Source organism: Sardina pilchardus, chromosome 7 (assembly GCF_963854185.1).
Source record: "Sardina pilchardus chromosome 7, fSarPil1.1, whole genome shotgun sequence".
Lineage (NCBI taxonomy): Eukaryota > Metazoa > Chordata > Actinopteri > Clupeiformes > Clupeidae > Sardina > Sardina pilchardus.
In genome coordinates, this window is record NC_085000.1 from 26,258,934 (window position 1) to 26,546,139 (window position 287,206).

General features: G+C 42.3%; 16 protein-coding genes and 1 long non-coding RNA gene across 21 annotated transcripts in view; 12 read left to right on the forward strand and 5 right to left on the reverse strand.

Moving 5' to 3' along the window:
- Positions 1 to 14,013: 14,013 nt before the first annotated feature.
- On the forward strand, positions 14,014 to 15,951 carry LOC134086907 (potassium voltage-gated channel subfamily A member 3). Its single transcript, XM_062540097.1, has one exon. It carries the CDS (start codon positions 14,080 to 14,082, stop codon positions 15,634 to 15,636), a length of 1,557 nt encoding a protein of 518 aa, XP_062396081.1. The 5' UTR covers positions 14,014 to 14,079; the 3' UTR covers positions 15,637 to 15,951.
- A 14,333-nt stretch (positions 15,952 to 30,284) lies between these two features.
- LOC134086908 (potassium voltage-gated channel subfamily A member 2) lies at positions 30,285 to 31,769 on the forward strand. The gene has a single exon (XM_062540098.1). It carries the CDS (start codon positions 30,285 to 30,287, stop codon positions 31,767 to 31,769), a length of 1,485 nt encoding a protein of 494 aa, XP_062396082.1.
- Positions 31,770 to 54,887: 23,118 nt separating this feature from the next.
- On the forward strand, positions 54,888 to 56,594 carry kcna10a (potassium voltage-gated channel, shaker-related subfamily, member 10a). The gene is made up of 2 exons (XM_062542030.1): positions 54,888 to 54,957; positions 55,078 to 56,594. Exons 1-2 carry the CDS (start codon positions 54,888 to 54,890, stop codon positions 56,592 to 56,594), a joined length of 1,587 nt encoding a protein of 528 aa, XP_062398014.1.
- A 12,579-nt stretch (positions 56,595 to 69,173) lies between these two features.
- On the forward strand, positions 69,174 to 74,969 carry LOC134087804 (uncharacterized). Its single transcript, XM_062541560.1, has 6 exons — positions 69,174 to 69,249; positions 70,475 to 71,121; positions 71,531 to 71,674; positions 71,855 to 71,934; positions 72,270 to 72,536; positions 73,459 to 74,969. The coding sequence occupies exons 2-6, from the start codon at positions 70,491 to 70,493 to the stop codon at positions 73,507 to 73,509; spliced, it is 1,173 nt and encodes a 390-aa protein (XP_062397544.1). The 5' UTR covers positions 69,174 to 69,249; positions 70,475 to 70,490; the 3' UTR covers positions 73,510 to 74,969.
- Positions 74,970 to 75,886: 917 nt separating this feature from the next.
- On the reverse strand, positions 75,887 to 79,623 carry pnpla1 (patatin-like phospholipase domain containing 1). Its single transcript, XM_062540099.1, has 9 exons — positions 79,384 to 79,623; positions 78,521 to 78,753; positions 78,337 to 78,402; positions 78,042 to 78,251; positions 77,832 to 77,892; positions 77,469 to 77,711; positions 76,991 to 77,120; positions 76,729 to 76,851; positions 75,887 to 76,293 (listed from the first exon to the last, which is right to left on the reverse strand). Exons 1-9 carry the CDS (start codon positions 79,589 to 79,591, stop codon positions 76,098 to 76,100), a joined length of 1,470 nt encoding a protein of 489 aa, XP_062396083.1. The 5' UTR covers positions 79,592 to 79,623; the 3' UTR covers positions 75,887 to 76,097.
- A 22,447-nt stretch (positions 79,624 to 102,070) lies between these two features.
- Positions 102,071 to 107,586, reverse strand: etv7 (ETS variant transcription factor 7). Of its 2 annotated transcripts, none has more exons than XM_062541562.1 (9): positions 107,257 to 107,586; positions 106,711 to 106,813; positions 106,181 to 106,345; positions 105,696 to 105,839; positions 104,799 to 104,906; positions 104,417 to 104,587; positions 104,078 to 104,220; positions 103,870 to 103,970; positions 102,071 to 103,273 (listed from the first exon to the last, which is right to left on the reverse strand). In XM_062541562.1, the coding sequence occupies exons 1-9, from the start codon at positions 107,290 to 107,292 to the stop codon at positions 103,132 to 103,134; spliced, it is 1,113 nt and encodes a 370-aa protein (XP_062397546.1). In that variant the 5' UTR covers positions 107,293 to 107,586; the 3' UTR covers positions 102,071 to 103,131. The 2 variants fall into 2 exon arrangements, with proteins under 2 accessions (XP_062397546.1, XP_062397545.1); XM_062541561.1 differs by having other exon boundaries at positions 104,799 to 104,945; positions 107,257 to 107,581.
- A 341-nt stretch (positions 107,587 to 107,927) lies between these two features.
- zgc:194242 (uncharacterized protein LOC100005854 homolog) lies at positions 107,928 to 109,888 on the forward strand. The gene is made up of 3 exons (XM_062541566.1): positions 107,928 to 107,993; positions 108,354 to 108,789; positions 109,670 to 109,888. Exons 1-3 carry the CDS (start codon positions 107,973 to 107,975, stop codon positions 109,858 to 109,860), a joined length of 648 nt encoding a protein of 215 aa, XP_062397550.1. The 5' UTR covers positions 107,928 to 107,972; the 3' UTR covers positions 109,861 to 109,888.
- A 144-nt stretch (positions 109,889 to 110,032) lies between these two features.
- On the forward strand, positions 110,033 to 121,408 carry LOC134088102 (uncharacterized). The gene is made up of 7 exons (XM_062542031.1): positions 110,033 to 110,037; positions 111,007 to 111,059; positions 111,612 to 111,908; positions 117,761 to 118,033; positions 118,127 to 118,231; positions 120,459 to 120,515; positions 121,162 to 121,408. The coding sequence occupies exons 1-7, from the start codon at positions 110,033 to 110,035 to the stop codon at positions 121,344 to 121,346; spliced, it is 975 nt and encodes a 324-aa protein (XP_062398015.1). The 3' UTR covers positions 121,347 to 121,408.
- Positions 121,409 to 123,060: 1,652 nt separating this feature from the next.
- LOC134087807 (uncharacterized) lies at positions 123,061 to 132,406 on the forward strand. 3 transcript variants are annotated; one of them, XM_062541563.1, is made up of 5 exons: positions 123,061 to 123,178; positions 123,552 to 123,848; positions 128,048 to 128,320; positions 128,415 to 128,516; positions 130,624 to 132,406. In XM_062541563.1, the coding sequence occupies exons 1-5, from the start codon at positions 123,118 to 123,120 to the stop codon at positions 131,610 to 131,612; spliced, it is 1,722 nt and encodes a 573-aa protein (XP_062397547.1). In that variant the 5' UTR covers positions 123,061 to 123,117; the 3' UTR covers positions 131,613 to 132,406. The 3 variants fall into 3 exon arrangements, with proteins under 3 accessions (XP_062397547.1, XP_062397549.1, XP_062397548.1); XM_062541565.1 differs by having other exon boundaries at positions 130,834 to 132,406; XM_062541564.1 differs by having other exon boundaries at positions 128,048 to 128,293.
- Positions 126,363 to 129,540, reverse strand: LOC134087810 (uncharacterized). Its single transcript, XR_009939856.1, has 3 exons — positions 129,500 to 129,540; positions 127,700 to 127,771; positions 126,363 to 126,508 (listed from the first exon to the last, which is right to left on the reverse strand). It is a non-coding gene; the product is annotated as an uncharacterized LOC134087810 (long non-coding RNA).
- Positions 132,407 to 135,495: 3,089 nt separating the features above from the next.
- Positions 135,496 to 138,948, forward strand: ube2t (ubiquitin-conjugating enzyme E2T (putative)). Of its 2 annotated transcripts, none has more exons than XM_062541568.1 (6): positions 135,496 to 135,891; positions 136,066 to 136,135; positions 136,228 to 136,333; positions 136,498 to 136,596; positions 138,222 to 138,305; positions 138,615 to 138,948. In XM_062541568.1, exons 1-6 carry the CDS (start codon positions 135,783 to 135,785, stop codon positions 138,723 to 138,725), a joined length of 579 nt encoding a protein of 192 aa, XP_062397552.1. In that variant the 5' UTR covers positions 135,496 to 135,782; the 3' UTR covers positions 138,726 to 138,948. The 2 variants fall into 2 exon arrangements, with proteins under 2 accessions (XP_062397552.1, XP_062397553.1); XM_062541569.1 differs by lacking the exon at positions 135,496 to 135,891 and adding an exon at positions 135,944 to 135,980 and having other exon boundaries at positions 136,028 to 136,135.
- Positions 138,949 to 139,077: 129 nt separating this feature from the next.
- LOC134087811 (leucine-rich repeat-containing G-protein coupled receptor 6) lies at positions 139,078 to 205,339 on the reverse strand. Its single transcript, XM_062541570.1, has 18 exons — positions 204,823 to 205,339; positions 174,722 to 174,793; positions 162,015 to 162,086; positions 159,267 to 159,338; positions 154,684 to 154,899; positions 154,055 to 154,126; positions 149,859 to 149,927; positions 149,080 to 149,151; positions 148,689 to 148,760; positions 147,758 to 147,826; positions 147,280 to 147,351; positions 146,190 to 146,255; positions 145,740 to 145,811; positions 144,968 to 145,039; positions 144,353 to 144,478; positions 143,268 to 143,410; positions 141,879 to 141,959; positions 139,078 to 141,760 (listed from the first exon to the last, which is right to left on the reverse strand). The coding sequence occupies exons 1-18, from the start codon at positions 205,017 to 205,019 to the stop codon at positions 140,523 to 140,525; spliced, it is 2,853 nt and encodes a 950-aa protein (XP_062397554.1). The 5' UTR covers positions 205,020 to 205,339; the 3' UTR covers positions 139,078 to 140,522.
- Positions 205,340 to 222,389: 17,050 nt separating this feature from the next.
- On the forward strand, positions 222,390 to 225,513 carry LOC134086910 (transcription factor PU.1). Its single transcript, XM_062540100.1, has 6 exons — positions 222,390 to 222,574; positions 222,859 to 222,890; positions 223,141 to 223,306; positions 223,674 to 223,801; positions 224,107 to 224,251; positions 224,817 to 225,513. Exons 2-6 carry the CDS (start codon positions 222,870 to 222,872, stop codon positions 225,125 to 225,127), a joined length of 771 nt encoding a protein of 256 aa, XP_062396084.1. The 5' UTR covers positions 222,390 to 222,574; positions 222,859 to 222,869; the 3' UTR covers positions 225,128 to 225,513.
- A 2,050-nt stretch (positions 225,514 to 227,563) lies between these two features.
- LOC134086911 (adenosine receptor A1-like) lies at positions 227,564 to 230,626 on the forward strand. Its single transcript, XM_062540101.1, has 2 exons — positions 227,564 to 227,938; positions 228,625 to 230,626. The coding sequence occupies exons 1-2, from the start codon at positions 227,616 to 227,618 to the stop codon at positions 229,349 to 229,351; spliced, it is 1,050 nt and encodes a 349-aa protein (XP_062396085.1). The 5' UTR covers positions 227,564 to 227,615; the 3' UTR covers positions 229,352 to 230,626.
- A 27,520-nt stretch (positions 230,627 to 258,146) lies between these two features.
- LOC134086912 (uncharacterized) lies at positions 258,147 to 262,818 on the reverse strand. The gene is made up of 10 exons (XM_062540102.1): positions 262,749 to 262,818; positions 261,353 to 261,460; positions 261,074 to 261,211; positions 260,731 to 260,915; positions 260,511 to 260,647; positions 259,976 to 260,069; positions 259,542 to 259,871; positions 259,292 to 259,457; positions 259,066 to 259,190; positions 258,147 to 258,945 (listed from the first exon to the last, which is right to left on the reverse strand). The coding sequence occupies exons 2-10, from the start codon at positions 261,444 to 261,446 to the stop codon at positions 258,622 to 258,624; spliced, it is 1,593 nt and encodes a 530-aa protein (XP_062396086.1). The 5' UTR covers positions 261,447 to 261,460; positions 262,749 to 262,818; the 3' UTR covers positions 258,147 to 258,621.
- An 8,885-nt stretch (positions 262,819 to 271,703) lies between these two features.
- tulp1a (TUB like protein 1a) lies at positions 271,704 to 275,800 on the forward strand. Its single transcript, XM_062540105.1, has 11 exons — positions 271,704 to 271,707; positions 271,828 to 271,941; positions 272,547 to 272,657; positions 272,823 to 273,038; positions 273,310 to 273,386; positions 273,632 to 273,799; positions 273,884 to 273,996; positions 274,174 to 274,282; positions 274,393 to 274,491; positions 274,917 to 275,088; positions 275,409 to 275,800. Exons 3-11 carry the CDS (start codon positions 272,609 to 272,611, stop codon positions 275,540 to 275,542), a joined length of 1,137 nt encoding a protein of 378 aa, XP_062396089.1. The 5' UTR covers positions 271,704 to 271,707; positions 271,828 to 271,941; positions 272,547 to 272,608; the 3' UTR covers positions 275,543 to 275,800.
- An 8,515-nt stretch (positions 275,801 to 284,315) lies between these two features.
- tead3a (TEA domain family member 3 a) overlaps positions 284,316 to 287,206 on the forward strand; it is a 20,146-nt gene continuing 17,255 nt past the window's right edge. The window contains exons 1-3 of the mRNA XM_062542032.1: positions 284,316 to 284,348; positions 284,523 to 284,607; positions 285,252 to 285,494. Of these exons, the coding sequence (XP_062398016.1) occupies positions 284,316 to 284,348; positions 284,523 to 284,607; positions 285,252 to 285,494 (361 nt within the window). The remainder of the gene's footprint in view (positions 284,349 to 284,522; positions 284,608 to 285,251; positions 285,495 to 287,206) is intronic.

Genomic DNA, 287,206 nt, shown 5'->3' on the forward strand with positions numbered 1-287,206 from the left:
TTATAGCTTGATTATGCAGCTGAATTCATGATGCAATCTAGTTGTATTGTCCTTCATATATATGGTATATATATGTATATATATATATATATATATATGTATATATATTAATTGGTCAGATATTATATACTCTTTTGGAGTTGCTACAGTTCAGGTTCAGTGCATGTTTATAGGGAGCTCCTGTATGGAGCAGTAGCTGTTCGTCTTCAGGGCTGATTGCCGGGGTTGTGAAGAGCAGCGATAAGATAAGATAAGATTTCTTTATTGTGTCCCAAGGGAAATTTGTCTTGGACAAACAGGCTGCTACATCACATATAACATAACACCGAGGGGCTCCTTCATGTCTCAGTATGATGGCGACTGAAGGCATGGTTGCGCAGGCCAACCAGAGGCACAAGCGGCACACACAGAGACCACACAACACAGCAGCACTATCAGTTTGACTGAATGGACTTATGCAAAACGCTCTGTCACACTCAAGTCAATGACAGTACCAAAGTGTGATGAGTTTGGTTGAACAGGTCTTTGGGACTAAAAGCTTCTTTTATAGGCATATTCTAGGGCTAGGGCTAGAGTGTCATTTGCTATTTTTGTAGTATTGCCATTTCATGCACTCCTAGTCCATCTCCAGATGGTAAACAGAACAGGATTACAATCATCCATCACCTCTACTGAACCGGTTGTGAACTTACATTACAACATGCCAACATCATTAGCTAATGTCCTCTGAGGGTTTTCAGAAGTATTTGTTGTCATAGAACACACTAATGCATTTTCTGTGTCTAACATTTTACAGAAATAGATTTTGAACTTATAGGTGTGGAAAAACTTTTCAAGCTGTTTTCCATGCAAATTGCTTGGTTTAGTGACGGGATGGTTTGCATTTCAAACAGGATTATGGTGTTTGACTATACTAAATAACTTTTAAGTAGTATTCATCATGGTTATTCTTAAATGGTACATAATTCCAGCACGACAGTAACTGTTACTTTTCCTCATCTAGTCATAGATACAGTATTGTGTTTTTTCTACAAAAGGAAAAGCTTGATGTATATGACGATATGAGCTGGAATGGAGTTTATGTGTGAGGTGAGCTCGCTCACTAATATATGATCAGGTCTCCCAAGAGTGCAGAGCAATATCCACATACACATTCAAATACAGCAGGGGATTGGACGCGTCAACATTTTTTCAGTAAGTATACTTCCAGTGAAGCTATTTGCATGACATTTTCACCAGACATTAATATTAACTCAGGGAGTTCACCCATTTAAAATCCAAACATTAGAGTCCATAAGTATAGTTACAGTATGTGTAATAAAGTGAAATGACACAGGAAACGTGTATTGAGCGCGCCTACTGACATTTCTTAAATACTTTGTGGAAAATCTTTTATTTGTAATGAACTTCAAGACATTTCCATTAAATCTTGAAGATTCCAGGGGTTCCCTCTTGTGAATGCTGATCTTTAGTTAACTTCTAGAATTGTTCAATTAGACTTAAGTCAGGGCCTTGATATCCTTTCTCTGAAACCCATTGAGAGTTTCCTTTGCTGAATGCTTTGAATCATTTTCCCGCTGTAAGGTCTAGCCATGTCTCATCCTCATCATCCTGGTGGATGAAAAGATTCTCCCAGGAAAGAAATACTCCATTAATCATTTATTCAACTGTCAAATCTGCCAGTACCATGAGATGGAAATAAACAACCCCATACCACCTCCAATCCTCACTGTTAGTGTAGCATTTTTGGGGGAGATGTACGTGCCATTTCTTCTCCAAACACGGTGTGCAGTATGACATCCAAAAAAGTTTGATTTTGCTCTCGCCTGACCAGGCTATATTCTGTCAGTATTTCATAGGCTAGTCCAAATGTTGTGCGGCTAACTTTAAACGAGCTTTGACATGTTTTTCTTGAAAGTGCATACAGTAGAGGCCATGGCGATGCAGTGCATTGTCCCTGCTGCCTCCAAGTCTTTCTGGAGCTTTCTTTCTTCTGGAGTGGTCCTTGGCTTTTTGAAATGCATCTGTAACCAGTTCTAAATGTTTTGCAACAGTAAGGTTGAAAAGGTCTTGGCAGAGCTCTTTGCTTTTACCCATCATGAAATGTTGCTAGTATGACACCTTGGTGATGAAAAAACGTTTTATAACCCATCTAAACGTTTTATAACCCACTAACTCATATTAATTTACACAGATACTGTAGGAGGGATAATTATTCTCTAACTAATTATTCCAGCTCGTTCTTTGCCTTGGTGTACTGCTTTTTCATAACATGTTCAATACTTTTTTTCCTGTTTCATTCCACTTTACCACAAATAACTATACTTATGGACTTTAAAGTTTTATATTTCTGCATTACCTGAGTTTAATGCTAATGTCTGGTGAAAAATTCATGTGAATAGCCTTACTGGAAATACACTTGCTGAAAAAGATGTTGACACGTTCAACACTTATTCTCCCCACTGTAATTAGGGCACTAGCTGCCGAATGCCTTGTGTGATTTGCTACTGTAATTCTCTCTGTTCGTGTGTATATAGATACTTACTGTGTTTCCTTTCTCAGACAGGTAACACTGTCTGGAATCTCTGGCCAGATGGATTGTTAGTATAATTATCCTTCCTAGGCTTCAGGATGCATAGCTTTATGTAGACTATGGATTGATGGATGGTTTGATGAGTATATGGATGGATGAATGGATGGACAGACGCACATATGCACATATGGCATACATGCATATATACATACTACATGCAGTACATACACACATGCATACAGTACATACCTACATGTGGAGACCCCCATGTATCTGAACTGATAAGCACTGTGTGTGTGGAGGAGGCAGACTGGTGCCACATAGACCTGTCTGCACTGTTCCTCTTGCCGGGGCTCTGTGTGCCATGCAGGGCAGGCCCTGCACACTCCTCCCACCCCCTGGTGTCATTATTCAAATCAGGACACAAAGAAATGATTGTCATAATTACTGACGACCAGCCTCCGTTCTGTCTAAAATTAAATCCAGGGAACAATTATGGGAGCTGAACATTGCCTGCCTTCCTGTGGCAGTGATTTGGATTCGTTGGATTAGTTTTTTCTTCTTCTTCTTTTGAATATCGCAAAAGATGAGGGGCCTCTTGGAGGATTTGGAGCCTGACTTGGAGCAGCAGCCAAGTGGAGGGAATCATTCTGGTTAGCAGTGCTATCTGTTGCCTCTCTTGATTAGTTCTTCTCTCCTTAATCTACACTCCTGTGTGTGTGTGTGTGTGTGTGTGTGTGTGTGTGTGTGTGTGTGTGTGTGTGTGTGTGTGTGTGTGTGTGTGTGTGTGAGCGAGAGAGAGAGAGAGAGAGAGAGAGAGAGAGAGAAAGGAAGAGAGAGAGAGGAAGAGAGAGAGAAGGAGAAGTCTAAAATGTGTGTTGTCCTGCCTTAGAAGCTGCAAGTAGAGAAAGATGTTATGTTAGGGCCTAGTAAATGTTGCCATTTGCCGTCATCATCACTTTTTTCTGAAATTGATGGGGGATCACCGGCAATGTGGTTACATTTTTCCTTTTCCTGTGCGTGATATAGGAAGCCTGCAACTTTATCCATGAGCACACTGAAGAGAGCATACAGGAAAGGTCTGCTAAGCATCACTGGCATGACATGGCACGTGTTTGACTTGTGTGTAGATGTGTGGCAGTGGCCTTGCAGCACAAGGCTTTGGTTGCCAGAGAGAACAACTCACTCATGGTATATCATTGTACTGCAGGGAAGAGTTAGTCACCATTTTAGATAACGAGTTGTATCTCTGTAGAGTGTACTGATGGTTGTTTTCAGACTGAAAGAGAAAAGAGAAAATGATGCATTCTACTGAGCTTATTATCATGCTTCTTTGAACAATAGCCATTGCTGGTGTATGTTGCTTGACATATAAAATGTGAAGTTGAATAGTGTTGTATGCAACAAGTATGCGGTGCAGGCATTACATTTCTTTCTATATAACCTACGTACATGCAATAGGCCTAGTCAATGTGCTTATATTTGCTATGCTATGACACTGATGTAATAAATTAAGAGGTCTCATTTTGAGCTTTGAAAGGTTAACTCAACAGGAGAGGCATTTCGGTTGCTCGATTCTTGTCCGGGCCAACCACAGACACAGGTATGGCTTTTTCTCTTGTCCGGGCCAACCACAGACACAGGTATGGCTTTTTCTCTTGTCCGGGCCAACCACAGACACAGGTATGGCTTTTTCGTGAGGCGGCGCTCTTTGGGGTGTCCATTGGGATAGCCACTCAAACCTTTTTCATTTCCAACTTGGAGGGGGGTTTTGGGGGGTGATGAGGCGGGTGACGCCACAGGGGATGCTGGACGTGAGCTCTAGGCTCTGACTCACCACTCTCCACTGCACTCCAAAAAAAAAAAGACATGGCTGGATTGGACGGCATTGTCGGAGGGCGCACAATGTGGCTTAAAGTTAAGCTCTTATATACAGTACAGTATAAAAGCGATGTGTTGCTGTTATGTCTTCACATCCTTCAAGGCACAAAACAAGTACACAGCTGAATGGGAGGTGGGGAGAGAAAGAGATGTGCTGTTGCCAGCTGTATCTTTCATAATAGAAAGTTAAGAGAGCAAATTAATTTACGGGGGGGAAATTGCTGTAATCATCAAATGACTTCAATAATCCATTTTTCTAATTAACACAGGCATAGTCTGGTTTTATCTGCTACTCTGCTGCAATCCTCAGATAAGGATGTTACTTTTCAGAAATGTTGAAAACCATTGAAATATTGTGTGTACAGAGTGTAGAGATTACTGAGACAGAAGTTAATTAATGAACAGTAATCTTTCAAATACGAACACTAGAAAAGTAAGCTTTTACATGGTATTTGAAAATGGAAAATGGCCTCTATTTTCATATGTCTCCAAGTTCAACTTCGAACAGCCAGTGATAGTAATGGCCTGTTGAAAGATTATCTGTCACCTGATATGTCACTTGTAACTAAATTAGATTCCTGGTGTGTACAGCGCATCAATCCTGAATTACCGAGGCCATTATTTTTTGACCGTTTTCAATCAACAGCAGATCATGCGTTTGACCTCCAGGAAGAGGCCTGACAAACAGGGGAGGGGGAGGGGGAGGAGGAGGAGATGGGTGGTGTGACCGGGAACACATGAGGTGAGTGACAAAGCTGAGAAGTCTGAGGGCAATTGGTAATGTCATTTCTGAATTATTCATCACCTAACACCTGCATGACAGATAGACACATGCACACATGCGTGTGCGCGCACACACACACACACACACACACACACACACGCACATGCACACACACACACACACACACACACACACACACACACACACACACACACACACACACACACACACACACACACTCACACAGACTGAGAAAGGGAGAGAGAGAGTGAGAGAAAGATAGATGGAGTGAGAAACCAAGAAAGGGAGAGAGAGAGAGAGAGAGCAAGAGAACAGTCAATCCTCAGGCCGCCTGTGCTGGCATCTCAACAGATCCGTGGTATTTATTATGCTGAAATCCCACATGCATTAATCAGTGCAATCAGACTATGGACACACAGGGACAGTGTGAACGTGAATAATATGCATTGCAAAATGGATACAAAGTCAGCCTGTCAATCAAATAGCATGTGCGGTTCATGATCTTATAATTCATGAACCGTGCAGTAAAATAGGCACATTACATTCTGTCTGACATTTGTCTAGAACCATCAGTGGAAAGCTGACACAAAACGTAACACTCAGAACACCAGTTAAAGAAAAACATCATAATGTTGTACCTTACACACATCACCGTGACACATGACTTCATCACTCAGGGGCATGTCAACCTGACGTTGTGTGTGTGTGTGTGTGTGTGTGTGTGTGTGTGTGTGTGTGTGTGTGTGTGTGTGTGTGTGTGTGTGTGTGTGTGTGTGTGAGTGTGTGTGAGAGAGAGAGAGAGAGAGAGAGAGAGAGAGAGAGAAAGAGAGAGAGAGAGAGAGAGAGAGAGAGAGAGAGGGAGAAAAGGTCAAAGTCAAATAAGATGGATTGAATCTATTTATAATCCCACATTAACACTGTATATATTAAGTAAATGCTAAGTAAATATGATGCTCTGACTCTGACGTTGCCAGGATTATAGTCACAGTCAGGAAAATTGGCTTTGTCATGACATCTTACGTCTTATATGCCGATGACCTGTGATCACAGGGGCTTTACTTCACTTGCACTCAATGTGATTAGAACATTGATGCAGCATTTGACTTTAATGTGACTCATTGACTTGCCAATAAACACAGGACATGCAATTAACAAGCTGTATTTATGGTGCCGTGATTCTTCTACCCTCTGAGAATGCATTGCCATAAAAAAACAACAACTAAGCTACTTGAAAGGAAACTACAGTACGTGCCCCTTTTTCACACATTCATCTACATGTGTGAAAGCAGTTTGTGTGGTTTCCTTCTGCAGCAGTGTGGTGTCCGGGGTAATAACTGAAACGGAAAAAAACAAAACCGTTATGATGTAGTTGTGACGCAGGAGATCATTTTTCACATAATTGTCAGTTGTGGTAAATAGTAGATGTGGGCACTATGGGGTAGAATGGATCTGTGAGCTGTACAGTAGTGAAACACTGTGTTTTATCTGTTAGGCTACCTTAGACTGGCCAATCTAATTTGTCAATGACTTGGCCAATACGTTATTTCTCTCTTTCTCCCTTAAATCACAGTTGGAAACATACCAAAGACTTTAAGTCTTATAAGTATTTGAATGAATATATCAGTGAGAAATCATCACATTACAATCTGTCTCTGTCTGGAACGGTTATGTCCTGTTTTGTGTCCACTTCTCACCTGACCTGATGTCACTGGATGTTTGAAGTCCTTTCATTTCACACTGGAGGATGTCGGACGAGAGATGCAAAGTGGGTCTGTTCTGAGGGTTGCTGCTGGCAAAGACAGCCTGACCTAGTTACTAAACACGGACGCCCTAAGACAGCCGGGCTGAAGGGCAGAGGGGCCACCCAGGCGATGGTGCCGCGCTTGGCCGACATAAATGAGTTATTAGCGCGGTACGCCGGAATGAGCTAACGGAGGTCTAGGCCGCACCTCACAGGAGGGGGGGTTCAGAGATAATCATCACCTGCTGACCACAGGTTGGATCAACTCCAGAGTCTCCTCCTTTCTAACCTTTAAGCCCCCCTTCCAAAACGTTTTTTTTTTTTTTAATGTCCTGCAGAGAGTTTACGTAGGGAAGATAATGACGACGCACTTCCTGAAACTGTGTCTGGTTAACGAGCCCCGCTTGAGGCTCTTACAGTTGGTGTTTACTTTGTCACATGGATTGTCTGTGTTTAAAATACTTAACTGTCAATGCCCACATGTTTATCTTTCCACAGTGTTAATTGTTTACAGAAAAGCCTACACAGTTATTTGGAATAGAGGCATGGCTAGTGGATGTAGGCCAAGTTTACTTCGAAAGTTAGCAGATGAGCTTGTAGCATCACATGAATAAGCATTAGCATCAGTGTTAAGGATAATGGCCCTCTTGTTTGGTTGTTATAATTCCTGCCGACATTTTTGCTCTCACTGGTGAGGACAGATAGATCTGTGCATAAAGTGAGAGGATCTGTGTGAGTACGAGAGAGGACGAGAGAGAGAGACGCTTGTCCACATCTGCTCTACGGCTCCATCTGGCAAAGCTGTTTTCCAAGCGAAGGTGCAGCGCTGTGCTTTGGGGCTCTAATGTTGTCTGCACGCCACCAGTTGCCTCTCTATAACTCAGTTGTTGTGTTTCTTTATTTTTATTTTATTGCAGTCTGCCAAGATTGACTGAGTCGTTAGAGAACGAGCACGCAGACATATTCTTGACCCATGTCTGTGTTACTCTTGCGGAGGGAAAATGGACCTCATTATCTCTGCATGGGGTGATGGAAGGGATCCTTCAGCTCAGGGAGTTGCCAACTATGTAATTCAGTGGACTGAGGCTCAAGAAGTGGGCTTGATTTGTTAAAAAGAAGTCAATCAGCTTTTCCAAAAAGTAGTCCACATAAAGGTTTTGGCATATTTTTTTCCTGGGTATTATACTCTGTTGATTGGGTTGTGCACTGCAATGTGCCAATGTTACATCAGATATCCAGAAATGTCTAGGTTTTTGTTTTTCTGATGTAATTTTTAGTTATTTCCAGGATTGCCCTATTCAAGCAATGTGTTGCCAGATGGCAACATCACAAATCTCCCTCTCTCTCTCTCTCTCTCTCTTAGAATATGCATATATGCATGGTTTTCTGCCTGTTTGTTTCACACGTGTGTGTGTGTGTGTGTGTGTGTGTGCCGGTGGTCCAGCAAAAGCAGGAAGCATTTCCATCATCTTATTCAGCAGAGCACAGGAAGGGCTTGTAAAAGAATTGATTAAAATCATCTGTGTTGCCATGGTGGTGTGGCAGGAAATAGAAGGCTCTGAATTAATGAAGGTGACTGGATCGAATGGGGCCAGGCGAAGAGAAAGAAAGGAAAAAAGAAAGAGAGAGAGAGAGAGAGAAAGCAAGAATGAAAGACTTGACTTTTGATATACCCTTTTAATGGAGCAAGCATAATCACACAATAGCACACATAAAGAACAGGGGAGATTATTAAAGCCAGCATAGACAGCATAAATAGAGATGCAAATCTGATGAAAGTAGTCCAGCTAGCCATCTTGTTCCCTTCTGTGTGTGCAAAAGAAGAGGAGGATTGCCTTTTGCCTTCCATGTGAATGTGGTGCTCGAGCCTGTGGGAGAGTGGGAAATCCGCTCCACTGCAAGCTGCCTAGTTGTTTATAACACTGACAGCTGTATATGGGCTTCCCCCTCTCTCTGCCCATGGAAAATTCATGTCATCCGTGCCCAAGGGCTCACAAATCATATGGCATCCACTTACATGCTGGTGGGAGTGGGACCAGCAGCTAAAGCTCTGGTTTGGTCCTTGTGCAACAGGGCTAAATTGAATGTTCTTGTGTTTGTTTGTTCTTGAATGTTCTTTGTTGTTTTTTTTACTCATCAATCATATGTTCGAATTGTTATGTAATATAATGCAATTAGGATAATTGCATCTTTACTTCTCTGCAAACAGTACAATGATCCTATCTGGGATTTGTCCATGTGATCTGCACCGTGATGCTGTCTTAGAGAAAAGGCAACGATGACAGTTTTAATGTGATATGTAAAGAATAAGCAGACAAAATAAACGTGTATGTTTATTTTAACCAAAAGATGGAAGAGACAAGCAGAGAAAGGCAGAGAATCACAAAGGTTGTCTCAGCATCGATTAATATTTACGGTATGATATCAGTCAAACAGAATTATTAGGTAAACAATTATTATGTAACAAGTAGATATGCAGATAGTCCATAGGTGCAGAGTAACATGTGCCCAAAACAACAACTCCTTTCATAGCGTTCACGAATCCACCAATCAGAACGTCCTTGGAGAGACATCCATCAAACCACAGGCAATACACGTCACATTCTTGGAGTCCAACATTCCACGGGGATGTCCTGCGAGCAAACATGATCTCTCCCAGTTATTAGTACAGGGGTACAGGGTGAATGTGCGTGTGTTTTGTGTGTGTGTTTTGGGAGGGCGTTTGCGTAAGGGGAGGTCACCTTGACAACCCCTATCCCCTTGTCACCCCCGAGTTGAAACCTTGACCTCAAGCTCCAGCAGTTTGGAACGACAGACACGGGGGTGTAGCCAGCCTCCCTTCTGTGCCTAGGGAGTGTTTTGTATCTAAGACACACACATAAACACACAGATGCAGACAGACAGACAGACACACACACACACACACACACACACACACACACACACACACACACACACACACACACACACACACACACACACACACACACATAGACACACACTTTAGTCTCAATATGAAACTGTTAGCAGTTAGAATATTGTTGGTGCCATGTGGAATTTGCTTTCATTGCTGAACCGCCTAACAGCTAAAAGCTGCTTCACCATGTTTGGTTTTGACAATGGCTTTTACCAGCAGATGTTTCTCCTTTCATCTTAGAGGTCTGGAATGTATATTGTTTAAACATATCTGATAGGTAGTTTTGTCCCATCCCATTTTGTGATTTTTGAATAAGCACTATGGCAGGAGCCATTGCTCATCATGTGACACAGACCTTTTGTTCCAGACAAAAACAAAATGTCCTGATATATCTTTTCTTACCTCTGAATCTGAATAAGAAAATAAAAAAAAAACAAAAAAAACATACAAATCTGTATGTAAGCTATAATATTTACAACACTGTGAGTAGTTGGATATCCTGAGAGTGAACTGCCTCTACGAAGTTGTACACCGGCTGTGTACCGTCTGAGCTATGTGTCTTTTAAAATGGGATTATCATTAGGCAAACAGCACAGCACAAATGTGAGGTCTTTGCATGCCTACTGACATACCCGTTGGCTTTTAAAAGACTCACATTCCCTAATGAATCTATATTTAGCTAAATACATACAACATAAAAGCATCTTTGCATGTGTTACACCGTACATGTCAAGTGTTGTGACGGTTGCAACTAATAATACTTTTTTGTGGTACAGAAGTTTGAACTGACTGAAGTGGATAAAAAGAACTATCAGATTACAACGCGCAAGGTAGCCTAATTTTGTAGGTTAATAAGGGACTTTGGACCATACTATATATAGTCTCACAAGTGGAAACCACATTAAAAAACCCTTCGGCTGTCCCTGAGCTGTGGTCCCAGTAGGACGAGTGGCTCTTTTTTCATACGTGCCCTGGATAGGAAGACAGATTTAGAAAATGCTTAAAGAGTGGCACCCGCTCCCCACTCTTTACATATGTTAGCCAGGCATGGGTATGTGCTGCTTACATCTCCTTGACTTATGATAAAGCCTCATCATGTAATAGAGGCTACTGCACTGTACCTTCACACTATGTATGTCTCCTCGTATAGGGATGTATAAACAACGCAACCACAGACGTATTTCACGAGTAACAATCACGCACGCGGAAGATGGCTTGACACCACTACTTAGTTGTGAAGAAACTACTTTCTCTCATTTCCTAATGAGCAAGTGCAAATGAACAAAGTTGTTTTTTTCTCTCTTTTTGAAAAAGATCTCTTCAGATCTGGCGGAGAACATTAAACAGCAACCCCCAAACCCCTTTTCTGATTAATCCCAGTTTACAATGTGAGCCAAACCAAATCAAAAGGGAAGTAGATGCCCTGCAAACAGCATCAAAGTCCTTCCTGCACTGCAATTAAAGGCTGGGCTAAACGAATCTCGCTTCAGCCCCAGTGACCCCCCCCCCCCCCCCTCCCTCCCTCTCTCTCTCTCTCTCTCTCGCGCGCGCTCTCGCTCGCTCGCTCTCTCGCTCAGATCCTCATGATGGTTGTGTGAGTAAAGCAGAGGAGGTGGGCCAGCAAAGGTGCCCGAGGACATCCAGTCCCAGAACACTTACAAGGACGCACAGCAGTCACACACACACACACACACACACACACACACACACACACACAAACTCAAAGACAAAGACATCTGAAGAGAAGGGAGCACAATAAACACTTCCTTGACGCCAGGGTTGATAAAGACGTAGAAGAAACCTGAGAATGTCTCTGGATTCTGTTGCCATGGACGGATTCAACCTGAAAGCAGCGGCTCAGTGCCACGTGGCCGCGGCCGCTACAGACTGCCATGTAGCCCATCTGTTTCCCGCTAATTAGGGGGGAGGTGGAGGCAGCAACAGGCCACCAGGAGCAGGTCAGACATTATGCAAATAATGACAAAAAGACATCAGTAAACAGCAGAGTTTTATTTAATCTCTGTCAGATTAAACAGAAAACAGAACTGATCCCTCGCAGGCCCAGTGCGAGCTGTGTGTAGATGAAACAAACTGCTGTGGATGTCTATTGCCAATGATATTCATCATTAAAGCTTAAAAACATTCATTCCAATCTCTTTTTGTCACCCTGCAACCAATGCACAACAGTCAAATGACTGCTACTGTCAGTACCGCTGGTTGTGTTAATTCAGGAGGGGAAAACACGTCACCACCATTACATTTAAGGTGAAACACTGTACTGTTGAATGACACTCTGCATGATAACCAGTGTGGACATTCAGATAACATTGTAGCAAAACGGTCTTGCAATTACTAAACCTGCTGAGTGCAGATATACAGACATAATGGCTGTTGATGGCATGGAGTTGATGGTAAATAATTATTCCTCTTCACTTTAATCACATCACCAATGGCAAACTTAGAAGCAACTGGCTGAAGACAGCACTGGGCGGCTAACCGCATTAGCCCCATGCAGCTGGTCTTGCCAGCCTCAACGTGTCTCCGAATATCAAGATAACGTTGGCTCAGCCAGCTTTAATTATTCACGCAGAGAACCAGGCCTCCATCTGTGCCTCTGTGTGGCAAGGAGGTTGTCCTCTGGGGTGACAAGCTAGAGAGAAGAAAATCCTGTCTGGATGTGAGGGACGCCTTCATAAAGCTCAGGCTTTTTTTTTTCTGGTGTGATACAGGGGGAGGCTTCTGGCAACAATGCAGAGGAAAGACACAGTCAAAGTCAGACGAACCCATTGCAATTACAGATCTACCAGAACATTACACATGCTGGAGAGCCATTGTGACAAAACGGAAGACACTAGAAACCAATCAGATGCCAGCTGCTGCTGTATTGTCAGCTGATGAACGACTGCCGCAGTGGAAGAAAGACATGATTGTCCCATGCTAACTGACTATTTAATTGACTGCTTCTTGATCTGTATTTGTCAGCTGCTGCTATGTGCTCAGGGAATAAACCTCACAATCTGGTTCCTCTTGGTGTTGTGGAGCTCTTTGCTCATTCTGTACATCAAGACACCTCGGTTACACTTTCCCTTACATAGCTATTTGCATAACATGTACAAATTAAAATATGCGCTATCCATCATTTACAGTATGCTGTATATTATGGATAGTGTTAATTGACCCTGCACTCCCTTATCCATAAATTATAAATAGATTGGTTTCCTGTAAGGACATTTTTCTAAGATAGGTGCACTGGAGGAGAAAATGGGTTTAAAAACAGAAGGTCATCTGATGCACAGACACATATAGAAGTGTTTTAGTCAAATTCTAACTTGCTTCAGCACAATGGACAGTTCCAATATGTAAGGCATTGGCAGTCATTGACATTTCTTTCTTTCTTTCTTTCCTCCCCATCTCTGCAATTCACACACACATGCATGTACTGTATACCTGTATGCACTGACAGAGAGAAAGGGTGAGACAGAGAAAACGAGATGTTTGTATTCCTTGCCATTCACCCTACCTGTCTGACAATGTGACGTCAGTACCACGCACATCAGTTTTTCCTTTTGTCAAGACAAGCAGCAGATGGCCACGTGCGCGACTTCATTTACGTTTTGCATATGCTCTCGAGTAATTATTTTCACTTAGGATGCATGTGTGAAACCGTTCTGTAAACAAATACAACCTCGGTAGTATTTCCATGCATCAGCTATATGCATATAGTGTATAACAAATTGATTGTATTGTTTCATGAAGCAGTTTTTGTTAGTTAAATTACTAATTGTCCTATTAGTGTGATAATATGTAAACATTGTGGTGGCATGAAAAAAAACAGTGTGATGATACTCTTTGCATAATGTCTATGGAATATTAAGGCATGGGTGAGGATATGCAATGGGTGTGGAGGACCCTCTGATGCCCTTTTCATTCAAGGTGAGCGCGCGTAAAGGGTGGCATATCTTTTGAGGTCCGGTGACGCGCGTCTGGGGGTCTTGTGTTTTTGTCTTTTTGGTTTCCGATTGGGCGAGGTGTAGCTGTGCACTGTGCATGTGCGCTCCGTGGGCGGGAATAGCCATGCTTATAAACCCCAGTGCGCGCGCCGTGGGCGGGAGGACTAGATTGAGAAAGTACAGCACGCGGGACAAGAAGAGAGAGGAGAGGAGAGAGGACGCGCGCGCGGCAGCAGCGGCTGTGGCTGTGGCTGGCAGACCGGAGCTCGTGGAGGAGGCGCGGCTCCCCTGCCCCTCCATCCAAACACCTGTATGGACGACCACCTCAGTCTCCTTCAATCGCCTCCGCCTTCCTCGACCAAACACCGGAGCGACAACCTCGTGAACCACGGATACACCGAGACCGAAACGGACATCATGACAATTGTTGCTTGTGACAACATGTTGGAGGAGACGGCGGCGCTGCCCGGGCACCACTCTTTAGAACGTTACGCACCTGACCACGAGTGTTGTGAGAGAGTGGTCATCAACATTTCGGGCTTACGTTTTGAGACGCAACTTAAAACTCTATCTCAATTTCCAGAAACCTTACTCGGGGACCCTAAGAAGCGAATGCGTTACTTTGACCCCTTAAGAAATGAATACTTCTTTGACAGGAATCGCCCTAGCTTCGATGCCATACTATACTATTATCAATCAGGGGGGCGTATCCGGCGACCTGTCAACGTTCCCATAGACATTTTCTCAGAGGAGATCCGATTCTATGAATTAGGAGAGGAGGCCATGGAGAAATTCAGGGAGGATGAGGGCTTTATCAAAGAAGAAGAGCGTCCTTTGCCCACCAATGAATTTCAGAGGCAGGTGTGGCTGCTATTTGAATATCCCGAAAGCTCAGGTCCAGCGAGAGGGATTGCTATTGTCTCAGTGTTGGTCATTTTAATTTCCATTGTTATATTCTGTCTAGAAACATTACCCGAATTTCGAGATGACAGGGACCCCATTACCGTGACACCCATTATAAATGGAACTGTTCCTTACCTCGGAAGTCCTTTTTCCGACCCTTTCTTTGTAGTGGAGACTCTCTGCATAATTTGGTTCTCATTTGAACTATTGGTCAGATTTTTTGCTTGTCCCAGCAAAGCTACATTTTCAAAGAACATTATGAATATTATTGACATTGTGGCAATCATCCCATACTTCATAACCCTCGGGACCGAACTTGCGGAGAGACAAGGCAACGGGCAACAGGCGATGTCCTTGGCCATTCTTCGAGTGATAAGACTCGTGAGAGTATTTCGCATTTTTAAGCTCTCCAGACACTCCAAGGGACTCCAGATTTTGGGTCAAACTCTCAAGGCCAGTATGAGAGAACTTGGTCTGTTAATATTTTTCCTCTTTATTGGAGTGATCTTATTTTCAAGTGCCGTGTACTTCGCCGAGGCAGACGACCCCACCTCTGGCTTCAACAGCATCCCTGATGCTTTCTGGTGGGCCGTAGTCACCATGACAACGGTGGGATACGGAGACATGCACCCAGTAACCATTGGGGGCAAAATTGTAGGATCCCTGTGCGCAATTGCTGGTGTACTAACAATCGCCCTGCCAGTTCCCGTGATCGTTTCCAACTTCAACTATTTCTATCACAGAGAGACTGAGGGGGAAGAGCAGGCTCAGTATTTGCACGTCGCCAGCTGTCAGCCCCTGTCTTCATCGGAGGAGCTCAAAAAGACACGTAGCTCATCGTCCCTGAGTAAATCGGAGTATATGGTGATAGAGGAGGGTATCAACAGTGCGTTTAAGCAGCCCAACTTCCCCGCTCAGAACAACCAAAATTGTGTCAACATCAAAAAGATCTTCACGGACGTTTAAGCTTTGGAAAAGGAACGCCAGTGAACAGTTTGGCCATTGCATTAGCTATTCTGTTTCAGTCATTATCGTAACGCGTCTGTACAAGTCATATGGAGGGCGAACAGTGGGTAGGCTATATGTAGCCTATGTGTCATGACTCTGTCAGTTTATAAGCCATTTGTTCTTAGAGACCGTAGCCTACACACGCGTTTTCATACAGCTATTAGGCTACGAATCAGTGTTCAAATGATCCGCGTTCATTTATTTTATACAGACAATGCAGGGGTCATCAGTGTTAATAGCCTAGCCTTTTTTTTTTTTGTTAAGAAAAGTAAAAGTAGGGTAGTTTAAAGCACTGTCATCAACGACTTGATGAGTAGGCCTATCAGTTTAGATTAGGTTTATGGTTACTATAATCCATATTAATATGGTTCAAACAGTATAGGCCTATTATAACAGCTAGCCTAAAATCGACCCATTCATTAAAAAAGTTAGCCTACCACATTCATTTCAGTAGCGCTGTAAGATTTTATGAAGTTCAAAGTACAGTTTATTACTCTATAAGTATAATTAAACTGATGGCAGCATAAATCAAAGGCAGCTTTTTTATTATATGACAGGAACTGCTATAGTAGGAGATATATTTGTGCTTGTGGATTTTTAAAAAATCAGACCCCGTCGGTCTTTATTTGCGGATATTGCTGTTAAACAGGTTAGTAGCATTGTCATTTTTAGACAGGTGCTTGAAGCCTCCGAGGGATGTCTGTATATAATCAGGGGTGCAAGACACGCAAAAAAAGAAAGAAAAAAGCGATCTGAGAACACGGTTTCACTGGATGCCTTTAATCATGCCTCGAGTGATGCAGTCTCCATAGTGACCGTGGTTTCCTGGGTAACGCCCGCTATTGTTGCCATGGCATCCTTTCTCTGTTTCCACAGAGCTCTCCAGATGGTTTTGAAACCATGGCTTGAAAATCATAAAGATTAATTGAATTAAAGAACAGCTGACGCAATCTCGATATCGACGGGAACAAGATTAGTAATGGATTACCTTGTCAACATATGGGTTTGGTCCTCAAAGAGTAGATTGAATGACACAGTGGAAAAACAGCGCACCCTGTCTTAGTGATGCGAAAGCACACCACGACCCCTTTTTGGATAAAGTGAAATACAGGCAAAATTCGTCCTTGACAAGGTGAAAATGTGAAAGTTGAAGGGGCTAAAAGAAAACACGGAGGCCATCAACAGAGACTGTGTGAATAAGTAAACTGTGACTGGGTGTGGACCAGACTGTGTGCATTACATCTTAACCTCACAAGGGGATGCTCTTCTCACATCAAACAGGAGAGGTGAGTACGTAGCTATTATACTCATGACTCGCCCGTGCGTCATGCGCAAGCTGTATTTGTTTTGAGATGAAAGAGTTATGGGCACGTGTGGTGCCTGCTGCCTCATCGATGCCTCAAACATGAATTAATTAGACTCCCCTCACTTGACCCAGTCGTGATTCCAGCTAAAAGCATCGTGAACTGATCAACAGTTTCCAGTGTGAGCAAACGTTCTCAATGAGGAGTAAAATTACTACTGGATTGAGATTACAGGACTAATGATTTTAAATGAGTTTAATTTCCATGTCAGAATTAGCTGGACTAAACATATGTTGCTGATACATTAAATAAACAAACACAGATACAAGGCACACTGTATTTACGCCCAAAGCTACATGTTTTGACATAATCTAACTTTGCTGTTAAATGTATTGATGAACTCTCATCCTGGTCTTAGAGGCTGAATCTTGCTTTAAATCTTTTATTTGAAAGATATACATGTTTCTAAGAAAACCAGTGCATCACAATGTTCTCATCTTCATAGTGAATCTTGTTTTATTTTATGTCCTAAGATTTGCACATAAAACTGGCAGCTATCTAAAACTAAAACTAAATCTATGACTGACTACTGAAAAACTGTGTTTCTTTATATCAACCATTTTATACCATGCCATTGTTATATGTGCAATGGCAGATATAAGGATACCAAAAATGACCAGCACAGTGAATTTTGACTGATGAAGTCAATACATGTTTTGCACCTGTTTCAGGCAGGATGAATTCAAAAGATATATTTATTTTTGATTATGCATTTCCCACACTTCAGTGCCATTGTCATCATTTGTGAAGTTTAGGAAGTTATAGAGTTCCTGCAGTTAGTCCTGATTTAGTTCACCTTGGGCTGACATTGGATTTATGGCCTGTTTAAAGGGATCAGTAAGTGCTGCCATCTTGTGTTATTAAATATATCAGACATTGTGCAGGTGACAGCAGACAATAAACCACATTCCAAAGAGTCAGTTGATTATCCTGAACTCACTCTGTGCGACTATTTTGCATGGCATTGCATTTTGCTTCCAAGTGAACCAAGTGTGTTTACCAAGAAGTGTTTACCAAGAATTAACGTGTTTAATAGCTGATGCAAAGTCAGTATCTACTGTGTAATCTCTGAATAATCTATTTGGTGAACATTAAGGATGAATAATTAGACGGTTTGTTAAATCAGGGTGTAATCCCTGTTTTTCCAAACATCACTCAGACAGACTAGAGTATTGTGTTCGGAGCGATGAGGTTACTAGTGTGTCTTCATCATATTAGAAACAGACACGGCTAGCAGGTCTGCCACATTAGTGACACCCAACCTTAAGTCTGACACAAGCTTAGAGTCTATCCATCTCTCACTCATCCTTTTGTTGTGGTTGCGCTGCACTTTTTTTTGCCAGTGCATCGCAGGCAAATCCTCACGTCAGATATTTATGAAGGGGTGGTAGGGGACGGAGTTCTGTGTACCATGCAGAGCTTGTTAACTTGCTTGCTCTGTGCACTTGTATCTTCATACCCCCCCCCCCCCTAACACACACACACACACACACACACACACACACACACACTGAAAAAGAACAGAAGCAGAGCCTGTTGATGTTGTTCATGAGAAACTGGGCCATTGCGTATTTCTTGGGGAGCATTAGTAGGTGGGTTGCTCCGTGTGCTTGACTGCACCCTCACCAGGCTGCTATTAGCCCAGTAGCTCAGGCAGTGAGGCCCCATGCAGGCTCTCTAATGCATCTCCTGCCTTCGTTGGATCCTGCCACCTGCATACACTTCCATGCATCTCCTTTTCATGACCCTCCCCCACCTCTGTCACACACACACACACACACACACACACACACACACACACACACACACACACACACACACACACACACACACATACGCCACATATATCCCTAGTAGCCTAGTCCCATACCATAACCACTCAAAGGCCCTTAAAGATATACAGTATTTGTTTTGTGTTTATATACTCTTCTTGTTTATGGGATTCAGTCACAATCACAATCAGACACAGCCACAGTCACCATTTTTGTACAAGGTTGTTTGCAGAGAGCAATTAGTTCACTGGTCACTCTTTATGCTTGTTGATCACTCTGATGAGAAAATGTAAGCCACTTTAGATACAGTAAAAGCCTCAGTGAAATGAATACATGTACATGGGGCACACAGACGTCTGTAATGAGTCATTGTTTTTATCCCACAGCATCACAGATGAGTAGATGGGTGGTCATGACCACGGTCCTGATGCTTGACCCATGCCCACCTGCCAATGGAATTGCTCAGCAATGAGGGGGAGGGGGGGACGGGGGGGACGGGGGGGAGGGGGGGGGGTGGGTAAGGGAGGTGCCTTCTTCAACAGATCCGCCAACAGCCTTTCACTCCTGTTAGCCATACAGGCTTAATTGGTGCAAAAAGCCAGAAGCTACAGCTCTTTTTACTTGTCTTCTTCTCAGCTCAGTGTGCCGCCGCCAGCATCACTGTCGCCTCTGACAAATAAGGGGGGGGGGGGGGAGAAAAGAAAACTCGGACAAGTGTTGTTGTTTTTCCCCCCCCTGCAAATCTACTGTATGTTTTTTGTGCTGGACACGAATCGAAATGGCGAAGGGCTCGTGTGATGTATGTGCCCACCGACCTCTCTTTTTTTGCCACGCCGCTGTGTCTTCTAGTGACAGTGGAGGTAGATTGTCGCCATGCTATCTCATGTCATGTTCCATGTGTTATGATCACAATGTGATGTCTTAGAGCTGACTGTATAAACGCATACAGCTAAACTGTGTGTTGCCTCTTGGTCTGAATATTTCATTGTCTCCGTCCCACTCATTAGAAAGGCTTTTAGTGCACAACAAACAGTACATTAAAAGGGTGCCCATTAGACGTGTGGTGTATAACAAGAGCTCAATATCCATACTGCCCAGCATTAAAATCATTTGCAGAGATAATTCATCAATGGATGTGTATTAGATGTATTCAGTTTAGATTTGATTTTGTACGACAAGCATTTATGACAATAGGCATGGTTCCAAATATGCTCTCCAGAAGCCCAACAGAAAGCCTGTATGAGGAGCTAGGGCAGCAGATATATTGTGCCAATTACAATGACCTTCCCGAGGACGGCGGTCCATCAGAGAAAGTCCAGCAGGAAGCTGAGTGCCCTTTAGGGATGGATCGCTCCTCAGAGGTCCTTGAGGCTACAGCAGGACTTGGCACACTGACAGCTCTCCTCTCACTTTTTCCTCTAGAAGCTCCATCATGTCTTTTGATAACAACATATTACTGGAGTTGTGTGTGTATGTCAAGAGAGAGAGAAAGAGGATAAATAATGACTGAATACACTCATGCAAGCGCACACACACACATGCACATACATGTACACATTTACTCGATAGAGGTAAACATTTACACACCACGCATCTCATTGTTGTGTTATGGAAAAAGAGAGATGTTCTTTGAGGATATCTTTCATCAGCTAAGTATTTTAAATAGCTGTATAAAAAGCTTTATGAGTGGCTCACTCAAAAGTGCAAGGTGACGGAAGGTTAGCCATAAACCTAGTCATCACCATCTCCGTTATAAAGAGAAGGTACTGTATACACATATATATAATATAAAATATGGAATATTGCTGTGAGTTTCATACATACAGTATGTGTGCTGTGGTGATTCTTAGAGAACAAGCTAAATACAGTATGTTGGAGTGGACACTAATTTGGCTGTGGAATCAAATATACTGAAGCGCACAGCCACACACATGCACCTGTGTGCAGCATATACGCACACACACACACACACACACACACTTCCACAGACACATCCCTACTCAAAGAAGGTTTAGAAAAGCTCTCCTTCACCCCTCACAGCTGAGATCACGATTCAGGGACAAATAAAGTGGCTAGTCGTTATGTTTTTCTGCCGATGGCTGCTGCTTTGTCGGTCAGCGGTGACTCCGGCGGGTGACCTGGTCACAGATGTACTTGAGTCCAGCACCATCAGCGTGGACTGGACGCGGGGATGCAAGCGGCAGGAAACGCCCTCATGCCGAGAGGCCAGATGGAGTCTGGAAACGAAGGGTTGTGTCTCTGTGCTACCAGCAGCACACAGTCCTCGCTGAGAGATGCACTCGCTGCTCAAATTACACTGATTTATCATCAGCGTCCGCTGCTGAGCTGTGACCACAGAAGCGTATTTTATCCAAAGTGCCTCACCGGAGGAAAAAAACACACCACACAAACGTGCAGAGTAAGTTCAACTACTAAAGGATGCACTTTCTCCTCGTTCGCAAGGTGAGTGCGATTTTGCAAGGAGTCTGGGACTTTTTATTCATTTTTTGTCAGAAAAAAAAAATATTATATATTTTGCTCAGGAGAAAAAATATATTATACATATTTTGCTCAGGAGCACTTGGCAAGGTTCACTGCCTTTTATTACTTTTATTTTATTTTATTTTATTACCTGTCATCCACAGTGGTACATCTCAAATGGTTAACTGGCTGTAAAGCCTCGCCATGGCCCTTTTCTTTTCACTGTGTCCAAAACCCACACACAGAACAGATGGGCTTCCTCCTTTCTCTGCTGCATGGCCTCACAACAGGTTTGAACTCTCCTCCTGGTTCCAACCCGGGGCAGGGTGGTGAGGGGGAGTTGGAGGACTGAGAGACAGGAAACCCAAGGGTATCCCCTGCCCAACTGCTATGGGCTGGCCATGCCAAGTTAATCATGTCTCTTAGCCAGCACCACTGATCTCCAAATCTGGGAAACACAGAATAAATTGCCTCGGTTATCCATCACAGATATGGATGTTGGTATTTATTTTATAACACAATGTTGAAGAATTTCATGCAGTATTTTTTTTATTTGTGTGACGTGTTATGGCTCAAATTCCAGATAAACCTTGTGCATTGCTGGGTACGGATAGCAAACAATATTTAACTTTGTTTTGAAAATATAGCCCTTATAGACACTGGAACCATTCATTCAGATGGTGGCTCTTCTCAAGGTAGCGTTGGTATATTTTTAAACATATCCAAAGCCCTAATATTTCTTTGGGCATAAAGGGTCTTGCACACACACACACACACACACACACACACACACACACACACACACACACACACACACACACACACACACACACACACACACACACACACACACACACACACACACACACACACACACACTCACACACACACACACACACACACACACACACACACACACACACACACACACACACAATAAACCATCTAGCATAAACAGCAAATAAATCCTTGTTGTGGTCCACATCCAAAACTACTACTGACAATGTTTTGCCTGATCACCACCAGCTCACCTGAGTTATGTTCTGTTTCGCAACCAGATTCTGGGAACTGCTGGGAACACAGGCAGCAGTGCGTCTTCGACATAACAACACCGTCTCGCAATAAGCCAAAGAAGAGAGCTACGGTATAATCTAGTGAATAGGATCATTGTAAGAGGGAAGAGTTCACACTTGTGTGTAGATGAATCATCATTGCACTTGGGTTGTACTTCATAGACAGAGAGAGAGAGAGAGAGAGAGAGAGAGAGAGAGAGAGAGTCTGTCCTGTGCAAAGGTCAACTGCTTTTTAATTTTATGGGTAGATTTGGAGTGAGAGGCACAGAGTGTGGGACGGGAGCACTCATGACAATGACCACTTCATCCACGTGCTGAGTGGCCATCGAAACTCTCCCAGCCACCACTAAAACATGAATAGGCTAGTACAGAAGAAACACATCTGTGCAAGAATTAGAAGATATGATTAAAAAAATATTATTATTATTATTATTATTATTATTATTATTATTATTATTATTATTTATATTATTATACAATTATTTCAAGGAGATTATTTCTTATGTGGGTTTTAATGTATGAAGTATGAATGTATGAATAATAAAATTCAAAATAAAGTTAAAAAACAACTACAGTCTACAGATCCCTAAGCAAAACCACAACCACGCCCCAATTCAAGCCATCTCTGCTGAGACAAGAACAAAAGTGGGTTTGTACTTGCACTTTTTATTTCTCTCCCAGCATATTCAGGAACTGCTTGTTAAGATGCTCCCCTGAGACACTGATCTATGAGTCAGATCCAGTCCAGACTGATGGCTGTGTTCCCGAGGACTGCTCAAGTTCAGGAGGCTTGTGGTCCGTGGTGTCTCCCCCCCCCAACACCCCCCCCCCCCCCAACCTCACACCCCCCCCCCCCCCCCCCCCACCCCGCGCGCACTCCAGCCTTACCTGTTTGGAGACGCCTGGTTGCCCTGGTCATGGAGAGGGAGCGGCCGTGGGGGAAACAAAGCCGGCTGCTCGCCTGCTCCTTTGGTGTCTGAGCTGTCCTCGTCTCTGGCGTCTGCTCCTCTGGGCATAATTACTGCAGTGCAGTCAGTGAAGAGCGAGAGAGACAGACAGAGAGAGAGAGACAGGGAGAGAGAGAGAGACAGACACACAGAGAGAAAACGACAAGGCTCACTTAACAAGCTCTATATCCATTAGCGTTTTGTCATTTAGGAGATGCTCTCATCCAGTGAGAGTATAGTGAGACGATGAAGATAGAGAATTTCTGAGGAGAGCACTTAGACATTTATGATTTTAACATTGCTACGACCACTGTTGATGGACACAAACATGTACCACTTACAATAATTCACTCTCGCATGGACAAGAATGGTCTTGGATGTATTACATGGAAAGATACAGGAACACACACAATTCCTCAAACAAATGTCATTTGTTTTATCATTCAGGATAAAGATATTCCTGTTAATCTATAGATGTGGCCTCAGGCTCTTACAAATACTGGTTTGGAAAAAAGACATTTAATACATTGCACATGCACATTTAATAGACATGCATAATAAACAAATGTATTCATGCAGACTGTGATACATATGTGTTCATGCAGACTGTGATACATCTGTGTTTCTGATGCACATATAGGGCTTACACATGCATGTTCACATGTGCTTAGTCATCTAAAATGTTCTTCGCAATAGATCTCAGTTCAGGTACCTCTCCAATATGTTTGGTGATGAACAGAACTGAACAATCTTCTATCTTCTACCTTCCTCTATGATGGTAGTCATTTTTACTTTAAACTGTAATATACCTGGTAGTTTAGTCGTTGAATGTGATTACATAACAAGGGCCTTGTGTTCTTCCAAACCAAAATAGCAGTGCTAAAGCAGCACATTTTGGACATTAAGAGATCCATGACTCGATCAGAAGAGGTCTCAAATCGCCGGTTCCTGGAACGTCTCCAGACTCCTGTCGTGTACTCGACAGCTCCGTGCCAAAGATTATTGGCACGGTGGAGCTCTGGGGCCACGTCCACGTGGGAAGGCGAAGAGAGGGCGTATGGATTTTTCCAGACGGCGGCATGAGAAACGGAGTTGAAACTCCACCCTGAATCAATAGCGAGCGTCCATCAGGATGGAGTAAACAAAACAGGAAACCCTTCTGGGCTGGAGCCCAGCCCACTACTAAGTGTCTGGCCCGCAAGGAGCCCCTTTCACTCCTCCAGTGCACTACATCACCCTAAAGACACACGCAGCCTATAGCCTATAAATACCAAGACTCTCGAGGAGGGCAAGGTGAAGACCGCCTGCCTTGTCTCCAGTCACATTCACTCCAGATAAAGTCACAGGCTGTATGACTCATGGTCGTAGACGGTTGTTGAAAGTACAAGTTTATGGCCTGTCAGGACGTGGAAGGTTGGTCCACTGTTGTCCAGGTGATGTTTTTGGAATCCCTAACCTCCCCAGGAAGACCAAGATGGAAGGCGGAGGAAGGGGAGGACTATTCTTTATGCTGAAGTGCTGAAGCAAGCCCCAGTGTTCATGTTCTAATCTAATATCTCTTTCTGTAAAGTACATGTGAATGGCTTTTTTTTCCCTTCAGCCCACTCAGAGTGAAGCCAGGCAACAAGGTGGAACGCGGGTCAAGGTAATTTCAGCGGAATAAGTGCAGGCAATTTGATACAGAGCCTGTACAAAAGTCATGCTATGAAAAGCCATGTAGAGCTTCCATTTGTTGCATAGCTGGACACATGTACATGTACAGTATAAGGAAATAGTCCATTTTTGATTTCACCATTCATTTTGAGCATGAAATAGAATATTACCATTGATGATTTCATATTGTCTTTCTCTCTAAAGGTAATACAGTGCATTTCGTTCTATAAGCCAAAATGAAATTCCACAAAATAGATTTATTTGTATCATTTTGGACATGTAAATTAGTCAGGCGATTTCTACCAGGTATATTCATTGCACTATATGTACTGCACTGTATGCTGTATAACGCAAGGAGTGTGAAACTGAAAGAAATTAACACTGCTTCACATGCTACCACACACTTTGCAATACACTCTGCTCAGTGTAATGATATGCATGTATATGGCCTACGGTATTTGCACCCCCCCCCCCCCCCTCACACACACCCACACACACTCTCCAAAAACCACACTCAAGCAGAAAGTATGTTACCTACAGTAGCTTAGCGTGGCCCATAACATAAAGGCTTTGGCTATGACTCATAATGACATAGAAATATGAGCGGCATGCACAACAGGGCTTCACTGCAGCAACTGCTGCCCCTGCTCATTTCTTAATTGCATAAAGCCATTCGTCTTCCAGACATGCAGGGTAAGAGCTCCATCAAGATCATGTGAGCTCCCCACAGAGTTGTTTGGCTGCTCCACATCTACCCACACCCACACCCATGCCATACTCTGTTGTGCTTTCTCAATTCCACCCACCAAGCAGCTTCTGGAATGGGTTCAGACCTCACAGAGCATACTGTACACAGCGCAGGCTATGATCTGGCCTACACACAAAGACTCAGCGTCCTCCCCTTCCCCTATTCCACCCCCACCTCCATCCCCATCCATACTCCCACACGCCCTCCTCCATTGTATGTTCCATTAAGATCCTTGTCAAGGAAGCGATCACTCCTCGCTCATTTTAATGGGACAAAGTATGCAAAAAGAGATAACCCCTCTCAGACAAGCCCCTCCTTGGCACCTGGCACTGCAGGCTGCCCAGTGCCCCTCCTAAGCCCTCCTTGGGAGACATTATTTAGGCCTGCTGCAGAGGGAGAGGGAGCGCTGGTTCTCTGAGCGCAGGGTAAACAACAGAAGGGCATGGCTTACTGGCAGCCGCCTCTCACTGGAGCGTCCACGGCCAGCTGAGAGCGCACTGCTGATGATGGCTCCATTATGGGCCAGTGATGGAGCTTCATTGGATTAGAGGACGACTCTGGGCAGCGGAGATCTCCAAGGCTTTTACAGGCACTTAAGGTCCTCTCCATGGTTGTCTCCCCCCTCCTCCACCTCCTCCACCTCCGTCTATGTGATGGTATGGGAGGGTCTGTAGGCTGATGGAGCACAGCTATACATGAGACTGGACAGCATAAGTGAAACTGCTGTTAATTACAAGCAGGCCATGAATCACTACCATGTTAAGGGGCTAAAATGAGAAGTGTTTAAGTACTTGCTCACTGTAACCTTCACAGACATGTTTTAAGGGTATAGACTATTCCCCCATACCTTGCTTCACTCAAGGGATGTGTTACTGTACTTGTGAACCGGCACAAGCAGCATCCATGTGAATAATTGAATCACATCTTAATAACAAAATCACCTTTTATGGATACCTTCTCATCCGCGCGTGCATATGTTTTCTACCGAACACTTCACAACTATTTTAATTAATTAGTGTAACATTTTTAGGTTTCTTCCAGACTGTGCCAAGCGCTCTAGGGCGGCTGATGAAGTCATACGCGGCCCCTTTAATTTGCCCACGCTGTATATCGGTGAGGAGTGGTACAGCGCAGTGGGATCGGCACTCTCCGAGGCTCTCTGAAGTCCCTTTGTATGCGCGGCATTGCCTAACTGCAGCCTACACCGTTGATTCTAAAAGGTATATCTGTGAAATTATCAGCAAGTAAAAAGAGAAAAACAGAGGCTGCGAAAATAACGATATTACATGGTGCCGCTTTGTTAAAAAAGAAAACAATAACGGGGAAACAAGTAAGGGCATGGAGCATCCTTATCTATTTGATATTACACTGAGAGGGTAGACAGATGTTCAGTTTGCATCTTTCATATAAAAAAAAATGAATCTGCATGTAATGGTTTACACTTTGTGTGAAAACACAGTGCGTGTATTTTATTTTGCATGGGCATGGTAATGCTTGGGTCCACCCAGAAAATAAGAAAGTATTGCTTGGGCATGTCACTGCAGAGACCTTTCTCATCTCACGGTACTTTCGGTGCTTGACTATGTGAAACAATTTAATTGGACACAAACAGTAGCCTAATTAAATGGGAGATGTTCATTTAGCGGACTTTCTAAAGCAAATCATCACAACGTGTATGTTTGCGGTAACTGTTATCACGTTAGTCTACTTTTAAGAGTGCAGTGTAGCCTTGTGTCATGAAAACAACATTTAACGCACCAGGGATAGGTGTTGCCAACAGGCTGAATTGTGTTCTGAGAATGCTCTAGTGGCAAAAACTGAAAAGAAGATTGTAGTGAAACAAACAACCACGACTGCCATTTATGAGATATTTGTCAATTGTATCCTAGATTGCCAGTTAAAGAGAGTGGATATAGCCTACCATTATGGAACGCTTTGCTTTCAGGTATTATTAAATGTGTTTTGCATTAATTGATCGGCAATTCCATGCACTGTCTACACCCTTGTTATGTCTTTGCAGAGACCTGGAATTTTGCCAGGACTACCTGAGATGCTGTTGCAGACAGCGTTATTTCTAATAGTGACACCGGGGGAGTCAGATTTAGCTGATCCCAGCATATCCCGATGACGATTTTAGGGGGGCTCTTGGAGAAATAGATATACAGCTTGGCAAGCTCAACACCTCGCGCTCCCGGTTATTCATCACGCATCTTCCCCTCAAGCAACCACCTTGTGGGTCCGGAGCCGCAAGGAGAGCTGGAGCCTTCCGCATCTTCCCGTGTGCGGTTCCGTTCTTTGCGCACCGCTGTTGTCGGAGCCCCCGGTTGCTGCAGAGCAGCTATACGATGAATAACTACAAGAAGTACAGTTGACCGTGGGCGAGATGCTTGGGGAAAGGAAAAGAAAACCGTTATGACATAAAGTGACATCTATAAAAACCTGTAAATGTATCTAGACCTGCAATTACAACCGTGAACGTTGGAAAATGTCTTATCCATAGGTAAGTGAGCATGCTTTGAAAAAGGGAGAGGATTGGACAGCGCTGCTCAGAGCCAGCATATGCCTGTTTATAACAGACCATGTGTCAGTAATTGTTTGTTTATCATGATGATATTGACTTCAATAGTAATCTATCCACCCTAGTCATCATGTTTAAATACTGTTATTTCTAAGGTGGTTTGTGCCTTAATAGATCTCTTTAAGGTGTAGGAACAACTGGTGCTATTTGCAACTCTTCATGATTCTTTACATTATTGTGGCTCAAATGGTTGAAGTATACATGCTAAAGCCATGGGGTTCATTCACACTGTCTACACATATTGATAATACGCTAATTTTTATTAAGTCACACTGAATAACACATTGTGAATGATGTGTGGGTGGCTAAGTGTCGGTTCTCAGGTATGGTTTTAGAATGGCCATGATTGTTTTTAGAGCGTATGATTCCACCCATAGCCAACAGAAGTCAGTGAGAATGGGGTCCCATGAGAAGTGATCTCCATACATCTGTGCCTAATGGAGTAAGATAGTAAATACCATCTCATATTTAGTTGCAAAAGGACACAGACAAATTTGACTGTTTCATGGAAAATTTGAATTTGATGCAAGCAACATTTTTCAAAAATTGTTGGGAAGGGGAGTGACAAAAGGCTGGAAAAGTTGTGTAATGATAAAGAAAACGAAAGGAGGAATGCTTCACACAACTAATTAGGGAAACTGACAACACGATTGGGTATGAAAAAGAGCATCCCTGAGAGGCAGGGTCTCTTAGAAGTAAAGATGCAGGGGTAGTCATCACCCTGTGTAAACCTGTGTGCACAAATGATTAAACAATAATTTGTAATTTGTAATGCTTCTTAACATGAAATTGTGAAGTTCATCATCTACAGGACATGATGTTATTAAAACATTCAGAGAATCCAGACAAATCTTTGCAAAAAAAGGGAAAGAGCTGAACAACAAATTTGATGGCCGTGTTCTTTTGGACCTCAAATGGAATTGCATCAAAACCAGATCTGTCTCCAGACCTGTTATTCTATGGGCTCAGGGAAAACCTCTGATGACCATTGTCTATGTGCATCGTTTGATACTCAATTTTAAAATTCAGCCAAAAGTGTAACGGCCAAAGCAGTAAAAAATGTATTGAGACATGATACAGAAAATACCACCGTCTCATCTGGGCCTGAGCATGTTTAAACTGGACTAAAGGTAGTATGGAAAAAGGTGCTGTAGTTAAACTAATTACAATTTGCCATTCTATTTGGAAATCATGGACTCATCTGGGCTAAAGAGGATAGGACCTATCCAAGCATCCAACCTTTCCAACTTGTTTTGGTCCAATTCGAAACACATCTATGACAGTGTGGAGGTGCATTAGTGCCTACAGTATGGGCATCTTGCTCATCTGGCAAGGCCCAATGAATTCGGAATGATGTATATAGGTTTTGAGCAACATATACCGTCATCCAGGCAATGATTTTTAGAGGGAAGAATATTTTAGGAAAACAATGCCAAAATGAATTCTGCATATTTAAACAGTATTTCTCCATAGAGGACGAGTCCAGGTGATAAAATGCCCAGTCTACAGTCCGAACCTGTCAAATTAGGTGCAACATGGAATGAAATTAAGAGTACTTCAAACTTTAGAGCAACTGAAATCTATACCTGGGACAACATTTAATTCTCAAAAACACTATAGCAACTGGAGCATCCCAACTTTTTCTAATTTGGGGTTGTATTATATTGTTAGTACTGATCATCCGGATCATATTATACATGTTGAAACTGCTACTCAGAGGCATATTAGTATAATTCAATGGGCCTTATGCTGAAATGGTATATCTCTAGTCTAGACATTTCTTTACAATATCACTGTTATGGATTACGTCTTAATTTTGATTGTTTTTGTTTTGCTTTGAAGATAACCTCTGGTGACCGGGAGTTGAACGTGTGAACCGTGTCCCAAACACACACACACACACCGTGATAGCATTCAACAGAGGTGCCATCCTCCACCATCACCTCCACACTGTGCCTACTAGGAAAAGGCTCGGAGAGGCATCCCAAGCATGACCGTGGCTACAGGCGACCCCGGGGACGAGGCAGCCGCACTCCCCTGCCAGGCCCAGGACATGTATAACCCGGAGTCGGACCACGAGTGCTGCGAGCGTGTGGTCATCAATATCTCTGGCCTGCGCTTCGAGACGCAGCTCAAGACCCTCTCGCAGTTCCCCGAGACGCTTTTGGGTGACCCCAAGAAGCGGATGCGCTACTTCGACCCACTGAGGAACGAGTACTTCTTTGACCGGAACCGACCCAGTTTCGACGCCATTCTGTATTACTACCAATCGGGAGGAAGGTTACGGCGGCCAGTCAACGTCACCTTGGACGTCTTCTCCGAGGAAATCCGCTTTTACGAACTTGGGGATGAGGCAATAGAGATATTCCGGGAGGACGAAGGCTTTATCAAGGAGGAGGAACGACCGCTGCCAGAGAATGAGTTCCAGCGACAGGTGTGGCTGCTCTTCGAGTACCCAGAGAGCTCAGGCCCTGCCCGCATCATCGCCATCATCTCGGTGATGGTCATTCTCATCTCAATCGTCAGCTTCTGCCTGGAGACTCTGCCTATATTCCGCAATGACGAAGACGACATGCACAAAGTCTATCCGACCAACTTCAACGGGACATCGACCTACTCTTCGACTAGCTTCACTGACCCCTTTTTCATCCTCGAGACTCTTTGTATTATCTGGTTCTCGTTTGAGTTTCTTGTCAGATTCTTTGCCTGTCCCAGCAAAGCTGGGTTCTTTGTGAACATCATGAACATCATTGACATTGTGGCCATCATACCTTACTTCATCACCTTAGGAACGGAACTGGCGGAAAAGCCAGAGGAGCAGCAGGGCCAGCAGGCCATGTCGTTGGCCATCCTGAGAGTGATCCGGCTGGTGCGAGTGTTCCGAATCTTCAAGCTGTCTCGACATTCCAAAGGCCTTCAGATTCTGGGCCAGACTCTCAAAGCCAGCATGAGGGAACTGGGTCTTCTCATCTTCTTCCTCTTCATCGGAGTCATCCTCTTCTCCAGCGCCGTTTACTTCGCCGAGGCCGACGAACCCGACTCCCAGTTCGTCAGCATTCCGGATGCCTTCTGGTGGGCCGTGGTCTCCATGACGACCGTGGGATACGGAGACATGGTGCCCACCACCATCGGCGGGAAGATCGTGGGATCGTTGTGCGCCATTGCTGGTGTGCTCACCATTGCCCTGCCAGTGCCTGTAATTGTGTCCAATTTCAACTATTTCTACCACCGTGAGACGGAGGGCGAGGAGCAGGCCCAGTACCTGAACACCCCCAGCGTCCCCAAGGTCGACTCCAGCGAGGAGCTGAAGAAGAGTCGCAGTGGCTCCACAATCAGCAAGTCTGACTACATGGAGATACACGAAGCTGTGCGCAACAGCCACGAGGACTTCCGCGAAGAGAACCTCAAGACGGGCAACTGCACCTTGGCCAACACCAACTACGTCAACACCACTAAAATGCTCACGGATGTATAACCGTCTGCGGATGTTTCTCATCAGGATTTTGGCACACAGATAGAAAGGCACTAATCATCCTTTTTGAGGGTGAATGCTTTAGAGGACTAGAGTGAGTGTATCCTGAGAGAAGGCCAGGGTTGAAAAGACAAGGAAGCAGTTGATATGCAGAGAGAATAAGAGAGAGTCGTCCTAATCTCTCTCCTCATGGACCCTTCCATTTGCCCTGCTCCTAGGCCAGCCTTCAACAAAAGTTAACCTGCTAAAGAGGTCTGGCACTTGCATGGAATTAATCTCATATATGTGATTATTCTGTTGTCATGCTGCTCACCATCATAGCCAGATAGCTAAATAAGGATAGCATACTGCGTAGAGACTTGTGGGTGTCCCACGCGTAACATAACACCCCAAACACACTGCCAGTGTATTAAGATTTCCCCTTGCTTCCCTTACATCAGAGACAAGTGGTGTCGCCCCATTGCCTCAGAGCGAATCCAAGCGGCTTCATTCAGCCCTGCAAAGCGACATACCCTGAAAGACACCTACAGGGTTTATGTACTATAGGTGAAAAGAAAAACAGATAATTCACTGCCATCCCTGCCTACATGATGTCCCATGTAAGCACCTGAAGAATGTCACATTCCACTTTATGTTTGGCACTTATATAGGAACCTTTGCATGATTTACTGAAGGTAGACATGACAATATTTCTAGAGTGACATTATTAGTAGCACAAAGTTTGATCAAGTATCGGCTTCCATAGTTCATGGGCCAATGGAAAAAGAAAAGCCTATTCTTTGTCAATATCAGGCTGACCAGCGAGCGACATCCTCTCAACACAAATGAGCAAACGTGTCTTAGGCGATACATGATACTGTCCATTCTACCCATATATCACAGGTTCTCGTTTTAATGTACACACTTGGCTCACATGGTATTGTTTTTATTCACTGAGCGCATGGAATATTCTTGGTACAGATTCGTGTCAAACAAGAAAGTGAATCCAAGAAGTGAAAATTAACTATTTAAAGAGGTACTGTACTGTAGCTGCAAGATGCTTTCATTCATTCCATTCTTCTCATACAGCATCACCATTAGTCATTGTCTAACCCATCACCTGTGTTATCCAGCCATGCCTCCCTAAAAACTTCATATCATTCCATGTTTTATAGAAACTGTATTACTAGAGTCATTTTATGACGGTATACTGTAGGCATTCCAATAAGCAAATGTGCAATTGGTGAAGAAGTAGGGTAGGGTCGGAGGGGTAGGCACCGACATTTAACTGTGATATCGGCAGCCTAATAAGCAAATATTGTAGTTAGCTCGCTAGACAAGTCACCAAAGACAAAAATCACTGCCACTGTAGTTTTCCTGCATTTTTGAAGATTTTTCATTAATCGGTTTTATTACCATCATCTGTAGCTCCATTGATGTCATATGAAAAGAAGCTATTGGTGCATTTATTTTATTATAACTAACGTAATGCTGGAGACAATTTGGTGACACCTGTGTTCAAAATAATGCTTCCTAAAAACAGCTCTGTGTAAAATAAGATCTATACTATTACTCTAGTGCTGCATGCCATTTGATACATTCCATATATAGCATGTATTTGGAATGAGTGGAACCTAAAACACTAGTAATATGTGTTTATATCTCAGAATAAACTTCTCTGTGAGACATTAATGCTATACGCAATATGAGAGTGTAGAGTTGTGTATAATATATTGAGGTTTTGATAAACTCCAAAATGTCATAGTTTAGCTCAACTCAGTTGCAGACAACCACGTTGCTTGGCTCGAGTCACTATAGGCCCCCCTCACAACAGGTTTCACTCACAGGAAGGTTGCTCATTTTTTCCTCATGTCTGAATCGATATAAGTGTTCAAAGGATCACTTTGATATGTCTGATTGACATGCCATAGTTTCTCAGTCATAACAGAAGACGATCCCTTTCGGGTGTTCCACTGACAAACAAATGGTAGATGACATCTCCACACACCAGTTTGCAGCAGAAAAGTGTACAAAATATGACACTGATATTAGTTCCAAATCCTGTTTATGCTTCCTACGTAGCTTTAGTCAGCATTCAACAACATCACCTTAGGGTAGACTAATGAACTAGATGAAGGTCTATAGGACTGTTGCATTGTATGCAGAATAAGGCCGTAGGAAGTTTAAACAGTATGCAGAATCACTTGTTGTTATATTGAACAGATGCAAACGCTGGGAGCATAAATCATAATCTAGGGAACAAAGTTACAACAGATTATGCATGCAAAAGGGGAGGCTAAGAAGGTAATGAGTTTTTTTTTAGTGCTGACTAAAACAGGGATATTTGTATTTTTTTACATGATAATTTTGCATTTATATGATATGACACTTTTATGCTGGGGAAACATTTTAGTACTGTATCTTTATTAAGATTATTTTTCAAATACAAATACATTGTTTTAATCTTTGTATTTTATTATGTCCGATACATTTGATGTCAAGATGTGTTAAAATATCCCAAGAATTTAAAGCATTTCTCAGTTGATATTCAGGCACACTACGGACAACATATAGAGCTTGGTACCACTGCCACATATAGAAAGGACCCAACTATTTTTGTTCCAATTGCATGCACCTTGCATTATGTAATTTTATGAACGGGACTCTCTTCCACTTAGTCTCAATGAAACACCTGCCTCAGGCAATTTACACAAGCGGCTGGCACGGGCAGTTTAGATCGCCTGCCATCTCTCAAATGAAGGTGGTGCTGTGTACACTCTACCCAAATATGCTGCCCTACTTAAACTATGGAACAATATCTGAGCAGCTGAACATCCAAAGCTGTGCTCTAAGAGAGAAAGCTCCAGCTACAGATATGACACAAATAATGGAGCATTTTTGAGGGGAAAAAATTGCAACCTTCCTATAGAACAATAAATTCCCACATCACGACAAACACAGGATTTGTTTGTTAGTTTATTTTAGCCTATTTTAATGTAGACATGGCCAAGGCATGTTTCCGGTTTTTAATCTTTATTTATACGGATACTGATAATCTCAAGTCTTCTTTTTCATATACTTACAGTAACGAACCCATGCTTATTTCTATAAGTTCATCTAGTCAAGTCAAGTCAAGTCAAGTTTATTTATATAGCGCATTTCATGCACAGAGGTCATTCAATGATGTACATTTCTGTAGTTTTGTTTCATTGCTTTTCTTAACTTAAATCCTTAGGTGTTCATTTAAGTGTGAGCGTACCGTATGCATGCAAGTGCCACTATGTGAATGTGGGTGATGCCATGATAGCTTGGTTACCAAGTGTTTAAATGCCGCAAATCCCTCTTGCACTGTCACCTGCTATGGATATGGAGGGATGGATAATGTCTAAAGGAACAGTGCACTTGATGACCTCAGCATTGGGGGGAAATGTAGCAGAGGCTCTCATGGACAATGGCACCCTTTTGTTGACTGTATACTTTTCACAGTTGCCTCATTCCAAAAACAAAGCATTAACATCATATTTTCAAATGTATTCCTCTATATATAATAGGGGGGAAAATGTCAGTTTTGGATGTACAATACCGTTAGGCCTAGTGTATGTACAACCACTATTATTATAGACAAGCCAGGTGACTACTGTCTAAAATACAGCTGCTTTCCTTATTGTCTTACTGTAAATGCAATATAGCTTTAAAAGAGCTTCTGCCATATACGTAGAGAAGCAACTGGATATGCACAGCTGCCATTATATATACTTTTAATCTCCAACTGGAACTCAGAGTATTGTAGTATTACTATAACATTTTGTATATTAAAAGTGTATGAGATGTTTGAAAAAAGAAAATCATAAAGAAGACATGAAATGTTTATAGTAGCTTCGCCTTTGATTGTAAATTTGTCAGCATTTTCTCCAGATGTAAATGCTTTATTTTTCTCTGTAATATAGGAAATTAATTTATAACTGTGACTTAACTGTAGTGAAGAGAACTTGCATGTTTATAGGTTCTGTATATACTGTAATTACAGATAGATAGATAGATAGATAGATAGATAGATAGATAGATAGATAGTATGGCTTATGGGAGTAGATCAGCCAGCCTGTTTCAAGATTGTATTGATCGAGGGAGAGCTCTGATGCACCATCATTCACACCATCTTGCTCTTTCCATATCAATCAATGTCTCTGTCTCTCCTTCACTTTCAGTGCCTCACTCATTCATTACCCCTTCCACATTTCTCTTTTCCCTCTTTCCTTTTATTTCTCTCTCCTCTCTCTCTCTCTCTCTCTCTCTCTCTCTCTCTCTCTTTCTCCCTCTCAAACTCATTTTATTCCAACCACACCAGCCATAAGCCAGGCTAGACATAGAACCTTCATACCTTCATCATCGGCTAAATAATTAGCCAAGGGTTTTGCTTTTCTTTTCTTGTTTTCAGTTTTAGTAATGTCGCTTGTCGCTTGTTTGTTCATGGATGTGAGTTTATATGAAACCCACCGTCAAACTGGCTGGATCTCTGACTTTCTGCTGAAAGCAGATATTCTTTACAAGGAGGAAATCATGGAAACACTAAACTTGTAACACAAGAAAGGAAATGACTGAGGAAATTATCAAATGTATACACACACACACACACACACACACACACACACACACACACACACACACACACACACACACTGGTGCTCTGGATATTACTAAATGTCATGCACTTTAAATGGACCTCCGAATACCTGAATACTCTGGATGCTATTCCGGAAAATCTATAAAAACAAGGGAAAAGACATTCTCTACCAGAGACCAACATTTATCCAAATCTGTATCTAATAATATCACCTATGATGATGTTGAAAACAACAATACAGTAATATCAGAATCAAAATCAGTCCGGGTTATCTGACTCATTTGTTTGCTTTTTCTTCTTTCCCTGCATTTTATATCCGATGAGGAGACATGCAGATTAAGCCGATGCATTTCAAAGCAAACAACTGCTCGAATGATTCCTCCTACTCGATGCTCGACAATTTTGGCATAACACTGTACTTTAGGTGAGCACAAGGTAAAGAAAAGTGGTTTTGTCATTATCCAACATCAGGTGCTGCTTATCCTCTAGATACAGTATTTATGTCTTAAAGAAAAGACATCTACTGTACTGTAAGCTTTGCGTAATGACAATAAAACAACACGAACAGAGGAGGGTTGGTGACACAGCGTTCAGTAGCGTTGGCCTTGAAAAGAGGCCATTATGCCCATTGTCTTCATGCTGCAGAAGGGAGTGTAGAGGAGGAAGGGTGAGGGTGAAAAAAGCGCCTCTCAAATCTATTGTGTTGCATTGCTCTTAAGTGAATAAAATGCACTTAGCGGTTAACTGAGAAAGCAAAGCGATCTATTTATAGCCACCACGCTATGGAGAAGGGGATGCGCACTGGCCCCTATGGGAGGACACACAGCTTTAACTTTCCATCAAGGCAAGGGAGCCTGATATCCACTGATGTTTCTTAATTTCTGCAAGTTTATAGCTTGTTTCAGGCCTCAGTTCCCCCCCCCCCCTCTCTGTTCTGATGGAAAACTGATGTTTCATCTTCTCGTCACTTTCAATACTGCAAAGCGTTATTGGTGACAAGTGATTCTGTCCTTGTTTTATCAGCTCATTGGCAATATGACTGGGAGGAGACAGTCTGGATGCTGTCAGAATCTGAAGCAGCTGAATGATATTGATCCACAGATTGCTTTTCCATGACTCAAGCGAAGAGTGAGTTGGCTGTATTTCAAGCAAGAATGCTGGGTACAAAAGCTGATGTCTTCAAATGCTTATACATACTGTACTGTGTTATAACTTTAGACTTGAATACATGAAACATTATAGCAAATTATACACCGTTTATAAAGTTGGCTGGCAAGTCATGGATAAAACAAAATCTCTCTATAGAATACCATATTGGAGGTACCAACCAAAGTATTTTGTTAAAATGTTTTACTTCCCCACTGAAGACATGCAGTTAGATAAAGAACAGTCTGGCCATCTTTAACAGCCACTACACTATATTCATCATACAGCCAAGACCCTATTTTTACATCTTACAGTGCGACCGTTTGGGCATTTGTTCAAAAAGCCCTGGAGAGCTTCCTGAGGGAACCCGGCCATTTTAGAGTGATTAATATACCATGTGAACCACCAGACGTCGGCTCAGTATTGAGACCTGTTGGCCATGCAGTTTGTAAAGGAATTATAACATGCCATAATACACACCTACATAAGTTCTTTCTCTATGCAAGCGGTTCAGCAGGTTCTTAACGTCCTTGCAAGATATTATACAAGGGTGATAATGACACAAATCTAATGGCTGACGCAATGTCTTAAAGTAGAAAGGACAATGAATCACTCTAATAGGTGGTGACATAACCAGCACCTAATGTTCAACCATACTTTCAATCCTCCCTTGCTTGGTTACAGTAAGTGAGCGGGTCTGTGTGACTTGTCGATTGTCAGTAAAATTGTCTCAGCCCTATCAGATATCAGGTAAGACGATACAGTTCAGAATCACAAGGTGCATTTTATCCCCATGGGCCTTTAAAGGCCAATGTCAGATCAATTGTTCCATGATCAATTGATCATGACTGATAAGACTCACTGTAGATCACTACATATTCTGACATGAAACATAAAGATTTTTCCAAATGTTTACCTCTGGTGAATCCTCTCTCAGTTGCAGACCGGAGAGGAGTACCTCTGCTGACCAGAGGTGGATGGAGTACACAATTCCTTTACTTTTTTTAAATTTTTTTATTCTTATTTTTTTTAAAGATTATTTTTTTGGGCTTTTTATGCCTTTATTTGGACAGGACAGTAGAGAGAACGACAGGAAGTGAGTGGGAGAGAGAGTCGGGGTGGGATCTGGAAAGGACCACGGGGCGGGAATCGAACCCGGGTTGCCAGCGTACGGTGCAGGTGCCCCAGCCAGTTGCGCCACTGCCGGGGCCACAATTCCTTTACTTAAGTGACAGTATGGATACACCTTGTCAAATATTGCTCCAATACCAGTTAAAGTTGCTAAGACCGTTAGTTCCTTACATCTTGCAAAAAACATTTGACCTATTTCCATAACTTTGCAACTCTTCAAATGGTGCAACATAATTCAAATAATTATTCATTTTCTGTTCACAAATCTAAAACATTTTCACTGCCTGATGAAGAATCTGTTGTCACCATCATTATCACAGTCAAGTTCAAATTGAACTATTGAGAAGATTAACTTCATGCTCTTATTTCAAATGTAGTGGAGTCAAAAGTACAGTATCTGCCTTTCAAATCTAAAAGTCACATATTTCTAAAAATATTAATATTTAAGTAAAGTACAGATAATCTCACAGACTAGAGGTTTCACTTAGACCTCAGTTTCTCAAGGTCACTGAGTACTGTCAAAAAAAAAAAAACAGTCTGTTTAACCTAGCTCGAACTATTACAGCCAGCAGCTAACGCAGACAGGCAGCTACCACTGATCTATAAAGAATACTATAATTCTTTATAGATCAATGGCAGCTACTAACAGCGCTACACTCTGAGGGCATGTCTGTGAGCTCCCATGAGAGTGCAGTTCTGAAGCTGCTTGGCTGTGTTACAGTAACTGCTAGATGTAGCAACTCGGGCTAGGGATAACTGATTGTTTTCAGGGTTTTTTGTACCAACAGTATTTGGTGAACTCGAGATGCTGAGATCTATGTGAAAACTTGGAGTACAATAACCAATCAAATGTATAGTTACTGTCCACCCTTGTTGCTTACCAAGCTTATCCCTGAAGGAAAGACAAAGGACAGTCTAGAAGACTAAGAGGGAATGGTGTCCCAGACTACGAAGAAAAAAAAAACACAGCTCTGCCAGGCATCTCTGACAGCAAACAGCAGAAGGCAAACAACAAACAAGTGTTGTGTCCCTTTTTCAATGTTTACCACCACAGTTCCTGCTGATTAAGCTGCAAATGCGATGTCAAAGAGAGGTCAGAGAGTGCTCTGTGATGCCATTCTACACATTGCTCAGTTGACCTTCATGCGTAATTGAACATGGCAAGATCAAAGCCACTTCAATCATAACAAGGAGATCGCATGGAAGCACATGTGATTGCTTCTGATGGTGGTGGCCTGGGCTACTGGTCCACTCTACTCTGATTTTGAGTGTGGAAGAAGACTTGAATTTTCCAAGTGCAATCATCATTGACAGCCAATGGATCTCCCGTAAAGCCATACTGCTTGGTCAAGTGCGTTTGTATGAATGAAAGTTTGAGGGGAATGGGGAAATTAAATACTGTATGCAATATGTATGCTGCTGTATAAGGATATCATTATATCCTAACATAAACATTTTAGGATATCAACGTATTAGTATGCTAGCTGGTTAATTATCTACTTGGTTAGATGATAACTTATAGGCTATTCTAATTTACAGAATAATGAAACTAGGAATTGTGTTAGGCAGACAGGTACAGTAGGTGGCAAGATAATCACAGTAATTTTTAACAGAAACAAAAGTCGACGCCTCAACAAAAAAGTCCATATATCAGACATGCAGTTTATGTGAGACACTTCAGAATCAGAATCAGCTTTATTGGCCAGCTTTGTGTGAACAAACAAGGAATTTGACTCCGGTTTACACTCAAGTGCAACATTTACGTAACAATAACATAAAAAACAGTAAAAAAAAAAAAAACAATAAGGCCAGTAAGCAATGTAATGCCAATTCCAATAATGCCAATGATAAACAGATATCATCGCTCTGTTGGTGAAGGCTGGAGAGGTTTGTTGCACAAAATACTCAAAGTGCTGCCTTGTAGATTACAGTAAGCCAGGTAAAATGATGAATGTCATTGTATTCCAGCTTCACCCCCTTTGGCTTCATTCTGATAAATATTTAATGATGAGCTTCATCAAATCTCCCGTCATACACTTCTTTGCCTGCATATAATCACAATGATGTGACTCCTAGTCCTATGGTACTATGTGTCCTCTGAGCAACATTCACAGAGCAATTCCATGTGCGTGGAAGTGTTCATTTTTCAAATGGTATCCTGTTTGTTCTCTGTTGGGTGCTCTTGAATTCACGATTTGTGGGCATGTTCGCTTTGGCCCATGCACAACCCGTGCTGTGACTGAGGCCCTAGCGAGAGAGGTTTTACTGCATGACAGCTTCCCCCCACCACCCCCAATTCTGGTTATTTATGTGAGATGGATTAATTGAACAGACGTGCGCGCGCGTGTGTGTGTGTGTGTGTGTGTGTGTGTGTGTGTGTGTGTGTGTGTGTGTGTGTGTGTGTGTGTGTGTGTCTGTGAGTGTGTGAGTGTGTGCGTGTGCGTGTGCGTGTGCGTGCGCGGGCGCGTACGTGTGCGTGTGAGTGTGTGTGTGTGTGTGTGTGTAAGTGTAAGTGTGTACATATATGCTAGAACCCCTTCCTCCCTTCTTGTCTCACACTGCACATTCAACGCACTTTAGAAAATGCAGCAACAGATACACTCTCCACAGCAAACGGCTGGGACATAAGGAACTCACAGCAGGGAAATGTGCACTGTGAAAGTCAGTAGAGAAGGCGCCATCTCAGAAGATGGAGCAGGCTCTGGTGAAATATTAATGGAGCGGGGATATTTTAAGCCTTCTGTATCCTGTCTGCTGGAATGACATTAGAATGTAGTATGTTCAATAGCTGTCCCCTGTTCTCGCCTTTGTGTTGAGACTTGGAGAAGCTTCTTTATTCATTACAGGACACTGCACTGAAGGAGAGAAAAGGTCCCAAACTCTGAGTAATGTCATTCTGTGAGATTTGTAAACTTTTTCCACACAAATAATTACTGATTACTGCAATTGTATGTGTTGCTTTATATAGCCATTATACGTATGCCTATATTGTATTTGCCTATATAAAATTTGGAAGATAGAAAAGTAAAGCATTTTTTACGGTGAGAGCACTGTATGATATCACATTACAACAACATGCAAGCAATCATCTGCTTCCTATACAAAATAAAATGGCGTGGAAATATTTCCAAAAGTCCATCTGCAAGATTAAACCCCCATTAGTAACCTTACAACAGTTACAAAGTTAAAGTTAGAAAGTTTTTGTTTGAAGATGTTTTTACTTGCCTCGAATGATTGAAATGACTTTGAACAGCATTTGCCAGTGGGGGGCGATATGTTACACGGACAAAATGAGTACTGGACCTTGGTTGCCCTGTTTCAGTTTAATTTATTTAACATCATTTAAACATATTTGTATTATCATGTGTTGTTGTTTGAATGCCCTCTATTTTAACGTATTGGAAAGTTCTCTCAGCCGACTCCAGTTTTCATTTACCAGTGTATAGGCTATCTCCAGCATGTAGCACTAGCTGATATATCGTGCATCTCTTCTGTAAACCAAAATATTCTGGCTGCACTTCAATCTACCTACTCATATTTATTTATTTTTTTTCTCCTGTTTGTTTACTCCTCCAGTCCGAGAATTGGCCAAATAAACGAAACGAGCTGTCAGTGTTATATCACAGCCACATCTGGCCTCTCCGGTGTTAATGACCCAAACAGTTCGCTCAGCCTTCTGTGCCGCTGTTGCTTGGTTTACTGATAACCCCCGTCCTTTCGTGGGTTCTCCAAGACAGCCATGGAGGGGAGCTGAAAAAAAAAAAACTTTGAAGGACAGTGCAAGGCACTTCTCAAGGATATTCCACCTGAGCAAAGAGGTATTACGTTACTTTTACAATCGTGTACTTTACTATGTTTCCACTTTTAGTTAAAATGTCTTGCGCTCCTCAGCTCGAACACTGCCTCCTTAGTTAGCAGCTGTTGCACAGTTGTCAGCGGAGAGTCAACTCTTGAGCGCTCTATCAATTATTCAGGATGCAATTTTTCATTTCACATGTATGAAGCAGCTTATATGAATTTCAGCACAGATTTGCGTAGGTTTGTGTTGACAGAGATTGGTAGATGCGTATTCTGAACATATGTCTGTCATTTAGGCATAGGATCACTGCTTACTGTATTCGAGGAGAGTTCAATTTCATGGCCGCTCTTGAGTTCCTCAACTGGCGCGTATTTTAACACAATCAAACAAACAAACAAACAAACAAACAAACATACATTATGACAATTATATAGTTTGATGGTGTAAATGTATACGCTATGTGACTATGTAAATTTGACGTCAAGGAGACAGATTAGACATGAAATGTGAGGCTAAACAGTGACAATTTTTTTTGACTACCAGATCATGTATTTATGGCAGAATCACTATTGTTTTCCCCATCATAGTATTAGGCTACGGGTAGTTTGGGTGTTGCATATCATTTCATGAAGTGACCAATTGAATTCAGGGTGCTTTTATTGTACTGTAAACATTCTCAGTCTGATGCAGTAAGATGTCTCCGTCTGATGCAGTGATTTTATTATTGATGAATACTTAATGCAATATAAAGGCTATTAGATCTGTGTAGCCTACGTTTATTGAATCAAGATATGGGTTAAAGTTGTCATCACATGCAGTCAATACAAACTCCAGGTACCACCAACTGAGGTTCTGTAAATTCTGTAATTTTCACAAAATAGAGTCATCAGAACTTCAGAATAATTATGTTTTAATCGGGGTTTGTTTGTATGTTTGTCTGTTTGTTTGTCTGTTTGTTAGCAAGATAAGTCAAAAAGTAATCGATGGGTTTCCATGAAATGTTCAGGAAAGGTCTGAAATTACCTTTACATTTTGGGAGTGACGCCTACCACCATCTGGATTCAGGAGGTGGTTATGTTTTTCGCTTCTTGGTGTAATGGCATGGTATGGCCACATGGTTGCAATCTGAATAGTTTAGGTTCAAATGAATGACATCCAAGGAAGAAGTAGGCTTTAAAAAAGTTATCTAGGCTACTTGAATCCTGATTGTTGTGTCCTTAAATATATAGTTAGAGGATCAATACATGGTGTCAGAACCTCATAACTCAGGACAGAAGGAGTCTAGAGGCACATATAACGTGTTGGAGAATTTTTTCGGTGTGGAGAGTGAAAACGGGTGAGTGGCTTCAGGTTTGATAGAAGGCGGAGGTCAGTGCTCTCTGAGTGCTTTTCTAGTTTCAAATGGGGAAGTGGTAACCATTCTACTTTAGAACAATTTCACAGTGCCTGAGAATTGGACACTAGGATAAGGAAGAGACAGAATATCGAAGACAAGTTTCAGACAAGTTTTTAGTCACAGTCTTCATTATACTTTTTTGGTATAGCTGTGAGAGTGTCCTGTTCCCATAATCTTTCACGAGCTTGATTTTGACCGTGAAGTTGAATGGTTGTATGTGAGAGTAATTTTGATCATTGGGAATTGCAGTAGGTGCGTTAGCGATAGGGGAACAAATTGTAATGGCTTTGCTGTTAAAATGGATTAAAAAAAAAAGTTGTGGAATTTTGAGTAGAGAAAACTGTGGGCACTATAGCACAAAGTAACAGGTCCTGATACAGTCATTCAGTCATACAGTACATATCATAATACAGTAATATGCAAAGCGGAGACAGTATGGCTCTCCACGAACAGATGGTCGCATTTTCTGCTCTCTTGGTTTAAAAAACATTGTTTAAAAAAATGAATAAAAAAAAACATGAAGCGCTCAGAAAATGTCATAGTTTCAGTAAATGAGAAGGGCTTAATCTCTTATGCCTGGAGAGTGGAGCAGGGGCTGAGTTGAGGCAATACACGGGATGACACTGGGGTGGGTTGGAGAGCAGGAAGAAGTATGTGTGTGTGTGTGTGTGTGTGTGTGTGTGTGTGTGTAGGGGGGGGGGGGGGGGGGGGTGTTATGGGATCAATGCCCACTCTCTGTTCCCGGAGTGCGCTGGGTGGCGAGGGATTACGACGCATTACGCGTGGGCATCAGAGGCCACTGCTCCCAGCGTCTGCGGTGAGTTTGCCCGTGCCCGCCGACTCCACTGCCCCTGTCCTTGCCCAGGCTGCACAGATGGACACAAGGTGGGGGCTGGGCTATTTTTAGACAGGGGATAGGGGTGTGATGGCGGGGGGTTGGGGTGGAGGAGGTAGTTGGAAGGACTCCCTCTCTCTATCTACCCCAATACAGCTCCACGCGACTCCACCCTCCCACTTTCACCACCACAACTGCCCCAGGAAATGAGTTTCTGAACCCAGCGGGGCATCACAGGGCTGGTCAGTGTAAAGCTCAGGGGCCAGGGCAGTGATCCGAGAGGGGCTTATGCCTGTGTAGGAGTTCCCTGAGTGGGCACATTTCCCTTGTTGGAGGGCAATTTTGTGTGTTATGCGTGTGCACATGTGTGCCTGTGTAGGTGTACAGGTGGGTGTGTACGCTTGTACTTATTTTCTTCTGTTTGTGCTTTTCCAATGTCCGTTGCACTCTAGTGGTCTGCAGTGAAGGTAGATAGAGAAGAGAGGTTAGGCCCTCACAAGTTCAAAAGTGAAAAGGTCTAAAGTTTGAAATGTTGCATGCTGTAACTTGCAACAATGTTCCAATGTTCCAATGTCTGACCTCTTTCTTCTGAGCTACTATTAACTGAATGCAATTTTACAGTCATTAATACTGAGCCTTTAATACTGTGGACTGTTCTGTCCTTGTCATATCTCTGATGTGAAAACCACCCAACTACTGCTATGGATAAGCTGATCAAATTACAATTTTTTTTAGTTATTATTTTCCATCCCCAAATTGCACAGATTTGTCACTGTGGTCTGGGCTCTGTCCAGTCTGCTCTCGGCATGCATCATCTCCCTCGGTAATTGCTGGCTTCGTTCGCAATTCAACAGATGAGTTACCAGGCTCTATTAAAATATACATATCTTTTTATATATATTATATATACAGTATACAGTATATATTAAAAAATATTTGTTGTGCCCTCTCTATTATTGGTTGGAAAATAAGAGCGACCAGGAGATGGGAGATTCAAGCAGCAACACACACACACACACACACACACACACACACACACACACACACACACACACACACACACACACACACACACACCCTCCCTTTTGCTAATTGCTGGCCGTCTTGACGCCTGGTGATTAAGCTGCAGGAGGGTCTTCCCATCGGCTGGCCCAAGGAGGGTTTTTAATCACAGCTGTGAGAGCCAGGGAGCCATCGCGCAAGCACCATGGGAGCAGCTGGCAGCCTGAGGAGCGGCCTCATCTGGGCTTTGGACAGGGATGGAGAAGCAGGAAGGAGGGAGGAGGAAGGAGGGAAGAGGGTGAAGGAGGATGAAGGAGAGATGGAGGAGGATGAACGCATCCTCTCTGCTCCATCTCTCCAAATCTTCCCAGTGCCACTTTAACCCTGTCCAGACTGCTGGACCAAGTCTCATGCCTAATCCCCATCTGGGTTCCTGCAGTCAAGGTTTTTTTTTTTCTTTTGGCTTTTTCCCTTATGTAGATAGGACAGTTGAGACAGTTGACAGTTGACAGGAAACAAGTGGGAGAGAGAGAGAGATGGGATGTTTAACTGGAAATGACCGCAGGTCAGACACGGAACTCTGGTCCCCATGGGCACTTGGACCTTAATGTGATCCGGATGCTGCTACTTCCACTGCAGCTCTCCCACAGTAAACAACATGTTTAATGGCAATGAGAGATGTGAGGCCCAATTGACTAATTTAGTCTGTCTGAGCTGCTGGTAAATGAAGGCTGTGGTTGATGGTGCTAAGGTAATATCTCATGTATAATGTATTACAGTAAGATGATATCCCAGACACCTAGACTGTACAGTCAGACAGGCTTAGAGAATCATTTGAGTATGCACAGAATTCTTAGTTTGCTGCGTGTACTGTATGTGTGAAGTCCTAAGCTATTTATAGTGTTTGTATGATGCATGGCTATGCCAAGTAATGTGCAACATAATTGCTTGTGATCGGTGAAGGATTGTTCTGATAAATACTGCATGGATTATTATTCAAATGAAGTTATTTTAGTATTACAGCTCCCATGGATAATGACCATAACATGGCAGTGCCTTGAGGCTCCAATGCTTCAGTTCCTTTGTGCATTCCCAAACACTGATTACCCATCTACAAAACAGTCTTAAAAGGAGCACTTAGTGTGATATCTTATAATATAATAAGGACCCTATAATAAGGACAAGTTGTATTGTCTTGGGACATTATGCCACCTCCTTCTTACATTGCCAAGGAAGACTGTGTGTGTGTGTGTGTGTGTGTGTTGTGGTAACAGTGTGTGTGTGTGTGTGTGTGTGTGTGTTTGTGTGTGTGTGTGTGTGTGTGTGTCTCTCTGCTTGTATATATATATATTCTTCATGACCTTGGATTCTTGTAGCACCCAGATGTCTGTGGGGGCCCCAGGAGGATTTGTGTGTGTGTGTGTGTGTGTGTGTGTGTGTGTGTGTGTGTGTGTGTGTGTGTGTGTGTGTGTGTGTGTGTGTTTGTGTGTTTGTGTGTGTGTATGTGTGTTTGTGTAATAGTTTAAACATCTGAGCACTTGCATTCCTCACCCATACAGTAGCAGCATGCCTGCCAGTGTTTGTGTGTGGGTGTTGGTGTTTGTGTGTGTGTGTGTGTGTGTGTGTGTGTGTGTGTGTGTGTGTGTGTGTGTGTGTGTGTGTGTGTGTGTGTGTGTGTGTGTGTGGGTGTGTGTGTGTGTGTGTGTGTGTGTGTGTGTGTGCGCGCGCACACATTGGTACGTACAAGCGCGTGTGTTTATGACCGTGCATTCGTAAAACAACACTCCTTGGGGTCAGCCTGTTAATTTGTCATCCCGGCGCCTTCTGCCCTTAAGCCCTTCCTCTTCATTGTAAACCTCTGAGCCACGGCCAAGGAAGAGCTATCTCAAGCCAGCACGAATTCTCAGGAAGCCTCAGGCAGCCGCGGGCATCTCTGCCTGGTAGCAGAAACAAACACCACACTCCCACGTCATTCTATCCTCATACAGTCTGCTGCTCACTTCACCACAGGAACTCCAGTGGGTCCTCCCTTTCTCTCTCTCTCTCTCTCGCTCTCTCTCTCTCTCTCTGTTTCTATCTCTGTGTCTCTCTGTCTCTCTGTCTCTCTCTCTCACTCTCTGTCTGGGAAGCCTAAGTCCAATGGAAATGCTCTTTCCTAAATTGTTCATTGATTTCATGGATTGCATTGACAGCTTATCTGGAGAGCCGAAGTGCCACGTCAACCCCCAGGCACCGATTAACACACCACCCTCCCAGTCTGGCCTCCAATGCTTGCAGAATGATTTGAAAGTCCTTGATCAATATCTACCCATTTCTGTTATGAGATGCAACCGGTGACTGGCCATGTTCCCTGCAAGTCAATTGGCTTTCTGCCATCAGGGAGTATGGATTATGTCATGCTCATGTCCTGTTTCATTTTGAGGAGTCTTGCATTTGTCCTCTCCAATGCAGCAAGGACTACAGTACATGCCATGGACTGGAGGGCTCTAGTGGAATATGGCCTCGAGACGAAGAGGGAGAGAGAGGGAGAGGCTGGGTCACATGTCCCCAACTGACTCTCTCTCTCTCCCTCTCCCTCTCTCTCTCTCTCTCTCTCTGTCTCTCTGTCTCCCTCTCTCTGTCTCTCTCTCTCTCTCTCTCTCCATCCACTCACTCCCCACCCCTGGTCATGGACACCTGGTGTTAGGAGCATTAGGGAAATGGGGCAAATCGTTCACGGTGTCACTTTTTTGTGACAACTTCCTTCCCAGCTGTGCATAGCTGGGATAGCTGGAGAGATGACAGCAAGTGTCCCACTGGACTGTGTTTCACTGAAAGCGTCAAAACAAGGTATAGAGATCATTCTTTCCATCTTTGAGCAAAGAACAATGCATGCCATGTCCTGATATTCCTCTTTACAACAAGTTTAATTTGATCTCCAATGCAGACTCTCTACTATAACTGGAAGTGTTACCATGCACCCTCTGCAATGATAGCTGGTCTTATGCATGTGTGTGTGTGTGTGTGTGTGTGTGTGTGTGTGTGTGTGTGTGTGTGTGTGTGTGTGTGTGTGTCTGTGTGTGTGTGTGTGTCTGGGGAGTGGGGTATCACTTTTGTATATACTGTTTGAGAAGTCTGTGTGGCGAACTGATGTTTCTAAATAGAGTCTGGCTCCGCTCGCGGAGTGCAGGGCTCCATAGCAGCTAGTGCTCATCCGTAGGAGGCGGTCCTCTCGGCTTATGCCATCGAGCCACCACAGGCAGATTAATCTTCTTAATAGGGTTATTCCGCCAGCCATTGGCCCACAAACACCTGCTCTAGAACACACGGTTCCGAGGAGATATGATTGTGCCTGAGTGTCTCTCTGGTCCCCAGAGAATTAAGTTCAGACCTTATAGAGAGTTCTGGAATCCCAAGCGACAAAAAAAAAACATTAGGGAAGGGAAGGCATGGGGAAAGCCCTACTGTGGGCTAAAGTGGGACAGCTGGTCTGGGTCACTTAATCTTGTAGTTCATTTGGGGGAAAAATGATGTGGGTTTACAAACACTGGTCAGGCTCAATGACAAGCATTTGGGGTGAACCAATGCAGAATTGCTAAGCTAAAGTCTGAACGGATCTAAATAAAGCATGTCGTCACCATCCACATGGCTTCATTCTGAGAGGAAATTCCTATCAGTTCACCACAGATTCATGCGTCTCCCGTATGGTAAATCATTTGTCATATCGGAAACAATTTGTCCAATCACTCTTCATTATTTTGTATTTACTGTATATATCTAAACTGTAATGGAAAATCCGAAAAACTTTATATGAGATAAGCATAACTGTTCTTCTGCAGTGTTAACCAAAATTAAGCACTTAGTGACTGCCATATGTGTTGTACGTGATGAAACATGTATACCAGTGACCTTTGACACTGCTGCACAAAGTCCATTATAGCAGCTGCTCTTTTCCATTAACGATACTTATATTGTTACAGGTTGCCCCACTCACAGCCCCAGGATATAAATAGGAAAAGCTTAGCAGAGGACAGGGGTTGCTGTGTTTTATGGCAGGTCGACCAAAATCCTGCTGTTGGTCATTACAGTACCATTATGCAAGCTTTTCCTACTTATCAGTGTTTAGTTTTATTCATTTGGGTTGAACATGGTCACATGAAGAAGAGATAAACATACTCGTCACCTCCATCAGCTGCTCAGGCAATTTGTAATCTTAAATGGAAAATCTCATAAAAATGTAAATCCGATGGCAAAATACACAGCTAGATAGTGTAGAATGTAAAAAAGTAAGACAAACCATCAAATGCAAAATATTATGAAAGTTTGGGGTCTGAAAGAGTTGTGCCACATGTGTTAAGAATGTAGGGCAGTGTTTTAGACAGAGGGCCTGGATTGAGTGACTGTGCTCCTCATAGTATCCCCGAGCCGAGGCTTGAGTTTCTTAGTTCTTTTATTTACAGGGCACTAACTTCTATTCCCCTCCGTGCATGAAAAGAAAAGCTGTTCACCTATAGTTCCCTGTGGTGTTTGCTGTCATCTTCACTCCTAGTCTCCTCTCAAACCACTTATCACCACCGATTTAATCATCTTGTTAAAACATTAAGAATTTAGAATGAATTCGTTAGCAAGTCAGGCGAGGCAACCTGTAAGTAAGTGGTTCCAGTCTGCAAGGTTTTGTGTACAATGTAACCGATCAGGTAGGTTTTGGTGTTGCGTGAGCTAGGATACTTGCTCACTGTAGCCTCATTAAAACACAAACAATTATTTAGGCTCCAGTGCCCTTCCTTGGCCCTGTGCCCAAGCAAAATATAGACTCTCCAAGCTGGGGAGATGTGTTTTTCTTGTTGTTGTGACCTGATTATTGAAGCGCCTTATTTTCCAAAGTGAGAACAAAGCATGTTGATGTGCATGCATATTGATATGTTTCTTCAGGTGTGGAGATATCGGGCTGCTGTGTAAATCCTAGACCTCGGAAAGTCATCAAATGATCCAGAGCACTGAAATGGGTACCCTGCATCTCAGCCCAGCCAATGTGCCAGGTGAGACCCAAACTTTCTCCACACCAGGAAAATATGTGTGACGTCCTTGATATGTGCGTATGATTGTGTGTGTCTGTGTGTGTGTTTGTGTGTGTGTGTGGGCAAGCGCGTGGTGAGACGGGGGTTTATTTGTTTGCGTGTATGTGCTTGTTTGTGTGTGCATGTGCTAATGAGTGTGTGCCAGTGAGTGCAAGTGTGTGTGTGTGTGTGTGTGTGTGTGTGTGTGTGTGTGTGTGTGTGTGTGTGTGTGTGTGTGTGTGTATATGTGTTGCCAGCTCCTCAGCTCTGGTTTCCCCTCAGCGTAGAGTTACCCAATGGTGGCTTTAATAGATTAAGCCAAACTGAGCCCAAATAAAGAGATAGGACACGCGTGTGGGATCAACCCTTGCACTTCAGGGCTCATCCCTGTGCCACTTGGGTCAGTCCCTTAGCCCAGGAGCCCACTCAGGTGCCTTTCCGATGAGGAGGTGTTCGGGCTGAGCCCAGGGCTTTGGCAAGCACCGGGGTTAGGCTACACCATGTGAGTGTAAGTAATGCACCCTCATTCTTTTATTTACTGTACCGGTGTGCGGCGGTGTTTAGGTAGCTGCCTGTTGTGATAGTGAGCAGGTGCGAGAGAGAGGGTGATGATATGATTTTTCCCATGGGTAGTGTGTGTGTGTGTGTGTGTCTGTGTGTGTGTGTGTGTGTGTGTGTGGGCAATTGGTGCTGAGAGCTAATGAGTTTGCTGTAGTAGGGTGACCATGCGTGGTGTGTTGATTGGCAGGGCCATTGATGCAGATAAACATTGTAGGATTATTCATAAGTTTGAACTGAGAAACATTTACTGCTGACCCGCTGGCGCTCATCCAGCCGGAATAGTTTCATGGATTACGTTGCGCAGGTATCACTTCTGTATTACGTCAAAGGCTTTATTCAACCCGATAATGGAAACCGTTACATTAGGACACTCTGGTCTCAGAGTGTGAAATGGCTGTAGATATGGTATCAGGTGTTGTAAACATTAAGTAGTTTTCTTTAAACAATCACACTTTTTTAACCTTCCATGTCATTTTCATTTTTTTAGTTGAAAGCTAGCAATTCTATGTTTAGTATAGACACTGTCAGCTGTATGAATGCTGTAATATTTGGTCTCTTCCCACTATCTTCCCATGTCGTCTCATTAAAACTTTCCTGTTGCTAAGTTCCTCAGAAAAAAAACACACTAGCCTGAGCTCTATGTGACTTCTCTCCAAACAAGCGTGCGTCAGATCCTCTAAATACCTGTATCGTTTCCCTCAGTTCGTTCTCCCTCTCTCTCCCTCTCTCTCTCTCTCTTTCTCTCTCTCTCTCTCTCTCTCCCTCTCTCTTTCCCTCGAGTGTTTCCTTCTCTGTCTCCCACGCAGAGACTGTAACCCTCTAATCTCGTCCCCTCTGTCTGACCTACATGCTCCCGTCCTCCCTTCCGGCATGGGAGCAATGGATGATGACTCATTTTTGGTGGCTTTAATTAAACATCTGTTGGCGTCTCCTCTTCTCACTGGATCTGCTCTACTCTACTGTGATATTGGGTGCTGAGTTGAGCTGTGTTGATGATGATGATGATCTCATAGCCTCTTTTCTCTGCTCTAATTGATGTGAGAGACAAATGTAATAGCCTAATCATGTCACACAGTTCATTCTTCTGCGATAAACACTTTTGCGGATTCAGCCGGACTGCTATTAGAAGAGACTGTACCTCAGAAGCATTCTATCTAGATGACTTCTTAGCCATCTATCAGACGACATCTTAAGTTGTTTCCTCATGATAGAAAGCTGAAATGACAAATGAAAGAGAATAAGGGGTTGTTGCAGGATTGGCCCAGACCTGGGCAAAATAAATTTCAAATCTACTCGGTGCTTGAGAAAGTGTGTGTATGTACACTTGAACTTCATATGGACTTATGCAAACATGTGCTGCTGTAGCCAACAACATAACAACCTGATTGCACAACCCAAAAAATTGAATAGAAAGCCTAGTAGCCTCTGGTTAGAAAACATCTCTTTCAAGAAGCACAGGACATGAATATAGTTTAATGACATGTTTCTAGTATATTAATGCTCTTATGGTTAAGTTTGTATGTGTTAGCGTTGTTTTGTTACCATTAGGCCATTGATTAAATTGACATTGTCTTATTTTTGTGTTTTATTCCATAGTTATTGTTATTGTAATTGATTGAATGACTTTATTGTTTAACTACTATTCTCCTATTTAGTCATTGTTTTATTTTGATTGTTGACACTATTTCTTGTTAAGTAGCTATTCTCTACACTATAGTATGATCAACTGCTAAATTTAATTACTGTGTTGTTTTGTTTGTATGTCGCTTTGGACAAAAGCGTCTGCTAAGCACCACCACCATAACCATAACCATGTAAAGTAATAAGAAGTATGCCACTGTCTCAGTGAAGCCTAAATACATAAAAGCATAGAGGTGAGTGGAGATTATTCTCTGAAAAGTAAGAACATCTTACTCTTTGCCCAATTCAAAATGCCTTATTAAAAAAAACATAAACAGTAATTAGTGGACACTTTAGAAAAGCAAAAAGTATACACATAAGGAGATTCTAAACTGTCAGCAGCTCAGATCTCATGCCACATGTGTGCTCTTAAGTGGGTATCTGTGTGCAGACCACTTAAATAATGTACAGTAATAATGTATTCAAGAGTCCTTAGAGACAGTTCTACTAACTCCTCAGTGCTGCTCATGCATCAGTTTAGAGGAGAGTCACTAGGACAGTGAAAGATGAGTAAATGGAGGCCCTTGAACCTGTCACAGAGCCTGATGGAGAAACCAGGACTGTGGTGTCAAGTGTATGGCAGTGGTGGCGGCTGTCAAAAAAAGGAGGTTGGGAGTTACAGCCGTGTCAGAAAAGTCATCACCGGCCCTGCCAGCTCTCTGAAGTGCAAGATCTAAAGACTCTTGCAGCACACCTGCTGCAGTGTCTGAAGTCCATGCTGGGGTAGGCCAAGGATGCGGTTTATGGCATTCTCAGATGTCTGAGGTGATGGCAGCGTAGACTTTCACTGCCTCCAGCTCCAGAGCCAGAGTGATATTGACAGAGGCAGAAAAGAGGATCTATTTTTATCTATCAGTTTGGGATCTATTTGTCTCGCACTGTTTTTTTTGTGTGTGTGTTTTTCCCAGAGGCATTCGAAAGTATTATTACTGTAAGCGGTGGTATTTTGCAGAGCTATTAACAAATGTACTGTATAAGAAGAGCGCTTTAGAGAATCAGAGATAAATGTTTAATATCTGTACATTATAATATAGGCCTACGTACATTACCTGTACATTACAATAGTCATTATCTTACATTATTTATTTTTGTTATACTGGAACACAGAAATGTGTAGATGTTTTTTTCATTTCCTACGTGTTATTAGATTTCCATCTTAAAATGTGCTGATGAAAAGGCATAACTCTTTTCACATGGTTTGCCTCGTAAGTCATTTTTGGAAATAGTGTCAGGCTCACACCTCCAGAAATATGTTTCCTCACCCTCTCCCAGCTGCCCTCCTCTGGTTTCCAGAGAGACAAGTATCCAAGGAACGAGTTATTGGCCTCATAAGTGCCTTCAGACGTCATGTTCCAGAGCCAGATAATGACTCTCTGTGCCACAAAGCCATGACTCGCTCATTCATCCACTCTCTTTCCCTTCTCTCTCTCTCTCTCTCTCTCTCTCTCTCTCTCTCTCTCTCTCTCTCTTTTTCTTTCGGTATCCTACTACTTTTATTCCTCTGTGTCTTGTTTTCACTCTGTCTATTTATCTTTATGGTTACTCACTATTTTCCTGAACTCTCACACTACATTTTCTTTCCTTCTCTTTCCCTGTCTTATTTTGGTCTTGGGTCTTTAGACCCTCTTTCTCACGCTCTCACACACTGTCATCTTCTTTCTCTCACTCACTAACAAAAACACACTCACACACACACACACAAACACACACACACACACACACACACACACACACACTCAAAGCTACAGACACACACTGATGTTTCCCTACCTCTCTCTTTACAGATCTTTAGAGAGGCAGTGCCAGCTGAACTGGTGAGCATCTGAATGCTGTTGAACTACCTCTTCGCCCTGGTGGAGTGGTTTCTGATCCAGTTTGGGACTACCGAAATCCTACGGCTCTGCGACCCTGGGCCTGAAGAAGGCAACAGGTGCCATGGAGGTCGCGCTGGTAGACTTTGAGAATGCGGACGATGTGGACGGCAACATGGAGGACCTGGAGGACCCCGACTACCCGAACGAGAAGACGGCTCTGGCGGTGGACATGCCTGAGGCCAGTGTCGGCAGCAACCACCTGTGCTCCCAGCAGTCCTCGCCCCAGAGGAAGCAGAGTCAGCACGGCCAGATCCTACCCTCCTCGCCCACGCTGCCACTCTGTGCCTCGAGGGGACGCGCCAGCTGTGCCAGTCTCATATCCAACTGGAAACTGCTCCTGAACAGCGAGGGCACCCAAAGCGAGACCATCTTCAGCAAACTGGCCAAGGAGTGCTGCGAGGACCTGTTCTTGGACAAGCGGGGCATGGACCAAAGAGAACAGAAGGTGATCATCAACATTGCTGGCTTGCGGTTCGAGACACAGCTAAAGACTTTAGACCAGTTTCCTGACACGCTACTCGGGGACCCCATGAAAAGAATGGACTACTTTGATCCGATGAGAAACGAATACTTTTTTGATCGTAACAGACCGAGCTTTGACGGCATTTTGTACTACTACCAGTCGGGAGGCAAGGTACGCAGGCCTGCAAATGTACCCTTGGATGTGTTTGCAGATGAAATGATCTTCTACGAACTGGGGAACGAGGCAATGGAACAGTTCAGGGAGGACGAGGGCTTCATCAAAGAGGCAGAGGTGCCTTTGCCAACCAACGAGTTCCACAGACAATTCTGGCTGCTCTTCGAGTACCCGGAGAGTTCCAACGCGGCTCGCGGAGTTGCACTGGTCTCTATCTTTGTCATAACCATCTCCATAGTTATTTTCTGCATGGAAACCTTGCCGGAGTTCCGAGATGACTTGGATGCCCCGCCCACTGCTGGTTTGCCCCTGAACCAATCCCAAGGCAACTTCGCCTCCCTGTCCCCACCAAGTGCCACACCCAAAACCATCACCGCCACCTTCTCGGACCCTTTCTTTATAGTTGAGACTGCCTGCATCATCTGGTTCTTCTTTGAGTTGTTTGTGCGCTTCATCGTGTGCCCCAGCAAAAAGGAGTTCTTCAACAACATCATGAACATCATCGACGTCGTCTCCATCATCCCATACTTTGTGACGCTGATCACCGAGATAGTGAACGATCCGGACATCATTGCCAGTGCCCAGAACCAAAACATGTCCCTCGCCATCCTGCGAATAGTCCGACTGGTGCGAGTCTTCCGCATCTTCAAGCTCTCGCGCCACTCCAAGGGCCTGCAGATTCTGGGCCAGACTCTCAAAGCCAGCATGAGGGAGCTGGGGCTGCTCATCTTCTTCCTCTTCATCGGAGTCATCCTCTTCTCCAGCGCCATCTACTTTGCGGAGGTGGATGAGCCAGACACACAGTTCACCAGCATACCGGACGGATTCTGGTGGGCTGTGGTGACCATGACGACTGTGGGCTACGGCGACATGTGCCCCATAACACTCGGTGGCAAGATGGTCGGGACTCTATGTGCCATTGCTGGCGTGCTGACCATTGCTTTGCCCGTTCCCGTCATTGTCTCGAACTTCAACTACTTCTACCACCGGGAGACTGAGCAAGAGGATAAGCAGCCCATTGCCGAGGCGACAGACAAGAGCATGAAAGCAGGAGCTTCAGCCAAACTTGGCAGCAACACCTCTCTGAACAAAGCCAATGGTAACTGGCAGAATGATAAGGACAAGTACTGATGACTGAACTAGACATAAGGGGGTATTCACCACTGTTTCTCAAGGTATTTTAAAAAGGATCAGGCAATTTATTTATTGTTCATAATTTATACAATTGTAAACATGACACCAGCTCATAAATTGTAGGTTAGACCTGGATGTTTTTTTTAGAGTTTAGAATTTCAAAAAAGTCTGCATGTGCTGTGACTATTCTGTTATCTCTACTGCATTAGTTCAATAATTTCTTTAATTATTCAGTATGGAAGTAATGAACATTGTAACCAGTTAAACTTATCACATGCTCCACCTAATATCAATAACATATGGATTTCATCCAGTGTCATTGCAGAGTTAGAAGTCAGGAAATATTTAAAAGGAAACATTTCTAAAATTTCAGTTTACATCTGTCGGTCAAAATACAATATCGGACAAAGTGGCAAGTATAATGATCTAACTACCTATCATTTGCGTTATATCTGTAATTTATGTGCATTTAATAGTGATTTGATTTACAATAATGTATTGCTGATTTAACAATGAGTGAAATTACATATCTCATTCATATAATTATTAATTGATTAAGTTAATCAGTTACAGTTATGAATAAAGTGCTGTATTTCTTATGATGGTATTTTCTGATGTCATCTTGTCATAGAATCTTGATCCATATCTTATTTGGCATTCTGCTGTAAGTGGTAAGAGAACAACATTATACTGTTATTTTGGAAATTAACTTTCTCTTAAATGTTAAGCTTTTTGACTGTTTGTTTTCATCTCATTTTCTGTTCTTCCTTTATCTGAAGTGCCTTTCATTGTACAGAAATATTAAGAACCGTCATGATCTTATTCCTCCAAACAGACAAAGTAAATGCAAATTAAGGGTAGAAAGACAGAACTGGATTAAAGGCGATTTTTTCTTCGATCATTTCTGGTATCTTAATTAGTTGGAAGGACTCTTACTGGATAGAAACTGACCACTGATCCTGTGGACTAATTGAGATGCCACATAATCGTAAACTGTAGGTTTGTTGTGGGACCTGAGAGAGGATTATATAAACAAAGAGAGTCTGTCATAATTACATGATTCTTTGATGAAAGTGCACTGTAACCCATGGAGGTGATCCAGATCTGTTTTCTGTCCACTGTTGCGTTAATTTATTCATCCTTTAAGCAAACTATAACAAAAGGAAAGCATACATTTTATCATTGCCTGTGCTCCTATTTAATTTGAAGATTTTCTTTTTGTTGTGACAGCAGATTTCAGTGGTGAGAATGATCAGGAAATGTTTTGAACTTTTGCCATGGGACTTTTTTTTTTTTTTTACTGGATTATCTCTCACAACTTCACCACCGGAGATTGGATTACTGAGAACTATTTTGCTTGCATAACAGACATATGTGAAGTTTGGATGTAGTACTGTATATATCATATATATGCATTGTGTACTTGTTAAGATGCTGCTGTGTCTGCGATAAAATGCAATACATGCTATTTTAAAACCACATTCCTGTTTCCCCCCTCCCCCTTTTTTTGACATTTGTCTGTGACTGGCTCAACATCTCAATAATATGGTGTCTGCAGTGCAGCCAATGGCAATACACTGGGGGGGACGGGGACATGGGAAAAATGTGGGTATTTCACTGTAGAAGGGGAGTGGAGCCCACAGACCCTGCGCTCCACTTTGCCGATATGTTACGAGCCCTGAGAACATAACAAAGTTATGTCACGAGGAGATGGGGACTGAGATCACAGGAAAAGGCCAAGTGCCAGTTACTCAGCCAACATAACAAAATGGGCCACAATTAGTCAGCAGGGGCTTTCATGTTGTGACACAGACCTTGACAGAAACACATGCTGTGGGGTTGGATTGTGGGACAGAGAGACAGAGTGCAGAGCAGAGTGTTTTTTTTTACTGTTGTTGTCAGGTAGACAAGTGGACATGCATTGTCATCCATATCTGAGGTCTGAGGGCCCACCTTCAGAATTGAATGTAATCCAATCACGGGAGGAGAAGGCATTGACTGTTTCTAAACAGAGAGAGAGAGAGAAAGAGGGGGGTCTCTCTACCAGCTTACAACATTAGTCAAGAGATCAATGAGACAATTTGAGGATTATGCAGCAGGAGGGATCTTTAACCTGCTGTTTAGAATTCCATTGTTGCTGTCTGTCATCGTGTTGTCTGTGATTTGTGACGCCACTACTGTAAGTGGCATATCCTGGTAGGGAAGTGAACTGGCCACAGGCTGGTGACTACTGTCTGGAAGACGGAAGTCCCCTTGGAACTCCCTGGCTGCTTGGAAACCCCATTTGCTCTCCGTGTTATATAAGATGCCGTCATTACTATCGGTAACCATTCTCTGCTTTCACTGTAATCCGAGTGCACCTTCATTTTCCCCTCCCGAGTAGGGAGTGCGCATGGAGTGGCCCCAATCCCCTGCTACATCTACTCTCACCCGCCATGCTCCCCCGGTGCATTGTGGGAGATGTGCCGCATACCCAGGCAGTGAAAGAGGATTGAAGTCGTCTGGTTTGAAAAGGGGGCACTGTGTGACTGTTAGGTTACCTGACTTAACCTACCTGACCTAACCCACCTGACCGTCCCTTCGCCTTAGCACCACTACACAATAGCCTTGCATTGTATTAGCACACTCTGCCCGACGACCGACCGCATGGAAAAGCTTGAGCTATCATGCTCTGTTGCTCCCATTATGGGTTGTCATAATGCCCCTATGTGTGTGATGTAATCTGACAAGGTGCCTGGAATCATGGGCGTGATCAGTTAAGCCAGTAACTTAAGCCCATAGCAGCACACTAGGCTGCTAAGAGGCTAACAGGGGTAGGGAACAATGGCCATCGGTCAATGTCAAGACCAGTGTCCAGGTGATGTATGAAATACAGCATGGCACATGTGGGAGTGAAACAAAGCTTGTGGGTGTCAGGGGAGAGCTGTTGAGTGATGTTGTCTGCGTATTGTTGAACTGCGCTCACCCCAGCTTCAGGTCAAGGACAATATGTGTTATTATGGTGCATGAGAAACATTACCACCATGACTGTCTGGACTGACACAATGAAGCTTCCATTCCATTCTGTTCCAGGTCTGTTGTGTAACACCATCAACTTTTTTGAATATCACAATAAGCTGCATGCAAGTTCCCGGGATGTTAAAGGAAACAAAATACACAATGCAACAGCCTGTTAAAAGACAAATGTGAATAGACATTCGATGCCCAACATATTTGGACATTATTATTACAGTTCTACTTAATTACCTGCCATGAAATTCAGTGTATGATTGTGATACTTATATAACACTTGTATGAACAGGGGTCTAGCTAGTGCGTAGTGTTTGAGTAGGGGTGGTGATGGGGGTGTTGGCACAGGGAAGAGCCCTTAGAGCAGACCACGCAGCATATATATATATATTTTTATATATTTGACATACAGTAGGCCTATAGGTTTAGATCAGGGGTTTCAGAATTTCTAAAAAAAATTGTGTCATATTTACGTATTATGCATCTTAAAATACACACCAACTGAAAGGGATTCCACTGCCTTTTTCCCAAATAGTGCAGACAGATTTGTGACGTTGATTGCATTGGTAAGATGCTTTTAATATCAGATATCAGATCAGATGGCTAATCACACCAAGACACCTACAAAACAATTACAACACCCCTTTGTCTCTCCTTTGAAAGCACAAGCTGAGCTAATTAAATTTGCAACAGCCACTTAATGTTTTAAACCCATATCAATCTGGACTTCACTTGTGCAAGTCCTTGTGGATGCACAGTGTGTCTCAGGTTCTTTTTTCAGTGAGATTCAAACATTTTAAAATATACATATATTTTATTTACTTAGATTTTTTTTATTTATCCTTTATTTTACCAATTATTTTGCCATCTATGATATCATTGCAACTGAAAACATGTATGCCCGGAGCGGAATGTGTGAGGGTACCAGATTTCTAACACAGGAAGATAGTCAGTGTGTTTACAGGTATCTGTCTGCATCTCCAAAACACGTATTTATGAACAGGCCATTTCTGTGGGTGCAACTGGGTGGCCAAGTTGTGCTGAATCCATGTAAACAGCTCTGTACTTTCAGCTGTTGGAAATTATGTAACTCTCACTTCATAGAATTGCATGGTTGGAGCAGGCTTCACTCAGTCAGTCTCTCATTCATCTTTTTAGAGTGCTGGGCCAAGTGCCTTCTTCAGTGTGCTCGTTCACTACACAATGTAATATAATAGAAAGTGCAAGATTCACAAAGATAAGGTTAGCTACAAAATAAACAAAGAAATTAAGATATTCTGGATGAAAATGATTATATAAAAAATATCCAAAACTTTTGTTTTGTTTTATAATTACAGGGTAATTTAAGGTTATTTCTTCTGTAGACCCTCTATGTTATAGTTGTGTTTTACTGTCCTGGAGTATTTAAGCCTCACATAAAGAGTCATTTATCAGTGGTGTTCATGTTCTGCCTGTGGATGGTTTGTCTTCACAGGCCAATAAAATACTCCCTCTGCTGGTTAGTGTGTTTTATGTGGAGGGGATGGAGGACAGGATGTGTAGTGTCACACCTCCTCCTCTCCATTCTCCTGTGCTACAGTACATGGGGAAGCCATATTTAATCATCAAGAGGTTAGTCCTCTAACACCCCGGGGGAAAAGAACAAAGGAGTTCACCTCCTCTTCTCACTTTCATCTCTCTCTCTCACTCTCACTCTCTCTCTCTCTCTCTCTCTCTCTCTCTCCCTCTCACCCCCCCCCCCCCCCACACACACACACACACAGAGTGTATTCAGTTTGTCACTTCCAATGGTGTTTCACTGACTTGTTAGGCTTCTTCAAAGAGATTGTTTTCTAAAATTCAAACAAGCATTCTAAGATAGACGATCCAGTGTTGATGCATGCCTGATGCAGATCCATTAGGGATCATTCAGAATCAGCACTCTCCCCAGTCATTTCCCCATCAACAGTCAACCAACTGACTGAATAGACCATTTAACCAAATCACTACAACAGGATTACATGTGGTTTCAAAACTGGGTACATGAACAGCAATCAGCTCATACAACAACAGAGCTTTTATGATAAAAGCATTTTTTGCCTTTTTTTCATGTGTGTTTCTTGTTAGACACTTTTTTCCATTCCCCTGACATCTTGGCAGACACTACAAATGAGGATTACTCCTGCTGGCAAATCACATGGCAGATATTGCCAAGTGATGAGTTGAACAAGACATCATGTAGATTTCTAGACCTGTGAAACGTCTATGTTCATCTTAGAGAAAGAGCCAAGACTCAAATGAGGTTGTGGTTTCTGCTTTCTAATTCTAGTCTTTATACAGGCTGAGTTTATGCTTGTCTTACATGTAGATAACATTTGGAACTAGCGAAATCCATGTAGCCCATGGACAACTTTAAGATATCATAGTACTCTACTCAAATGTGTTGTTCCTATCTGGGCAAGAGGACACGTTGTGTTGTTTTCAGTGCAAGTTATGTTATTTTCAACACATATTGTGTAACACATAAAAAAAGAATACAACACAAACTGCGTGGTCCCTATCTGGACACAGAGATTTATTAAAAAACAACATAAGTTGTGTTGTTTTCAACACATTTGTTTTAAGAGTGTCAAACTGTGAAGTACAGAAAGGCTAACCCTGGACTGGTAGCTAGAGATCCTTTGTTTTGTTCCTGATAGCAGTGGAGTTTCCAGCTGACTTCCCTGCTGACTTTCAGTTTTCTACTTAGCCAATTCAGAAGTTTCTTTACCATTGTATTTGAATGAATATGGTAAGGTTCTCTCCACTGAATGAGATACAAAGTAGATAAATCAAAGTCCATCACAGTATACCCTGCCTGCATCTGAATTGTGGATGGCGAATGTGAAAAGGGGGCAGGTTTGGGACAGAGCCCCTTAGAGAGCCCTTGATGCCAGTTTACAACAGCAGGGACAGTGGAGGAGTTATTGGCAAATCTCTGTGAGAGCTGGATCAATATACAATACCAAGAAGGGAGTCACGGGTAAAAACATAACTCATTTATCTCATATAGAACAGACACCGTATAGTCCTCCTACCTCATGGAAAGTTTACGGATAATAAGCTCTCAAAATCATTATACTGAAATCCTACACTTTCAGAAATCATAATGATCAGAGGCCTGTTGATCCTAGTTTACTTTCTGAGTAAACGTCTGAGTGTTCACATGACCTTTCTAAATGTTCGGATCGTCATGTCCTGACGACGTGACACGCCTGTGCATCGCGCAGTGACCTTTTTCTAGACAGAAGGCCGCCATTGTGCTGTCGAACACTGGCATCAAAGCTGAATCTGGATGGTGTCTTGTCATTACACAGTCGGCAGATCACACACACTGTGCGTCAGTCTGAATTATTGATCGGGACTCATGTGCGGGTAATCAAGTCAAGCCTCCCGGCATCTCCGCGGCTCCACAATGAGATCCGCGAGATGCCAAAAATAACCCCTCTTGTCACCAGCCTCCCCTCTTCAAAACAAACACATTCTCAACTGCCCTCTACAGCCGCACTGGAACTTTCCATCAAAGTCGCCTCGTTAAAGATGGATTGATGTCATGCATCTTTAATCATTCAACAAGAGCCTTCCATGGCCCTTTGTCAGCCATGCAGCCCAACTAACCCAGAATCCATCATAAAAGTACTCATTTTTGAAAATCTTGTGTATGGCAAATGGGACCGTCGAGATCATCTTTGAAGATCATTTTAACAGCAAATTAAGTTTTCAGAGAATGAACATGGAAATACTCTTCCTCCTCTCCCTCCCCCTCTCCCCCTCCCTCTCTCTCTCTCTCCCTCTCTCTCTCTATCTCTCTCTCTCACACTCACACCAACACACACACATTTTCGAAGGCAAGTGAAGGCTGGTGGTTGCCCTGAAATCTAGGCCATCGTCATATGTTGGATATGAGTGATGGCCACAGTTAAGCCCACTCCGAGGCTGAATTAAAGAGTGGTGCGCCCTGAGATTAGCTCCTGGCTACGCACCCTGTGCTCTTCTATATATCAATAGGCTTGGATGTCCCTCAAGAATGCTTCATGGGCATTTGCTGTAGGCCTACTGCGTCCCCCGGCTGGTTCCCTAGGTACTGTAAAAAAAAAAAAACGATTGAAAAGAGCAGTCTTGATGGGTGACATTTAAACAAAAACAAATAGTACTACTAGCAAACAATAAAACATCATATAGCATACTCTGTGCCTGAGTGCAGACATAAGGTTAATCTTATCCAGCTACTAGCCACATGAGATTAGTCTTCGCTGGCACGCAACCAGACGTTGAAACCGGTGAGGGTTATAGGATCAGAGTATCTGACTTATAATCAGAAAAAAATGCATGAGCGTTCTTTATAGAGCATTAACAGAACAGCACATTCGAGGGATTGTCTAAAAAAAGTAACACTACTTATACCATGCCCTGCAGACAGATTGCCAGAGACAGGCTGTATGCATCTGATGCTAAAATAAACAAGTGGCAAAGCAATGCACAGCCTGGCACAGGACATCATATACAAGACAAGGTCACAAGGGAATTTGTTCCATTTGTTACAAATCTGACACCAAAACAGACTGATTCTTTAGTATTGTGCAAACAGATTCATTTCAATTCAAGATAATGTATTTGTCAAATGTACATAGCTTAAACACTTGGATCAGTTGGTAATGGTGGTGATGTACTGTACTATTCTATAGAATTTCTTCACATCAGAATCATTTTGGCTTAATCTCTCCTTGTGTTGAATTAGACATGGTGCAGAAACACAACTGTACTGGTGAAACATCTGTTCACATGTGGTTGTGGAGACCATAGGCGGACATCCTGGTTCCAGAAAGTAAAAGTCCTGCCATATATCCTTTCTATTCTACCTGTGCACTTAACACAGGTGATATCATTATCTGATCTTCCTGGCAGCTCATTAGGATGAGCTGGTTTACTAAATGGTTGGATCAAATACTTGGGAGGACTTTTACTCTCTGAACCCGCAATGTCCGCCTCTGGTGGAGACTATAGATCTCTGTGAACTTCAGCATCAATTTGGTCAATTGTCACAGAGTCATCCCTCTGATTCAGTCCAGTCATAGTCATTTTTCATAGAGCCTGGCGGGAACAATGGGTTAAGGTGTGCGTTGCAACCACAGGTGGCACTCACATGTGGGAAACAAAGGCAGCGACAGTCTCGTTTCTCTATCTGGGGGCTTGATTGACGGCGTTTCTTCAGGAGACTGACTGCATCCCAGTAATGCGCTGCTGAGCTACTGTCTGGAATGGATGCCATTGCCGCCTAACCCCCCCATCCCCACAGGCTGTGTTTCACACTGAATCAGCTGCCGTCAGTCAAAATCTAGGTCATGTTTAAAAGGCTCCCACTCCCACTGAGGCGAAAGATGGCACACTTACACGGCTTTGATCTTTGCCGTGCATATTCCATCTCATATCAGAACACACACCACAAGTAGGCCTTCTGGCTGGAGCATTTTATGTGTCAGCAATTCCGGGCAAAAGTGTTCAAATGCAATCAAAATAGACAGTATGGATCAACTATGTCTTTTTTTCCTCTAGGATGATCCCGTGACCTTTGTTTAGTTTGGGCCTTGCCTTGTCAGTTCATCTCAAGATCTCAAGATACATCCCAAAAAAAGTATCAGTACTATCCAACCAGCATGACTACTGACACAACAACTAACAAAATATCAGCTCTAACAGGCTAAGACAGACTATAAGAACAGCATATCTATTACTAAGACGTCATATCATTTTCCCATCTCGCCATGATCGACTGACATTGTGGACGTATGGCTCTGTGTTCCAGTGTTACCGCAGACGAACAGACCCCGAACAAATAGCATTTGATCCGTTATCTCTAAAAGAGCCTCTTAGGGACACTGACACCAGCAGCGCCTCCAGCTTATGGTGATAAGGGGAATGGAGAGAAACCAGGAAAACTTAATACCTTTAATACCCTACCTCTGTTTGCGTCCTCTCATATATACTTAACCAAGCGGAGAAGCCTTGCGGTCATTCACAGCCATGAGTCACAGCTGCTTAACATTTCATAGGTTCCCCAGTTTGCATGGTTCCACTCTTTCCTTCGCCAAAGAGATATAATGGCATACTCTGCATAGATATTGATGAGCATCATGCAAAAGGCAAATCATGCACTAGCTTGCTCAATGGAAGTTAATTCAAAGGGACTCAATGGCAGGGGGATTGTGGGAAATGTATGCTACTTTTATCGAAAAGGAGTCAGGAGTAATGGGAGTAATGAAGGAAGGCAGTCAAGGTGAATGTTCTAGCTACCCAGCACCAGTAGAAGGAGTCGGAGAGGTGAAAGGCCTTATCGAATTCATCACACACCACTCACTTTCCACTCGCCAATGAGGGCAGGGAAAAACTCTCAGTAAGTCTGTGGATGTGCCAGCAAGCGTGTGTGTATGTGTGTGTGTGCACATGCTTCTGTGTTCTGTCTCTGAGTGTATTTGTGTGTCTATGTGCACACTTCTGTGTTCTGTGTGTGTGTGTGTGTGTGTGTGTGTGAGAGAGTGTGCCCGAGCATGATTATGTGGTTGGTTTTGTTTGGAGTGTGTGTGTGTGTGTGAGAGAGAGAGATTATTGTTTGTGTTCGAGTTTATTTATTGAGATTATATGTGGGTGGTTGGTGATATTTGTCACAACATGTGCCTGTATAGGTATATTGTATAAGCATTGCGTACATGCTTATACAGTGTTTTGAATTTGATTTTGCGCGCTCCGTGCGTGTGTGTGTGTGTGTGTGTGTGTGTGTGTGTGCACACGCATGGTTATGACCATACACGTGTCCACGAGCGTGACCGAGAGAGTGAATGCTTCTGCATCAGCTCCCATCTGTTTGCTAGTTGTTTGTGTGTGTGACAGAGATATGTGTCTGTGTGTGTGTGTGTGTGTGTGTGTGTGTCTGTGAGTGTGTGTTCTGAAGGACAGAGGGAAGGATGCCAACACCACGGCTCTTCATGACACAGCGCTGGGCGGGCACAGGGTAAACACACACATGCACACACACACACGCACACACACAGAGCACACCCACACACAGAGCACACCCACAGAGGCTGTGAGTAGTATCATGCATCACCCTGCCAATACAGCAAAGGTCACCTTCCTTCCCACACAAGCCCCCACAACACTAACGGGTTCTGAGATCAATGGCCTATCTTCATCCATATGCCCCTTGGATCTTGACTTCCTGTTCATTAGTAATCTCAGGATTCCTCACTGGCCCATGGCCTGTCAGTGCTGCATGATGACCACTGCACGTGCGGTCTTAACCCAGCCGTGATCTGAATGCCCCGAGCACCTTGTCGATGGAGAGATTACAGGAAAGGTCATATTCTGATTGTGAACGCCTGGCATCAGCATCATCAGCTAAAAAAAGAGTGCTTGTGTGTGTGTGTGTGTGTGGTGTGTGTATGCGTGTGTGTGTGTGCATGTGTGTGTGTGCATGTGTGTGTGTGTGTGTGTTCAGAAAGATGCTGAACTCTGGCTGTGTGAAATGGCATCTTAAGGGCACGGCATCTGCCCTGCATGGTAACGAGCCGTCTGTATGCCATCCTGTGGAGCATGCGAGATTGTTGGCAAAAATGAACATATGCTCCGAGAGTAAGTAAGTGAGATTATCCCTTTCGTTTGGCTTTACTCTGGAGGAGGCATTTGCTAATCAAAAAATATCGCAATATGCCAGATTGCAAAGCCAGAAAGCATTTATCAGATATCGAACAACTAAATTTAACCCTAACCCACTAAGAGCTAAATTTAACCCTAACCAGCTCCTTAATAATTGAGCCAGCAGGGTTGAATTAAACTCTCATGAATTATTAATGAGCGGAGCATCATGGAGGTGAAGGGTCACAGATGACCTAGATGACCCGGCAGGAGTCTGTTCGCTTCGGCCTTCTTTGTTCTTATAGTTCAATGCAAGAACACTGTTGCAGTTGAGTCCAGGTTGCCTTACAGGATGATAGAGGTATGGAACAATGCTTTTGGATCCAAAATACCATTCTTTGTGTGTGTGTGTGTGTGTGTGTGTGTGTTTATGTGTATGTATGTGTGCTTGTGTGTGATGAGTGTACGTGTGTGTGTGTGTGTGTGTGTGTGTGTGTGTGTGTGTGTGTGTGAGAGAGAGAGAGTTTTCAGAAAAACCCAGTTGTAAAGACAACCTGTAATAATGGGGAGTGAGTTTGTCAGACACGTAGTACTAGAGGCTCTAATGTGAGATGACACTCGAGTCTCTAATTGTGCCATTTGTACTCCTTCCAGCTTCAGGCTGGACAGGTCTTCACGGGGCGTATCTTTGGGTGAAAGCTGACCCACTGCACGGACACTTGCACCCAGTGCAAAAGCAACCCCTTCCATAGACTCTCTGACCTCATGTAACCTCAGGTAAACACATGAGTGTGTGTGTGAGTGAGTTTGTGCTGGAAGAGTCTGTGAAATCCATGTGGGATTTCAATCTTCTATCCTTCTTCTATCTCTGTGTTTTTATACTTATGGTAATAGACAGTTTTGCTGTAGGAAAACCAGTAGATGTGACATGATGTAACATCTTACCTCCTCATCCTGTCTTGTTTCCTTTTTTCATTTGACAGTCTATTCTGTTGAAAGAGACTGATTGTTAAAACACCATCCCATCCGTATCTCGTTTGTTTGATTTTGTGGAAAAAAAACTGATGCAGTCTAGCACCCAATCAGTATGAAAAGAAAACTGACGGTCTGCCACTACTATACAGTATGTACATTAGTTTCAGAGCCATCACAACTCTCAAGCTCAAATAGTAGTTTTGGTTGAGTGCGCCACCTTGTGTAAAAAAGATGATATAACATCAGCTCACCCTTTTCTTTGAGATTGTAAGCAGGTATAACATGTGTGTCTGCACCCTAACATGGCTATAAAAAGCACAAGCACCAAGAGAACATCATATATTTATATTTAATGTATCTGTTGATGAATGTGTATAAGATGAAAACACATGTAGACATGTGTCTTCAGCTTTGGAAGAGATAAAGAAGCACTCATACTATTGTTTTCATACTATTTCAACTCATTGAATCCAGAGGTACAATAGAAAAACAAATCAACACAAATACTTTTTTCACTTAAGCAAGGTATAGGCAGGGAAAAGGCTTCAGAAAGATGTGGAAGGACTTTTTCCCCAAATGTAGCCTATGCATTGCTTTGTGTGGTCTTCCAGGCACAGAATTTCACCTCCGACAGGTCAGTCTCTCCCACACAGGCACGAACAAACAGTGGATAAAACAAACAACACTTAGGTGCTTAGAAGTTAGAACTCAAAGGAATGCTCTATTTCAAACAGACAGTCAAATCTTTCGCCTCTGTGAAAACATGGTAGGCCTTGCATTTATTTAGAAAGATTTCGATGGCAAGCAGCCTAAAAAAAATACTTGTACACGATACTGTTATTTGTGATTTCTGTCTCGCAGGGGTGTGGTCGAGTGATACGTTGTTTGCTGGCCTAAGGAAAAAAGAGACTGTTTGGCGAGATAGAGTTTCACCTACAGCGATGACGTCACTACAATGACCAGTTACATTGTCGCTTGTGCCGCCTGTGCAGTGGGACGCTTCATGAGAAACTCCAGTAAGGTGAGTTTATGTAAACAATCTGTTTATGAAAATGAAGTCCGCTGTACTTTTGTGCTTTTCAGAAAGCTAGAGCAGATGAAGGACGTAATCTAACAAGTGATCTAAAAGTTGATTCTCCATGATGACCATGACCGACGAAGACAGGCTGCTGGAATGTTTTCTAAACCTGGGCTATATATAGGCCTAGGCTTCTACTCCTACTCCTACTATTATAGGGCCTATGCATGCTAGTTGTTGATAACCTTGATTTTCCCCCTTTTGTTCCCTTCTTGACTTGACGGTAAAACCGTGTAGGCTAAATAGCAAAACTTCCGCATCCGAACTCCGAAGAAAGTAGCCTAAATAAAGCGGAATTGCAAGTGATAGTTAGGCTACTGCCACTGGTATGATTGTAGGCTGTATCCATTTCATCCATAGAGTAGGCTACATAGCCTATATTATTGTATAGCCTAATTGCAATGTAATAATACCGCTACAACACTTTATGGCTACGTCCACGTCGAACGAAGTAGGCCTTGAAAAGTAGGCTACTTGAACATTATAACTACTTTGAGTGGAGATTGAAATGTGTAACAGTGAAGAAAGGCTACATCATAGGTTACTTTCATAAAACCATGCAACATGCTCTACCTTGTCTGTGGACATCATTTGTTGGCGGATAAACAAATAGCGTGCGTGCAACAGAGGAAAAGTGCTTGCTTTAAACAGTTCAACATTGCATTCCCGTTAGCTCAGTGTTTCTCAGTAGTGGAGTCCACAAGGGGGCCTCAGCGAGCTGCAAGAGGGGCCCTGAGATGACGAGGATAAGACAATGAGCCTAATCTATGATAGGAAATATACAACCATTTGTAAAGAGCGCCTCAAAATTATTTCTATCTAAAATGAATGCAAATAGAGCCATGAGACATGTGAATGGGGAAATAGATGTATATTTTAAGATAATTTGGAAGCAAAAGTATTTTGATCATTGTTTGAGGTTACTGTGTAGGCCGACGTAGCCTATGCTATGTGTATAAATGGAATCACAATGACAGGTAGACAGTTTGCATGTCCCCTATTGAGTTGGTGGTGTGTCCTTATTATTGAAGATATGTAAATTATAAGGGGGCTTCATAGTCAACTGCAGACTGGCTTGGATTTCTTGTTGCATGTACTCAGTTCAACTTACTTACATTGCTTTTAATGTACCTATCTCACACTACTTGTATTTTGTTATTTTCTTTAGATTCAAAGGTGTTGTTATGGAGACAGACAATGTTGCATCTCCTCCTAGCCCTCAGCTTCTGTTTCTGGGACAAAAGTCTACCAAACGCCTGCTGGAAGTATATGTGAAACGCACTCTCAGTCTAAATGATAACACCGCCAGGCCACAACGAGCCAAAAATCGGAAATGGGTAATAGTGGACAGCAAAGGAAACCGCATCAGAAAGGCGTCCAGTGACAGCTCAACATATCGTCTATCACGTGAAATATCACAATCTGAGCCAAAGGAACTGAACACAGACACAACCAACGACTCTAGCCAAACAATAATCAAGCCTCGGACTCGAAAAATTGCCAAAAAGCCATCTATACTGAGGGGCTTTATAAGCCTGTTTTCCAGGAAGAACCATGAAGTCCAAAACAGTGCCACAGTGCCAGATAGCCCTGTGTTCAGTGGGCCTGCGGATGGCTGCTCTGCCACAGATCCGTGCCCCCCTGATATACCCGGGACCGAGAGGGACGGAAACACACTGCGCCATTCTAAATCCATCAAGAAGAGGCTTTCGCTGAAGAAGCTCTCCTTCCGTAGCCACCACGATGCAGACAAATCGGATTCAGTCCGAAAGCAGAGCAGCCTGGCCCCTGCTGATGTGGTTCGAGTGCCAGATGGTAAGCCCAGAATATGATATGGTTACTAGAGGATGACTGTCTGCAGTTACACTGTGATAGTGGTAATTGGTGAAAATGCTAAAACAGAATGATTGTCCATGCCTTGAATGCTTATGAATTTTAATTGTTACTATTATTGCACTCTAGCTTGAATGTTATACATCACTTGTTCTGTAGGGCGCTTTGGATAAAAAATGATGTGTATCGACATGGCCTTTGCTTGGCCTACATTTATAGTAGCTTTCCCATACTACTGCCAGATGATCTGATACCATTTTAACTTTAACATTTTGAAAAGTGTAAAATTCTAACATTTAAATTCAGGCTTGAATGTTGGTGTATGGGAGGTATCCTGAGAATATGAGTGATTTAGACATTTTTGTACTCATACCTCCCTTGTTCCCAAAAGCGATTGTCTGTGTGGAGCCTGCCAGTGCATACTTTGAGAAGGTGTCAGAGGAGTTGGAGCGCATTGTGAAAGAGGTGAAAGAAAGCCCAAATGAGGAGGAGCCGTATTGTGCTGCTATGCTAAATGATCCAAGGCCTGCTGAAGGTATTTTCTGTACTATTGCCCTCTAGGTTATTTTTATGTGTGTGTGTGTGTGTGTGTGTGTGTGTGTGTGTGTGTGTGTGTGTGTGTGTGTGTGTGTGTGTGTGTGTGTGTGTTTAAGGGTGCACTTAACCTGATGCATGTTTCAGTTACCCTCTGATTAGATGTGATTCTCTATTGCAGAAGCCTTGGACTCCACTGAGGACATTATTGAGAGAATGGTCAATCTACTAAAAGAGCACGGAGATGAGATCAACGAAAAGGTACACAACTTAACTTCAAACAATCATACATTTGACAGGTAAGCTGACCTGTGCACAGATTCACAGGCATTGAACATGGCCTACTGTTGTGACAAGCAGACAAACGATTCTTTGGTATATGTCAGACATTGACTTGCTTGCTTCCATGCTTATATTAATTAAAGTAGGGAAACCTGAGTACATTTCAAAACTCCACAGTAAACACAAATTAGAGGACTGCTCATTCATTCATACTGTACCAGTATTCAGAGTAGGATAATGGGACAGAACAGAATCTGCACCCTCAGATGGATGTTTCAAGTAATGTACGTATATGATCGTCTCCCATTTCACAGATTAAGAGGAGCAGTAGTGTAAGCACCTTCTTCCAGAAGCTCAACTACAACAACTTCCAGCAACTAGCCGATCGCTATGTGGCTGCCATCCCTGATCCACTACCTCAGACGACCGAGGCTCCTCCACAGTTGGTGAAGCTGGCCTTCACCCTGGATTTCACAGCCAAGGTGGCTGGACTGTCCAGCCAAGCCATCGGCCGTGTCATGGGTTTTGGGAACCAGTACATACAGGACCGTTTTACCCAGATGACAAGTGCCAACTGCCTGGTAAGTAATACAGCTTTGAGTTAAAGCTGGAGTACTTAATGGTACGTTTGTACTCTTTTCACTCATGTTCCTCATCTCAAATTGAGCCATAAACACTTCAAGCCAATCAACAGTTTCAAGAGCAAGGTTTAGTTTGATTTTCTTTCTTCCAGATTGTTTTTTTTTTTTTTTTTTTTCTGTGTATTTTTCCTCAGTACATTTTTGTAAAAGTTTCCCGGGACACTGAAAGACCGGGCTACATGAAACTTGGTGGGTATGTAGCCCCACAAGGATGACACAGACCATTTTATGTTTAGATCTGTCAGATCGGCCCTCAGAAACACCCCCCACCCACACTCCCCCAGCCCACACACACACGCACACACTCACAAGCAAACACGCACAGAGAAGTTGTTGAGGTCCAACAATCATTTATGGAAGTGAAACCAAATAACAAACTTCATCTTTAAATGTATTCCATGCTTTCCTTTTCAAGGAAATTATTTAGTCATCAATCCCTCAAAGGTCAACATATAACAAGAAAGGACATGATTTTCAGTATCACACGTACGGAGTAAGATTGTTATTGCATGGCATGAAGTTTCGTCTTTCTACTTCTGTGTTTTTTATTCTTGGAAGTGGCCCTATTCAGTTAATTAGTACTGTAAAAGCCGTATAATAATCAAAGGTAATATCCAGGCCTCCATGAAAAATATGATTTCTAAAAAACGAGCGGCTCTGGGGCGAGTTCGACCCAGAGAAAGAATTATTGGCACATTATTGCATCATGACTTAAGAACCGAGTGTGTGAAAATAATGTTCTCTCACATTCCATCTATTTTATATTCCAATCACCTATCAGTCAGCCTGTCTGTCTGTCTGTCTGTATGTATGTTTCTTTAGTTGTATAGATGAATGAAACATTTAAACTTTTTTCCTCCAGGGTCAGCAATCTCAGAACATGGGAGACCAAAGCCTGATGGATCAAGACTAGAGTCTGTGAGTGAAGATGCCCTATACCATTCCAGTGCAATGCTTAAGCCTTTGAATATTACCTGATATTCAGGTATACAATAAGTCTGAAGTTGCCAAATAATATTGGTACGTCCTGAAATGCTGTCAAACAGCATTTGGATATTGCCTGATATTTAGGCATGCATTACGAATGTGAATTTGCCCAATAGTGCAATTGGTGTGTCCTCAAATACTATCTTTCACACTGTTGTGTTGATGCTACCAACAACTTTATTACTTGATGTGCAACTGTTTGCGCCCTGGGGAAACCATCCTAAGGATTTCTTTGAATAACCATATTGTGGTTATCAAATTAGCTTGATGATTTTATTATTTGATGTGTAACTGTATTTGCACCTTGGGAAAGCCATTCTAAAGATTGCTTTGAATAACCGTATAATGTGGTTATCAACTAGACAGATAGAGAGGTTTTGACTAATTAAGGGATTATTCCCTTGCCTTGTGTCCTCGTCAAATTCCATGGAACATTTTCCTGTGTCTATACAGTATATTTAAAAATATTGTTTTATATTTTTTTTGAACAGTGTGGAAAATCTGGTCATCATGGGTTGACTACATAAACACACATTCTATAACATAGGATGTTTTCATACAACTCATATGAAACTTTCATACTGGACTGTTCTTGTTTTTTAAAAAATGTGAAAGTTATATACAGTATGTATATATGTTCTTGAACGCATTAAGATTACTGTTGAGTGCCCTCTCACAGGCCATACAGTATACGTAAGCAATACCTCCATTTGCCTTTTCTATATCACAGAGGCATGGAAGCTGGAACGGACATTCCCGTTGCCTTTCCACAAAATGTGAACTTTTTCACTTCTCACTTTCAGCTCTGACTCATACTTGAAAAGAATCATTTCAAGTACTGAATCATTTTAGATACCTGAACCAGCTAAATGTTCAGCAATCAGCATCTGATGTGATCAGATGTCTGATCTGAGTAAACTAATTCACTCATAGCTTTAAGATCTATATCCTTCTCAGTGGAAACTTGAAAGCCATAGGCTGTGGCCTGGTATAATCAATCACTAGAAATCCAAAGTGTGACATGCCCAACCATGATCAGATGATTTTGACTTGAAAAAGTGATGCATATAATGAAGCAGTTCTGTCCTCAAGGGACAATGAGGGGTTTGTTGACATGATGCAAATCTAGTGTCATAGGACTCAACCACCCTGCATGTTCTCAATGCAATTTCACGCATGGATTTCACAAATGGACTGGGTTACTGAAACTGTGACATTCAATGATTCATTTACTGTAAGAGCAAAACATCTTTGTCTGACTTCCAAACTGTGCACAAGATCATGTTTATGATTTTTTGTCATCCAGTTCCTTTTTATACGTCTGTTTCATTGTTGGCTTAACTGTGTTGTGTCAATATAATAAACAGTAATTTTCTATAAAATGTTTATGGGTCTGCATATCATGATTAATGTGGACAACAGTCACCATTGACCAGTGGTCAGTGGCCGTAGTGCCACCTATAACCTCAAACAGCAGTTGGCGTACTTCACATGTCACAAATGTTTTATCACACACCTCAGACAGTTAGCCTACATATAAATAAAACAAAATGAGATACCACTTTTAGCACATAAAGATGTGCTGCAGACAATGTCAATAGAAGAATTGTAGCACTGCAAAAAAAGGGAAAGTCAGTGCTGTCCCTTTTACGAATTACATTACAATTACATGAAACGGTCAAAATACGTATGAAGCTAAATTACAGGTATAATGTTTGATTAGTGTTTCCAATTGAGCATTTCATGTAGTTACTTGAATCACAATAAATGCGAAAAACACTGTTAAAAAAAAAGGTAAAGAGAGACTGTCACAGTAATTAAACCACAAAACATGGAATTAGACAAGCTAGTCATAATTCTTGTCAAACAATGTTATTACTTAAACATAAAACACAACTAATACAAATTTGTAAGATGGTTTTATCTTACATGTTCCAAGTGACGATAAATGCCATTGAACACTGTAGTATACTACCTCAGAATGTTTTAACACAAGAAGCAGTGACTTAGTGATCTATCTAGTATTATCATTAACACTGCAATGTTCCCTGCAACACTGGAGTATCTACTCTCTGTGCATGCCTCAACCTGTATGACACAATGAGGGTGCAGATTGAAATGAATTGCCCAAAGTGGGTCACCGTGGCCTGAATTATTTTTGTAAAGTGAGAGAGAAAGGCTGCATTATTTCTAGACATTTATGTGCAACTGACGTCCACATTTCAATTAAGTAAATCCAGTGGGTTATATTTTTCAGTGAGTAGTGTGTGCCCAAGAGAAAGTCAGTTATGATGATGGTTATCAGATCATTTTATTCATATGGTACATACTGATTTTTCAGTCTGGTTAGTCACTCAGGCTATAGTCCAACATGTACATGCCAGGTCCATCCGTCTTAAAAGCTTTAAAGTGCCATCCTACAACTTAACCTACTGCTGACTTTCCGCTACCCGCACACATTCTTATATCGTGCTGCACCCCTGCTATCGCCCCCTGGGGTAATATTTTACTCTCTTACTCGAGTGTGAACTGAAGGGAGCAGACATGGCGGTCACCGCTGTCGACAGAGCTTGTCCCACGCTGAGAGGGAGAGGTTGAGAGTTCCACCTTCAGGACAGAAATGCCGTGGCGTACACGGGAGACCTCAGCAAGTCTCTCATACTCTGTGCGCATCTCAAGAGCTGGGAGCAGAGAGAGCACTGGCAGGAGCCTGTTGGCATTTGAAATAGAGATGAACCTCATCCTGGATATTTAGTACCCAACACCAAGGGTTAAAGCAACACTAAAGCACTTTTCCTCTGTCGCACACACGCTATTTGTTTATCGAGCACATAACAGACAAGGTATAATATGTTGCATGATTTTCTGAAAGTATAATGTATTGCGACATCGCAGCAAGTCATATTTGTAGTTTCTGATGTCTCATTTCATCGAACTACAGATACACTACCCCACCACGTGAAGTTACATAGCCGATAGAGGGCTGCGAAGTGAAAACAGAAGTGCTCTATAACCCCTGTTACGAGTTGATGAACCGCTGAAATGATTTTGGAAACATTATTTTAAGGTACGAAAAACTCTTTAGTGTTGCTTTAAAAGTAACAACAACCTTTAAAACAGTCAGGTATATCGGCTTGTCTCTGACCTGTTTCGAAAGTTTTGTTTCATGGTTGACACAAGGAAGTTGCTAACGAAGAACACAATTTGCTTCAGATCTTGCCAGAGCCAAAACACCGCCATGGGAGCAAAGGTGAGCCAACGCTGAAATCTGCAAGACATGATGTGAGCAGCTAAATAGCCAGCAAATCTGAAGACCATCTCTTATAGTGTATCAGAATATCTGAGAGAAAACTCAGTGAAAGATGACAAGAGATCCAGCACCTGTAGAAGTTACTATGGCAGTATACCTGTATGTGACCATGAAGATGACCCAGAAAGGGAGGATGCATGAGATCAGTAGGATCGTGAAGAGTCGAATTGGGAAATAGAGGCTGAAGAAACCCATGAGTCCGAATAGACTCATGTCATAGAGAAACACTGGGGAGAGAAATGAGGCAGCAAGATCTATAGGAGGTGTTGCACATTTAGCAAAACAGCACCAGGGCTGCTATAATGAACAGATAGGAGATGCAATTCAACATGACTTACTCCTTACTCCATTATTACAATGTACCCATACTGTATACATGCTGTATTTACTGTGAAATATCACTATGATTTTCACCTTTATGTCTCGAACAATATTGGCTTAGCTCTTTTGTGTTGAAATCACCACTGAGGGTAATGAATACAGTAGGCAGTCACTGATGACTCATCCATTTGATAAGGTACAGTACTGTAGAGAGGAATGCTGAAAAAGCTGAGAGTGAGTGGAAGGACAGTTACCATTTTGGATCCACCCAGGAGTGCTTGAGTTCAGGGCTTGTTCTAGAAAGTTCAGGCCCCAGGGATGGGTCCCGAACCTCTGACTGCTTTCCCTGTCCCGGGGATTGGCTTTTGGACATGGTCTCTCATCTCCATACTCCTCTATCTCATTCTCCTCAGGCAGAGGAAACTTGCCTTCCCTAATACGAGCCATTGTATTTGAGGGAAAGCGAGTCACACAGTTATGGTTTTGCTGGATAACACCTTTTGGGTGACAAAGTCGACAAAATAATGTTATTAAATGTTACTAAAATGAAAAGTTACCCACTGAATTAAAAGTCTGAATGGTCATACATATCACAATAAGCGTCACACACTACTCACCATGCTGCTGTAGGTACTCCACTGTATCTTGGTACCCATTAACATATGCCTCACTGAGGACCTGAAATACAAAAGGGAATTTTCATACACACAAGAGAGAAATATAGCCACTGATTCAACGTTGCTTGAAAGATATTCCCGGGTCTAAAAACATTGTTGCTCTTCTACACGGCAGTACCAGTACCAAAAGAGGTTAAAGACAGAAATTACCTTCCAGTCACGTGGATACAGTGCAGTGACCACTCTGAACAGGTTTGACAGAGTGGGCTTGAAACAGTGTCCATTTACAACAAAGTCACACAACGGACTAGTGTCGTCCTGAGGACAAATATCCATATCTCCAGAAAACGGTGATACAGTTAGTGTCTGGCCAGGTGTCTGAGTTGGTTGTATATTTGTTAAACCACCATCGACATAGTGCTGCAAAAAAGGTGACAGTTTCCAAATGACATAATTGTACAAATATTATTAATTATATCTGTTTACACTTAAAAGATTCACTCACCACCCCCTTGTAACTTGGTGGTATCACACCACAGTACATTGGAATAAAACAGCTACACAGGAGAGCCTGAAAGTGAAGGCAAAAAGTATCTTAATTTTTCGAGAGTTGAGTTTTTGAGAAGAAAAAAAAACAAAGCAAAAAAATAAAAATAAATAAAAAATAAAATCTATTACACCGAACACACCTTGACAACGTCCTCATGTGTCTGGAACTCCGACACAACTACATTTTCCCCGTCCGGAACTCTTGTCATTGAGATACACAAGCGCCCAGAAGCAAGCTTGTGCGATTCAAGTGGCAGCCGCCGCCGAATTGTGTTCTCCATCCACTTGAAAACATTAACAGCGGGGTGAAGAGGCCCAAAAGAATGCTCTCGGACAAGTTTGGCAAACTCGATCACATCGTCCCTTACACCACCTGTAAAGAAGTATTAAACTAAGTGTTCAATTATAGGTTTATTGTGCTAAAAAGCATACAACTACATCTTCATTTTTATTTTGATTGGTCATTTGATTATTCTGGTTATCATTTGAACTTCTGCACTTCCTTGGTTATCGTGTATTGTGTGAAGAAGTCATATTTATTGTACCTTTAAGGTCTCCTTTTGTACTACAGCTTGAATGTCAGTCCTCATTTGTGAGTAGCTCAGGATAAGTGTCTGCTAGATTAATGAATGTACAGGGGCATCTAAAAACATTTGAATATTGTGGAAAAGTCCACTACCCTGCCCAAAATGAAGGATTAAAGTCTCAGGAAACCACTTCCGGCGTTTTTTGCCTTAGTAGCTGGTTAGAGCTCTTCTCAGGTTGACGTTTCTGAATTATACATTCTTTATTCTAATATTTACAGATACTGAATTTTTGATTTCCATGAACTGTAAACCATAATCATCAAGATTAGAATAATCCCAAAAAAACAAACAAACAAACAAAAAAACTAGATTATGCTTTCACTTTTTGAAATAAATGATATATATATGTAACTGACATTATTTTTATTATTTTTTACATGTATTTGTAAATAAGTGAGTAGATAAGGAACACTTACCCATGCTTGCTCCACACACAACAGCAGCAGCAACTAGGGCACCGGCAGAAGAACCGTAGACCTTTGATGTTCTTTGCAGGATCCAAGGTGCATTTTCCAAGAGACACTGTGAGACACCGAGTTGATAGGTTGAAAGAAATCCAGAACCAGAGAAAGATATAGAGAGTGCCGTACCTTCATATAGAGTGACATCAGATAAGGGATACATTGTCAAAGAAGATTTTCTGCTGATCTCTGAGACTCTGAGAGATTTTTTGATCTCTGTATGTGAATTGACTTGACAGGAAGTCAAATATATTTGCTGAAGCTCCAAGGCGTGTCCATTGGAACTGCAGGCGGAGGCAGGGAAAAAAACTTCAGTCCAATGATGTCTGGAACTGGAACTGTAAAAGTGATACTGATGTTAGATTTAAAGCTAACCAAGTTTTCAATCTGTGAAGGGCCTATAAAGAAGTGTATGATGTATGTCTTAAAAAAATGCATTTGGACCACAATGGCATAATTGTACCATAAGCTTTAAAAGTAACAAACAATTGGACAATTATGAGATTGTGTTGGCAATAAAAAAAAATACTAAATCATACAGGAATGCATAAAAAGGCAAGCTGAGTTTGCAGATTTGATGCAGGCTAGAAAATGGTATTTGCACAGGCAAATCCTAGAAAATGAAGAAGCCTTTTTACAGAAGTACAGATTTTGCTGCATGAAAAGAGTCCTTATTTAAAAGCAAGCTTTTCCAATCAAATTATTTAGCCTATTTATTTATGGTCTTTTCAGTATCACATGATGTTGTCACTGAAAAGTCATATGACACAATGTTTTAGACTTGGATGAAAGAACAGAAATAAATTCTCCAAAGGGAGGGCAATGTTTCAGGATCAAATGGGATTACCGGTATGGGAAGAAATTATTTAAAAAAACTAATACATTTAAACAAGAGAAAACAGAGAGAGCATGATAATTATGTGTATTATGTGATACATCTGGTGTTAATACATTTCCTAAAAATGCTCAAGTCACAAGCATTTCCAGGTATATGATAATAAATGTGCTAAAAGTCATTCTGCACTCATTGTCTTTAGTTCCGATAATGGCAGAGTGAGAAAACCAGGCCCTTTGGAATTAAATAGGTGTACACAGTCTTCTCAAGCCAACTTTATTTTTTGAGTGAGCTGAAAAGGTCAACATTATGACTAATACATGATCGGGGCATACAGTGTCGATACAAAGTTGAAAAGTGCAGTACGGAGTGCACACATATTAAAACTGGAAGGTTGCACTATTATGTTTCTTTACTAATGATACAGTTTCCTTGTGTTGACTGTTTCCAAATCCGGCCAGTTGAGTTGTGGAAACCCTGAGTTGTGGAGACTGATTTCTGAATAGATTTATCTATTATTGTCTATATTCATTGGATGTAGTGATATTACACTGCTCAAAAAAATAAAGGGAACACTGGTTCATAGGAGTATAGCATCAAGTCAGTCACACTTGTGGGATATTGATCTCAGTTATGTAATAGAGGTGGTTGTGAATCTGGTTGACTTTGGCTTTGGTGTCAATGACATTTACTACAGGTGTACTAGAGGGCCAACTGTGAGACGACCCCATGGCTTTACAGGTGGTGGCAACTGGTAATTTTTCCATCTTCATCCTTCTTCACTGATTTTTCACTAGTTTTGCATTTAGATAGGGTACTGTAGCATAAGCCAGTATCTGGGGCCTACAGTACAGAGGTGGCACAGGGTAGTCAACTCCTCCAGAATGGCACACCAATACTTTCCATTGCCAAAAAGATTGCTGTGTCTCCCACTGCAGTCTCAAGAACATGAAAGAGATTCCAGGAGACAGGCAGTTGCTCTAGGAGAGCAGGGCAGAGATGTTAGAAGGTCATTAACCCAACAGCAGGACCAGTATCTACTCCTTTGTGCAAGGAGGAGGTTTGCAAGAGCCCTACAGAATGACCTCCAGCAAGCCGCTGGTGTGAATGTCTCAGACCACATTGTCAGAAACAGACTTCATGAGGGTGACCTGAGGGCCCGATGGCCTCTGGAGGGACCTGTGTTGACTGCCCTGTTCTGTGCATCCCTCCAAGGGTATGCCACTATGCCTCCTGTGACAGAGCGCACCGCGTCTGTCACGCAAGCGGGCGCATTCCCGCCATAGGAACAATGAATGAGTTTGGGGTTGAACACAGACATTACACAGTACACGCATGAAATGAAATTAAATGTTGATATTGTAACGGATACGGGTGGGTTTTAGACCCCGCCCTGTTGTGTGGCTTGCCTATGCTCTCTCCCTCTCTGTCCCCTCCTACTATCCTGAGCAGGTGATGGTGATTAGGTGCACCTAATGGGCAGGAGCATAAAAGGCCTGCATCTCCAACAGTCACTCTCTGCTTCCTCCTCCCGGCTTTTGGATTTCGTTGTTAGAACCCCTAGACTGATTATTGCATGACACCTTTGGTTACTTCCATTATACTGACTTACACTACACATCACTGTATATATTTATCATTTAGTCTTTGTTAATTATATTTACTTAATAAATTCACTTATTCTTTTGGAATCTCTGCGTGGTCTCCCCGTTCATGTTTCATGCCTAGAGCCAGCATGTCACAATATGCACATGTAGAAATGTAAGGAATAAATATGTATTTAGTCTGTATGACGCGAAGGAATATTGAATCGGCCGTGCGCTAAACATGGCCTTATTACTTTAGCGGGGGATGCAAGGCATAATGTCGGGGCATTTGTGGCGGCTTTCGTGTGCGCAGCGCACAAATTACATCTTAAATGAAATCGCGTCGACTGTGTCAATGTTTGTCTTTGTATTGTGTATTGTTCACCTTACCTGATGTCGACCTGTCTTGGGATACAAGAAGAAAAACAACAAGAAATGGATAACACCTGGTACATGGCAAAAAATTGAGGAAAGGAAACAACTGAAAGCAAAGTTGCTAAGCACCAAGTCCCCAAGACTCCAGGAACAGGTTCAAAAGGCCTATACGGCAAAGGACATAGAGGTCAAAAGGAGTGCCAGGAAGGACAAGCGGTCTTTTGTAGAGGAAATGGCGTGTGAAGCTGAGCAGGCCGCAGCCAGGGGAGAGTTGGGGACCGTCTATAAGATAACCAAACAGCTCTGTGGCAGAAACACCAGCCAGACAGCCCCCATCAGATGTAAAAACGGGAACGTTATAACAACTGAAAAGGAGCAAGCAGCAAGATGGCTCCAACACTTTCAGGAAGAGCTAAACTGCCCTAAACCAGACACACCAGCCAATCCTCAACCAGCATTAGATCTCCTCGACATCGACACTAGCCCAATTACAGCCTCTGAGATCAAGGATGCTCTTAAAGCCATGAAGAGTGGCAAAGCAGCAGGCATCGACTCCATCGAAGCAGAGATGCTCAAGGCTGACCCTGTCACCACAACATCAGTGTTGGCTAAACTCTTCAGGACCATCTGGGAGAGTGAAACCATTCCAAGTGACTGGGAAAAGGGACTAATTGTGAAACTTCCCAAGAAAGGCAACCTACAGATCTGTGACAACTGGCGTGGCATTACACTACTTTCCATCCCCAGCAAGATCTTCTGCAGAGTGCTCCTCAAACGGATTGAACCAGTAATTGACAACAAGCTGAGGGAAGAACAAGCCGGCTTCAGAAGAGGCAGAGGATGCATTGATCAGATCTTTGCACTAAGAAACATCATTGAACAGTGCATTGAGTGGAATGTCCCCCTATACATCAATTTCATAGACTTCAGAAAGGCCTTTGACAGTGTGCACAGAGAGACCCTTTGGAACATCCTGAGGTCATATGGAATCCCGGACAAAATTATCACCCTGATTAGCCTGTTCTACAACCACTTTGAATGTAGTGTGATCATTAACAACAAGACACTCTCTGAATGGTTCCCAGTAGAATCAGGTGTACGGCAGGGCTGCATCCTCTCCCCCTTTCTGTTCCTAGTTTCCCTCGACTGGATCATGCGTAACACTACATCGGACATGCGCAGAGGAATTCAGTGGACGCCTTTCTCCCACTTAGAGGATCTTGACTTTGCGGACGACCTAGCAGTCTTGTCCTCAAAGAGAGATCACCTGCAAGAGAAAACGGATAGGCTGAGTAAATATGCAAAACAGACAGGTCTGAACATTAACACCACAAAGACACAAGTCATGTGCATAAACACCACCAACCCTACACCTATCACCATCAATGGCGTGCCACTCGAGTTTGCAGAGGACTTCACATACCTGGGGAGCCTCATCAGCAAGGACAATGGAGCGAAAAAAGACATTCAAGCAAGGCTCTCAAAAGCTCGTGGGGCATTCGCAAGACTACAGCCAATCTGGAAGTCCCGACAGTACCATCTCAGGACCAAGATTCAGCTCTACAACAGCTGCGTGAAATCTGTCCTTATGTACGGTTCTGAATGCTGGCGAGTGGTTAAAGGGGACATGAATAAAATCAGTGCCTTCCACAATGGGTGCCTTAGAAAAATCTGCCGAATCTTCTGGCCCAACAAAATAACAAACAAGGAGCTGTACACCAAAACAGGATGCAGAGATGTGGTCCTTGAAATAAAACTCCGGCGACTCAGATGGCTAGGCCATGTTCTAAGAATGGAAAACGAGAGGATACCAAAGGCAGCGTTAAGATGGACACCACCGGGAAAACGTAAGCCTGGGCGGCCAAAGAACACCTGGCGGAGAACAGTTGAAGGGGAGCTGAAGGAGATGAAGCTTACATGGGGCGAGGCACAGAGACTAGCACAACAGCGAGATGAATGGCGTCGAGTCGTCGAAGCCTTATTTCCCATCTGGGAAGAAGAGGATTAAGTAAAGTAAGTAATGGGCAGGAGCATAAAAGGCCTGCATCTCCAACAGTCACTCTCTGCTTCCTCCTCCCGGCTTTTGGATTTCGTTGTTAGAACCCCTAGACTGATTATTGCATGACACCTTTGGTTACTTCCATTATACTGACTTACACTACACATCACTGTATATATTTATCATTTAGTCTTTGTTAATTATATTTACTTAATAAATTCACTTATTCTTTTGGAATCTCTGCGTGGTCTCCCCGTTCATGTTTCATGCCTAGAGCCAGCATGTCACATATGGGGACTCTCCGGGATTTTTTCCCGAATTTGGTAAAGTAAATTTTTTCCACGCTAAAGTTCAATTCGCTGACGGGTGTAGTCACCTGTGCAGTTGGTTGGAAATTTGGGGAGACCTACGCTGAAATTGTTTGAATCCTTGATTGGTAAGTTAGTATTTTGGTTAATTTATCATTTACTGTAGTTGAGGTTTTGTTACTGTTAAATTAATTTAAGTATTGTTTGTTTGATTTGCCGTGGAGGAGGAGCATTTGGGGCTACTTGCAGCTTTAAGTTACATTCCGCTCAGGCATGGACTGGCCATAGGGCATACCGGGCAATGCCCGGTGGGCCGACGCATATTTGGGCCGAGGCTGTCAATGTAATAATAATAATAAAAAAAGATTAGGCTATTTATAGCGTACGGCCACAACGGTAGCGAATCGCGGCCCATTGGTTGACTGCCTTAATGGACATTGGGCTAGTCCAATGAAATCTCAGGGCCCTCCCTATCTCCCTCCCGGCCTCATCTCCGTCTTGACTGGAGTTCGACCGGAGTTTGAGATCGTCCGTACATGAAAATGTACGAAGACAAACCACAAAAGCGCAAGGGGGGCGCAGAGAAGTTGCGAGATAAAAGGCTAAAGCCTACAAGTGGATGCAGCAAAAATGTGCTAAAATTACAGAAATGTTTGCCACCACAAGTTCAAACAGGGCCGTCGACATATAGCAGCAGTGCAGAGCAGCACCGAGTGCAGGCTTCAGAGAGGCACATGCGAGTGTGCAACAGAGTTACACAGAGGAAGGAGTAGCTATTCAAATTGATTCGGAGGAGAAGGAAGAGGTGAGAGACGTGACCCAGCAGGGACAGATTGAGGAGGAGGTCAGAAAGCTACTGTGAGGCAGGTAAGAAGTAGGCTAGCCGAAATGTTGGCTGAACTTTTTGGGCGCACAACGAACAATTAAAAGTTTGAAATCCGCGACTGCTTCTTCCCCTGGCTTCTTTTAGATGTATTAACCTGCCTACTATGTAGGATTCAGCACCCAGTTAAGCAAAACAAAGTTCTATAGTGTGAGCGCGTCTTTTTGTGTGGTTTCTGTGTAGGCCCCTCTCGCATGCATTTGAATTGCGATAGGCTACCCATTAAATTAACGAGTTGTCGGCTCGCCATCAACCTTCTGAAATCTTAAGACAGTCACGTTTGTTCGAAATTGTTGTCAATCTTGACGCAGTACAACAAGCAAACTATCACATTTCTTTGCGACAAGCAGACACCCATACACACAGACATATACAGTCAGACGCATGGAATGAAACAGGAATGGTGATAGCCCATGGAATTAACAATGAAAATGTTTTGGGATGTGTAGCCTATACATCTTCACTAAATAGTAGCCTAGGCTATCAGGTGAATTGTTGGCTAAAACTGTGCAAATGCTCAACATAAATTATAGCAGGTTTTATTTAGTGAAGCATTTAATAGCATGAGTTTTGTGCACAACCTCATCCTTGCTGGTTTAAAGGTCACTCTAGTGTGTGTGTGTGTGTGTGTGTGTGTGTGTGTGTGTGTGTGTGTGTGTGTGTGTGTGTGTGTGTGTGTGAGAGAGAGAGAGAGAGAGAGAGAGAGTATAATAATAATTAATATATTTTTAGCAAGGGTAGGCTAGCCTGCTCGCTTCCATGCAGGCTACTGCGGTTTACTTAAATATTTTTTACAAACAAAACAGTGTGCACATATATTTTATTGTGTAAATTAGGCCCCTATCATGGTGGGCCACTATGGCCAAAAATGCCCGGGCCGTTTTTTGGTCCCAGTCCAGCCCTGATTCCGCTGCAGGGGAGACTGACAGTGCTGTACTAAGGTGGTGCAGGTGTAATGGTTAATTGGGTGGGTTGGTAGGTTAGAACCTACCTGAGCGAACGTGAAACCCCGTGCAAGGCAAGAGCGCTTACCGCTGGGTGTTATTTTTTTCTGGTTTATTGTTTTTGGTGTGTCGAACGCGCTGGGGTTAATTAACTCAATTGCATGAGGACACACTGAAGACTAGGCTTTAGAAATAGTTAGGGCAGTGGTTTTCAGGTAGATACGGGGCGGCTCTAGTCTTGTGGGTTAATTGGGGGGTTGTATACACCTGTGTTTAATTAGTTACGGCTTGCACGCTGTTAAGTCTGAGCCATTGGTTTGCCGAGCATTGTCAAAGAAGCGCAGTCACAAAATAATATTGGCAAAATGGAAGAATTTTTTGCGTGTCCATCCGAGAATTATTTAGATGGGTTCACGAAGGCTGAGTTGCGCAGAGTGGCTGAGCATTACGGATTCGAAGAAAGTTTGGCAAGTGGGCTTAAAAAACAAGAATTAAGAGACCAAGTCAGATCAAAATTGGTAAATCTGTCCATTTTAGAAGTAGACTTAAACCCAGCTCCGACAGTTCCTACAGCGGCCTCTACACCCAGTGGACCAGAGGAAGGGTCACCTCCTTCTTCCTTTAGCTTTGAGCAACAAATGGAAATGTTAAAATTAAAAGCAGCTGAGCGGGAGAAAGAGTTAGAATTTAAGGAGGCGGAGCGAAAAGTAAGGAACTTGAATTGGAGAAACAGCGTTTGGACAGGCAGAAAGAACGTCAGTTTGAATATGATAAGTTGAAACTTCGTGACAAGCAGGAGGAAAGAGAAATTGAAATTCAAAGAGAGCGGTTGCAGTTGATCAGGGAGGGGAAAATGCGGGGTGACGGTAATTCTGGTGGGACTGGCACAGATAGAAAACTCTCTGAGATGATCAGGTTTTTACCAAAATTTAGTGACCGGGATCCCGACATTTTCTTCTCGCTTTTTGAGGGCATCGCGGATGAACGGGGGTGGAGCGACGGGGAGCGCACTTTGTTACTCCAAACTGTTTTACCGGGCCGAGCCCAAGATGCGTATGTTGCTTTGTCCATGACTGATCGCAAGAATTATGGAGCTGTGAAAGACGCGGTGCTGAGGGCTTATGAACAAGTCCCCGAGTTCTATAGGCAGCGATTTAGAAACTGGCGAAAAAATGAGCGACAAACTTACTCCGAGGTGGCCAGAGACCTCGTTGGTTTTTTCAATCGCTGGTGTTCCTCTGTAAAGGTCGACACTTATGAAGAATTATGCGACTTAATGGTGTTGGAGCAGTTTAAACGTATTGTCCCGGAACGGCTTGCAACTTTTATCAATGAACGTGATGTTAAAACTGCCGAGAAGGCGGCCGTGCTCGCAGACGAGTATAATTTAACCCATAGAAGTAGTTTTAGAGGTAATGAGTATATTCCACACAGGCCTGTAACTCACACTTGGGGTGAGCAGCGGTCGACTCGTTCAGATGGGTATTATGGCGAGTCTGGGTTCAGACAAGAACATTCAAATCGCGGCAAGGCCGACACTGAAAATAAGTGTAACTATTGTTTTGAACATGGTCATTGGAAGAGGGAATGCCCAGTGCTTCGGGGTAAAAATAAAAACAGGGAAGACATCAACCAACCGCATTCGCCTATAGGGGTGGGATGCGTTGCCCATGTTGGATTTGTTAACCGTACATCTAAGGTTGCGCAGGTGAAAGACCCACGAGACGGCACTGCCTCTGCAGGAGGTTCAAGCTTGGGGGCGCCTGACTCTCCTGTGGAGGGTCGGTGTGCGTCCGAGTCCAGGGATCATGGCAGTGGGGGCTATGGCCCGTTTATAACGGACGGTTTCATTTCACTTGTGGGTAGCCTAGACAAAACACCTGTTCGAATTCTTCGGGACACGGGGGCTACAGAAACGTTTGTGGTGGAATCTGTTTTGCCGTTTTCAGTTCAGTCCAACACAGGAAATAGTGTACTAATTCAGGGCATAGGTATGCAAACCATGTCAGTTCCTCTACACAAAATCGTCCTAAATTCCGATCTTGTTCAAGGTGAAATTATTGTTGGGGTGCGCCCAGCATTACCTGTCCCAGGTGTTCATGTTATTTTGGGTAACATATTGGCCGGGGACCGTGTGTGGCCTTGTGGGCCAGCACCACCAATGGTGTCCATTGAGCAAAGGGATTTTGAGCAGAATGCAAGTGCCGCAGAATTCCCTGAGGTGTTGCGTGCTGCGTGCGGGGTGACTCAGTCAAAGAGTTGCGCACAGGCAGCGAATGATTCAGGTGAGCTCGCCGATGTTAAATGTTTATTCCCACCTTTACCTAATTTGCCAGCAGCGTTTGAACGCAGTGATTTTATTCTGGCCCAGAAAGAGGATGATTGCTTGGCAGAGCTATTGGATGTGGCCTTGTCAGAAGACAAACTGCCGAGCGCAGACAAGGGCTATTTTATTCTTAATGGTTTGCTTGTTCGTAAAGTTGTGTCCAATAATGATTTGACTGAGACGTTGTTGCAGATTGTCGTGCCGAAGAGATACCGGGATCCGGTGTTACAGACGGAACACGGGAAGGGAGCGGGGCACTTCGGGGTGCGCAAAACTTATGTTCGCCTACTGCAGCAGTTCTACTGGCCGCGATTGAGGCGAGATGTAGCAGATTTTATAAAAACGTGTCGAACCTGTCAAATGGAGGGTAAGCCGAAGTCCATTAAGCCCGCTCCTCTGCATTTCGCAGATCAGTTTCGGAGTTCGCTGGCTGTTCTAGCGGTTGGGTCTGCAGCTCCTTCTCTGAGGGTGGCAGCTGGGGGGGGGGGGTGTGAGTGGCCCAGATGACTGCTTGCTGTCGCCGCAGCTGAAAAGTTGTGACGTTCTGGACGATCTACATGGCTCGTATTTGAGTCTTATTCAATTTTATCCGATTTTATTGTCAATCTTTTCCAACTCAACGAATGGGAAATCGCGAAGAAAGCACTGGCCTCGGTGTGGGTTTTTTAGCCTTTCGGTGTGTATGTGGGTGGAGAAGTTCACCCAGTGGTCATACTTTCCGATAATCATCCGTTAGCCGTTTTTCACTTGGAATTCAAAGCAACGTCTGGTGCGTTGGGCGTTGTTGTAGCAATTACACTATGTACATATTCACCATATTCGGGCGTGGATAGTGCAGTTGCAGATGCGTTGTCTCGCGTCCGGATATGGTGTAATGGGTTGAATGTTGTATGCAAGTAACTTCTCTCCTCAAGTCTCTCTGTTCCTGTGCCTCTTACATTGCTTTTCTAGGTACCAGAATTGCTGTGGTTCAGGAGATTGGGTGACTGGTGAGCATGAGTTAAGTGCATGGTGAGCATGAGTTGAGTGCATGGTGAGAGTGTGCATTCTGTGCGTGTGAAAGTGGGAAACGGATGTGTCCAGAGTTGGGTGAGTGGGTTATTTGGGACTGGGTTGATTTATGGTTGTTTTGTCTAAGTATTATTTTGTTTACAATATTTGCAGAATCCCACTTAGGTGGGCTTCTGTTTTAAGGGGGGGGATATGTAACGGATACGGGTGGGTTTTAGACCCCGCCCTGTTGTGTGGCTTGCCTATGCTCTCTCCCTCTCTGTCCCCTCCTACTATCCTGAGCAGGTGATGGTGATTAGGTGCACCTAATGGGCAGGAGCATAAAAGGCCTGCATCTCCAACAGTCACTCTCTGCTTCCTCCTCCCGGCTTTTGGATTTCGTTGTTAGAACCCCTAGACTGATTATTGCATGACACCTTTGGTTACTTCCATTATACTGACTTACACTACACATCACTGTATATATTTATCATTTAGTCTTTGTTAATTATATTTACTTAATAAATTCACTTATTCTTTTGGAATCTCTGCGTGGTCTCCCCGTTCATGTTTCATGCCTAGAGCCAGCATGTCACAATATGCACATGTAGAAATGTAAGGAATAAATATGTATTTAGTCTGTATGACGCGAAGGAATATTGAATCGGCCGTGCGCTAAACATGGCCTTATTACTTTAGCGGGGGATGCAAGGCATAATGTCGGGGCATTTGTGGCGGCTTTCGTGTGCGCAGCGCACAAATTACATCTTAAATGAAATCGCGTCGACTGTGTCAATGTTTGTCTTTGTATTGTGTATTGTTCACCTTACCTGATGTCGACCTGTCTTCCGGGGTGCAGGGGAGCACCAAGAGTGTCGGAGGTGAGACCAATTTAAAGGGACGGGGCGCGCTCATAGACAGGGGTGTTTCAGTTGTTTTGTTTTATTTGTTATTTTGGGGGACTGTAGCGAAGTATTTATGATTGCACATGAATGTTGTAAAGTAATGTGTTGCGCTCATAAAGTGTGTAGCCTAGAGGGCATGGGGTTGCGCAACTTGCGCTGATTGGTATTGGTATTGAAGAAAATTTGTCACTGAGGTCAAATTCATTGGATATCTTGGTCAACTGACGAAAGGTAAATTTCAAACCAAAATGTTACTTGACTTGGACCTTGGATATTTTTTACAGAAAGCATCTGTGATTTCAAATTGGCCAGTTGAATTTCATCCGAATAGTATTGAATTCTAAAATAAAGGATCAATTATAAGAATTGACTGGATTAGATTTGGTCAGCCAATTGTTAAAAAAAAAATTGGGGAGAGAGTAGTCTGAATTGGGTTCTGGAAGTTTCTTCAAGCTCATCCATTGCACTCATACGCCAGCCGTGAGTGTTTCCAAGCCAGTGAGGTCATATCCATCAGCTGTGCTTGTATCTAGCACATGCTATTTCCTAATTTGTCTTTTTACAAATGCGTTTTGCATTTATCACTGCAGTGTGAAACTGAGTGTCTGATCATTGAGGACTGTGTTTGCTAAATGACAACTAATAGCATTTTTACAAATATGTGTATATGTTTTGACTGAAGTGTGTATGTTTTGACTGAAGTGTGTATGTTTTGACTGAAGTATGTTTGTTTTGACTGAAGTGTTTCATTTTGCAAAGAATCTAGGAATTATGCAAACTGAGTGTGGCGTTTGGATACCTGTGCTTAAATTTTGTTAAAAAGAACTCGGTTTGAAAAATTGTGTGTAAGCAATTGAAAAAAACTGTAATGTGCTCCATTGTGCTACAGGGTTCACAGTCATGGTGAAACTACTGAAGGCTGTTACTAGAGTTGTAATTGTATGTGGAAATAACTTTGACTGACATGAGGTGTGTTGTTAAAGAGATATTATGCAAAAATGTCAAAGGTAATATTTTGATGAGGAAACAAAATTAAAGTCACAATAATTTCGAAGTGGGCGTGCAATATGTAAATTATGATGGGTAGGACATCTTCAAACATTATTCAAGTATTGAAGAAAATCTGTCACTGAGGTCAAATATGGATATCTTGGTCACCTGACGAAAGGTAAATCTTAAACCAAAATGTTGCTTTGTGGTATCCATCATAGCGTCTAGAGTATTTCTGCAGGTTAATCGTTTTGAAGACTCTCAGTGTGACTTGGACCTTGGATATGTTTACAGAAAGCATCTGTGAATTCAAATTGGCCAGTTGAATTTCATCCAAATTGTATTTAATTCTAAAATAAATGATCAATTATTAGATTTGACTAGATTAGATTTGGTCAGCCATTTAAAAAAAAAAAAGAATTGGGGAGAGAGTAGTCTGAATTGGGTTCTGGAAGTTTCTTCAAGCTCATCCATTGCACTCATACGCCAGCCGTGAGTGTTTCCAAGCCAGTGAGGTCATATCCATCAGCTGTGCTTGTATCTTGCACAAGCTGACTTCTCCTACGACTGCAGCTCACTGTGGCCCATGTGTCTGTGCACTCACTCTCCTGAGTCAGGAGATGCTCTGCTTGCACATTCATTGGCTCTTGTCTCAGACCTTCTCCAAGGTGCAGGATGGAGTGACAGAGCACTCTGCTAGTGACCTCTTCAATGAGCTTCTCCCCACAGTGGCACAGCACAGAGGCCAGAGGCTTTAATGTGCTCCATTGTGCTACAGGGTTCACAGTCATGGTGAAGCTGCAGGTGGCTATTACTAGAGCTGTAATTGTATGTGGAAATAACTTTGACTGTCAACAAGTGTGTTTTTAAATAGATATTAGGCAAACATTTCAAACAAAGCAAATATTTTGATGAAACATTTTTCAAGTCACAATAATTTCAAAGTGGGCGTGTAATATGTAAATTATGATGGGTAGGACATCGTCAAATAAATATTATGCAAACATTTCAAAGGTAATATTTTGATGAAACGTTTTTCAATTCACAATAATTTCAAATTGGGCGTGTAATATTATGTATATTATGATGGGTAGGACATCTTCAAACACATTGGTATTGAAGAAAATTTGTCACTGAGGTCAAATTCATTGGATATCTTTGTCACCTGACGAAAGGTAAATCTCAAACCAAAATGTTACTTTGTGGTATCCTAGTATCATAGCGTCTAGAGTATTTCTGCAGGTTAATAGTTTTGAAGACTCTCAGTTTGACTTGGACCTTGGATATGTTTTACAGAATGCATCTGTGATTTCAAATTGACCAGTTGAATTTCATCCGAAGTGTATTCAATTCTAAAATAAATTATCGATTATTAGATTTGACTAAATTAGATTTGGTCAGCCAGTTTTAAAAAAGGTATTGGGGAGAGAGTAGTCTGAATTGGGTTCTGGAAGTTTCTTCAAGCTCATCCATTGCACTCATACGCCAGCCGTGAGTGTTTCCAAGCCAGTGAGGTCATATCCATCAGCTGTGCTTTTATCTTGCACAAGCTGACTTCTCCTACAACTGCAGCTCACTGTGGCCCATATGTGTCTGTGCACTCACTCTCCTGAGTCAGAAGATGCTCTGCTTGCACATTCATTGGCTCTTGTCTCAGACCTTCCCCAAGGTGCAGGATGGAGTGACAGAGCACTCTGCTAGTGACCTCTTCAATGAGCTTCTCCCCACAGTGGCACAGCACAGAGGCCAGAGGCTTTAATGTGCTCCATTGTGCTACAGGGTTCACAGTCATGGTGAAGCTGCTGACGGCTTTTACTAGAGCTGTAATTGTATGTGGAAATAACTTTGACTGACATGAGGTGTGTCGTTAAAGAGATATTATGCAAAAATGTCAAAGGTAATATTTTGATGAAGACACCAAATTAAAGTCACAATAATTTCAAAGTGGGCGTGCAATATGTAAATTATGATGGGTATAGGACATCTTCAAACACATTGGAATTGAAGAAAATCTGTTACTGAAGTCAAATTCATTGGATATCTTGGTCACCTGACGAAAGGTAAATCTCAAACCAAAATGTTACTTTGTGGTATCCATCATAGCGTCTAGATTATTTCTGCAGGTAAATAGTTTTGAAGACTCTCAGTTTGACTTGGACCTTGGATATTTTTTACAGAAAGCATCTGTGATTTCAAATTGACCAGTTGAATTTCATCCGAATTGTATTAAATTCTAAAATAGCCTAAATGATCGATTATTAGATTTGGCTAGATTAGATTTGGTCAGCCAGTTTTAAAAAAGGTATTGGGGAGAGAGTAGTCTGAATTGGGTTCTGGAAGTTTCTTCAAGCTCATCCATTGCACTCATACGCCAGCCGTGAGTGTTTCCAAGCCAGTGAGGTCATATCCATCAGCTGTGCTTTCATCTTGCACAAGCTGACTTCTCCTACGACTGCAGCTCACTGTGGCCCATATGTGTCTGTGCACTCACTCTCCTGAGTAGGGAGATGCTCTGCTTGCGCATTCATTGGCTCTTGTCTCAGACCTTCCCCAAGGTGCAGGATGGAGTGACAGAGCACTCTGCTAGTGACCTCTTCAATGAGCTTCTCCCCACAGTGGCACAGCACAGAGGCCAGAGGCTTTAATGTGCTCCATTGTGCTACAGGGTTCACAGTCATGGTGAAGCCGCAGGTGGCTATTACTAGAGCTGTAATTGTATGTGGAAATAACTTTGGCTGTCATCAAGTGTGTCGTTAAAGAGATATTATGCAAAAATGTCAAAGGTAATATTTTGATGAAGACACCAAATTAAAGTCACAATAATTTCAAAGTGGGCGTGCAATATGTAAATTATGATGGGTATAGGACATCTTCAAACATTATTCAAGTATTGAAGAAAATCTGTCACTGAGGTCAAATATGGATATCTTGGTCACCTGACAAAAGGTAAATCTTAAACCAAAATGTTGCTTTGTGGTATCCATCATAGCTTCTAGAGTATTTCTGCAGGTTAATCGTTTTGAAGACTCTCAGTGTGACTTGGACCTTGGATATGTTTACAGAAAGTATCTGTGAATTCAAATTGGCCAGTTGAATTTCATCCAAATTGTATTTAATTCTAAAATAAATGATCAATTATTAGATTTGACTAGATTAGATTTGGTCAGCCATTTAAAAAAAAAAGAATTGGGGAGAGAGTAGTCTGAATTGGGTTCTGGAAGTTTCTTCAAACTCATCCATTGCACTTATACGCCAGCCGTGAGTGTTTCCAAGCCAGTGAGGTCATATCCATCAGCTGTGCTTGTATCTTGCACAAGCTGACTTCTCCTACGACTGCAGCTCACTGTGGCCCATATGTGTCTGTGCACTCACTCTCCTGAGTCAGGAGATGCTCTGCTTACGCATTCATTGGCTCTTGTCTCAGACCTTCCCCAAGGTGCAGGATGGAGTGACAGAGCACTCTGCTAGTGACCTCTTCAATGAGCTTCTCCCCACAGTGGCACAGCACAGAGGCCAGAGGCTTTAATGTGCTCCATTGTGCTACAGGGTTCACAGTCATGGTGAAGCTGCAGGTGGCTTTTACTAGAGCTGTAATTGTATGTGGAAATAACTTTGGCTGTCATCAAGTGTGTCGTTAAAGAGATATTATGCAAAAATGTCAAAGGTAATATTTTGATGAAGACACCAAATTAAAGTCACAATAATTTCAAAGTGGGCGTGCAATATGTAAATTATGATGGGTATAGGACATCTTCAAACACATTGGAATTGAAGAAAATCTGTCATTGAAGTCAAATTCATTGGATATCTTGGTCACCTGACGAAAGGTAAATCTCAAACCAAAATGTTACTTTGTGGTATCCATCATAGCGTCTAGATTATTTCTGCAGGTAAATAGTTTTGAAGACTCTCAGTTTGACTTGGACCTTGGATATTTTTTACAGAAAGCATCTGTGATTTCAAATTGACCAGTTGAATTTCATCCGAATTGTATTACAGTTTTTTACGATTGTTTACACACTAAAATATTTTTTTTCACATGTAAAGCTGGGTTATTTTCCATATATGAGTTTATAGGATAATCTTATTTTCCCATACATAAGATTCTAGGGTAACATTACTTTCTCAGGCATGAGTCCTCTTGAAAGACGGGGGAGACGACCTCACAGCTAGACTCCTTTGTGTCCAGGTGATCTATTTGCATTTGAACTGTTCCCATTGTGTGTGTGGCCGGCCATTTGGTAAAAAGCCCTCGGACATACCTCTTCTCCCCCTCTCCATGCCTCTGATGAACTAACGTTGGAAACTGAAATGTATCTGTTTCATGACAAATGATAATACATCCATGTTTGGTCTTGAATTAATACTTGTAATGTGGGCAACAGCCTAATCACAGTTTCATTGCAATCTAATATATTTGTACATGGTTATGGACTAAGAACTATATTATAGAGTTTTAGACGCCACACCCACTTCCAGGTAAAGAGGTCCTGCTGAGTGGGGGGTGGCTGGATGAATGAAAAAGAGAAGTTCTTGCAGTGACTCTCTGGCTTGGTTTTCTTCTCTTCCTTCTCTGCTCTGGTCTAGGCAAGAGGTCACACTGACCTCTCTGCCCCTCTCTCTCTCTCTCTCTCTCTCTCTCTCTCTCTCTCTCCCTGCCTTTTCTCTCTCTCTCTCTCTCTCTCTCTCTATCTATCTATCTTTTGATTTCTTTATGGGGTTTGTTATTTTCATTATTTGATATATTGTTTTATCTGGTATATGTAGCATTGTAACTTGGTAACTTGTGAAGGTTTAAGTCCAAGTTTATTGTTTTGTTTTGAGGTTAAGTTCATTTCCTCCTTTGTTCCTTTGTTCAAGGATAATTACTGATACTTTACTTTTACCTAAGGCTTAGAGCCTAATAAATGGTTAATTCTCCTCGCTCAGTTTGCATATCTCTAAAGTCTAGTTGTGCCATGCCATTCTCTGCCATAGTTAAACAAACGAGTTATTTGGTAATTTATTAGAGGTACAATATATCTATGGAGTCAGATTCTTGGTGAAATTCCTAATACAATTGCCATCTAACTTCTCAGATATTTTTACAGTCCAATTCAACCTCATCGAAGCGCCGGACGTAGACAGAACACGTATAAAAGTGGGAAATATATTGTCGTATATTTGGCCTACTTTACACACACAATTAGCAAAATTTTACTCCAAGGAGCAAAACACCTCCACAGATTTGCACAACATTACACACAGTGTCTGCTTCACCCTTTTTGCAAAACATTACACACAGTGATTTGTAAAACTCTACACACATTTCCACACCTTAGACACAGATAAGGATTGTGAGGTTACTTCCTTGTCATTACAAAGCCCCGGATTGCCAATGACTACACTAATGAACGAATTGGATCATCACATCCACCAGGTGTGTAAGCACACATGAGCAAAATTGAAAACGCATCACTCAGGTGCGCTATACAGTCTTGTTGCTTTTGCAGTAGTTGCTCTTCAGAGTCAAAGTGTATGTAGCCTACTTTATGCAGTAGTTTTTGTTTGTCTACAGATTTTATTTGTTCAATTGATTTCATTGTTGGTTAATTACTGTAACTGATTATAGTTAGAAATACTGTAAGTATTGAAAGAAATACTTGAAATATTCAGTCTACAGCAGTCTTCAGTGTTGTACAGTGCAAGTGCAAGTTTATAGACCTATTTATATACACTTTCCCTATGTCGAACTAATCATGAAGAATGTTGTGGGTTTGTCACTATTTTTTGGACATCTAAATGATCCCTTAGATAACAATGTCTGGGCAAAAATATAGCACATGCTATTTCCTCATTTTTCATTTTACAAATGCGTTTTGCATTTATCACTGCAGTGTGAAACTGGCCGCAATAGTGTCTGATCATTGAGGACTGTGTTTGCTAAATGACAACTAATAGCATTTTTACAAATATGTGTATATGTTTTGACTGAGGTGTGTATGTTTTGACTGAAGTGTTTCATTTTGCAAATAATCTAGGAATTATGCAAAATGAGTGTGGCGTTTGGATGCCTGTGCTTAAATTTTGTTAAAAAGAACTCGGTTTGAAAAATTGTGTGTAAGCAATTGGAAAAAACTGTAAATTCTAAAATAGCCTAAATGATCGATTATTAGATTTGGCTAGATTAGATTTGGTCAGCCAGTTTTAATAAAGGTATTGGGGAGAGAGTAGTCTGAATTGGGTTCTGGAAGTTTCCTCAAGCTCATCCATTGCACTTATACGCCAGCCGTGAGTGTTTCCAAGCCAGTGAGGTCATATCCATCAGCTGTGCTTGTATCTTGCACAAGCTGACTTCTCCTACGACTGCAGCTCACTGTGGCCCATATGTGTCTGTGCACTCACTCTCCTGAGTCAGAAGATGCTCTGCTTGCACATTCATTGGCTCTTGTCTCAGACCTTCCCCAAGGTGCAGGATGGAGTGACAGAGCACTCTGCTAGTGACCTCTTCAATGAGCTTCTCCCCACAGTGGCACAGCACAGAGGCCAGAGGCTTTAATGTGCTCCATTGTGCTACAGGATTCACAGTCATGGTGAAGCTGCTGACGGCTTTTACTAGAGTTGTAATTGTATGTGGAAATAACTTTGACTGTCAACAAGTGTGTTTTTAAATCGATATTAGGCAAACATTTCAAACAAAGCAAATATTTTGATGAAACATTTTTCAAGTCACAATAATTTCAAAGTGGGCGTGTAATATGTAAATTATGATGGGTAGGACATCGTCAAATAAATATTATGCAAACATTTCAAAGGTAATATTTTGATGAAACGTTTTTCAATTCACAATAATTTCAAATTGGGCGTGTAATATTATGTATATTATGATGGGTAGGACATCTTCAAACACATTGGTATTGAAGAAAATTTGTCACTGAGGTCAAATTCATTGGATATCTTTGTCACCTGACGAAAGGCAAATCTCAAACCAAAATGTTACTTTGTGGTATCCATCATAGCGTCTAGAGTATTTCTGCAGGTTAATAGTTTTGAAGACTCTCAGTTTGACTTGGACCTTGGATATGTTTTACAGAATGCATCTGTGATTTCAAATTGACCAGTTGAATTTCATCCGAAGTGTATTCAATTCTAAAATAAATTATCGATTATTAGATTTGACTAAATTAGATTTGGTCAGCCAGTTTTAAAAAAGGTATTGGGAAGAGAGTAGTCTGAATTGGGTTCTGGAAGTTTCTTCAAGCTCATCCATTGCACTCATACGCCAGCCGTGAGTGTTTCCAAGCCAGTGAGGTCATATCCATCAGCTGTGCTTTTATCTTGCACAAGCTGACTTCTCCTACGACTGCAGCTCACTGTGGCCCATGTGTCTGTGCACTCACTCTCCTGAGTCAGGAGATGCTCTGCTTGCACATTCATTGGCTCTTGTCTCAGACCTTCCCCAAGGTGCAGGATGGAGTGACAGAGCACTCTGCTAGTGACCTCTTCAATGAGCTTCTCCCCACAGTGGCACAGCACAGAGGCCAGAGGCTTTAATGTGCTCCATTGTGCTACAGGGTTCACAGTCATGGTGAAGCTGCAGGTGGCTATTACTAGAGCTGTAATTGTATGTGGAAATAACTTTGGCTGTCATCAAGTGTGTCGTTAAAGAGATATTATGCAAAAATGTCAAAGGTAATATTTTGATGAAGAAACCAAATTAAAGTCACAATAATTTCAAAGTGGGCGTGCAATATGTAAATTATGATGGGTATAGGACATCTTCAAACACATTGGAATTGAAGAAAATCTGTCACTGAAGTCAAATTCATTGGATATCTTGGTCACCTGACGAAAGGTAAATCTCAAACCAAAATGTTACTTTGTGGTATCCATCATAGCGTCTAGATTATTTCTGCAGGTAAATGGTTTTGAAGACTCTCAGTTTGACTTGGACCTTGGATATTTTTTACAGAAAGCATCTGTGATTTCAAATTGACCAGTTGAATTTCATCCGAATTGTATTAAATTCTAAAATAGCCTAAATGATCGATTATTAGATTTGGCTAGATTAGATTTGGTCAGCCAGTTTTAAAAAAGGTATTAGGGAGAGAGTAGTCTGAATTGGGTTCTGGAAGTTTCTTCAAGCTCATCCATTGCACTCATACGCCAGCCGTGAGTGTTTCCAAGCCAGTGAGGTCATATCCATCAGCTGTGCTTGTATCTTGCACAAGCTGACTTCTCCTACAACTGCAGCTCACTGTGGCCCATATGTGTCTGTGCACTCACTCTCCTGAGTCAGGAGATGCTCTGCTTGCGCAGTCATTGGCTCTTGTCTCAGACCTTCCCCAAGGTGCAGGATGGAGTGACAGAGCACTCTGCTAGTGACCTCTTCAATGAGCTTCTCCCCACAGCGGCACAGCACAGAGGCCAGAGGCTTTAATGTGCTCCATTGTGCTACAGGGTTCACAGTCATGGTGAAGCTGCAGGTGGCTATTACTAGAGCTGTAATTGTATGTGGAAATAACTTTGACTGTCAACAAGTGTGTTGTTAAATCGATATTATGCAAACATTTCAAACAAAGCAAATATTTTGATGAAACATTTTTCAAGTCACAATAATTTCAAAGTGGGCGTGTAATATGTAAATTATGATGGGTAGGACATCGTCAAATAAATATTATGCAAACATTTCAAAGGTAATATTTTGATGAAACGTTTTTCAATTCACAATAATTTCAAATTGGGCGTGTAATATTATGTATATTATGATGGGTAGGACATCTTCAAACACATTGGTATTGAAGAAAATTTGTCACTGAGGTCAAATTCATTGGATATCTTTGGATATATGTGGATATATGTGGATATATGTGGATATATGTGGAAATAACTTTGACTGTCAACAAGTGTGTTGTGAAATAGATATTATGTAAAAATGTCATAGGCAGCGTCATGATGAAGAAACGTTCTTGAAGTCACAAAACAATTGAAGTGGGCGAGTAATATGTAAATAGGGTTGGACATCTTCAAACACATTTATATTGGTATTGAAGAAAATCTGTCAATGACTTCAAAATCATCGGATATCATGGTCATCTGTGGAAGGGTAAATCTCAAACCAAAATGTTACTTTGTGGTATCCATCATAGCATCTAGGGCATTCTGCGTTTAAACAGTTTTGAAGACTATCTGTTTGACTTGGACTTTGGTTTTGTCACATTTACCAATCCACAAAACATTAAATTAGACAAAATCATGTCTTTCTTTCAAATAGCCTACTATTACCTTGAACTGGCATATTTTACCACAGCAATGAATTCATCCGACAGAATCATGTTAGATCAATATGAAGCACCTATGCTGAACCATTAAGGCAAATTAATTAATGGGATGCCTTGGTGTCAACATTTCATTGTATTGAGCCTTTGCAAGAACGCTGCACACTGAGATGAATATGCAGCTAAAAGTTTTCACGAGTTACTCAGAGAGGACTAGACCAGTAGAACTTGGAGTCGAGTTTTATCTTATGTTATGCTTTGAGATGAATCAAGCTCTGGTCCCACCATGAATGTGTTAGGTATTGAGCATGCAAAATGTAGTGGTTCCTGTGAACATGTTTAGTTTCAATAGATGTGAGATGTGATGCAACACATATAAAACTGTTCTCTAACACTGATGTTGCAATTCTAACTGCTTCTGAATGCCCACAGTACTTCATGTGACACCAGTATAATACAATGACTATTTCTTATAAACTTAACTCAATCAATTTGACTGAATTTACTTGGATCAAATTTTAGTTAATTCAGCATCAATCAGTTTCAAAAACCCAGACATTTTATTCATATGCAATTGATAATAAAATCAAGAAAATCCAGCAATTATTTTTCTTCAGTCTAGATTGTTATGGTAGACATACATTTGAGAACTTGGGATAAGATGAGTTAACTATACACCCAGTTTAAATTATGATTAGCTATTACAGTAGTTATCCATTCTCATATAATGGCAGTCTTTCTTCAGTTTATATTTTTCGTGCTGTGTGCGTGTGTGTGTGTGTGTGTGTGTGTGTGTGTGTGTGTGTGTGTGTGTGTGTGTGTGTTTGTATGCCTTTGATTTAATGTGCTGGTTTAATGATCAAAATATGAATTACAAAATTTGGTGTGTGTGAAATTCCAAAAGAAAATACATAGAAAGGTTGCATTTTCCACTCCAACTCCAACTTTCATCATAAATTACAAAAATACATGCATTTAAAAAACAAATTATTTGCTGCCAGATGCTTACGCAAAATATGACTGCAGATCACGGGATATTCTGTAACCCTAAATGGGCTAAATGGGTTAAGCACAGACTCAAGAGTATGTGTGAAGTAGCTCCGTTTTTGAGAGAAGTTGAAGGAAGCCACAATGTGGAACTTCAGGCTTGCAACACTGCCCTGAATCGAAACCAAAGTGGCAGTACTGTACGTGTTATTTCAGCTTACTGTCCTTTATCAAACCGAAAGCACATGGCGACGCTCTGGAGTTTAGAGAATTTATTCTTATTGCATTGCACTATATACATGCACTTCTATCTGTACAGTTAATGTTACATCTTTTACATTCTGTTCACAAAGTATGAAAAATAAAGCTTTAGTCTTACCATATAAGAAAAATATCTTAAGTGCATTTAGAATACCTCAAAATCATATTAGACATCTCCCAGAATATTTCCAGGACCTCTAGTGAAGGTTAAGATTTTGTCATCAAGATGATTTTTAAAATGTCCTTTTTCAGATAGGCTATACTGTACATACTCAAGAATTCCATGTGCTATAGGTAGGAAATTCCCACAGTGTCCGATTGAACACCAAACCAATTTAACATTACACAACATGACAGGATACAACAGCAATTCACAATTGGCTGGCAGCCGTCACAAATGCGCCACACATTGTAAACGCTGCAAAGGCCTTACTTCACAGTACACCATGCCAGTAGCCTGAATGACCAACAAAAGAACCGAAGCAGCAAAAAACAAGAAGACAATTTGTGAGCATGCTGTTAATTTGGGCTCCAGGCAAAGCCAGTGTGAGTGAGATCTGAAGACATACATTAGTGGCTTTATAGCTAGTGCTTTTTAGCTAAACAGCAGAGAGCAAAGTAAGGCATGCCCGCTCACAACACAACCCTGAGATTAATGCTATGACATCCAACAAAATGAAATAAAATAAATTAAGATAAAAATAAAAACAGTTCTCTCATATTCAATCTCAGCAAATGAAAAATATTTTAATATAAAAGGGGTACGTGTAGAATTCTGTAGGTCTCAAGTTGTCTTGAATGCAGTGATGGCAGACAATCTTCCATTAACTTGCATTGAATTCAGTACTCAATACGAAGTGAGATGAAGTCTGACTTTTCCAGAGGGATGGCCTGTTTCTGGCAGTAATGAAAGTGGATACAGGCTAATCAAATTATTTGTGTTAATAACAGTTCAAATGATCAAAGCGTAATTTCTTCTCACACAGAGCCCCTTTAAGATTCTTGCAGCAATCATCAGCTGGGATATGAGGGTGTGCTAATATGAAGGGCATCAGTCTCAGCTGGGAGTAGGTGGGTCGGAGACTGAATCCAGGGAGATCTCCAGATTATCCCCCAAATAGTCAGGAGAGGAAGGGGTCTCTGGAGACTCCGCCTTGTCCACTCGGCTCTGCAGGATCTCCTGTGGGGTCTTGAGGAATCTGCATTTCAGAATTAGATTTTGGAATTGACAATGTGTCAAATTGAAATCCTCCCAAATGTGAGAAATGAATAGATCGATTTGGAAATGAACTCACTGACTCACAATTTTTAAAAAAAAATAAAACTTTAAAGGTACACTATTCAAAATGTTCACCTTTATAAAGCCAATTTGATGGTAAACAAACATGTAATAGGTGAATTATTGACCTAGCATAGCTACAGCATAGATGTAGCGAGTCCCTACTGAGAAAACCAGCCATGCGACTTCCAAGAACGGTGGCCCGACAAATCTCGCAAGAATCGTGAAACTTACCTTGTCAGTAGATATAGCTCTTTTGAGATAGTTTTTGCCTCTTGTTAATCCTTCACCTCCACAACAAAAGCATTTCCATTGTGTAGTGGGGAGATAAGCCACGAAAAATGTAAATATATAGCGAATCTAGAGGGAGCCGATGAATAAACCAGCATAGTGTACCTTTAAAATAATATATCTAGCGTCCTCACTCAGTTTAAAAGAAAAATGCATTCCTCTTCTACAATTGTAGTTATGCTATAACATTGAGAATATTTAACAACAGGTCATCTGTCCACTTACCTGAAAAGAAGTTTTTGTCCAGCTTCTTTTTTGATGATATTAAGTTTGTAGTAATGTCGAAGGGCCCTTGACATTTTCTCATAGGTCATATTGACCCTATTCTGAAGAGAGTAGAAACAAAGAGAGTAAATTTAAAGTCATGAAGATATCAGTAGATTACAATTACTGCAACTAAAAGTCTGGTTGCTTTGATGGCTGTTGCACAAACCTTTTGATTCCCCCATAGTCGGGCGAGCCCATTGGGATCTACTATCCTAAAAACCATGGTGTGTGGATCATCCCACTTTATGAAGCTCTCATACCGACTGTCTGAGAGCAACTGGTAAACATAATCCCATAGGAATCTGCAATCTGAGGGGGAAGGCACACAGGATGTGACAAGACAAGTCAAACATTAAACGGCATCATAGGAACACCACATAAGGAACATACGGAAGTAAGTAGTAACAAGTCATGAGCTGTGCAAAAAAGCACTTTTACTTTCTCTTTGAGACAGACAGACCCACCTCTTTGAGCAAGAGACAGAAATGAAAATGCAGCGGTGTACCTGCTATCTTTCCATTGGCTTCTGCGGGTTGTGAAGCAATGACTGGTTGATCTGTCCTATTGGACAGATTCAGAGGTTCCTCTCTGCCAGCAGGGTCTATTTCCTCTGTCTGGTGCTCAGTGGTCAGGAACTTAATCTCTCCCGGGGCAAACTGGAGACCTCCTTGGAAGTCTGTGAACAGGAAAAAGGCCAGAGGCAAAAGCTGAGGTTTTGGCATACGGTGTCAAAGGTGAATGTACAATAGTACATAGTATAATACGATAGTCAGTTTGGATAATGAGAGTTACACAAGTTCTAAAAAATATATATACATTGTAGCAATTATTGGGACTGGGAGGAGTATAATGGATGATGCTTTTGTTTAGGCCAAAGCGACTCTGACCTGGCTGAACCTGCTGCGCAGGGTTGGTGTATGGAAAAGAGGAGGCGTCGCCAGCATCCAGGTAGTGGTTAGACGGGGACACACCTACTGCTCTAGAGTGGGGGTTTACTGGGCAAATAGGAACAGACCTGCTTGAGATTAGAGGGGCTAAGGTTGGAAAGATGACAACATAGACAAAAGAAAGAAAGAAAGAAAAAAAAAACTTCAAACATCACAAAGCCAAGTGTTTCCTTCTGTCACCCAGAAACAGGGCAAAACAAATATTTTTACTTCCTGGAGCTTTTACGGTAGCATAGCTGGTCTAGATTCTTTCAAACAATACTGGGACCTGATAAAGCAATACAAGACTTCCACTTCCTGAAGCTGACATTTCCCCTGGTGGTTTACTGGCAAATCCAATACTGGCTAGCCATTTAGGGTCCAAGGTAGGTAGGTCTCAAATCAACAAAATCCTGTCAGTCACACCCCCTGGCACAGGTCCTAGCTTGTACTGAGTCAACATCCACACTACAAAAGTCAGTTGTACTTAAAAGACTGACGTTAAAATGGCTGAAGTTTGTCATAATACCATGTAGTGAACATAATGTCTAATCAACTCATTAGTACCACCTACTTCCTGATGACACACAAGCATTGAATTTGAGCATTGTAGCTCAGCAGCTTGTACATGAGAACAACAAGGGATGTAGATACCACACAATTATGACAAAGAAAATATCCTGATGCCATGCAAGTCCCCTGAACAATATTGTAGGCCTCAAACATACAGTATACAGCATGCTGACTGTGTAAGTTACTTCTTGGAAAACATCCTACACAACAAAATCACTGCCATTTAAGTTAAGTATATTAAACTGATTGCAGTCATATTCTGGTAATCGGAGGTGAGCTACTGACCTATGTAACTGCTTGTCTGTGTATGAGCCCTCAGTGGCTGACTGGACGGACCTGTGGGACAGTTGAGGATTTCAGAGCCAGTGGCAGACAGCGCTCCCCTGCGCTGCTGTTTCACGTACTGAAGGAGCTCATACAAGACATCACCTGCGAGAGGAACACCAAAGTCAGTCTGTTTCTACCTGACATCTGCATCAGAAATACTAAAGTCAGACACTTTTAGAGTTGGTTGTTATTGGCAGTCGAACATGTTATGTACAGCAGCATTCTTTTACTTTGATCTGTATTTAGAAATGAAAAAGAGCTGCACCGTATACGCCGGCGACCCGGGTTCGATTCCCGCCCCCGGTTCCTTTCTGGATCCCACCCCTACTCTCTCTGCCATTCACTTCCTGTCACTCTCCACTGTCTTTGTCATTAAAGGCATAAAAAGACAAAAAAATATACTAAAAAAAAAAAAAAAAAAAGGGATGAATAAGGCGACTAACCTGAACTGGGGCTACGCAAACGAAAGTCTTCTTTGGTGAGGAGGCACAAAGCTTTGCCATTCATCTCAAACTTCTCCTGATCCGTCTTACGAAGGGAATACTCCTTCTGAGCCCAGCGTAACCAATGGCTCACATCATTCTTATCCCATAGTGATGGATTTATCCCTATGATTAAGTAAAAATGTCTATGAGGGCATGTTGAATATTAGGACAAACATGTTAAATGCAATTCAGTGGATAGAAAGATACTGTAACAGCAAACTTTATTAACATTTGATTAGTGATGTCAATAGGAAAGGATATGTCAAGATGGGTGATAGATGATAGGTGATCATCATAAATAGCTGAATTTGGCCAACTCATAGTCATAGTCGGTCCAGTCATGAACTGACACAGAGCGTCTTGAGTTGGAGAAGTTGATGTGCACGAGAGGAGAGTCAGTTAGATTAATCTTTGCTGAGCTTGTTATGTAGGACAAGAATGTTTAAGGTGGAGGTGGTGTGCATTTATTTTTGTTCGAGGCTACTCACTGAGTCTTCCAGGGAGTGTACAAAGTTCCTCATCTGAGCCACGCATGGGGCTCGCAATGTTTGAACTGCCGTGCATTTGTGCTCCGTTTCCTCTACACTCTTGCTGAATCCAGAAATTAAAGAGTAAATTAGGAAGATGACTTTACAGTTACGATTGGCAAAAATCGGACATTCTAATGTTCACCAGACCTGTATCTTCTTTTTATTCAAATATTTACGCTCTAATGAGATAGGTTTCTGAAAATCGTAAATTACTGAAAACAAGTCTTAAACAAATTTGCAATGTCAAGTAAATAAATAATATGACTGGGCCAATAAATTAAGTTGGTTAGAATATTAAAACTGGAGGAGGAAGCATCTTGCTCTTTCTGTTTCACAATGATTCAAATAAAAACGAAACAAAATATGGCTTAAGTGTCTTGCTGACTTATGAAGATTACAGATAATTTCCTTATTTCAAAATGTCTGCATAATTACTTTTTCTATTAAATTATAAGTGTTATAGCCATATGCCAAACCTTTTCCGTGTAGGATATGAAGACTTACCTGGAGTGAAGGTGGCGGTGAGGAACCGTCACTCATATTCCAGAGGTTGGGTAGATTAGGTTAGGCTACACTAGATTAAAGTAAATCTAATACAACAATATTAGTTATTTTGACTTTTAGTGATACATTTCACCATTTCCTACATCCAACTCGAATTTGTAAAACTACAAGACACACGCTACATGCACATTCTGCAACAGCGCATTCTAGCTGGATCGCATGTTTTTTTGTAGGCTATCCTTCCGGGAAATGAAATCGAAAGAGACCGGATCTGCTTATGGCGGTGTGTATGGCAGTAACGCAGTGTCAAGGCTGGATCAAGGTCAAATGAGTCCTCTGATTTCAACATTAGCAGACTGTGCCACAACACAATAAATGACTATAGAATAACCTATAGCCACATGTATATTATAGGTCATAAATATGTTTTTGCTCATTAAAAATAAGGTGAGATGTTGCTATTATTTATGTTACCAAATAATTTGAATATATAAATAATGCTCTATAACAATATCATGTCAACGAGAGTCCGTCTGATTTTTGCCCTGAGACTGAGAACTATTGAAAGTTCAGTCCAAATTGTCTCAAGCTTCAACTGTGCCACCTGCTGGCTGAAATGTAGGCCAATTTGCTTAATACGCATTACGCGCAAAGGCTCCTCCTCTTCCTCTATCTGGATCAGGAATAGAGGGAGACGGAGTGAAACCTAAGCTACCATGAGAGAACGTCTTCAAAGAGTAAACGAAACTAAATTATTGTCATCAATTTATCAATTTAATTGATCAGACAGTGCAAAATAAGTGCATTTCGTTTATAATATTAATCGTCAACACAAAATACTTCAGTTACGAACTCAGTGCAGGCTGCGCATGTGATCTGACAACATACGTGTCTCAATATGCAACACAGTCGTTACAGTAACAACATGCCCACAGATATCAACATAAAACACTCGAGTGGAATGCTGAATGTGGGCGTTGAAAGCCTACTGTGTTGTCTATTATCCTTTTCAGCAAAGAAGTCCTCGCTCACAATGACTGTTTGGTGTTTATCAGAGCTACATTTCCTGTTTTATTTTGTTATGTACAACTTTGCAGATGCTTTTCCAAAAGCTGGGGCCACAACTTGGACGCCCTACACAAAGTGTCGCTGGATGGATAACTGCAAAGGTCCTATCCAGGCGCAACAGAGTCCTGGAGGAGAATGCAGTGAAGCTGTGTGACATCTCACCACAGGACACTGTGCTGGAGTTGGGTCATGGTCCTGGGATAGGCTTGGAAGCAGCTGCAAGGCTCCTCTCTGAACCCGGAGGAAGGCTTCTGGGGATAGATTACTCTGAGTACATGCACAAAGTAGCCAGTGACAAAATGCAGGCACTCATAGCAAGCGGAAAGGTGACCCTGCACCATTGTGACGTGGCATCCATGCCCATTGCAGAGAGCAGCGTGGATAAGGTGTTCCACTGTAACTGCTACTATTTCTGGCCTGATCTGAAGAAAGGCACCTCGGAGATCCACCGTGTGATGAAGCCAGGTGAGTGAATAGAGGGGCAGAAAAGTGGGACGGTATCGCTCCAGAAATGGGCAGGCTGAACATGGATGGTAATACCTTTTAAAGAAAACACATTTATTTAGTCCAGTTACATTAAATTGCACTGAATGTTACAGAGCAACGTATAGGAAGCTGAACCATCAGAATCAGAATCAGCTTTATTGGCTTAGGTTTGTGTAAACAAACAAGGAGTTTGACTCCGGTAAACTTTGCTCTCAAAGTACAACACTCAAACAAATAAAACATTAAATAATGAAAACATAGAGCTGTACGAATAGAATGAAGGGCAGCAATAAGGCTTTGTGTAATGATAATAATACAGTATGTACATTTGCAAATAAATAGACACTATGGTTGGGATAGAGTAATGCAATTGTCCGGAGGGGGAATGTGGCTGGGAATGTCCGGCTTCTTGTCGTCCCTGTCAAGGTTGCTATGGTCATGGACACCTCAACAGGCACAAGCAATATACAGTTGAAGATGGAAATAGTGCAAGAGGTGTAGGATTGAATATAAATAGTGCAAGGCAGTTCAGTGCAATGATAATGCACTAATAACAATATTGACTGTACGCTTGAAGTGCACATGAGGTAGCCTAAATAAGCAGAACAGGTTGACTATGTTTGGTGTAAGGGTGGGTGCTGAAAAAGGTTGAAATGGAACAAAAGGATAACATCTCTTTGAAAAATATCAAAAAGAAGAGGTCAAGTGCAAGTCATTTTAATAGATGTAGATCAAAACAGCTAATATTTTGAGGTTAAACATGCAATTTGTAGCATGTATAACTTAGAAAAATGTTTATGGAATTTTCCATGAGTGAAATATAACATTATATATTTGTTATATGATATATATGTTTCAGGGGGTCTCATGGTAACAACCCTCAGTCTAAACAGCTTGGAAAATATAGCGCCTACAAACATTTTTACTGGGGAGAGCTGGCGTCCTGACGTCTACATGGAGGCCTTACGGGCCACTGGATTCTCTGATGTCAGAATGGAAAACAGAACAGACAAGTTCTTCACCTTTCAAGTTGTATTTGCCACTGCTTAGAAATAAAAATGGAAATTTTGAAATTGTATTTGCATTTTCATGCCTGCCTTTTTGTCTGTCTGTTATGAACCCACTGAGCACCTTAACACATGCTTCAAAATGAAAATGACATTATCGTAAAATGTGAAAAGGGTCACATTCTTAATGCATACATTTTCATGTGTGTATAACGATGAGGTGATGTCACTGGCCAGTTTCTTTAATTTGTTTCAGTATAACTTCCTTCTTTTAACAAGTCGATTTTCTGTAATAGCCTAATTCTGTGTAAAGAATGTCTTTGTTATGAACCCATAACAATGTGTATTTGAACATTTATTCGCCTGAAATGAATTCTTAGATAGTTATGTAGTTGGGTAAAAGAGAAATGGGGGGATTTCTGGGTTATTTTGACTGACAGCCCTGTTACAAAAAAGCAGCTTCAGTACAAAGGCTGATTAGGCCACTGAGTTGTATAGGCTTATGTTATTCTACTCACAAGCTACCTACTCAAAGTCTGGTGGATGTGATGTGTGATGATCTTATACAAACAATATAATACAACTAAAGGGTGATTGCAAACTAGTGTTGTGTGAAGTGAAGCCATTATCAAACCTTCAGTCTGTTCTAAAGAAAATTATGCCATTGGGTGATGGTGATGGCAGAAGTTGCATTCTGGACCACATCACAGTAGGCCTATCAGTGCTTTTGGATTTGGGCCCAATAAGAATTCGCGCAGAGTGAAACGCGTCTTTTTGGACTTACGCGGATGGGAGAATAGAACACCGATGTCGAATTTGCAACACTATAGCAGTTGTGGCTGCTGGCCGTGGAACCTTTATGGAACCTCAAAACCTCTGGGGCGATTTTCATATGCCTAGCCTATAATAACATGAGCGAAGTTTGAATTGTGCTGGTAGCGCCGCCGATTTTAAAAGCTACTGGTCTGCAATCTTGACAGGCAGTGCTGGCGGTTTGATAACCACATTCAAACATAAATACAGTTATTCCAAATCTTTATTAGACTACTTTCATAATAACTATTATTGGACAACATTATAGGCCTATTGCATTCTTAATAATAATTAAAAAAAAACCTCGAGCCAACTTGATGCTTGTTGCTTTGGTGTTGCTTTGCTTATCAAAATCTTGGCGTTGCTTTATCTACAGCAACACCCTGGCGCCGCCCATGTTTGAGAGGCGGATAAACTGTCATTTCAGAGGTGGATAAACTGTCCCTACGTGAATACTCGCTGGTGCATAATATCAGCACACGCACAGCTAACAGAAGTAGCCTATCGCAGAGTACTTTTAATATGAAGCCTTCCAAAGGAATAGGGAATCTTGGGATGTTAGGAATTAAATTTCACTTTCATTCCTGGTCTAGCCTACAATGTGTCACTCAACGTCAAGGAAAATCATAAGTCGTTGTATTGATTGCGTAGGACTACAGTATTAGCCACGGTCACACGTACAGAAGTAGGGCTGAACGCTCATCGTCTTGTCGTCTCTGTGTTAACTATTTGTTGTACAGTCTCTGCTATAGTATAGCCTAGACTAATTTATGTAAGGGAAATTGTTTAGAACGCCAGTCATTATCGGGAAATAGGTCCCGACAGAGCGCACCGGACCCCGACGCTTCCAGTTCGCTCTGTCGGTACTCCCCTCCGATAATGACCAGCGCCCTATACATTATAGGCTACCTTACATGATGTGACCATTGATCTGGATTTGACTGATGATAACTTCGCTCTGCTTGTTCCTCTATTGCCCAGGTGTGACGTGGTCGAACGTGCTGTTCGCTCAGAAAAATGGGAACATAACTCTGAGGACGAGCATCACACAAGGGATTCAGGAAATCCTATGGAAGTTTCAGGGTAACAAAGTAGCCGACTGGGATGAACTTTCAGGTGTCACTGACTACTTGCAATTCAAAAGAAGAACATATCTTGTTAGAGAAACAGGCGATCTTACCATCTTCAGCCTGAAATCAGAAGACAGTGGGTTGTATGAAGGAGAACTTATTATAAATGGAAATATACACACTGTCAAACACGACTTAAGTATAATAGGTAAGCCATTAACTAAACATTTAATGGAATGAGTGTCTGCAAATGCGCATGTTAGGGTATAGACTGAGTACAAGTGGGATATGTGTAGGCCTACAGTTGAGACGCCTTAAATCTTGAGTGCGTTTGCGCAACACAAGTATGCTCTTTGAATAGAAGAATAGATATAGAATAGAATATATACTTTTTCGATCCCATGAGGGGAGTTCAGTTCTCTCCATTTAACCCCATGTAACCAAATTAGTGAACACACAGTGAGGTGAATCACATAATCAAGAGCAGTGAGCTGTCTGCACAACCAGCGGCGCTCGGAGAGCAGTGAGGGTTTAAGTGCCTTGCTCAAGGGCACTTCAGCCGTGGTGGACTGGTCGGGGATCGAACCGGCAACCCTCCTGGTTCAAATCCGAAGCCCTTACCAGTACACCACGGCTGTAATGTATTATTGTAAAAACGACACAGGTGTCTTCAATCCAAAAGTATCGGCAACTTTAACTACACCATGTGCCTACAATGAATGTGCTTGATGAGGTGTGTCGATTCATAGGCTAGCCTACTTTAAAAACTCTAGAAACTACTATATAGACTATAGACTATAAACTACTAGCCTATAGAAAAGCACTCTGTGAGCACAGGCCTCCGTGAAACCCTAACCGCCTCCTAGATCCAGACGGTGATACGGATATGTAATAATTTCTTCCTTGGGTAATTTCAGACTTTTCCTGAAAATGTAATCAAAATCCATCCTTAACTTTTGGAGTTATCTTGCAAAGAAACAGACAAAAAAACAAACAAACAAACAGACAGACAAACAAACAAAACAATCTTTTGGAAATTGGTCTTAATGCCTTAAATAAAAAAAGAGGAAATGTTCAGCCTTTAAGGACACCGATTTTGTTTGTGAATGAATAATGTATCGTAAATTAATAAAAGTTCTTCCTTAAAATACAGGGGTCGTAAGTATTGGCACCCTTATGTTAAATGCCCATAGAGACAGGCAGATTTTTAATTCTTATTATTTGCACTTTGTACACTTTATCAAGTCGTTGAGGCTAAACCCCGTGCTATCCTGTGATAGCACTTAGCTAGCCCAATGCATACATTAGGATCCAAACAGAGATGAAGTTAGAAGAGACCAAACATCTCCATGTTTTCCCTATTAAAATACAGTTACACGAGTAGTCACACGACCAAGTATGGTGAGACAAAATAAAACGTGGTGCATCTCTAAGCAGGTAAGAGGGATAACTATATTGTGTGGCGCAGTATCATCACTCTTGCACTTTCACTTGTCTTGTGCTGACATTGATTCTGCTATTTCAACCGTTTTGTCGAATCTATCGAGTATTCATTCTTTAAAAGATTAACAGAGAATAGTTTTGAAGACATTTATTGGTGGCAAGGATGTTTTTACTCTTCTTCTGACCCGGTTTGGCAAGAGCTTGAAGAAGCCTAGCACGTCATTCAAGATAACAGGCATCACATGCGAGGATGTTTTACAAGGACCCGCCTTCATAAATCTCCTATCGAGAAGTCCCAGATCCTTGTGTGAAGCAGACAGCGAACTACAGGATCTGGCGAAAGTCAGGTTAGAGTCTAAGGCTGCGTTTAGACTGCCAGTTTGAAGTGATCCAAATCCGATTTTTTGCTCGCATGTGGCACGTATCCGATCTGTGCCACGACAGTGTAAACAGAAGAAAAACACATGAATTCCGATCTCCTCAGATCGGATACAGGCCCCTTTCGTATGTGGTTTTAAATCAGATATGGATCGGATTTGTGTGAATGTGTCTACAGTCTAAACAGACAAATCGGATATTCCAGTGCAATGCGTCCCACACGTCATTAATCTGTGACAATTTTGCGCCTGGTGACGTTAGGTTACAATTCCAAGTGGGCGCGCTGGCGGAGCGTGTTAAAAGTTGCCCTATTGAGGTTACATGCTGCCACTCAGAAATGCCACCACTACAACATGCTTCCATTTAGACATGCCTCTATTTCGACATGCTGCTATTTCGACATGCTGCCAATCCGACACATTTTAGTACCCCCATTCCGACAGTTTACAAATCCTATTTTTTTTCCAAGTCAATTTAACGGACCCTATGAGCCCGACGGACGCAAAGTGCATCAAAAACCACACCCATTCTTCTCTGTTACATTGCTCCGCGATTATTAGTCACATCGAGATGAGACCTATATTGCATGAAAGGGCAGAACCGGGGCTTTCCAACGAGACTAGACACGTCTGTACGATCAAGTATGAAAATAAAATATAATCATGAATTTAAATCAAAGTAGCCTATATCATATTTACAGTCTATATTGCTCTGCGTTCACCCACGCAGCCACTGCTCTCGCTTGAATTACTCCGGGACCAGGCATCGTACAGACATGACACGCATATCAAATGAAAGAGGAGAAACAGAGCTTTCCATCGATACCAAACACATCGATCCTTTTGTGTTATACAAACAGACCAAGTGACAAACAAATAAGAATGTCATATAGTTTCGGCTACCATACTTTCGTTTGATTTACTCGTGAAACCGTGGTCAAAAATGTATGGCTTGCATGTCAGATAAAAGAGGAGAGCTAGAGCTATCCAGATACCACATACAACCTTCTAGGCCATAAAACAGACGAAGTGACAGCAAAATAATAACTTAATTTAACTCCACTCAGTCCGCGAATAATGACAACTTGCCATATACAGAACTGCTCTCCCCTCCCCGAATCGCGCACGCAAAAGACACATAACCATAAGAAGTCTTCACAATGACATTTTAAATGTGAATCTTTGTTATTTTACACAATTGGATATAGTTATGACATTAATAGCTATTAAGAGTGGTGGGACTTTTTCCCATAAGGAGACATGCCTCCACTACGACAATTGGACGTCAATGTCGGAGTGCTGGTATGTCGGAATGAACGGCGGATACCAGTCAAGAGCAAATGCAATTAAATGAAAATAAAAACATGACCTAGACCTGTGCGGGTCAGTGATGCGCAGGCTGATCCAAATCGAGCGGGCGACCGCGGTCACCCGCGGTCACCCGCGGTTATGGGTCAAGAAAATATATTTTTAATGATATTCGGGTCATGTTTGGTCATGTTTTCTCTGTCTATGATCTGCAGCTTTTTTCTCTAATTGCTGGCCTCCTCGACAGAAAATTCGGCTACTGAGCAGCGAAGTTGCCGATGCAATGCGTGCTTCTCAAGTCATTTGCAGCAAGATCGAATGGTATTATGGAAAGAAAAATAAACTAAACGTTTCCCAAATCAGGAAATACTTCTTAATTTAATGTCATCAATGCATAGCCTACAATATGAGCATGCAATGTGTGTCCTTGCACAACTTATAAAGTGGCTCGTTGGAAAGCCCCACGTCTGCTCTTTCGTGCAATAAAGGTTTCATCTCGCTGCAATTTAATCGCGGAGCAACGCACTCAATCGGGCTCTATGGGTTTTGGGTTTTGTTTTGGTCCATTGATGAAGACGTTAATAAAGAGTTTCTTAATAATATTATATGCCTGCATATCATGCTTGGGAGAGCTTCAAGGCATTCATGAGGAACGGCTGAAACAGAATTTGTATAGGAAAATCCTTAGGCTAATTGTTCAATGTTGAGTCAAATAGCCTAATTTTTGGATGAATGCTGACACGGAACAAAAAAAAGGTAGACTAAATTAGCCTGATAAACCAGCCTAAATGGATTGAATGTCTAATTTAGTCTGGCTCCGATGAATGGATACAACGGAACATTGTTGATGAGCACAACCCGTTGTCTTTCAAACCGTGTCTGTGCCTATAGGCCAACGCTCCCTCAAAACCCCGCCCCAGAGCCCTCTGCCCCGCCCGCATTGATTCAAAACACATCTCTGCGTTGTGATTGGTTTAGTTGCCATCTGCCAGATTCAGGGCAGTGTTTTCAAAATGTACAGTGGTCCGAGGCCAGACCCAAATGCAGGCAAAACATTTTGCCGTCCAGCAGTTGGCGCTGGTTTTCCAGGCTAAGACTAAATGCATGTTTCCCAAGTTCTGAGCAATGATAGGCTATATAGCCTAATTAGGCAATATATATTATTGTTTTACATGCATATGAGATACCAGTTTTGTGTAGCTCAATGACGCTACGACTAAGTTAGACTACTTTTACAATAAGCGGGTCGGGAAGCGGGTCGGGTCCAGTATTTCAATAATTATTTTTTGCAGTCCGAGTTGCGGTCGGGTTAGTTGTAAACGGCGGGGCGGGGTGGGTCGTTCAGACACGTACCCGCGCATCACTGGTGCGGGTTAGTTGCATAGACAGTAAAAGAGTTAGTTGTAACACCCGTCTCTGGCAAAATGAACTGATTTTATCGCGCATGTGCGAGCAATTATGATTTATGGATTATTTTTATGTGCCGCGATCACACCCAATGAAAGTTAACACAGCAACTTCAAATATCAGTGTTGGACCAATTGCTTCAGACATGTAAGAAATAAGCAGTTCATCAACTATATTAACAGGTTTTATCAAGTCGATATGACCAAAATAAGCCTATTTAAAGGATATTGTGAGCTAGCATAATACCGTATGGTTTGCAATGGCTAATCATACAACTATAGCTTAACATACATTTGGACCTTTTTTTGTTGATTATATATGAAAACAGATGTTTTTTGTTTAAGCCAGCAGTGTTTTGTGTTAAAATATTGGATTCACGATTTTTTAGCACTGTTACAACCATGATGCTATACTGTTACAACTGTAGCCTACCGCACTTTTTTATGGCTGCGTAGGTTGGAACAAAGGTAGGCTACATGTCAATGTTAAGTTAAGTTATTAACAAACTGCAACATATTTGTTACATTCTGTTTCAACTTTCATGGAGTAGAGATGTATGACTCTGTTCTGGTCAAGTTTCAGTGCTCTCAAGTCTATCGTCTTTGTGTAAAGCTAGTTTGAACTGAGAAAATAAAAAAGTGTTACGATTGTGCTGGTTCTCCCCTACAAGAAACTTTTAGCCCATGCGCATGCGGGCCATTTCAAGTGTCTGGCAAATGTAAACACACATGATCGGATTTGGGTCACTGGCGAAAGTAGATGTAAACATGCAATCAAAAAAATCGGATATGAGCACAAAATCGGAATTGAGCATATCCGATCTGCAGTCTAAACGCAGCCTAAGTGCTCCCAATATTATTTATTGTTTTGCGTTTTATTCTTTCATAAACCATTCAACATAGTCGGTAGCGTTTAATTTTCAAAGGCATACTTCTCCAAAGTCATACTTCTCCTGTTTTACTCACCAAAGGCAAAATCACACTAGTCACTATGGTCCGCCTCATGGCAGCCCCATCACTTAAGCAACATGGAAAAAAAAAACAAAGGATCAACCAGTCAAATGAGGCTAGTAGAGCTGTCATTAATGAGCCAACACTGTTAAGGGCAGTGTTAGATTCACAGTAAGCAGTGCTTTCCTTAGTAACCATTTCCAATTCAAAATTTCAGCAGCAACTTGAAATTAAATCTGATTGCATACCAACCTTAAAATAAGATAAGGGGAAGAGGCTTTGCCGTATGCAGGCTACATTGAGTGACCGGTTCTACAGAGAGACAAGGAGAGAGAGAGAAAGCTTGGGTCACTGTCACATTATTTTGTTATAGCCTACATTGCGTGCGTTGCGCTATAACACACACACACACACACACACACACACACGCACGCGCAAGTCTTGTCTCATTTGTCAAACATTTTCCAAATGCCCACCATTGATGATATGAAATTTGTTTGTCTAATGCCATCAAAAATGGTTGTGGTTGTGTTGTTTGTGCTCTTTAACAACAATTATGTTTGTTCTGTGTTCAGATCCTGGGTCGAAATCCAACATCATCTGCAAGACAATTGATGATGACAACGCAATTTTACTATGTCAGGCTGAAGGTCCTCATCTTAGTTACAGTTGGTCTGGTCCTGGCCTGAACACAGGTTTTAATGGCCAGATTGGACCAAATGTCTCCAGGGTGGAGAACGCAAACTCAGATTACTCCTGTGTGGTAAAGAACCCAGTCAGTGAGATGACTGTGTATTTCAAAGCTGCTGACTGTTTCACAAGTAAGGAAGAAAAGGAAAACAAATCTGGTAATTGACAAGCTATAACTTGTTATTGTATTACTAGTGTGACTTGCGTTACGAATACAAGTACATGTCTTAATGATGGATATTTTATTGTAGGGAAAACATTGGTCATCATTCTTCTTACCACTACCATACTTGCCCTCATCGTCCTTGGTCTTGCTATTGCGGTTTTCATTTATATGAAGAAAAGATCCTCAGAAGGTAAATTCTTTTGATATTATTCTGCATTATAGGAATTACATCAGTTGTAACCAACCATCATTCAGAAATGCAGATTCATAGCAATAAGAAATGCTTAGCAAGCCAAAGACGCATAAACATGTCTTGTGTATGCTTTCGTGACAGATGCAACATGCAAAGTTACAAAGGTGCTTTGCAATCTCTACAGTTCACCTAACAAAGATGGTAGTCTTTAAGGCAGTCATGTAGCCTCTCTTATCCCCGTGCTAGCCAATGAGTGGACTAGAATGGGGTTCGTAACATTTCTGGAATAATGTCTCTTCATAACTTTAAAGGCAAACAGTGTGGAGAATAGCCAACTGAATGTTTCTCACAAACAAGTATTTATTAAACACAGTATGGAATATATTGGTAAGCATATAAAGTTGCAAATAGCTAAGGAATATCTAGCATATTACTCTCCTACAGATAATATTATTCTTTTAAAATAAAGGCAACATTAAAAATGAAACTAAACTGACCGTTTTCAGTATGGTTTTACATGGCACTATATTCCATACAATATAGCCGAAATACACTCATAATTATTGCATTGAAAACCAATTAAACAAATAGTCCACAGTGTAATTAGGCTAAATCAGTGGCCATCTTTTCTACTATACATAAAATACCTCAGTGAGATGAGTTACTAAACTAATGGTTGGGTAAAAACTACTGCTGTCTCAAGCGATGGCAACTAGGTACACCTTACACAACAATTAGCAGGAGTTTAGATCACTTTTCCTCGATGTGAGAGCTAAGTAAACAATCTAAAAGAATAAAGAAGAACGTACTCGTAATGCCTGCTAAGCATTGACGCACAATAACTTGGACTGTGTGCCGTTGGCTTTAAAAAAAAAAAAAAAAAAATGTAATCAAACCACACAAAGCTTCTCTTCCCTTTCCTGTCCCTCCTCTCCCGACTTCCCCAACCAATAGGCTGGTGTGACACAAGAAATGCCCCACTAGTCAATAATCTAACTATTTTAGAATGATTTTTTAACATTGCACTTCTTGAATGCTTTTATCCTACTAGTCTAAAATCATTAGCCTGATGATGTCATACTCAATTCTTATCAGAATATGAGTCTGAAACTGCTCCATTCAGCTGCGATTATGGGGCGTGATTCAACCGATACAGGGCGGGGGGATAGCTCTACACTCATTGGATAGACCAAACCAAACAGAACAAGTTATTGGCTGTCAGTATCTGCGAAATCTAAGACAGAAATATGTAGCAAGGTAGGCTATGGAAAACATCCTCCTTAGTTTTTATAAAAAATTCCTTCAAACTGTGTGCAATGAACAGCTGGGGAAGTGTGTCGTTAACCCAACGAGCAAACAGACATTTTTAAACAAACGGGAACAACATCAACATGCTGTTTTAACTGGGTGAAAGTGAAACTGAAGTTTTCCCACATATCCTCGTTGGTCTAAGTGTTCAGAAATAGTTGTGCGAATCCGTGATAAAACCTCCGTTTCAATAGCTAAGATAAACGAAAGGCCAAACTGCATGAACAAATTATGCATTCATAGCCATAGCGTTTTAGTTGCAATCAAAATCAACCTAAGCCAACATGGTCTCACACCCAACTCGTTGAACGAGGACGCATGCAGCCGTGAACGTCACTGCTGTTCATCTGTCAATCATCAAGTAAAGCCCGCCCTGTGAAATGTGATTGGTCCGAGCAGATCTGTATCTCGAATAGTAGCAGCTGAACGGAGCAGTGCCAGACCGAAGTTCCCTGCAGAAAAAGAATGGAGGCGGGGCTAAACTTCGGTCTGGCATCCAGGCTATAAAATCATAGGAAAAGATAAACTTCAGTAACACCCGGGTTACACATATTGTAACAAACTAGTAATAATCTGGTACATACATAACACCTGCACAAGAGACTCATCATCTTGTTGTGTGTTTAACTTGAATCAAGAATGAAACGAAACAATTAAGCTAGACAAAAAAGACTGCTCAGTTTGTTTCCATGCACAATAATCTAAGATTATCTAAGCATTGTATTGTGTGTGTGCATGTGTTTGAATGTAAATTTGTGTGTGTGTGTGTGTGTGTGTGTGTGAGTGTGTGTGTGCGTGTGTGCGCGTGTGCGTGTGTGTGTGCGCGTGTGCGTGTGCGTGCACGCGCACCTGCATATTTGTGGTACATGTACAGTATCTAATAGCATAATTTGTTGTCCTTTGGAATCCAATCCAGGGAATGAACATGTTGCACATATGCAGGGAAAAGATGATCGAGAGGAGAATCCCGAAGGTGGGCTCTCAAAGTACAACACATTAAATAATGAAAACATAGATCAGTACGAATAGAATGAAGGGCAGCAATAAGGCTTTGTGTAATGATAATAATACAGTATGTACATTTGCAAATAAATAGACACTATGGTTGGGATAGAGTAATGCAATTGTCCGGAGGGGGAATGTGGCTGGGAATGTCCGGCTTCTTGTCGTCCCTGTCAAGGTTGCTATGGTCATGGACACCTCAACAGGCACAAGCAATATACAGTTGAAGGTGGAAATAGTGCAAGAGGTCTAGGATTGAATATAAATAGCGCAAGGCAGTTCAGTGCAATGATAATGCACTAATAACAATATTGACTGTACGCTTGAAGTGCACATGAGGTAGCCTAAATAAGCAGAACAGGTTGACTTTGTTGGGTGTAAGGGTGAGTGCTGAAAAAGGTTGAAATGGAACGAAAGGTTAACATCTCTTTGAAAAACTGATATATCAAAAAGAAGAGTTCAAGTGCAAGTCATTGTAATAGATGTAGATCAAAACAGCTAATATATTGAGGTTAAACATGCAATTTGTAGCATGTATAACTTAGAAAAATGTTTATGGAATTTTCCATGAGTGAAATATAACATTATATATTTGTTATATGATATATATGTTTCAGGGGGTCTCATGGTAACAACCCTCAGTCTAAACAGCTTGGAAAATATAGCGCCTACAAACAACGGGAGAGCTGGCGTCCTGACGTCTACATGGAGGCCTTACGGGCCACTGGATTCTCTGATGTCAGAATGGAAAACAGAACAGACAAGTTCTTCACCTTTCAAGTTGTGCTTGCCACTGCTTTGAAATAAAAATGGAAATATGGAAAAATGGAAATATTGAAATTGTATTTGCATTTTCATGCCTGCCTTTTTGTCTGTCTGTTATGAACCCACCTTAACACTGCTTCAAAATGAAAATGACATTATCGCAACATGTGAAAAGGGTCACATTCTTAATGCATACATTTTCATGTGTGTATTAAGATGAGATGATGTCACTGGCCAGTTTCTTTAATTTGTTTCAGTATGACTTCCTTCTTTTAACAAGTCGATTTTCTGTAATAGCCTAATTCTGTGTAAAGAATGTCTTTGTTATGAACCCATAAAAATGTTTATTTGAACATTTATTCGCCTGAAATGAATTCTTAGATAGTTATGTATAGTTGGGTAAAAGAGAAATGGGGGAATTTCTGAGCTGTCAGTTTTATTTTGACTGACAGCCCTGTTATTTTGTCAACAAAAAAGAACTGACAGCAGCTTCAGTAGAAAGGCTGAGTAGGCCACTGAGTTTTATAGGCTAATGTCATCCTACTCACAAGCTACCTACTCAAAGTCTGGTGGATGTGATGTGTGATGATCTTATAGGCCTACTATCACATCTGCAAACAGCTCAAATACTTGTGCAAATACAAACAATACAACTAAAGGGTGAATGCAAACTAGTGTTGTGTGAAGTGAAGCCATTATCAAATCTTCAGTCTGTTCAAAAGAAAATGGTGCCATTGGGTGATGGTGATTGCAGAAGTTGCATTCTGGACCACATCACAGTAGGCCTTAGCCTGACGAGCCAGACCCACATCAAGATGTAGGGTCTGGACACTCACCGTAGACAGGGCTCAATCGGAGAGGTGGGATAAACAGTTGTCTTTCAAATTCCCTCCCCGCAATAGGATAACGCTAAACGAATCATCTTCTTGTTTTCAAGTAGCAGGATGCGTAACCTTCCCTCTCCATGCAATAGGATAACGCTAAACGAATCATCTTCTTGTTTTCAAATAACAGGATGCGTTACCGTCGCAACTTCTGGTCGCATGTCAGTCACCATTATGTTAAGCTCTGTGATTGGGCCGCTGGTGCTGGGGGTTCTCAGCTTCCTGGCTCAATGGATCGTGCCTAGACTGCCCCGCCAGCCAAATTACATTTGCTGCCGCTAGGGGCGTCTAGATTTCCAGGCTAAGTAGGCCTAACAGTGCTTTTGGATTTGGACCCAATAAGGGAAGAATTCGCTCAGAGTGAAATGCGCGTACTTACGCGTCTTTTTGGACTTACGCGGATGGGATAATTCCCCTCTAAGCTGGGGTGTAGAGGTAAAACAAGAGGTGATACTGGGTAAACTGCATTCTTTGATCAAGGTAAGGTAGATTGCGCTATGCAGTAGGCTATCTGATTTTTAAAAAGGCATTGAGAACACGTTTGATGATGGTAGAGGTTATTGCCCAATGTTTATAACAATATCAATGGCATTAAATGATTCCTAGAGTATTGATGAGTGTACCTATTGTGAATGTGGATAATGCAATTTGATTTGTTAACGTTAAAAGTTGCAATTGGTGAATAAACTCTTTTGAGAGGCGGATAAACTCTATCTCTGTCATTTCAGAGGTGGATAAACTGCCCCTAAGTGATTACTCGCTGGTGCATAACATCAGCACCATAGACCTAAAAGAAAGATCAGCACACACACAGCTTACAAAAGTAGCATATCGCAGAGTACTTTTAATGTGAAGCCTTCCTGGAAGAGGAAATCTTGGGATGTTTGGAATTAAGTTTCACTTTCATTCCTGGTCTAGCCTACAATGTGTCACTTGACGTCAAGGAAAATCTGGGCTATATCTTTTTTGTTCTACACATGTTTAAGTGAGATGAGTACTCTTCTTTTCATTTATCATAGCCTACCCTAAAAAGTCGTATTGATTGCGTAGGACTATGTAGCCACGGTCAGAGAATCTGGGCTTGTAACGCCCATTGTCTCGTCGTCTGTGTGTTGACTATTTGTTATCCAGTCTCTGTTATAGTATCCTAGCCTAATTTATGTAGGCTAAGGGAAATTGTATAGAACGCCGGTCATTATCGGGAAATAGGTGCCGACAGAGCGCACCGGACCCTGACGCTTCCAGTTCGCTCTGTCGGTACCCCCGATAATGACCAACGCCCTATACATTATACCTTACATTACTTGACCACGGATCTGGATTTGACTGATGATAACTTCGCTCTGCTTGTTCCCCAGGTGTGACGTGGTCGAACGTGCTGTTCGCTCAGACAAATGGGAACATTACTCTGAAGACGAGCATCACACAAGGGATTCAGGAGATTCTGTGGAAGTTTCAGGGTAACAAAGTAGCCGACTGGGATGAACTGTCAGGTGTCACTGACTACTTGCAATTCAAAAGAAGAACATATCTTGTTAGAGAAACAGGCGATCTTACCATCTTCAGCCTGAAATCAGAAGACAGTGGGTCGTATGAAGGAGAACTTATTATAAATGGAAATATACACACTGTCAAACACGACTTAAGTATAATAGGTAAGCCACTAACTAAACATTTAATGGAATGAGTGTCTGCAAATGTGCATGTTAGGGTACAGACTGAGTACAAGTGGGGTATGTGTGTACAGTTGAGACGCCTTATATCTTGAGTGCGCAGCAAGCTCAAGTCAGCACATGTAGCCTACATTTCTGAGCAACACAAGCATGATCTTTGATCATGATTTGAACGACACAGGTGTCTCCAATCCAAAGATATCTGCAACTTTACACCATGTGCCTTCTACAATGAATGTGCTTGATGAGGTGTGTCGATTCATACTTTAAAAACTCAAAGTTGATTGATTACATTTTGAAACTAGAAAAGCACTCCGAGAGCACAGGCCTCCGCAAAACCCTAACCTTAACCGCCTCCTAGATCCAGACGATGATTGGGATCACTCCCAAAATGTAATCATTTCTTCCTTTGGTCATTTCAGACTTTTCCTGAAAATGTAATCAAAATCCATCCTTAACCTTTGGAGATATCTTGCGAAGAAACAGACAAACAAACAAACAAACAAACAAACAAACAGACAGACAAACAAACAACCCCGATGAAAACATAACCTCCTTGGCGGAGGTAACAGTTAGTTTAAATATGCATCATTACAAATGGTTGTCTCAGCTGTAGCAGGTCCACATCAGTACGGCTGAGACACAGTCAAGACAAAAATTCACCTCATGTTTATGAGGTAAATGTGGAAAATATAAACTATTTATGGTAATTATTGATAATATTTCAGTCTATAAGCTGAGGAAATGGCATGTGGAATGTCACATGAGCAAAACGTGTCTCAACTGTACTCAGTCTACCCAATAGCCTACAGTGATGGTCAAAAGTGATTGCACCCATGGTAAAGTTGACCAGAAATAGGAATATAAAATCATCTTTTAGAAATTGGTCTTAATGCCTTAAATTAAAAAAAGAGGAAATGTCCAGCCTTTAAGGACACCAATTTTGTTTGTGAATGAATAATGTATCGTAAATTAATAAAAGTTCTTCCTTAAAATACAGGGGTCGTAAGTATTGCCACCCCTATGTTAAATGCCCATAGAGACAGGCAGAGTTTTTATTCTTATTTTTTGCACTTTGTACACTTTGTACCCAAAAAGTAAGTCATTGAGGCTAAACCCCGTGCTATCCTGTACTACTGGATGCGCGGCCAGTAGTAGCCACAGTAAGCATTCTTCCCAATCCCTCTTTAGTTCAAGACAATAAGCACACAACAACGATTTCAATGTGGCATGGAAACGTTCTAGAACCCCCTGGCTCTGAGCATGATATGTGCTGCTTAGATTATGTTTTATTCACAGTTCTTTTAAAGGAACACTTCACCGTTTTTTCATATCAAACTACGTTATTCCCCTAATTAAGACTAGTTGATACATACCTCTCACGTTTCAATTCATGCACTCACTGGCTCTGGCGCACGGCGCAACTTTGATAACACTTAGCTAGCCCAATGCATTCATTAGGATTCAAACAGAGATGAAGTTAGAAGCGACCAAACACCTCCATGTTTTCCCTATTAAAATACAGTTACACGAGTAGTCACACGACCAAGTATGGTGAGACAAAATAACACATGGTGCATTTCTAAGCAGGTAAGAGGGATAACTATATTGTGTGGTGCAGTAATATCCTCACTCTTGCACTTTCAGTTTCACTTTGGAGTGTGGATATTACTGCGCAGAGTCTAATTGCTCCCAATATTATTCCGCCACACCATATAGTTACGCTTTTACCTGCTTATAAAATGTATTTTATAAACGGAGGGGGGGAAATATTCGGTTTTAAAAATACCCGGCTACGTGTGTACATAGCCTAACTGGTTACTTTTGCTATCTCAAAAAGGCAGCGCCACAAATGCCTCTTCTGAGCGACCAACTAGCACCGTTTGTAAAAGCAACATCTTATCTTCATCGCTCCAATTTTGATCAACAGCAACATTTCCAAACGGAGGGAAAAATATGTCTTGATCGCGCTCGTTGAACCTCTGAGCAGAATTTCCACTGGCTTTACCTTCAGCCACCAAACAAAGCCTGATCTGCTAAAGTATTATTTTGTTGTTGTTGCTCATAGGTCAACTCATTTCTTTTGGTAGAGGGACTTGGAACAGTTGGAAAGGTTGCTTACAGACAACACTTGATTTTCTTTTAAACGATCACAAATAAAATCTTCTTAGCTGATTATGGCAATGTCAGCTCAATTCCATAGTGATCTGCTACACTTACCAAATTATCTCTTGTTAGTGCTACTAACAAACTCTCCGATGGAGCAGCCTGAAAATCCTCAAGCACACTCATTGTAGTCTTACAAGTATTCAAACAACGATCAACAACACGTGCACAATCAAAACCAAATTCAATACATATAGGTCTTCAATTTGCTCTTAATCAGTCACATACAAACAAAGTTACGTGAAACAAAGTCTGCTATGTGAAAAATCAGTTCACATAGCAGAGCGAACCAATCCCCCCCCCCCCCAACTATACTAATCTATCTTCACACCTGAGTCCCAGAACCAGGATAATTTACTCACCTATATCGGCAGAGACGTACTGCCCTGACCAAAGTCAATTTAGCCAGTTCTCTACGGCGGTGTCCTGGCCCAGACTCCAGGACAACACATCCTAAATCCCAGCGTGGAAGGGCTCTAACACAGGGATAACAATAGCTCCTCAAGATTAGTCGTCCTGCTACAGCAATCACATCTTACAAAACAAACTGGCTGCACTAAATGCTCCTTTCTGTAAAGCAATGCTACCAAATTTACCTCAATTGAATTTCAGACTAAAAGATCAGCGCAGATCTCCCCGAAACGAAACACTCTGCAAAAATCCGGTTGGCCTCCGACTATGCCTACTGGTTTCATTCACAAAAATCCCCAATGACGTAGCTACTCTCCGTACTACGTTGCCATAGCCGACAGTGGGAATCAAAGTAGACTATTCATGATCAAATTTGGTCGGATCGAGCCCCCATATGTCACGACCACTTGACTCAAAGCAGAGCTGACATATAGGGAGACCACACTGAACGTATTGTTTAAAGTAAATTATGTTTATTAAGGATAGGAGGAATAGGAGGGACAACCGCGTCCAGCCTCTCGTTGTCAGGCCGGAGCAGCAATGAGAGAGAGAGTGAGCGGATAGGAAGGTCGTGATTTTAAGCAACCTCCCATCAGCGCACCAATTAGCCCGGCACGGCCTACCGTGACAGCTCCACCTATCTACAGCACAGAAGCAGCAGACAATGTAGGCCAGGGAGAGACGCACCTAGCATGGCATAGCCGGGTGTGACAGGTGCAAGATTTGTGTATATAAGAAAGGCCAAGATTTTGGGGTTCCTCCTCCCAAAACGCGTAACTCTCTCTATCACCTGTAAATGACAGATTTGAGGGAAGGGAAGAATTTGCGCAGAGTGAAATGCATTTAGTGACACGATTTTTTTTTACTTATGCATCCTTACGCATATGAGAGAATTCCTCCCAATGGGCATAACACTTAACTTTTGTTTTGCGTTTTATTCTTTCATAAACCATTCAACATTAGTCGGTAGCGTTTAATTTTCAAAGGCCTAGGGAAGTCATACTTCTCCCGTTTTACCCACCAAAGGCAAAATCACACTAGTCACTATGGTCCGCCTCATGGCAGCCCCATCACTTAAGCAACATGGGAAAAAAACAAATGATCAACCAGTCATATGAGGCTAGTCGAGCTGTCATTAATGAGCCAACATTGTTAAGGGCAGTATTAGGTTCACAGTTAGCAGTGCTTTCCTTAGTAACCATTTCCGCTTCAACATTTCAGCAGCAACTTGAAATTAAATCTGATTGCATACCAACCTCAAAATCAGATGAGGGGAAGAGGCTTTGCCATATGCCCTCGCCTATGCAGGCTCCATTGAGTGACCGGTTCTAAGGAGAGAGAGATAAAGCTTGGGTCACTGTCACATTATTTTGTTATAGCCTACATTGCGTGCGTTTGCGTTATAACACACACGCACGCACGCACGCACGCACACACACACACACACTTCATTTAGAAGTCTTGTCTCATTTGTCTAATTCAAACATTTTCCAAATGCCCACCATTGATGATGATATGAAATTTGTTTGTCTAATGCCTTCAAAAATGGTTGTGGTTGTGTTGTTTGTGCTCTTTAACAACAATTATGTTTGTTCTGTGTTCAGATCCTGGGTCGAAATCCAACATCATCTGCAAGATAATTGATGATGACAACGCAATTTTACTATGTCAGGCTGAAGGTCCTCATCTTAGTTACAGTTGGTCTGGTCCTGGCCTCAACACAGGTTTTAATGGCCAGATTGGACCAAATGTCTCCAGGGTGGAGAACGCAAACTCAGATTACTCCTGTGTGGTAAAGAACCCAGTCAGTGAGATGACTGTGCATTTCAAAGCTGCTGACTGTTTCACAAGTAAGGAAGAAAAGGAAAACCAATCTGGTAATTGACAATCTATAACTTGTTATTGTATTACTAGTGAGACTTGCGTTACGAATACAAGTACCATGTCTTAATGATGGATATTTTATTGTAGGAAAAACATTGGTCATTCTTCTTCCCATACTGGCCCTCATCGTCCTTGGTCTTGGTCTTGCTATAGCGGTTTTCATTTATATGAAGAAGAGATCCTCAAAAGGTAGATTATTTTGATGTTATTCTGCATTATAGGAATTACATCAGTTGTAACCAACCTTCATTCAGAAACGCAGATTCATAGCAATAAGAAATGCTTAGCAAGCCAAAGACGCATAAACATGTGCATGCTTTCGTGACCGTTGCAACTGCATAGTTACAAAGGTGCTTTGCCATCTCTACAGTTCACCTAACAAAGATGGTAGTCTTTAAGGCAGTCATGTAGCCTCTCTTATCCCCGAGCGCCGCTGGTTGGGCAGGCAGCTCACTGCTCTGGGTTGTGTTATTCACCTCACTGTGTGTTCACTGTGTGCTGTGTGTTCACTAATTCGGTTAAATTGGGTTAAATGCAGAGAACTGAATTTCCCTCACGGGATCAAAAAAGTATATATTCTATTCTATTTCTATTCTAAGTGGATTAGAATTGGGTTCGTAACATTTCTTGAATAATGTCTGGAATAATGTCTCTTCATAACTTTAAAGGCAAACAGTGTTGAGAATAGCAACTGAATGTTTCTCACAAACAAGTATTTATTAAACACAGTATGGAATATATTGGTAAGCATATAAAGTTGCAAATAGCTAAGGAGTGTCTAGCACATTACTGTCCTACAGATAATATTATTCTTTTAAAATAAAGGCAAATAAAACTGACTGTTTTCAGTATGGTTTTACATGGCACTATATTCCATACGATATAGCCGAAATACACTCATAATCATTGCATTGAAAACCAATTAAACAAATACATGTATAGTCCACAGTGTAATTAGGCTAAATGAGTGGCCATCTTTTCTACTATACATACAATAGCCTACCTCAGCGAGATGAGTTACTAAACTAATGTGGCAAAAACTACTGCTGTCTCGAGCGATGGCAACTAGGCTACACCTTACATGACAATTAGGAGGTTAGATCACTTTTCCTCAATGTGAGGGCTAAGCTTTGTCAAAAGTAAACAATGTAAAAGAATAAACAAGAACGTACCCGTAATGCCTCCTGCTAAGCATTGACGCACAATAACTTGGACTGTGTGCCGTTGGCTTAAAAAAAAGAGAAAAAAAAGTAATCAAACCACACAACGCTTCTCTTCCCTTTTGCCTTTCCTGTCCCTCCTCTCCCGACTTCCCCAACCAGTAGGCTGGTGTGACACATGAAATAACCCACTATCGAACTATTTTAGAATGATTTTTTAACATTGCACTTCTTGAATGCTTTTATCCTACTAGTCTAAAATCATAGGAAAAGATAAACTTCAGTAACACCCGGGTTACACATATTGTAACAAACTAGTAATAATCTGGTATAGGCTACATACATAACACCTGCACAAGAGACTCATCATCTTGTTGTGTGTTTAACTTGAAACAAGAATGAAACTAAACAATTAAGCTAGACAAAAAAGACTGCTCAGTTTGTTTCCATGCACAAACAATGTAGATTATCTAAGCATGGTATAGAGATCGCTAAGACATGTGACCAAAGTCATCAAAACACAAAGAATTATGGGTACGTTTGGCTCGCCTGATGCCAGCCCATGTAAACTAGTGGGTCTGGGTCTATGATCTGGCATGATAATAATGAAAACTAAGCGTGAAAAAATTGTGTGAAAAACAGTTATAATCTCGCGCTTCCTTAGTGCTGCTATCCAAGCCATTCCTCGCCTTTTTGTCACCTCTGAAACATGACGTATACTATTATTTTTCCACGCTGGAAAACTATAAAAGATAAGCTTCATGTTACTCTATTGAATTTTATAACACAGCAGGTAAACGGCATTTCGACAACTGCACTTCGTTGTTCCCGCACGTCAGTAAAACAACTTAATTTTGGGGCACCTATTCCCAAAATGCGTTGCGTTTTACGTCACGTTCTCAATCTCTATTGTGTGTGCATGTGTTTGAATGTAAATGTGTGTGTGTGTGTGTGTGTGTGTGTGTGTGTGTGTGTGTGTGTGTGTGTGTGTGTGTGTGTGTGTGTGTGTGTGTGTGTGTGTGTGTGTGCGCGCGTGCGCGTGTGTGTGTTTGTGTGCGTGCGCGCGCACCTGCATGTTTGTGGTACATGTACAGTATCTAATAGCATAATTTTTTGTCCTTTGGAATCCAATCCAGGGAATGAACATTTTGCACATATGCAGGGAAAAGATGATCGAGAGGAGAATGAGCAGAGAGAGACAGATAACTCTACACCACCTCACAAGTCTCCTCTGTTTCTTCCTCTGAAGCTTGTAGTTGATGAAGAAGCAAAGACAGAGTCTAACATTACATCTACTCCTCCTCAAATTAACCCACATTGTTTGCCTGTTCCTCCCAAACCACTAGTTCCTCCTCTACCCAGGCAGAATAACGCTGCACATTCAGAGGAATCGTGCAATGACATGGCTGGTGGTATTGATGGTGGAGAGACGACAGTGCAGACAGATACAGAGACAGATACAGAGACCACTCAACTTCTCAAGATTCCTCCATCTGTTCCTCCCAAGCCAGTCTCAGCAGGCACCCCTCTGAATAACGCCGCCATTTCAGAACAAAATGGTGAAGAGGGAGGGACAGAAGCAAAGATGGAGACTAGCTTTGCATCTCCTCCTCCTCAAGTTAATCCATCACATTGTCCAACTGTTGCTCCCAAACCACGAGTTCCTCCTCTACCCAAGCAGAATAACGCTGGACGTTCAGAGGAATCTTGCACTGACATGGCTGGTGGTGTTGATGGTGGAGAGACAACAGTGCAGACAGATACAGAGACCACTCAACTTCTCAAGATTCCTCCATCTGTTCCTCCCAAGCCAGTCTCAGCAGGCACCCCTCTGAATAATGCCGCCATTTCAGAACAAAATGGTGAAGAGGGAGGGACAGAAGCAAAGATGGAGACTAACTTTGCATCTCCTCCTCCTCAAGTTAATCCATCACATGGTCCAACTGTTGATCCCATGCCCTTTTCATCAAGCAGTAGTCCAAATGAAGAGGAAGGAATACAAGTAGAGAAGACACATATGACCACTCATGAGAAAACTCCACCTGTGCCTCCTCCCAAACCATCTCGGTTAGACAGCAGTCAGAATGCAGACAACAATCCAGCTGAGGACACCGATGAAACATAGCTAGATGTAGAAGAGGGAGGGACTGATCTGGTCCAGTGGATACTTTTGAACATTGGAAACCCATGTAATGGCATGGATTGAAAACAATTCTGGATGTGGGGAAGAGGGTTCTGTTACTTAGTGTGTTTTGTGTTTTTCTTTTAATCATTTAAGTAAAAGTGCCGTCCTTAATCCTGGAAAAAACAGCCAATGAAACACAGTCCTCACTTATGCATTATTGTAGGTGGGAATTATGTGCAGCACGACCCAAGGTACTCTGTGGAAGAGTAGTTATTGTTTCATTGTTTATATTGTTTATATTGGAATATGGAATATACTGTGTGATTCATGTTATGCACATGTCAGTCAGGAGGAAAAGCTTGGAGCTTTGTTGAGACTGCTTGTTCCTAAACACGGTTGCTCATTGCAAAACACTAAACACAGGAACACTCAGCTAGAGAACCTTGAGGAGCAATGTGCCAAGTTTGTCATGTCACCCTATAAGCTATTCATAACACTAAATATTGCATGTTGGTATTTAACTTCATGTAAAATGATGTATGGTGTGCAGTTTGTACAATAATAGATTATTCTGTGGGTTATTGTCACACCATTATAATATCTACTGTTACCATTAAGTTACTATATGAGTACCACTACTACCACGACCACTACTGTCATACCTTGACACTATACCAAGTGCATTGTAGGCTACAAGTTATTTTGAGTTATGATTTTACCTGTATTATGATCATTAAAAATAATGTAAAAGTAAATATGAGTGTTGAGTGTTTGTTTGTTTGTTTGTTACCTGCTTGTGTGTGTACTGTATGTATGGGTGTGTTTACATCTGTGCATGTAGCATGTAAAGGGTGCATCAAAAAATAAACATTTTGAATGTTGATATGGCTGGGTGCTAATAGTGTTCCAATATACTGTAGGTAGAAACAACACATGCAAAATATTTGTCCAGTACATGATGATTTAGGGGTGCCACCACACATCTTTTTTTGGTGGATAAAGTGGCTGTGGTGCTCAATGATTGCCATGGCGATCTGAGGTAAAAAAAAAATGCTATAGCTCATTATTATAGCTTATTATTACATTACTATACTATCATATCTTTAGTTGTGTCTTTGTACTTATTTATCAAAAGTCATTTAAGTCATATTTATAGGTATTTGGTGCTCATTACATCTAGCTAACGTGAACTAGCAACAGTTTGCTAACCACACCACCTCCATTGTGCACCCTACACTGGGACAGCAAGTTAACACCGATGCTCAGCAATGTGTGCCAGTTGGAGGAGCGTCCTACTGTACAATGGAAGTTGGAGATACAGAGAGGAAACTGCTTGATATCCTGTCGTATTAGAAGCAGACCAATGAGTCATGCCCAATGATCATGGCCCGGTTGACATGCAAGTTGCTGCAGGACTGGTGCTGCATTGATTGTCAACATGGCATTTGACACCACTGCATCAAACACCGGTCATCTCACTGCAGCCTGCATTGCCATACAGCTCTCACAGGGCCGGCACGACATGTGTCAGTATCACAAAGTAAATTAAACTTTATATCCCTGCTGGAAAAAAAAACAAAACGCCTGACCAGCATAAGATGGTTTGCTGGTTAACCAGCTTGTCAACCAGCTTGTTTGACCACCCTATGATGGTTGACCAGCTAGACAAGCAAAACTCTTGTGAAAACATACCTTCAGCTGGTTTACCCAGCTTATGATGGTACAGTAATTCAGGCAGCCTTGCTGAAAAAACACAGCAGTAGAAGTCAGCTTGCTGGTAGCTGGTTTTATCTGGTCTTTGCTGGTTTATTAACGGATTTTAGTCTTGGACCAAATACTTCTCTTGCCTACTTTCTATAATGCAGTCTGTTACGTTCACACATACATTTGATGGCTTAGGTGCCCACGTGCAGAATTGCTCCAGTGTCCAGTGTAATGGACATAATTTGTGTTTTACTTTTCAGGGGGAAAATACATCTGCCATATGGTTTTGAATTGGTAGTAGCACATTCTGTGTTCTGTCTGAGAAAGAAAGTGTATTACACTTAAATTACACTTATTGCTATACTTTACCTTCTCCCATGTGGCAAGGTGTCGAGACACAGAGAGAGAGAGAGAGAGAGAGAGAGAGAGAGAGAGAGAGAGAGAGAGAGAGAGAGAGAGAGAGAGAGAGAGAGAGAGAGCCACTCTAAATCAGGGGTTCCCAACCTTTTATGTCAGGTGACCCTATTTTGATGTCACAAAACATTGGCGACCCCAATCACTCATATCATTTCTGTTGCAACATCCAGTCAAGTGATACTTTGATTTCACCCAAATGTCCTAGCAAGCTAATTCCTTTGCCTATCTTTGCGTGTGATTGTTTTGCTACTTTGTTTGGAACGTTGATCAAGCATAATTGCATAAATCAAGCATCTAATGCAGGCTGTCTACGTACTGTTTATGTAGCCAGATTGTAATGAACGATCCGATTACATGGGTTTAAATTTTTTTGTTTGTTTGTTTAATGTATGTTTATTTTAACGTAATGTACTGGTCAATGGTAAGATATCTAGTATCTCAGATGACACCAATTAAATTTCAGGCATCCCCAAGGTTGGGAATTAATGCTCTCTAATTGAGTGAAAATGCTGGCCAGTAGGTGGTGCCTTGCCCAAAGCTGGTACACAATGTGCTGTTAACACAAGTCATCACAATAGGGCTAGTTTTCCATAGTGTTCATTTTATAGTCTAAGTTACATTTAAAGATGTGATCAGTTTTAATTCAGAAATGAAAAGGCTAAACCTTAGCAATGATTAGGCCTTCCAAGTTGTGTTAAAGATAGGCCTAATCATTTTAATGAGAAAGGGGCTTTTCACCAAATCTGACAAATTGAGGGATAATTAAGAATATGTAAGGAGGCATATGTCAGGCATTTCTGTTTTACTCTGATTCTAATGTCGCATAAAGCTATGCAAAGATTTAGCACCTAAGCAAAACAAGGACTCTCAAAAAAGGTACAGGCCTATCAAGTTGTCTTTTTACTTTAGGGTTGCAGAATGCATGCCAAGTTTCATGGAATTTCGTTCATGGGGGACCATACAATAAATGAATTTATGTGTACATTTAGTGACTGTAGGCTACACTATGCAGTATGCACATGCATACACACACATATAAAGATACATGCACACACATGCAAGCACATTCTCTGTGCACACACACACACACACACACAAACAAACAAGCAAAGACACATGCGCACACACACACACACACACACACACACATGCATACATACACAGGTATGCACTCACTCACTCACACACACACACACACACACACACACACACACACACACACACACACACACACACACACACACACACACACACACACACACACACACACACACACACACACACACACACACACAGAGAGAGAGAGAGAGATATGCAGGCATACGCACGCACGCACGCACCTGCACGCACACAGACATGTAGCCTACTAAGCATACGTAGCCTAGTTCATAAGTAGTTCATCATCACTAACAGGCTACTAATTTTATTTTATTTTTTATATAGGCTATAGGCGCATAACTTATTCATGCATTTCCTGTGTTTGTTTTCCAAGCTGATCTTATGAACACACTTTTTATCGGAGTTTTTTGTTTTTAAAGGTGGGTCCTCCGAGTTTATGAACGGAAAGCAGTAAATAGCTATCCAACCCCCACTTCAAACTGACGCTACCCGTAAACACAGTTGCTCATGAACGCAACATATAACATTCACTTCCTGTGTTTCTTTGGCGCTGTATAATGTATGATGGAACTTGTAGTTTTCATGGGGACAAATGCCGTTTGATCAAATCACTCTAAAACTTTGTTTCCCATGATGCTCTTCTGTTTCCGTTAGACCAAAAGGGGGGAGACTTGAAATATTTTGCGTTCAGTGAGAAGTTTGTAGACATTAGCTTGTTCCGTCTTTTACTGTCTATGGTTCCGTCTCGTAATTTTATTGTATGACATATTGTGTAGTTGTAGTTGAGTAGCCTACCTTGGAAGTAAATGGACTAAGGCGTAGTCATTTGTTAGCGTTGTTTACGTTGTAAACAGTTAACCTGTGGTTACCTAACGTTACCTAGCATAAGCAAACGATAGCATACTCATCTTAGATATTTGTTTGGTAAATATGCAGAGGGCCACTCGTCTTAAACGTGAACTACAAATGCTTACGACTGAACCACCCCCTGGAATATCATGTTGGCAGTCGGATGATCAAGTTGATGACCTTCGAGCTCGTAAGTTGTGTCCAACGAAGTGAATTCTGCTGATTCTGAATGAACGCCAAGCGCGTGTACCAATGCTTATAATGTCGGCACCATAGACATACCAGAGACAGTTATATATGAGATTATATATGAGAAAAATACTTTGTATATACAAACAAATGACTGACCTTCCTTTAAACACAGAAATTGTTGGGGGTGCAAACACGCCATTCGAAGGAGGTTTGTTCGCTCTGGAGATCAAAATACCTGAACGGTGAGTCAGTGTCAGTGACATATTTGGCTAATGTGTAAACGTTAACCTTACACGCGAAACAACAATTGTCTAAACGTATTTATGCCATACAGGTACCCCTTTGAGCCACCCAAGATTCGCTTCCTGACTCCAATATATCACCCAAATATTGACAACGCGGGGCGCATTTGTCTGGATGCACTAAAACTTCCACCGAAGGTGGGACAAAGGCTTTGCTCAAAGTGGACACGTTCTGTGCAAAGATTCGCCACTGGTTTATTAATAACACGTGTATTGAGCCTCTGACATGATGATGATTGTGATGAAATGAACATCAACATCTTCATTTAAAGGAATGTGATCATGTCGATTATGCCTTTCAGGGTGCTTGGAGACCATCTCTCAACATCTCCACAGTACTCACCTCGATCCAGCTGCTTATGGCCGAGCCTAATCCAGATGATCCTCTCATGGCAGACATTGTGAGTTCTCTTATGCACACACATGTAGGAACGGTTTGAACCAGTTTAGGACCACCTTGCAGACCTGACATGGAAGCACATTAACATGCGCTGCATGGCATTTTGATCCTCCTAAGTGGCTTATTATGAAGAGGGTTCATTCCCTGTCAAATCAGATAAGCTTGTTGCTGCTGCGCCCTCTCAGTGGGGTGTCCTACGAAGCAAGTTAGACAAATCTAGGTTATCTAGACATATCGAGGCTGCACAAAGCCTCAACTCGGGTATTAAGTTAAGTGATCCTACGACAGCAGGTATGTGATACATTTGTCAAACTAGGCTTTCAGCTCAGATCTGTGCGCGTTCTCGTGGTTGGGGTGATTTTGACCCATCGGGAAACGTGGAGACGCACAAGACAGCCTAGGTTTAAAAACGATTACTTCCGCATTTATGAGCGGTAGCGAAATCTAGGGTGGTCTTTTTTAGTGTCTAACCTATAACATCAAAAAGTCGATGGTCATCAGATATTGTATGGCATGTATGTCCATAGTAGTGACATATTTGCACGCACAACATAGTTAAAAGCGCCTTCGAGATTCAAAATGTTTGCAGAGGCGGGGCTGGACTTGTTCAAAGTATGACAGATTAGCACACGTGAGATAACTTCGTTTTTCAATATAATGGATTGGTTAGAATTGGTCAGAGGGCGGTGATATTTCACGATTTGAGCTATAACTAAGCACATAACCCGCTCCCGACCAGGTTTGGTTGCGAGCATAAGATACCATGGTGATACAGCGACGCTAAAACAAATCCACTTTCGTATGACAGCATACCCTGGTTTTGAGCGCAACATACCTCGCTAAGCCACTAATCGAGCTTCGTAGGACACCCCACGGATTTTGTTCAAACCTGGTCTATATCATGAATGGGTCCCACATCTAAGGCCTGTAAAATATTTCTGTTTGAATTCAAAAACCCTTATCATGTGTGTTGGTGTTTTCCCCCCCAAAAAACATGGAATGGAGCTGGTTCATTGGTTGGTGTTGTATAATCACATAAAACATAAAAAAAAATGCATATGTCTCAGTCGAAGTGTATATTAAACTTTTAAGTAGGTAGGCCTATAACCAGGGATGTAGTAGCAAAATAAGAGCTGGCTAAAAAATTATTCATTCTGTGATCTCCGTGAGGTGGACTGCGCCATGTGCTATCACAGTTTTACAAAAGGCATTCACAACATGTTGGATGATGATCGAGGTTATTTTCCCATGTTTATAACAATGCTAGTGGTATTAAGTGGTTCCTAAAGTGTTGATGGGTGTACAAAACATATTGTGAATGTAGATATTACAGTGTGATTTTTAAATGTTAAAAGTTGCAATCGGTGGATAAACACATTTGATAGGTGGGTTAATTATAATAAATGGTGGATAAACTGTGTTTACTCATGTTTAGCCACCACTACATCCCTGCCTATAACTGTTTGATATATGATAATGTGCTAAATTTGAAGATATACAGAATGCCAGTATGTCTTTGTGTATTCAACATCAGAATGCTCTTACACATTCTCAGGCACTCTAGATGTGTTTCTAATCCTCGTTTGTTGAAGTTATTATAGAAATATAATTTCTTTGTGTTCACAGTCGTCCGAATTTAAATACAACAAGCAAGTCTATCTGGACAAAGCCAAGAGTTGGACAGAAAAACATGCCATCCAGAGAAACAATGTAAGTTTTCGACGACTTGTGTATATGATTTGCCACATTACATGTATTAACCACTAGAGGGGGCTGTATGTCCATGAGTAAATCTGTCAACCATACCTCAGGCAGTTGGGCCTCAGACCTCCTGGGGCAAGTTTGCGTCCATGCAATGACAAAAACATACAAAGAAATAGCAAATAAATTTGAGTAACTGTTGACAAGCTTACCGTATGAAAAGTTCATGCCATCTAGTTTACTAGTTAAGTTGATGCCGAATACTTTGCTAAAATACATAGTGTCTCCCTCTCTCTCTCTCTCTCTCTCTCTGTAAAGGGCCAGGTCAAATCTGGAGAAAAGTCTACCGAACTTTTAAGTAAAGATTACTCTCGCAAGAGAGAGCCTCTCAAGGAACAACCACAAGAGTCCAAGAGAGTCTGTCTGTAGTTTAGCTCTTAACGGTTGTTTAACGTTGTAATATTTTTGTTTTGTTTGTTATGAGACACACTAATCATATTCATCTGATGAATATGGGACTGTCTGCTTTTACGTTTCCTCTTAACAAAATGTTCTTTTGTGTGTGGTTCTGGATTTTCATTTTTAATATGTTGCTAAATCATTTATGGATCTTTTCGTTCTTGCCCATGTAAATAAAACATATTTTATAAGGTATTCTTGTTCTTCCAAATTTCTTTAAACTAAACCTTTATCCAAGGAAGGAACACATTTCTCACAAGTAATTGGGACTTAAATATATGAAAGTAATAATTTTATTAAATCATATTTTTTTTGTTGTACGTGTACAGAAATATGAAAATATGTACATCCAAAATAGTACGTGTTTTACAAACTATGGTATTTACTTTAATATAAAATTATATATAAATTTAACATACTTTGTGTAAAAAGAGACGATCAACACACTTGGGGTACAATGAAATAATAGCATGCTAGGTCAGAGGTAGTTACAACTGTACATACAACAGCTAGCCTACTATACACAGACAATAATGGCCATCCAAACTTGACTGCGGATCTAAATGGCAGTAAATTGCCTTTCTTTGTCAGCCTAAACTGGAAAAATGGAAGTACATTCCGTTTCTACAGAATGTGTCAAATTGTATGTACTATACAAAATCAAAACATTTAAAGTTGCTGCAATGCCATGAATGTGATCTGGTAGGGGTCTGTAGTATCATAGATAATCATTTGTGACTAAAGCAGTAAATTCCCTTTTAAACCAGACATGAAATGTATATTTTTCTTAAATACAGTGAAATACATAGTGAGCCCATACATTGCAGTTTGTCCCTTTACTTACATTTTCATTGTCTGTTGTTACAAGTCTTGAGAAACGTATAATCTGTCAAGTTAATTATTTCAATTTGTTTGGTGGAAACTAAAATATAATTGTATACAAGGTATATTTGGTTCCATGCAAGACATGGAAGAGTTTGAAATGCATTTGGGGAAAAAAATAGGGCTTCTGAAAAATTCCAATGGTAAACTTCTCATTGTACTGCTCTCACCACACTAGAAAAAAAAATGTTTTATTATACCAAAGCCATTAGCACATTGAGTGGAAATGATTCATGTTCATGGGAAAGCAAAGCACTGCATGTCTGAACTCTTGAGGTAATCAAGGGCTCTATAATCATCTGGGGTGGAGAATCGGTTGTGTTTGAGATCTGCACATGAAGGAGAGCTGGACCAGGAATCCATTCTAAATTATACCGAAACTATAATTAAAATGTAGCTCATTATGTCAGACAAGGAGGTGTGAAGGAAACATAATGAGAGTTTTTCAATTTTACACATTGTTAAATCTCATGTCTGCATCAACAGCTCATTCTCTTGTTTTCTCTGCGCCTCTTTGATGTGTTTTGTTTATGGTACTAAAACCCTTTGTTACCTCCTTTTGCCATGTTGAAAAATGAAGTTACATGTCAGTCGCCACATGAGACAGCTTCCTGAATATATAAATTAATCTGCTTTCCTGTGATGGCACAATAGCATAATGGTTGATGTTTCCCTGGGAAACCACAAACCACAATCCCCACAATTAATTAGTTCATTCATCAAAGACAGTCAACATAATGTTCCAAAATGTAAGGATAGATTCACGGCAGTGTCCAAGGAGAATATTCCGCTTTTGTACTCTTTCTTTTCTTCCCTTCTCTCTCCCTCTCTCTCTTTCTCTTTCTGAAATGGTCCTTAGAAGTCTCAAATGGCCACATAATTGATTTACAAATGAGATGCGAGGGGAGATGAGTGACATACTCCAGTGGGGAAGGAGCTGCCATTGATGCTGTCCAGCCCGTTGCCTCTCAAACACTCCTCCTCGTTAAGGCACATTCCCGGCACAGACCCGGCCATACGCTCTCTGCCGATGGTCAGCATCTTCTGTTGGCAGGGGATGAGAGGCACGGAGGGTGACCAGGGGTAACGGTCCTCCACCACCTCCATCTTGGGCAAGGCGGAGGCGTCGAAGAGGGTGTCCACTTCGGCGAACGACACCAGGGCCTGCGTGGAGTCGTAGGAGCTCTTCTCGGTCTCCATGGACACGAAGGAGTCCAGCGTCTCCTCGGGCGCCAGCTTGGCGCGGCTCCAGAAGAGGCGGGCGTCCTCGCGGAAGTGCGGGTTGAAGAGGAGGTAGAGCAGCGGGTTGAGGCACGCCGGCAGCGGCAGCACCACCAGCAGGACGGACTTGATGACCTCCTCGGCCACGGGGAAGAGGCCCAGCAGCGAGGAGAAGGTGAGGAAGGCCACGGGGCAGTAGAGCAGGCAGTTGGTGAAGATGAGCCAGGCCACGTGCTTGATCATGGCGCAGTCCCAGATGCTGTCGAACTCGCCCTTCATCAGGTCCCAGTACAGCTTGATGTAGGTGCCGGTGATGACCAGGAAGCAGAGGGAGTTCATCATGATGAGCGCCACCATGAAGCCCAGCGTGGACGGCCGGCCCTCGGGCAAGGGGGAGGGCAGGCAGAGGGGCGACGTGCCGTACTCGCCCACCTTGCCCAGCGGCAGCGCCGCCACGGCCACGGAGAGCAGCACGCAGGCGGCGGCGGCCGCCCGCACGCTGCCGAAGGACGGCGACTTGCCGTAGGCGCGCACGCACGACACCGACACGCTGCACTGCACGGCCGCCAGCGTCAGGAAGAGGATGGAGGCCTCCGAGGCGAAGATGGAGACGAAGCCGGTCGTCTGGCACGCCGTGCCCGACTCCCAGCGGGCGCCGTGCCGCGCAAACTCGCCGAACGTCAGCACGTCCACCATGGCCAGCGTGCCGGCGCACAGGCCCGTCAGGAGGTTGGCGCCGCCGATGGAGCCGATGACGAACTTGACCGGGGACAGGTAGGTGGGCGAGCCGAAGACGCTGATGATCAGCAGACCGTTGCCCACCAGCGAGATGAGAGTGATAGCCCACATTCCCAGCCGCACGCCCCAGCTATCAAACATGTAGTCGCAGGGCTTGAAGGGACCTGGCAGAGGAGCAAAGTGAAGGCTTCATTAAACTCACAATTACAATTTGTATCTGTTTCAACACATACTGACAATAAATCAAACCTACTGGCAGGGGGAGAAAAAGATCAAGTATACCTGGGAGTGGTGTGCACTGGATGCTGGTTTGCAGTTTGGATTCTTCGATTTCTAATTGGAATTCTTCCATGTCGGGGTCATCTGCAAGACAAAAGAATCGAACATGCAAAATGGCAGCTTTGTTTTTCCAACACTAACATGCAACAATGGCTGCTTGATGAAAGATAAAGTTAATCTGCGTGATCCAACGTCAGAAAATGTCAATTGCATCATTTTTGAGGTTTAATAATTTGCCCCTTGCATAGTAAATCTCGCATGTAATTGTAGGCGGAACAATACAAGGAAAATATTTTATGTACTTGGGGGCCAATTTATACCTATTAACATTGTTTGTTCATACTTAATTTTTGTTATCTTAAGATAACATTCATGTGTGCCTCTAGACAATCGTACTCATTCAATCTTGTTTCAAATAGACCCTTTCAAAAAGTAATTACAGACTGCTTTCAAGTGTGCACGTCAATTGGATTTCATATGAAGGAATGTATGTATGGCGTAAAAAAAGAAAAATGTCAAGTGCATGTGGTTTCAGATTTGCACTAACATGTTTGCTCTTTCCTAATTAAATATAGATATGAAGAGCCAGGAATAGCTCACAGACTGAACTTCATTACAGAGCGCAGAGGGCTATAAAAGGCAACATTGTTTTCTTTCCACCAGGTAGATCGTCTGTGACCTAGCTTTGCTCTGAGAAAAGGCATTTCTCAGAAGATCGTGCAATAGGTATTGACTGAACGTGTTGCAGGCTCCACAAATTGTTGTGAAACTATGTTGTTTTCGGAAACGGACACCATGTCTAGCCTGGTGCTGCAATCCCACAAATCTTCACTTCATCCACTGTGGTCAGGAGACATGCTGTTGAATTTCAATTGGGCAAGGGGCATTTCTGATGAGCACTGACCCAAATTACATGGAAGACAATTGGATTAGCTTGTAGCTGTCTTAGCAGAGCTCAACTTGTGAGATCTTAACTGGCAGCACCATTGTGAGCAGAAACTAGGACCAAGCCCAGAGTAAAAATAAACAACACCGTGCACAACTCACAGGGTGGTGATGTCACTCTCATCTTTCACACAATCATAATAATGGCATGGATGGATATACATGTGGCACCCCCTGCTACACTGTGTGCCAGTAGCCAGATTGCTTTAGCCTGCTTTGAAACGAAATAACTTCCTTTTCTGTCATCTCTTAACCTATACCTCACAGGGCACTGATTGATCAACCAGAAATCTGGCAGGCCAAGCCTTTCTTATTTGAGTTTCCAGACATGTGTACCAGCAAAACCTCAATGAATAGTGTGGCACGCTACAATATACAGTAGAAGGTGTATTATTTATTTGGAATGTAAGTCATTATTATTGTATGGAAGCCATATACCGTACTTACAGTTGTTAGGAAATAAAGCTATGGTCCTCTTATGCAGGTCATCGTCTTCACTGATTTGCTCCGCATCCCATTGGTTGATGGATTTGTGACTGTTGCAGGCACCATACACGCAGCACTGGTAGGCAAAGGGCATTTCAATCACCCTGTTGAGGTAACATTTAACACATGTTGGTTATCTGTAACAGGTAATGTAGCCTATGTACTAGTTAGTATAGGATTTATACTAGCTAGCTGTAGCTAACGAATAAGTGACTTCAACTCATAATTTGAAGTTAAGGTCTTAATGTTTCCCAAAGACAAATTTGAGGTGAACAAAAAAACTGTAGAGCACTGTGGTGTAATGTCTTTGAAAACAATTCATCATGAAGATTTGAGGTGAGTACACCATTTGGAATATTACTCATTTCTGTCTTGTGTGTCCATTACTGTCTCATCTGTGAGTTTTGGAAAACACCCTTTAGCTCCTTGTCACATCCCCAACATCTCAACTGCAGAGGCCAATCATGAAATCTAGAGACAGTCCATCAGTGGACCGCTTCTACTGCCCCTAGCCATTATGTGAATGACAGTAAAGCAAGCACAGCAATAGAGGACCCACAGATGTTTGGGAATGATAGCTTTCCGCCTCCAGGGAGAGTGAAGTCAAGGTAAATAGACGGTAAACAGACATACTGCGCTAGGTATGTCAAGGTGCATGCTACAGTGACTGAGGTATGGGGGCTGGGAATGACAAGAGTTCAGGTGTTTCGTTCGTGTCGTAGAGAAAGGATCCGGTGCTGGATGGGTTTATGTCATTTATTATTATATTTTTTATTGCTGTCCAAAGCTATAAAGGTGTGTCTTTATTACAGGCCAATTAGGTTATACTGTTTGTCAGTGGGAGGTTTGCAGATTATTCTGTCGCCACTGTTTGAGTGGTTTGATTTATGTGTTCCCAAAACTGCTGAGAACACTGACAAATACCTGTGACCTTGATAAGTCATTCACTGATTTATTTTCAAATCAACACAACTTTACTTAGCTAAAAAGTAACAACAACTGACAATATTGTTTTTGCCCAAGTCAGGATGAAATAGCTCTTGTACCTTATCTTGGGGAAATCCTCCTGCCTGAAAGAACTGGACAGGGCCATATTTCCTTTCAGCTTTAGGTGTGTGAGACTGGACAGTCCCTCCATGGGCAGCATGCTTAACTGATTTTCTGTAAGATCACTGGGAACAGAGAGAGGGCCGAAATTAGACTCTATCATCACAGAAAAGCGTTAAGTGTAGATCTACGCTCTTTGCATCTGCAGGTTTATAGCAGGTGTTAGGAGTCACTTTGCATGCCTTGTTCAAAACGACATCATTGCATTCTTGTCATACAGCACTTTTAATCTGTTGTGACTGACGACATAAGTCTGCACCACAGCAAAAGGATTTTTCATTATTACAACCACAACTTCATAGAGCCTTGCCAAGAAAAACATGGGGTCGATGACATAAATACTAAAGTATGGATCAAGGAATCTGAATGTTTGTACTTAAGAAAAACACTTGGCAATCCAGGCTTTAATTAAAACTTCAGCAACCTGGCAGCTATCCCCTCGTTCACTGGAAAACAACAGTGAAACAGTGCTTTTTCTTTTTTTTTTTTTTCGCTTTCTTTTTTTTGTTAAGGCAAGACATCAGGCTGGCAATCACGGCAAGACTGGCACTCACAGTTTGACCAGAGAGTGCAGGGATAAGAATGCTTCTGGGTGAATCGTCTCGATGTTGTTCCAACTGAGGTCCCTGCAGAGGATGGTGGACACACAGAACACAGAGGTTACACGACTAGTAAGCTCAGCAAACGGTTATCAGAGACACATTATTTATCTGTCTTGTCATGGTTTTCACTTAGGCCACAGGGTGGGAGTGTTAAGCAATATGAAGGACTCCGGCATCGTGTAGGTCTCTGGCAACGCGGGCGCTTCTGTTACTTGTTCAAGTGAATGTGTCACATGCTGAGAGACAGCTTCATTTCAGAAGAAATGTGTTCACATTGCCTGCGCATTATAAGTGCACTTGGGCTTGGCCAGGGCACTCAAATAACATGAATAGCCAATGGTGAAGTAAGTGAGAATTGCTGAGTAGTTTGGGACAGGTTGTATGTTTGTGAGTGAACACATGAATGTATACAGTATAAAAGTGTATGTGTGTGCGTATGTGTGTGTGTGCGCGTGCATGTGTGTGTGTGTGTGTGTGTGTGTGTGTGTGTGTATGTACGTGTGTGTGTGTGTGTGTGTGTGTGTGTGTGTGTGTGTGTGTGTGTGTGTGTGTGTGTGTGTGTGTGTGTCTGTGTGTGTGTGTCTGTGTGTGTGTGTGTGTGTGTGTTTGCGTGCATGTGTGTGTGTGTGTGTGTATGTACGTCTGTGTGTGTGTGTGTGTGTGTGTGTGTGTGTGTATAGTGCATGTGTGTGTTGGAGAAAAGCGAGATGGAGCGTGCACGTACAGTGAGCGCAGGGAGGACAGCTGCTGGAATGTGTTCGCCTCGATCTGCCGGATCAGATTGTGCTGCAGGGCTCTGCGGAGAGTCAAAACAAAAACGTTACCTCAGCTATACCGCCACTGCCACCGACAGGCACGACAAACAACACCCATTCTACTGCATATGTGGGTTTACTCAGCAAGGAAATGACACCAGCGCAGTGAGAGAGAGAGAGAGAGAGAGAGAGAGAGAGAGAGAGAGAGAGAGAGAATACAACTACAACTGATTAGAGCACAGTATCACATTTGTTACACAAGGAGCAGAGATAGATGATGTCAACCTTTTCTGGCTATTGAGGTTTCATAGCAATAATCCCTGACAATGAGCTCAGCGGTGGCTTTGCAACACTGTGTGATGATGAATAAGGGTACAGTTCAAGCGGAGATAGAGAACAGAAGTTGCTCACAAACTCACATTTCCTGGAGCGACTTGCAGTGACAAAAGCTTGGGAGCTTTTCAATCTGATTGTGGGACAGTTCGCTGCAAAACAAATGAGGAGCTTCTTTTAACTTACACAGCAGTGGGGCTTTTTTTTGCTGTGTGGTTGTGCATGGTGATGTAAGCATGATGATTCATTTAGCTGTGGATTGCTCTTATCATCTCTCATCTGCTGTTGACATTTTTGTGTAATAGGCATAGCACAACAATTAGACCACTGCCAAGACTTTAGCTTGATGTAGCTGCATCTCCCCTTATACGCATGTCCATTCCAATTGTCATGACGATAGTCAGAGCAGTGTGTGTGTGTGTGTGTGTGTTTGTGTTTTGGTGTGTGTGTGTGTGTGTGTGGTTGGGGGGGGGGGGGGGGGGGGTTGCATCATCTTATTCAATGAAGTTAATTAAAATAAGCTGGATTTAGCGTATCCTAAAAAAAGGCAGGTGTTGAAACATTGCACGTACACATTGCACAAAAAACTTGGTGGTATGCTCAACAGGACCATATGGATATCTGCAGTCACATGAACTTTATCCTAAGCAGTTACATGTTGCAGAGATTTCCCTTGTGAGACGAGGCGATTGAAGTCTTATACCAGAGTGCGCTCTTGAATCGGGCTATTGAAAGCATTTGTTTGAGTGCAGTTTTTGGTGAATTATGAAAGCCTGACCAAAGACTTGATCAGCGGTGTACCCACAAGCCTTCGGCATTCTTGAGCATCACAAGATGAGTGAAAGCAGGAAAACAACATCATCATTTAAATGTTGAGCAAAAACATTTGTCGGAGGGGCAGAAAGCCAGTGGCCATGAGAGAACCAGCGCTTGGTGAAGTCAGAGCTGACGCTGCACACTTCATGTTAACCAAATGCTGTATCTAAACATGGCGATCTCCCGTGGAAGTCCATTGGAACACTGTGTAAGAACTAAACTTCTAGGTCCTACATCAACAAACAAATCATATATTTGCTCCATGGTCACGGGACAATGGAGGACTATAGTAAGTCACTCTAGCGATGGTTATAGTCAGTTTCCATGTTTATTAGTGTGCTAAGCAGACTGAATACTCACAGTGATCTCAAGTTGGGCAGTTGTTGGCAGAGGCTCTGTGGTAGGGTAGTGAGACCAGCCCTGGTGAGGGCACTGGGTGGGGGAGCAGAAAAGAGAGGATGGGGGAGAGAGGGTTGGTGAAGCTCCAGGGCTATTGTGCAAATCAACGCAAGCAAGCACAACTCTATTTAGTAAACAATTACTACATGGATGCTGAAACGCTGCCATTGGTCGCCTTGGCTGTCTGAATGCCTGGCGCGTTGTCAATGGCTCTATTTTAGTCTGTGACATGCCAGTTACCGTAGTTATTTAATCAGAGAAAAACAAATTTAGCCAAAATTCTCTAAATAGCATTGAGCCTGTTCATAATGACCACTAAAGAAAAGTAATAACTACCAGAGCCCTCGATATTCTTAATTTAAGTCTCCCCGCAATTTTGCGAGTTACAGTATGTGGAGGGAAAGAGAGAATTGAAAGGGAAGACACCAGCATTACTCACAGTATTTCCAGACTTGTTGTTCCTTTCAGGTCAGGGAATTCTTGAATTTCCGTGGCTCCATTTAGGGAGCTGTGGAGTGTGGTTAGGACTCATTAGTTTGGTTCATTACGCCAGTACAGACAGGAAACCTAGCGAGCAGCTGCGGCAGCAGGGGGAGCGAGCACACGTGCACACGCAAGAGAGAAAGAGAAAGAGAAAGAAAGAGAGAAAGCGAGGGAGAGAGAGAGAAAGAGAATGAGAGAGAGAAAGAGAGAGAGAGCAGAGAGCGAGAGATGGAGCGAGAGCAGGCCTGTTTCATTGGGGAAGGCAGCACTGCTGCAGTGCTCGGAGCTCTGTAATCTGAGGTAGACCAAACATTTGAGCTCCGGCACTTCATTGCAATGAGCTGTGATAACAGAGCTCGTCTAAAACACACACGCTTGGCTTCTGTGGAGAGAGCGCTGGCGGTGGAACCGGTCTGTAGCTGAACATTATTCATGTTCCATCACAGTCATTAATAAAATTCATAGACTGGAACAGGTACTGATTACAGGACAGACCTGTTGCATGCTATGTGTTAGTACTACTGCACTGATATGCATAATTTGCTCACTCTTCAGACTGTCAGAACTCTGAAGATGGATGCACATTACACATGGAAATTATGGCATGAAAAAACAAACAAAACAAATTATATTTTAGGGATTTAACGTGACACCATAAGTGACATTCGGAACTGCAATGAATCATTTGAATGAATTGCTAGTTTCACCCGAGGTAATTTCAGCCTCTGATGGCAAATTATACATTTAGAAAAATCTTTGCCTGTATCTCAGCAAATACATGTTTGAGTGTTTGCCTTAACAGGGTAAGTATAGTTTTTCCAAAAACATTTCACACATTCATCAATGCACAAATTACATTTGACACAGAGAATACACAGAGAACTCACAGAGTATGCAGCTTTGGTAAGAACTGGAAAGCAGATCTGCCCACAAACTGGATTGGGTTCTCATAGAAATTTCTGAGGGAAATAAAGAGTGAATGAGAGAGTGACAGAAAGACCAAAAAGTTCAAGCTGTCCGGGAATATGGTTAGAACATGATATATTAACGATTACAACAAAATTCACTTCTCTCACTTCTTTGTTCTTGAATTTTTCTGCAATATGAGTTATATTACTGGATATTGAAACATGTGAATGTCACCCTAACAGACACATTTGGCCTAAGTATAAAGGAATTCCACACAGTTCAGCAGGATTATAGGACAGGCCCTTGGACGTGTTGGTAGGGGAGAGTTGGGTTGGTAGAGTACTCCCATATAAAAGGAGAGAAACTCACATGGTTTGGAGAAGTGGGTTTCCCACAAAAGCCCCCTCTGGGATGGCCTTAATATTGTTGTTGTGGAATCCCCTGTAACAAGCAAAATGTTCAGCTGTTCAGGAGTTTTCATGTATTGCAACACATATCATGAGTTACTGTGGTCAGAATGTTACAAATCCTAGTGTCTCTGAGAAATGGACATTTGTTTTTTTTTAATAAGAATAAAAAAAAAAACCTTCACCGACGGTTAAAAGATCATAATCCTATCCATATTTCATTTTTGCCTCAGTGTTTCTGAGGGTATCGGTCATCATATCATGCATGCACTCAGTTTCTATACTCTGTAAAGACAGAGTTTAAAACTGCAGCTGTAAAGAAATAATCTACATCTGGATCCCTCTAAATACGGTCTAATGGTTTTGTAAAGTAAAATAAAAATAATACAGCATATTGCAGCATCTAATGGGTAGTGCCCGGATGCCTTGCAGAAGCACCTGTTGCGCCGCACAAACACAGCTGGAAAACACTTTGGGACACATGAGCCGGAAAGACTCCAATCTTCATTTAAGAGCATCTGCTGGGGTCGAGGCCGATAGCATCAGAGGGCCACGCTGTACGCAGTAAACGGGATTAGCAGGGAAAACGGGAACATTGCAGCCATACCAGGCGGCGGACATGAAGAGGCTCTAGCAGACCCTGGCCCGATGGCTGAGTTAGGTGACAAGGGTGGGAAGGGGAGTGGGGGTGATGGGGGGGAAGGGGGGGAGGGGGGGGGGGGGGGTCTGGGGAACACTCACAGTTCCTGAAGCTTCGCCAGGGTCCGGATAGCCACAGGGAACTCTTGCAGCTCATTGTAGTTCAGCTCACTTTGACATAAAAAAAAAGAAGGGGGGAAAAAACATAGCCATAAATTTTACAAAATTCAGGAACCATGAACCCTGCGAGAACAATAAACAACACTCCAGAAACAACATATCAGAGAAAATGGTTTCTACATTACGGCTCTAATGGAGATGACGATCTCCTCTATCTTTCAAAATATGCCTGTGCTGCATCTACGAACATCCGCGGAGACTAGCGCTGTCAGAAACGGTGGTTATCAAAACCGAGGCAAGACTTTCACAAGTGGCTCTGGTTTACATATAGAATGCTCTCTGGGACTGCTACAGCTGTGGCAAGGTAACTGAACATTACATGACCCCCATCCCCTACCTCAACCCCCCCCTGCCCCCCTCCCACGCATTAAAGTTACGACGTGTATGTATTTCATTAGCACGCTGGGAAGCTCACGTAAAAAGGCTTGACGCCGAGCACAAACAAGAGTGGTTGCCATGGACAATCGGCTTTATACGCAGGTGCTTGAACAATACGTTTATCAAAGTCTGCCCTTCTCTCCAGAGAGACTTCACTGCTTTTCTTGGATGTCTAATGTTTCTTTTCATCTTGCTTTCCACTCCAGGTTTCAAGGAGCAATTATTGGGGGGAAAATCCTATAATTGAACAAGAGCTGTAGTTTTTTTTTCTCTCTCTCTCTCATTTGTTTTTTTTTTCTTCCCATTTCTCATTTGCCCAGTAAATGAACAGTGCTTGAAAGGGAGAATGGGATGATGGTAAATAAAAGGAAGTAAATCGTCTGGTTTTTGGCTCCAGCGTCCTTGTGCATGGCCCAGCCCCTGTCGTCACCGCGTCCCGTCCCGCGGACTAAGAAAACAGAGGGCTGAATATACCTCATTATCCACGTAATTATGAGTCTTATCCCACAGTGTTAAGAGTAAGCTTTCAAAACAGTCTAAATGTTTATATATTTTTCCTTTCAGGGGAGAAAGAGAGAGAGAGTGAGAGAGAGAGAGAGAGAGAGAGAGAGAAATAAGGGAGGGAGCAAGAAAAAAAAAGCCTTCTGGCTGGAGGCCACCTCTTTTGAAGTGAGCTTGCGAATGAGAAAGGACCTGGCTTGGCGGCTGGCCAGAGTGGGTAAAACACTCAGGCCTATGATAGAGAAATACACCCTTTAGCAAAAGCCAGGATCCCTCCGCTTCCCCCTTTTGCACATATGATCCAGCAGCTGTGAAGTGCCGTCACTTCCCCCAAAAGAGCACTGCACCCTGCAAGCCCCCATTACCTAAGTTACGTCCCCACGGTCTGACTTAGATGTGTAAGACTAACTGGTGGTACGTCAGACCAAATATTTCACTGGTTATTTTATTAGAAACATGTTTAAAAAAAAGAGACCTGCAACGTGTAACTCGTTCCACGAATAAATGTTTTAGTGTGACAACGCAAAACACAACAAAACTATAACTCCACCAGTACAGTGGGTGGGGGAAGAAATGGGTGTTACCAGCAAGCACAGGCTGCAATGTGAGGGTTTAGTCTTTAGCACTTTCAAACATCAATCAGTTTGGGGCTTTGAAAAAAAAAATCCTAAATAAGCTTGAATAATGCTTTTAATTTCCTGGGCCAAGTGCACAGATTGAATCAGAGGGTGTGCTGCCTTTGCTGTTCCAATGAGTACTATGCCCAACAACAACACTTTCAGCGCCCTGACTTCTTTTTGCCCACAGGGCCTGGCCACTTACGCACACACATCCACCCACACACACACACACACACACACACACACACAGACGCACCACACACACACACACACACACACTCACACACACACAGACGCACACACACACACACACACACACACACACACACACACACACACACACACACACACACACACAGACGCACCACACGCACACACACACATACGGCTCACATACCCGGGGCGAGCCAGGCCGCGGCCACTGATCCTGCCTGAGCAGATGGCATTGGCTCGGCCTCCAGCTCAGGTTACACGTAAGTGATTTCCTTCGCGAGGATTAGCGGGACATTCTGCCTACGTTATGACGGCAGTAAAAAAAAAAAAAAAAAAAGATCTGATATGTGACCTGCCCTCACATTCGTGTTGTGCAGACCTCCTAGTCACAGTTGTAAACACTCTCAGTCCATAGATTCTTTTTTTACATGATCAACTTCCCACTAATGCATATATACATATTCTTTTTTTTATCAAAAAGGAATACATAAAATTTTGATCAAATCCTGAAACATACATAAGCTTAATTTATCTTCCATTGCATGTAGCATGTGTACAGTTTTTCTCTGTGGTCGCTCTCTCTGTCTCTGTCTGTCTCTGTCTGTCTCTCTCTCTCTCTCTCTCTCTCTCTCTCTCTCTCTCTCTCTCTCTCTCTCTCTCTCTCTGTGTCCCTGTCTTTCCCTCAAGTACTCATTTTCCATGAGTGTGTGTGCATGGGTAAGTTGGGTGTATACTTGTATGTTACTTTCAGATCTTAAATACTTCATATAAAGAATAAAACGTCATTCTTAACACTTCAGCGGGCCATTAAAAAAGCAGGTGTCAAACACTCGGTATCCTGGAGACCACCATGACTCCAGCATATGTTAAATCCTTTAAAGTAGAGGGTTCCCATACTTGCCATGGCTTTTTTCAATATAACACCAGCAAATGCAGTGCAAATTGGCTTTATTATCCCGACCACATAAAGTGTGTGTGTGTGTGTGTGTGTGTGTGTGTGTGTGTGTGTGTGTGTGTGTGTGTGTGTGTGTGTGTGTGTGTGTGTGTGTGTGTGTGTGTGTGTGTGTGTGTGTGTGTGTGTGTGTGTGTGTGTGTGTGTGTGTGTGTGTGTGTGTGTGTGTGTGTGTGTGTGTGTGTGTGTGTGTGGGAAAGAGAGAGAGAGTCAGTCTGAGAATAAAATGTTTTTTGAGAATGTGTAGAATAGTTTCACTTCAAGTAAAGGGTGTGCAATTACATTTGTTTCTCTAAAACAAATCACTCAGCAAGTCTTTCAACATTTAATGGCGTTTGGTCCTCATACGTTAGAGCCACTTGCTAAACTAATGTCAATGTTCTACATATTAGTACACTGGTATCTTATGCACTACAATATGTCAAACCCCTTGGAGCTGGGATGTGAGACAAGTGTTCGCTGGCCAATTGGCACGCATTCTATGACTGTGTGCCACCATACAGCTGCCATCAAACATTCCATGTTCCTCACATGCCTCAGATGTTGCCAGGAGAGTTCCGGAATGCTTCGGCATAGTTGAATCAACAAGAGACCACTTTGTGGCGGCTCCTCACTCAAGTTGCCCTTTTGCTCCGTGTCCCAGGCCGAAACATGTGTACTCATATGCTCGCAAATGTTTTCCCGATTTTCAAATTAAAATGACAGAGATGGTTTTGATTTTCAAGCGCTGACAGATCCAAGTTATTTGGTTTGCATCACTCTCAGTTTTATTTTCTTTCTTTTTAAAAAAAAAAAAAAAACTTCATAAGCCATGTGCAGTTTTGATGAAAGATTATAATGAACCTATCATACTGCAGTACATAATTTAGCAGAATTGCACAGTTGCCTTTGAGTAAACGTTATTAAAATCTTCCCTTTCATCAAAGGAATATTTTCAGTAAACAAAATACACTGTAATTGGTCAACCATGCCCAATGGTTTGTTTGTGTATACACACACTGAAAGATTCAGCACTAAAAAACGTGTGTAGCAATCCCTCACAGCTACCTTCCAATCTACTGATTACTGGATTGACAGAATAATAACAGCACAATATTACGACTATTATTTTGATTATTAGCAATTGACTCCATCAAAGCCATTTTTTTCCTCTGTGTTCTTGAACCTTATTGTATCAGTTTTGTAATACATAAATAGGCTCACATTTCTTCCAGTAATTATGTTGGAAGATGCATTTAATAAAACAACCAAAGAGGTCAGTCAGTTTGAGGTTGTGAAAGAAAGGCTTTTCTCTTTAAAGAAAGAGTGATTTCAACAGTGTATTGTTAGGAAGTATCCGTCAAAGCTCTCACGTAACAAACTACTTAAGGAGTTCCCAAGAACCATCATAGACGTTTTTTGTACAGAATTGGAAACCCTGTATTTCACGATTGACATCATCAGTAGGTACTTACAGAGTCTCTAGGCTATACAGTCCTTCGAAGCAATTCTGTCCCAGGGTTTTGATCATGTTGTTATGAAGATGCCTGGAAATCAAAGTGGTAATTATAATCAGAGTACACATTAAAACAATCGTTTGAAAAACAAACAGTATGATTTTGCTGGATACAAGCATGACCTTAATCATAGCCCCAATGTTATGCTTTGCATAGTATAATACTGCTTCTTTCTTTGCTATTTCTTCAAAATCCCCATTATAAACAATAGACCAGAGCATAGTTATCGTGTGATAATGAACAGCAACAAGGATTAAAAGACTTCCACCACTCTAAATGTCTTCATATGTCAGATTAAATTTCAAGCCTCTTTTGACAAGTTTTCCTGTTACACAATGACTGTATACATACTGGTGTTACATGCCCCACTGCCAACTCCATTCAGACATAAGTACTGTGCAAGTAAAAAAAAAAACGTGAACCCAATTTTGTTTTGTTATCATTGCTCACACTGTTAATCATCTTAGTGTTTCTGTTGAGAACACACAAACACTCTACGTAAATCTTTATAATTCTGGATTACATGCATGTGCAACATCTACGCACACACACACATACACAATTGCAATGCCTGCATCCTTACTTACAGCACGACCAGGTTGGAGAGGTTGCGGAAGGCGTTGTCGGGGATGTGGCTGATGCGATTGAGGGCCAGGGTCATGGCCTGTAGGGAGGCCAGGTTATTGAGGGCTCCCGCCGGGATCTCCGTCAGCGCATTGTCATCCAGCCAGAGGTGCCGGAGGGAGCGGAGACCAGAGAAGGTCTGTGGGGGGACCTCCATTATCAGGTTGGCATCCAGACGCCTGGGTGGACAGGACAGGATTGATGTAAGACGGCGGGTTAACAGACAGATTCAAATGCTTTATGGGGCAAGGGGGGGGGGGGGGGGGCATTTTGAAGTCACTAGACATTCAAAGATGTGATTGTGATCTTTTGAAAAGTTCTTGGTGGTATTCCACCCACGTCTGCTTTGAAATAGATGAGAGACTATTGTCAACAGTGGGTATCAAAACATGGTGAAAGAAGTTTTTTTTTTAAATTTCCATTTAAATGGTGAGATGCTATTTGGCCACCATCAAACTTTTCCCTGAAGTGACTGTTTGCTGTTCCAAATGGCCCCCGCAGCTGTCAAACTGAGGGGCAAAAGGGCCAGCTCTAGACCCACTGATGCCTTTGTGACTTCAGTTCTGTGGGGGGAAAGCCTCTTTTCTCCCTCTCTGCCTCACACAGTCACTCCTCTACTTCCCGGCAGAAAAAACAAGGAATTCCTTATAAAGTCAAATTAAAAAAGAGAACAACAAAGAGAGGGGGAGAGGGACCTGCTGGAAGGGAGGGAGAGCCTGGTCCTTCCTACAGCCTGTCGTCTGGCAATTTGACATCTTGGCTTTGAGACCCCACTGCAATACTTATACGTCACAGCACCATTGCTCTCTTTTCCTTCCTCTCTTTTGTCTTGCCCCTTTGCGTAAATCACAGCTCCCGAGGCTTCTTGAGTGCCATTAAGAATGATTTATACCTGTGCTTGATTAAGCTATATTTAACTGTACTAGCACCGACATGCTCACTGGCACCCCTTTTTTCTGTCATGATGAACTTCAGAAAAAAACATGATTGTAAAAACTCTCAGGCCGAGAGAGCGTAGTTCCTGCTTCCTTAACCTGATCTGCCAGTAAAATCCTGGCTGGGCAAGAAAAAAATAAGCGAGGGGGGGGACACATTAATTACAGGTGAATCTCCCAGGATGGTTTTTGAGGAGGTTTAATCAGTCGAGACGTGTACAGTCGCCACTATGAAGATTGTTCATTGATCCAAACCACATGAAGGCATAAGTCAGATCAATCCACCTCACTCTGTCATTTTGTCTCAGCAAATCTGTAATATGCCTCACCGCCAATTTCTAATTTGAAGGATTTCCCTTTACTTACAATGGCTATGTGGTGTGAGAACTGAAGTGCAACTGATGAGTCACATCCAACGGAAAGTTTTCAGAGAAAGATGGCGAGCCAAAGTAAAAAAGCTGAAAACACGCATGTGACTGCAAAAAAGAGGAGGGGGTGAAGGAAGAAAAGTTGAAAGCTGTGAAAGGCAGAGAGGCAATCAATGACTTCTGGAAATAATTGAAGGGGCAGGCGAATGGAATTCTTCAGCATATCAGGGGGATCGAGGAGAGCCTCCTCCTCTCCTCTACGTCCGTCTGCAAGCGAGACCTTGATGTCTCCACAACTAAGATAAATGTGAAACCACCCCCCCACACCCCCCACCCATCCCCCTCCCCTGCCCGCCCCCCCCCCCCCCATGTCAACAAGTGGCCTCTTTGATGTAATGGATGTACCCCCCCTTTCCGAATCGGGGCATGCGCCTGGAGACTCTGCAGGCCTTCCTTCCATCGGTGATGTATGACAGTGCCTGGGCACGTGGGCCAGTGTGATCACTTCCTCTGCATTCCTCTCCCACCGGACCCCCTCACACTCATTCGTTTCACCCTGGCCTCTGTTACCCTTCCGTCACTCCAGGGCTCAGGGTTAAGTTCGGAGCTAAAATTAAAGTGTCACGTTGTGACTTGAGTAATTCTTTGCACTTGATCCGGGGCATTTCAATCACTACGGAAAGGACGTGCAGACTGTTAAAAAAAGAAAGTGTTTGGATAAGATAAGGGTTTAGGCAGGAGGACCATTAAAATGCTGTTCAATGAAAAATATTTGTGTTGCCTTGAGGAATCATTTCTGTGAGTTATATCAAAGCTTGAACGATATGCTGTCCCGTATCCCTCCAATAATGACAAACAAGGAAAAGTAAGATCGTTTCAGGAGACAGAGGGATTTATCACCACTGTTGAAAACATCTCAGTTGGCTTCAGGTGTGGTTTCAGGGCAGTTGTACTAAGTGATGCGTTCTCTTCTTTGCGTTTTCAGAAGATGGGCATCCTCTGTGACTGCAGGGTATGGGGTCTGTGTGCTGCTCTTTGAGGAGGGCTGGATGGGATCGGCCCCCTTCTTTGCTCCCCTTCTAAGCCTGGCTCTCTCCCCTCTTTGTTAGGCGCCAAGCAACACCAGTTCTGAAGCCCCCCTCTAGTAATTAAGTGATCTCTCCGTCTTATCATTAGCCCAAATTACACGTTTTGAACTTATCAAATGCCTTTTACTTTGAATGTGTGTGTGTGTGTGTGTGTGCGAGTGTGTTTGTGTGTGCATGTGCAAGTGTGTGTGTGTGTGTGTGTGTGTGTGTGTGTGTGTGGGTGTGTGTGTGCGTGTGTGTGTGTGTGTGTGTGTGTGTGTGTGTGTGTGTGTGTGTGTGTGTGTGTGCGCCTGTGTGTGTGTGAACCCTCACATGAGAATGTGCATATTAAGATGGAGTGCTTGAGGTGGGGGAGGGGACTTTGGAGGGAGAGCATGAGGGGGGATGGGGGGCATTAAACACCTTGCTCAATCATCCCTTCTTTTGTTGGGTGGGTTTGAAAGTGAGCGTGAGCTTGGCGCGCGGCCAACTCTCAGCTGCGCTTCAGGGAGGCCCTGGCCACAAGTTACCGTCTGGAGTCATTGGTGGAACCAGGCATGTCTTCCATTCGGAAAAACTCTGTTGGTGGCAAAGAAATTAAATTTGTACGCCATGACTCTAATGAAAACATCCTCGCAAGGTAAAGGAAATGACCGAATGGATATTTACATGGAATTATTCATTTGGAAAACAGGGGCCTGCAGAGCCTTGGTGGTATTGTGCAGGGGAGGCCAAAGCAATTTGATGGAATTGAGGGGTAGATGGACCTGGAACAGATGGAATAGACCAGCTGAACCCCCGGACAATATTTAGATTCTGACCTTTTCATGGGGAACTGGTTAGGATGGGGCATGATTCCGATTAGGGAGGGAAATGGCTGGAGTGCAGTGCAGGGAGAGGGAAGAGTAACTGATGGAAAATTGGGTTCCTTCACAGCTCATTGAAGATCTCTGTGCTCTTTTTCGGGTGCTGGATTGTCTGGTGGTTGCCTCATGGGTTCCAGATGGGGGCTCACAAGCAACCCCCCCCCCCCAAGCACACGTCTTCCACTCGCAAAGTTTGATATCAAAACAACCCTGGGTTCCACAGACTTGCTCCTCTAATGTACTTACCTTTCCCTGACTTTCCTGGGCCTTATCTGAGACTGATCCAAATCTAATTATTCAGGCCAATGGAAAGGTTTTCAGGACGTGCTTCAGAAAAAAAAACCCGAAGACTTCAGTGATTATTCATCTGTGTTGTTTTGCCACATTTTCGGAGAAAGCAGCATGACAAATTATGCAATAGTTTTAGTGCTATTTCCCCCCTTTTCGACAGCTTTTAACATCTGCTACGTAGTACTGTTAAAACATGGGTTTCCTCGAGTTACTACAAAAAAAACGAATTGACCGAATTCTCTGCTTGACACTTGTATAGCCATGGAACACCTGTTTTACTATCACCCTGTGTGCCATAAATTGTGAACTCGATCCTCCCTGGTGGAAGCTGTTTAATGAAGGCCTTAATGGTCCTAATAGGCGTATAAATAACCCGGCTTTCCTGCACTGGTTCTATTACATGTACTTGCCAAGTGTTACCTCATGGCTGGGTTACAGTAATAGGCAACTCTATCCTAACTGCAAATTATTGCATCTGATAGATTGCCGCTAAACAAGTTATTTGCTACCCCTTCGCCATATGATTCACAGCTTCCTCTCGCTCTCGACGAGGGTCCTTGGTTTTACTTTGTGCTTCTGGAAGCATCAAGGAGGAGAATTGTTAGAGATTTAGTTGATCGCTTTGTTTTTCAGCACCTACTCAATTACTCCCCCCCCCCCCCCCCCCCCAAACAGCTTGGCTTCACATCAGTTGTCTTGTCTCAGCTGAGTGTGAGTAGGATTGCCACATAGGAACTTGATTCTTATTTAAAGCTTTCACACCAAACCTTTCACTGACCAAGAGATGACAGAGTGTGTCTTTCACATTGCATTTGGAAGGCTTTCAGGTCATCAAAAACAATATTTTGTATAATTTGGACCCCTGTAGAAGTTTATGTCAAAACACAGTGAAGGAAGATAATGCAAAAGAACCAGAAAAACATTTCAGGGTACCTCATTGGTAGTTTACAAAGCTGTTGGACTGTATATGTCACCAGAAGGTTTGTTTCATGATTTGTTGGAAAGAGATTCATACTCACAAGGACAGCAAGTTGGGCAAGTCCCATGGGTCTTCGCTGGGTAAGCGCTCGAGCTGATTATTCTGCAACATCCTAGACAGGAAATATGAAATAGTTCCATATTACATTGTGGTCTGAACTAAAGGTTTGAACTTAATGGTGTGGCGTATTTCTGAACATTGCTGGTTCTGTTCAGTCTGGGTTTTGTTGATGTTTGCGTTTTGTAGCAGCCTTAATAGTTTTCTGATTACTCAAGCTCTGGACTTAATTTTTTTTGTTCCTATGTTTTCAAGATCTAGAGTAAATACTCTCAGTACTGACAGCCATTCATCATGTGATGGAGACACACCAGTGTGGTAAACTAGGCCTAAGGGAAAGACTCAAGCTTTGCGAATCTCTGCACACACACACCTCATTCAAGGACTCAGAGTGACTATCACCAAAGCATCATGGGAACTTTCTCTTGTGAGGAAATAGTGTGCTATCACAGAACGCACGCACTGCATGCTGGTCCGACTCCTCCGTGCAGAGTTATTATTTACACAGGAGGCCAAGAGCGTTGTAAACTTCCTGACATCAATCAGTCGCGAGATATTATTTCATTCACCGTGTGGTGTTCCTTTTCAATGAAAGAAACCAGAGGAGAGGGAGGGGTGGAGGAAGGCAGAAATTAGAAAGAGAGAGATGGGAGGATAGGAGAAAGAAAGAGAGATAGAGAGAGAGAGAGAGAGTGGGGGGGGGGCCTCCTTGGGTGGGCTGCTGATGTCATGCTCAAAGGCCTGCTGAATGAAAAGGGAAGAGGAAGCAGTGAACAATAAATGCGCCGGCTCTTTGAACAATGCAAATGATTCCAACGTGAGACCTTGCCGTCTGAGACGATAGGGCTTAATTACGCAGCAGACAGCTTTATCATGTCCAATCGACTGAAACCCCTGACATTTGAGCGTGCAGCATAAAGTTGCCAGTGTTTGCAGTATAAAGCATGCCTTTGTGGCCAGGATGCCTTTATCAGGCAATCATGGTGCCACAACAGCCATTGTGCACTTGGACTTCAAATGGCTATAGCACTGAGATGATGTCAGAGAGGGTTTTTCATTTTTTCATTCAAATATGTTTTTTTTTGTGTGTGTGTGCTTCAAGAGTCATTAGAAAATCACAAAGATTTTCTTTTTCACGAAAATGTGCTCCACTATTTTTGTTTTGGTAAAGAATGCATAGCTAGATAGCATAGCTAGACATGGCTATTATTCTATGCAGACTTCAAACATTCTTGGTTGGATAACACGTAGGTTGTTTTGCTTGATTCATATATCAAAGAGGTATCCGGTGAGAACACCATGGGACCTTGAGCTAACCCCAAACAAGGTCAGCTGATGCCGAGATCCCTCTGACGGCAAACAAACGTAATAAATAGACGTGGAAATGAGCTGGTATTGTTAACTCCTCCAAGGTTGAGCTGGGAGTGATTTTCAAGCCAACAGTGTGCCTTGACCTCCAGCCATCTGGGTATTCAATTTTCAGTAATAACATAATAAGCCTCAGCCTCCTTACTGCCATTTTCTACAAACAGTCAGGACTAAGATAAATAATTATTTTTGCATGCGTGCATACACACACACACACACACACACACACACACAGAGACACACTCACATTCTCTCACACTCACATTCTCTCACCTTTGAAAGACCTTAACACTTTAACAAGTCCATTACAGAAATGCCAATGTGATTTCCATATTGCAAAGTGGGACATTTTTGCATACGCCTTGTTTGATGTGTGACATTTGCTTCCCGATACTGGATCCTTGAAATCCAGAAACTTAACAACTTTATCCAAGTCAATCAAAGAACCCCCCACCACCACCACCCATTCCCACCCCCTACTCCAACCCCCGTTTTTGTGCAGATATTTGTTAAGGTCAGGTCTGGGAACATCCGCCGCGCGAGAGGCAGTAAAGGGATCCCCCTGTCCTTTAAGCGCCGAGTCCCCTGGTGATGGATCTGACAGGCCCAGGGACTCTGATGAATGAGCGGGCAGGGAAACGGACTCCTCCCGCCCCAGTTCTCCCCGGAGGCGAGCCGCGCAGGGAGAAAAGATAGTAGCGGATCAGGTGTCCGCTCCTCCAAGGCAGAGGAGGAACGGAGGAGACAGCGCCAGCCCCGGGAAGCAGAACCCGATCGCCCGACCCATTCATTCGAGCACATCACTACTGTTCCTGTCCCGCTCCTCTGGGTCGCTTGAATAAAACACGTTTGTCGGCTTAAAACAAACACATAAAGGCCTTATCTACTTCCGTATCCTCCCCTCCCCTTTCTTTTTAGCGCTTTGATCTTGGAAGTGTATTTGTGTGTTGCCGTTTTCATGTGGTCTGAGGACCAGCCTTCCTTTATGCTCTCCAAGAAAGTAAGACTATGTGAGAAAAGGCAGCTATAAAAAGACTGTAGAGGACATCTGTCACTGATACATCTGACCCATGCATATCATTAGCATGTAAATTAAATGATTACAAACTAACATTTGTTTTTTTTTACTTTCTGCTCATGTGTTTTCATTTTTGTTGTGGTAGGAAACACCCACAAAACATTCGACACAAAAGACCCAATAGAAAATGTTACCAAAACATTTTCTTTCTCTAAATGAGGCATATGAACCTCTGGCAGACAGCAAGCGATCGTGGGCCTGCATGTAAATTATGACATTTTCTGGAAGGACTCAAAATGAATATTCTGTTTTTTTTTTCATGTTCCAAAAAGCTAGGGTACTTACAGAACTTTGAGGTTGTAGAGGCCTTGGAACACCAGTCCGGGGATGTGTCTCAGGTGATTGCCGGAGAGACGCCTGGGGGGAAGGAGGTGGGGAGGGGGGGGACAAAGACATAGTTTGGTTCACTTGAAGTCCAAAGCAGTGATGGCTTTAGCAGAGGTCCTTCTCTGGCAGATTCATGAAAGTTTGTGTTTTTTGAAGGCTGGGGGGATTGGAAACACTCACTAACTTTCAACTGCACAAGAAACCTACAGGGACCTGAGGAGCTCACTGACACTCAAGCTCTTCCACAGCTGGAGTTTCAGGAGTTTTTCTCTCTCTCTCTCTCTCTCTCTCTCTCTGTCACTCTCTTGCTCTCTCAGTCACTTACTCACTTCTGAATTCTTATTTCCTTGGGTCCTTAAAAATGTAAGGTTAAAAATGTTCCATTGAGTCAAATCCCCATAATAGCAGACCGACAGCAATGCTAACATACCTCTGTGTATTTTGCACATGCCTTACTAATTAATCAATTATGATTCGTTCCGCGACACCCGTTTCTGAAGAAAATAGGGCAAACGAAATGAAACTGGACCTGTTGTGTGAATGAAAGTTTTGTTCAGTCTCTTAGACCTTAGTGTCAGGAGTCAAACCCTCATATCACTCTGGGCCCTTGGGGCATATGGACGAGAGCCATCTTGGGATAGAGAGGGAAACTGAACGCCTAACAGCTGTCAACTTGCCTGTTTGCGCAAATCAATTTGTTTATCAAATAAATCACCTAATAACCATTTGTATCTGTTTGTATGGGTGGCACTGTCAAAAAGCGTTCCTCTGGCTTACGGGGCCTGGAAGGGCAGTCTAAACATAAATCTGGCCTCTGGTGAGAGCAGACCACCCATGTGTCTCACACATCTCGCCCATTTCTTCCCCCAACTTTTGCTCCCTTTCTCACGTGTGAGGCATGGCTCCCATTTGCCAAGGCATCACTTTTTTGAGAGAGAGAAGGACCGAGAGAGAGAGAGAGAGAGAGAGAGAGAGAAAGAGTGAGAGAAGAGGCAGAGAGAGTGAAAGAGAGAGTTGAGTTTTGTGTACCGTGGCCCTTGTTTAGCCCTTTTCGTCAGACTAGCAAACGTGATGTATATGACAGTTCTGGCCAAAACAAACCTGCCCTGTCACAGAGAAGGCAGGCAGCGCTGGTGAAAAGTGCCTGGCGTGTCAGCCGAAAAGACAGACAGCTTTTCACTCGAGCTCGGCTGGTGCGGTATGAAGTCAGAGCCTCTGAAGATCTCCTCCGAGCCGCTCCCACAGGTGCCAGACCACAGGCCACCTCGGTTGCTATTTCTGACACGACGCAAAAGGGGTGACGGTGTCACGAGCATTTGTTTTTCCGTGGAGAAAAATATGAGTGTGAGATTTGGAGGCAAGAGAGGAGTTTGGCTGCATGCTTTACCTCTCCCCATGTAAATAAATAAGAGAGATGTTTTCACGTAGGTAGGAAATGAATCACACCACTAAAACCTCCCCAGACACCACTCAGTCTTGTTTGGACTCCGCAACAAATCAGGAAAGATGTTGCACTGAGATATAAGGACTTAGGCCCCCCCTTTTTCTTGCCAATCACCTGCTTCAATAATCAGTGGCGTCTGTCTTTTTACATGCAGATCTGTTTCATAAATACATTCTCAGATTCCACCGGGTTTGGCCCCATGGGCCCTTTTAAATCTGAGCTTTTTCAAAGGTTCCATCTTCAAGGGGAAAAGGCAGAGGTTCTGACATCAATAAAAGTAATCCGCATTAACGTGCAGCCCACAAAAAGACTCTCAGAGCCCTTGTTTTGTAACTCGCACTGGCTTGCATGCTTTTGTCCTCATCCAACTTCTTTTCTTTGGTCCGCAATTCAAAGTGCCGTGATTTCAGTTAATGGGCTTTAAACGTTAAGATTGTAGAAGGTGAGAATGAGAAAAACATGGTACCAATGGCATAGATTTAAAAGGTGAAGTGCACTATCGAGATCCTCTGAGCTTTGGGACTAGGACAACATGTGAAGTGAAAACAATGAAAATATTGTTTTCTGTCAAGAGCAAAAATTAATCAGTTTTGCTTGATTCGACTTTTATTGAGATGCTACACTTCTTTTGTGGCTTTGAAGGGGAAAAAATAAACTCTCTTTCAGCCTCAAACTGACAAAGTAATAAAGCTTTTTTTGCGTAGAGGAGGTGTTAGATTAAAATATTTCTATGTGGTTTACGGCTTTTATCACTGAAGAAAGTGTTGCAGGGAAACAGCTGCTGGGGCATATTGCCGCCAACTGAAATTGAAACTGCGCTTCACATGTGGAGCCCTGCAGTTTGCTAACACAAGCCAGCTATTCAGACACACTTCACCCTACTCAGCCATGGCCGATATGTTATTGGGTAACTCTAACAATTGGAACGACAACTGTAATACAGGAAAGATGGACAGTAGTGTCACCTCTTATGTTGTACTTAAGAGATGTAAATACGCAGGCATAAAAAGAATTTAGATGTTAGTAATGCAACAACTGCCGATTCATGGTTCCACAAAAGAAGCTAAAATTATTCAAACAGGGTGTTAACTTGTAAATGCAATTATGACATAGTATTTACAAGGCTATTTATACAACAGTGTGTTACCTTGTGTTGCTAAATATGTGGTAAACGAATAGACCTGGTGGAGCAGTTCAAAGCCTATGCCCATTTTTATGTTTAAACTTGGTGTCAACTGGCAGTACTGTTGTGTTTCTGTGTGGAAAGAGGCCTCTTGCAAATGTAAGCAGCGATGACAACGAGCAGCCCGCAGTCAGACACAGGGAACACAGAGACGGATGGATAGCATTAGCCACATTCAGCCCAGCATCTGTCTCTTGTTAGATGCTTCATTGGGGGCCAAAATACCGTAAAACTTTAATCATTCTCTTTTTTGGATTTAATTTGGGTTTGTTTGGGGAGAAATAATTGCAGTTGTAACCGAGAAGAATACTGTGATGAAGGGGGAGTGGAGGGGGCAAGTTGGCGGGGGAGGAAAATAAGACCTTGATAGGCATCACATTTTTGCAACACTCACACAATATTTGAAATCCCTCTTTTTACCCCTTTTCAATTCCATTACATCATTGAGTTTCAAAAAGGTTTCATTGCTTTCAGTACTAAAAACTTTATTTTGTTCAAATTGAAATTTAATTTATGTGGACAGTGTGAACACTTAATTTTATGTAAATACTATTTATGTCGTGATCTGTTGATCCTAAAATGTGGCATAAATCGAATCCTTTCCAAGCATCTTGATTTGTTTCCTATTAAGTGGACTAACCAGAACCACATTGACATTCACAGTGCTTTATTTATATATTAGACTTATCTGTGAGTGTGTATGGTATTCAAAGGACGCCTTTGAGCCCAGGGTAAATTTGTCGACTGAGGTTGAGCCAAATATTAATCATAAACTGCTCAGACACTAAAACCGAGTTTATGAGAAAGAGATGCATAAACTCTGCATGAAAACATTAGGGGACCAGGCATCAAGGCTGTCTTCACACTTTGCACATTTTGTCCTAACAGCAATGTGTTTTTTGTATTGAATCCAATAATAAATAACCACCTTGTGAAGAAAAAGCCAACCAGAAAGTGGAGAGTATATCTTATTAGATAATTCTAGCAAATTACAATCCTTCTTCTCAACTAATCATGCTGGCAGTGGATGACAGCCTCCACTCCAACTTTGGTTAAAACCTCTAATAGTGTAGTAGCAAGGGTGTGAGCTCCTATGATCAGAATGTGCAGTTGCACTGACTAATTTCTTATTTTTAAGTCAATCTGATTTTTTTCAAGAAAAGTAATTGAGTTCTCGGTCATTTACCATCTGAAGGATTCAAAAAAAGCACCTGTGTAATTCCTTATCCAAAGAGATACCAAGAGATAGACGCCAATGGCATTATCTTCATTACTGCATGTGTACCTACGCACAGACACACGTCATCGAGGAGTGAAGGCACTGTTGTCTGATGAGTCTGCTTTTAATCCGCGTTGAACAGTGCTACGGGCAGTGTGGGGTGTAGAGAGGGCATGAGGAGCAGAACTGACCTGATGATCTGATGAAAGCCACGATGAGGTGATGGATAAAGTGAAGTCATGGAAAACAAGAGAAATGAGGTACTTTTTTTCACGAGGATGATAAGGCCACATGTTTTCTGTTTTTTGTTTTATATGTTTAAAAAGAACTGAGAGAAGAAAAGTCATGAAAAAAGGCAAATTGAAACCCACTGATGTGATGAGTAGATGGGTGAGGCGCTAGATGGCTCCAGGCTAGCGTGTGTGTGTGTGTGTGTGTGTGTGTGTGTGTGTGTGTGTGTGCGTGTGTGTGTGCGTGCGTGTGTGAAGATAGTGGAAGAGAGAGTCTCTCCTGGCCCGGAGCGTTCTAACGCCTCTCTCCCACAGCACAGACATGTGTTTTTATCTCGAAAATGGAAAGATGACGAGGGATGAGTGATAGAGGTTATCTGGGGATGGGTGAGGAATACACGCCAGCTCCTATCGGCTCCAAGTGTCATGGAATAGCTGCGGTCTGGTCAGACTTGGCTGAAACAGGCCGCACAGCAATAATATCACACTTCTGTCACATTGTTTTGATTGTAGAGATGTCCCACTTGGCCTAAGATTGCCCAGTATTAACCTCTGTAGGGATTGTGGGGGGAAATTTATGGTCTTGGTGAAAAGGGAGGGAGGGAGGAGGGGTGGTTGCTGAGATGGTTGGTTTGTGTTTGCCTGTTCATTCTCCATCAAAGCAGATGGTATGGGCCTTGGAGACATCTGTTGCAAACAGCGCATAACACGTTGCTACTGTGCAGAGTGCAAAACGGGAAGGAAGCTTCTCTCAACATTGAAAGAGCGCTCTTAATCTTTATGTCATCTGACGATGTTCTGCACAGCCAGTCTCCGCTTGCTCCACAAACACTGAGCTGGTTGTGTGGCTTTCAGTTATTTCACTCATTCTGATCATTTCGTTTATCTTGAAAAGTTTAGGTTGTGGGAAAATGCAATTGTTATTGTTTGACCTGATATTCAGGGCAATAATATATATATTTTTTTTCACACATTGCATATGCATAACTGAATTTAGAAGTGCCCACAACCAAGAATTCTGGCATTCATATAAACAACAAATTGCAAGCAAAATGCCTATGTCATATTACATAATATTAAAAAGAATGGTTTCAGATTGCCATATCATCAAAATGTCAAGTCAGTGGTAAAACAAGACATCCGTCCTCTCACCCATGTGAAGACAGTGTGGCTGATAGCCAGACAGTTTGACTAGACTTCTCGTCTGGGCCACTTTAAATATCACTTAATGCTATAGTCCTCCTCACACCGGCTTTAATTAAAGGTTATTTATTTGGAGGGTGTGTACTGTACCTGTTGTCAGTATTAAAGGTGGATTAGATTGGGGCTAGATCAAACACCGCAACTGAAGTCATAATAACAGGGCCTGGAGATCAGTGAGGAGGCAAAGTGCTTCTATAAGAGTTTGGTGGAGTCAATTACATTATGAGGCTGTGTAAGTTTTAAGATATTTAAGTTCTGAAATGGTTGGGGGGAGGGTTAACTGGAGAGTGTAAGTAGCTTTGTAATTGGATACCAACTATCTGTTATCAAGGAATTTAGATTGAGTCCAATGAAAGGAAGTAGAGAACAATGGAAGAAAGGATTTCACAACAACCGTGAAATACAGTTTGCTATAAAGTCAAACAAGATATCTCACTTGCAGTCAATCAGTAAACTAGATCACTGGCAGCGTAGTGCATAAATAGAATAAAATATGACACAAGACTAGAACATCATGCTATTCTGTTACTTGGCATGATAGATCTCCTCTGCCATACAACAAGGTTAAAGTCTATTTAGAGGATTGAATTAAAGGTATCTAACATAAAGTCATGGCAAAGGTTATATAAATACTCAACCTTCATTTCAAATCTTTTTTTCTTTTTTTTTTTTTAAACTAAATGCCAAGAGATGACGCTTTGACTTAGCAGTCAGACTTCAACGAATGCACTTATTTTTCGTGGAAGCATGGACTTTTTCTGGATAATATTAACTTGTTGCCTTGCAGGCTTTGTCTGAAAGCTGTTAGAGATGTAAATTCTGTTGAACTCCCTTTAAACCACCACTTTCTTGGGAGCCTGTTCAACTTGGGATGTCGGAGGGATTTGAAGTGAAATAATTTTGGTCAGTGCGCTACTTTGAAGTCATTTAACTTCCAGTAATATCACTGGCAGTTGTTGCCTGCCCCAGGGCCGATTCTATCCATCACGGTCTGATTCGTTTTAGTAGCAGCAAATGTTTTTCTTTTCCCTACTGTCATACAGTAAGTCATATGTTGTTGTTGAACAATATAACCTTAATAAAACAAATGAACTGTGAGGTTCAAACACATCAAACAGTAAGAAAATATTGGTTATCCAGTGGGAAATATAATATTTTACTTTCCTTGCTTTTTGTGCAACCAGAATATCACAATAAAACAGCATGGCCATAATAAATAGTCTGCATATTGCTTTCTGATCTCTCTCTTCTGGTCTTTCTCTCTCTCTCTCTCTCTCTCTCTCTCTCTCTCTCGCTCTGTCTCTTCCTGATGATAATGTATTAGTATCTTGTCCATTCCTCTTTGCAGATGAGTCCATTACGGGGAGAGGACACTGTGTGTGGTGCTTTTGCGCTGCTCCCTTGGCTGGGCTGATCTGAGGGCCACTGCATTGAACAAGACATGTTACAAATTACCCCACCGGCTCCATGTGGCTAATGGCAATGGCAACACGGGCGGCCTAACTGATTCCATATGGCCTCCACAGACACTCAATGACCCAATTTATGGTTTATTATAGCTTGTCTTTTGCAGGGAACACCTCCAGAACTCTGTGGTAGGTAGCGTAGCATGGCATAGAGCACACTGCGTTTCTCATATCCACCTGCAGCAAGGGCCGGCCACAGGCTGAGACAAGCTTTAGGCGTGAACGAGTTAGTTTAGGCTCTGAAACGCTCATGAAGATTTCTGGGTATTTTCTCTGGCGATTTGTTATGAGTACGGGACATGGTTGTGTACGGGGAACATGCAATGTGACAAGTTGTTTGTTGGTTCTGCCCTGCTTAGAGAGTGGGAACTGAACTCACCCACTTAAATGCGAACTCCAGTGAAAATACACACACACACACAGACATACACAAATACACACAGGGAGGCACACCCCTACGTGAGCACACATACAAACTTCCATGAGTTCATCAAACATTTTTCTGGGGCACTAATGAATACAATTCCTCCTCAAAATCAAAATATTAATTGGATGACATCCCCAAAGGCAGAAGTACTATCATCAGAAGTAAACAGAACGGACGGTGCCAGTTCTCATCAAATCTGCTTAAGTGAAGTTTTGCTCCCAAAAGTGTCACATTACTGGAAATGACTAATACATTTCTAACTGCTTCTCAGTGCTTAACAGATTTTACTGTGGTCAAAAAGTAAACACTTTTTTTTGTTCAAATACACAAATTAGACGAGCAAATATACGCAGGCCAGATGTGAATTCCTATCATTATACCCAGGCACAAGGGCATACGCACTGTGCTGCGGTTTGTGTTTGTAAATTGACAGGACATTTTGCATACCTAGCGCTCGGATTTTAACATGGTTCATGATTTCGTGGAACCACAGAATGAAAAATAAATCTATTCATCACAGCTGGAGGGGGGGGGGAGAAAGCAAAAACGCAAAACGCAAAAAAATTGAAAAAAGAAATCATTTGATTACATGAACAGCGTAGCCTCACAGATATTATCTTTCAGCATGGAGAGCCTCTCCGTTTTCCCCTTTTTCATCTTCAAAAAGGATAAACATGCCGTAAACTCTGCTTTATGGCAGTCACATCCTTTTTGGAGACGTTACAAAGGAACAAACACCACACATAAAATGTTACGACATGCAAGTGTACCATAGGGACCACTATAAAAGCCGCTCTCCTTCGAGGCAGGAGCCTTCCAAAGACGTGACCGCTCTATTTTGCTTTCTGGGATGATACTCATAAAAGACCTGAGTGAGCACAGTAAACGCAGCCCTGCGCCCACCTCACCTCTCTCTCTCTCTCCTTCTCTCTCTCTCTCTCTCTCTCTCTCTCTCTCACTCTCCTTTTCTCTCCCTCTGTTTCTCTCTATCTCCCTCTCTCTCTCTTTCATCTCCTCTATCAACGCGCACTGAAAGATGGGGACAGTGAGGGAAGGGTGGAGGAGAAGGGGGGGGGGGGCGAACGAAGCTTTCGCTCCGTAGGCATCCGTAATGAAAACATCATATGCAGGCGCTTAGCTGTGTACACAGCGCAGCGCAGATCTAAAGGCAACAAGTTGAGCGCTCATCACGGGCCGCTGGGCCGGGGGTCTGTTGGTTTCATCAGGTACCGGGGCCGGACAGGAGAGGGGGGGCAAACATTCCCCCACCTAATCTCCGGAGTGCGGTGAGAGGAATTAGTTCAGGCAGTCGTGGCGTCACTACAGGTCATGTCACTGAAGAGACTGCGCACACACACACGCACACACACGCACACACACAGCCAGGTGCTCAAACAAATACTCATGAGCAGACACCCCCTTCTCTCCAAACACACCTCCACACAAACACACAGAGGCATGCGTGCACACACACACACACACACACACACACACACACACACACAGAGAAAGACAGGCACATGACTTCACACACATACACACACAAATACACACAGATTTCTACGAACCCACACCTTATTCAACTCCTTTCATCAGCGTGCATTAAGCGGCCACCACACACACACAACAAAGACAATGGGGAGCTGCAGGTTAGCCTCAAGGGCCTTTTGGCCATTGCCCAAATAAACAAACCTCCTAGGCTAACCTCAGACATCCGGCCTGAGTGAGCACACTTCCCACATGGTGGCCAATGGTCTCCACTGGGCGCTAGCGGCTAGCTCTAGCTGTTCTAGAGTTACACAGTGCTCCGCCATTTGACTCCATTAGCTGTTTTGACAGCCATCACATTCACATTGGTTCACGGGATGTCAAAGAGCAAACCACTGGTTTGGAATGGTTGAAGAGTGGAGTGATTTGATGTGGTTTTGCCTCAATGTGGAGGGCTGGCGTATTGTATCTATAACTGAGAGAGATTTTGAGAGTCAGGACAGAGAGGAAACCTAAATTGCGTTCATCAGGGACATATACGCAACTCCAAAATCATCATGATTTGTTGATTCATAAATAGTTTTAAAGCAAGTTATATAAATTATTTTTTTTAGATTATGTCAACTGAGCTGTCTAACTTTCCGTGTGCATCATTTCTGGGTAAATGGTAGTTTACTGTCATCCTTCCAAGGGGTGTTCATTTAGAAGGCAGACTATGTCTGCTGAAAAGAGTCTTTTACAAATTGCATTCTTACTTAATGTCTTGCATCTTTCACAAAGATATGCTTGGCAGACACATGACCTTGAGGAACAGATTGCATGAAAGGCTTCAGTGATTGTCGGATGCAGATGCAATTATTTTCATATGTTGGGAAGAGGCACCAGTCAGTTATGAGTCAAGCTGAGTAAGATGTTATTAATGTCATTTTAATGTCTTTTAACTATATACACATTTGCTTGGAAACTAATCAAAGGATAATATGTATGTTCCTGTGTATGTAAAGATCTGGGCCTGGGTATGTAAATATGTTGCTTTGTTGATCTCTGTTTGTGATAGTAACATTTCTGAGAGTACCATGATCGGCCTGAAATGTCTTTAGTTACTTTAGATGACTGCAAATTCATGTTGAATCAGTGTACATTGCGTGATGACATTATCATCCAGGTTGGTCCTTTAACCCCGTGGGAGCACATCTGTGATTAATGTTGAAGTGTTCGTATCTCTGCGTGACCATGTCACTTTACGGACTTTGCAAACTTGAAGGGTCTGTGATGAAGTCACATCAGTAGAAAATCAACAATAGCACAACAGCACAATTATTTACGTAATTCATTATTCATGCTGTCTTCTCTAGGTAATGGATATGAAATATTCTGATAATTCCAGGTATTTACTTTTTTGAGAGGGGCTAAAATAAATAACACATGTCTACTCGTTCAATACTCGTTCATAAAAAAATGATCAGATGCACAAGCTGAAATTGAGGGGGTCAATGAATAAGAAGAGCACACAACTCAAAAATCCTCCCAATGCGCCTTGTGATTATAAGCAATTTTGACAAACAACAATTTTCTCTGTAGTGAAGTTAGTTGTTTTTCCTGGATTCTGCCCCTTGGGGTAAAATCGTCCAAGGGCATTGTTCTATCAAAGGGAGACAGAGAAAGAGTGTGTTTTGAGGAGAGTGTGTGTGTGGGTTTGGGGAGTGGGGGGTATTCTGCAGTCATTTCGGCCTCAGACAGCGGGAGCAGCCTTTTGCTTTGACAGAGAAACCATAAATATTGATATCTGTAGAATATTACATTTCCTCCCCTATCCCCCCAGCCCCACTTGGTTGCTGGCATGTGTGGCGTGTCCATGACACCCCTCTGACAGTGCCAAGCATTTTCAATCACAGGCATTTGTCTCCGTCGTAGACTTCTTTTTCCTTTGTTTCGTTCATTCTCTCTTTTCTTTTCTTTTCTTTTCTTGTCTTTTTTTCACATCTTTGAGGCCCATCTGCACTACATCGCCAACTCAGAGCGCTGTCAGTGCTCATAAGCGAGTGTCCAGGTGCTTTCCATTTCTCTGCTAATACTCTCCCATCCCGTGGCCGCCGCGTCTGAGCTAAGCCAGGTTTCACCTGAACAAATTGCTGTTCAGGGGGCTGCCGGCGCAAGGGCTGGGTGGTTAGGCATGACCAGTGGATGCAGGATGCCTCATCACTTCCAACCCAGACACACGTGCAGACGCACACACACACACACACACACACACACACCATTCAATACACATTGAGAGGGTTCTGGATCTCCTCTGATGAGGATCTACTTATCACTTGTTCAAGATCCCACTCCTCTCTCTCTCTCTCTCTCTCTCTCTCTCTCTCTCTCTCTGTCTCTGTCTCTCATCCCCCCATACCACCCACCCCAGCGGCGCTTGTCCCTTAAGAACGTCATCCGTGGACCCCCCACCCATCCACCCCCACATCATCCCCAACCTAAACTTCACTCTGTGTGGCCCAATCTTGAGGCTCTCGCCTTTGCTGTTTAATATCTCATCGGAGTGCTGATGAGCAAACACGCGTTTTCCACAGGAAACTGTCTGATTGGTTTAGACTAGAAGCAGCTCTGTCATCGGATGGGATCCTCCTCGTTGAGTGTGTTTTTTTTCCCCTCCCCGTTCAGACAGGCATAGCTGCTGAGGGGATTTGACTCTCCCTTGTGCTGTGGAGTGGACATAGCCGTCGGAATTGCTTTTCACATTAATTTGGCACGACAAAACTGTTCCACCAGCTCCCGACGACTTGCCAAATTCACTCCAAGATTTTCCTTTTTCTTTTCCGCAAGAAGTGAGCGTGCTTAAACTTGATACGCACTCTATTTGTTTGATTGTTTGGAGCTAGCCAAGAGCCTGATAATTCATCACTGTCAAGACGAAAACAAAGTATTTGATGAGGTTAATTTCCTCCTCTGTTCCTTCCACTATTTCTTGTAAGCACGAAAGAAAAAATGCTGCTTGCCGCTTGCCGTTGGCTCAGTCCGAGAATTCTAGAGAAACTACTCCTGCTTACTGGATCACCCTGGATGGGAGCTCTCGTTCTGCCACCATCACCACCACCACCATCACCACCACCACATTGGGCCTGTGAAAAAGCCTGTCGCCTCTGAAAAAGCCTGTTGCCTCAGCAGTCTTGAGCCCTTCCAGACACCAGTCTGCGCAAACACCCAGGCTGATGAGCTGGCAGCCACTTGCTTTTCCACCATGTGTTGTGGCACCGGGCTCTGCTTCACAGGGCCGCAACGCAACCAGGGCACCAGGCCCTGCCGTTCGGGGGAGCGACGGGGGCCGCCGCAAGCCCCCTCTCCAGGCCACAGGCCCAGGCCCTGTGTAGCCACAGGCACCCACAGCGCCCAAACCTCAGCGGGACCAAAACACCAGCCACTTGCAGTACCGGGAGGGAGGGAGGGAGAACTAACTGATCTTCTTTCAATTCTACCTTCTGGAAAGAAGGTTTGTAGAAATATTGGAAGCGTAGGTGTATGTTGGGGTTTGGACGTAATCGGCTGGTATTGTTGGAGAGATGCACTGCCCATCTTTCTGCGAGCGCCGCACACACATTTTAAATTCTTTATTTGGACTAGAAGGTAAGCATAAATCATGGCATAATCCAAATTTCACACACACACGCACGCACGCACGCACGCACGCACGCACGCACGCACGCACACACGCACACACACACACACACACACACACACACGCACACACGCACACACACAAACTATTCAAGCTTTCACTATTTTGAAAGTAATCTCTCTGCACTATGTCCCTAAGCTAAAATCAAGGCCACATTCTTGACAGTTATATTGAGGGCCTGTTTGCTTATCACATATAGAATGCTATCATTACTGACTGATCATATAGATTTCCAGTTCATTGCAGTTGAATCACAAACCCCAGGAAACTGATTGGAAACCCAGGCCACATAGGCTTGCATTCAGTGAGATATATGAGCATCTACTTACAGCTCGGACAGAAAGTGGAGGTTGTGGAATGCGTTGGGCTGGATTTCACTGATGTTATTCATGCTGAGATCTCTGTGGAAAGAGGTAAGAGAACGAAATCTGGCATCAGACATAGATTAGCCATTTAGAGACTAGTAACTAATCCACAATACCTGCATACTAACATATTGATGCATCAGATATACTGCATTGATTTACACATGCATTCATGCCATTGTTTATACAATTGTTCTCTGCCATCTGTTCTGGGGGGCATAACTTGCACACAAGTATCATTATTCAATAGATATTTAATAAGCTTGAAGAATATCAGAGGAATGTTGTGTACATAAATTTCCACTGCTTCAACAATCAAGTAGAAAGCCAGAGCAAGCGATTGGGAGGGTGGGGAAGTGGAAAATATTGATTATATTTACAGAGCAATTATATGCAATTCGTGCACAGATCCTCACATTTCAAACAGAAATCATGGTTGTGTGAGCGGCGCCGTCTGTTTTCTTTCCCGTCTTTTTTTAGACGGCTCAGTAATACAGGCGGCGTAATTATGAAATCCCGAAACCTGGCGTCGTCTTTTAATCACTAACCCTTTATCATTTCCCTCCCCGATTAATTAATGCAAAACCAGAGCCAGTTGGAGCGGAAATGGCTGCCGCCGCCACAGCCGCCGTCTCCGCCGCTGCTGATGAAGGGCGAGCGGCCTGACATATCGGATTGCAGCCTGTTATCTGCTGTGCCAATAGCGTTCCAGCATTTTGATTAAGGGCCCGCCCTGCCCCGGCCCAAGTCCCGTGGCAGCACCTGCAGTGTGACCTGCTCAATCTCTGGGCCGGCTGCTGCTGATGAGACACCCTGGCCACGGCCACTTCCGCGACGTCCAGCCAAGGACCCCTTCAGATGAAACATATGGTTTCTGATATCAAAGACACTCCACACCTGTGCGCTTTACCGTTCTTCAGAGAGGGGAGGGAGAAGAGCGAGGGTAGGGGAGGGGGAAAAAGAGAAAACTTTCCGCACTGAATCATTGTTCAGCAGCTGTAATTTCCTTTTGGTGTTCCTGTTTCTTTCTTTTTCTTTCTTTTTTTTTTTTTGATTGGCCCCTAGTCCAGATGTTTTCCTACCTTCTCTCTAATCTACCCCACCTCAGCTCAATCACCACTCAAATGAATTTCAATTTCTCTTTCTTGGGGGGCCCCCAAAGTGGGTCAAGAGTAATTTTCATTCACACTTTTTATTCCCCTGCCTCAATGTGTCTTGACAGAGAGAGAGAGAGTGAGAGAGAGAGAGAGAGAGAGAGAGAGAGAGAGAGAGAGAGAGAGAGAGAGAGAGAGAGAGAGAGAGAGAGAGAGAGAGAGAACAAGTGATCGCTGGTGCGGGTGTGGGTCGCCCGGCCTCAGTGGGAGTGCTTTTATCTTCTGGTATTCTGCTCCGATGTGAAAGGTCCCTCTGCTGACGCCCTTCAGACCAGCCTGCTGACAGTTCGCTCAATGTCAACAGCTATTTGTCGGAAAGTCATGAACCCGGATTTTACCGCAAGAAATTCGTAATGAAAATCTCATGTTAGAGGAAAAACGGGGCATGTCTCAAAGCATACATATTCACGCCAGCACCAAAATATCAACCTTACATATTTTGAGGGGCGTATTTGAAGTGAAATTCCGAGGGAAATCAAGAACGTGACAGATCTGTCATTGTCGGCCAAACACAGTCCTAACAAGCTAACCACCTGCCAATGGAATGTCACAGATCTCAACAGAATATATGTTAACTCTCGACTACATGGTGTTCTGGAGTGAAACTTGTGACTTGCGAAAAAAGACCCCCGCAATCCATCTCGCCGTCTGGCTGTTTCTCATCTTTCACATAGCATTTATAACAAAATCTGAATGCATAACAGTATGGTCACATACGGATCAACAAGACAGTCAGCCAGAGGCCAAGGACTTTACACCAGCTGCACAGCAAAGGCTATTGGAAGGCAAACTGCTTCTCAACTACACGAGAGAGCAAAACCTACGTTTACCCTCAGATACATGTTAAACTCATTTCCGGACATTGCTGACCGAATCAAAAAAGCCGGGGCACTTTATTCCAAGACCCCGTCTCCTCGTCCTAATAACCGTGAACCGGAGGGAAAAGGGCAGCGCCGCACGACGCGAGACCACCGGGCTCGCAAAGGTAAACTGAAAAGTCTGAAAATATTCCCTCGGTCAGATTTGATACCTGCCTATTTATTTGTTTTGTCAGGCTGTCAAGGCAAGGTGAAATGCTAATGTGGTCGGGCCAAGGGCCCGGGGAGCGCTGCGTCAGGCTGAGGAGAAACAGGGCCCCGACCAGGACTGACCTCGCCGTGATCTGCATTTCACGACACGGTGGCGAAGCACAGGCAACACACAGCGCCAGAGGCTGCAGAGCGAAAGAAAAAAAAAATCACCTCACACAGAACAAATAGTACACGGGCCTATTGGCTGGGGGGGATGGGTGTGTGTGTGGGGGGGCACTCACAGAGCACACAAGCACACATTTACATAAAACATGCTGTGCTCTTCTGCCGTCCAGAAGTAATTGGTGTAAATAATTTGAAATGCTGTCACGGAGGTTAGATTTATCGATTAACACTGTTCTGCACGGAATTGAGTGCATGACATGTGGTTACAGTCAGCCTTGCTTCTGCAAGTCTTAAAATAAGCAGCAGTCTATTATTAATGTAATTTCTGTGTAAACACAGCTTTCGGCAGGCAACTTCAGTGTCATTAGTCATGATTTATGGGTACAGTAATGATGACCAGGGGCCAGGCTACTGGGGTCATGCCCTATAAAAAGGGGAGCAATCCATCAACGCAATATAATGCAAAAATTGCTTTTTACCCCATGTTGTCACTTTTCAACATACCGGTGTGGTTCAAGTTTTGGTGTCATTTTTTCGATGTGCATGGGTTGCCATGGAAGTATACCAGACGGCCTCACACGTTGGGAGATTACACCAAAGGGGCATCCAGTGTATTGAAAAGTGACATATGGGGTCACTTTTGTACCCTGCAATACCAGGCATACCATACCAGACATTACTCCCTATTATAAGTCAGTGTACCATAACAATGATTATGAAGGTGTTTAAGGTATGCCACTTTAAGTGATGCATACAAGCTCAGAACAGACATGAATGCACACATCCTATGGACACTATTCATGGGTTTCATCAGGTCCCTTTCCACAGGTGGGTTAATCAAGCACCATGCAGTCTGCATTCATAATCTAGGTGCTTGATTTTCTACACCTGTGGAAAGGAACCTGATGAAACCCATGAATAGTCATGTATTGTATGTCATGTTCTGAGGGAGCTATTATGTTGACAAACTGAATCAATCAAATGGAATCATTTGTATGTGGCTCAAATGAATGTCTTGCAACAATGACACACTTCCAGAAAAGTGGAAATATTGTGGTCCGGAACTCTTTGGCAACATCATCCAGCGACTGAAAGTAATAAATGTGATCGGTTGAAACCCCTTTTTTATATCAAAGGATTCAACACATTTCTCCTTATGTTGAGGTCTCTGAGGGGAGTGATGGAGGGAGGGTGGGAGGGAGAGAAAGAGAGAGACAGAGAGAGAGAGAGAGCATTCAAATGCCACATGTTGCCTTTTACTGGAATAATTACAATTAATGAAAGCCACGTTTGAATTACTCTGGCTGTTATCGTGACACATAATATTTCTGTGAAAGCACGGTGCTTAAAGAAAGGCTTTATGTCCCCTATTTATACACCCTCCATAAACCAGGGGCTTTGAGCCTCATAGTTAGCTAAGATGGAGACCTTTTGTCGTATATCGTATTGTTCCAGCAACAATAATGGGATTTTCTTGTAAAGCACAATGGATTTTCACTTGATATGGAGGGACAAGTGCTGTCGCAGCCATTGTGCATACATCATGTTTTTTTGCCATGATTACAGCTGGCAAATGCTCTGAGCGCCATCTTAGCCAGCACCAGATGTCAGATGATCTACAGTAAATAAGTCAAAGTGAACACCATGGAAAAGCGCTTGCCAGTTTGCAATGATAACACCGCCATTGTTTATACCTCTACAAGCAAGTCCCCATGAAGACGAAGAAGAAAGTTAATAGGATGAGACCGTGTTGTGGAAATCAAGATGAGCCATCACGATTGCTATTGTCTTCATGTTGTCTTGTGACGACGGCCTGGTGCTTGATTAGGCTGAAAGGATGAGCCCCACCAAGGCTGGGCCAGGCCAGGCCGTAAGTGTGGACCAGAGCGGAGCCGGGCAGAGGGGGCCTGCTCATGGATGTCAGCACATGCCGTGAATACAGGGCCCCAATCTGTAGCAGCTGTTTGTTCTCCCACTTCTCCCAATGTCAGGACTCATCAGCCAGCTTCTTTTATTTTTTTTTTTTTTTCAGATAAATGAGTGAGCAAGGAGGCAAAAGCCTATTTTTAGGGGGAAGACTGAGTAAGAGAGAGAGAGTGAAAGAGAAAAAGGGAGAGTGAGATATGAACTCAGGGTGAGACTTATGTCACCTGAGACATTTGTCCCTTTGCCGTTATATTTATTTTTCGGTTTTGAGTCACATCAGCAACATCTGGAAAAGGCCAAACAAACTCCCCTTCTGATCCAAACAACTGTGTGGAAAGACAAGGCTATCATCCAGTCCATTGTATCAAAACTGCCAAACTAATCTATAATGGAGCAGAGCAATTCCATTCCTTTGCAATGAGTGGATGAAAAGCAGGTGAATGGAGCATAAAAAATATTTTCAGACACAGCATAAAAGAGGTATTGACATCCCTTTGAAAAAGCTGTTGCATATAATAAAATGAGGACTAATCATTACACCATTACAAATGTGGATATTTTTTTAACTAATTTAGACCAAATATCCACTGATGTACTCTGGAAAAATTGATAACTCTTAATGAATTCATTGATGTGCTCTAAGCATTCAGCTTCACTGCGAACCTTCTCCTCCGTGAAAGTTGGCAAATCCTTTCACAATTCACTAGAACACAAACAACTACAGACTCAGGTAGCTGCTGAGGTCCTGCCCTTCTCGTTGCTAATCAAAAAAAAAAATCACAGAGGAGAGAGAAGCATTGAGAGGCATCGGAGACATGTAAAGGCTCTGGCTTGAGGAATTCAGGGCGCAGACATGACTAGACTACTCGAGCGATCGTGTTGGGGCACGGAGCCGCACGGAGGCTGCAGAAGAACCCATCTTTGAAGTGGGTCTGGAGGGCCTCGCTCTTCCGATGAGCCCTGGCAGCGGTATGCTTTAATCTGCCGCTGACTCTTCTGCATCAAAAGCTCCAGGAGGTTTTTTCGGGGGACCCGGGGCCTGAGTCCTGCCTTCATTCACTCCCTACTCACACACACACACACACACACACACACGCACACACACACGTGCGCGCACACACACACACGCACACACACACGCACACACACACACACACGTGCGCACGCACACACTCACACACACACACACACACACACACACGCACACACACACACACGCGCGGGCGCACACACACACACACACACACACACACACACACACACACACACACAAAGACACTTCTTACAAAAGACACAAAACACTGCATAGGCTATTAGGACGCCTTGCATTTTGGGAATGAGGCGAGGAACGACGTGCACAAGTTACAGGCCAAGTTCTATGAAGTTTTTTTTTTTTTTCTTTTCCACCCATTATGCATGAGCCTAACCAGGGTCAAAAGAAAATAGCAAACTTCAGAAGCACTTTTAAGTTCCATTACTGGTGGACTGAGAGTGTGCTCAGAATAGAGCGCTTTGTGTTTTCAAATGCAGTTGCTCAGCACCTCAAACACACTCTCTGGGCTTTATCCTTCTCAGCATGGCTGTATGGGGCAGATGGCTGTGTGTGTGTGTGAGGCTGATATATAGTTGTTATGCATAATGTGGCCTGCCATTTGTAGCCAAAGGTAGAGTTAGGTCGAGCACCTGGGTAGACTCCAGTCAAGGGAAAACATTTCAGAAAGTGGTGTGTCCTAAATTATTGTTCACGTTCGGTTTAAAATGACAGTTAAGGAAAGCTCACTTCTTCCTTCATCTCTCTCTTCATTGACACACACAGAGACACACACACACACACACACACACACACACACACACATACACACAGAGACACACACACAGACACACACATGGACACACACACACATACACACACACACAGACAAAGAGACACACACACACAGGGGCACACACACACACACACACACACACACACACACACACACACACACACACACACACACACACACACACACACACACACACAAACTGTATATGGGAGGTCAGAGGATATGAAAAGGGTGTTCTTCAAAGTGTTGTAATCACTTGAGAAGAGACCACCCAGGAGGGATGACTATGAGGTTTGAGGAACAAAGTAGAAACACACACAACCAATTCAATGTATTACTCAAGTAAACAGACAGAGAATGGGCAAATCTCAATAGCAAAATTGCAATTGTATTTATTTGCATCATGATTTATTTATGTAAAAGGTTGGTGAATATGTTTCACAGAGGTGGCATGTGCCAAAAATTAAAATGAAACTACACCCTCTCTGTCTAGAACCAACAAATGTGAATCCAAGTCGAAATGCTGCACAACATAGTATGCGGTCCCATTCCCAGAGCACCTCCCGCTGCTAAGCACAGTGTGAATGGTCCAAGAGCCAGTGACGAGCCCCCCCCTCCCACCAGCAACCCCCACGTCACTTTCCAGACCTTTAAAGCTGACATGTTTGGGTAAACATTACACGGGCATATGAATCCCGCGCCGCCGCCAGAAAGCCACAAGACAAACAGATTGTCCTCAGGTGCTGCCTCCTCCTTCAAAGTGCAGGATCCATTTCAAGGATCGGCCCCACAAGTCCTTCAATCAAATTGAGAGATTCGCCCGAAAAAAGCAAAACAACCCTGAGGCCTTCTCCCTATCTTTTCCTTTTCTCTCACTGCCTCTCTGCCTTTCTCACCCTCAAGAACTATACAAGTATTTTTCTCGACTTCTGTTGGGCCGTCATCAAAACAAGAAACTGGGAAATATTTGTTCGAAGTCACTCACCAATGATATATGACATTCTTGTAAATATATATTTAGGCGAGTTGGAGTCCTATGAAAGCACTATAATTAATAAGATTGAGAGTAATTCAGGAGCTCTGAAAAGCTAGCAGGACTTTGAAGTGCTAGACATGAGAAACCAAAAAGCAGAGAGAAAATAAAACAAATGAAGGCTTGACTTTCACACTTCACAACTAATCCATCATATCAAAAGGCTCATACCGTCACGGTCTATGAGCTTATTCACCAACCATGTAATCTCTGATAAATCACTTGTTTTCTTAAATGTTTATGTATGTGTATGTAATACCATTGCATCTGGGAGTGACAGTTTATTGAAACACAAACCAAAAGAAGCAAATTCCTGCTTGGCTGAGCTTTGTGAAGTGGAACAAAATGTATGTTTGCTTTCCCCCCTCTATCTAAAAAGCCTATCTGTCTTAGCATTCTGATCACTCAGCCACAGAATGACACAGGAAGGAGGGAACAATACACACTTCCTCTCCTCCGTTTCTAAAAGATGTGTTTTTCTTTTACATACAGTCAAAGTTCCTGGGCTTGATATTCCTTCTTTTGTGGCCCGGGGCAGCCTCCCTTTCACTCGAGCACAATGAGTCGCTCCTAAAGTCTTTCACCTGAGGAGCAAAAACTCTCCACAGGAGAAAAAAAAAGAGAAGACAAAAAAGAAGGGGTGGGGAGAGAGGGAGAGACGAGTTCCTGAGAGACAAGTAAAGTCTGCATTTAGACTCGTTCCTTTTCTTCTTCGCCCTCTTCCTCTATATCCTCCTAATGTTTTTTTTCATTCTAATAGTTTACAAAAGGAGGACCAAGTCAAATGTATTGCTCTGTGGATGGGGTGTTTAGTCTGAAGCTCTCGTCATGGGAAATGTTCCTTTCGACGTAGGTTTGCCTCAGGGCATTGAGAGGATGTCTCCTGATTCATTGCATACACACGCTCAAATACACACACACATGCACACACCCACACACACACAAACACTACACACACATCAATGGTGGAATTGCTGGCAGGCAATGCTGAACAGCATGCAACCTCAGGATGACTGTATTTTTACATTTCTCTAAACTTCCCATGTGTTCATATGTTGTTTTTTTTTCATTTAGCTTTAATCTTTCATAGTAGCATTACATCATTATCTCTACATTGTTATCCTGAGCTGCCACATTATGTTGCTTCAAAATGGTTTCTTAATCAGCTTAAATTAACTCGTACACTTTATTTCCTAAACTCAATTTTTGAAATATTATTTGGTCATGACCGTGACAACAGCATGAACAGAGAGTGTGAACTGAGGGAGATAAAGGGCCCATTGAGGCACTGCTGACAATACAGCTTCCTCCCTCTCCCCGCTCTCTTCTTCCCAATGCATATGTTCACACACACACACACACACACACACACACACACACACGCGCACACACACACGCACAGACACACACACACACATGTGGCTATAGTCTGTGCCCTGGCCTGCTCTGTTCCTTCATCTCCCACGCTACAGCGCAGCATCAGAACAACCATTGTCTATCCACAGCCCTTCCATTTGCATGGGGACAAAGGTGCTATGCTTGATATGAAAGTCACGGGTGAAAGGTCATCCCTGGCCAACAATGCCCACAGGAAGTGAACTTGTGCCATTATACCAGCTTGCCCCACATAGGTGGCTCACTCACAACATTGTGTAATGTGCCGCTAAAACTGCTCATTCTATATGAAGCTCTCTGTATACAGTAATTTCCCGCATATAAACCGCATTGTGTATAAGCCGTTTTATGCGTATAAGTGTTTCATGCAAGTTAAAAGAAACAAAACCATATTAACTGCCCCCCTGTATTAACCTCATAGCTGAAGAAATTTTGCAAAATCAATGTATAGCCCGCAGCTAATAGTCGGGAAATTACGGTAGTCAAACCAGGTATGGGTCCTCCAGCATGCAGAACTGGTTTGCCACACTAAGAAAATGTTTGACACCAGGGATAACTTTGACCCAGGTCACCTTAGCACATAATCACTTTTTTGGGAAAGACATAGTTTTCCCAAATACACATACTCCATCAAAAGATTGTGGGGAAAGAAATATGTCGGAGGTAAAGCCACTGTTCAGGACCAAGATTACTGAGATTAGTATGTGTATTATGGTACATAATAAATTAAATACTACTATATAACCCTCTGTGAACTTTTAGCTAAGATACTACTTATGGATCTAGTCAAATCATACAGTCACATAAAGGTACAGTCTTACCAAAACAAGCATTATATTTCTCATTCACTGACATGCAGTGTTTTTTCTCTTACGTAAAGTATTTCCCGCTTAGTCATTATGGGGTGACTTCAAGTAGCTGTGGCTGCAGGAATGCGAAGCCATTTCATAAGCGAGCACTTCATAACCAAACACCTCAAGCTCAAGGATGAGCCACTTTGGCAGATAACATGTGCCTGGTTTTATGGCCTGTGGCTTGCGAGCGCTTCCAAACGTCAGCCTCGGTGTCCCTGCTCTTTCTCCCCGGCTTGTTTAAACAGCGTGCACACAAGGAGACAGAAGTTGTCTGTTTCGATTAATGAAGCCATTCAGGGCCCACAGCCCCAGACCCCCCCCCCCTCCTCCCCAACCCTACCCCACCCCACCCCACCTCCCTGACCCCACTCCACCCCAACTCGCCGTCGGCCTCCCTCACACCAACCCCCCACTCCCATCCAGTCCCCCTAAAGACCACATTCCTCCACGTCCTGTCCCCTTTGTTAGCGCTAAGTGTCGCTGTGATCTTCACTCCCCCCCCCCCCACCCCTCCTCGCTCCTCTTCCCTGTTCGCTTGCGTCCCATCCAAACTCCTCTCTTTTTTTTTCTCCTCTGGCACGTAATCCCCTCCTTCCATGGGGCGGCATTAGCGCCGGGCCCTTATCGTCTTTGATGCTACTGCGGGGATTTGGGAAGGCATTAAGTGTCATTAACGCAGGCCCATTTATCACCTGCCTGCCAGGGACGTCTGGCTGCTGCCAGGCAGCACATTAAACAGGCTTTATTTGCCATGCTTGGCCACAGATCTGAGCCACTGGGGAGTGGGGAGTGTGGAAAAAACAAGGGCCCTAGGTTTCAGCATGGCCGTTTGCCGTGTTGGGAAACGGTGAGGAGACTAGATCCTGGATGAGGACTGGAAGCGTACGGTGCGCTGTCTTTGCTGGCCTTTCTGGCTTCCTGAGGACAGCCTTATTTGTGGAAGGAAATAACATCAAGTCCTGCAACTTGAGCGAAGACAAGACCAAGCAACAGGCCGTCATGGAGCCTTGTAACAAGCCATCCGAATGTGATTAAGGTCGAAAGACAGGTTCACTCTCCTGAAAATTGTCCTAATCCAATCCAATGGCTGGGTAGTTTCAGGATTCCCCAACATTTACATTCCAGCAAATTCCTGAAGTTGTATGAGTGACAGCAAAAAAGGTGGCACCTCAATGGACGTCCATCTCCATTGGGAGAGCCATGCACACATGCTTCCCAGTGGAGTTCCTGCCCTCATCATCTTTTCAACGGTTCCGGCCCTCATCGTCCTGTTAATCCTACTGTACTAATGAGACTCACTTTGCCAAACATGATTGGTTTGAGGACAGTCTGTTTTGGGCCTGCTCCCCTCTTACAAAGACCCCATTGTGGAGACACAGAGAAGGGGCGACTGACATGGCAGGGACCAGAGGTTCCCATGGATGAGGAGGAATCTGTGCAATGTGAACTCGTACATAGAACAACACCACCAATCCCCCCTCCGCCCCCCCCCCCCCATGGCCTTTCCACTCCCTCTATCCGCCACACCCCCAAGAAGTGTCCCCAACAGGGAGTCATTTTACAAAATGGCAAGAGAGAGAATGGAGAGCCAACATGGAGGAGAGCCAGTCGAGAGATCAGCCAGAATGGAGCAATACCAAGCAATATTGCATTTGAAGTTAAACGATTGCGCAGAAGGTTCTCAAACAATAAACCTTGACATGATGAAGATGAATAGAAGATAAAGATATATTACTGAAAACTCAAGAGAAGAGGCAGCCACAGTGGAAACCTTGTGGTCTTCTGCTGACACATTAACTTGGATGATTGCAGGAATTTCCAACGACTTTTTTTTTTTTTTTTAAATAAAACACAGGTCCAATACATTTCTACACAAGCAAACATCAAATTCACTCAACAGTTGAAAAAAAAAACCCTTTGGTGTGGGAGTAGGTCAGAAAACATGAGCCAGGAGCCTGAAGTGTCTGGTGGCTTTCAACTACACGTACATGCCGGCTGGCTGGCCTCTGTCAACAGCTCTCAACCACCTCCCCTCTCTCATCTTCCTGTTTATCTGTGTCTCCAGGACAGGGACCGTCTCTGCAGCGGCGACACCGAAACTGAGGTCCCCCGCTGGCGGGATCAGGATGTTACCACGGAGCCGAGTACACTGTCACCTTTGTTTCTTTTCTGTGTCTTTCTCTTTCTCTCTCTCTCTGTCTCTCTTTCTGAGGCCATTGTTGCCATAATTCCGATCCCTGCCCAGCATCTGTCCTGGAGCTCATGGCTTCTTCTTCTCTTTTAAGGTGGGGCAAGAGAAGCCTCACGATTGCCCCCCCTGCACCGCCACCCCTCCGCCCTCCCTTGTCTCCACGGCCCTCTGGGATGACTGCACCTTTGTTCCGAGCGGAAGCAGCTCTTATGTTCGCCCAGCCCACTGCATCCTACTTTTGCTGCCAAAGTCTTCCCACAACAAAGAGCCCGCAGTACTTTCAATGACAGTGTCCTCCGAGGAAATGCAAGGATGATGAGGCAATACAAACTAAAAGAGACAGAGACAACAAAAAAAAAAACGAGCAAACACGCCTTCCAGAAGAGCAGCTGAGGATCAATTACACAAATTAACCCATCTTCTATGATTTATTGTACATGATAAAGGTTAATAGGATAGGGATTGTGCTTTGTGAGTTACTATGGTATTAAGTGAACATTATGGGATGTTTTTAATTTGCTTTGACTGACTGCAGCAGGCTACACCTGTTGATTGACCTGGCTGACCCAGGAGTATCAGCCCCCAGCCTGTCAGTAGGAGAAGAAGAAGTGGAACATAATGGCCTTGTGAGTCAACGCCAGGACTGTGCAATGAAGAAGAAAGCAGGAGAGACAGAAAGAAATGAATAAGGAAAGAAAGAAAGAAAGAAAGAAAGAAAGAAAGAAAAAGAAAGAAAGAAAGAAAGAAAGAACTCCATCTTCCCGTCTTTATTATTTTCCTTAATACGGAATGCAGCTAGTGTTACAGGGTGGACTGATTACTCCTGATGGTCCCAGTCTAAGCAACAGATGGGCTCCAAGTCTTGATGCACCAGAGCTTGATGCCAGCGGCAGTCCATGCCCCAGCAGCAACAGACGCCTGTGTGAGTTCTAGAGAAATCTAATATCGCTCTGGTTACTGCGAAGTTCATTACCATTATTGGTGCTGTAAAACTACCATCAATCAGTTGTGTGCCTTTCAGAAGCTGACCCTAAACAAAGAGTTGTGTTCTGCGCCACAAATGCTCTCACATATCTTTCAATCAAGTCATTTTTTTTCTTGGGAAATATTAGTTCATATAGACTCTCTTTTAAGGTGCACACAGTTGGAGCTCACTCCCATTTACAGGTATTCTCCTCTTTTCATTCAGTCCTTCTTTGAGGGCGAAAAAAAGAAACGAGAAAGAAAACAGCCTCTCTTGGCAAGAGACCAAGACGTGAGGAGCCTCAAGCAGTGTGCAAAGAAGTGCTTCTTTGACTTCCCCTTTGGCCTGCCACTTTCCCCCCCTTTACCTGCCACACCCGTTTCACCTGAGAAGGCACAGCCTCCTCCTGTTAAAACATGGCTCCCAGGTGAATTTTCACAGTGCGTGTCTAGTAAATTATGATTACAGACAACTCTTGTGGAACAGTCAAAAAAAAAAGAAAGTGAGGCTCAGTGAAGCTCGGCATTACCTAAGTTGACTGGCAGTTTACAGAAAGATGCGTTCGCAAATTGATCAAAGGCAGACCGAAATAATAGAGACTGTTGGGGTGGGTGGTGGTGAGGGGTTAGGAGGGGGGGAGGGAGGGAGGGATGGATACCATTCAAAATAAAAAAAGAGCAAAAGAGCCTTTGGTGCTGTGGGCAGAGTAGTTCTTGTTGGATCCAGTTCCACCACCACAATCACCACCAACAGCACCGCCACCCTTCTCTTTTAGTGTGACTGGGAGGAGGACCAGAGGGAGGAGGCGGGTGGTGGTGGTGGACGGGTGGTGTGTGAGTGTCTAAAGCAGGGTAGGGAGGATGGAGGAGAGACTAAGGGGCTGCCACAAGAGCAAGATTTCTGGAGCCAGGAGCCTGATGTTGAGGCTTGATAGGACGCCAGTCCCAGCGAGAGGCACTCCAGCGTGGCCGGACTGCACACTCCCAGCATGCCTGGCTGTCTCGTCTCGGGAAGGCCGGGGGGCCAGGCCCCGCGCGCTCTGGCAGACATGTTTACTCCAAGTGCTTGACCGGGGTCAGCGGTGATAACCATCGCTCTACTGACATAATGGGCAAGGAAGGCAAACTAAATGGAAATATTTCGGAAGGAAATAGCAAGAGAGAGAGAGAGAGAGAGAGAGAGAGAGGGAGAGAGAGAGGGAGACAGATATGGAAGGGAATGTGATCAGGAAACATGGTTGCTTCAGTGGAAGTGATTATGATCATGAAGACACCCCCCTCCCCCGAAACACACACACACACACAGACACACACACATGCATATGCACGCAAGCACACTGACTGAAATGGTTAGGATCTCAAGTGAGCGCTGAACAGCTAAAACAGCAGTTCTCACTGGTGATATATATCAGCGGTGTGGAACTCAGGCCAATAAAACTTTATTCATGCCACTCTGTACAGTAGCCCAAAACCATCCTTAGATGAAATGGGCTTGTTTAAAAACAGAGGGACAGAACATTGCATTAACTAAGACCAAAACAGGGCTGGTGCCAGTAGAAGCAGCAAACGATGTGTCACAGAGTCTAGATCATGTATTTTTTTTATTCTTCCCCCGCTTCTCACCAGCGCAAAGCCCAGTCGCTCCCCTGACTCTCGGAGAATGACAGAGGGAGAGAGGCTTGGAGGGGCGCGGAGGGGCGCGGAGCAGCACTGCTCCTGCGGTCTCCCTCAGTGGGCAGAGACTGGGTGGTCCGCACACAGCCATGCACTTATTTTCCCCGGTTTCTTAATTCGCCTTGTAGCGGTTTCTTCCACCGGCCAGACTCTGGTTAGCCGTCACCACTGTGGTGCGTCACATAATGACAGCAGTTTGTGGTTTCCAAAGCGAGAGCTAGCTAGCTCTCCCTCTCTCTCTGTCTCTCCCCCTCTCTCTCTTTCTGTCTCTCTCTCTCTCTCTCTTCCTCTCTATTTCTGTCTTTGCCTCTTCTGATGAACACAGACCCCAGAGACACTGTGAGGGTTTGTGTGGCGGTCGGAAGAGAAAAGAATTGAGTGGGGTCTCAGAGCCCAAGACAGATGTATGGATGAAGAGTGAGAAAGACAGAGCAAAAGAGAGAGAGAGACAGAGACAGAGAGAGAGACAGAGAGAGAAGGAAGAGTGAGATAGATTGGCATCACTTGACATTGTAGAGCTGGAGCCCACAAGTGCCCTCATGAATTATTACACGTCGCTAATAGGATGTACGACTGCTCGCGGCTGCTCACCACAATATTCCCGAATGAAATATAATACGCAAGAGGTTTAACATCAACCCCTCATCAAACCACTTAGAATGTCCTTAAAATGTAGGTTTTAAGCAAACTGCTGCAGACATTCATTGTTTAAGTATGACAGGAAATATATCCCTTTTTTATGTGACGCTGTTTGAGAAAAAAATGTAGTGCAAATTGGTACAACACAGACTGCATTGAAAATGTTGGATACTGAGACTAAAGATCGGATAACAGTACACTGATTCAGAAGATGTTGTGAAGCCCTTTCAGTCTTTCAAGCGATTTGAGCAAATTCATTGGCCCAAATTGAGAAAATCTCACCCATTCTCGTTCTCATAAAGCTCAGACAGGAAGCCAGTTACTGGTCTGACACCTCTGCTCTATCCCCTGCTAATCACCTCAGGCCCTGCTCACAAATCATGCTGCGGTTTCCTCCTAGCGAGTGAACTCTTACACAGATCTCTCATCAGTCAGCCCTGTCTCATACGTACGTGCCCTCCAACAGCACAGACCCCAAGGGCTCGTGAGGTTATCCCAGACCATGTTCGCTATAATGAGCATGGCCATTTCTCCTAACTAAGAGCAGGAAGGAAAACAACAGCATTGACAAGAGTGCATGTGTACGTGTGTGTGCGCGCACAAGAATATGTACATGTGCTTGCATGAAGCTCTTCTTGTCATGTGGATTGTGGTTGTTGTCTCCGTGTGTGTGTGTGTGTGTGTGTGTGTGTGTGAGAGAGTGTGTGTGTGTGAGAGAGAGAGAGAGAGAGCAGGCGCGTGTGTGTGACATGAATGACCGTGCCCAGCCCCACCCCCTACCATCAACCCCCCCCCCCCCCCCCCCCCCCCCCCCGGCTCCAACCTCGATCCCTTTGAACGCCCGAGTGCTGAGCTGAGGTGATGACGGCCCTTTCCTCCCGCTGCCTTCACCTCGTCCACTGGCAGGAGACAGGGGGACGGCCAGAGAAGCCTCCGTCCGCTGCCAACATCGCCCCCGAGTTTCCCCCCCGAGGGAGCGAGGGAGGAGCGCAGGGGGTGCCACGGGGCGCTGGCACGCAATGCCCGCCTCATACCACACATGCTGCTCCAGTTTCCACTGGCCGAATGCTTGCGGAGGCCAGGAGGCCTTGACTGACGTTTGGGCGCCTGGAATGAGGTCTGAAGTGTAAGCTCTCAATCGTGTTTATGATATGAAACTATTCTTTTTTTTTGGTCTAAATTGTCTAAAAATAATTCAACAGGTGAGTGGTGCTGAAAGCTATGCGATGTGTGTATTTTGTTGAGAGTTTGCTATTGAATTGAATTGAATTTCAGGAACGCACAGAATGTCTCAGTTTATACACGAATGTATAAATATGGCCTCCTCCACGTTGGAGAAAGATGTTGGCGAAAGCAAGCCTGTTCAACTAAATGCCATAGATGTGTTGTGTATATACAATTGTAATACACACTCAGCAAAACTATGGATGATGCCTGTCAATTTTTCCACAGCTAGGACTCCAATTCCACGCCAACACTAAAATGATCCATTCCCTATAAATTAAAGATGAGCAAATAATTTTAAAAGCAGTGACCACATGTAAAAATATACCTCTATTAAGTCCTCAAGGGAAACTAGTACGCAAACACTTTGTGTGTGCAAGACGGTGAGAGAGAGGCTTATTATGACTCTCCACACTCAACTAGGTCTGACTCTGAGCAACCTCTCAATCTTCTCTCTAATCAAGTATCAAAGGGAACATTTTTCAAAGCCTCTCCAAAGATGAGAGCCAGGGTAATGCGTTGCCTAGGGCGACGATTATTGCAATAAATTCTGGAGTGTGCCCACTGGCGAGGCGGAATGACAGCTGCAGGTTTACTGCGGGTTTTCCTTTCCAGATCATTCCACAGGTCCGCGTCAGATGAGGGCCGGATCTGGTGTCAGTCGCTATCTGGGTCCCCATAAACCAGGGAACATCTGGGCCGGATGCGGCCCGGGTCTGGAAAATCGCACCAAGGTCATATCTGTCCCTGAGCCATCTGATGTTCCTTTCTTTTTTCCTTTCCATGGAAGGGCCCTTACGTGACTCAGTTGGCTAAGTGCAACTTGGAAAAGGAATACACCCCCACACACGCACACATAAATATGAAACTTACATTCAAGCATACACATGTAAGCCCACCTGCACACACATGCACACACGTGCACACACACACACACACACACACTCACAAATATATCCACTTTGACAGTGGTGGTGAGACCTCGAGGCAATGTGTTGAGAATATGAATTATAAAGTTAAACTTTGGGCTATTTATCTTTTCAGCCAACCTCCCATAGCGGAAGTCAAGAGTAGCCAAGTGCCAAGTCCAATATGATCCACGGCGAACAAGTCAAAACAAGCACTAATCTAACAAATGACTGCTGAAAAAATGACCTCAAACCCAGATATTAGCTTCTTACTCTCTCTCTGTCCACTGGACATAGTAATGCCCACACTTCTTAACCAAACAATTTGGCAGATACAGTGCAGACAGAAAAAAAAGTCAAAGTCAGTTTGAAAGAAAAACAGTAATTGAAATTCAACCTCAATGAAAAATCGAAAAAGTTCCATCTCTTAGTATGAGAGTACTGTCTGAGGTGGTAATTGGATTTTTTTTCCTGGATGGCGTCCATGACTGTATATAATATTTAATTATTTTAGCCCTCCATTACTCACCCATGTAATGTGTTTTTGCAAAAGTACACAGTTCACACTCATTGCTCAGTAGGGACTGTGAGGCAAACCTCAAATAACCCCCAGTCCTCTACAGTGAGGACAGCCCTTTCGACATAAAATTGAAATATGGTCCATGTAAAATTAATTTCTGGCTTACATTTCAATCAGGAGTCTGAAGAAATTATCTTCAAGTCCTAGCCATGTTTTTTTTTGTGTGTTGAGGTTGTTTGAGAGAGAGAGAGAGAGAGAGAGAGACTCACAGTACACACACACAAGACTGAAGAGAGGGAGAGGGAGAAAGAGAGAGAGAGAGAGAGAGAGAGAGAGAGAAAGAGAGAGAGAGAGAGAGAGAGAGAGAGAGAGAGAGAGAGAGAGACCGAGCAAGAGAGAGAAAAAGCCATATCCAAGGGCCTCATTTACAATTCTCTTGATCTCAGATCAGTGTGGTGATTTGCATCCCAGGACAAAAGGATGTGGACTGCTCTTTAGGTAAGATACAACACATCAAGTGCTCAGTTGATGGTGGAGTGCTACTTGAGCGTTAAATCACCATCGCGGCAAGTTTGTTTGGATTACGGCTCTATCTGGAGATGGGGACATGTTGTTGTAAGCTTTTTTTGGGATGCTGCCTCGTCTTGCATACCTCATGGTTCACTTGTTAAACAACTGTCCTCTGATCTCTCGACTCTAGACAAAACGGCCGACGAGGACTGGAGCCATCCCAACGAAACCGCAAGGCTGTTTCTACAAAACTTGGGTGGCTCAGAATACCCGGGATCCAGCGAAATGACATCGGCCCTTGAGAATTCTCGGCGAAACAGTGAAACACAAGAGGGATTAATGGGCAGCCCAGTGTCAGACAGTCATCTCATTACCATTTCAAAATGACTTTTGCCCAAAATTATAGGACATTTTGTGAAAGCACCACACAATTTCAAGCCAGAATGGAAATAACTTTTGCCATTTCCACTACATTTTCTTCTAAATTTGTTTTTCAGCGCCGGATAAAAAAAAAAAACAAGACAGATACTGGAAAACAAGCATGTTTATGCGTTTCAACAGTACTGCAATTTGAAAACCTCAGGTCCACTGTGAACCTTTGTCCTTAGTGGTTCTATGCTATATGAATCCTACACACCTTCATCCTCGGAAGATTTATGCTGTGTGTACGCTAGTTTGCATTGTGGAGTGTGGACACGAGTGTTGTTTAGGATTGGAGCTGACATTCTCCGTCACGTTCAAAGAGCCCAGATCCTCTCTGATGGTTTAACCACAGCGTAAGAGTCCACAGCAGACACCAAAGACGATTTGCAAAGATTTACGATTTACTTGCTACTTTAAAGAGGATGTGAATTATCTTTGGTTAGTCCCTCCATGTGCATGAAGTCTCACTTGAAATATAATGTTATGGTTTACAAAATTGTTTCAGCTAACCGTGGCAAGATAATGATTTCAAAACCCGAGGCCCAGCTCCTGAATCAATACCTGTGCAGTACTGATATAAAGGAGTCTTTATCCTCTACGCGTTTGTGTTTGTGACTAATGCTTAAGTTATGACATATGCGTGTATTGTATATACACCCTAAAGCCCCAATTGGCTGTATATGAATAGCCTTAATTATGATGTATTTAAAGTGTAAGCCATTTTCACATCATGCCCTTATCCATGAAAAACAAAAGTTGTGGAGGTGTACTCAAATATCACCGTCTCTCATCCCATTATAGGTCCGTATGAAAATCCCACCCACCATGTTCTCTTCTCTCACCACAAACATCGCCTGCACCTTCCATTCCTTTGCTTCAAAGACACACACGGCTCTTTAATATTTCATACTGCAATGTCCACCCATCTCCATCCTGTTGTAGCGCTGCGTGCGCCTGCGAAAGATTTGGTGTGGTCTTAGGAGGTGGGAAAAACTGAGCATGAGGTTGACCTAAGCGCATAAAGATGTAAGAGTCTTGAGGCGCGTACTGACTGTATTGCATAAGTCTGCGATGTCTCCTCTGTCATGTGGTGGGCAGATCTTTATAAGACTGGCCCCTGCTCTCCTCCTTCCCCGGGCCTATTTACAGCTGTTCGAGAGATGTGGGAGTGTGCGGTAGGTCGGGGCAGTTTATTTATCCTACATTGACTCAGACTATTTTAAAGCTGCCTTTACAGCACACTAATTGGTGCTGTTTCACTAGGTAACTGGGGGAAATGAGCAATTACTCATGTGTTTGTTTGAGGCTGGAGATAAGTGTGTGTTTCTGTTTGTGTGTGTGTGTATGTGAGTGTGTGTGCATCTCTGTCTATGTGTGTGCGTGCTACATCCAAAACACAAAACATCCAAAAAAAGAACAAAAATGTCAGTTGTTTCTTGCCAAAAATAAACTCACTGGGTGAATTTACTAAGAAGATTACAAAATACACATATTACAGGTGTTTTTGGATCTTATGTGAATAAATACATTCAGTTCAAAAATATATACATTACTGTCTCTCACCCTCTTTGCCTGCTTGTGTGTTAAACAGTGTTGTACGGTGTGCAAGCAAAGCTCACTGAGATCCAGACTTTACACTGCACATTTGGGTGGCAAATTCCAAAGGCCGTTTGGGAATTTAGAACCTTTCAAGAATATTCCCAAACACAATTGAAGAAGAAGAAGAAGAAGAAGAAGAAGAAGAAGAAGAAGAAGAAGAAGAAGAAGAAGAAGAAGAAGAAGAAGATATGAATGGAGAAGAAAGACAAAAAAGTGACTGTGACAGTGACCTGCATGTAAAGTAAAAAAAAAAGTACAAGAAGCTCTGTGGCTCACAGGGGGAAAACAAACCTTCGCACCAAGGTCATCATAGACTGTCTCTCCATAATTCCTGCTAACATGATCTGACAGAAATATCAAACAGAGCCACAAACAAACCGGCACCGTAGAATTGGGAATTGTGGTTGCAATCAAAACGCTGCGTCCGAGCCTGAGCAGGCTTCCCTTCTGGCAGACGCAATTCATTAGATTCACCTGTTTCTTGTTTGGGTCGAGGACCCGAAGTGAAGCCCTGGCCCACCAAACAGACTTATCTCTGTAAGCTGTCAAGTTTTTCAGCTGGAGATTTTATTAACCACACTGTGCCAGATACCCCATCGACTTTTGAGTCTTGTTCTTTTTCTCTCTATCCCGTTCTCTCTTTCTCACTCTCGCTTCTTTTTTAATTCTTTTCTTTTTTTTAAAGTAGTGGCCTGGAAGAATGTTTTAGCCAAACACGTCCATGTGTTTCATAGATTTTTTGAACTTTGAGTATTACTTTTTGGCGACTCTGGATGTTAGTAATGGATGGTTGATGGGTAACTAGAGAGCAATAATAAATTCTCCAGAACACGTCAAATGCAATGCGCGTTTTCACCCTAACGCTTTAGTTCTGAAGCCTCTCTGTGTAGTATTTCAGTGCCATTACAGACTACTGCAGAACCGTTAACGGTGAAAGGGAGTGTAACTCTTCGCTCAGCGCCCTCTGGGATATGACTTGATGTCCAGCGTCCTAAAATTCACACGAATGGCCTCTGCCAAAACGACCAAATGCATTATCACCAGTATTTCCTAATAGTCCTGGAATCTGACTTAGAAAAAATGCTATAAGTGCTACATAGAGTATGTAGGCTTGAGCAGGCAGAAAGCTTGAAAGCATCATTTAATAAGCTTGACTTGAAAGCATCATTTAATAAGCTTTTACTATATATTAGTAACTATTCACCCCTTGCTGAAACGTCACAAAGTGACGTGACAGCGCCGGACGGCACCATGACGGACGGCAGAAAGATAGGAGATGTACGGCAAATGACATTATGAAGAAGTGAACACCTTAACTTTAACATCTTTTGTAGTTCAATGTATTACTTTGGTCAGCGTCTGGTAGTCAAATAAACATGCCAGATGTGTTGTAAGGTGAAATGGGTTGTGATCGCAAATTTACATAGTTATTAAACTTGTGATAACAGCACTAACATAGGGCTGCTAGATCGTAGTCTACTGCTAATATTAGCCTACTGTATATTAACACCCATATTAAGTATTTCTGGGCTAAAATATTTCAAACCGATTTGGCCACTTTATTTGTAATGCTCTTAACAGATGAAACATAGTCAAAACATAACATATCAGTATATGAAATAACGTTAGCGGTCATTGAACACTATTATTAGCTAACCTAGCTTACGTTTATCCTAGCACTGAACTCGTTAAACGTGCCGTCCCATTCAGAGTTTATGGTTGCTATAACAACCCTTGCTGAGCTAAGTAGACGGACCAGATGACAGTGCAATCGTGGTTGAAATACTCCCGAAACACTCAAGAAAACAAAGCAAAATATATCTGTTTCAAGTAATCGGATGTTGATTCATTACAGACAATATGCTAACAGTGGTGGAAGGACATTATGAAGGTACAATTTCAATATAATCTTTGAGCTAGCGCTATACGTCCCATCAGAACCCATTGATTCGACTCGTCTTCTTGCCGTCCAGTTAGCTATTTCGCTGTGGCGCGAACTTTTATGACATCATTGGCAAGGGGTGAATAAAGTATCTTTATGTTTATCCTAGAAACATTGTGATATATATGAACAATATTGTATCCTCCTGAGACTGGGCCATTCATTTTTGTCCTCTGTAGGGGACATCAGTCTAAGTCTTATCAATGAAATACCATTCATGCCAACTATTTCAATCCTTTTGTACTCTCAAGAGGACATCCTGGGCTTTCTGGTGATACCACAATTATGTGGGTTGGGTTAACAGATTTCACAGATTTTATTTTCAAAATGGCGGCTATTGAGTTTTTTTCATTTCATGGCAGCACTTCATTTCACTGACCATTTTTGGTCATTATTATGTGTTTTATTGCACACAGTCAATTTGTGTCATAAAAATGACAGTCTCAACTTGAATTCAGAGAGATTTCAGAAAGATCCAGCAATTTTAACACCTTCAAAACATAACTTTTGTTCAATGTCCCCTGTAGTGGACATCGGGACTTAGTACCCCCTGCTTTTAACCAATTTTTAAGTTTTATAAGGCAGAGGGTTGAGTGAGACAACAAGGTCTTTTCTACTTATTTCTAATAAATAAAAGGAAATACAGGATTAAAGGGGATCCCTTAAGGTACAATGCAGCCCCAGAAGCAGTGTGTAAGCTAGAGCTTTAAGGTTTATTAAGAAATAAGCACATCGTAGGTGAATTTGCCTCAATGTACATTGCCCAATTTGTAAAAAGGTGTATTTTGGGCAACTGATTACTCCATTTACCTGTAAAAGTGCTTTCACATTTACAATTTATCCATCAAGCATCCCTTTAGTGTGTAGAGGTCAAATAATGAGAGTCCCTATCATGGTGTATACTCTCTGATGCCCTCACAGCAAGCCATTGCACTTCTTCAACACGTGTTCATTAAAGGGAGGGTGTAGTAACCCCTCCAAACCTAAAACCTAGCTCTACAGTGTGCCATGTATGCAGACTGGCTGCAACACTGATGAGCCAGGCTCATTATTATGGCTGTCTGAATGCTTAGCCATTATGGCAACACTTCATTATAGTAGCCATCTCTGGAAGCTATGTTAAAAACACTTCAGGGGGAGCAAAGCCTTTCTTGGCCACCAATTTGCCTGTAATATCTCACATACCCTAACACTCCATTGACTTTAATGCAATACTATTACTACACATTCATAATTCCCATAGGGTTAGGACATTCGGATAGTCCCGATGTCCTCTGCAAAGGACATCTGATAACACAGCAACTAAGAACATCTTCGGATTTTTTTTTGCTGCAGCATGTTTCTTTAGACCAAAATACTTAAATCATCTAAAAAAAATCTCAAAATTAAAACTTTTATTTTCCCGGGTCTCAGGAGGGTATGGATAGGTTGTGTCTTATCAGTGGAGTTAATGGAGTTAAAATGTGATGGCATGATGCTGCAGAGGCATATAATAACTATATTATAAGAATCAATATTACTTAATTCATAATTTACAACAGAACTACAAAACGTCTGAGTGTGAACCTTAATCAGTAACTTACTGTAATGTCTTCCAATTATACCATAATTGAAGATTACTTCATCAAATCTTGTGAAACATTGCATGTGTGTGTTGGCAATTATGAATGCATGCTTAAGTAAACCTGAATTAATTGGGTATTTAATGAAGGTCTAATGTAAAACAAATGCACAACATATTAGAAACATATATCATACTGCTATTATATTAAACATACATTATAGAGAATTTATTAACATTTGCAGAGCAGAAGTGCTAAAAATGAATGCTACTTGGAGAAGGAGATTGCCCCATAGTCTGTAAAGCCAATGGATGGATTTATGGTATTCCAACCAGATAACCTTCCCTAGCTCCAAACAAGACACACACGCACACGCACGCGCACGCGCACGCGCACGCACACGCACACGCACACGCACACGCACACGCACACACACACACACACATTCACACAATCTCTATCCAGGCCTTGATAACAGGTTCCTGGCTCAGAGCAGTGGAAATTGAGGCTGTACTGTAAGCGAAAACATGTGCTTTCAATTCTCGGCCTAATTCAGCATTAATTAGTGTTTATTTAGAAAATGGCCGTCCTGTCCCAGGGGCCACCAAGGGCCCTTGAGGCTGCGCTCAGTCTCACCGGGAGCCTGGGAGGTCCTCACCTTCAATAGACAGCCGGCTGACCAGAGCCTGAGGCATATTTGTGAAGGAGGGGCCCCAACCTCTTCTTCCCCAAGTGGTATATGGGTCAGTGACCAAAGAAGTGTTTCTGAGGTCAACTCCTCTTAACCTTGCACCAGGGTAAGGGCGCGTTGAGAAAGGTCTCAAATATGAACACACACACACACACACACACACACACACACACACACACACACACACACACACACACACGTATGCACATGCACATGCACATGCACATACACATACACACGCGCACTCGCACTCGCACACACACACACACACACACACAAATATACAAACACACATGTACATTCATACGCACACAAGCTCATACCCACCCACTTACAGTATGTACACACCCACATCTACCTTACTGACTGGTATCAACATTCTTTGAAAAATGCAAATTCTGCTGATCATTTTCATGAGGTGATTCAGTGCCTTCAGGATTTAACAGGGCCAAAAATTATGAGATGAATTTAAGCATGGATTGCGTCATAATATCTCTCAGGCTTGTCCCGTATGGCAAAAAATGATGCTGCGCCATAAATCAATGAAATAGCTTTCAAACCTCATCAGATAACAGAAACCAGCTTGCAAACAGTGCATGCATCTCTGTCAGGAACCATTCTCGTAAAACAGTGATGGTGGTGTCCAAAAAAAGAAAGAAGAAAGAAAGGAAAACGCCTTCTAAGTATGCGCAAAGATTCCAAGAAGAAGACAAAAACCCTCTCAGCCGGTTCCGATTGCAGAAGCCTCTTTCTGCCCTCCCCCCAAACACACACACACACACACACACACATACACTCCTGGGGGCAATGGTGGCAGCCCTCCCTGCCTCTCCTTGTCCACCCTCCTGCAGGCGCTGTGTTCAGCGTGCGCCTCTGCTGGGTCATTTATGGGTGAGAGCGAGATGTTGCTCTTGGCTCGGCCACTTAAGCCCCGAGTCTCAGGTGTAATTCCTCCGCGCTGGTGAGGTAATGTCCTTCTAACGTTGCATCATCGTGGGCCCCTGGAGCATGGCTGCCAAAATCCGTGAGGTCGGGCGTCTTTTTCAGGCAAGTGTTAGATACCTCATTAGGCCCTGACGTGGAGATATTGTTGCCGAGAAACACGGAGTACACAAAGGTATGAGGTGAGGCAAACAACCGTTGAAGAACTGTCATCATGTTCTGATTAAAACCATGTGATGCACACGCCCGCACACGCGTGCGCGCGCACACACACACACACACACACACACACACACACACACACACACACACACACACACACACACACACACACTTTGCCTATGAGTGCTCTTTTTAAATGATTCCCACACAAACCAATCATTTTGAAACAGTGCAAGTCTGTGGTATATCTGAATTGTATGGGCAAAAAATATTAGACAGAACTGTAGTGCTCTATCGCAATCCATTGCCTGGATACAAAGACATTGACTCTTAACTGGTATCAACCAAATGCAACCAATAAACTCAATACTTTGCGAGCTGTTCACCTCTGCAGATTTAACATCTGTGCTGCCTAGCAGAACCAATATCATGAGTGAAAGAAAAACCCATGAACCACTTCTACGCATTCACACTCATACATTTTAAACTAAAACTTCTATCGCTTACAACAGACCACAGTCTTTTATATTCATGGATATGCAACTTTTTCTTGTACTATTAAAGTGCTACGCAACATGGTGTTCACACAAAACCTTATTGTTGTAGCTGAAGCAATGGCATTCAATGATACAGCTTACTGAGTCAATAAGCCAGGCATCTCATCTTTGAACATCATAATTTCAATGCATTGGACTAAAAATATGAAAATTACATTATTCTACAGAGGAAATCCTGCAGCCCTATTGCCATCCCTTATGTGTCATCAGTGTAAATTAGAAATCAAATCAATCGTTCTCTAAAATAGACATGATAGCTTTAGCCAAGTCCTACCGAGAAGACTTGTAGTCATGCATTTCATTCATAACGCACTAACCAGTTACAGCTTACATAGGAGTCAACATGCTTAGTCATTAATTCACTTATTTCTAACCAATCATATGAGATGTAAACAGTACTACATGTAGGAAGTCACACTGCCTACACCATTCATCTTGAATTTCCCCTTGGGGATCAATAAAGTATCTATCTATCTATCTATCTATCATTCATTCATTCATTCATTCAACTAACCTACAGAGTGCATCTACAGAAAGGTCACAAGTATTCCAAAAATACTACTTCTAAATCACTTTTCAGCTACTTTCAATACTCAAACTTTGACGCCTCCACCACCACCAGCTGGTCTCTGTCTTAAGCTAATGCCGACGAGTAGGCTCCTTGCCCAATGCCCATGCCCTCCTCTGCCGATAGGATCTGAGACTGCACTGCTTGCTGGTTTATGGACAGGGGCCTATGCCAAAGGCTGTTTCTATATTCAGATTGTTATTTAGCTCATCTGTATTATATTGTTCTGTATATCCTATTCAGGATGAAGTTCTTTCATTATTTTTCTGTCTCCCGAGTCTCTCTGGTAGAAGCATAACTTTCTTCTTCTTCTTCTTCTTCTTCATTTCAATCTGTGTGCATTTCTTACCACCGATCCCCCACTCCCAACTCCCATAAATGCATAAATGTGTGGGTGAGTGAATGCCTGTGTGTGTGTGTGTGTGTGTGTGTGTGTGTGTGTGTGTGTGTGTGTCTGTGTCTGTGTGTGTGTGTCTGTGTGTGTGTGCGTGCGCACTCATCTTCATATATGTGCACACATGTGTTTGTTAACATCAGCTACAGGATGTAAGGAGTTTGAAATAACACCCCTCTCTATGCATACAGTACGTAGCACGTGTGCAGGTCCGCAGCCATCTATACATTGACACATATGTCAGTAGAGGACACTGACCCATTTGCAGTTACTACAATGCAACGTCTGTCAGACCGTGGAATGGAATGCATATGGAATTGCCGTGGCGGAGAGGGTGAGCTTGGAGTGTGCAAAGCCAAGCCAGAGAGCGAGCAGGCAAGCAACATTTGTCCCGTTTGATGTTTTCCGTGCCCACTTGAGTTTAAAACACCCTCCTCTTCCAGAAACAATTTTTCGGTGTGACACATTTTTTCCATGCCTTGGGGCACCTGTTGTCCCATTTGACCAAATGATACTAAATCATGGCAGCTATACGCCTTGCAGAAGCGTCTCACAGAGCTTAGTGTTTGCTTAGGAGTGTGCCCAGTGTAGCACAGTAGACACACTTCAAGTGTGTGTTTCTGTTATTTCAGTGTGCAGTGTTTTCACAAGAAGAACTTTTGTTCCACAAAAAAAAACTCTTTTGAAACGCAACCAACCCTAAAACCTTAAAGTTGCATAGTGTACAGGTTTCAGCTTGTGCAATCAGGACTTAATTTTGTCAATGAGAATCTTTTTTTGGCAAACCCTAATTTGAGAATCTGAGAGATGTGATGTGAGTCATGTGTAGTTTACTCTAATGAATTACATCAAAGCCTGAAGTGGAAAAAAAATACAACCATACACCAGGAATACTCAACTATTCTAGAGGGATAAAGGGCTTTCATCTGCAATCCAAACCTTTATTGTGCTTTCCACCTCACAGAGAGAGAAAGACGTCTACAAACACAATGTGAGGAATACCAGCCTATTTCCCAATGCCGCACAAGCTTACCAAGAGATCTCAACAATCAGCTTTCAGTAGCGCTTAGCTTGAGTCAATATTTATTTGAGTGCTGTGTTCCCCAGCCAGCCAGGAGAAGGGGCTCTTTGACAGACACCTTCAGCTGTTTGCTCTTTGATGCTGCAGATTGCAAGATCAAACGTCTTGTCTGATTAAGGCGAAGGCGGAGAGCTATCTGCGATCAATCAACCATCACGCCGATAAGATACAGCCCCAGCCGGCGTGTTTCACGGCGTGACGATGGAGAAATGTGCCGCTGTGCAAACACGCGGACACACAAAACGACAGCACCTTCTGACACGAAACAAGAGATGGCCGAGTAACATTGTTTGAGTCTGACTTTGATAAAAAAAAAAAGAAAAAGAAAAAAAAAAAAAAGAATATGCATGGTGGAAGTGAGCCAGTGGACACTGATAACCTTTGTTTAAAAAATAAATAAAAAAATGCTGACTTTTTTTTTAGTTGTAAAGGGAGCTTGTACTGTTAGCTCCACAGCACCTACCCACGCTCTACTAAGTCAAAGCTTTGCCTTGGAATGTAAGCAGTTCATCGTGGCCAAGAGGAACAGACAAACATGTGGGTGAACTTCTATGTGCCACCACTCTCTCCCTGAGCCAGTCACCAGCTGATAACTCCTACTTTATACTAAGAGGCAGTAAATGTCAAAGCGATTGCCTAAGAACCTGCTGACAAGACTAGGCCAAGACCGGTGGCAACAGCACTGAGGTCTCTGACATGGGGTGTTGTTGCTGTTTATGCCTGAACACACCACCAGCACTATTTGTCTTGGTGATAGTTCCAATATTTCTCTTGAGGAGATTAAAAAAATAAATCATATTTGCTTTCAATGTTGAAAAATCATGACCCAAGTGATTACAGCATTGATTGTGATACAGTGTATGGCAACTTGCAAAGTGACAATCAAAACATTGTTTGTTTTGCTTTTTGTATTCCTCCCTTTCATTTGTTGGAGCTAGCCAGTTTAGCATTGCAGCATGAATGGCAATTACAATAGTAAGCCCCTGAGGCATCTCTCTTTCCTTGTTACACCTAGTCGATACAGGGGTGGAGTTTCAATCTCCACTTCACCTCTTTGATCTCACACCGACTCCTTACGCTGAATCGTTTTCCCCACCTTTGCACGCACGACGCGCAACATGTACACGTGGACTACATGTGGTCATGTTGTCATTCCCAATAATGTACATGTGAAATATTCGCAAACAATTACCCAACACATTTAAATTGCCTATCATAGATTAAATAAAAACTTAAGCTACAAATTAAATGTATGCTTTTCCCCTACCAACAAATTGCGCAGTAACAAGACTGAAACATATTACATAAACTTGGAGTAAAGTCGGAATATTCTAAGTGCGGGGTGACCTTCCATTTGAGGGGGTCGCCCCCTGAAATCGCCTGTGACTGTGACTAATACACGTGAGCGGGATGAATTTGGGGTGGATCAGTTGCGTCCCCCCTGCGTCATCATTCACAATCAGGGGACATCTGGAGTGCCTTTGACTTATCACTGACTTAATAAGGCAGCCTCCCAGAGGGGCTCCAGGAAACCCTATCCTGAAAAGCAGCCCCCTTTCCAGACCAGACCATCTCCCTCTCTATACCTCTCCTTCTCTCTCTCTCTCTATCCCTCTCTCTTTTTCTCTGTCTCTCTCTCTCTCTCCGTACAGGATCCCATCCTCTGTGAGTAGTGAGCATGCTTACTTTACCCCACCCCACCCCCTACTAACCCCATTCAGCTTTAGACCTTAGAGCAACTGGTGACACTTGAAAACACATGCACGTACGTACATTCAACACATCAAGCCTGAAGAAGAGTGGCAACGTGCGTTTATCTGGTCCACTTACGGAATCCCCTCACAGTCAGCCATTCATGTCGCAATATCACATTCATTCATATCACAGTCAAGTCTTTGCCATTCATACCACATTCAGATCTGTGGTAGACCTGCAGGTCAGTCAAAAGAGAGAGATGACCATAGCCCCCAAGTACACACACACACACACACACACAACACACCCACCCACCCGCCCACACACACACACACACACACTCCTCTCTCATCAGTGTGATGTTTACATGGGCGAGCAGTGGCAGACTAACAGACGTACAGGGAGGAGACAGACAGAGAGAGGTCAGCGTACTCACAGGTAGGACGTCAGGGGGCTGAGGTTGCCGGGCACCGCCGATAGTCCAAGCTCCGAGCAGTCGACAATCAGTAGAATCCCATCCTCCTGGCACTGGCATGGCGCCGGGCACAGACTGGCAGGCAGACTGGCACTCTGAGTCCCATGAGCCTGCGATCTGCTGGCAAACTGCAGCAGCATCAGGAGTAGAGCCAACATGTCACTTCGTGTTTCCACCACCGCTTTTTAAGAGAAAACAAAATTTGAAATAATAAAAACGTATAAATGAAAAAAACGTAAATATGTTTAGGTTTGACTCTCTCTCTCTCTCTCTCTCTCTCTCTCTCTCTCTATCTGACTTCTGCTGTGCCTTGTTCTGTTTCTCTAACTGTTCAGATCACTCCATGGGTGACTCAGTCAGTCAAACGTTTGCGCACACTTCTCTCTGCCTCTCTCCTTTTTTTCCTCTCTCTTTCACTCGCTCTCTGTCTCTCTCTCTCTCACTCTCTCCCTGTCTCTCTCTCTTTCCCCTCTGTCAGTCTGCCCTGTCCTCTCTCACTTTGAAGACATTTACCTATTGTAGTGGGAGTCTAAGTGTCTACTCTCATTGGCTCCCACTTGAAGGATGGGAGGAGTCTATCTTTCACTCATGCTCCCTCGCTCTCTCTCTCTCTCTCTCTCTCTCTCCCTCTCTGTCTCCCCCCCCTAGGGCAGTCTAGGGAGCAGTTCATTTGATGAGGGGGGTGGTAGTGGTGGTGGTGGGCCTGAGCTTTGGGATAAGACAGGACTGGCTGGTAAGCCCTGGTGGAGGAAGTGGTGTAACGAGGAGAGCTTGGGCCTGAGGTATGCTTATAAAGAAGGGCAGAGCAGAGGAGAGGAGACGAGAGAAAGAAGAGAGAAGAGAGAAGAGAGAAGAGAGAAGAGAGAAGAGAGAGAGAAAAATAGTTCCTCTATAGCTGTTCTACTCTCCAAGACTTCAAGAAAAGTTAGCGCAAACATTGTAATCTACCCCTATGGCAGTTCTTTGACAAGAGGCACCAATATATCTAGGGATGCTTTTAGGAAGAAAATACCCATAGAAAATCATGAGTTTCTCTACAAGTACTGTAGGCCTACAAGTTATCATAGTCTAAATTGCAAGTATGAGAGAGCAATGTTTCTTATGCATGACTGAACTGTAAAAGATAAACAGCTGTTTATTTACTTTACTTGTTATGCTCACTTGCATTGGACCTGGTGAGGGGGGAGGGGGTGTAGTGGCAACTGATTTAAATACATGTGGATGTCTGTTTGCCCAGACTTCATCTACCACAAGGGTGCACCTATGTGCAAATACTCTCTTGTGCAGTAGATGTAGGCTAGAGCCGTAATGCTACCCTATTCATGACCTAAAACCAGAGGATAATGTATCAATAAATAAATGAATGTAACACAAATATGCTAAATTCTTGGGTTGTCTTCTGGGGTGTGCAAACAGTCTTTGATTTGATTCTGTTAGTCTTAAATCTCTTGCAGATCAAACAACCATGTAGATTCCAGCGGCGCCGTGGTAAAATATATGCAAGCTCTCACAAGGCCGTTCTCCCAGCACTGATGAGATAATGACTAGTAAGGATCTGTGCTTTCATAATGTGGCCATAAGCACCATCAGGGAAAAATAAACTTATTCAGTTTCAGATGAAAGGCCTGGTCCATTGCCTCCGCTGACACACTAGAACACACTGAACGCAATGAGTGTTTCGGTCTGTTGTCATTTTTGTCTGTTGTCATTAGTTGCCACCATGTCTCCTTTCATTTCCTGTCAGCTTTTACTTGAGATTTTCAACAGGATGCAGTGCTCAAATATGATATTAGTCCGTTCCCCCCCAAAACAGAAACATTTGTCACATTATTCCATCAATCTGTATCTGCAAATAACTCGAATTCCAGTCCACATAATGCAGCTATAAACATTGTGTTCAAAAGTCTAATACTGGCTACAACTTTCTGTGGAAAAAGTAACTGATCAAATATGGGGCTACAACAACATAGGGGGGTGGTGAATTTGACTGGATGCAAATCATAAGAGTTGAGAGGGATTAAGAACAGATCTCACAAGAATGGCCATGAAGTGTTTCCATGTAGCTATTTGTTTTCATGCAATTAGCACATTCATTTAAGAACAACTCAAAATCCAGATGATGTCTTTTTGTTTGAAGGAATAAAGCATGACAACCCACGGAGAACTCTTGTTTTAACAGTATATTCTGATTGCAATATATATATATATATATATATATATATATATATATATATATATATATATATATATATATATATAAAAATACACTGTAAACCATCTCTATCCATTATCTGACAGAAGACAGGCATTTTGCCTCTCATTTGTTTCTTTCGTCAGAATGTGTACAGTATGCAAGCACTGAACCAGTTTCCAGCCACACAAGCCCGCCTGCAAGTGGACAAAAGTGTAGCAGCCCATTGATTAATTAAAATTCCTTCACCAGGCACGATGCTGTGTGGAGCCTTTGTTATGTTCTCAAACAAGAACACACATTATCTTTCATCGCTGCTCGTGCTCCTCATTCATTCTCTCCCATCTCTGTCGCCAAAATCTTTTCCACTGTTTTCTCATTCATCCTTTTTACGCCCTTCATATTTGGATGTGTGTGTGTGTGCGCGCACTGTGTAATTCAAGGATATACCAACACATACTCATTTGGCGTGCTCTGTGTCAGAGCTGGCAAAACATACCTTTGGTACCACTCCAGTTACTTTTCAAACACCTGCAACCTGCACATTTCATTCTCCCCCGCCTCCACCCCACCATTCACATGCAAGCAGCTTTTTAATTGTCTAGCCTCAGGTGTGCCTATAAATACAATTTAACAAGACACATATTCTGTCTCTCTTTCTCTCTCTCACACACACACTTTTTCTTCCCTTTCTTCCCAGGGCAGTGGCTCACCATTGCCTGACAGCCTTGGATTCATTTGCTGTTAGAGGCAATGAGGGCCGATAGAGAGAGGCTAAAGAAAAGCCTGACATAAAGTGGGGATTTAGACAATACGGCGGCCCAACAAAAGTTTGAATTGGAGTGCTCTCACCAAACACAGCTCAGCAAACAGTCTCTACCTTTAGGCACCTGTCGCCTCTGATTGGCCAAAAAGGGATGCTTTGTTTCCCAGCTTGAGAGAGGCTGTGAGGACTGTCTAAAAAAAAGTATGCCCCAGCCCATGCCCCCCCCTCGAGATCAAAGAGACTTGCTACACACAAACTCACACATACACACACACGGAGAAACATTCTCACAAACACGCCCGCGTACACTCACACACACACAGAGAGAGAGAGAGGGAGAGAGAGAGAGACACACATACACACACACACACACAAACACACACACACACACACACACACAAACACTAACCAATCTTTTTAAGACACAAAAGGGAAGTAGGTACCTGACACTCACCTGAATGAATTCACCACAGGCTATTTGAGCTCCATCATGCAAGGAAGTCTATTCAGAGGCAGCCCGAGAGAGAGAGAGAGAGAGAGAGAGAGAGAGAGAGAGAGAAAGAGAGAGAGAGAGAGAGAAGGGGGGGGGGGTAGAGAGAACCCAGGGTCTTGTTGTTCACCGACCACCATGGGAATGGACAATTGGTCGTGAGCTTGGCGATATTTAGTGGCAATGACCACCTGCCTATGGCCGCGAAAGTGCTTTCTCACGTGAACCGTTTGAGGGGCTTCTATGGGCTCCGCCGCCACTCATCCGTGCTTGGCCTCGTCTCTTCTTTCCGGTGGGCGCCGGGGGTCGGAGGGATGGGGGGGGATGTGTACAGAGAGGGGAAGAGGGGGGCGGGTTGATGAGTGAAGCTGCTTGCTGCTTTTTCTTGTCGCGGATCAGTTCAACAAAGATGTCTGTCCAGATGTTAAGACCATAGCCTCCCTGAAAAGACAAGGAATGTCAAGAAAAAAGACACAGACCAAACAGTAGAATGTGTGAGATCTTTGGCATCTACTAGTGAATATCTGGTTTAGAAACACGAGACTGAATTAATAAACTGCATGAACTAACCCAAACCACAATAATACATCATGAAGTTGATTAAAATAATCAAAAACAGCAACAGTAAAGTTGTTTTATCTCATCATTTTGAGATTAATTTCTTTCAATAACATAAATCAACTCACTGAAAACTACACCAGAATCTCAGTATTATCTGTAAACATATAATATCGGAGATACCCTGACAGTCATCATAGTAGTGATGCAAACTATTGTCTAGCTTTCCAGCCCTGGCCCTTAGTGCTTTCACTCCGACTACAGCGTGCATCGCTGAGGCATTTGGCTACACTTGTTTTGCTCGGTGCACTCAAGAAACAGTTGACAGTATGAAATACAGTCAATGGTACCAAAATATGCCGACTAACACATCCACAAGTTAGTGCCTGCAGGTGAACACTCTGAAAGGGAAAGCTGCTCCCCTTGATTCTATTTTAAGTGCTGCCATAGGCATTCCAATTATATAAAAAGCAAAAAGGCGGATTAGATGGCAGTAAATTTAAAAAAAAATGTTGATTGCCTTAAATTAGATTCCTTTAATTACTTGGAGAGAAAGGGGTTGCGTGTGTATCTCTGGGATCAACCAGAGGCCTTTGCTGTTGTTGAAGGTTGAACACATCTAAGAAGATAAATAATAATAAAAAAAAAGGTGAAATAAAAAAAGACCGACCTACATTACTTTTTGCCATGGGTGAATTGCTACATCAAAGGCTTTTGCTGTAACTTGTATGATACATGCAACAGTGTGTGTGTGTGTGTGTGTGCCTGTGCGTGTGTGTGTGTGCGTGTGTGTGTGTGAACTTGTGTGTGTGTGTGTGTGTGTGTGTGTGTGTGTGTGATAGCATGCGATGCTGCTGCCTTTGCTTGCGGGGGATCCTCCCTATGCCTTTGTAGTTGTCCCGGGCCCTGCACGACAGGAGAGCCCGGTGAGAGGGGTGCGCGACGCGATTCCATCTGGTATGCTGCTCGAGTCTTGATTACAGCTCAGGTGGAATGTTAACGCTGGCTGATAGTGTTTTATCGTCTTCATTTGGGCTCAGCCGTCCGTGGCACCTCAGAAGAGAGGGAGAGACCTGCAGCACAGCATGGCGTCTCCATACACATACTGTACATACATACATCATGGATAGTAGCTACAGTGACAGGCCTCGCTAAAGACATCTTATTTCCATGGAGACATGACTGAATCTGGCCCTTGGCCAAAAGGTTTCGTTGATCCATTTTTCGGGTCATACTGCTCATAGCAGTGGTAACAAATGGGACCATCTCCATTTGAATTTATTAGGAATGATACTGAGTCCATTATAAAACTTCATAATTATCACAGAGAATAGCAATAGTTAACAATCACTGTTAATGAAGAAGTGAATGACAAAAAGTAATAGTGTAATAACACAAAGAATCAACATGCACAGACATCATTAACTAATGATGACAAGTGGCTTTCAAATTAATCGAGGAATAACATCAGTGAGCTGATTTCCTGTTTACAAGAATGAGTAAAATAGGACCTGCCATGACTGCCAGTTTGAACAGGTCACAGTCCTAAGGGCACTATTACTTTGGATAGGATGAGCTCATCTTTGGGTTGAATTTCATTGGTTTTATTCCACTGTTTTCATTTTAAAAAGTACAATGAAAATATACATTTGGGATTGTCTAATATGTGGCAAACTCTCTTTGTACATTTCATCCGATGATGAGCTGGTGTTTATTTTCTCAAGATATTGTCAGTTGACACGGTCCTCTCTAAATGATTAAAACATGTGTTGCAGCGCCTCCCAGTGACAGTTTGGGGAACAACATTATATGACGACACAAAGAAACTATTACAAGAGAGTTGTGTGAGTGTGTTTAGTAGTGAGTGTCTGAGTGAATGAATTAGAAAAATCAAGTGGGAGTAACATATTACTGTAAATACATGGACATTCAATATGTGGAAAATGTGTGGAAATTCACAACATGAATTAGGGCCACCTCTAATATGGCATTCGTTTGTTATGCTTAATTATGCAACATTCAGGCAATAACAATGACACATTTCACATTAAACCCACAGACTAAACAGATGAAAAGTATTCTAAATAAGCAGCTCTTCTCGTAAGTTATGCCCAGTGCAATTAGCACAGCTAATGACTAAATCAACCCCTATATTCCAAACCAGACACTCAACAAAATCAATATGAGATGGAAGCCTGAGTAATTACTTTGATCCTCCACTGCAGGTTATGTTTGCCAGGAACCATTATTCCCATCACGAAACATGAGTGTGTGCCTTCAGTTGCAAATCTGCTTGGTATCGACTCGATAGTGGAAGCCTATATCTCTATGTTATCTCCTGTGCTAGGCAAAACAAATGATTTACACTGCTGTGCTGGTTTTACACAAGCCCAGATAAAAAACAAGGCTGTGTTTGTCCAGAGAGGTTTATTGATCAGTTATTGTCCAAAGGGTGTTATCCAGTGGGACATTTTTATTGGAGTGCTATTCCCACTCGACACAATTCCCATAGTTCATTGTTTTTGTGCACTGGAAATCAAAAATTAACTAAGGCCATTCTGGTTTCAAGACAGTTACATCCCACAAAATACTGCATGGATCCCACTCTATGTCCATCCATCCAGAGAAATACCTAAAGCATAGTTCCACCAATTCAGCTCAGATTTAATGGATCTTGGTGTTTCAGAAACAAACTTAAGTGGATAACAACCTATAAAAACAATAACTAGAAGGGCACTCAAAGAGTGCAGACCTCAGGCTTTGCCAAGGCAACGTACCTCTGATCTGTGCATGTCAAACTGAAACACTGCCCAATAATAAGCATAGAATGTACTTTACCTTTAGATAGACTGTTGCTATGTTGCTGTAGTTCATCAACTCTCTCTCATTTGAACACCTACTCTATTTCATTAACTCCAAAGGCACTGTTTGGGTGGAACACTAGAGGGCAGTATGAATACTGTATGGTGCAACAGTAGCGAAAGCTAAACTAAATCACTACAGTTGGCCCCTGAGTTGCATCTGCTCCAAAGTATTTTGCGTAACGGACATGTGGACATGAAGGTTTGGCAGATCTGTAGAAAAGCAGCAACACTTGCAATAGTATGGCAAACTGATAGTCTTCACTTCAAAACTAACTTCAAAATACTTATGTATTAGGATAACGCGGGCCTTTTATGGTCTCTCACCAAGGGTGTCAGAGGCCTTTCAAACTTGGGTGGGACAAAGTAGCAGGGGGCTTAGGGTTTTTAAAAATGTTTAAATTTATTTTTAAAAAAAATGAGTAGATGTGACTTCCTTTATTCTGGCACATTCTAACAGGTGGGCTACTGGATAAGGGTGATACGTTTTTTCGTTCACATTACATCTTGACTGCACAAGCGAACCTGGCTGAGCTGAGCATGCTTTCCAGAGTGACAGCAGGTTTGAAGTCGATATATCCTAGGCCTAGCCTGGAGACCAGACTCTCTTCTTCGCAAAGAGTCTGGCCTAGCTCCATTGGCAAAATGTTTCTTTCTTGGTTTGTGGACGCTTGTATGAAGTTTGAATTCATTGGAGTTCAATCACTAACGTTTAGTAATGACGTATGATAACCACGAGAGACACAACGATAAGAATAGGCTTGAAACTTAAATGTAATCGCTCTGGGGAACAGGCTCTGTTCGCTGATTGGGCGGAGATGCACTTGCCGGAGTAAACAAAGCTGAATCAAGCTATACCAGACAGAGTATGAAGAGAAATGTAAATGAGCGGAAGTACATAGGCTATCCTAGGCCTACTGCTAACACAGTGACTAGGCTCAGGGCCGCTTTTAGCCTGCTACATTTGCATGAGCTGGTAGAAATATTGGTAGAAACACAAACAGAAAAATCGATACCACCAAACCAACAGTTAGGGAAAGGCAGTATTTCTGATACATGCAAAATAAGTATTTCAAATACAGACTAGTATGATGTCTTTTTTTTTTTTTGCTTTGTATTTTGTATCAAAATACTTTATAGGTGAAATCATAAAAGTGCAAAACAATGAATGCAGCCTCTGACCGAGTTGCCCAGAGTTGTCGTGATCAGAACACTGAGATTCAGGAAGATGATCTAGTGCAAAATGAGTAATGTGTCATTGCTCTCACGAACTCCAAATAAGAAGTTTCTTGAGCACTTTAATCATCCAATTGGAACACATGGAACCGGTTATGTGGTTGCCCTGCAACAAGTTGCCCCATATATTGCTCAAGCAAAATGAAGAAAAATCCCAAACTTGTTGCTGTTGTGTATCATAATATTGCTATTTTTAATCATCCAATAGGAACACATGGAACCGGTTATATGGTTGTCCTGAAACTATTGCTCAAATAACCACCAGCATGCTCATGAACAGGTCAGCTCGGGCCTGTGTAATAACATGAGGCAGTCTACTGGTGGTATCCTCACCCAAATGCTGAGGTTTAGAAACTGGAGGGTTTGGGAGCCTACAATGCATTTGGCTGCAGTTGCATTTGGAGCCGTGGTTGGGAATGTGATGCACTTTAGAGGTCATTGTAGCCATAACCTGTGATCTGAATGTGGATAATAGCCTTATTAGCTGGTGAAAAGGTACAAGTGGTGCTATGCATCTGTGTATGCATCATTTGCTGGCCTTGCATCATTATCTTCAATTACTATAATAATGGCTGCACTGCAACTGAACTCTTCAAAAAGTGATGGACTTGAGTAAAATTGAGATGCTTTGTCTGATGGAAAATGTGAATATTTTAGTGATTTATACATATAATGTGCAAGTTATTAAATATTTAAATTGTTTCATTTAAATGTGTTAATTTATTGTGTTTTAATGTGTTTTTCCCCTATCAGACATCAAAGACAAACTTTGCTGTCATTGTACTAGTTTATGGTAAACAAATATAAGCATCCACCATGTTTTTCACAACAAACTAATCTCAGTTTATGATCAAACTAATAGTCATAATAACTTCAGTGACTTACTGTCAAATAGTTTAACTGTAAAAGCTTCCCGTATGATAGGCAGTGGTGTCATGGGTTTTTGTGGTTAGAATTTCACCACCATTACAAAGGTGGTGAGTGCAAATATTAGTCCATCAGAATGGCTTTGGTTTACATGTTGATCTGCACATTCAAGACAGACTGTACGAGGCATTGTGCTGTGGTTGAAATGGGAAAGCCCCCTGTCCACTCCTTGTTACCTGATTTGCTTACGACTCCCTTCAGTTAGGCTTTCCTTTCAAACTGTAAACTCACACACCTGGACATGACACTGGCTGCAGTAATTCTTGGAAGTGCAGGGCGTTATCAGCTCGTTAGAACCGCAGATCAGACAAGTATATGTGTGGTCATACCATGGCCATACCACAAACTATTATGCCATTTATGTCAGAACAAAGACAAACAAAGTAAACCCTGTTTAAACTGTTTATACTGTTAGACTCTATTGTTAGACTCTTTATCATTCCTGAATTATGTAACATTAAGTAATGCATACTTAAACCTAAATTCAGTGTGATTCAGTGAGAGCTTAATGTTTGCAAAACATCACAAAATCAACTACTGAGTCAAATGTTTGTACAATGGAAGAGTTCCTGTATTCTTATGTGTGTTAAAGAGCCAGGCCAATGACTCATCGTTTAGTTGTTTCCCTTTCCAAAGCCACTGAAGCCTTTGTCATATGGGATACCAATAATGCATGAAACTAGATGTACCGCAAAGCGATACACAATATGACCGCCGCTCAGTCCTGCACATTCTCTCCGCAAATATCAATCACGCTTGTGTTTCCATCGCCTACTCCATCCCTACTGCAACTTTTATGTATGTAAATGAGTGTGTGCATGTGTGCGCTTGCTTTTGTGTATGAGTGCTTCTCTGTCTAGTGTGAGTGTGTGTCTGCTTGTGTGTGTGTTTAATGTGTCTCTGAGTATATGTTCACTGTGTTCTCTGCCGTCACTGTCACTCCAATATCAGATAACACACACACACACACACACTCACATGCGCGCGTGTGCACACACACACACACACACACACACAAACACACATACACAGGCACACACACACACTCGCACACACACACACACACACACACACACACACACACACACACACAAACACACACACACAGGCACACCCATAGAGAGAGAGAGAAAGAGAGAACACACACAGAATACACACAGATAACACAGACACAGAGAGAGAGAGAGAGAGAGAGAAAGAAAGAGAACACACACAGAACATGCACATACACACATATACACACATGCAAACACACAGATGGGCACACAGAAACGCACCCACACACTATAGTACATCACACACACACTCACTTCTCAGCTCCGGTGGTCTCACAAAATGTACTCAAAGATGTGTGTGTGCATGTGTGTGTGTGTGTGTGTGTAGGTGTGTGTGTGTGTGTGTGTGTAAGGGTGTATGTGTGCATGCGTGTGGGCGTGTTTGTGCATGTGTTTGTATAATGTTTTATGTACATGTGTGTATGTAGTGGTGCGTGTGTGTGTAGGTATGTGTGTGTGTGTGTGTGTGTGTGTGTGTGTGTGTGTTCCTGCATGTTTGTTGCACCCAGAGCAACCATTCTCTTTTAAAACATATTTGGAAACTAGTTGATTAAAGGTTTCTAATGGTGTCACTTATATGTTTCTAGGACAAAAACTAGCAGAGATTGAGATGTTTGGAACAGTTTTTGAAATCCCCAGGGGGGGCTTTAGACTCCAGATAATACCACCATCTACTGGCCGATGGGTATACAGTCCTGAATGTACACATAAATCCATTTATTTTATAGCCCCCCATGGATGAAATTCCACAAAACTTGGCTTACTCCCAGAGGGTGTCAGGTTAATCATACACATGAAATTTGGTGCAGTTCATAACATCTCATCTGAAGATATGGGCAATTAAAGCAATATTACATTGCATTTTCAATTTTTACGATGGGGGGGCAAATCACAAATGACTGGTTATAAGCTAAGTTGATGCAAGCTCTAGAGAACAACATACCATAAACATTTTGTCATCCTCGGTGCCACGGTTCAGGTAGTTATGTAGGAAAAACTGTCATTTTTGGGCTTCGGGCGGGGGCAGCGCGGGGGTGGAGTGACCCCCGGGGACGAAACGAAAATTTTCCATAGAACTCTACTGGGGCTACATGCCCACCAAGTTTCATGCGCTCCGGTGTTACGGTGTCCCGGGAATCGTTGACGAAAAATGACGGGAAAAAAGAAAAAAAAAAAAAAAAAAAAACTTTGACAACAACTATATGACCGCTTCGCTAGCTACGCTAGCGGCGGTCATAATTATCAAAAGAGTTAACTGAGGAACAAAATCAGAATTTGCTATTACAGTAAAAGATGTAGACATTATATTGTCCTTTCTAATATAAACATGTACAATGTGAGTGTGTCTGCAATCTGATCTCAGAAAATATTATGCTAACATACAAGTACAACATTTTCATGTAAGAAGCTGGAGTAGTAGTGGACCATTCAGTGACATTTGCAGACTTGAACCTGATAAAGACCATCAATGAAAGGGGAAAGTAAATGACAAAGGGACTCTTGCTGTTCTTAAGTATGTAAGGTATGTTCAGCACTGTTTATTTTTCTACTTACACCCACGCATGCTGAGGGATATCTTAGGTTACATGTTGGCCATGGTTTCAAGTCAGTGTGAATGGATTTGTGTAAACTATAGCTACTTGGAACTGTAGTGTGTGGGTGTGTGGGTGTTTGTTTGTTTGTTTGAGTGTGTGTGTGTGAGAGAGAGAGTGTGTCTGAATGTGTAAGTGAATGACAGTCATTATGAAACTTGTGTATGGGGTAAACATTATTTGATCATTCATGTCTAGGGTCTATCATATTGATCACTGTATCCATGCACTCCCCATGCACATTGCATCCATGCAATGCATACTGTAGATGAACTACTAATGAACAGTCTTCTACCGATCATCTATGAGAACATTAACCTGTTCTGAAATCCCTCCTTTTATTACCTGAGGCAGGTGCATGCAATCCAACTGCCAGGAATTCTGTCATACTAAATACTCTGGGGTTTCCCAAACTAGTTTGTCAGGTCTATTTTAGACGGCCTCTGTCTGTAAATCCTGAAAAATTCTTGATAGCACTGATGTCCTTTTTGAAGGCTGTAACACGAGCAGCATGAAATTATATTTTATTTGCTACATTTAACAAGAAAGTCTGTGTTTAAATCATAGGAGGTCAATCTGAGTGCCTATCCCCTGTTTTACAGCTTTCTTTTATATCTTTGGGGCGAAGATACGTATGTGTATTTGAACAAGGTGATGTTTACACCTATCTGTGATTAATTGCCTATCAGAGAATAATGTTACTACCAGGCACCAGTCACAAATAGTGATTATTTACAAATATTAAATATCTGTCATTCTGTCATGTTATGCTCAACCTCTTAAACTATATATTAATCAGATTATGTGCTAAAGATAGCGTGAGGGGGATAAAAGAAAACCTTTTAGACATGTACAGTATATGACCTACTATAACAATCAGCCATCAGTATAAAATCTTCAGGGACAAAGATTAACAGCACATCAGTACTCGGTCAATATATGCAACTAGGAGAAAAGTTAGAAAGCTCATGAAAGTACCTACGAAAGTTCCTGTCCTATTCTAGTAATGAGCTAAGTTAAGCGAGATAAACATTCCGCATGTATGCCCGAGGTCATGTGTGATGCTATACACGTGCCGACCACAGAGGACAACGAAAACAAACTCTGCTGTGTTGCGTGACGTGTACATAGATAGAGGAAATTCATAGAATATTTAGGAAACTTTTTGAGACTTCCCCTTGGCATTTCCACTCTGTGTCTCTGTTTCCATGCGCTGGCGTGCTGTACAACCCAGAGTAACCAGAGCAAAAGATGTTATGTTACGTTATGCTGTAGCATATTTTGTGGGCATTTTTTACTGCAATATAATATGTTGATCTCAAAGATGCACAATAGCATCACCTGCCTTCTAATAGTGTGGGAAAATCATGGAAGTCTGGTAGACCTGGAGGCAGTCAATGTCAGTTATTCCCACCGCAACCCCGGTGAATATTCCATCATCCATACATTGTCCCATGGGAGAGTAGTGCAAAGGGATTTCAGACTGTCCAGTGGTGTTTGCGAAACAAACAGCTGTTACCGACACGCAGATAAGAGAAGGTGGCTAAGAGCCTTGGAGAGGTGAGTGGGATGACGAGGGTTCATAAAACCACCATATTCCAGATGGCAGCCATTATCAGTTTCAGTAGCACAAATGGCTACTCAAACATATTGTCCCAGCTGCCACTCATGTTTGATGGAATAACCTCCTCACACACACTCCTGCTCTGACCAACCCTTGTTTTTGGTCTGGAGATAAGTACCATGCCATCGTGTTGTTGAGTAAAGAGATTTTCCCTCCATTTTCCACAAGTGTTTTCCCTCCATAGAGGATCTAATGGATCATTTACTTCCTGAAAAGATGATGATGATGATGATGATGATGACGATGACGATGCTGATGATGGCGGTAGTAGTAGTTAAGAGGATATTATTATTATTATTATTACTGTTATTATTTCATTATTACTATGATCATTATTATTGTTACTGTTGTTGCAATAATAATAATAACAGATTACAATTATAACATAAAGTATAACCTAATTACAAAAGCCTACAGTATATCATTAACATCCTATTAACAATCTTTGGGAAATTGTAAATTAAATTCTGACTCCTGACTCAGTGCACAGTCTGCACACAGTGATTTGTGGCTGAGACTATACCTTTCGTGACTGAAACCTTTGGAAGGAATAAATTACCTTCTTCGCTAACCTTGTTGATGATATATAGAGTTATAATGCTGTCAGGAAAATTATGCCAAGGTTGCAACAGGGTTGTGGCTGTTTGTTTGTTTGAAATGATGATTGTTATCAATGCTGATTTTTTTTTTTTTTTAAATCAGCTATTAATACTGTTAACATCTCCATAACAGTTGCAGTTATCACTGCTACAGTATAACTGCTGTGCCCCTGGTTTTACATAAACAATTGGTGTGACACCCGGGTAGTTTGGTACTTTTTGCATTCCTTTCACCAAACAGATCACTTCATTGTCTTTTGTTAGAAAAAAAGTGAAGTGAAATTCTAACAAAAAAAAAGATGTCAAAACAGCGAGAATGGATGAACTAAAGTCTGCATACAATAAGCACAATAGCAAAAGCCAAGGTCATGCCTCCATTATCTCACAAGATCTCATGCTCAGCGATGCAGTACTCTATTGGTCATATCTCCTCTGATACATCAGCACACTGCCCTATTATAAACCGAAGTGAGAAGCGCCACACAGGCTGGAACATGTGAATGCTACCCTGTTTCTGCTGTACCATATTTAAATTTGTATTAAAATTTTGCTCTAAACCCAACACCTATGGAGGCTGTTCACTGAACAATGTGTGTGCATGTGTGCGTGTGTGTGTGTGTGTGTGTGTGTGTGTGTGTGTGTGTGTGTGTGCACGTAAGCATTTTGAGCAAGTGTACTGGATGTGCATGTACAGTATGGTAACTATGCAATACTGTATGGACAACCCACACTGTTATGTTTGTCAAGATGTGAATAAACAACCACAGTAATAAACCACAAGACCCACACAGTGCCTTTGATCAAGACCCCTAAACCAGTTTTATAACCCACGTCATGCTGTTGTGGCTTTCGTAACTATCCTTCAGAAATCTTTGCTAACCATTACGTATTTTTTTTTTTTTTAAAAGCTGAACTGTTTTGCCTCAGGAATAGGCTACTGCTGCATACAAGAGTGCAATCCTACACACCTTTACTGAAAACACAACTTCTGGAATCATGCTGGCAGTACAGTAGGTGAGATACTAAGATAAAAAATGTAACAAATGAAGGAAAAGGTAGTGGGACAGAAGGAAGAAAGAGACGGGGGGGGGGGGGGGGGGAGAAGTAGAGAGGAAATCCAAGCAAAAAGAACGAGGCTAGGTATGTGAGGAGGATGGTCGTCAGGGAAACAACGGAGCTAACAGGTTTGAAGAACAAACAGGTGGCCATCTCTGAGGTGCAGAAGAATAAAAAACGGCTATTCATCCAGCAGTTGTGGTTGTGTCTGAGGAGATGGCTAATGTCCGTGGTCAGCAGAGAGGCTAGTCCAGCTATTGTCTTGGACTGTATGGGCAATATGGTCAATACTAGCAAAGAGGCTCCCCTCACAGCTAGACATGTCTCATCCAAGATTGGACAGACAGAAGTACCAGCCAAAAGCATGCAAATCATGCCGTCCTGGAGGTTCTCCCTAGAGCAAAAAGAGGACAGCTGGTGGAGGAGTTGAAGAGGAGGTTGCACGTTGGTTTAACTGGACAGAGTCTGCAAAAAAAAGAGGCTCAATACTGTAGACAACATCAGTGAGCCTGATAAGCAGGTGGGAAAAGAGTCCCCACCAGAGACAGGGCCAGAGAATGAACCAGAGGCAAATAAGTGAGAAAATAAGGCAGAGATGAGAGGCAAGGAGAATGGACAAATGATCTCTCAGGACGATTAGGTGATTCCTCTGCCAACACAAATGTGTGATTTAAATATCATGTTATCAGCACTCTCCATTTACCAAATATCAAGCTCCTTAAATGTTGTCTTACACATTAGACCTGGCTGGCACAGTTCTGTCCTAACCAAAGAATCTTTGGTCCTAACTACTTATTTTTTCAACACATCTCAACAGTTGCAATGCAGTTGACATGGCAACCACAGAAGTAACATTGTCCCAAGAGTTCAGCAAAAGGGGCTGCAAATTGAACATTTATAGGTAGTAAAATATCCCATGAGAGTTGTGAACTTCTTCATTTGAATAATCATTTCATCTCTCTCCACAGACCAAAGCCTGTCATGTCCGGACAGCAAGAGACATCAGCTACCTGATGGGAGGAACCTGTGTCAGAAACTTTGTGAGAGACCAAAGAGAGGCCCAAGTCTCGTCTGACTTGACTGGCATTACTGTACTGTACCAGGCAAGAATATTGCATTTGGTTTTGGTGACCATACCATGCCAACCATATCATATTTCACTCCAGGGCTGTAGTCAAGACCACCTTTGTCGAGTCCAAGACAAGTCCAAGACCAGGACCGGTCGAGACCAAGTCAAGACCGAGTCCAAAGAGGTTCAAGTCCAAGACAGACCGAGTCCAAAAGACTCGAGTCCGAGTCAAGACCGAGTCCAGGACAGAAAAAAACAACTTGCATGCATGACAGTATAAAGACAATAATTTTGGGTTATTATTAATTTTGCTGATCTAAATACCCACCCAGGATTTGTAAGTATAACCATTCCCCTTAATATCACATAATCTAATTTAAAGAAAACAGAATGATATAAGCTGATACCTTAGTTACAACTGATACAAACACCAATCCACTACTATTACCACTGCTAGGTACTAGTACTGAGCATTGGAGCAACTAAATTACAATAGCTTCACTCCAGACAAAGACAAGAATGACCAGTATTACAGAGTGTACTCCTACTTCCCTTGAATATTATAACATAAGAAAGATGCCTGGACTCGGTCAAGACCAAGAACCATATTTGGCAAGACCAGTGGCCGAGACCGAGACAAGTCCAAGTCAGATACCAGCGAGTCCGAGACAAGTCCGAGACCATAAAAAAACGGACTCGAGTCCGGACTCGAGTCCGAGTCCGGACTCGAGTACTACAGCCCTGTTTCACTCTACTATAAAAGGTTTATAAAAGGTTGTATTCTCACTAACCATTCAAACAGACCTTTATAATGATCTTTGTAATGCTTTACAAGGTCCTCACAGACATGACCCCACAACTCAAAGCAAAGAACTTCTAATCTTAATCAAGTATGAGCATGCATGTTTGTGTGTATTTGATGTTGACCACATGTGCATCTTTCTGTGTATTTGTGTGTGTGAGTTTATCTGTGCGTGCATCACATATTTATTTTGTTTTGTATATTATGAGAAGTTATTTCCTTTACATCAATAGTCTGTTACAGGCTCTGTTATCCTTTAGTTAGTTGATGTATCATCTATTATTATCACCTAACACAACTTTACACTAACCACATCAAGCAAAAATAACAATTGTCTCTCTCACACATACAGCACAAGAGATATAGTGATAGAAATGAAGAAACAGAGAAAGAGAGAGAGAGCGAGAAAGAGAGAGAGTGAAAGAAAGAAAGGAAGAATCAACACAAAACCCCTCCAGGAAAATATGAGGGAGAGGGCAATGGGTGCGGCAAACGCATCGGGTCCCACCGTTAAATCCATCTGAAGGCTTGATTGTGAGAAAAGTTTGCATAAAGATGATAACAGGTTGGCAATAGCTACTGGGGAATCCAGGGGTGTGGTGGGAGAGACAGGATGAGAGAGAGAGAGAAAGAGAGAGCGAGAGAGAGAGAGGGAGAGGGGGGGGGGTAGGTGGGAGGGAGGGATAAGAGAAGGAGGAGAGAGAGAAATGGTCCAGGTGTACAGTATATAAGGGAAATGGAGAGTAACAGTTGTCCAGTTCAGGTAAACTGGAGCTCCACCCTCTTGTTCTCGCACTCTCTCACATGTGTCTGACAAAAGGATTTTAGGCATCTAAGTTCTACTTCCCCGTACAGAGGCGCCACTACGCAGTCACAGAGAGGAAAAGGTAATCACAAGCAGGCTTCTAACTTTCATTGACAGAAGCAGCGATGTTTAGGTACTTTTGTTACCATTGGTGTCTGAGTTCTGTGACCTTCTCCATCTTTAATGTACAAGTTGTTACTGTCATATTTGTGTGACTGGATCATTTTCACTCTTCGTCAAAATGGATTGAGATTCAAGATAGGACTGTTAGACAGCATTCCATTTAATTCAGAAAAGTAGGTCAGGTAGACTTGTGATTTTACTTCACGATGCTGACAATCTATGTATGTTTCTTGCTTTTGACAGGCTTTTCAAAAATGTTGGCGACACTAGAAACTGTAAGTGACCATTTTTAATGCTCATATTGAGTGTTACAGATATAATTATACTTCTTTCTTTTGTACTTTTGTCAATACTTATCAAGTGCACTTAAATGAATGTTACTCTATTAATGGAATAAATACTACTAGGAATGCTGGTTTAAAATCATCAAATAAGCTGGTAGTTTCTTCAAGCAATTTAAATAACTGACCACAATGGTGCAGCACATATCAAATAATAAGCAATACCAACTCTGCCTTTACTCAGAGCTGCTACATCCATGACTATGGGCCTCGAGACATTGCCTCCTCTCCTAAGACAGTGGAGGTGGACCTGGATGTGATTGAAGAGTACCTGAAGGAGCACTCAATGGAGGTCTCATCTGGTGCATGTGTGCAGAACAGCAGTGAGGAGGCACACAACTGCATCCAAGGTAAGAACAGAAGTTCTGGTAATCTGTCCGCAATAGTGGTAAATGTTACTACTTAAATGGTAGTCTTAAATGGCGTGGTCTTAAACTAATCTTAAGCTAAATTAAGTTATTTTTGGAGTGAAACTATTGGTAAGAAATAAAGTCAGAAACAGAGAGTTTAGCTGAAACAGAAAGATCTGAAACTTCATGAGCTTATGTACGGTATGTGTGAGCCCTTTATACACATGCATAAAACAGACACTTGACTATGGTGTGGACTGCGTCCAATATAGAGTTAAACTTTAACTTTTCTTCATCATTTTGTGTGCTTAACAGCATGATGTTTACAGTATGCAAAACAAAGCTGATCAAGAGTGTTTTTGTTTAGAGGGCTGGGCTTCACAGCAAGGACACTATGAATGGCATTATAGTGTCCCTCATACTACAGAGGAGGACTGCTATAAGCCACATGCTCCACAACAAGCCTGGTACCCTCACCCTAGAACAAACGAATGGGTGAGTGCTAACACATTTGGTGATCTGTGAATTAGTTTGATCACCTGGCTATCTGTGACTATTTCCCCATTTTGTACGAGCTAACAAATCAAAACCTTTCCTCCTACCTTACCAGGATCAATTCAAACACACACACACACACACACACACACACACATGTATGTGTGAGAACCATTAGTTAGATCAGTAGGCCTATCATCTCAGCATCTCACTAGTTTGAAAGGACCCACCTTTGATTCAGCTATCTCTCACCCTGATTATGTGCATTCTGAAAGCCTGACTATGTGTGTTATTATCTGTTGTAGGTGCATGGCCAGTTTGCAATCGCAACATACAGTGACTCCGACTCTCAGTCCAGCAACTCTGGCTATCATGAGTGCCCCCCATCACCCCCCTCTGATACGATGGGACACAAAGACAGTGAGCCTCTGCCCTTGGCTTCCCTATCAGGTATGGAACATCCATCACTCTACTAGGAACACTACAACAACAACAACAACAACATGTATGTGTATATGTATTTATCTAGCACGTTATCTACATACCCAAAGAACTTTACAATGAAGAAGAAACGTCACTTCAACCACCACCAATTAGTTACTACGTTAAACGTTAAACGTAGAATTACAGCTGAAAACCGTACAAGAGCCATCATAAACCAATAGCTGCAGTCTGTGTTTACTTCAAGATACCAGAGGATCATGTGCACTATGTGATTCGAGTTTATACGGTTGAATGTACTCAAAACCATAATACAGACAGGGTTTACATAACCGCCATCCTGACCACAATGTAAATGAATCTTAAGCCCTGCATATCATATCTGTAACTGTAACTGTAAACCTGTCTCAGCAACATACCACAGCTTGAATACCCTGTGCTTTCCTCACATTTCACAAATAAGTGTAACCCTAAATGTACTGTACCATCACCAGTGTCGCAGTCGACTTTTGGTGTTTTTATTGCACTTTTTTCCCCCCTATTTATCTGACGCAATCTAATTGCACTCTGTTAGGCAAGAGGAAGGAGCGTCTGTTCCAGTTCCTGTACGAGATGCTGGAGACTCCCGAAATGCGCAGCTGCATCTGGTGGGTGCAGTCGGCGAGCGGCACCTTCCAGTTCTCCTCCCAGAACAAGGAGAGGCTCGCCCAGATGTGGGGCCGCCGCAAGGGCAACCGCAAGACCATGACCTACCAGAAAATGGCGCGGGCCTTGCGCAACTACTCCCGCACGGGTGAGATCCACAAGGTGAAGCGCAAACTCACCTATCAGTTCACTGGGGACACCCTCAAAGGCCTTCAGCGAGACGCTCAGTCAATTAGTTAAAGTCATCTATCCAAGCCTAGATGTTCAGTGATGTACATAAATACTGAGTATTTGTAAAGAAAATGGCAAAGGAAGCTGACTGTTTATTTCTTAAGATGCATCTTAGTAATTTAAGATGATTACTCTGAAGGAGGTGTGTTGGAGTTTGATGACACATTTCTTAATGATAAAGGAGGTAATTTTAATGAATGGCCCACATTAATTTATGAAATTGGTGGAAAATCATTGGTCCATTGACTCTACAATTTATAAATCTGAGGATTGACAAATATTGTACGTAACTACGTTATAAGTAGTTTTGACTTTTTTATTTTTTGTAAATATGCCTATTTGTACTTTGTGTATTCATCATCTTGTCCTGAAATCAAGTAAAAAAAACCTGTTGATCCAGACTTTGGGGGCATTTTTAAACTTCTTTGTGCTATGGCTGACATGACACTGGACAGGACTACCTAACTCACACAGCTCACGGGAAAAACAGTATGGTTTTGTAAAACAGCCCACATCTCGGCTTCAGCAGCTACTGACAGACATAGACAAACTTTGCATTATTCTGCTTTCCAGCATGTTGCATGTTTACCCCTCACTTTCCATTCTCTTTGTCTTGCCGATAACACGTTTACCCCCAGCCACCCTCCAGGGCAGATCTGATAAGCCACATAAAAGGTTCAGTGACAGACCTGTTTTCTTCAACCATTTTCGTCCTCCGCTCCGCATTATCACTATTAGTCCGATCAGAATTCTCTCAATCCCCTATCCAATAATCCACCCTCCACACCCCCAACTTTCCACACATGCATGACAATATGCAAAACAAGTGTACTCTGGAAAACCGCCACTGCAACAGAACTGTTAATGATTCACAGCCGCGAAACACATGTGTTGTAGCTGCATGGACGAATGCAGGGTTAATGGAGGTGCAGGGGCTTCCAAGAGATGGACAGATAAAAAATGTTCAGTCAAAAGATGGGCGCCTAGAGCAACGTTTGTCTACGTGTACCGCCTTCTGTCTGCATACATTTATTTCAGTTTTGTGTTTGTGTGGGTGTGTGTGTGGGCGGGTTGGGTGTGTTCACTCAATTAAACTTATATATTTTCATTTGTTTAACGTGATGCTATGCATAGTACCACAGTCAGACTATATTACCGATCTCACCAAACAGGTATCATTAGATCTTTGTCTAATTTAAGGTTAGGGATGTGGCCTAACTTGAGGGAAATCTGTAAACATCAATTGGCAAGTCACTGAGTGACGTGATGAATCCTTGTTGCTTTGTTAAGCTTTAATATAAAACATGCCTGTTGCCCAGGCACTTCTATTGTCAGAATCCAAGGGCGTAGCAAGAAATAGGCCCCTTGACAAATCTCATTGTCTATTGACTATATTTTTCAAATTTTACTTCCTATACTTTCTGCAATGTTCTACTCCTCTTCCTAGTGCTGGGGCCCTATTCCTTTTTCAATCTTCCAGCAATCTGCTATGAGAAAGTAATCAATATTCTACTAAACCAATCTCCCAATAGTTCACTCCTTCTACAGTATTTCACGCAGCTTCTCCTTACTCATAGCACAATGTTAAACCGCCACACGGTGGCACCAGAGACTCCCTGCTGAAATGTTGCTAGTGTGAGGGAGGCCTGTGTGGAGGAGTGCGGCTTGAGCTCTGTGGTCAACATGTCCACATCTGGTACTTACAGACATCCTTAAAGGTTTCCTCTGGGAAAAAAATAACAATGCTGACACAATGAGCACAAATCATTAGTACCTCCCATGTCTACAGCCAATCGCCCCCACACATGCATTGAGGAGGAACGATGCAGTACAGATGTGAAGGGTATGTGTGTGCCTGTGTTTGTGTGTGTGTGTGTGTGCGCGTGCATGTGAGTGTGCTATTTGTTGTAACAGAGTTCACTGGAAGAAGCACTAACCTCCCAGAGAATTATGGTATTAGGTGACCCTCGGGGTGCAAGTGTGTTTTTGTGTGTGTGTGTGTATGTGTGTGTGTGTGTGTGTGTGTGTGTGTGCGCTCATATGGGTTTTGGGGAGTGTGATTCTCTTAGTCTGTTTCGGTGCTTTGCTCCATGTGGGGTATGCATGTGTACGTGCTTTGTGGCCTGAGTGTTTGTTTACGTATAGTGTATGGGTATGTGTGTGTGTATCGGTGTGTTTCTGTGTGTGTGTGTGTGTGCGTGTGTGTGTGTGTGTGTGTGTGTGTGTGTGTGTGTTTTGGGGTGTGGAGAGGTATGCACGACACCAAAAACTAGTACTTCCCACACACACTGTGAACACCACCGACCACCACTGACCCTTAGTTAAAAAACCTCTCCCATCAGGAAATAGGAGAGAACTCAACATCACCGCCCCCGCACCCATGGCTTTATCTGTCTTACCCTATCCTCTTGGTCCTTTTCTCTCTCTTTCTTTCCTCTCGACTCATCCCCCTTTTGCTGCCTCTGCCTCTGTGACTCTCTGCCTCTCGGTCTTTCCCATGGCCTGGATGGTGTACATCTCGCTGGAGATTGCGATCGCCGTGGCTTGTTGCCTGGGGAACGTGATGGTGGTGTGGGCCGTCCAGATGAGGCGGTCCCTGAGGCAGCCCACTTTCTGCTTCGTGGTGTCGCTGGCCGTGGCCGACTTCCTGGTGGGGGCCGTGGCGGTGCCTCTGGCCGTGCTGGTGGACGGCTGGGTGTGCACGTCCTTCCATGTGTGCCTGGCGGTCAGCTGCGTGGTGCTGGTGCTCACCCAGGCCTCCGTGCTGTCGCTGCTGGCCATCGCCGTGGACCGTTACCTGCGCGTCAGGATCCCCCTCAGGTGAGTGTCTAGACGGGACACAACAAGGTCAGACAATGAAGAGCATAGCTGATCACGTGTGTACTGCCTCTAAACTCCGCTAAAGAGAGATTTTGACTGAAGAGACTAATTCTGTTAACACTGATTGCAAAAATTTACTAGAAATTGTCCAAATTCTGAATGTTTATTCCTATTACCAATCCTCCTAAAAAGCCTAAAACTGGTAACTACAGAGGAGTATCATCCAACTCCAAAACATATAGGATGTTACTGTGATATGTGATTCATTTAATTATATACATTTCCTGATATATTTGAGATGTGAAACAGTAAATATACTGTACCTGTGTTTCATGTCTATATCAGGATTTGTAATGTACTGTAAGGTTCTATAGTATCAGAGTATTGTATGAACATTCCATACCATCTGTTTCTCACTGGTATGTTTAACTTTCCCACAGTCTGAGCAGTAATTTCTGTGGCAGGAAAGCATAAAGTTGCAGTGTCACATACATTAGGCTTTGTTGACACCAGTAAAATACTTCCTAGCAGACTCTCTCAAAATGGCCTCAAACGTCCCCCATGGCTTGTAAGAGACCACTTTCCCACATTTTGAAAATGTGCAACCGCAATGGAAAATCAGTTTCAAATGTAACCACCAACCACCCTCTTCCTCCTCCGCCCCTCTCCTCTTCCTCTGGTCACAGATACAAACAAATGGCCACTCAGCGTCGCTCCTGGGCAGCGGTGGCTCTGTGCTGGCTCTTCTCCTGTTTTCTCGGCTTCCCCCCGCTCTTTGGCTGGCACAACGGAAGCCCTGGCGGCGCGCCATCCTCTGCCAACTCCACCGTCATCGAGTGCACTTTCCTGGCCGTGATCTCCCTGCCCTACATGGTCTACTTTAACTACTTTGGCTGCATCCTGCTGCCCCTGCTGGCCATGACTGTGCTTTACGCCCTGGTGTTCCACAACCTGCGCGTGCGTCTGCGGAGGGTGCCTGCGTCCCCGTCCGCCGAGCCACAGGGCGGCTCCAGGGCCTTCTACGAGCGCGAGCGGAGGCTGGTCAGCTCGCTGGCGCTCGTGCTCGCGCTCTTCGCCGTGTGCTGGATGCCGCTGCACGTCATGAACTGTGTGCTGCTCTTCTCCCGAGGGGGAGGGCCCAACGACAGCGACAGCGACGGGGTGGTCTCCCAGGGCACCTTCTACGCCGGCATCCTCCTGTCGCACGCCAACTCCGCCGTGAATCCCGTGGTGTACGCGCTGCGCATCCGCAAGATCCGCGAGGCCTACGTCGAAATCTGGAGACAGTGCTTTCTGTGCCGCCATAAAAGGCAGAGGCGGAGGAACTCGGACGTCTGGCAGGGCGGCCTCCCAGGCAGTCATGAGACCGGGAGCAGCCCTGTGTCGGCGTCAGCACAGGCTTCCAGACTGTGAGGTTTGTTTACAGGACAGATCCGCGCTTTGAAAGACTTATTTGAACAGACGGGAAAGAGCTGCTTGTGATTTCCATACAACAATTATAAGTTGAGTTAAGTTATGCAATTACAGTAGAGTGAGGGCAACAACATGTTATGATAGATCAAATAATACTGTAAAAGTGTGAATTGCATCCAACTTCAGCCTTTGGGGCCCGAGTGTGTCTTAGTAAATAACATTCCAGACAAACAAATACATCTGGAAATATGCTGTGGCCATCCGCTCTCTCTTGCTGTCCTTGGTTAATCACATACAGTAGTACTGTAAATTAGGCTCAATGGAGGAATCCTTCTAATTTCAAAAGAGGTTGAGGGGGAAAAGGTGGTGCCCCCTCTGTACCACTGAATCTGGACTCTGAGCTTACGGGGACTTGCTATAATAAAAAGCAATGTGAGTCCTTTCCTCATGGGGGTGCTCCACACAAAGATAATAGTTTTTTTTCTTGTGTACAGTAAAAGTGTGTGTGTCTTTTAGTATTTGTGTGTGTGTGTGTGTGTGTGTGTGTGTGTGAGAGAGAGAGAGCATACAGTATACTGCATCATTTTACTACACTTGTATTACAAATGGCAAACAATAGAGTCTCATGAAAACATTGTGTTTATATCAGAAATCTTGTTTGTAGATGCAAATAATCATTCCTTCTGCGTTTTGTCATCATGATGAGATGACATGCACGCTTGTTTGTTACACAGTAACACAGATTAACACTCACTGGATATTTGTCATGTTTATATGATCTGAGATTTCCTTGTTTTGATTTATCTTTCCTTTCTCCATTACTTTATTAAAACCCTTAACATGATGACGTAACAAATTAAAGACAAAAAAGCGTTTGGTAAAAAGTGAAATATTTTATTAACTATAACTAACCCTCATGAAACACCTCTCAGAATTACAGATTTCAAACTATTGCAATGATGGAAACAGAAGAAACATGCTTGTCTATCTATCTAACTATTTGTCATCCACTGTGTATTCCGTGTATAACTGTGTGACACTGTGTATAACACTGTGTATAACAGATTACATCACATTTCTAAAGTGTTTCACAGCTTGGTAAACTGAATACACAAACAAACAATACAAAACCAAACTCTGTAATGAAGGTAACATAACAGTATCATGTTACCATCATAGGTAGTGTTACATGGCAAAACAGCCAGTATATCACCACAGCATTAATCATAACACCATTATATCATAACAAATGATCTGTCACAGAAACATTTCATTGCATTTCAAATGTGCTACGACATACAGTATGCATGACATGGTGTATAACATTCAGGTTAAAGACCAGGAAACTGATCACTGAATTTGACAAGTAATTCAAAGCGCAGTCAGCATAGACAATTCTATTCACTTAATATCAGCCGTGAATCCCAAACCTAAACAACAAGTTTTTTTATCACTTTGGATAAAAGTGTGCTAAATCCCACTCACTTTACCGTTACCGTTACCTTTACTTTATATTCCTATGCTGTGTCCTGAGTTGAAGACCTGTGCCTTGTGCACCCCTCGGGGAAGGCAATAGACTGTATAGTTATCACCAGAATAGGGAGGGGACCCCCCCCATCAAACTATACAACCTACTACCTCACCTCGACAAGGCATTAAATCAGTCTTCTCTCACCACCGAGAGCCACGCAGTCCAGCGCATCTCAGACGAGCGGACCTTGAACCACAGCCATACAGTACAATGATTCAACGACTTCTGTGCCGCGGTACTTTTTACGATTACAGGTCATGACTCAAATAGTGCTGAGGTCTTGGTGGAGTCCCTGGATGCTGTTCGTTCGGGTCTCGGCCCGGCAGCAGGCGACTTGGCTGTCACCTTAGGAAAGACAGTAGATTGCATAGTTATCTCAGAGGGAGCACGCCCAGCCCCACAACTATTCAATCTACTACCTCAGCCCCAAGGACAGCAGGGTACCCACAGGGGAGTGGGCCACAGGAGAGAAGGTGGCCATACACCTGTTGGACACATGGACACGTTAGAAATGCAGATCCAAATCCACATCTTCATCAAAATGATTCTTTGCTTTCACAACTTGAAAACACTGCGCAAATGTCTGTATAACATATTGGTATTGATATCATTATCATTAATGATTGTTATTAGTACTTCTTATTTATAAGTAGAAGTAGTAAGAAGTACTACTAGTAATAGTAGTAGTACTGGTAGTTCTAGTAGTATTACACAAATATACTTCAATTAATTCCGCAATTTACACATTCAGTGTTCTGGAAAACAGATATATCTTTGGGGGAAGCAAATAAAAATGTAAATGTATAAAGACCCCTGCAAAAGTCAAGTGAATACTCTTAGGGAGCACTGATTTTGAAAGGAAAAAAAATTCGGTGGGTACAGAGCCCACATCGCGAAAGGAAAGGGGTCTTGATGCTGTGCCAGGAGCTAGTGCCCATTTTGTGAAAAACACAGCTCATTCTGACATGACAACCTTACGGAAGCTTGTTGTTTAACTGTCTGAAGTAAACAGATGAATTTAGATACGGCTTCCACCAGCTGCCTCTTGTAGCCTGTAAGAAAGGCTGCGATTCTGCTAGTCCACACGACGGGAGAAAGGAAACAAAATGGCTGTGATTCAGCCATCTTAGGGCACAAGGGGACTCTCATCCCAAGCTGACAACATCTGCAAGGTGATCGTAACTGACATATGCGTGTCAAGGTCTGAAGTGGTTCGGTTTGAGTGTGCAACTGAGATATCGTTCTCTAAGAAAGCACAAAAACACAGCACTTGGCATCATTTCAAAGACTAAAGACGGCAAGGATCGCTTGTGGCTGTGGACTATTAAGGCGCTTCCCACAAGTACACAGCACCTCGAAATACACTCCTCTCAAAATAAATGAAACAATTCTGACCCAACAGGTAGCAAGACACAGATTATTACCGTATTTCCTGCGGTAACTTTCATGTGTTACTGTGTAAATATGTGCATTAATGCCACAACATGTGTCAATGTGTTGTTCACAAAGCTGAACTTGTAAACTCTTCAGCTGTCATCAAACAAAAGAATAATACATACATATTATAGCTCTTAATGCCACATATATCAACACAGGCATGCCATCCATTTACAACTATGAAGCATAAACATCACAGGAAAATCACTGCATTCAAATGTCCAACGAATGCTAATAACTTAGTTTGTATAACATGGTTTACATGGATTCAAAACAGATCAAATATTAAATTGAAGGGCAAATTGTATGGATACTATAAACCTCATAAGCCTCTTTTGTCTGAAGATACACCAATTCAAATCCACTTTCAAGGTTCAATGATATTGTATTCAATGTCTTAGGATACACCAATTCAAATTCACTTTTAAGGTTCAATGATACTGTATTGCATGTAATTGCATGAAAAGAGTTTTTCATGGCACCCAACATGTGTATTGGCATTCTCCATCAAGTGCTGTTGATACTGATAGTTTAATCTGTCCATTCATGTGTGATACTAATCATAGCTCACAATAGTGTGGCTTCACTTAATTCCACTTAATTTCTCCATTCAGGTTTTCTCCTTTCTTCATCTAAAAAGTCCTATATGTAATCCTTTACAATGTACAAGGCACAACGGTATTGCAGGATTTAAAGTTAGCATTAAAATAAATATTGTATCAATATGGAAATATAAATAATGTTCCATGTGTTGTGTGTTTGTCATGAGGTTTTGATTTCATCAATTTGTACAAAGAGAGAGAAATAACTCCCAAAGCTATTCAGTCTGCCAATGGTTTGGTTAGTATAGATAACCCTAAACATCATATATGTACAGAAAAGGTTCAACGATAAAAAAAAGTAAAATAAAAAAAACAAGCATGAATTGTTATTTTGGAGCCATTATTAGTCCTAATGGAGTAGTCATTCCAGCAAATGTGTTTGACACCGATACTTGGAAGCCTCCATACTCATTCTCATTCAAATCGCAATTTGTGTATTTCCGAACAGCCGTATTCATAATTCGGGCATACTCCGAGTTGGTACACATTAAAGTGGTGGGCACGCCGCGTTAAAACCCTGAGCCAGGGCTGGAGCCGGGCTACCCCTCAGACAGGGGGGTGGCGGGGGCTGCCTGCTTTGCATAAATTAGCATGAGAACCACATCCACTGAAAGGCAGCGCCGCAATTCATTAACATTCAGAACTCCTTTTGGCCTAATTAAGCCAGACAGTGATTGAAATGTTTTGGCATGAAGCTGGGCCCGACCAGAGACCAGCTCAAAGAGGGCCAGCCTGACAAAGGCGACTAAGCTGCGAGAGAGAGGAGGGGGAAGTGGACTGGCCAAGGGCTAGGCAGCGCAGACGGTAATTGAGACATTGTCGTCATCTGTTGGTGCATGCTGACAGTCAACTCAGACTTGACTCCATGGACTAGGGCTGCTACACTTGATTACAGACTACAGAAAGTTCACACACATTACAGTTTTGAGAGATGAGAGCAAACTGCTGGCATTAACGGGTAATTAGTGTGCTTGCAAAAGCACACTATTGTTATCCGTGCGTTTCATATACTTATTTATCTCAAGTCCAACTTTTGTCTCCCTATCTTGTCCTAGGGATTTAGAGCTAGAGACGCTGTTCCACTTCTCACGCGTGGGTCCTGATGCGAGGATGGTGGCTTGTATACAGCTTTTTGATACGGCATGTCGTTCTCCCGTTATTCCAGTTTTTCCGGTCGATTTTTTCCCATAGGAATGAATGGAAAAGCGATTTTTGAGCGCTGATGCCCACACATTTTTCCACCTGTAGCCCAAACCGTAAGACATAAAATCATGAAATTTGTTATGCTGATAGAGGAGACTACCCTGATTGACACCACCAGGTTTCATGCTCGCCACTCTCACGCTCTAGCGCCACCAACTGGTCAAAGATTGAAAACACGTTCATGCCCGTAACTTTTGATCCGTATGGCCGATTTTTATAAAACTTATACCATTGGAATCCTCTGACTCAGCTGATTCCAACGCACTATGTGACGTCATTTTCCGCCATGATGGATTTTCCACCATTTTGAATTTTGTCCAAAGTCAAAGTAAAGCAACTCTGGCCGCATAGTTTATCCGATCGTCATGAAACTTGGCACGCGTGATCTACAGACCAAGGCGGATCAACCGCCTTGATTTCGCCTTCATACGTCCAAGCGTTAGCCTGTGACAACCAATTAAATTCAGCGAGCGAAGCCGCCAAACAGGAAGTGTGCCTATCTTGGAAATACTGTGACGTATGAAAGCCATATTTGGTGGGATGACTTGAGACCCCATCCAAAGCACCCTCAATAAATTTGGTGTTATTCGGTCTGTCGATGGCTCTATAATTAGCAAAAACGTGTGTGTTGGCGAATGTATACTATTAAGCAGAATAGCTCATCTTAAATTGCTTAGGTCATGCAGAAATGACATTTCAGAGTGATTTAAGATACAATGTTGATATTTTTTAAAAACATCAAATCGAGGCCATTCTTGTAAAACATATCGGTGTAATTCTCACAGCACTATGGAGTCATTCCATGTATTTTCATACCTTCATTATGGAATGATAGTAGACTTCCACTGTTCAATTGATCATTGGATGATATGGATTGTCCCCAACGTTACAATGTGGGTGTGATTCTAGGAAGGTCCGCATCGGGGTGACTCATCCTGAGACTGGTAGATCTAAGCAATGCCATGGCCCCAAGGGGCAAGTACGGACTTACGCGCTGTTAGATATTGCCTGCGTTCATTTGGTATATATACTCGACAATCACACGATGTTTCATACTGACGGTGTGTTTTGGATGATTTGTATTGGCCTGAGCATTCTGGGTAAACTTCGATATTCAAATTCGGCGAAATACCGGAAGTAGAGCGGTCGCCCTGTCTGAGGATTTTAAGTTTCGTTTTCTGTTGTGATGATGAGCAGACGGCTGTGCACAAAAAACATAGATAATTAATTTACCCTTAGACAATTCCTGCAGTTATCCTGAGTAATCCAGCCCTTTACATTCAGAGATGCGATCATTGACAAAAAGTAAGTTTGATACATACATCGTTAATTCACACTGGTATGCAAGAGGTTTGCTAATACACTTAAACTTGCTCTTGACATGATTTCCATGAAGTAATATACTGTAAGTGTTCTCTGAAATTATAATACTTCATGTGTTTATCTTAAGAATCTACTGTTTAGCGTTTCTACTGTAAGGACGTAGACTAGTCTTGCATCTCTGTACTCTTCTTCTGTTGAGGTGTTGTTGCCTAGTGACGCCCTCTCGTGCAGCCTCATGCTAGTTCATTAGAGACGTTATCTAGTAGTACACCACAGTGTTGGTGAAGTTCATGACGTTAGTTTTGAGTGAGTTTACTGCCAATTACCTTAAGTTGAAGTTGTGTGCGTGTATGACAACAAAAGTAAGTGACCGTAACCTTCGGTCATGTGTATTGGGAGTGGGATGTATCTTTCACGTTGATATGCAAGGACTTAGCATGCTAAACGGAGCATTAGCATTAAGGGTTTGAAATGAAGGAAGCCTGTGTTACTTGTAGATAGATAGATAGATAGATAGATACTTTATTGATCCCCAAGGGGAAATTCAAGATTTCGAGAAAATTCGAGAAAAATTCGAGAAAAATTGTGTGAGAAGTTGAGCTTATAGAATGAGAGATAGCGATACAGTTTATTTAGTGACCATATTAATGACAGTTTATTTGGTTCTTTACAGACCACTATACATTATAAGTTTATTCATGCTGTTGTATGGTGGAAGAAAACTCAATACAGAAACTAAGGAGAAACTACTGCTTCACAACCAGTATTCTAACCAAAGATTCTAGCGCTGTATGATCTTTGGTTCTAACTGACGCCACCCAAGCAACACAATCAATCAATCCATACAGTCCTTTAGCCCCATAGACAGTAAAAGATAGCCCTCATTAACAATCTCCGACTGGAGGAAATTTGTACCTGTGCTGTGCGAGTTAACGCTATTACACAGTACCGTTTACGCCGCTAGATGGCGTTATTGACCACATAATAACTGTAGTCACGAACAAAAAGGTTTCTTTTCTTTCTTGAAGGGGTTAGCGTTGCCGTTGCTGTATGTGTGTCCTGGCTTACAATTCAGTTTAATGAGCTTAGTATTCAATGCATATCTGTATGCTGCAGATATATTATCTATATAAATAGCCATCTACCTATATTTCTCTGTATGTATGGAATCCTGAATGTCTCTGCTGGAACAATACAAAGTTAAACCCCATCTCTTCTCCGTCCTATATTCTAACCGATATACCATCCAGTATAGTGCCACTACCCTACCTGAATCAGTGCAAACCTATAACCTTCCCAATGATAATAGTAATAATAATTAGGTAAAAATAATAGTTTCTGCTTTAGGGAGAAATCTCAGAATTCCCCTCCAGCTAAGGAAAGTGGGAGCTATGTTTTTAGACTCAGTAGGCAAGCTTATGTGTGGAGACTTAAACTGTGAAGTTTGGCCCACTTATTGTATGGCAGTTAACAATTCTAGGTTCAATGAATTACATCCAACACAAAGTGTTATAGAAAGTATTACTGTGTGTTTCATTTAACTATTGTTCATAGTAAACATTTAATTAATTTAGGCTATGGGTGGTATAGGTGAATTATTACCACACAGTTACTATCTAAAACTACGTAATCCTTAATTGAGATTTCATTGAAAGTGATAGGTTGAACTTTTAAAAAGGGGTTTTAAAAACTGTTTTTGTACTTTCATTTTATTATGTCATAGCATACTGAACTGAATTCTAAGAGTTAAAAACAAAGGATAAAATAAATGTTTTGTGATGCTTGCATTGCATAGTATTTCATTTAGGATAAGCTATATCAAAGCAGTTAGAAGTAACAGTAGTCACTTGACATTTCTGAGGATTTGCATATTTCCACCAGGGCAGTGGTAAAAACATTCTTCAGTGGAGGCACCACACAGTTAATCACGCTATCAACATCTTCTTACCTTTTCTTCTGTTATTACTATTCTTTAACTTTATGGTAGACAGTGAGTCCAGCAAATTGAGAACCTAGGATCCTGTTTATGTTTATGAATGTGACTATGTGTATAGTAGCCTATATGTTGAGACATAAGGGTGGAAAAATAGGTTACATTTATATAATGCAAATGATTAAGTTAACAATGTCATTGAATATGTTGTACAAACAAGAAGAGCGAAATGGTAAACTTTTAAGAAATCATCATCCACATCATAGTTTGACGCTGTGTGGGGTTATGGACTTGACAGTTTTGCATGGAATTGCTCATACAGTATATACATATATATATATGTATATGTGTGTGTGTGTGTGTGTGTGTGTCTGTGTGTGTGTGTGTGTGTGTGTGTGTGTGTGTGTGTGTGTGTGTGTGTGTGTGTGTGTGTGTGTGTGTGTGTGTGTGTGCCTTGTTGCCGGTGTACAGTATTTCTGAATCTGAATATGGACAGGAAATGGCATAGCTTTTATCACATGCAACCAATCCAAAATCGATTTCATATTAGGGATGTTAACCGGTGACTGTTTGACCGATGGTTGACCGTATCCACGTTAACCGACCAAAGTTGTCGCTAGTCGGTTAACAAAAAAAAAAGAGAGGCATCTTTAAATTAGCCTAAAGACAGTGGACTAAACGTTACTACAGCTAGCCATCTCATTCCAAGAAGATCTTTTTTTCGTGAAGTTAACAAATTATCCCTCACACTCAATTTTTCATAACTCGCCTGCTTGTAGGCTAGGCCAGGGGTTCTCAAACTTTTTTGGTCCGAGGACCCCTAATGGAGCAGAACTTTTTCCGAGGACCCCCCCCCCCCCCCCCCCATCGCACCACAAAATTACAGTTACCACAATTGTTTAAAATAGGCATTTTAATGCAAATCATTTAAAATAGGCATTTTGATGCCAAAGTAGGGCCTAGGAACAGTGTTTTGTCAAATGTGGGCCTGTGTAACTGTATTTCACTCACATTAATGAATAGTGGTGGGATTCTATTTAGAATTCATTGAAATAATAATAATAAAAACAACAGACTGACAAACTGCAGTGCAATCACAGCATGAATTATGCATTCAGAGGTAACTGTCATGGAGTAAATTAAATTATACATTTACTAATCAACGATTAGTAAGATTAGTAAGATCAAAGATTAGTCAAGTGAAAATCAATGATGCAGTAACAGGCACCAAACTGGTGTCAGAGTAAGACAATCAAACTGCTAGAAATACATGCATTACTATTAAAAATGACTTGCATGGTTGTGTAGGCCTGACTGCCCTGAAAATGGCAATATAAGAACCATGGTGGAGGTATACGTTGGGGCTGAGCAGTTTACTGAAATATGTGGTGTGTGCCTTCCAGAAATAAATGGCAATTTTTATTCAGTGCTGAGAAATGACTTTTTGACACTTTTTGCGCTCCATATATTTGTGACACTAGCTGATCTGACCTGACTTGTTTGCGTGGTAGCACACATGACGTGCACAGATGATGATTCTCTATAATATTTTTTACTGCATTGCAATGAACAAAGTAAAGGCAAAAAAGTGTTTATTTGTCAAACAAATTTGGATGCAGTATGAGTCTTGAATTCGATACCATACAGGAGTTTGCTAGGATCTCAAAACCGTATTATGAACGTGACTTGCCATAGAGAAACACATGATAACGTTGGATTATGAACATAGGCTATTATGCCACAAAAAAACATGGGGTAAGTGGAGCTAAATGAAGTTATTATTTTGCTATCACTTCGTCTGTTTTATGGCCTAGAATGTTGTATTTGCTATCTGTGGATAGCTCTAGCTCTCCTCTTTCGTCTGACATGCGTGCCGTATATTTCTGATGGCGGTTTCACATAAAGTAAATCAAACGAGAGTAGGCTAATGGTAGCCGAAGCTATATGACATTATTATTTGTTTGTCACTTCGTCTGATTTTATAAAACAAAATGATCGATGTATTTGGTATCAATGGAAAGCTCTGTTTCTCCTCTTTCATTTGATATGCGTGTCATGTCTGTGCGATGCGGGATCCACGAGTAATTCAAGCGAGAGTTCTGGATGCGCGGGTGAACGCAGAGCAATATAGACTGTAAATATGATATACTTTGATTTAACTTCATGATTTTATTTTATGTTCATACTTGATCGTACAGACATGTGTTTAGTCTCGTTGGAAAGCCCCGGTTCTGCTCTTTCGTGCAATATAAGTCTCATCTCGCTTTGACTAATAATCACGGAGCAATGTAACAAAGAAGAATGTGTGCGTTTTTGACGCACTTTGCGTCCGTCGGGCTCATAGGGTTAAATTGTAACTTTTTCACGGACCCCCTGGCAACACGTCACGGACCCCCAGGGGTCCGCGGACCCCACTTTGAGAACCACTGGGCTAGGCTACGTAATAAACCAATAAAAACATTTGGCACGAGGTCACAGCGGTGGCCGGTGCGTCTTTTGCAATCTGGAAGTGCGCTGTTTTATCCATTGGTTTTATCGTGTTGCAGTCTAGGCAACTTTCCGCATAAGATGGGCTTAGATTTGGAAAGACATTACATCTACATTTCAGGAAGGGTCATCAATGGTAACAGATAAGGTAATGATCATCTTTCGTTATTATTGTTAGCACTTCCTCAAACTAAACTGGCGCTGTAGGGGATTTAAAAAAGTGACGTGAGTGAAAGGGCGGCGCCGGGGCTGTGTGTAGCCTATGAGCGGGGGACAGAGAGATGAGAGTTGGGAAATTGCGTGGCTGTTATTTCAAATAGCATAATTTATTTTAAACGAACCGGTTAACCGGTTTCAACCGGCTAATGAGCCTCGGTGGTCGGTCAAGAAAATTTGTAGTTTTCGCCATCCCTATTTCATATTCAGACACGTTAACCAGTAACAGCCTGGTTGCTTTGACATATCAACACCAAATTTGATCCTATTACACCATTTGAACAGGTGAGTCGTCCTATTTATTCTACCATCAATTTGAGGCTATAACACATTGCAACTTACTCAACAGTGAGTAAACAGCAGATGTTCCCGCAATACTCCTAACATTACTCGTATTTGTTCTAGAAACATGCCTAGTTCCTTAGGCTCCTTCCTTCTTTCACTGGTTACGTGTTTCATGCTGGCTACACGTGAACAACTCATACATAATTCAACACAAGGTCTACAGACCTTAGAGGTGTACATTTCATTTCCATACATCAAAGCATTCGCCCATGGCAGCCAATCAAATTCGATGGCGAAGCCTCCAAACAGGAAGTGAGGTCAAATCTCGGAAACGCTTTGAGGTGTCAAGACCATATTTGGTGGGACGATTTTGGACACAATCCAAAGTAGCCTTAGTAAATTTGGTGTAATTTGGCCACTAGGGGGCGTCGCAATTAGCAAAAATGCATTTTGTCTCATATCTCTTTACATCTTTGGGATGACATCCACATTTTTACATTGGAGGTGCTCTGGGACATACCACTGATGAACCTAGGCAACCCGTCACGTCAGTGTAAGAATTTGGCAATCGAGGGTAACGCCGCCAAACTCGAAGCAGCTTTGCGTCTTGGCCAAACTTTAGCGTTTTGACCTGAGGGCGAGCGGTCGCGTCTCCTGCCGGAGCGCTTTCGCGGCGCGTCGGAGCAAGCACACTTCGCACTTTCCCACCGGGAAATGCATTCTAGTTGGTCAATATTGGCCAGATGCATTGACTTTGTTACTAGTGTGCATTGTACATTGGGGCTATTCTTGGTATGTGCAACCAGTTGTTCAAACTTCCCACCTCCTTTTTTTATTGTTTTAATATTTGTACCTGATGGAGTGCGAATCAATATGATCGAGAAACCCCAAATATTTGAACCATGGGAGAATTACTTATGAAGCTACAGGCACTTTTACAGGGGAAATGGGATAGATTTACAATTTTCATCGAAATTATAGAGCAATAAATGTAATTTTGCTTATGGAGGCAGAAACATACTAGAAGGTTCTGGACTGTGTTTATCAAACCTTCTCCTTACTATGGCATTCTCATGTCAAGCTGTACCTTAAAGTGTCAAGGTATTTCCCAAAAAGCTCTTAGCTAAGTATACCAACAACAAGCGAGACTTTAGACAATAAAGAACTGTCTAAAGTGTTTTCTTATTCTTGCCTAGTACGCTGGTGAGTAAGGCTGCTCTACCTGCCAATTTGTTTTTGCTAACTATTTTTACAGTTTTTGTAATTTAATGTATTGTTTTATTATACCTTTATATGTACTTTTTTAGTTAAACTCAATCACTCCGTATATGTGTTATTTTCAGTATCTTTTGTCATAATGTTAAAATAGAACAATATACAGTAAGCCTATCTTATTCTTGAGAATCTGAAGCAAATCCTAAAAAAGTGTGAAATGTGGAAGCAGTTTATACACAAATTACTGTCACTATAAGCAAAATAATTTACAGCATTTCAACATACCGCTAAATATGCTCTGATGAAAATCCCCTCTTCTAAAAGTGGCTGGAGTATCATATATTGTAGACCAATGTCTCTAAAATATTTAACTGGGAACCTTTGCCTGACTTGACACGCAATGTCCTATTATTAAACACAAAGAAACTCAGTGTGATTGGTGTGACAGAGAGAGACAGAGAGAGAGAGAGAGAGAGAGAGAGAGAACATCAAATGTTGTGGGACAGATGTGACATTTGGATAATTTGAAGATTAGACTGGGGACCAGTCTGCCCTGTGCATGGGGAGATTTGAGTTAATCGCCAGGATTGAGATTGACCACTTCTCCTGGTGCTGCTCCAAACCATTCACATATTTTTCTCTCTCAATATATATAGCGATATGGTCATTTTTTTCAGATGCAGACTCAGAGCAAAAAAACGTTGCTCCTATGGATTCCTATGGACATGATTACGCCATGACAAACAAATGAAGCTCCAATATCACTGAAATCCTCATTAAATATCTACCTTTGATTATACGTTCTATGAGGCACTATTTGTTGCATTTTAAATTGAATAGTAACAGTAATTCTATAGGTTTCTACAAAGAAATAGATGCCAAAATGGAACAAACATATACTTAAACATTGTCTTGTAGGAGGACATGTGCCTTATAAAGTAAAGCTATTTCTTGAATAATTGAGAGCAACACCTATGGAAGAGCCACAAGGACGAACGCGATTATTTTGAAACGACAATGTTGGCGACCTCAGAGAGCGGTAATGGACTTTACACAGACCACTTGGCTTCTGAAATACGGTATGTCATCACCTAAGAGCACAACAACACAGCAAAACAGGATGCGCTTTTCTGGACACATTTCCGTGGCCATTACGCTTAAAACAAGACCCTCATTTCTGGCTCCCAACAAAGGCCTCGTCCCTTGCCCTGCAGAGTCCCATTAGGCTACAGTATAGCAGGACTCTTTAATCGCCAGACTCCTGGTACGCAAACCCTGCAGCAGCTGAATGTTCTCCATCTCTCACTGCCCCACCACTACTTGCCTGAAGTCACTGTGCATTAATCACTGTGCTGAATGGCTAAATCAGGTGTGTTCAGTTAATCAAAGGCAGCGACATGATGGGTCCGATCATCAGGTCTAGTTCTGCGGGAATAGATAGAAAACACATGGTGCAGGAATCCCCTTGTAGGTGAATTGCGATACTTTGTTCTATAGTAAAAACCACACTAGTTGAACCCAAAACCCAATTGGAGAACTTACTGAAGACCAAGAAAGATAAGCGCTATATCTGGTTGAATTCTATGCTAAAACCAACACAAGAGTCCACTTATATATTACAATACAAGAAAGCATACAGTAGTACAATGAATCATAGTATACCATAATTTACATGTCATACTATGTGCCAAACAGCCCTCTCTTCTGATCTCCAATCGTAAGCCATGAAAACAAACACAAACAAGTCTGATGGACAATGGGATCTCACACGCTGAAACACGGAAAAGCCTCACACGGCAATAAGCTGATCAACCAATTAAAAGACTCCAAACACAAACCGGTGAACTACCCTGCATCCCAAAAAAATCTTTGCTCACCATTAGCATGTCAGTAGGAGATCTGACTATCTGATTGAAAATGGATGTGCGAGAAATACCTATTGGCGAGCTGGTGTTGGTCCGGAGCTGGAACTGGCTGAATGCTTGGCACCACCACAGTGATTGTGAAACGAGACGATTGGTGCAGATTCTTGTCTTTTTTTTTTCTTCCTCTCTGAGCCCGGTGCCAAGAAATGGGCAGTGCCTACTTGCCAGGCTGAATTTCAATGAACGCAAAAGGAGGTGGCGATTGTGGGGGGAGACTATTGAGTGCTAGTGATTGTGTGTGTGTGTGTGTGTGTGTGTGTGTGTGTGTGTGTGTGTGTGTGTGTGTGTGTGTGTGTGTGTGTGTGTGTGTGTGTGTGTGTGTGTGTGTGTGTGTATGTCTGTGTGCGTGTCTGTGTGTGTGTGTGTGTGTGTGTGTGTGTGTGTGTCTGTGTGTCTGTGTGTGTGTCTGTGTGTGTCTGTCTGTGTGTACATGTGCGTATGAGATTGTTGGACTGAGAGTGAAAGACTGCAATTTAAAAGAGGAACCCAAGACAATGTCTTTGTCTGGCTTTAATTTAAGGTGTGAAGGGAAGTCGCCTCGTATGAAACCCTTGCCGAGGCACCCAAGGCCCCATCAAAAATCAAGATTCTTTCATAAAAACAGATGTCTACAGTTGATAATAATGAGGTTTTTTTCCAAGCGCTGCCATCCATTTATCCATAAATGAGGCCGTTGGCAGCATTGTGCCATCACTTCTCCATTTATCCCCACCCCATCTGCATCACGCCTCTGCTTGTTCAGCTGAAGGTCATCATCAACTAAGCTGGTGTTGTGATTATACATTTCCTTTCCAATTAAGAGTGCTTGCATTAAAAGCAAATAAGCTGATCTTTTTTCTATACACAACATGCCCACTGTACAGTATATGAAAGGTAAAATCCATATGGCCACACATACCATTATGCCAGCATGATATTCTGGTTTACTGTGCAAAGCTAATTGTACTGTAAATCTTAACAGAGCACTAACTGAGCATGCCTAGATGCAGAAGACATGCCTAGACAAAAACATACTTTAGGGTTGTGTTTAAAAGGATGTTTTTTGAAGCGATACTGGCATACACAAGTATAGTGAAATACAGCCATAGAAAACCAATGGAGTACACCATTATTCAATTATTCTTTCCACAAAAGATTTCAATACTGCATAATGCTTGCCTAAATACTCCATTACCTAAATCTTTCCATAATAAGATTTCAATACTGCATAGGTTTTGCCTAAATTTGCCATTAATGGGACTTACTCTAGCACACAGCTTGTCTTTGCTTCATTTCTGCCAAAAACAAAATCAACTTATCACCTAATGAATACAGTTTTGCGAAACAACATTCACTTGTCACAGATTCATTCATCCTCTCAGAGAACCTACTTGTTTTGGGGTAGTGGTATTAAAGTTGACAGTGTACCACTATACAGTAAGATACACTATATTGTATGTAACCAGACAAAACTAAAACTGCAATTCTTAAAAGCCTTTGTTGATACTGAATATTTGCATGTACACTAATTAGTAGCTTTTAGTGGTAGTTAATAAGCTCTAATAAACTATTTTAATCTCAGAATGAAAGGGAATCTATTTTCTCTTACCTGGCAGGTTTTAACATGGGCTTGTTTCTCTAATGACAACAACAAATAGCGAAAGCAGTACTTAATGATGATTTCGTAGAACACCTCCCATAATGCTTTTTTTTTTTAATCGAGTGCACACAATCCAGCACATTCATGTTAGTGCGCTAGTAGATATGATTCATGTTTCCAATGATCCCTGTCATCAAGCTTAACCCAAGTGAACGCCCTTACTGCAAAAATAGCGGCCCCAAAACAGGAAGCCTGTCTGCCATTGACCTTGGTTGACTCTGACTTGCGGTTCCCAGAGGGGGGCTGCTATACCCACCGAAAGTTTGCGATAACGCTTCTTGCCTAGCCTCGTTTCTGCATTCCCCTACGCAGACCAGCGACTGTTTAAAGTATCGTTTTATCTTTGAATCTTAGCATGCATGCAGCACGCAGTGTGCACCTTCACGAGCACTGAGGCGCCATCATGCGTAGGCCCTTATGAGGATCAGCACGCTGAGGCGAATACACTGTATGACAAACACAAAAACTCAATGTGAATAACAAAGTTTTATGCCCAAAGTATGAGCAAACTATGAGTAAAAAGTCCTAATGGGAAGTCAAATGTTATGTCAAAATGCATATTACAGTGTAAGAAATCCAGGTGTATTTTCTTGCTTTAACTGAGTTCACAACAGATGTTAAGCGAAGTCACGGCGACTGAAGTGGAGTGGTGTTCATGGTAGATTACAGCTAATTGTTTGAAGCCGACCGAATTGAGGAAGTAAGCCTAGCTGACTAGAAAATATGAAGCAACATGATAAGTTCATCTGAGGAGAGCGGTGAAGGGGTGGAGGAAACCCTCTCCTTTCCTCCCTCCCCCACACACTGTCCCCACCTCCTTTTCTCTCTCTGTCTCTCTCTCTGCACAAAATAAAATATGCCTTTTTGCAATTTGAAGATCTGAATATAAAGAAATCGTATTGCTCCGAAGTTGTACAGAAAGCTTAAAATCTCATTTTAAAATGAAAAAACACAAAGAAAAATAAACTTCTTATATTCTCTACCTATATGATAGCCTGTATGATTCCCTAAATGAGATTCTATTATGTGCGATTCCATAGACACATGTGGATAGTGCCCTAGTTCTCACGAAAAAAAAGACTTTTTCATTACTGAAGGTGACAGCAGACAGCAGAAAGTGTCGCCACAGACTTTTGTCATCTGATGCAATATCGATAGGTTTAGTGTTCTACAAACACGTGGCATATGCGCGCCATCTTGTACATCATATTTTTGCTTTATTTCACTGTATATGTACCACCTTACATTGAATTAAACATTGCATGACTAAAACGGGCCAATATAATATCTTATAAATATAAAAACTGACACTGATAGTTAAGACATCTGACTTCGATCAATACATGCCTGTCTCCTGATGTGGCCTTATTACTAGCCCTTGATATTATATGTGTTTCTGATTGCATAATGCAACACAACATCAAATTTTAGCCATCAGATTTCTAAAAAAGAAGCTTCAAAGGAAGGATCTCTGCAGATACACATGTTAAAGAATGACTGGACTCGTTTACTGTCTCAAAATGTGCTTCTTCATCACTTTATAGTATAATGAAATTGAAGCATTTGTGTTTGTTAGTTGCAAGTTGCTAAGACATAGAGTACTACGCTGGCCTGGCCTTCATATAATTGTATTCTTACTTGCAGCAGCAATTTGCCACACCAAATACAGAAAACAGGACATGGAACTATTTTCATTTGGAAGTTCCTCTTTTCGGAACGACTTTCAGCACTTGGAAATATAACATACTGTACAGAAGGAGAGTGCTTTAGCAGTGCAAGAGAGAGCCAAACAGGGCAAAAACACCACACATATTTTTGTGAGTGACTTAAAATCCTATTCTTGTTATACTCTGTGAGTTATTTTGCTTCATTTAGAGGCATCGGGAGTTTGTTCAGATGCACAGTAGATATCACAAACCAGACACGGGACTAAATGAGAAACTGCAGCCTAGAAATAAATGCCTTGGGTAAACCCCTGTGGGAAGTTTTCACATTTCATGGACCTTCTCTTCTCCGGCCAGGCTTCGCTTTCGACTTTGTGCTGAGTCAGGGAGTGCAGGAGTTTTCTTTGTTTTGAAAACAAGCAAGGAGGACCTATTGCCTAGGCACTGATTACAGGCCATCTGCACTGCAGACAACACTGATGTCCCCTCGAAAACTTCAGGTCCCCTTAGCATGATCGAGGCTTCTGAGCAGTGGCCAGACAGAGCACAAGCGAGACACACACACTCCAATGGCGTCGAAATCCAACGACCAGACATCCCTTACAAGTAATGATAGGTGTATACTGCATACAAGAAGCACCCATCCGCTTTAAATAAACGCCATGATCGGAAAAGCAACTTGATGTCCCGCAATTCACTCGCACTATATCGATATTGACGGGATTATCATTCGTGTTTTTAATATCAAGGAGAAAACTTCGCCGTCTCTTTTTATTAAGTTTCGCGGAACAGAAATGGTGGAAAGCATGGCCACAGGGGTGAGGCCGACACGTCTGCAGGAGGAAGACGATGGTGAACAAGAGAGGAAGAACAGGAGAGAAAATCAAGCAACCACAGACAAAGTAGAGGAAGAGAAAATTGCATTAAATCAAGACCGAGGACTCGGTTACATTCGTAAAATGCACTTAAAAAGCCACGATCAGTATCATCAACAACGATTAACAACAAAAGATCTAAATACCTTGAGTGTGGAAGTTAAGGACTGAAGGCAAGCAAAGGCCATGGCGGGCGGGAAAGAGAATGGGTAGTAACGCGGCCCCTCTCCACCCCACATATATAGGCTGTACTGTGCGTTTCGCAAGAGAGAGAGAGCGAGTGAGCAAGAGAGTGACACAGAAATGTGCTCACCACCAACCACACCATACCACGGGGCTGTAGCTGAAGAGTCAGCAAGCTAAGCAGCGCCGTCTTTACTCACTCGCTCTTGCTCTCTCTCTCTCGTCTTTCTTCCAGCCCTCTTTGGCACTGATGCCAAGTGAAAAAGACAAAACGACAGAGAGAGAAGGCAGGAGGGTGAAAGCGAGAGAGTGAGAGTGAGCAAGAGAGAGAGCGAGAGAAGGCAATGGAAAGACGGAAGAGAGAAAGAAAGGCAGAAGGTGGTGAGACATAGAGAGATGTGTCTAAGGACAATGAGGGGCGAGCAGAGCTGAACAGCCATACGTGCAAAATACAACTTCCGGTCATGATAAGCTAGGGGTTATTTTAAATAGATCTTGTTTTATCTATTTATTTTGGTGGCACTGCTGTTTAGGCTTGTAAGATGAACCAATTCATACTTTTAGACATTGTCTAAACATAGGATGAGCTCAGAATAGCTGCCCAGGTCTAGAAATGAGACAAGATAGTGTTCACCAAAATGGGCGATACTTACCAGTTTTCTTGCTGTGCCTCCTTGCCAAGAACTCCACCAGCTGTCAAACTCCTACGTCTATTCAACATTCATCTCAAAGGTCTCTCTCTCTCTCTCTCTCTCTCTCTCTCTCTTTCTCTGCCCCACCAAAAAAATAAATTTAATCCCAAAAAAGAAAAAGGGGAAGAGTCAATGCACTCATCCTGAGAACATAGTGAGTGTTTTTGTCAGTGTTTGGCATTGGTCCCAGGCAGCGCGAGTCTTAGAGTCCCAGTCCCGCTAATCATTGCACACGTCTATGGGCTGTTCTGCAGCTGCCTGTGTTTTTGTTTTGTTTTCCTCAGTTGGGGAGATATTGAGGTAGGACACCAAGTCACTCCCCTTCTCACCCAAGCCGCCTCTTAATTGTTCAAATGTGAATTCAGGTCTCTGTTTTGCTTGGAAAGGAACCACACTGATGAATCTAGTTCATTCATTTTTCATGCACTTCCAAGATCCACTGGACACACAAGATCGTCCTGTCTCTGCAACAGCTTAAATAGCTAGACTTTCACAACACTCTGTCTCACTGCAGCTACTACCATACGAGCTGCTTACAATTACGGTACATGTTAAACAACAGAGGGGGATATCAACTTCTTGTAGCAATCAGCAACTGTTGAAGTAATTCCCATATGTTGGCAAGGACTCGGAGGTCCCCTCCTTGCTGCGAAAGAGGAAGTGGCTGAAACAAATCCATGTCTTCTGTGCCAGAATTCACTTGTTCCTATTCCTGCACGGCATGTTCTGATGCAGTAAAAACGGGTCGATGTACGCACTGAAACACAGACTTGAACGAGAGTTTCGCACATAGTACACCCCCCCCCCCCCCATCTCTGCCTTCTCTCAGGCATTGTCCTGGGCAGCCCTCTGTGTGACGTCATCGCTCTTTTGTTATTTATGAATTTATTCCTTTCCCCCTTCTGAACTCACCGACCCCCTGTCCCCTTGCCCCCCTCTCCACCCTCCAACCACATATACACCAACATGCCGACTCGTTTTAACTCTCCAAATAGACGAGAAAAACTTCAACTTAGGAGGCAAACGCCAGAAGGAAGAACAATCTAAGTGAATGTCATGGTTTGTCGGCTGACGACAAGAGTGTGTAAGGGGGAGAAAAAAAGATAAACTTTCGCTACACGTTTCCCTCTCTCTCTTTCTCTCTCTCTCTGTGCTACGGATTGCTCTCGTGTCTTTTCCTGCTTCAGCGAGGGGAGGTTGTAAAAGTTTCAGCTGCACCGGCTGGGACAGCCTCATTTGGCACTGGTTCAAGAAAGTGCTGCCTGCTTCCAAAAGCCAACCAGCCGGCCCAGCATGTCTGAAAAGAGTTCACTACACTCCGCCCATGCTTGGGAGTCGAAGGTCGGCCATGCAAGCAGCACAACTGCAGCCACTTTTTCCAGACCTTGCTCTTTGTGTCGGCTACGGGTGCCTGTGTGTGTCTGTGCGTTTGTTTACATCTGTCTGTGCATGTGTGTGTGTGTGTGTGTGTGTGTGTGTGTGTGTGTGCATGCTTTCTACTTTCTTGGTGTGTTTACCATATGTTTCTTTGTGTTTGTCGGGGGGGTGATCTAGGTCAGACTATGCTTACCTTACAAAGTTTGAATGAGGGCACTCTTTCACATATGTTAGCAGGCAGGATAGAAATGTATGTCTCTCTTTCGCCACCACTGACTCCAAAGTAATCATATTACACTTGGCAGTAAAGCTATATAACTTACATAGGCTATAGTTTACATTTTGTTTGGACCAGCAAATTCAGAAGAAACTTGTTTCACAATTCCTATGTTTTTCTCTTGCCTTACAGTTTAGAAAACCTCAAGGTTTTGTCTCCACCCAGTTTTCTCTCAGCAACCTGTCTGTCATGCATGGGAAGTGATGTCGCTCCTATGTTTGTTTTGGGGCCACAGCCTTTCATTCATTTTACTCTCTATCCATGGTTATTTACTTTGGCCGTCTCTCTCTCACGCGCTCTCTCTCTCTCTCTCTCTCACAGGTGCTAGAGCTATGGCACAAAACAGGCCTTTATGTACACTACGCCCAGTTGCAGAGCTGAGGGCTGTGTCAAGACTCAGCTCAACCTATACAGTACGGCTACATATGGGACCTATAGTGGTCCTTTTGAAATGCCGGTCTATCTCAGGCCCGGAGTGACTGAGTGCGCTGGTCCTGCCTTTTGGCAGTGGGCACCTTTTGAAATATAAACCTGATAAGTGGCCCTAAGTACCCTGGTGAAAGTTGCGCTGGGGCATTTCACAGCAAGAGAGTCTTCATATTCCCTGAGATGTGTGCACAAGCACTGTTAACAGGCTGATCAACATGACCTCAATACTGACAAACACATATCAGACACTCACACAAAACCCTTACACATAGCAACAGATTCCTAAGAAATGACCTAGGCCTACTCTTCTTCAGCTAAAGTTGACCTGAAGTGTTTCAGAGTTTATAAATGCGCAAAGTCATACCATGACAGCTGGACCCAGTGAGGTATGCAGCCATCCATGCTATACACAGACTGTCTGCTCGTCTGATTAATAACATTAGAATCAACATTAAGGTTCAGTTTGGGACGTGACACTCACTCACTAACACACTCCCTCTCTCTCTCACTCTCACTCTCTCTCTCTCTCTCTCTCTCTCTCACTCACTCTCACTCTCTCATTCTCACTCTCTCACTCTCTCACTCTCACTCTGTTTGAGGGAAAATTCTCTCGAAGTCTCTCAAGGGATAACTTCATATGGTACATAGCTCGACGATTATGCCTGCTCAATGGGCCCTCTGTGCAGACAACAGAAACACCAATTGTTCTGAATATTGCTGTTACTCATTTACAGTGACCACACCCCAGAGGCTCTTGAGAGGATAGTGGTCAAGTCAGGACACACACACACACATGCACACACGCACACACACGCACACACGCACACACACACACACACACACACACACACACACACACACACACACACACACACACACACACACACACACTCACGCGTGTGCACACACACACACACACACACACACACACACACACACACACACACACACTCACGCGCACACACCCTCCCACACACACACTCACGCGCGCACACCCTCCCACACACACACACACACACACACACACACACACTGCTGCCCCAGATCTCCCAGTAAGGACTGCAAATATGCTATCTGTTGCTGTACTGTATCTGTAAGTGTACCCTGACCCTCAGAGTGCACTACTGCATGGAACAATGTGGCATGCTTTAAAGATCACAGTGTCTCCTAGGGGTATAAAAGTAACATATTTGTACTGAACCAATTAGACAGGATGTTAAGTTCAATACAGATGTGTGCCCATATGTCAGTTTAGTTCATTAATGACAAAAAACATTTTGATACCTTTTCCAAATACTATTTTTGCTTAAATTGCTTCTACATTTGCTTATATAGGCTACAATACAGTACCGTCAAGTGGATATTAGGCTAGCAGTACGAACTGTGGCTTCAACACCAAGATAAGTGTAGAATCATGCGAATCAATCTACAAGCTGCTTCAGCTGAACAACACCGAGTTGGACACAATTACTTTGGATCTTACACATTTAATCTATTAAGAGATGGTGTGCAACCTGTGAGACAGCCATATCACAGCCATAGTGAGTCGCTAACGAGGGAACAAGCCAAGCAACTTCTAGAATAGAGACCCGAAGACATCTCGAGTGAACTCTCTGGTGCCAGATTGCCACATAAGCCTATTTTCCACTAATCAACAGTACAAATCAACAGTACGATCTATTCAAACCAAATGTAAAATATCTTTCATCTCTATGATCACCTTTATGTTCGAGAACTGTTTCAAAATATGAATATGAAAACATAATATTATCTACAAACTCCTATAAACTATTTGTTTCCTATAGCATAATGATCCACCAGGAACAACTTCTAATTCACAAGCAGGCCCTCCAAGGACTGACCAAAAGTACAGAGGAATTATTGTGTTACATTGTTGAGTGCTGTTGCAATCTTTAAACGTATGTCCCACATTATCCAAGTACAAATGTTCACCTATGAAACAGTATGAAATAATTTACCTTAAATGGCCATTAACAGTTAGAGCTAATGCCGTGTTTTCATGCATTTTTGACAGTACAAACGTCCAAAACTGAAGTTACAAAACTGAAATTACTGTAAAAGGTTCAATAATAGCCAAGTTTGCAATAAAGGCAGATTCCCATAATCTCCTTGGCTATGACTAAACAATATTTTAGCACTGCTTTTAGTGCTCTTTTTAAGTGAAACTTGAGTATGCCTATTCTGCCTCTATTGAAGACAGCTATCGAAGATGAAAAAGTAGGCCTTACCAGCACTTTTTGTCAATCAAGAAGTTAAAATAATTCAATAGGAAGTGTATTTCTTGCCCTTTTTAGGGATATCAAATAGGTATATCCATAATTACCATAATGGCCAGTTCAGTTACTTTCTTTCCTCTTCAAATAGGCTATTTATCCATTGCGTTGACGTGCCGTTCTAACTATCTAATTTTATGGTCGGTATATCAACAGTTTGCTACTAACTTAGGGCCAACTGCCCACAATACACCTAACAATCTCTCAGAGCACACTAGTGTGCAGTCACAGATAGAATATTTAGCTGAATGTCTCAACCTACCTCAAGCATCTCCTTGTAGGTCTGGTGATGTTCAGTAGCCTGAAGGTTTGCTCTTGGGACACACAGGAAACTATGGCCAATGTTCCATCCTCTGCATTGACTTGCATGCGTTTCACAGTAACTGGTACATGATTAATTGGATGGGTTCCTCCTGTAAGTCCTGGGTAAGATTTTCCATTTTCTTTCCCATATAAACCCAACAGGTCAGGTCATTGTAGGCCTACAGGGTTTTTTTTTTATACTGAGAGGGTCCTCTGTCATCTAACAGCTTACCCAATTTGACTAACACATCACACAAGTTATGGAACATGCAAAGTTAAAGTTGTTGCTGTCAAGCACCCCTATAGGCCACAACACAATCCCTTCTTATACAGCATGTTATGCAAATTAACTCCATTGGATATTTTAAAAGGGCTTTAGCAACCTTCAAGCTAGCTAGCTAGCTAGCTAACCACATAAAGGTTAGGCAGCCTAGCAGGGATAAGACAAACTTAAATCTCTCTGCACTGTACTAGGTCTGATAAGCTATGAACTAGCCTACATTCCATTAAATAAATTATCAAACAGTCTGTCTCCGTCTTTGTAGACAGTCCATTAAGAATAACTGAAAAGATACAATGGGCCTACACATGTTAGCTTATCTACTGAAGAGACATGTAAAACCTGTAAATATAAAGGCTGTTTTGTAGCATTACCTTGGTATCTCACTCCCAAACCAGCTTCTCTGAAGATGTTGCTGTGTTGCCGACCTCTTCCATGAAGGCTATTTGATAAGCGCGGCAAATGTAGAGGAACATTTCATGCAGGCTCTCAGGTTAACATTCGTCTACTTTCTAAAGGCAATTTTAACGGCTGTTATTTTGGCAAGTCTATCGAATTTTCAAACATTGCTGACTTTGAGGAACAAATGTATCTGAAAGTAGTCTCTCACTGTAGTGGTCGACAGCAGACAAAGTAGGCTAGACTAGGCCACTTCCAAGGGCAGATCAATGAAGGATGCAGGGTGAATCTCAGAGGGCGATAGAAACTCGTCCCCTGTGATTTGAAACTGTAGGCTATTTTGGCGACAAAAAAATATCTTTGCTGCTAATAAACCTACTTATATTTAACTGTAGGCTACATATTATTAGGTTTTAGACAAACACAGTCTTTGTTAGAGTTAGGCCTACAGCTAGGCTATGTTATGTTGTCACAGAGTTGTGTCGTAGCCTAACCTATTATGCATCTACTATAGGCTAGGCTAATTTGTAGGCCACTAAATTGGACAAATTAAAAAAAGACTTTGTGTTGAAAGTGCAGGCTATGTCACAAAGTGCTCTCTCTCGCTCTCTCTCTCCCTCTCTCTCTCTCTCTCTCTCTCTCTCTCTCTCACTGAAAGCACTGGTGTAGGCTATCCCATATACAATGGTCAAAGAAAGAACTCTCATAATAGTTGGCTGTCTAACACTGAGAGCAACTAGGTGTGTTCCCCAAACACAAATGTTCAAATGCAAATTGAGGGGTATCCACTGGGGAGAGGCCCTCTTTGTTATCTATCACTTACATGGCATAACATCTGCTGCCAACATCAAACTGAAGTCCTGTGATATCCTTGGGGTCCTCATTCTTGAAAAGCTTAAGTGGGTAGACATACTTCCTCTAATTGATAAGGGAATTCTCCCAAGGCCTCCCATGTACACCTCTTAACTGACATACTGTTCTATTGCAAAGTGCATATTAAAAAAATATAAAGTGTAGTTCATTCCCGTTTCATTACAGAACTCCACACCTTCAGTGCAGGCTACTGTAAACTGGGACACTTATTCTGATTTTGTGAGGATTACATTGTTGTACACAGTGTGTGTGTGTGTGTGTGTGTGTGTGTGTGTGTGTGTGTGTGTGTGTGTGTGTGTGTGTCTGTGTGTGCGCGCGTGCGTGTGTGTGTGTGTGTGTGTGTGTAAAAAGAACTTCATACACTGTAAGAATGTCATACACTGTAATAATGGCACCCCGGCAGTAAGAGGAAAGGCAGCAGCATACAGAGCCACATTTCATTCCAGCCCGAGGTCTGCTGAGGTGACAGGGAAACCACTCTGTGCATTCTCAGCGCCACGTGTGAGAACCTCGCCGTGCCCCCATGCAATGGCGCACGAATCCCCATCTGTTCTCTTCAGGGAGTTCAGTACGAGACAGAGCAAATGTTCCTGCAATAATTATGAGGAGCGTCTGGTACAGTAACGCGTGACAAATCATCCGACAGCTTCACAACAACAACAACAAAAATTAAGAATAAAAAAGACAGAGGAGGACAGAAACTATTTCTTTGTGTGTCTTGTGTGCTTGATTTCACATTGTTTCTTCCTCTCAGGATAGGACAACCTTGTGCCCTTTTTCAAACCAAAAACACACTGGATTGTGCAGGAGCACCCAAGGGATGGATCTCTGTTACCTTTAGTACTGTATGCTTTCCTGTTTGGACTTTACGTAACTCTCCACTGGTGTAGTGCATCCCATAGGAAGTTCAAGACCGGCTGTGACCGCTTTAAAAGTCAAGTTTCTGCCCATTGTCCTTTTTCTTTGTTGGGACAAATTCTAATTGTTTGTCCATTTTGACTGAGTTATGTTTATTTTCCTCGACTGTCACCCCACTTATCCATTAACAGCTTTAATCAACCATTAACCAACATTACTCACGTGTGACTGTTTCATAGCAATGCTATCCAGATTTACTGTCGCTGACACTTTTAATTATCCTCGCCTGACAAAGTCTGGGTCCTGCATTATTTGACATGTGGAAATAGAGGCTGTCCCTTTAAGGCCTGAAGTACAGCACCACAGTGGGCAAGTTCATTGGCCTTTCTTGGGCATTGTGCCAAATGTCATGTGGTTGTCAAGAGTTTGCAGCCTTGCCAGCAAATCCATTAGTCTAGACTCTGGTAATCAGGCTGTATGCCGGGAAGGGTGCGGAACAGAACCAGATCCAATCCACTGGACTCGGGCTTTACTAGGGGTCCGGTAGATTATAGAAGAACTTAGAGAGGGCAGATCAGTTTAGAATACATTCTTACCCAACTTACAGTACAGAATCTCACCTAAAGCAACACTTTCTATGGAATTCATGCATGCAATATGTTGTGAATGGGACTGTGTGCAAATAACTATGGAAGGTTTAAATCTGGTTTAACTTTGACTAGATTATGAAAAGCATTTCAGACTTAATAAATGTTGAACAATTGATTTCATAGTCTATTGGTGTTACCCTAACCATTACCAAGGTCAATATGTTACTTTCCCCTGCTTATGTGTGCTGTATGCTGTTCACTTATTTGTGTGGGCTCTCCTCCTTGTGGCCATTGGAAATATTGCATCTCTGTGTAAGAAAAAAAAAATGGACATGGAGCATGCAAATGTGGGGAAATAACAGTATAGCCTTTTACAAACAAATAGTCTAAAATACAAAAGTTGTTAGATTGAATAGAATTTAACAGAATAATCACAATGACCATGAACATATACAAACCACAACTCTGCAAGGAAAAGATAATTAGTTAGAAACAAGGTAAAGAGGTGTTTAGACACTTTTCAAAAGCTGTCATTATAGGCCCCAGCCGTGGCGCAACTGTTTGGGGCACCTGCACCACACGCCAGGGACCCGGGCTCGATTCCCACCCCGTGGTCCTTTCCGGATCCCACCCCGACTCTCTCACCCATTCACTTCCTGTCTCTCTGTCCTGTCAAAATTAAAGGCACACCGCACAACCGTCAATAAAGAGCATTAGGTAGCCTAAAATCATTCCACCAACCAGGAATCACAGAGAAAAACCTGTTGATGGAAGGCTGACGTACTGTAGCACACGCTCATCAGAGTGCGAGAAGGGAATGAAGTCAAAGTGAAAATCAAATTCATTTGAATTACACAATCATCATTCAATCTACTTTGCATAGACAGAACAAACAAATGAAATGGAAATAGCCTAAAAAGGAATATAGATGAATATAAACTAATAACAATAAATAATATAAATGAAAAGAAACAAATAAACATGTGACTAAAACAAATGGCCTATTAAAAATCAGATGACAAATTAACGGAAGTAGAAAGATTGTGCAAGTTTAAGTCTCTTTTTCAAACTGTCTAATCTGATCTAATCTCCATGCCATGGGGAGGAGATCTAATAGTGAGCGGCATGATGCCATGATGCCTTGATGCCAGTACAGTAAGGTCATTTTTAGAAAGTTCAAAAAGTCCAGTGTAGGGGATAAATTGTCCATAGGAATTTTTAAAGGAAAGTAATGGGTCGCTAGGATGCGTGGACCAGGAATCTGGGAAAGGGGACCACAGCAGGCGATGATGGGGCAGTCAGATAGGGATAGGACTTCAGGTGTGGTGAGGGCCAGGCACAAGGATGGCTGATGCTGGTAATGGTTTGCCTCACAGGTGAGGTATGGGGGAAGAGAGAGAGAAATAGTGGGTTAGTATTACTATAAGTCAATGTTTAGCATTAATAAGCATATCAATGGTACACAGCAAATTTGCCAGTGTTAAATTAACACCCACAGTGTTAATTTTAACACCCGTAAAGTGTCTATATGCATCCACTCTCGATAGTGTTAAATTAAAATTTTTGAAAGTGTTAGGAACTTAACACCCCATTTTAGTTAATTTAACACTCTGTATTGTCAAAAATCAACACTGTATAACACGTTATGGTGTTGTATTCACACTACACTGGTGTTGGTGTTAAAATGAAATGTTAAAAAGAACACTTCTTTCTTCAACACCAACACCAGTGTAGTGTTAAAACAACAGAACTCAGTGTTGAAAATTACTAATGGTTAACACTACTAGGTGTAATACCATTAACACTATCAGGTGTCAAATTTCCCCATACCCCAACAACTGAAATAAAAGGTAAATGGCAGAATTTTTTGTAATTTCAGACAAAACTGCAGTAGTAGTAGAACAATATATATTCTTTATTTTTCTTTATTCTTGAGTTTGTTTAGTTACCTCAGATGAAAGACATTTAAGAACAGTGTTACGTGCTTAGACATCATTTACAAATTCCTCCACTGAACCAACTAAAGATTGCAAAGTACTTTCAGAGACTCCAGATGCTTGTACTTGAGCGACAATAGAGTTACTATCTTTTTTCAAGAATAGCTGCGTAACTGACAAGAGAAAACTGCACTCAGCAGTGGATCAGGAACACAAACATTACTGTCAACACCGTCCAAAGGATCAACAGAACTTGAAGCTACAGTCTGTATGTAGTGTCAATAAATGTTTCTTGAATCCACAATATGTGAACACCCATTCTCGTCACATTTCAAACGCAATGTATGTCCAGGGTGCAAATAAACTTCAAATGTTGAAAAAAAAAAAAAAAAAAAAGTAGTAGCTTTTGAGCTGTACCTTGCAAGCATAGCATGTAAACATTTTCAAACCTCAGTATGATCAACTTTTGCCCGGATTTCCTTGACCCGTGGACTCTCTTTTGTAGTGCCGACATCAATCCCATACACAGTAGTCTGAATAAAGGTGTAGAAGTTGCACAAGGCCTCATCGTAGGATACAGCAAAGACGAAGTGGGCCTTAAACAGTTCGTCGAAGGCAGCCACAGCTGTCTGCGCCATACAGGGGATGGCCTTCTGATCGAGGATGACATAGAACTTTTGGATACTACTCTTCTTTTCTCCAACACAGAGGAGGAAGGGCTGTGCTGATCCAACTCTGTCAAGGAATGTCACCATGCTTGTCCCCACCTAAGAGTTTTAGAGGAGAAATTAGGAACAGTATTTTATGTTTGTTTACACACACACACACACATGAAAAGTAACTAACCGCATTTACAAAATGTAAAAAAAATAAATAAATGAAGGTACCTTCATGAACTTGACCACATGGTCAGTAGCTTCAGTGGCACTGATCTTCCCATGTCTTTTCCCTTTTGCGGTTGGAGGCAAGAGATGAATAAGCAGGAGGATAGCTGCCAAGTCACTGTCCCATCCTAGTGGATTAGTATAGAAACACCCACATCTCATGAGTATACAGACATAGCTCATAAGCACATATGAAAAACAATGGCAAACACAATACATGTACACTTACCATAATCATTCATTTCCTCTTGAGCAGAGAGAAGGTCATCCACATGAGTACCAGGGCGAAGGCTTTCGCAGACAGTGATAATCCTAGGTTTGTAGAACGTTGGCCATTTCGCGATAAACTTGCCCGAGACGTCTTCTCCAAATAGCATTGTGAAGTCTTGGTTAATCTAACACAGACAGAAACCATGTCAAAACAAGGTACACAACACATTTCATAATTGGTGCATCAAGCTAGTCTCTGTTTTTCTTACCAAGCCTGGTGTATCCAAGAATCGGGGGAAGTAATCTAGGATGACTGAAGACTGGTCTGGATCGTGTAGCATACTCTGACGGTGCTTGAAGGTTGCCTTCATTTTCTCCCTCACAACTGGTTGGTCTGCTGAATGCTTCATCACAGACATCACTTCTCTGCATTCATCACCTGACAGCTGCTCAGATGTAGATGTCTCACGCTGGGTCTTAGGGCCATGTTGATCAGCAGACTTGGGGCTCCTCTTGAAATTACTTGTGGTATTGCGCTGAACTGTTTTCAATCTGTAGGCCAAGTAACCTTGGCCACTGTGAGGATCATAGTAATGTTCCTATCAGACAAGAAAACAGGCAAGATCAGGACCTCAAAATAAGGCTTTTCTTTATGTGTGACCAAATTAAACTAAATGAGGGATTCCTGCTACATCATACTCACGTATCCAGTTGGTGAGGCCTTATCCTTCAAATTGGGGAAAAGGGTGACTATTCCAAGGGCATAGGTCACACGGACATTGATTGGTGGGATCCTCCTACACCATAGTAAGATAGAGTCAGTTTGAAATGTAGCTCAAATAACTTTAACATGGCTGGTGTAAAAGGTTGAGAACAGAGAATGGATATTTTAAGAAAAGAAAAGTTTTTTTAATGATAGAGGAACATTTCACTACTAATTAGGATAACTGGCACTATGATTAGTTATTAAAAAAACATCTGAGTCTCTCAGAAGTGAAGATGTGGACAAATAATGAAACAATATAAGAATAATGTTTTCATCATGAAAATACTCAGAGAATCCATAAAAATCCAAAAAAAAAAAAACAATCAACATTTTTCTATGTTGGTCTTTCACTATTCACGATTAAATAAAGGGTTAACATAATTTGCAAATCATAGCATTCTGTTTTCATGAAAATGTTACACAGCGTCGTAACTTTTCTGGAATTGGGGTTGTAATTTTATTGGTCACTTACCCATGACTCTCAATCATATCTGCCACCAGGATGTTGACGAGTTTCCTTCTTGTTTGATCAGAAAGGCCTTTGGTCGTATTGTACTCTTTGAATATGTCTTCACCCCTGTTTTTTTGATGTAGAGCTACATAGACCATCTGCAATAAAGAAGTTGCATGTAAACTTGCAATGCATTTTGAAAATGGTTTGACATTCTACCAACAACCTAAGAATAACTTACATCTTTTGCTGCTTTACTGTCAGGTGGTCCTTCTAACAGTCGCCTTCTCCGTTCTTTGGTGCTTTCTGTGATCACAGTGGAGCCTGAACTTACAGACTCAACTGATGAGGATGACCTCACAGACTCAATGGATGAGAATGATCCCTCATCTGAGCAGAAGGAAGCCTCAGAGACCTCTTTCTCAGCTAAGGGGAGAAAGGGGAATATATATTGGAAAATATATTTTGGCAACATCACCAAAGTGTCCCAATCCTACTGACAGATGTATGTACTAATTTTAAGTCACTCTGGACAAAAATGTCTGCTAAATTCCCTGAATAAAAATCCAATGGGGATGTCTTACCAGAGTCCTCAGTAAACACTTTGAAAGATACTGCAGCAGATCTCACTAACTCATCAAAAATGTCAGCATCTACATCAACTCCTGAGGAGTCCTTCAGGTTCACATCAGGTTCATTTGGCAGGCTGAATTTAGCTGAAACTGAGATCCAAAACACTTAATATAATTTCCCAACAACCGCTGTTGATACAGTAGTTTAAAAAAAAAAAAAAAAAAAAAAAAAAAATCCTGCATCCCTGCAACTAATACTTAGGAGCGGCCTATACATAGAAATGTGCTTACCTTCTTGAATGAACTGAAAGTAATCGTAGCCGTCATCCTTCATTGGTATTCGAACCCATTTCAGGACACCCTTGCACTCCACTTGAACCAGCATTTCTTTGTTAAAAACTATAATAAGATACACAAGTGTCAGGCAAACAGTTAAACATGTCAATGCACCAGTTTCAAATATTAAGGACTGAGAAATAAGAAACAATTACAGGAAACTAGATTTGAATGTACTAGGCAATTAGCCTGTATATAAAGTATCCTGCAAAATTTGGCAAATGTAAATATGTTCATGGTGATCTGACTCCAGCTACTACTAAAACATTTTCTAGTGGTAGCATTAGGCAGTAAATAAGCATTTTCACTTCCATGAAACCCAGCATAGCCTAATCAAATATATTTATATTTATTTGAAATATCTGACTGATGGTCAGTGGGCAAATGTTATTTTCGAATTGTGCTTTAGATTGTATTTAGTGAAAATGAGCATGCATGCAAGTCGAGCTGCTGAGGCAGGATAACATTCACTTGTCCATGTTCATCACAAATGTTTTGACTATTTCCCTTCACTGGGCTACAAGTCATATTGCCATTCTCTCAATACAATCTCAGAACGCCATTCTGTTCTTCCTTTATCTTTCTTCTTGTTGGTATATTTACTTGATGAACTTGATGAATTTTCCGGTTGTTGGAACTGAAGAACATTCAGCTTTTACCGCGAGCACTTCAGCAAAGATCCTCATCTCCCCCTTTAGTTTCCGACGACAGCGAGTGCACGAAATAGCGCGAAACCGCTAATGTTGATGGGAGATGTAGTTTATTAAGCTGCATTCGCAACGTCTTTCTACAATTCGCTTAAGTAATGCGTTTCGAGGTCATGGTGTATTTATTTAGACAAATATGGGCATAGTTTGATGTCCATGTCACAAGCCTATGGTCACAAGTCAGACCAATCCGGTCAATAATGAATGCTTTTCCATCGCCAATTGCAGCAACCAAATGTGGCTAGCAGCTACGTTAACTTTAACTCAACTAGCTGCTAGTGCTAGCCTGCTTGCTTAGCATTAACGCGGTACTCCCGCCCACCGGCAACGGAACATTGCAACTTGCACTGACATAACTAGTACAGCCTAATTACTTTCTAATAACTAGTATTTTAAAAAGTCCAGCGATATATTCCCGGTTACACAGTAGGTTCATTATTAGGGAGTATTGAGTCATGCTAAAATCTTTGCTATGACCTAGCTGCTAGCTATTACCTAACGTTATCAGATAGTCATTTGTCCTAGCTGAAAGTGGAATTTAATACAAAACAGACGATTACAATTACATTATAAAGCTAATGTAGACTATATTATTAACAAATACCATGCGTGTGACTACTCAGTCAGTGAAATTGAGCACTTACCTTCTACCGTCTTGCATATTCCCCGAAAGAAAATGGCGCAGGAGAAAGTTCTTTCGTCTTGATCACGTCCACCTGCACAACCGTTACGTAGGGGTGTGGCTAAATCGGCCTTAACACCGTGGACTGCTAACACTCTGATTTGACAACGTAAATTAGTAACATGCAACACTAGCAGTGCTATTTTATAACTGGGTGGTGTTAAAATAACACCAACACTCTTCATTCAACACCGACACTGACATTTTAACACTCATATATTTGCTGTGTAATGTAATGCTATACTATATAGAGAGAAAAGCAGAGAGGGAGAGTTGAGACAGAGGGAGAAGTAGAGGGAGTTGAATGACAAGACAGAGAGAGAAGGTAAGAGGGAGAATTGACAGCGCTCACGCTATAGCAGAATAACTAAGGCATGCTGGAGGGTAGTCAGCACCAGGAGTGGTCAGTGGCCAACATGGGACGCATAACTGGGGCACCAGTCACACAAGCACACAGCAGAGGTGGTTCATAAGACCCTGAAGTGGTTGAAGTTCCACACTGCACCATACCTAACTATGGGAAGCACTAAAGCACACTTCACTCAAGACTTTTTTCAAGGCTTCACTCAAGAAAAAAGGCCGCACTGCATAATCACCATTTATTTCCACAGACGCGTTTCAGCGTTCTGCCTTCCTCAGTGTGTGAACGAAGTGTGTGAAGCACTAAAGAGGTATGTTATAAGTCTAGACTTAAAAATAGGGAAGGTGTCTCCTAACCGAAATGAGGGAGGGAGATTATTCCAGAGGAGGGGTGCGTGGTAACAAAAGGCTCTGCCTCCTACTGTAGTCTTTGAAAATTCTTGGAAATACAAGAAGTCCAGTATATTCATCATAAAGGTCTAGGTGGGTTATATGATGTAGATATTTAATATATTCGGGTGCCCTGCCTGATAGGATGTTCTGCCATGGAGATTTGGCCAAGGGGATTAAATAAAAGTGGCCCAAGAGTGGATCCCTGTGGGACTCCATGGCATAGCATTTTTCTCCAATACATACCAACAGTTATCTCTGAATTGAACCATCTTAGGACACTGCCAGAAAGTCTGAGTGTTTTCTAGTGTCTTTAGCAGTGTTTTGTGTGCACTGATACAACAGTATAACAACAGCTATTTCAATTCAATTCAATTCAATTCAATTCAATTAAAAAAACTTTATTTATCCCCGAGGGGCAATTTCTCTGTGCAGGCATAGTGACATATCAGGCTTGTGCAAAATTCAGAATTGAATTGAGAATGACTCCTAAATTCCAATTCAATTCTTGAGTTTGAATTGAATTTGAATTTAGGTCAAAAACAGGATGCAGAATTACAATTCGAATTTGAATTAAGGGAAGTAGAATTGAAATTCAATGAAATTCAAATCAATTCATATATATAATATACGGGTACGCTGCAAATTATTTGATTCTTATCAAGATAAAAAAAATAGATTAGAAGTGTTAGATCATTTATATTGTTTGAAGCGTGAATTTCTTACTTTACGTAAGTGTTCAACTTTACACTATCTTAAATCAAGCACATCTTTTTTTTGTCTCAAATAGGCATGAAATCTTAAAATGAGGTAAATACTGTTAAAATGAGATCTTTTACATCTCTCCCTTAAATTCTCATCAAAATAAAGCTTGTTTTAAGATTAAGTGGACTTAAATTGGACTTAATTTAAGATGACATTTAAGATTTAAGATATCATCTTAAAACAGCAGTTTATGCTTATAACAACTTATGTAACAACTTTAAATATACGTAATTTAAACTTGTCACAAGCTGTGGTACTGTGGCGCAACAGGTTACAGCATTAGTACCTTGTACTCGTCCAACTACCCACGGGGACCCGGTTCGAATCTCACCTGCGGTCACATCCGAATCGCTCCCCAACTCTTTCACTCACCTACCCACTTCCTGTCTATCTTCATTGTCCTATCTGAATAAAGGCAAAAAGTCCAGAAAATATTCTTCCAAAAAAAAAAGGAATATAATCTGAGGCTGTTTAAATTTAAGTAACCTCATTTTACAACCAGCATTTTATGCTTATATTAAGTATATTTTACTTATTTTGGGGATGTAAAAATTATATTTATAAGTAATCTTAAAAACAGCAATTTCAGCTTATGTTAAGTTTCCAAATACCTCTGTAGACATGCTTATTGCTAGATTTGTTTTTATTTATCTTAATTCGCAAAATCTTGTCAAGTGAAATTATCTTGCTGCATGGACAGAAAATTTCACTTGTTTTGAGTACCTTTTACCTCTTGTTTTTAGACACCCTTTTTTGCAGTGTTTAACAATTAAGTTTCACAAAATGTCAGATATGATCTCAACAAACACACAATTTATAATTGAAAACAGTAATCAATTACATTTCCAATGTAATTTTCCCTGAACTGAATGTATGTGAGATTCAACACATTCTTCCTGTTATGTGACATGTGAATTTGTTTTGAATTGCCATGAATTGAATTCCACTTCCTGTCATTCCAATTCCAATTCCAATTCAACTTCCTGTGGGGTGGGGCCAATTCAATTCAAATTCCAACTCATGAATTGAATGGAGGCAAATTCTAAAATTCGGAATTGTGCACAAGCCTGTGACATATAAGACATAACACAACATAAGACAGGGGGTGGGGGGGGGGGGGGGGGGTAGTCCCAGGAGAGGGAGGAGGGGGCTGGGGGCATATTAGAGTTCAAAAGGCGAATAGCCTCAAAGATAAAGGTCGCCTTCCTCCTGTTAGTCCTAGCAAGAGGACAGCGCAGACGCCTGCCAGAGGGCAGCCATTCAAAAACTCCATGTAGAACATGAGTAGTCTTCCAAGATAGAGTTGGCTTTCCTTAGTGTAGCCTTATCATGCAGCGATGTCAGTGAAGTCCAAAGGAGTATAGCTTTCTCAAAAAATACTCATGTGTTCAGACGGATGTCATTTAAAACCTTTAAAAGATACTGATGAAAGCCGGACTGGAGGTCATCATAGAGGCCATTCATGTGTAAGCAGTCAATCTGGTTAAAACTACTTTCTCAATAACTTTCCTTATAAATTATTGTGGTAGCTAGGCCTAGCTGTGTAGCAGGATTTTAAGCTTATAAACACTAGTGAACAGAGCACAAGAGTTTTTGCTGATTATATTGTCTTTGAAGATAGTGAATTTGAAGCTTAGCTTTTCTTGATTTACATTATATTTCCTTTCTTCTGGTTTGCTACAGTTGGGATATTCTGCCATGATGCTTTGGGTTTGCTGGAATAAACCCAACAGAGTACTGATTATGGAATCAAGATAGCAAGTTGCAGATCCAGTAAGTGCACTATAGGCCAGATAGAGGGCTTTAAATTCTTGAGTGATCTCACCATAATCAGCTAGGCCAGCTAATAATGCACTGCAATACTTTAGTTTGGACAAATCCATGGCCTACACAAGAGATTGTGTGTTATGGCCTGATCCTCTGATTATTGTATAGGATAAACCAATATGAATTTGTGACTGGGACTACATGATCATCAGAAATATTGATCTTGATCTTTTGTGTCATTTCAGCAGGGCTCAATAAAGATGAGCCAAGGTGGATGTTGATCTGTAAGGAAATAGCTGGATCAGTTTGGAATACAAGCTCAGTTTTGGAGAGTTGAAGTTGCTGATCTTCCATCCAGATTGATAAACCCCCGTGGCATGGAAAAATAGTACTCACCAGATAAGACAGATAAAGTTGAGTATTATCTACAAAGACAAATCTGCAAACGACACCTAAATGAAGAAAAGGAGTGTATTGATCCCTGAGGTACACTTGTAGTGTTGTCATGAGATTTTGATATTTGTCCTTGCCAAGACACACTAAAGGAACATCCTTTGAGGTAGGATGCAAACCAATTAAGAGCTTTCCTAGAAATTCCTAGCTCAGATAGAGAGGAGAATGTCATGGTTCACTGTGTCAAAGGCTGCAGATGGGTTGAATGAAATTAAAACTGATGACTGAGCAGAGGCTTTAGCTACTTTCAATGCTTCAGTCACAGATTTTTTTTTTTTTTTTGGCAGAATGGCCACTTTTGAAATCATGACTGCTTTGATTTGTATAGATGTAGCCCCTTATTGAGAGAAACGTATCTGTTGTAATTATTCATAACTAGACAACGTTGACATACAGCCTGTCATCAGATATGTCAGCATGTAATTTTTTCTACTGCATACACACAAAAATGAATTCTGATGAATTTATGAGTATTTTTTCAAATATGGGCAGACTATGCTTATGATAAAGAGATAGGCCTACTTGTCTAAATCCTGCAGGACGATGACGAGGACTCCATAGACATACAAATATTATGAACATCCTTTAAATGTTTTGTCAAAGAAGGATTTTTTTTTCCAAACCAGTTAAGCATGCTCCTTGAAGTACATGGTCTTATTTGGTATAAGGATCACAGGATTCCCCTCTTGTCTTTCCTGAGCTGACCTCATCCTAAAGGTTTTGGTGGGGAGCCATGTGGTGGCCCACTGAAACCACTTCAAATCCTATTAAGGGTTTCCATAGGTGATCCAAAGCACAAGCTTTAAGGGCGCTTCATAAGAGGGTTTTGGTGGGAGCTGTCTCAGAGGGGGTTCTTCTCTCTACTCAGAGGAGTCTATAGCCTGTGTGCACATGACAAAGCATCAATCTCACTCGGCCCACTGAGGAGAACACCTCTTGGAATAAGCCATTTAGATTCTGGCAGGAGACTATGGAAGACTTATTTAAGCTCTTGTTTAAATTATATAATGACTTTTAAGTAGTAATGTTTACGTTTTTGATGCAGTTTTTTTTTATTATTTGAAATACGGTTCTGAGGAGGTGTGGGGATGAGCTAGTCTCTCTAGTGTAGTGGACTAAAGCTTTGTCTAGTGATACAACCGTCAGACAGTGGTCACTTATCTTGTGTAATTGGTTTAGGCATCCAGTGGAGCTGTAGAGGACACATTTGATTCATCTAATTAGCAAAATACAGTAGCTAATGCCGCTACAAAAGGGAACGCTCAAGGAAGCCTGGACAATGGACAAGTAAGAAAAGTGTAACAGGCTTCAAATTATATCAATAATTCCTCTTTTCCCCATAGTATCATATGCTTTGCAGCTTGTTCAGAACAGTTTGTGAGTGACACCATGTTGTTCTTTAGCCTCCAGTCCAATGCATCCTCACTGACCACATCTCATCTGGTGAGTTTTTTTCATGTTGTGTGTGTGTGTGTATCTGTGTGTGTGTGTGTGTGTGTGTGTGTGTGTGTGTGTGTGTGTGTGTGTGTGTGTGTGTGTGTGTGTGTGTGTGTGTGTGTGTGTGTGTGTGTGTGTGTGTGTGTGTGTGAGAGAGAGAGAGAACTGAATGCACCAATGACTGAACAAAAACAATTCTACAGTCTACTTGCACCCAATGACAAACGAAAAAGATGTCTACAGTCTGAATGCACCCAGGGATTGAATTGTGCACCCAGTGATTGCTAGTCATTGCATGCACCTGTTTGTGGGCACACATCAAATGGTACAGTCCTATACTGGCTTACCCCATCCTCATGGTTCCTCCTGGGCCAGATGGCTATCCTGAGAATCCTATTATCAACTTCTCCTGTAGGCACACACACTTCTCCTAGGAATCACACAGATTTCTTTTCTACTCAGAGGGATTTAAAAAACAATTTCATTTTATCGCATCGATCTGGTCCTCCTCTGGAGCCAATGTCAGTGAATTCAAAATGTCAGCAGAAAAGGTATGGCTTTGGGAAAGGAGGGAATTAGGATTGTTTTATCAATTGCATGACTTCACTGTATGTCTCTTTATGGTTGTTTGAGGAAATGCAACTCTGTACCCAAACAAGGTGATGAAAACAATATTCTATTTCATGAATGCAAAACAATTACAACTTTTGCAAAAGTAGCCTACTACAAATACAGTAACAATTGTTAGAAGTCACTTATAGATTATATAGCTATTTTTCTTTGAATAAAAAGGTGCATGCAAAACACAAAGCTTCACTTTGTGTCTTTGTTCGAGTGGAGTGAAATTGAAAGGAATTGGTGAAAATGAAAGGCCTTTGCACTGACTGAAGCCCTGGCAGCTCTTATGTATCAATGATGTAAGAGGTGGCACAGCATTGTGTGATTCCAATTAATGTGTGTGCCAACTGTTAATACTTTGCCCTTGTAACCGGAGGGTACAGACAGAAAAAATGGCGTATCCTTAAAACTAGAGTAAAATTTGGTACTGGAGTGGCAGCAAGAATTTACAATAAAAAAAAGTCTGTCAACTTGCTCTTATCAGTGCTGCTCCCAACAGACACCTTGATGATTGACCACCATGCTGTATATCTATAATTCCATTACTATGTTGTAATTAAAAGCAGTGACTTTCTTGTGAGGACATGCAAAGGGATCAATCCAGCATATAGTCACTGGTTCATCTTTTTGATAACTAAAATGATGTCCAAATTAAATCAATCAATAGTCAATAGGCTTCATGCTCTAATATTTACTTTTTCTCTAATTGCGGACTCTCAAGATGTGCGTAAGGTTGAAAATGGATGAACAAAATGACTGTGTAGGTGTAATACAGAAGAAGAAGAAGATATCTCATCTATTCTAGACTAAATGTGTAATTGATTGCTTTTCGATTAACATTGACTTGTTCACTTCAAAGTGTTGCAAAGTGTTGCAAAGTGAGGCATTCCGTTCTTAGGTAAGGGCACAGCAGTGTGATGTCAGTGTCAGAGTGGCAGGTTTTCAATTTTCTAAATATTCAGATAATGGAAATGAGATGAGATATCACAACTTGTAAAACAGTCAGTGAGTCTGAATTGACATGCATGACTACCAGAGAGGTTCTTTGTGGTAACTTATAGATTATAATATACATTTTGTATAAGACATGCTGTATGACAGACAGAACTTTTTTATAATTAAGATAAAGCTAATCATACTCAAATACTTATCCTTCATGCTTAATTCCATGCCAGTGCTACATTGAACAAACAGCAATTTGGCCAGTGTAGATGAGGAGGCCCAGTGATGTCATCTTATAACCAATGATTCTATGACTCCACAAAGCTACAAAACCTCAGCTGGGTTTGAACAATTAAATTGTTGTTGGAGAGAGGAAAACAAACAAACAAACAAACAAACAAACAAGGTTAAAGAGCCTCTGGAGCAAGTTTGAGCTTCAACTCAATCTCAAACATAGTGACAACATAATATCAGGCTATAGTAAGCTAAACTAATGGCAAATAGTAGAAGGAGATTTTCTCTGCTCACTGTTTACTCTCCAGGATACAGACAATCCTATTAGCACAATAGAATAGTTCTGCTGGGCCATAACCCAAAAACGCATTGGTACAATTACAACATATAGTTGTAAGGATTGCATATGGTGTAATTAAGATAAAAAAAAAAGAATAAAAACAACAACTAACAGTGAAATTCTTAATAAAACCAACAACTAACAACTGCTTTTACATGTGCAACATGAGTGTGTTTTAATATTTATCTTGCACAGGTTATGTACAGTATAAGGTCTATATAAATGTTCTAGTGACAATAACATAATTCCTAAACATCACCTTTGTTGGCAAATGATGTGTGTGCTGAGATGAGTAGATGCCAAGCATTACTTAACAGCAGGAATACCTGGTTATTCTTGTTTTGAGTGGGCTAGATTTCAGTTGAACTTTTCAACTCAAAACAGCATGTTTGGTCGGTGACTGAGGCACTTTCTCTCGGGGGAAAATAGTATAGTGGAGTTTTTACCAGGTTTTGAGATTTCCTGTGTACTGCGATTGTATCATCCACTGGGAAAAGTCTGGGACAGAAATAGACACATGAGATTTAGCCTAATGAGATTACATGGTCTCTTGCTGTATGTGGTCACCGGGGAAACAGGAGATCACACTGATGCATCCAGAATTGTGAGGCACAACTGTTTTATTAACCATATTACAAAATCTACAAAGGATTCTCCAAAACCTCACCTTGAACCTCAAAGCAGCATTAAGGTGCTTCTTTCCATGTTGAAAACAAACCCAACATTGTTCCTCTCTCTCTCTCTCTCTCTCTCTCTCGCGCGCGCGCTCTCTCTGTCTCTCTCACACACACACACACACACACACACACACAGACACACACACAGAGAGAGAGAGACACTCTCTTTCTCTCTCCCTCTCTCTCTCTCTCTCTCTCTCTCACACACACACACACACACACACACTTTAAAATTCACTTTTATTTTCCCGACAGGATCTGAAGAAGCCTAAAAAGAAGAAGCAAGAAGCTGATTCAGCAAAGACCAATGGTGCAGATGCCAAACCAAAGAAGCCAAAAGCCAAGAAGACTGAAGAAGTCTCAGACGAAGAAGGCAGCACACCTACAAAAAGTGAAAACCCATTTAATATACAGTAACTGAAAACTGAAACACACATTGAGGATTGTTGTGAGGTGCTGTCTTAAAAATAGAGTAAAAAACCCCTGCTCTTTCTCTCTATTTTTTTCATTTAAGTGTACCACCCTTTGCCCTTATTTTAAGGAGCCCATTTAGTCTCACCTCATCAAGTCAGTCTAGCCAGTTACATGTAATACCAAACCTAAGTGAGTTGCATAGCCAGAATCTCTCTACATTTAACACATTATGCATTTGAAACTAGCTTTTTACATATCCATCTCATAGCTCACTGAATCACTGAGAACAATACATCTAACGTTATCGCATCAGAACTGTGTTAAAGATTTGAGGTTTGGTTTACCTTTAGTTAGGTCTTTTCGTCATTCAATTTTTGTGTTGCTTTTTTTTGGTTCGCTGTACAATGTGTCGAAATTAAAAGATGGAAAAAAAGTGAAGAAAAAGAAACCTGAAAAGGATAAAGAGGACACTGGAGAAAAGGACACAAAGAAGAAGGCCAAAAGTGTGCCCAAAAAGAAATTAAGTAAGATCATTATCATTATTAGGACTTTTTATCTCTTGGAAAATGACGTACAAGTAAAACTATTCCGTACACTGCAACATTAAGCAAATTAAATTGAAATTCTTTGAATTTTCACTGCAGGTTCAGATGCAGAAGATGATGACGAGGATGATGATGGTGAAAAAACGACCAAGAAAAAAAACACAAAGGAGAGTTCCCTCTCTGTTGCCAAGGATAAGAAGTCAAAGGCCAAAGGTGAGTAGAGACTGTTTAACTATTCTAAGGTGTGTGTGTGTGTGTGTGTGTGTGTGTGTGTGTGTGTGTGTGTGTGTGTGTGTGTGTGTGTGTGTGTGTGTGTGTGTGTGTGTGTGTGTGTGTGTGTGTGCGTGTGTGTATGTGTGTGTGTGTGTGTGTGTGTGTGTGTGTGTGTGTGTGTGTGTGTGTGTTCATATGGCATCTTTCAGAAGCATTTCCTGTTAAGTATTTGCACATCATTGAATGTTATGATAATGCACAACTTATAGTAGGCAACAAACTATGATATTTCACATAATATTTGCGGCCAAATTGCCTCTCCCGAAACAGCAGTTTCCCTTGAAATTATGTGGTGCATTGTGAAAATTGTAAGCTTGCTAATAAGTTTAATATAGGTTAATATGGACTTAACACTTTTTTTTTTACAGATTTACCAGATTTTAACATAGTAGTCGCATGACTAAACAACCAGATTGTGTGATTGGAAAATGAAATAATGTTGCTTAATAGGCTAGAGATAAAAGTGTTAGACACAATTGAACTGCCAGGTTTACTGGAAATATCTAAAAATATGCCAACACTTATCTAACATGCTGTTTTTTCAGACACTAAAAGTGAGTCAGACACCAAAGAAAAGACTTCCAAGTCCAAAAAGCAGCCTGTTTCCATGTTTCAGATAAATGGAGACAAACCACAGTTTGTCACAAAAAAGAAAGGTGAAATATTTTCTGATCTAAAGATGCTTTCTATGGTATGATAAACAACATATTTGATATCATGATTGCAGTGATGGTGAAAATGTGAATCTATACTTTGACTTTGGAAAATTATTCAATTGAATATCAAATAATGAAAGTTTTCTTGCCTTGACTGGTTGACAGCTTCCAAGTCGGAGGACGATGATGAAAGTGAATCGGAGAGTAAACCTAGTAAAACCAAAAAGAAGGCCCCTGCAAGTTCTGCCTCAATGTTTCAAACCGGAGGAGACAAACACAAGAGCAAAGAGAAAGAGAAAGGAAAAGACAAAGGAAAAGACAAAGGCAAGGACAAAGACAAGGAAAAAGATAAAGAAAAAGATAAAAAGGGGAAGAAGAAGGGTAAGTGACCGCAACGTTTTTCTTTTTTGATAATGTTGTTCAAAACAAATGTACGATTTCTGAACTGGTACTTCAATAATACTGTAACTGCAATGCTATCAGTTCATATCAAAAATATCACAAAATGTCATGTGAGCTAGATCATGACGTAACAAAAATATTTAAGCAAGAAGCCATGGTTTATTATGTTGACCTGTTTTTAGGCGCAACATGAATTGGAGTCAATCAATTAACACCTGTTCTTCCTCCTCCTCCTCCTCCTCCTCCTCAGCAAAAGCTGATGATAGTGATGATGAGGGCACCGAGCTGACTAAAAAGAAGAAGGGCAAAGGCAAAAAGGGCAAAAAGGTCATTCCATACTACTTACACTATACTGTACTTATACTTATACTTACACTTACACTTACACTTACACTTACACTTACACTTACACTTACACTTACACTTACTGTACTTTTGCATTTGCAATTGAGATTCAAATAAGGGTGATTTTGTCCAAGTATTTCCACTTGCAAATCTTTATTACTGTAAAGAGTTAAGAATTTAATGTAACTTTGGTTTAGTGACAATGTATTTCTCCCCGCGCCTTTCAGGAGGAACGACCTCCATCACCTGAAATAGAGTTTGATGACCTGGAAGAGTTTGTCCTTCAGCCTGCTCCTGAAGGGGTCACTGTGAAATGCAAAGTCACGCGGGACAAAAGGGGAATGGACCGTGGCTTCTACCCCACATACTTCATACACCTGGACAATGAAAAGAAGGTGAAGAAGTGGTAACTTTACCTTCATCAAAACATTAACTTCATTGTGTCTTTAAAATCTTATGAAACTGGTGTATGTTTGCAGACCTTTTTGTTGGCTGGGAGGAAACGTAAGAAAAGCGCAACTTCAAATTACTTGATATCAATAGATGCCACTGATTTGTCACGAGGAGGTGAACATTTTGTGGGGAAGTTAAGGTAAATATTTCATATTTTTCTTTGTTTTTCATTAACATACATACATGATAACAATTTAGCCTGTAATTAAATAAATAAAGCACAATAAGATGTAAGTATTTAATGAAATGTAAAACAATGTGTTTTCTCCTCTGAAGAGGAACAAACAAACATTTCCTAACCCTTTATGTCATACAGGTCAAATCTTGTGGGCACCAAGTTCACTGTGTTTGATAACGGTCTTAATCCTGACCGAGCCCTCAGAGACATGTCCAATGCTCGGCAAGAGCTTGCTGCCATTATCTATGTGAGTACTTTCAGGTCATGGAATCCTTGTTTTCAATTACAATGAGAGAAATCTGGATGCAAACCACAAATCTCATCTCTTGGTTTTATTTTTACTTTTTAATTTGGCAGGAGACTAACGTTCTGGGTTTCAAAGGCCCAAGGAAGATGACTGTGGTCATCCCTGGGATGGACGAGGACAGTGAACGGGTGCCAATCCGAGCCCGCAACGTGAGTGAAGCTTGTGAAGCTTGTGTCTCTGAATGCAATTTAAATATAGTGTTCCCTCTGGAACAGTTTCATGTGTGTCACTGAATATTGATTAATGAGCTCCTATTTCATATGAACAATGTAAGGGTAGCCTATATAAACCATGTTAATTTCATTAGATTGGGTGAGTTATTCATGTCAGTGCCTACAGTACGTGCTAGGAAATACTTTGTCATATTTATTTACATTACAAGCATGGACATGCACATGAACACAGTTATCCAAACTCACTGCCTTGCGCCCGCGGGGGCAGGCCAACGTTCGGAGAGACAGTATGGCCATGGTAAACAGGAGACCAGTTCCCAATGTACTTCATTGGTCTCTGCTGACGTCTATGTGATGGCTCTGTCCACATCTTTTACTGTCTATGCTTGTGCCTGCCCCAGGACTATGATGGGTTGCTGATGCGCTATCAAAACAGGCAGATGGACAACCTGATTGAGCTGCACAACAAGACTCCAGTTTGGAATGATGACACTGCGTCTTACGTACTCAACTTCAATGGTCGAGTCACGCAAGCTTCTGTGAAGAACTTTCAGATTGTCCACAGCAAAGACAGTAAGTTGTACTGTTACGGAATACAAACACATTTGTATTTTCTTCGGAAAACTGACTTTTGTTTAGAAAATGTCACAATAACTAGCTGTAGTGGGTATACAGGAATGTAGAATGTAGTCCAGTTAGCTGTAGTGGGTACACTGTGATCAACCCCAAATGTTAATACGTGTCCTTGCCTATTTTAAGTGGATATACCTAAACGGTGTGGCCTTTTCAGTGGGTATATTGCATAGTCCTGTGTATCACATAGACTGCACCACTGATTGTATGGAGCATCATGAACATATGATTATCATGATGAGCATGTTTTCATGTTTCAGACAATTACATAGTGATGCAGTTTGGAAGAGTGGCTGAGGAAACCTTCACACTGGACTTTAACTACCCCATGTGCGCTGTTCAAGCCTTTGCCATCGCTCTCTCCAGTTTTGATGGGAAACTGGCCTGTGAATAGACTTTGATTACAGTTTTTTTTTTTTTTTTTTTAAACCCAACCATGAACTTCAAAGGACACAAACAAGAATAACCCCATCTCAGATTATCAACTTCGTGGAACATGCACCCACAGTATAAGGGCCATACTTTTCACTCACCTCATTAGGGCATAATTGACTCTGATAATTAAGTGTCTTCCAGGCGTGTGGTAGCCTACAACCGAATGGTTTAATATGAATTTGATCAACATTACTAATTGAGCCACCACACTCTATATTATTTCACAGTATATTACCAGAGTCTTATGCCAGAGTATTTGTCTTCCAGATAGTAGAATTTGACTTTTGTATGATTGTTGCCCAAATGCACAGTGATAATATTGGTGCACATGTGCAATCGTGTACAATTGTGTATAGTGGTTTCTATTCAAGTGAAAAAAAAAATAAGATTTATGATTTTAGTGTAGAATAACCTTGTATACTGTAAATGTAGTGTTCCTTACTAGCATTAGTAATTGACAGCAAAATGTTGAGTGGAAATCGTCTTTTTATCTTGTTTCAACATGCCTTTACTTTATTTTGATTTAGCCTTCTTTTCATGGTGACTTACATTACTGTGTAATTGTTTGACAGTGGGTCATTTCTATTTATTCCCAATGAAGTCTACCGCTGGGTATACAGTCTGTTTAACATGTTTTGATGTATTTTTATGTGTCACATTGGATTTGTCTTGTTTTGAATTATTAAAGACATAACACATTTAAAAAAGCCTATGTATAGAAATAGAGCAAAGTACAAATGTAAAGCAGAGAGTAAAGTTCCAACATATGTAGGCTATCGTAAAAGGCCACTGTCAGATAGAATGGAAGCAGCCTGCTTTGTCTGAACCTAAGTCACTCCATTGACATCCAGTTTTATCAATGTGCGTTAGGCCTACTGTAAAATACCATGCCCAGAAGATGGCGTTGTCTCTCTGACTGAGAATGTAACACAAGGGCAGGTCTCACCAGTCTTGATTTAGGTTGGCAGTGAGGTAGAAACTTGTATTACAGGCAGAACGTGATGAGGACACGTAGCGATAGTAAAACTAACGACTCTGTTCTAACCATATTATAAAAGGAGATATTTTACAAGTTGAGAGGGAATTTTTTTTTTTTTGCGCAAACCTTAATCTGCACCGCTCCACGGAAATAAGAGTTCCCTTACAATGTTTCCACTTTGCCATCCACTGGATTTCAGCTAAGCCATGGATTTTTTCCCTGTTCGGCCACTTAATACGACAGAACTTTGGTTAAAAAGTTTATTAAACCATGGGTGACTTCGTAGGCCAGTCTCCAAACAACGAATTGGGGGAGGGGATTCAGAAAAAGTATCAGCCCACAACTTTACTGACTGACGCTTGCCCATGGCTCCACCTTGCGCATTTTTTCTTCGTTTTTCAGTGGCGTGCGTTGATTTCATACCAAAGCCATACTTTGAATTCCACCCTTACTGTCAAACCAGAACAAATATTTCTCCAAAACAACGCACTGCTCAAGTGAATGCACAAATCATTCAAGACCTTGCTACAGTCGTCAGAGGTGATATCGGTCAAAGGTACGTGTTTTTAAACTAATTCATTCCTTTGTTTCTACGGCTTTGTGGGATTGGGCGCAGTTGTATGGAAGTTTTCAAATCTTTGCCATATTTGAGATTTTTCCCTTCTACTTCCTGTGACGGGAACAAAACAAACCTACAAGGATTTTCATGAGCACCTCTATGATAGGAATTTTGTTTATAGATATCATCGTAGAACTTAAACACAACACAGCCCACTTTGCGACACAGCATCTCGCCGAGCTTGGTTTTCTTTCGCCTTAACTTGTAACGTTACATTTTGTCGGACCTTTCCTGCTGTTCCGTAACAGATCGATTTTCTTCGGGAAAAATGCTTGAGACGTCTAGGGCGTCTTATAAAGTTTTAAAATGTTGCCGTTGTTCCCTAATCGTTATCGTTTAAGATGCTGCACGAACTTTGTCTTTATAGAAAACAAGCTTTCCTTATTCACTAGAGCGCTTTCCATACACGTGAGAGAGCACGGTCAGAATTACTGAATTAATCGACACGGTAACCTACCCATAGGCTACATCACATTATATTTAGCCTAACTAGGTAGGCCTATCCTTGAATGTGTTAGAGATTCTTGTCATTCTTATGAACTTCTAGTCGTGAAGATGGTATTCGGGAATGTCATTCAACAATTCCCTGGAAGTGTTCTTTGCAGAAATCGTAGCTGCCGAAACGGTAGCCTAGGCCAACACATGAACATCGTAAAACTGAGGTCCTCAAACTAGAAATGTTTTGTAATGTAGGCTAAGGATAGGGCCTATGTGGGGACTATCACAGGTTAAGTGTTTTGCAGCTTAATACTTTTCAGTGAAAACAAACCAGATGACGGTGCATCAAATGTAGTCTCCCAAAGTGAGGTGAAGTTATTTCTAGTTGTAAAAAAAATGGAAGCCTATTTATTTACCTTTTGCATGAGGTGTAAGGTCTGTGGGAGGTTAAAGGATTATTCCCACATTAACTAAAATGTCATATGAATGCTATAGAATGCTAGCAAAATCTGAAGTATTATCTTGAAAATAGATTCAAACACCCACTTTTGTTGACATGTTGAAAAATGTTGAATAATAAATCTTTATGCCTAGGCTACTGTAATATAGCATCTACAAACAAGTACCATTCAGGATACAGAATATTACACAGAGTAATTGATAGCCTAAAAACCAAGAAATTATATTGCTACAATGTCACATGGTGTCAGAAATGAGAAAAAATGTGTGTGTGTGTGTGTGTGTGTGTGTGTGTGTGTGTGTGTGTGTGTGTTCGTGTGTTTGTAGGCAGTCCATCTACATTGTTATGCCTATCAAGCAATATTCAGTGCATCCAAAAGGAACTTCCTTTTCGAGATGATGTTAATCTGAATTACAGTTTTTTTTTCACTGCACACATGCTATTACAGTGTAACACTCATACTTTTTTTGTGTGTTAAGTGACACTACAGTGTTCTACTTTCATCATTCCAAATGAAATCACAGCAATTTTAACTTTTGCAGTTGCCAATGTAAAGGAGGCTGTTATGTAATTTATATCTTATTTTAATCTTTGTCTTATTACACTCATTTAGTTTTGCATTTGGTTAATAGATTGTAATAATCAATGTGCTGTGATGTGATATAAACTATGTTAAGTGTGTATTGTGAATTTATCCTGCGATAATGTCAAATGTGATTTTGTTGATCTTGAGTTCTGACAGTTCTGACTGATCTCTACTAGCTGATATCACTCCAATGAAATCCATATGCCATACAGACTCAGGGGTTAATTAATATTTCTGAAGAGCTCCTCTTGAGGATTTTCAGGTGGTAATTCAAACAGCGCTGCTTGGACTTAGTGCACTTACTGATTGATCAGTAGTGGCCTTGGCAAGTTGATATGAAACATAAGATGGCTCCCCCCCCAAAAATGGCATGCACACCTATAGTAGTTATCATTATGTTTGTGCTGTGTGTGTGTGTGTGTGTGTGTGTGTGTGTGTGTGTGTGTGTGTGTGTGTGTGTGTGTGTGTGTGTGTGTGTGTGTGTGTGTGTGTGTGTGTGTGTGTGTGCGCAACGTCCAGCATTGTCTAAAACAGAAAGGTGCCCTTGTGGTGTGTCAGATAGAGGTATGTCTGCTTTTCCAGACTTTTAAATTGTGTTCTGCCAGTCTGGTTGGGATATGGATGATGTTATTTCCCCTTCTTCTCAGCCTGTGGCACTGCTTTTTCATTTGCTTTTGGGACATATGTGTGTCTGATTCCGACCACATGCACCTAGTGTACCAAATTCCATCAGGAAGAAATACTATTTCCATACCAGCATTTTCGTTGTGCATTACATGGGACGCTATATATGGAGTCTGCACTACTTAGGAAACCTTGTGGCATGAAATCTGTGGCATGCTTTGTGCAAAACGCAAGGGCCGTTTACTGCTGGATGACTGAAATCAGATTATGGCCCATGTATTGCTTTGTATATCAAACCATTATGCGAATGGATTATTGTAAGCTATCCCATACTGAGATTTACATTTTTTTAATCCCTTTGGGAGATGGAAGTGCTATACTATACGCCCTGTGTTTAGTCGTTTTGGGATTGACACATTTGCCTAGAACCACAGTGATGATGGTGCGAAATCTAAAGAGCAATGCATAATCCATGTAATACTTGTATCTGATAATTTATGGATGTAGCCAATTTATGTCTATGTTGTGCACATGACCCATCACTGGTGTGATAATAAGGCGTGGTATCTGCCAAACTGACTTTGCCATTGCAGTGTTCTTCTCATATGAGCCAGCATCACATGTGTACTTTAACTTAGCAGGACTTGAATAATTTGAAGACAGTTGAAAGTAACTATCTCATGGCTGTTGAGGAAACGCTTTCTGATTTCTGAAGGGATGTTAATGACGTTAAGCATAAAAGATCCATGAGGAATGGTGGTGAAGATGCTGTACAGCCAACAGAACTTTAATGGTCCCTCTGCAAAAAAAAGAAAAAGAAAGAAAAGAAAAATCCTGCCGATGAGGCCTCTACATCTGTGTCCATTTCCTGCATGTGTAATCAGACAGGAAGTGAGAGGAAGTTGTTGGAGAGCGGAGATACTGTTTGGCCCCTTGTGTCTAGTTAATCATGTGAGAGTATGAGCGGTAGTGAAGAGGCTCCAAGTTAGAATATCTCCTACATCCACTCAAGTGATGGTTTGGAACACTGGGAAAATCAAGGACTTTCAGGAGTCAGGAGCAGTGAGATGAACTGAAGTTAAGGGTGATATGGAAGAGTTCCATGACCAAATTGATACATGATACTGTACATAAGATATTACGTTGTATGTCGGCCTTGCACAGTAGGTAAACAGTTTTGTCATATAGAAATCTAAATGTAAATATTGGCTCCATTGGAGTTGTTTAGCATTATATTTTTTAAAAGATTGAAGCACTCATTGTACTTTGCACAGATGCACAGATTATTCTGAACAGCCCTAAATATCATTTTGAAAGCTGCGTTGTGATGAATGCATAGCAAATCATGAGGTGGATGAATAGACTCAGACTGTGGGCTGCACTTCTTCCCTCTCTGAAGTCAGACTCGTTTTTCTGGTCCTTGGGTGGGTGGAGGAGGCTTTAGCAGGTGATACCTAAAACATTAGGTTTTATTGCTCCATAGAACAATATGCAAATAAGGCATTGGTTTCATTCAGATAAGGAAGGCTTCCCACCTTCTCTTCAGTGATAATTAAGAAAGCATTCAATTGAGTTTCGCTTTAGTATCATTATCATATTGGCTACATTTGCAGCTTCAAGCTCAGTATCTGATCAGTATATTTTAACTGTCATTTAGTATCATTTTTATTTGGAATAATTTATGTTACAATGTATGAAGTGACATTAATTCATAATTTCTAGCAGGCATGTAAGATGTCTACTTATGTACAAAACTAAACATTTGTGGCCTGTATTATAGTACAACTTAGTGCGTCCTGCTATTTTCTCAGATACACAGCTGGGTTGGCTGGTTAAGTGTTTTCCTCAGGCTAAATTATAATGCAGTAAAACCGGTGTCAGGAGGCCATTCTGGCCCGTTTGGTCCTCTAGCCCGACGGGCCCATCAGACAAGGCAGTCCTGCTCTGCCGGGCCTTAAAATGTCTTCCTTATCTGTAATCTGACCGGAGAGAACAGCTGCTCCTTGAATGCTGGTCCTGTTGTTCTTTGTGAGAGGGCATATGCTTGTGTGTGTCTCTGTGTGTGGCTGTGTGTGTGTGTGTGTGTGTGTGTGTGTGTGTGTGTGTGTGTGTGTGTATGTGTGTGTGTGTGTGTGTGTGTGTGTGTGTGTGTGTGTGTGTGTTTGTGCATGTGTGTTAAGGTCAGGCAGTGGGTGTGTATAGTTGAAGGCTTGCTCTCTGCTGACAGGTGTTACTGCTTCTACAAACATAAAGGGGGAAAAGCCTCAAAAAGTGGTGTTCCTTTTGCCTTACAGCAACCCATGGTCTGTATTTTGGATGAACCCAAAGTGTAATTTTCAGTTCTATTAGTAGGCTACTATATATGACAAATCACGCATATTATAAAGCTATATATTATGGTCGGCTAAAGTGTTGTGTCTCTCATGAAGGAACTAAAACTTTGTGCCACTAATTACTTCAGAAGATCAAAGTTAAGCTGAACTATATGGTACAATGAACAAAACTACAGAAGTTATTTTGACAATTCCATCGAAAATTAAGCTGTGGAAATTCTAGTGTTAATCAAAACAAGTAAAGCATGTTAAAATTATGTAAAGATGACGTTTTTTTATGCTTTTAATGCTATGTTTGAAAATGCTAATAAAAAAAATTAAGTGCTTTGCCTGTATTAGCAAAGATTCTGTCAGCCTGATAACTGGGAGCTTATCTTCCTCAGAGAGGTCAAAAGCTTAACTTCAGGATCCCCCCAACCTTAATTTGTGAATGTGGACTGGATCTTGCTCACAGATGTTGGTGTGTGGTTGACCGGCAGGTCAATGTTTACTTCTCACTTAGAGGGTAGCTCAGGCCAATTTGGGCTTGTTCAAACAGGCTCGCACCTTTTGTTTTGTTTTTTCTTCAATTGTGAACCAAGCCTCTCTTCCCTGGCCAGTGGTGGTTAAATGTAATTGCTTTGGTTTCAGAGGTTAAACAGATTTTTTTGTCATGGCTAAATACAGATTATTCAGTAAAATGCTTGGAATGGCGAGGAAATGTTTAATGTGAATGTTCTTTTATATCAGAAATGAAAAAGCCTAATTAGTGCATTACAATGCCTTAACTGACATTGTCGTATTACTCGCAGACACAATACATTCAAACACTGAAATTCTTGCCCGAGTAGGAAGACTTATTGCAATGTGGAGAACCCTTCTTTTTCTTTTTCCATCTTAAAAGTAGTCTACTTATGATGTGGAAATTCTTAATGCTATAACTCATTCAATTTTATGAAGATTTATTAGCTACTTGACTCTTGGTGCAAACCACTCAATGAGCATTTCAGGCTGTGCTCTGGTAAGCTAATATAAAAACAAGTCATGATTTGGCCCTTCCAGTGACGGCTCTTTATGAAAACAGCTATTCTTTTATTTTTTCTTCTGAGCCAAAGGGAAAAATTCTGTTAGGAAATTCTAAACTCTCTTTCTGGGGGGAAAGTCGGGGCTGGGGGGATAAAATGGAAACGATTTTCATTGTTTGCTCTCTTGCTTTGCGGGCATTGGGCTATGGCCAATGTCTCTTATGTTCTTCTTGCTCCCTGTCACAACTGTTTAAGGACTCCGTCGTGATTTTTTTTTCTTCTCCTCTCTCCCTCTCTCTTTCTTAAAGCATCGATGGTTTAAAAGAGTTTAGTGTTTCTCTTAGCTTGCAGAACTGCACAAGACCGAAGCCTCCAGACACGTCCGTCTCTTCGGGGAGAGATCCTTGAGTTTTCTGGGCCCTTGTGGTCACCTAAATTGGTCAGAGGAGCCACACACCCCCTTCCTCCTCTCACTCACGCCCCTCCTGACTCCTTTAGTCTCCTGTCCTTTTTTGGACAGGGCTGTTCATAAGCTGAGAGAGAGACAGAGAGGGAGGAGAGAGAGAGAGAGAGGGAGAGGGAGGGGTGCGAGGGTGACACAGGGGAGCTCCCGGGGGGTTGGGTTGGGGGGGGGGGCTGCAGAGGGAGGAGAGGGGAGGTTTGTAGCTCTATGGCGCTGTTGCTTTCTTAATAAGGGCATGTCTGGAATTTCAGACGCGCTCCCTAACACTGTTGATCCATGCCGATGCCTCTCCAGCAAATATCAGAGTTTAACGCTCGCCCATAATCTTATACCAACTTTGAGATGGCAGTCTTTTGCTACGTTCCCTAAAAGCCAGTTAGTGTGGGGTGCCTGATTGAAACTGTGTGAAAGGAGGCAGTGAAAACACTTAGCGAGTCATGTGGTTATTTGTTTTCTATCCTGTTTATCTTTTCCTGAGTTCCTTTTTTTATCTGTACGGCAAAAACTGGAAAATAAATTACGTACTGTAGTGGAGGCTTGATAGCCGCCCCTCAATTATTAACTCAAAAGCAGTGTATCTTCATCAGTTGTACTGCTGTAGAAATGTATCAGGAAGAGTACTGTATCAGTTAACCTCATTAACAGAGTAGCACTGCTCAGAGTAAGTGAGTGCTGCATCTGAGAGCATTTGAAGAACTGTTGAGTTCATTCATTTTCATCTCTTTCTTCTTGTCGTCTTTATTTCCCTGGTTGTTGAACGCAACACACAATAAATTATGTTGCGGTGAAGTCTTGTGTGCCCTAACTCTCAATGGCAGCATGTACTCATTTCTGTTTGTTCGTTTCCTCAAGAATCAGCGAAAAATGTTAACCCCCGAAGCCCTATTTTTTTTCCCCCCGTCTCCCGAGCAATGTAGATTTGCAGGACATGGCTCCAGAAATGTGCAGCCCCTTTAAAAAGATGCCTCGGCAGCAAGAACGCCACAATGGGATGAAATCAAACAACCACAAAAATCCTCTGCGGCATGGGCTTATTAACGTCCTCTGTAAACTCCATTTCATTTCAAGATATTTTGGATTTGTTTTACATGTGGCCCCAATCACAGAGGAAAACTACAGCAAGGGCTTAAGAATTTGCAATTTCCTCAAGAGAAAAGAGTTACTAACAGGTTCAAGTTTAGGGGGGAAATTGTGTTGCATGCGCTGGTGAGGAGAGATGGCACAGCATGCGGGTGAAACCGGGCGCGCTCATGGCCCTGGTATGAGGTGTGGATGTGGTGGTGTGTTGTCATAATTGTGATCCTGTCGCTGAATCTCTCACAAAATACTGAGCGTCATATCTGTGACATTTTAACCAACTCGAGATCCGTAGAGAGGGGGGATAACTGTCAAAAAAGTGCTGCATCACCCCGGGTTATTGTGCTGCTCCTCAGAGTCTTTTGTTGACCTTCCAGGACTGTCTGGCGGATATTTATGAGTGCCTCATGGTCGGTGCATTTGCCCATGATGGCCTAGACGGTTCCCCAATGCCAAAGCTATTTATACCAGCTCATCTCGTGAAAGCCGTAAAGCATTGCCAGTGAATCTGATATCTTACCACCTGAATTGCAGTTGACATCAGGAGTCTTAAAAATTTGTCACCTTGCTTGGCAGGTCTGGCCAAGCTTGTTGTGCCTGTCCAGACGGACTTTTTTTGGTCGTTTGTTGTTTCCTCCCCTAGTCTCCCCTTTCTATGGTTGCATAAGCAGATGTGCGACTGATGTGCGTCACTTGTGCCAGTGATCCTGTGGCTGAGGTGGTGGTAATGATTGTTTATTTAAGGCAGGCTTAGGTAATCTTCGGCTCTTGACAGCTCCAACCACCTGAAATGATATATGGACTCTAGATGGTCATCATAGTCAGCGGATTTGACCTCCTCGTCAGTTTAAATGATTTTTTTATTTACCTGTGATATACTGTGCTCAGCAGCTTTGATACGCTCAGGTGATTATTACTATGGAAGACCAGTATTAACAGTAGGATTCTCTTTCTTTTCTCTCTCCTCCTCCTGTCTATCCTTTTATCTGACACTCTTTGTGTCTGCTTCGTTGTCTGTCATCTCTCTCTCTCTCTCTCTCTCTCTCTCTCTCCATCTCTCTCTGTCTCCCTCCAGTAGTCCTGAGTGCGGGGCTCTCGGTTGGGCCCAGGGGGAGCCGCCACCATTGCATCCAACGAGTGGAGCGCCAACGGCAGCCCAGAGGAGGGCCGCGAGGATGGGGCTGATGGGCTGGACAAGGCGGGCATCGACGGGGACGCCGAGGGCGTGTGGAGCCCCGACATCGAGCAGAGCTTTCAGGAGGCGCTCGCCATCTACCCTCCCTGCGGGCGCCGGAAGATCATCCTCTCCGACGAGGGCAAGATGTATGGTGAGTAGTCCGCTGAAGGGGAAGCACAAACAGATACTTGGCCCCAGCACAACATGAAAAGTGGTCTGCAGAGATGGTACTATTCATTCCAACTATTAAACAAAAATCTGTGTTATGCCACATTTATTATTCATCATCATTACACGGTCTGCACTGTTCACTTGTGATTATACAGTGTGTCTGTGGGCTGTGGATAGTAATGCAGTATGTCTGTGAACTCAGAGTGTCCACTGATATTAATGCAGTATGTCTGTGGACTAGGAGAGCACACTCATGGTAATGTAGTATGTCTGTTGACTAGGAGAACACATTCATGGTAATGTAGTATGTCTGTTGACTAGGAGAACACACTCATGTCAATGCAGTATGTCTGTTGACTAGGAGAACACATTCATGGTAATGCAGTATGTCTGTTGACTAGGAGAACACATTCATGGTAATGCAGTATGTCTGTTGACAAGGAGAGCACATTCATGGTAATGTAGTATGTCTGTGTCCACAGACATTGATGCAGTATGTCTGTTGCCTGAGCAGTGAAAAGCTCTGAGTCATTCTCCCAGTGGGGGGTCTGTAAGCAGGCCCTTTTCCCATTATTGGACAGTCACTACTGTGTCACTGTTAATGATTCAACACCTCTGTGCCAGTTACAGCCTCTTAAATCCCCGAATGCAAGACATTCAAGTCTACGCTGCCGGGGCCAATGGACAGATGGACTCTCGGATGCCATGCTGTATAGTGATTCAGTGTCAGTGGTGAATCCGAGGTGGTGGCTCTGCTAAACTCCAGCGGCATGGTAGAAGTCTTTGCACTGGCTCCTGTTCCTCTGTCTCTACTCTTATTTGTCCTCAACGGTGATTGTGGCAGCAGAGGTGTGATAGTGTGTGTGTGTGTGTGTGTGTGTGTGTGTGTGTGTGTGTGTGTGTATGTGTGTGTGTGTGTGTGTGTGTGTGTGTGTGTGTGTGTGTGTGTGTGTGTGTGTGTGTGTGTGTGTGTGTGTGTGTGTGTGTGAGTTGGGGTGGAGGTCACGGACGTCGGTGCGAGTTTGGAGCTTGCGTGGGGGTTGGGGGTCGTGGATGTGTGTGTCTGTGAGAGTTTGCGTTCAGGAACTTTGTTGGGGCTGAAAGGAGTTGTATTTTGACCCCCCTTGTCTCCAGCTCTAGAAAAGTTCTTTGGACGGTGGCCCAGATTCCGATCATTCTCCCCGCTTGCTAGCGAGAGGGGACGGGCATTCCAGAGCAACGTGGGCCTGGGTCTGGGCCCGGCCGTGGCCCGCACGATCTGAACCGCCGTGACAGGATACATAATCCTGACGCGACAGAAGGGGAAGGTTTGTTTCAACGGCCAAGCATTTTCTCCTTTTGTGGTAGTGCTGGCTGACGAGGCCGACCTCTCCTCTGCCCCCCCCCCCCCTCCACCCCTCCGACTCCCTGCTCCACCACCCCACCCCCTCCCTGTGTCTCCTGGTCAGACGATCCCCTTTCGCTCGTCATACTCGCCACTACCACGCATATGTGTGTGTGTGTGTGTGTGTGTGTCTCTCTCTCGCTCTCTGGCTCGCTCACTCTCCTGTCTGTGTCTTTCTCGCTTTACTTCTCCCTCTCTGTCTGTCTCTCTCCGTCTATCTCTCTAACCCCCTCCCTCTCTCTCCCTCTCGTGTTCTGTCCCGCTCTCTCACCTTCTATTTCTCTCCCTCTCTTTCTTTGCTTATCTGT

What these genes read in the sequence shown, in the direction of transcription:
- etv7 (XM_062541561.1), bottom strand. Translation starts at nt 107,292, where the DNA reads ATGAGTGACGGTTCCTCACCGCCACCTTCACTCCAG. An exon ending in TTTGCGTAGCCCCAGTTCAG is followed by an intron (nt 105,840 to 106,180) that starts GTTAGTCGCCTT and finishes TTCCTCTCGCAG; the next exon opens with GTGATGTCTTGTATGAGCTC. An exon ending in AGCCAATGGAAAGATAGCAG is followed by an intron (nt 104,221 to 104,416) that starts GTACACCGCTGC and finishes CTTCCCCCTCAG; the next exon opens with ATTGCAGATTCCTATGGGAT.
- zgc:194242 (XM_062541566.1), top strand. Translation starts at nt 107,973, where the DNA reads ATGAGAGAACGTCTTCAAAGA. An exon ending in TGAGAGAACGTCTTCAAAGA is followed by an intron (nt 107,994 to 108,353) that starts GTAAACGAAACT and finishes ACAACTTTGCAG; the next exon opens with ATGCTTTTCCAAAAGCTGGG. An exon ending in CCACCGTGTGATGAAGCCAG is followed by an intron (nt 108,790 to 109,669) that starts GTGAGTGAATAG and finishes TATATGTTTCAG; the next exon opens with GGGGTCTCATGGTAACAACC.
- LOC134086912 (XM_062540102.1), bottom strand. Translation starts at nt 261,446, where the DNA reads ATGCTGGTTCAAGTGGAGTGCAAGGGTGTCCTGAAATGGGTTCGAATA. An exon ending in CTTTCAGTTCATTCAAGAAG is followed by an intron (nt 261,212 to 261,352) that starts GTAAGCACATTT and finishes TTTGGATCTCAG; the next exon opens with TTTCAGCTAAATTCAGCCTG. An exon ending in AGGCCTCACCAACTGGATAC is followed by an intron (nt 259,872 to 259,975) that starts GTGAGTATGATG and finishes CTTGTCTGATAG; the next exon opens with GAACATTACTATGATCCTCA.
- LOC134086908 (XM_062540098.1), top strand. Translation starts at nt 30,285, where the DNA reads ATGACCGTGGCTACAGGCGACCCCGGGGACGAGGCAGCCGCACTCCCC.
- LOC134086907 (XM_062540097.1), top strand. Translation starts at nt 14,080, where the DNA reads ATGGACGACCACCTCAGTCTCCTTCAATCGCCTCCGCCTTCCTCGACC.
- kcna10a (XM_062542030.1), top strand. Translation starts at nt 54,888, where the DNA reads ATGGAGGTCGCGCTGGTAGACTTTGAGAATGCGGACGATGTGGACGGC. An exon ending in CATGGAGGACCTGGAGGACC is followed by an intron (nt 54,958 to 55,077) that starts CCGACTACCCGA and finishes AGCACGGCCAGA; the next exon opens with TCCTACCCTCCTCGCCCACG.
- LOC134088102 (XM_062542031.1), top strand. An exon ending in GATAAACTGTCATTTCAGAG is followed by an intron (nt 111,060 to 111,611) that starts GTGGATAAACTG and finishes TCTATTGCCCAG; the next exon opens with GTGTGACGTGGTCGAACGTG. An exon ending in AGAAAAGGAAAACAAATCTG is followed by an intron (nt 118,034 to 118,126) that starts GTAATTGACAAG and finishes ATTTTATTGTAG; the next exon opens with GGAAAACATTGGTCATCATT.
- LOC134087807 (XM_062541563.1), top strand. Translation starts at nt 123,118, where the DNA reads ATGTGTCACTTGACGTCAAGGAAAATCTGGGCTATATCTTTTTTGTTC. An exon ending in TTTGTTCTACACATGTTTAA is followed by an intron (nt 123,179 to 123,551) that starts GTGAGATGAGTA and finishes CTTGTTCCCCAG; the next exon opens with GTGTGACGTGGTCGAACGTG. An exon ending in ACACGACTTAAGTATAATAG is followed by an intron (nt 123,849 to 128,047) that starts GTAAGCCACTAA and finishes TTCTGTGTTCAG; the next exon opens with ATCCTGGGTCGAAATCCAAC.
- pnpla1 (XM_062540099.1), bottom strand. Translation starts at nt 79,591, where the DNA reads ATGTATCCCTTATCTGATGTCACTCTATATGAAGGTACGGCACTCTCT. An exon ending in TGTGTGTGGAGCAAGCATGG is followed by an intron (nt 78,754 to 79,383) that starts GTAAGTGTTCCT and finishes ACTTCTTTACAG; the next exon opens with GTGGTGTAAGGGACGATGTG. An exon ending in AAACAAAACTTTCGAAACAG is followed by an intron (nt 76,294 to 76,728) that starts GTCAGAGACAAG and finishes AAATGCCAACAG; the next exon opens with GCTCCTGCCAGTGCTCTCTC.
- LOC134087811 (XM_062541570.1), bottom strand. Translation starts at nt 205,019, where the DNA reads ATGTTGGCTCTACTCCTGATGCTGCTGCAGTTTGCCAGCAGATCGCAG. An exon ending in CTGGCGAAGCTTCAGGAACT is followed by an intron (nt 149,152 to 149,858) that starts GTGAGTGTTCCC and finishes TGCTTGTTACAG; the next exon opens with GGGATTCCACAACAACAATA. An exon ending in GAGGATTTCCCCAAGATAAG is followed by an intron (nt 143,411 to 144,352) that starts GTACAAGAGCTA and finishes TTACCTCAACAG; the next exon opens with GGTGATTGAAATGCCCTTTG.
- LOC134087804 (XM_062541560.1), top strand. Translation starts at nt 70,491, where the DNA reads ATGGAGACAGACAATGTTGCATCTCCTCCTAGCCCTCAGCTTCTGTTT. An exon ending in TGTGGTTCGAGTGCCAGATG is followed by an intron (nt 71,122 to 71,530) that starts GTAAGCCCAGAA and finishes TGTTCCCAAAAG; the next exon opens with CGATTGTCTGTGTGGAGCCT. An exon ending in TGACAAGTGCCAACTGCCTG is followed by an intron (nt 72,537 to 73,458) that starts GTAAGTAATACA and finishes TTTTTCCTCCAG; the next exon opens with GGTCAGCAATCTCAGAACAT.
- ube2t (XM_062541568.1), top strand. Translation starts at nt 135,783, where the DNA reads ATGCAGAGGGCCACTCGTCTTAAACGTGAACTACAAATGCTTACGACT. An exon ending in CACTAAAACTTCCACCGAAG is followed by an intron (nt 136,334 to 136,497) that starts GTGGGACAAAGG and finishes TATGCCTTTCAG; the next exon opens with GGTGCTTGGAGACCATCTCT. An exon ending in ATCCTCTCATGGCAGACATT is followed by an intron (nt 136,597 to 138,221) that starts GTGAGTTCTCTT and finishes TTGTGTTCACAG; the next exon opens with TCGTCCGAATTTAAATACAA.
- tulp1a (XM_062540105.1), top strand. Translation starts at nt 272,609, where the DNA reads ATGTTTCAGATAAATGGAGACAAACCACAGTTTGTCACAAAAAAGAAA. An exon ending in TAAAAAGGGGAAGAAGAAGG is followed by an intron (nt 273,039 to 273,309) that starts GTAAGTGACCGC and finishes CCTCCTCCTCAG; the next exon opens with CAAAAGCTGATGATAGTGAT. An exon ending in CATTTTGTGGGGAAGTTAAG is followed by an intron (nt 273,997 to 274,173) that starts GTAAATATTTCA and finishes TATGTCATACAG; the next exon opens with GTCAAATCTTGTGGGCACCA.
- LOC134086910 (XM_062540100.1), top strand. Translation starts at nt 222,870, where the DNA reads ATGTTGGCGACACTAGAAACT. An exon ending in ACCCTAGAACAAACGAATGG is followed by an intron (nt 223,802 to 224,106) that starts GTGAGTGCTAAC and finishes TATCTGTTGTAG; the next exon opens with GTGCATGGCCAGTTTGCAAT. An exon ending in GCCCTTGGCTTCCCTATCAG is followed by an intron (nt 224,252 to 224,816) that starts GTATGGAACATC and finishes GCACTCTGTTAG; the next exon opens with GCAAGAGGAAGGAGCGTCTG.
- LOC134086911 (XM_062540101.1), top strand. Translation starts at nt 227,616, where the DNA reads ATGGCCTGGATGGTGTACATCTCGCTGGAGATTGCGATCGCCGTGGCT. An exon ending in CGCGTCAGGATCCCCCTCAG is followed by an intron (nt 227,939 to 228,624) that starts GTGAGTGTCTAG and finishes CTCTGGTCACAG; the next exon opens with ATACAAACAAATGGCCACTC.